Below are 247,629 nucleotides of genomic sequence, written 5' to 3'. Positions count from 1 at the left end.
CAGTTGGTTTTCTGATTCCTTCTCATTTGGGTAGGCTCTGTCAGAGGGAAGGTCTAGGGCTGAAGGCTGTTGTTCAGATTTTTTTGTCCCACAGGTAGTTCCCTTGATGTAGTACTCTTCCCCTTTTCCTATGGATGTGGCTTCCTGAGAGCTGAGCTGAAGTGATTGTTCTCTCTCTTCTGGATCTAGCCACCCAGCAAGTCTACCAGGCTCCAGGCTGGTACTGGGGGTTGTCTGCACAGAGTCCTGTGATGTGAACTGTCTGTGGGTCTCTCAGCCAGGGATACCAGCACAATATTTGGGGTATCTCCTGGGTCCTGCAGGAGTAATCTGCTTCCTTCAGAGAGTCTGTGGGTCCCCTTGGGTTTCCTGATTTAGTTCTGCAGTTGTTCTGGAGCAAAAATTAATAATCCGAGCCTCCACATGCTTCTCTGTCCATCTGAGTCGGAGCTGCAATCTAGTGCTACGGCCCGTCTGCCACGATCTGACAACTCCGCCCTTTGTTTCTTTGTAAAGTTTTTGACTTAATGTCTATTTTATCTAAGTATAGCTACTCCTGCTTTTTTCTTTTTTTTTTTTGGGGTTTTCCACTTACATGGAATTTCTCTTTCCATCCCTTCACTTTCAGTCTGTATGTCATTATAGGTGAAGTAAGTTTCTTATAGGTAACATATAGTTATGTTGTAGAAGTTATGAAGAAATTATTTTAGGCAGGTAGAGAGGAAAAACGGTCCTTGGGAAGTTTTCATTTTTTATTAAGGAGATTGTCCTTTCCTAATGGTGTCTTCCTGGTTGAAAATTAGTTGACTGTATATACTTGGGTTTACATCTGGGCTCTCTGTTTTCTTCCATTGGTCTTTGTGTGTGTTTTTATGTCACTCTCACATTGTTTTGAATTATTCTGGCTTTATAATGGATCTTGGGATCGGGTAGTATGATGCCTCCAGCTTTGTTGTTTTGCTTAGATTTGCCTTGGCTATTTGGAGTCTTTTGTGGTTCCATACAAAAATTTTTTTTTTTTTTTTCTATTTGAAAAATGTCATTGGAATTTTGACAGATTGCATTGAATGTGTAGTCATCCATTTTTGAGTGGTATTTTTGCTTGATGTAAATTTTGAGGTTGACAAGTTTTTATTTCAGTATTTGGAAGATGCTGTTACATTGTCTTCTTTTTCCCATTGTTTCTAATTGGAAAGTCAGCCATTACCTCTGTTATTTCTCTACATTTAATACATTGCATGTCACATTCTTTTTTTCTTTTTTTCTTTTGTTTTGAGATGGAGTTTCACTCTTGATGGCCAGGCTGGAGTGCAATGGCGTGATCTTGGCTCACTGCAACCTCCGCCTCCCAGGTACAAGCAATTCTCCTGCCTCAGCCTCCCAAGTAGCTCGGATTACAGGCATGCACCACCATGCCCTGCTCATTTTTTTATATTTAGTAGAGATGGGCTTTCACCATGTTAGGCTGGTCGCAAACTTCTGACCTCAGGTGATCCACCTGCTTCAGCCTCCCAAAGTGCTGGGATTACAGTCATGTGCTGCTGCGCCCTGCCAATGTCACTTTCTTCTGAGTATTTTGAGTATTTTCTATCTTTGATCTTCAGCACTTTGACTATGATGTGTATAGGTTTGATTTCCTTTTGATGTATTCTTGTAGGAGTTCCCTAAGCTTCTTGGATTTGTAGGTTGATGTTTTTCATGAAATATGGGAAAATTTCAGGCACTATTTATTCACAAAAAATTTTTTTCTGCCCTATTGTCTCTCTGTTCTCCTTAAAACCACATTTTCAGGCCGGGCACAGCGGCTCACACCTGTAATCCCAGCACTTTGGGAGGCCGAGGTGGGTGGATCACTTGAGGTCAGGAGTTTGAGACCAGCCTGACCAACATGGTGAAACCCCATCTCTACTAAAAATACAAAAATTAGCCAGCTTTGGTGGTGCACGCCTGTAGTCCCAGCTAACCTGGAGGCTGAAGGAGGAGAATCACTTGAACTCGGGAGGTGGAGTTAGAGGTGAGCCAAGATCTACCACTGTACTCCAGCCTGGGCGACAGAGAGAGAGACTGTCTTAAAACAAACAAAACCATACATTTTCCTTTAATTCTTTAAACACTTTCGTTTCTTTGTACATATTTAAAATAGCTGCTTCAAAGTCTTTGGGGCATCTCAAGGTTAGTTTTTATTGACTTTTTTCTCTGGACTCTGGGGCATAGTTTCCTTTCTTTGCATGTCTAGTGGTTATTTATTTATTTATTTATTTATGAGACAGGATCTAGCTCTGTTTTCCAGGCTAGTCTTGAACTCTTAACTTCAAGTGATCCTTATAAATAGCTGGGATTACAGGCATGGGCCATCACACCCAGCTTGTAATTTTTTTATTGTATTCTTTATATAGTGGGTGAATTGTGATAGATTCTGAATTCTGTTTTCTTGTTCTGAAAAGTTGATAGTTTTTATTCATGTAGGCAGTTCAAAGATAATCATCTTGACTATGTGGTAAGTGCCAGGTTTATTCTGAGTCTAATTTAGTAGAACATAACCTCCAAAATTTCCCCCTGTGGATCGTATGGGTTTAGTTTTAGGCTTTGTGGGCCTTACTCTAGGGCACAGTTCTTCATTCTCAGGGGGCCTTTTCTGGTGTCTAAGCTGGATGTCTGGAGTATCAGGTTTTGGTGCTCCACTCTAGCTGGGCTGGGACTCCAGCATCCTCCAGCACTTCTTAGCTTCTAGTATCTCTGTTCTCTTTCAACGTAGTAGCTACTGCTTTCTGGCAAATTGCATATAGTGTTGCACTGTACATAAGCCCTTGGCAAAGACCTCACAGGGAACTCTCACATGGGCTTTTGCAAGATAATGTCAAGCCTGACAAGAAAAAAATGGATCTCTTTTAAGATCCAGTTTCAGTGTATCTGCATCTACCCTGCTTTGAGTTATTATGACAAAGTGATGGAAAAAAAAAAAACCCAAATAATGAGCTAGTCTTTGTACCGCTTTTTCCCTCTCGATCTTGTAGATTCCAGCCATTGTGACTGCCCAGAACTCTGATCTCTCCCCGCTCAGCTCAGTGGGAACACTGTGGTCTGCCTGGACGCCACTCACTGTGCTAGAGTCAGGGGAATGTCCTTAAGCAGACAGCCAGGAATTCATGCGACTTACCTCAGGAACTTCCCTTCTATTGGGGGGTGACTGTCTTGTGCTGCATTTTGTCCAATGTCTAAAAGAAATTGTCTTACATGTATTTTGTCCAATTTTATGGTTAAGGTAGATAAGCTAGTCAGGTTGTAGTTACTCTGTTATAATTGGAAGTGGAAGTCTTAATCTCTGAACTTTATATACATACGACAAACCTGAAAATAATGAAGGAGGGCAAAGAGTATCAGCAGAAAGCTGACAATCCTAGGAGGTACCTAGCCTCTAGCTTGAATATCCGCTCATCTTCAAGACACAAAGATCATCTGCCAGCTTTGCTCAAACTATCTGAATACAGAGGAAACATCCAATGAGTGCTTTTTAGATGCAATGCTTATAAAGCATAAACATAGTATATATTTAGTAAATATTTGATAAACTAATGATAAGACATTATAACTTATACCATTTTCCATTTCTCAGCAATTCAAATAATCACCATGTACTGCACTTTATGTCTTGTTTGGCTTTTCTGTAGGAAAACTTTGGACCTTATTGAGAAGAGGAAAACACTTAATAATTGGGCAGACGTCCTAGTGGCAGCCCACCAGAGCTCTACTGCCTTCAGACACTGTTCACACTCTCACCATTCATGTGTGTTCAGCATCTGAACTTGGCCCTGTGGCATAAAGACCCTGATGAAAGCTAATGTTTCTGTTTTCATGAAAATATTGAATCTAGGGAACACCTTAGAGGAAAAAAGCCTTTTAGGTAAGATTGGTTTGGAAATTGGGAATGACCCAGCTTGTGCCTATATATATGTGGGCCTGCAATCAACTTCTGTGGTAGGAGTTGCCTACCTGAAGGGAAACTTTTTACGTAGGATTAAAAAAAATGATACTAATTTAAAAACAAATATTTTAAATATGTTCAAAGCTAGTGAAAGTAAAAATAAACTAATTAATATTACCCCAGTATTAAGAATTTAGCACACCTACAACCATCTGATCTTCAACAAACCTGACAAAAATAAGCAATGGGGAAAGGACCCCCTATTTAATCAATGGTGCTGGGAGAACTGGCTAGCTGTATGCGGAAAATTGAAACTGAACCCTTTCCTTACACCTTATACAAAAATTAGCTCAAGATGGATTAAAGACTTAAATGTAAAACCCAAAACTACAAAATCCCTAGAAGAAAACCTAGGCAATACTATTTGGGACATAGGCACAGGCTAAGATTTTATAATGAAAATACCAAAAGCACTTGCAACACAAGCAAAAGTTGGCGAACGGGATCTAATTGAACTGAAGAGCCTCTACATAGCAAAAGAAACTACCACCAGAGCAAATAGACAACTTACAGAATGGGAGAACATTTTTGCAATCTGTCCATCTGACAAAGGTCTAATATCCAGAGTCTACAAATAACTTAAACAAATTTACAAGAAAAAACCCCATTAAAAAGTGGGCAAAGGACATGAACAGACACATCTCAAAAGAAGACATACATACGGCCAACAAACATATGAAAAGAAGCTCAACATCGCTGATCATTAGAGAAATCCAAGTCAAAACCACAATGAGATACCATCTCACACCAGTCAGAATGGCGATAATTAAAATGTAAACAAAAACAAAAAAATGCAGATGCTGGCAAGGTTGTGGAGAAGAAGGAACACGTTTACACTGTTGGTGGGAGTGTAAATTAGTTTAACCATTGTGGAAGACAGTGTGGTAATTCCTCAAAGATCTAGAAGCAGAAATACCATTTGACCCAGCAATACCATTACTGGGTATATGTATCCAAAGTAATATAAATCATTCTATTATAAAGATACATGGATGTGTATGTTCACTGCAGCACTATTCACAATAGCAAAGACACAGAATCAATCCAAATGTCCATCAATGATAGATGGGACAAATAAAATACTGTATATATATACACCATGAAATACTATGCAGCCATAAAAAGAACAAGATCTTGTCATTTGCATGGATATGCATGGAGCTGGAGGCCGTTATCCTTAGCAAACTAAGGCAGTAACAGAAAACCAAACACTGCATATTCTCACTTATAAGTGTTAGTTGAATGATGCGAACACATGGACACATGGAGGGAAAAACACACACTGGGGCCTGTTGAGGAGTGGAGGGAGAGCATCAGGAAGAATAGCTAATGGATGCTGGGCTTAATATCTAGGTGATGGGATGATCTGTACAGCAAACCACCACTCCCCACGTTTACCTACGTAACAAACTTGCACATCCTGCACATGTACCCCTTAAAAGCTGAAGATAAAAAATTGTTTTTTAACGGTTTCTACCTGTAATCTCACTTTGGGAGGCTGATGCAGGAGGATCGCTTGAGCCCAGGAGTTTGAGACCAGCCTGGGCAACAAAGGGAGATCCCATCTCTACAAAAAATTAAAAATTGCTGGGCACGGCAGCTTACATCTGTAATCCCAGCATTTGGGGAGGCCAAGGTGGGAGGATCGCTTGAGTCCGGGAGATCAAGATCAGCTTAGGCAATATAGTGAGGCCCTGTTTCTACAAAAAAAATTTAAAAATCAGCCAGGTGTGTTGGTGCGTGCCTGTAGTCTCAGCTACCTGGGAGGCTGAGGTGGGAGGATCACTTGAGTCTGCGAGGTCAAGGCTGCAGTGAGCCATGATCATGCCACTGCATCCCAGCCTGGGTAACAGAGAGAGACCCTGGCTCAAAAAAAAAAAAAAAAAAAAAAAAAAAGGACACACAATTTTCTTGATACAGTATATTGGGTCTTACGACCCAAGTGAAAGGATAATAAATTTTAAAAATATATAAATCAATGCAAATAAAGAGAATTGGAAAGTAGACAATTCTAGATGAAAGATTTCAACAAATTTTCAGAAGACAGAAAGCAAAAGCAGCAGCAACAGATGTAACGGGGTGGAGAAAGCCATGATGTAATTTGTGCAAAAGAGGATAGTGATGAAAAGTGAACTTGAGACTCAGAGCTGACAAGCACAAAAAGGGGCATACCAGCTTTTTGAACAGGGGTGTGCAGCTGTTCTACATATGGTTGTCTCATGGTTTATTAGTCCATATGTAGAACAGCTGCAACTCTTCATCTCTGGAAACTTCTGCAAAGAATTCCTAGCACTTATACCCCAAGCAAGGGTCCAACTTCTCATCTGATTCACCTTAGAGCAGAGGTCTGCAAAGTGGCTCAGTCCCTCTTCTTACAAATAAGGTTTTATTGAAATGCATTCTGTCTATTCGTTTATGTATTATCTATGGTAGAATTGCAAAGTTGCAACATAGACCTTATGGCCTGCAAAGCCTAAAATATTTTCTGGCCCTTTACAGAAAAAGTTTGCTGACCACTGCCCAGAGTCGAGCCTACCAGAGGAGCTTCACCTACACACTCATAGCTTCAATAAATGTTTTAGCATCTTTCCCTAAAGCTAAATAGACCATTAGGCATCCTAGATGCATGGAGAAAATCCTCATTATGAAAGGGAAAATCCAAATTAAATAGGCAAAATAATAGAGAAAATAACTCATGAAGAAATAAAAGAAATGGTTTTTAAAACTAATTGGTATGCTCAATGACAAAGGGAGCTCTATTCTCACATTTCTATAAGGTTATTTCTTTGGAAAAAAGAGAATTTATGTTTCTGATTGGTGAGTGGCAAGAGTTCAACATTGCCAGGTACGGTGGCTCACGCCTGTAATCCCAGTACTTTGGGAGGTTGAGGTGAGTGGATCACTTGGGGTCAGGAGTTTGAGACCAGCCTGGCCAACTTGGTGAAACCCTCTCTCTACCAAAAATACAAAAGTTAGCCAGGCAGAGTGGCATGTGCCTGTAATCCCAGCTATTCGGGAGGCTAAGGCACGAGAATCACTTGAATCTGGGAGGCAAAGATTGCATTGAGCAGAGATCGTGCCTGGGCAACAGAGTGAGACCTTGTCTCAAAAAACAAAAACAAAAGAAAAAAAAAAAACAGTTTGACATCAATTGCTCCTCCCAGCCCAGCTCTTCTTTTTCTTTTTCTTTTTTTTTTTTTTTTGAGACAGGGTCTTGTTCTGTCGCCCAGGCTAGAGTGCAGTGGTGTGATCATTGCCCACTGCAGCCTCTACCTCTTGTTCAAGTTATCCTCCTGCCTTGGCCTCCTGAGTAGCTGGGACCACAGGTAAACACCAACATGCCTGGCTAATTTTTGTATTTTTTTTTTTTTGTAGTGATGGGAGTTTTACTATGTTGCCTCGGCTGGTTTCTAACTCCTTGGCTCAAGCAATTCTCCCATCTAAGCCTCCCAAAGTGCTGGGATTACAGGTGTGAGCCACCGTGCCCAGCCTGTTTCCATATCTTAAGTAAATGCAATACATATAGTAAAAACCAAGTGTATGTGACTCTATTCTTTCCCAACATTTGGGGCTTGACAAGTGAGGGGTAAGCAATTTTTCTTTCAGTAGTCTGGCTAAGTAGGTAAGTATCTGCCTTGCCAAATATCGACCCAGCAGATGCCTCGCAAGGTCTAGATTCCAGGAAGATGGCAGCAAGCTTGATTGTGATTGCAGGTCCAGGTTACAATGCGTTCTGTATTCTGACTCTACTGACAATAAAGCTGTTAATGTTACCTCCATCTGCCTGGCTCCAGTTTATAATTTGAAACAGATCTCTAAGGAATAAGGCATGTGATTTCTCAGCCTACTTAATCCTGAACACATGATGATATGTTTGTTGGCTGTGACTTGAGCTCAGGCCCCCAAATGGCAAGTGAGAATTCTACTTTCTTTCTTTCTTTTTTTTTTTTGAGATGGAGTCTTGCTCTGTCACCAGGCTGGAGTGCAGTGGTGTGATCTCAGCTGACTGCAACCTCTGCATCCCAGATTCAAGCAATTCCCCTGCCTCAGCCTCCCGAGTAGCTGGGACTACAGGCACACACCATCATGCCCGGCTAACTTTTTGATATTTTAGTAGAGACGGGGTTTCACCATGTTGGCCAGGATGGTCTCGATCTCCTGACTTCATGATCCACCCGCCTGGGCCTCCCAAAGTGCTGGGATTATGGGCGTGAGCCACCGCACCTGGCTGAGAATTCTGCTTTCTAATCTAACAAACAGATATGAGAAGGTGGTATATTCATTCATAAAATAAGTTGCTGTATGAAGGGAGCAATCAGAGAACAAGAAAAAACCTTCAAAATTTTAAATATAGTTGTTATGAATTTAACATTAGAGTTAAAAGATAATGTTGGAAAACTCTCAAAGAAGACAGAGCCAAAAAGGAAAGAAAGAAAGAAAAAAGAGCAAAAAACATAGCTGAGAAAGTCTAAAAGGAACAATATCTACAGATTTAAGAGGACAAATAAACTAAAGGGGAGAAAATTAGTAAAGAAAATTCTCCAGAGCTAAAGATACAGATTAAATAAGCCTACAACATGCCCTGCAAAATGAATTTTATTAATTTTATCAAAACAATAGAGGTGTTTGTTGTCCTGGCTGGTTTTGAACTCTTGGCTTCAAGCAATCCTCCCACCTCGGCCTCACAAAGGGCTAGGATAACAGCTGTGAGCCATGGTGCCCAGCTGCAAAATGAGTTTTTAAAAAAAGATTCACATTAAGGGACATCATTGTGAAATTTTAGAATACTAGAAATACAAAAAATATCCTAAAGGCTTCTAGAGAGAGGAAACACAGATCGTATCAAAAAGAACAAAAATCAGAATTGTATCAGTCCACTTAACAGCAACAGCACAGGCTAGGAGATTCTGAGAAGCTTTCAAAGGGAAACTTTTCAACTTAGAATTCTAGACCTGGCTATCAATCATGAGAAATAAGATGTTTTCACACATCCAATAATTCGAAAAGTTTGTCGCCATGAACCTATTCTTAGGAAGTTATGGCAGGATATGCTCAAGCAAACGGAGAATTTTAAGCTAAAAGGAGAAAGGTATGGATTCCAGAGATGGACTCTGGATCCAGCCAGAAAAGGGGAAGGAAAAGTCTGGAACAACCTTGCAGCAGCCCTGGAAAATGAATCCACATTGATGCAAAACTAATGGGGAGGAGGGGCTGGGATAGAGGAAGAGGGTGGGGGAAGACTCCAAAGAGTGAATGATATAAAGGAACATTCCAAACGAGTTAAAGTACATAAGAAAACATATACAAGAACATGTATTTATAGTACACTAAGTGTTGGCTCTGATTCAACAATATTTACATAGTTTTACATTACATAAATGCTCATTAAATATGATATCCATATTGGGAGGAGAGGGGAAGGACATGAGAGCCAAGTCCTTATCTATCATAAAAAAATCAACAGATCATAATATAATTCAATATGTAAGGTCTAGTGTTAACAAATTGTTAACAGTAGATTCTTTAGAAATATAAATGACCCAAAGAAAGAGCAAAGAATTTTAAGTGGTTGCCTCTACAAAGGCCTGGATGGAGAGAGGTGGAATAAGGCATTCTTTCTTTAATCAGCAAAATCATACTGTTAAATAACATAAACTTTATTGAGTTAAAACCTTTCTTCATTAATTGTCTTGAAATTACTTTGAATTGTACAAATGGCAGAATGTTGACTTTTCAGTTGACTTTTTACAGTTATGCAGGAATCCACCTAGACTACTTTTCTCCTTTCTGGATGATGTAATATATTTAGATTTTTCACTTAAAATCATGGTTATTCCCTCATGGGCCATTCTCCAGAAGAACGAGGAGTAAGTCATGTTATCTCCTATGTGGATGCAATCCAGGAAAGCTTGCTTCACTCATCTAATTTTACTAAGGAAGTTCACACTTGTTATCTCCTTATTACAATTTAAATGATAATAACCAAAGATATGTGACTAATTTAACTTTCCAAACAAATGAGGCCACTACCCTCCCTCCACTACCACCACCCCCTAGCCCAAGTTATCATCATCTCTCACATGGAACACTATGACCCTGCTCCAATCATTCTATAGATTGTAGTCAGTGATCTTTTAGAAACACAAATTGAATTCTACAAATACAAATCCCTATTCCAGCCCCAGTATCTTAATCTCTTTAATGGCGCTCTGTTGTTCATAGGACATCCTTAACACGGCCTACAAAAGCATGAATTGGCCTCTTTTTCATTGGCTTCATCATTCTTCTCTCATTTGTTCTCTGCCATTCATAGGAACTGTGAAGCTTCTGAGGGCCAAGTGCTGCTTTATCCAGGGACTTTGTAAGTGCCTGGCCATCTGTTTGGGACACTCTCCCTGCTTCCCCCTCCCTTCAACTCTTTCCCCTTCATACTTTAAAGCTCAACCACCATGTCCCTAAGGAATAAAATGTGGGAGCAATTTTATTTTTATTTTTATTTTTTAGATAGGCTGGAGTGCAGTGGTACATCACAGCTCACTGCAGACTCAACCTCTCTGGCTCCAGTGATCTTCCTACCTCAGCATCTCGAGTAGATGGGACCACAGGCGCGTATCACCATGCCCAGCTAATTTTTGTATCTTTTTGTAGAGACAGAGATTTGCCATGTTGCTTAGGCTGGTCTTGAACTCCTGAGATCAAGTGATCTGCCCGTCGTGGCCTCTCAAAGTGTTGGGATTATAGGCAAGAGCCACTGCACCCAGCCTGCAATTTAAAACAAAAATCATTTTCTATTTCTCAATAGTTCAGACATTATTTGGTATCTATTATGTCTATTGCATGTCCTGTTTTTTGTTTTTTGGTTTTTTTTGAGACGGAGTCTTGCTCTGTCTCCCAGGCTGGAGTGCAGTGGTGCGATCTCGGCTCACTGCAAGCTTCGCCTCCCAGGTTCACGCCATTCTCCTGCCTCAGCCTCCCAAGTAGCTGGGACTACAGGCCCCCACCACCATGCCCCGCTAATTTAAAAAATATTTTTAGTAGAGACGGGGTTTCACCATGTCAGCCAGGATGGTCTCGATCTCCTGACCTTGTGATCCACCTGTCTCAGCCTCCCAAAGGGTTGAGATTACAGGCGTGAGCCACCGCGCCCTGCCTGCATGTCCTGCTTTATCTGAGAATGTTTCACTTGGAGAAGGAAGCCTTTCTGATCTCCCTCAACCATCCAGACTATGTCAGTGCTACATACTCTCCCGGCTTCTATTACTTTTCCTTTCAAGCACACATCTCAATTGTTATTAAATTGTGTACTTTATGGTCACTTCCTGTCTCCACTACTGGAATGCAAGTTTACTGCCAATGGGTCCAGCACAGCTTATAGTAGGCACTCAGCAAATACTTGTCAAATGATGGAATCTGCAAAAACTAAAGATAATAAACCAGTGTCAATACCAAAGAAAGAATAAACCAATGTTTTAGCTCACAGGAAAGGAGTATAGAATGTAGCCTGTGATTCCTTGATCTCCTCAATGCACCTCTTCACTTTACTAATTCATTCCCAAGGTCACGCTCTGTACCTTGTACCCAGAACTGCTCTCGGAAATCTCTTACATCCCTTTCTCTGACCATATCATCCGATTATTCCATACCTGCTGCTCGCACTCATACTTGCTCTCCCACTTCATGGAGACTTCTGAACCTTGATTCTTCCATTTTCTCTGAATCTAGTTCTTCAACTATACCCCCGGCAATCCCCGCATCTTGGCTTGATACCATACTCAATTCTTTGTTGGGAGTTGAGTACCACTGGAGAAAAACAATACAATCATGCAGTTTGGCATCACCACAATTCTCTACATTGTAGCCAATTACTGATCTTTCTGAACTACCCTTAGTATTATGTTACCCCATTTAAAGCCCTTCCAAATTCTTGAATGTGACATTTTAAACGCTTTATTATTTGCTTCCCTTGCCAGCTTCCCCTCTCAGAATTTCAGTGCTCTATATAGTCATAGTTTAGCCGTTGGTAGCCTCCAAGATCCTCCCCTTGCTCTGTGCTGCTCCTATTCTACAGCTTATATGCTGTTGACTCTGAGTTCCCACCCTGGCTTCCCTACTCAAGTGTCATGCTTGTGTATATTCCCACCTCTGGACATCACCTGAATGTCCCACAGGCACTACCAACATATTTAAAATTGAACCTGGTAACTTAAGCCAGAGAAACCTAATAGCTATCCTTGTCCTGATGTTTTTATTTCCTAAATGCATTTGCAAATCACTCCAATCTTCATCCCTACTGCCATCATCATCCCAGTTCAGTCTCCATTTCTGAGACTATTGCATTAGTGTCCTCTTCTTGACACCCTTGTCTTTCCTCTATGTAGCAGAGTGAGCGTTCACCAACCCCTTGAGTCCTTCAATTGCCTACACATTAAAATGATCAAATTATATCACTATATTACTAAAGTTATCAAAATTGCATACTTACGTCTCCTCTCTATAGCTTCATCTTTTGACATTGTACTACACGCACACCAGTTCCTCTACTCACTATGCTGCTCCCGCTTTCAGAATTCCACCCACCATCTCCCCACTTAACCCAACATTCTGATTCTCTATCTACACGAAACATAAGTATAGACTTCTTTAAATAAGATTCCACAAAATAAGCTAAGTGATTTTGCTTACATTTCATTTCACACTTGTTTCAGAAACCCATGGCTTCAGACTACGACTATGTCTTTTGACTTCAAAGTTAATACTCTTTTTCACTAACCTAAGTTTTAGTTTTCTATGTCACGCCAGGTGACGTAGAAAATAATTAAAACACGATAAAATATTATATTTTCCCTTCTCTACTTTCCCTTCTCTACCTAACAGGATGGTAGGCATCACAAACTCTGAGAACACAAAAAGTGGATCTTTTGAAAAGGCATAGAAAAAAAAATCAGTGAAATGTAGTCATTAAGTAGCCTACATTCAGATCTTAACAGGAGACTGAATAATAACTTCCCAAGATTAAATCTTCCTTATGGGAGACAAGAACCCAGTTTTGCTTTTGACTCTAACAACAAGTAGGTATGCAGCTTGGTGATATCAATTCACCTCTTTGAGCCTTAATTTCACCTTCTTAACCTGTACTCAGTCCATAGATTCATTAGATAGGCCAAAGATGGAAATGGGATGGGGATGACCATGAACCCCTTGAAATTTTATACACAATTCTAAATATGAACTCACTCTATTTTCTAAGGAGAGATTTCTCAGCTTTCATTATATTCTGAAAGGGTTAGTAAATTCCAAAGTGATTAAAAACATTTAGATTAACTTATTTCTCATTTCTCATATGACTGTATAAATACTTTTAAAACTATGGAATTGGAGATCCATTACTGGTTTACGTTTTATAACATACTTAGACCATAATGACGGACCTTTTTCTGTTCTTTGCTTCAGGATCTAAATCTAATAAGGTTAAGGCTAAATTATAATTCTAGGCATGTTATAATCAAGAAAAACTTACTCTGCTATTTCTTAGCAGATGAAAGGTCAATGTAAAGGGTGAGGCTACTATGTTTGATGAAGTAACGCTAACTTCATTTCAAGTTCTATGTGACTGAGATTTAAACAATGACTGAAAAAAGTCACAAAAGGGCAAAATTCCATTCAACAAAAACGCTCTATCATTAAAAAAAAACAAAAAACAAAAAACAAAACATAGCCTGTAGTCCACTTATTTCAAGCAGTATGTATTACAAAATTACTGACCAACAAAAGCAACTCTGATTATACGGCATCCTCCAGCACCTAGCTCAACTCCATTTCCTTACTTTAAATCTCCAACTGCCTGCATGGTTATTTGCCAACTCAAAATCAAAGGATTAAACAATGCTTATCACCATCTTCCTGAAAAGTGTACCTATCTCCGTACTTCATTATCTCTGTAGTGGTACTCTGTTCTAGTTATGTAGGCTTAAGCTACTTATGCATTTGAAAGAGGTCTAGTATCTCTCAAGCCTACAATAACTTCAGGTAAGAAAAATGATTAAAAATCAGAAAACAACTAGACTCTCCATTTAGAATCAACTACTTTCCTTTTTTTTTTTTTTTTTTTGAGATGGAGTCTTGCTGTCGCCAGGCTGGAGTGCAATGGCGAGATCTCGGCTCACTGCAACCTCCACCTCCCAGGTTCAAGTGATTCTCCTGCCTCAGCCTCCCAAGTAGCTGGGACTACAGGTATACGCCACCATGCCCAACTAATTTTTGTAGTTTTAGTAGAGACAGGGTTTCACCATGTTGGCCAGGCTGGTCTTCAACTCCTGGCCTCGTGATCCGCCCGCCTAGGCCTCCCAAAGTGCTGGGATTACAGGCGTGAGCCACCGTGCCCGGCCCCTAGAATCTACTTTCTTAAGAACTCAAGGAAAAGTATTTGTGCTTTCAATAAAAAAAAATTTGCAAGGAATAAAAAGACATGAGAAAGCCTACAGAATAGGACCTAAACAATATGACATTTATGAGAAAATAAAAAATTTAAACACTTACTGGATATTTGACGTCAAGGGAGAATATTTAAAGATAACCTATTTATGGGGTGGGGTGCAGTGGCTCATGCCTGTAATCCCAGCACTTTGGGAGGCTGAGTTGGGTAGATTACAAGGTCAGGAGATCGAGACCATCCTGGCTAACATGGTGAAACCCCATCTCAACTAAAAATACAAAAAATTAGCTGGGCATGGTGGCGGCCGCCTGAAGATGCAGCTACTTGGGAAGCTGAGGCAGGAGAATGGCGTGAACCTGGGAGGTGGCGCTCGCAGTGAGCCGAGATTGGGCCACTGCACTCCAGCCTGGGTGACAGAGCAAGACTCCATCTCAAAAAAAAACAAAAAAACCAAAAAAACAAAAAACCTATTTATGGATAAAATAAAATGATGCCTGAGACTTGTTTCAAAAAGATAAGAGTGGAAAGAGGTGCATGGGGTACAGCTCAAATAAGTTTGGTCAGAAATTCAGAATCACTGAAACTGAGCAATGGGTAAATGAAGGTTCTCTTAAAAAAAGTAAAAATGATTTACAAAATTCTTATGAGAAGAAAAATAATTGTGTATACTGTACCACTCTCAGCAGTGAAGCCATATACAATTGGGGTCTTAAATAGGAAGGGTGGGTTGGTGGTACTCACATCATCATGCAAAACGCACGGGAACTTTATTACCACTTAGTCAACAGAGTACCAAACTGAGTTTGTTTGGTCAGTGACTTTCTATTACACCAAATCTGCATGTAATTGTTCCTCGGCTAGCACCAATAGGACGAAGAGTGTATTTTAGAAAAAAATTCAAGTGAAAAATTAGTATAATCAATTCGTAATAAATGATGCCTAGGACAGAAATTAGCTATAGGACTAAACAAAACTTTGGTTTTAAAATGAACAAGGCAAACAGCAAAAGGTTCAAACACGTAGGATTTTTACGGGGCAAAAATTACTATCAAGTGTTTCAAATTACATTATTTCAAGTGGGTAATCTGATGAGTTTTATATTTTGCAAAAGTAATCTTATTCCAATTATCCACATCCACGGTCCTGAAGATGCAGACCACCTGGACACAGGTATTGACAAGGATGAACTTTTCTGTGCAACTAAAAGTGGTGTGTAGGGGAGGGAGAACCACATACCTCCCTGGTCAATTTCTTCCTAAATAAAAATATGGTAAATTGCTGATCATGAAATCTGTATTGAACAAACATTAGCTTGACTTACCTGTCTTCATGAGACAGACTATGGTCATCAAAAATCGCCTGTGTGCTTCAGTTACCTGAATAATTCAAATACTCAATATATCAACAGAGTAAGCTATATATTTCTCTCTAAAAACTCAGCATTTCTTCCATTAGAGATTACTACAGCTAGAAAATTCTAGCGATCACTGAATTTTCTGCCATGTGTATTTTGGTATGAACATATTTTGAAAACTAGCCATTCTTAATAAACAATTTCAATAAGGCTAAAATTTCATATTAATGTACTTAAAAAGTGAAGAGATACTTGAAAATTTTTATATCACATATAACCTATCTTTTCAGGTCAATATAACAAGATTAATCTATAGTAATTAATCAACACACTATAGAGTAAGACTGAACTTTCTAAATACTTAATAGAACTTTGTAAGTCCCCAATATACTTAAAGTTTGATTTTGTGCATTTGACTGACAAAGCTTTAACTTATTTTAGTATTAAGACCTAAAAATTAATCTTGAACAATCTTCAACTTTCTGAAAATTTTGGTTTGTATATTTAAGAGTTAAGGCCTATTATCAACATTTGGCATCTATTAATGCATAAAATTAATAGCATAGAATATACAAAAATTCCCCAAACTGATTCCTAGAATTCCTGAATTTTTTTTTTTCTTTTTTTGAGATGGAGTTTCGCTCGTTGCCCAGGCTGGAGTGCAATGGCGTGATCTCGGCTCACTGCAACCTCTGCCTCCCAGGTTCAAGCGATTCTCCTGCCTCAGCCTCCCCAGGAGCTGGGATTACAGGTACGCACCACCATGCCTGGCTAATTTTGTGTTTTTAGTAGAGATGGGGTTTCTCCATGTTGGTCAGGCTGGTCTTGAACTCCTGACCTCAGGTGATCTGCCCTCCTTGGCCTCCCAAAGTGCTGGGATTACAGGTGTGAGCCACTGCGCCTTGCCTAAAATTCCTAAATTTCTAATGAATGGCAAACACAGAATTCCATCTATGGCCAACTGAGGCAACACAAGACTTACTAGTGTGTACCTACTTCCTAAAAATTACTCGAATTCCCAAGTATGTATACCACAAGGATCCTTTAGGAACTGGTTTACTTCAATAAGATCTCCCTTAATGTCTGATGCTCAATTAGTGAGACACAATTACTTCAATTCCAGATTTAAATCCCTATCATGACATTACTAAATTACCAAATCCTTCTAAGCCTGCTATCCTTATCTACAAAATGAGGATAAAATATATAACTAGAGTTTTTGTGAGAATTAAATGACAGCACGCATCGCTGTCAGGTAAATAGCATTCAAAACTGGCTTTTTACTCACATTTATATTCTTAGTACTCTCTCTGGGCTGGATTTTATTCTTGTATTTTCTCTAACCAGTATTTTACTCTTTTCGATATATTATTTTCAGAAGTGACCTCAAATCCTTTGTTGATATACATAAACTCCAAGAAGAACAAACCAACCAACCCAATCTAGTTTTGTTCCAGAGTTCACAGTATAAGGAAAAGAGAAACATGTAAGTAAGGGGAAGAAAATGAAGAGTGAGAGAACATTTCTGTGAAGAAAGCATTTGAAAGAATTCCACATAGGAAATAGATCCTGAAAAGTTATTTTCATAGTGGTTTAATAGGTGTCACAAAAAGGTATTTTGTGGCAATGTCATTCTTCCTCAAAAATTGAATACCTTCATTTATTTGCCAATTTCATAAAACAGCATTCTGGAGGTCAATTTTTTCAGTGATTTAAAAATGAGTAAAACATTTTTTAAAAGATTTAAACTTGAAACAGACCTCATTCCACTGTAAATTTTAGGCATTACTATTCCTGAGTGTCAACTATACACATCAAATGATTAAACACCTCCCTCCTGATCTAGTCAAGATATCTGCAATAAGCAATGTGTAAATGACGACTGTTCCCAAAAGACTTATGATAAAGCTTTTAGAATAGAAAATGAATAAACATCTCAACAAGTAAAATTACTCTTTTCAGCATTAAAAAATAATTTGTGAAAAATGTAGTGAGTGTAATTATGAAGTGGCATACTCATCTCAACTTTAGTTCTAAAATAACACATCATTTTAACTAAGAGAAATGCTGGTTTTCCAAATAGCAGGTTACCTTTTACCCGAGGTTTAAAGAATAAGTATCAGCATCATGACATCACTAGAAAGAAATTGAAGCATACAAGGAATAAACTATAGTTTCTTTTTATATCAAAATGTACTCTTGAAAATGTGTTTGGCACAGTGCTAAATCATATATAGTTAATACTAAATATTGCAGGATACAATAAAACCCTGGAGTTAATTGTTTACACCCTCTTATGGGAATGAAAATAATAGATAGATACCAATTATTCAGAAGTCAGCCTATACAAACTGTATAAACAATATTTTATGTTTTGCTTTGAAAACCAGTGATATAATAAATTTTACATAAAAGACTGTAAAATAATATAAATGGATTTAAACAGATTTTTACAATAAGAAATTCAAATGGAAACAGACAAGTAACAAAGAGAAGTAAAAAAATTTATTGCAGTATTCGCTCCACCAGATTACCTGGGGATCCCTTTTCTTGTATTGTTTTCAGGGTGACCTAATACATCAAAATCTACATTTACAAAAACTCCTTCTGCAGATAGGTCATAGATACTGCATGCTTTTTTTTTTTTTTTCAACAGAATAAATTATATATCCAGGAGATTCTGCCATTTTACAGCCTGGAAAAAACAACGCTTCCCTGGAAACTGGGCTAAGCTAAAGAAAGCCATCCGCTGCTAGGTTAAACTCCAAGAACACTTTATTAAGAACATTAACAGACTAATTTCCAACATTCACTTGTTTATTTTTTTTAAACAGAAAGTTTTTTTCCAAGATATAAACAATTTTTGTTAAACTATAATACAGTGGGAGTAAAAATGAACTGAGAATCTGTTTCTGCTGCACAACAGCGAAGGGAGCTCCCACAAAAATGTTTGCCCAACATTTCCTTCTTTTGTTCCTGCATCCCAGGTTCCACTTACTCTTCATAAAACTGATTTTTTTTTTTTTTTGCCAGAATGTTGGTATTTCAAGTTTTTCTGCCTTTTAAAAAAATTCCTGTAAATTTGGCTGCATGTACAAATTCATTAGCTGGAAGTCCCATCCTTGGCGGCATACAGGGATCGTAAAGTCTGAACAACTTTATTAGTCAGCTTATTAGCACTCGTTAGAGCAATTTTTTTGTAAATAATGTCTGACTCTTTAATAGTGTCTACCCAAGGCACCAGTTTGCGGCCATCACGGCGCTTAGCCTCAGTCCAGGAGCCACTGTAGGAGCCTGCCATCCACTGAACACTGAAGCCATTGCTGGTTTTCTGTACTACTCTTGCAATTTGTGGTCGATCTTTGTACTTTGGACAGCAAATAGCGATGACATCCATGACGTCAACACTTTCATTCATCTGTGCTGCCAACTCCGTAGAGTCTGAATTTCGTTTTGACCTTCTCAATGACTAAAACATTGGGAGGGGGGAAAAAAGACCAAGTGTTACACAAAAGAATTTTAGTGAAATTATTGTTTTTATTGCTTTTAATCCCTTGACGCCGGGAGTTGGGATTTCCCGGCACACTTCCATTGCCGGCAATGAGACGCACCGTGACCGCCAGCGCCAAGGGGTTAACATATACTTGTAAAACCATATAACTCTTAATTTGTACCCGTGTCTTTACTCTTATTGATATATAAAATTATATATACATATGAACCATAAAGCTACATAAAACTTAGCAACAATAAAAATAACACACATTAATACAATTCAAAGAAAAATTAACCCTTTATGCTGGATAAATCTCATTTCTGTTTTTTTTTATTGTCTTTTATGTTAAACTTTCTACAAAAGGATGTATAAATGGGTAAGTAGAGAATCTCTATCTACAAAATGTTTTCTCTTTTAAGTATTACATTACTTGGTTGTACATTTAATAGACTGACATATATAAGCACATAAAAATCATTTTACGTAATACGCTGCGAAATACGTTGACTCCTCCTCCGCCTCACCCCTGAAGTGCCTCCTCCTCTATCCTCCCCATCACTTTCATCATCTTCTGTCTCTGCTGCTGTATTATTTTTAGGGCTGCCTCCTCCAAGCAGTGAGGTAATTGCTTTGTTCCGAGCATTTGTGCTAGCTGACACCTCCCCTTCTTCTTCTTCTTCATCAGGGTCCAGATGTTCCATGAGAAGTTTGAACTATAAAAAATAGATATTATTTCAGAATTTTAAGTAAATATTTCAAGCAAGATTGTTAAATTCCTAAATGTTTTCTATGGCAGTAGTTTGCTGTGTGTGAAACAGATGTTAGCCATCATCTAAGTTAGGGGCTGGTAAACATTTTCTGTAAACAGCCAGGTGGTCAATATTTTTCATTTTGAAGGCCATATAGTCTGTCACAACTACACAACTCTGCCACTGTAGTATGAAAGCAGTTACAGACAAATAAATGAGTGGGCATGAATGTTTTCAGTAAAACTTTATTTGCAAAAATAGGCAATGGGTTAGATACAAAAACAGCCAGAGTTTTCAGACCCTTGGTCCAAGACATCAAGCAACCAGGTGACAATTACTGACAGACATTTTCTAGTTATCTCCCCTCTTTGCTCTCTGCTAAGAGGATATAAGAGAAAGCAGAGAATGTTGAAAAATTTTAAATGAGAACTAAAATATTTTTAAATTTTAATGTATGTAAGGTTTGCAAAGTCAATGAATAATATGAAAGCCACCGTGTAGATTATATTCTTAGCTCAAAAATTCTTATTTCTATGTTCAGCTACTTGCTTTAAAGTAGATTTTTAAAATTTTTTCAAGAAAAATAGAAATGGAGTTTTGCCATGTTGGCCAAACTGGTGTCAAACCTCTGGCCTCGAGTGATCTGCCCACCTCAGCCTCCCAAAGTACTTGGGAGCCACTGCACCTGAACTAAGTAGATTAAAATATAAAACTTTATTTTTATTTTTTAGGACAGTCTTCTAATTTAAAAAACATTTTAAACAACTTTTATATTGTGGTAAAATAGAAATAACAAAATTTGCCAGCTTAACCTTTTTTTTTTCTTTTTAAATTCAGACAGGGTCTCACTTTGTCACTCAGGCTGAAGTGCAGCGGCGTGATCATGGCTTACTATAGCCTACACCTCCCAGGCTGAGGTGGTCCTCCCACCTCAGCCTCCCCAGTAGTTGGCACTACAGGTGCGCACCACCATGTCTGGCTAATGTTTGTATTTTTTGTAGAGAGAGGGTCTCGCTCTGTTGCTCAGGCTGGCTTGGACTTCTTGGACTCAAGCAAACCTCCGACAATAGGCCTCCCAAAGTGCTAAGATTACAGGTGTAAGCCAGCATGCCTAGCCTACCAGTTTAACCATTTTAAATGTATAATTCATTGGCATGTTGTACAACTATCACCACTATCCATTTCCAGAGCTGTTTCTTTCTGTTTTTTTTAAATCACTGGACGTCACAGCTCTGTCCTCATTAAACAATAACTCCCTGTTCTTTCCTTCCCTGGTCCTTGGTAACCTCTAGTCTATTCTCTGTCTCTATTTTAAAAGCACATTTTATATACATACATTTGCATACTTGTTAAGTGAGAATGTATGCAAATATATATTGGCATTACTCATATAAGAACATATGAAAAAGTAATAATATTGGTTGTCAGAAAAGAAAGGAACAGAATGGCCAAACAGGGTAAGAGGATGACTGTTTGCAGTTTTACCTTTTATGACACATAAGTCATGTATTTTTCTGATTTAAAAACACAGCCCTCTGTATCCCCGGATTCTGCACCTGCAGATTCAACCCACAGCGGATCAAAAACTATTTGGAAAATGCCACAACAAAAATAACAGCACTGGCCGGGTGTGGTGGCTCATGCCTCTAATCCCACTACTTTGGGAGGCTGGCGGATCACCTGAGGTCAGGAGTTTGAGACCAGCCTGGCCAACATGGCGAAACCCTATCTCTACTAAAAATACAAAAATTAGCCAGGCGTGGTGGCGCATGTCTGTAATCCCAGCTACTTGGGAGGCTGAGGCAGGAGACTCGCTTGAACCCGGGAGGCGGAGGTTATGGTGAGCCGAGATCACGCCATTGCACTCCAGCCTGGGCAACAAGAGTGAAACTCCGTCTCAAAACAAAACAAAACAAAAAAAAAACAGCATTACAATAAAAAATAATACAACTTAAAAAAAATGTGGTATAACAACTATGTACATAGCATTTACATTGTTTTAGGTATTATAAGTAATCTAGAAATGATTTAAAGTATATGGGAGGATGTACATATATGCAAATACTATATTTTTTAAATAATTTTTTTGAGACAGGGTTTCACTCCCGTCACCCAGGATTGGGTGTAATGGTGCAATCTCAGGTCACTGTAACCACTGCCTCTCAGGCTCAAGCACTTCTCCTGCCTCAGCCTCCTGAGTAGCTGGGACTACAGGTGCACACCACTGCCCCCAGCTAATTTTTTGTATTTTTTGTAGATATGGGGATATGCCATGTTGCCCAGGCTGGTCTCAAACTCTGACCTGCCATGGCCTCCCAAAGTGTTGGAATGACAGGTGTGAGCCACCTCACGCAGCCTACTATGCCACTTTTTATCAGGCCCTTGAATATTGGAGGATTTGGGTATCCATGGGGGGACTGGAACCAATTTCCTGTGGAAACCAGGGGACAACTACAAAACACACACACGGGTTTTCCTATTATCTTTCATTTTCACTAAAATAAAACTATTCGTGGGCTGTTGTTTCCTAAGAAAAAATAATTAGGATGCCATAGGTGCAATGGGAAAGACAAGCTTAAAGTAACTCATTAAAACCACATAGAGAAAAATTATCTTGACAGTTCATGAAGCTTACATTCAATGTAAAGGAGATAGTTATCTCCCCACCAGCCCCCCACATTTACTTGTCAAAAAAGCCCTTATGAGAAGTAAAAACTTTTGGTTTACTACTCACATCTAGATACTGCTTTACTATACTCCTCTTCACCTCTTCTGTGATTTTGGAATTAGCCATGTCACTCCGCAGGAAGTCCAGTGTTTGTTTTGGATGAAAATGAACTCCTGTTTTTCGGTTTATCGCTTTATCATACACTTTTGCAGATTCAGATGGAGAGTACTTCTGAATTTTACTGTTTTGGGAAAACAAAACCAAAAACTTTAAAACTATGGATGCAACATATTTGGAGAAATCCAATTATAGGTAGGAAGCATCATATTAATGAAATTAGTTTCTCATGTCTATTTTTAATACTATTGTGATCCTAGGACAGCTTCAATACAATTACTTAATATCACCTAACTGGTTTACCTCTTTCTACTAGTTGCTGCCCCACCCCCAACCTATCCATTCTCTATACAGTGGCCAGAATGATTGTTTATAAACTTGTTTCAGGTTATTAACAACTCTGCTTAAAAATCTTTCCAACTCCTTAGCATTGCCTAATTAGCTTTACAAAGTTTTAAACTATTTTGCATGTTGCCAACATTTAACATCAAAATATTCCTTATAAGGCCAGGAGCAGTGGCTCATGCCTATAATCTCAGAGTTTTGGGAGGCCAGTGTGGGAGGATCACTTTGAGACCAGGAGTTCAAGAGTACCATGGGCAACACAACTAGACATCATCTCTACAAGTAAAAAGTAAAAAAAATTAGCTGGGTGTGGTGGCATGCATCTGTACTCCCAGCTACTCAGGTGGCTGAAGTAGGAGGACTACTCGAGCCAGGAGTTCATGATTGCATAACTGCATTCCAGCCTGGGCATCAGAGCAAGACCCTGTTTCAAACAAATACAGAGATATTCCTCTAAAAAATCTGGATTTCTGGTGTCTCCTGAAAAAGTGGGAGCTCTGGCCACATTATGCCCACCCTCTCCTTTGGTAACAAGCTTATGGAAACTTGAGACAGGTCCACTTAAATGACATCTCTTTCATCATGAAACACTCTTTCCAGTTGGCCACTGACCAGGTGGCCTATTAACATTTGACTTTGTGATTCCTAATCTTGGATTTCAATGAATGTAAAAAATGACCAAAATTCCATGGGTATAGGCAGGAAGAGATATCTTTAATGACTAATGGTGGGTAAAACCACAGGATATTTATAATAACTGTACCTTTTCTCTCTCTTACTTTATAGAGTACTTTAAAGACTATTTGAGTTCTATTGGAGCTCAGTTTAGTTGGTTTACATCTGTTACTTCAGAGTTCTTTAAAAACTTAAACTTGTAATCTATTTTAAGGTTAGCCTGATTCTTTTTAAGGAAATCAACAAAATAAGCCCTTCAATTTGTAATGCATTATCACCAAGTACAGGAATATGTTTTTTACCCTTTAATAAAATAATAAATTTTATTTTATTCTGTTGCATATTACACAACAGAATACTATACAGCAATAGAAGAGAATAAACTCCTTTATAAAAAGGAACATTTCTAACATTAAACATGCAAACAAAACTGGGTTTCATATTTATCATTATTATTTTTTTAGACGGAGTCTCGCTCTGTTGCCCAGGCTGGACTGCAGTGGCATAATCTCAGCTTACCGCAATCTCCGCCTCCCAGGTTTAAGCGATTCTCCTGCCTCAGCCTCCCGAGTAGCTGGGATCACAGGTGTGCACCACCATGCTCACTTAATTTTTCCATTTTTAATAGAGATGGGGGTTTCACCATGTTGGCCAGGCTGGTCTCGAACTCCTGACCTCAGGGGATCTGCCCACCTCGGCCTCCCAAAATGCTGGGATTATAGGCATGAGCCACTGCGCCCAGCCCAAATATTTATTATTTGAACAGAGTGAAGTTTTTTTCTCACTGCTTATGTAATCTTACCTATCAGAAAATCCACAAAGATTCTTCAAATGTTGTTTTAACATTAGAAGCAATAAAATACCCTGGGACACATTGGCAAATTCAATTAAAGGAGCTGAATTTTCTGGCAAACATTTCATCACTGAATTTATATCGTCTTCTGAATCTGAATCTGAATCTGAATCTACACGTTTCCGTGACTTCCGAGGCCTGGAAACTTCTTCTTCACTGTCGCTTGACTCATTTTCCTTACTAGGTGATGATTTTCTCTCTTTCCTTTTGTCCTTTACCATAGACTGAAAGAAAAAATTGTTTGATAAACAATAAAAACAAAATGCCACTAGTAGATATAAGTATTCTCCATTCAACAGCTTGAAAAAGCTTCCTTAAATGAGTATTTTATAAACCTCTTGACTTGATATCAACAACTGGTATGTAATGTTAGGGGATAGTTTCTAAAACTAAATAAAATTATATACAATATCCACCCCCTCCCCCACAACCACTCCTTCAAAAAAATCCTTGTGAAATATCATTCAAAGGGAAACAATTTTCTTCTAAGGATAGTAATAAAAGATAGTTATAAAAGTATCAATTAGGTGCATAGGTAAGCCATTATAGAGGAAAAGCAGTAATTATAATTTAACTGAGGAGAATAAAGTAATCTTGGACATCCCGAGCTTCTATCAAACTCTCCTTTTCAAGAACATTTCAGCAAGATAATACGCAATTTTCTCTGAAGACTTAAATCCTGTTTCTTTGTACTTTATGAAAATGTTAGTTCTTAGAAACAAAGTCAACTGGATTTAAGCAGGTTGTGTGGTGTGTGTGTAGGGGGCACATTATAACAACATTTATTCAAAACTGGAAGAAACATTTACAAAGACAGCCATACCAACCAGTAAGTAGGTAAAATAAGAGAACATGAGGGCTAAAGCTCCTGGGAAATTATTAACTTCTCAAACTTAAATGTGCACATTAACATCTGTGGATTTTGTTGAAGATGCAGATTCTGTTTCAGCAAATCTGGGTGGGGCCTGAGGTTCTAGAGCTTTTTTTTTTTTTTGAGGCGGAGTCTCGCTCTGTCGCCCAGGCTGGAGTGCAGTGGCGCGATCTCGGCTCACTGCAAGCTCCGCCTCCCGGGTTCACGCCATTCTCCTGCCTCAGCCTCCCGAGTAGCTAGGACTACAGGCGCCCACAACCGCGCCCGGCTAATTTTTTTGTATTTTTAGTAGAGACGGGGTTTCACCGTGGTCTCGATCTCCTGACCTTGTGATCCGCCCGCCTCGGCCTCCCAAAGCGCTGGGATTACAGGCGTGAGCCACCGCGCCCGGCTCTAGAGCTTTAATAAGCTCTCAGGTGAAACCACTGCTGCTGGTGTGTGGTCTACACTTCAAGTAGTAAGGGTTTAGACACCTTTGTAATTCCAGCCCTTAGGAGGCATCTAAAATAATCTGTCTGATTTACTAGTCTGACAAGGCTGAGTTTTGAGCAATACAATTTTACCAAATGAGATCTACTTGGATCATTAGATACATGAGAATATTTAATTTGCAAAGAATTTACTGAGTGCTTACTATGTGCCTAGTGCTACACCAGGTACTTTTATAATTAAATAAATTACATTCCTCCTAAAAGTCATGACAGAAATGACGGAAGGTTCAACAAGAAATTTAGTAAAGATTTTGGGCACACATATGCCAACTCTATTACGGTGCTGTAGTTGAGCGATAAAGTCAATGGTGTCATAAATTTTTGGTATAAGTGTAAATAAGCTATATATTTTCATGTGTAATGTGATTACAGCATTACAAGATTTACAGAATAATGTTTTAAAATGGGGCTTAAATGAATGTATGAATGGACATAAAACACTTAAGGTCAGTGCTTAAAGTGAGAGAAATAAATGTGATGGCTTATCAACAGAACAATCCATATATGTATTTTAGATGTTTCTAAATAGAAGTAAAGTGGCAACGTACATCGTCTCCCAAGTCAAGTACTGCCCAGATTTCATTAAGTTCACTTAGATTTTATATACTCATGAAGAGAATAAAAAGAATGAGAAACAAAACAGTGAAAACAGCATGTCTGCACTTTGACAGATGGATTAAGAATAGTAATGTGTGTAACTTACCTCCTTGAATGACTGCAGTAGGTTACTACCAGAAACTGAGAGTGTAATGTCTATATGATGCATTATAAACAACGGCTCTTCCTGTGTCTGGTATGGAAAACAGGCTAGATTGTCTGCTATATACAAGAGCATAGTCACGTCTGTTTTCTGTAAATTTTAAGAAAAAGCACATATGTTTAGCGGATAATCTAGAAACCCATCCAAAAAAGCTTTTTTAGAAAAAATACAGGGCACTTTCACCTCACTTAATGTTAGAGAGAGAGATAAGCAGACACACACATGGGGAGAGTGGGCAGAGACACAGAGAGACAGAGAGACAGCAGGAGGGAGAGAAATATAGAGGAGGAAAAAGGGAGAGGGAGAGAGGTGTAAGAAAAAGGGAGAAGGGGGAACATAAATAGAATTTTATAAAATAATCTTAGGCCCATTTTTTATTTTATAATGACTTACACTATGCTATCTCAAGAGGTGAAATTTTTTATTGCATCCATGTGAAATTCCTTGAGGTTTTCTTAGAGTATATGGAATCTTTATGATAAATCCATACCATATCAGAAAGTATACATGAAAGTTAAATCATTGTGCTACTAAGAGTTTAACCTATATGGAGATCAGTTACACACAGTTACTATTCTGCCCTCAAAATAACTACTAATTATAGTACTAATACATAGGTTAAAAGAAAAAACCTAAATCCACGTACTCATAAACATTTGTCAGTTTCCTGTGTATATGTAATTCAGAATATCAGAGTTGTTTTGACAATGCTATCAGTTTCACACTATAAGTACTCTGAGGTAGGCAAAATTTAAGAGGATTATTGTTATTTGCTTGCTTTAAAAAGAAGTAATAGAGAATTCAAGCATTTCATGATCATAAACAGAAGGGCATATTAATATTCAAATTTCTTTTAAATATTTATAGCTCAAGGAAAAAAAAAGCTCACAACTAAAAAGCACTCCCTCCTACCATCTACCCTCCCCTGCCATGGAAACAACATAAAACCCAACAGCAGCAGCAACAAGATCCCATAGCACAGATGGAATAACCTTGCTATTAATATTCGTAAGAGTATCACTCTCACTCTATTTTTACTTTACGGTATGTATCAACACCCATGTTACAGACGAAAAAATGTAGACATAAAACCCTACCTCATCTATTAGTTTAGCATTATAATTTATATATATATTTTCAAAACTCATATATATATTTTTATATATTTATATTTATATAAATATTTTCTTCAACATCCATAAAAGCCCTGTATTTCTCTTTCCTTTCAAAGTTCTTCAAAGAATAGTTTAGACTGCTCCTCCCATGTCTTCCCCACTATTTTTTTTCAAAGGAGACATGATATCGGTCACTGCCATCTTGAACTCCTGGGCTCAAGCAATCGCTTTGCCTAGGTCTCACAAGTAACTAGGTAGCTAGGAGTATAGGTGCATGCCACAAGGCCTGGCTGAGTTTTATTTTTTAATTTTTGTAGAGACAGGGTCTCTGGTATGGAACTCCTGGGCTCAAGCAATCATCTGGCTTGGGTGCTGGGATTACAAGCATGAGTCATCTCACCTGGCCCTCCCTCTTCAATTACAATCTGCTTTTGTCCCTCACTGCTTGACTGTTTTTGTCCATGAAGTTCACCATTCTACTCTATTTTTCACTTCTACTCTCCTTGCCTTCACAGTAGCATCTGACTATCATCCACACTTTCCTTCACGAAGTCTACTTCCTAAGTTTTCTCTTCCTAGCTCTTTGACTACTCCCCTTTTATGCACTACTCAAGCCAACTCCTTTGCATCTGACTTTGGCAACAATCCTATTCTTTCAGGTGCTCAAGATAAAAATACTCCAGTTGTCCACTTACTATTCTTTTCACACAGTCTCATTTAATTCTTTCCTCAAATTTCTTTTCTACTATCCATTCTTTTTTTTTTTTTTTTTTTTTATTGAGATGGAGTCTTGTTCTGTTGCCCAGGCTGGAGTGCAGTGGTGTGATCTCAGCTCACTGCCACTCTCTGCCCCCCAGGTTCAAGTGATTCTCATGCCCTGGCTTCCAAGTAGCTGGGACTACAGGTGCGCGCCATCACACCTGGCTAATTTTTTTTGTACTTTTAGTAGTGACGGCGTTTTGCCGTGTTGGCCAGGCTGTTTTCGAACTCCTGACCTCAGGTGATCCGCCCGCCTTGGCCTCCCAAAATGTTGGGATTACAGGTGTGAGCCACCGCACCCGATCTCTACTATCCATTCTTTTTCTCCCCTACTGTTGTCACAATAGGTTAATTTCTTATTACCTCCAGTGTGACCACAATGCTAAAAAATTTCATCTTCCTAAACTGCTCTTTGGCAACTGTCCTCATTATTTTATTCGCACACTTCCAATGTTTTTTTTTTTTTTTTTTTTTACCATCTACAGGATCCTCTATATACTATTCCTCATTATGACCTTTCTACCCCAGTCAAATAACAAACTATTCATTATTAACCACACATTCTTATCTTTTACATTTTTGGCCCCTACTGGAACATCTTCCTTCCCTGGTTTATATAGCAGATCCCTCTCATTCTATCCCTCTGGGCCTTCAGGCATTTGTTCTTTCTCTGACATTCTTTGTTGGAGGTACTTAGAAGAAAGCATTGCATTGTGAGAGCTGGGTTTCCAGTTTAGCATTTCAAATGCTGAGATGACAGTACATCTAGTCAATGACATAAAGCAGGCAGTGAAACCACATAGGAATGAAGTTCTTTTGGAGAGAAACAAGGACTGGAACAATATTATCAATACAAACCATCAGGGCACTCAGGATACACTAACCATAATCACTATTAATTTTGTGTCCTATCCCCACAACTGGAGGGAAAATCCTTTCAGGGCAAAAGCACTACTTTATATCATCTGGCACTCCTAGTATAGTGTCCTATACACAATGCAAACTTAATACTGATGATATGATGATAATATTGATGATAAATTTCACACAGTACTTAAAAAGAAGAGGTCTAGTAAGATATCTACACTATGGTAATTATAATTTTGCTTTATTGCAAAAATCTGCTGTCAGGCTAACAAGTAATTAAAGTATTTCTTTTGTTCTTTTCTTTTGCTTTTTTTTTGTTTTTTGTTTTTTTTTTTGAGACGGAGTCTCGCTCTGTCGGCCAGGCTGGAATGCAGAGGCGTGATCTTGGCTCACTGCAACCTCTGCCTCTCGGGTTCAAGCAATTCTTCTGCCTCAGCCTCCTGAGTAGCTGGGATTACAGGCGTGTGCCACCACGCCCGGCTGATTTTCATATTTTTAGTAGAGACGGGGTTTCACCATGTTGGTCAGGCTGGTCTCGAACTCCTGACCTTGTGATCCACCTGCCTTGGCCTCCCAAAGTGCTGGGATTACAGGCGTGAGTCACCATGCCTGGCCTCTTTTGTTCTTTTAAAAGTTGCTATACACATAGACTCATGTGCGCTCTGTGTGGCCAGAAACCATATCTGTCTTTACTATTTTATGCTCGTTAAACTTCTTAGCACAATGGCTGGTACATAGCAGATGCTGAATAAATATTGTGTAAAATAAATAAATTAAAAGGTAAACTTAAAAGAATATTCAGTTTTCTTGGCCTATGGTCCTGGCCAATGCAACTAGTGCAACAGCCAGAAGTGTCAAAATTGTAATTATATGGTTTTGCTTTCCATCAGTTACCCTTGGTCAACCATTATTGTTAAACTACAACAAGTTTTTGAGAGAGAGAAAAGCAAGATCCCATTTACATTTCCACCTGTTTTAAGTTAGGTTAGTTACCCTGCCTCTTTTGTTCTTTTAAAAAGTTGCTATACACATAGCATGTGCGCTCTGTGTGGCCAGAAACCATATCTGTCTTTACTATTTTATGCTCGTTAAACTTCTTAGCAACAATGGCTGGTACATAGCAGATGCTGAATAAATATTGGTGTAAAATAAATAAAATTAAAAGGTAAACTCAACTAGTGCAACAGCCAGAAGTGTCAAAATTGTAATTATGGTAATCCCCCCTTATTGTTGTTTTGCTTTCCACAGTTTCAGTTACCCTTGGTCAACCATAGTCCAAAAATAGGTGAGTAAACTACAACAAGGTATTTTGAGAGAGAGAAAAGCAAGATCCCATTTACATAACTTTTATTACAGTACACTGTTATAATTGCTCTATTATCATTGTTAATCTCTTACTGTGACTAATTTAGAAATTAAAACTTTAACATAGGTTTGTAGGTACTGGAAAAACTAGTAGTGTCATGTGCCACATAACCATGTTTCAGTCAATGACAAACCATATATATAATGACGGTCCCATAAGATTACCCTATCATATTTTTACTGTACCTTTTCTATGTTTAGATATGTTTATACACACGAATACTTATGATTGTGTTAGTTATCTACAGTATTCAGTACAGTAACATGCTGTACAGGTTTGTAGCCTAGGAACAACATAGCTTAGGTAGGCTACAACATCTAGGTTTGTGTAAGTAAGATATTCACCCCACAAAGAAATTGCCTAACTATGCATTTCTCCAAATGTATCCTTGTCATTAAGTGATGCATGACTGCATATATAAGATTTAGTACTATCCATGGTTTCATGCATCCACTGGGGGTCATGAAATGTATCTTTAAGGATAAGGGAGGACTACTATACACAAAAGTGGACTACTATACACAAAACTGACTTCCCTTCATTAAGGAAAGTCAAGTTGAACAACTAGGGATCTCAACAACCAAAAACCTATAACAGTTATTCTCTAACAATATTTGAGGTAATCGATTCCCAATGTGATTAGTTTAGTGATGGTGCTTATTTAAAGATATGCTTACAGAATCTGTTATCAAAGTTTATGGGATATTCAGTATGGAGGCAAAGTTATACATTATTCCTCATTATACTTATTTTTATACAAAATTTCCCCTTCAATTCTGACTGTGTACTTTGTAAATAACTTAGAAGATTAAGAAAACATTTGATGAAGTTACTATCATATACTAATAAAATGGTAATATTTTAAAAATGGTGACTACTTTATCCATAAAATTTCTAGAGCATTTATTTTCTTAAAATAATAAGTTTTTGTGCTTACTGCTGTGTCATCAAAGAGGTTGAGTAAAGAAATAAGAAAGGCTCGTCTGTGTTGGCGGTTTCCACGGATCATGGAGTAAAGGTGTGAACACAAAGCGCTAGAGGACTCGTCTTGTCTGAAACCCCTTACAGGATCTTTTAGGCATGTGTTGATTGCCTGTTGTACCTGGTAAGACATCTTCATACCAGCCACTGCTTTCATCTGAAATCAATACAAGTCTCATTTTTGTCAAGGAAATTAAAAGACACAACTTAAAAATATACTTGGAGCATTACATCCTAAGGCTAGCTTCATTATTTGGTTTTCTTAATTAAAATAATACGAATCACATAATGAAGTGCTAGAAGGAACATCAGAGATTATCTCTTACAATTCCCTCATTTCAAAGAAGAAAAAAAAAAATGAGGCCCAGGAGAGTCATTGCAGCCAAGTTCACACAGTAGGATATAAAATCTAGGTTTCCGGATTTTTAGTCTGGTGTGCTTGGTACTGTCACCTCTAGCCCAATCTTAACTTTAAACTAGAAAAAACACCTTGGGAGACTAACTTAGTTGCATGTTTAGAAGATAGGTACTAAGTAAGACATTTTATCCCAATTATGAATGTGGGCAGGGTATTTATCAAAGACATGCTTTACTCAAGAAAAATGCTTAAATTTAGGTTATAAAATGTTAAAATACATACATGAATGAATCCAGCATATTTTTTGTCTATTTCCACAAGTTGCTGATCAGCCTTGTTCCGCATAGCAGGTTCTGGGTCTGTGCCCATAGCAATTAAATATGGCACACACTGGAAATAAAAAAAAATTATGAGATATCACGGTAGTAAAAACTCTCTATTTAGACATACGTCAAAACTTTCTGTATATCTGAGATATATGAATTTAACCTTATAGGCTTTCCTATAAAGGCTATGATTTAGTGTTCTTTTTAAAGTGACAAATCTTTGAGATTCAGCTTAAATCCAGAAAGCACTGGAGCACCAGCAAAAATACTAATGTGGTAAAATTTAAACAATTTCATTGTAAATTTAAGGTTCTTTAAACATAAAGCATTCCCACACTAAGAATATCTATTTAAGATTATGCTATAGACTACAAATGTATAATCCAGTAGTTTTTAAAGCTTGATTAGATTTGCCTTGTAAAGATAATATAGGGCAAACAGTAATTTGCTTTCCATACTCAAAGCTAGGAAAATATAATTGTTTTTCAAAGTGATTTCAGATGTGGCTTTGAGGATCAGATAGTTGGTAACAGTCATATTCACTGTACTTCTAGAGTCAAAAAACAGTACTACTATGTTAAGCGAGTCTGAATCAAAAAGCAATGTGAAGGCCAGAAAAACAACAAACTTATAACTTTAAAATACAGACATGGCACTAAATGAAAGAAATGATCATGTTAAATCTCAAATCAGGAAAGAAAAAAGGCTGTAAGGTAGGTGCGGTGGCTCATGCCTGTAATCCCAGCACTTTGCGACGCTGAGGCAGGCAGATGACTTGAGCTCAGAAGTTTGAGACCAGCCTGGCCAATATGGTAAAACCCCATCTCTACAAAAACGCAAAAATTAGCCAGGTGGTGGTGTGCACCTGTAGTCTCAGCTACTTGGGAGGCTGAGGTGGGAAGACTGCTTGAGTCCAGGAGGCAGAGGCTGCAGTGAGCCAAGACTGCGTCATTGCACTCCAGCCAAAAAAAAAAAAAAAAAAAAAAAAAAAGGCCAGAGAGAACGCCCTTGGTTAACTAGCAGAATCTGCAAATGGACTATATATTAGATAATATTGTATCAATGTTAAACTTCCTAAATTTAATGATTATAATATGGTTTTGTAAGAGAATGCCCTTGTTCTTAGAAAATATATGCTGAAGTGTTTAGTGGTAAAGAATTATAATTACCTGAAACTTTCTACCAAATGATTCAGAAAAAAGCAGATGTATAAAAGGGAGAGAGAGAAAGCAATTGTGGCAAAATGTCAACAAATGGTGAATATAGGTGAAGAGTATAAAGGAATTCATACAATACTTTTGTAATTTCTTTGTGTGAATTTTGTTTTTTTTTTTTGAGATAGAGTCTCCCTCTGTTGGCCAGGCTGGAGTGCAATGGCACGGTCTTCGCTCACTGCAACCTCCGCTTCCTGGGTTCAAGAAATTTTCCTGCCTCAGCCTCCCATGTAGCTGGGACTACAGGCATGCGCAACCACACCTGGCTAATTTTTGTGTTTTTAGTAGAGACGGGGTTTTGCCATGTTGGCTATGCTGGTTTTGAACTCCTGACCCAAGTGATCCACCCACCTCCGCCTCCCAAAGTGCTGGGATTACACGTGGGAGACACTGCACCTGACTCCTTTGTGTGAAATTTTAAAAAAAGTTTAAAAAGCATATAAAATAAGCACCCAACAATGAGCCCTCGGTAGTTCAAAAAGGTCACAGTCTCAATGTACTACTGTTACATTATAATGTATGATTCTTTATGATAATAACCTGGAGTCATGAAGAACAGGATAAGTATTTGTTAACATGTTTTGTTTCAGGACATAGGGAAGACCACAGTATGTTTAAATATATCATATTTTCAAAAAGTTCCATGAAAAATACCCAAAATAAAAATCTTGAAGGGTATAGACTCTGCTTATTTAATACATACACTTTTGTAGCCTATGGCGCTCTCTTGACCATCAGATGGTATATACTACTACATCAGCATTGGCTGCCAATCTTCAGTAATACTAATGTCTTTTATCACATCGTTTTGTCCTCATATCAATGCTATGAGGTGTCAGGTAGTTGGTGCCATCCCCAACTTAAAGATGAAGGAATTGGGATTACATAATTTACTTTTCTGTGGACTAAGACCCTGTTGAACAGATTATACTTTTAAACCCAGTGAACTCTCTTCACATAGATTGTTGGATCTTAGGGACAAAAGTAAGTATGAATTAAAACAAATATCCCTACTTAGAAAAATAATTTGAGTATATGTTCTGCCAATAGAAATTACAAGTTGGTTTATAACAGAGACAATATTATGAATATATGGGTATTTTGCAGTAGTCATAACCCAAGAGATTATCTAAAACTTCTAGATTCTTAAGAGTTTAGTACAAAGAAGAGTAAGAGGAACAAAGAACTACTTATTCTCTATAATCACAATGTATCAAATGACAACTAATCTGGCCCTTTTATTAAGTTGCTGCTGCCATAAAACATGCTTACCTGAACTGGATGAATAAGACCTTGATTTAGAGTCAATGCAATGACATTTAGGGCAAAGTGGCGTACACTTGACTGGGTGTGAAAAAATGCCTCAAGCACCTGTTTGAGATAAAGCTGCATGATGGAACTACTCATCCCTGAGGAAACATCACCCATTTCTTTCAAGTCTTCCTGTTTTGCAACTTTCTTCCCTACAAAAGAAAGCAAAGGATAAACACATATTAAGAGCACCTATACTAACTTTACTAAATATTTCAAAATTAGGCCATAAGCAAAATCACAAAACGTTATAGCTAGTGTTCTGGCTCAATGGTTCTTAATGTGTGTGTGTGTGTGTGTGTGTCTGCGTCTGTGTCAGAGGCCCCTTTGAGAACCCAATGAGAAGTATAATCTCTCTCCTCCCTCAAAATGTTAATGTTTACACACATATACAATTTAAAAACTATTTTAGAGAATTTAAGAATATGCTAAAGCCCAGTTATAGACCTCAGCATAAGGACTGCTATTTAACTGAATTTCTTTGTCTAACGTATCAGGAAATTTAGATATTTAGATCAAAGGAGATAAAGCCATTATAATATAACCATAGCTATGAAATTTAAAAATATATTTTCACTTACAGTCTCTATCTGCCTGCTGCATACGTGTATCTTCTTCTTGTAGGTAGGTCTGAAGGTTTTTTAACACTTGTATTTTTAAATTGACTGAGGAGTTCTTATCAGATAAAATATTATTATATAGATTCTTCACTTCTTGCTCGAACATTAGACTTGGATGCTGAATAAAGGCAAATCCTATGGGAGAGGGGAAAATCTCATCATATATTCATATTAAAATTAAAATTTAATAAATATGTTAATAAATTATATAAATGGCTCCTTATTTCAAAAAGTTAAAACTTAAAATGACTGGAAGAATATGCTGGTGGCCTTACCTAGAGAAGCATTAGAGCAGGTACTTCTTTCCCCATGAATTAAAAACAAGAAATTGCATTTCAAAGGAGAATTTCACACAAGAGGAAACCTTGAGGAGGGAGCAGGGCCTAGTGGCTAGGGGAGTGGATTAGGAGTCAGGAGTCTTGGGTTCTATTCCTGGCTCCACCACTGACTTGTAGTGTGACCTTGGGTGAGTCACATAATCTCTCTGTGCCTCAATTCTCCATCTGTAAAATGGGGACAATAATATTTACCACCCACCTACCTCACAGGGATGTTTTCAGGATTTAAGAAGTAATGTCTGCAAACATTTTTCAGATCCCCAGTAGAAGGTACTACATTGACATTATTTTTTTAAAAAAATTAAAATATATTCATTTGATGAAACAATATAATAAACCAGAGCAAAAAATATCTTCCACTTCTTTCTCATATAGCATTATAATAAAGCTACAATGCTGAATCCTATAACCACGGGTTAATAAGTAGCAATATATCATCCATGTTTATAATGTTTATTTGAGGAAAAAAATGAAGATCTCTCATGACAGCAAGTATTATTGATAACAAACAACAAACTAAACTCAAAGCATAGAGTGATCAGATAACTAGCCCAAGGTCACTCAGGATAACTATGGCCCAGGCAAGATGTTTTTTATTAACTGGTCTAGAGGCAATATTTTCTGAATAGTGCTGCTTAAGTTAAAACTTCATCTTTTTGTACTCTGAAATACTTGTAACACTATTAGTTTTGCCACTCCATATAAATTATGTCCAGACTGAATATTTAAAGGTACACACTGGCTTGAAGTTAATATTGCACCAATTTAACTCCTTAGTAAATGATGTCTGAATTTTTACTCTATGTGCTACAAGTAATTTTCAAAAAGGGATAGAGGAGGAATACAATGATAAGGTTTCAATTTATTTACAGATATCATAAACATAATTTAATAAGTAACTTAGAATCTTTTCTTACTCATCTTTGTTCAAAAGACTAATATAAATAACTACTCATACATATTAAAGTATGAACCTTAATCATAATACTAAAATAAAATTTCCAAATAAGTTATTAATCTCATTGGGTAGCTTTACGTGTATAGTCGTTGCTTGGTATCCATGGGGGATTGGCTCCAGAACCTCCCAGGGATACCAAAATCCGTGGTTTCTCAAGTCTCTGACATAAAATGGGGTAGCATTTGCATATAACCTATTCACATCCTCCCGTATACTTTAAATCATCTCTAGATTATTTATATCTAACACAATGTAAATGCTATGTAAATTGCTGTTGTACTGTTTAGAGAATAATGACAAAAAAATCTGTACATATTTAGTATAGGTGTAATTGTTTTTTCTCAGTATTTTTGATTCTTGGTTAAATCCACAGATGTGAAACCCATGGATATGGAAGGCCAACCGTATCCGTACAAAAAAAAACAACAACAAAAACCAAAAACCTGGACAGACTGTTCTTGTATTTTTTTGAAGTGCATTCAATTCAGGTACTTTAATGCCATTCGTTTCCTATTTCCTCATATTCTAATTCCTTCCTAGATATAAGCCATACAGACCTGCCTAACAATTGCAAAACATGTTTTTATTACATCAGTGCTTCCTGGAAAAATAATATAAAACATGTATATATCCAAATTGTTCCTCCTGGGTTGCTAACTTTTTGCTTTTATATAAATAAGTCAGTGTAGACTGATCATTGTTTTAACTAGATGTGGCAGCTTCCTGTAGTGACAAAGCCTTGCAATGAAAAAGAATAATTACAAAAATGCAAAGAGCACAGAATTCTTCTACATTATTTTTCTTTATCAAATGGCTTTAATGAATGTTCTTCAGATACCCTATGGAGGAGGGGTAGAAGAAAGTATTGTTATCTCTATTTTACTAATGAAGAAACTGATAAAAAGACAAGTGGCTCGCTCAAGTTTACCCAGGAAGTCAATGGCCATAACAAGAATGGAACCCAGTTGTTTTAATCCCCAGATCTACATTCTATACACCAAATCCTACTGCTAATTGAAACATATTAAAATAAACCAACAATTTAGATTCACAATATTTAAAAATGTGCTCTATCCCTCTCAAATAGCTACAATTTATAAAGAAATTTAGACTTACCTAGACCAATGATAGCTTTTGTTTGTACTTCTTCATCTGAATGTTTTGTAAAATACATCAATAGTTCAAGTACTTTATCTTTTATGTTAACCTAAGGGAAGGAAAACACATTAAAGTATTCATGAAGAGTAACTTAGATTAATTTTCAACTATAAAGGAAAAAAATACCTAAAGACAATGAGAATTTCTGTATGTGAACTTTATTAAAAAAAAAAAGTAACCAATTCCATTTATTTTAGAACAGTGGCATTCAAAGTATCAGTGTGTGACAAAGCAGCTTGTTTCGGAATGTGAATCAGTGTGTTCCCTTCATTGAAAAAAATTTTTTAAAAAAATCAGCTGTTGATGTCAACAGTGTGCCTACTGTTACAAAGCTGATATAACTTGTCAGAGAAATTTCATTATCTGGTTACACACCAGTAACAAAAAGTTCATGGATTAGCAGTCAGTCCGAGGACCATGCTTTGAGTAGCACTGTTTTCAGAATTTTCATTAAACCAGACTAATATTGCCTTCATCCTGGGTCATTACTGTTATTCTCAGATTACAGTGCCATATAGTTCTGTGTTTTATAGCATTTTAAGTATTACTATCTTTACCTTGCTGTTGCCTTTAAAATCTTCCAGATCAAAATCAAAATGCCGACATAGTGCTCCAACAGTGAAAAGGGATCTAAGAAGTGCTGGTTTGTTTGTTAGAAGTGAAGTGTTATTTGGGTCCTCTTGGTGTTGACTTTTTAATTTTGAAATGGCACCTAATAAAGATAAGTAATATTTATAATATTTATCTTTGAATTACTCAGTTCAAGTAATTACTACTAATGAATTACAATTTTTTTTTTTTTTTGAGATGGAGTCTCACTCTGTCACCCAGGCTGGAGTGCAGTGACGTGATCTTAGCTCACTGCAACCTCCGCCTCCCGGGTTCAAGTGATTCTCCTGCCTCAGCTTCCCAAGTAGCTGGGATTACAGTTGTGTGCCACCATGCCTGGGACATTTTTGTATTTTTAGTAGAGAGATGGGGTTTCACCATGTTGGCCAGGCTGATCTCGAACTCCGACCTGAGGTGATCCATCCGCCTTGGCCTCCCAAAGTGCTGGAATTACAGGTGTGAGCCACTGTGCCCGGCCAATTAATTTTTACTAATGGTTCTAAATATTAAATATGTCTAGAATTATGAGGGCGCTCTTTTAGATTCTAAACTAATTAATGTAAGAAAATTTAAATTTTACTTTTCACAGTGTGCAAAAAATTTACCAACCTTTACTTATCAGGAGATAAATTTCTGAAGTAATCACAGTGGGTTCTTAAGGGAATACAAAAGACACCAGACAATATTGTTTCTGAGAGGACCACAGTAGATAATCACATCTCATAGTTTCCTTGATTCTAGCCTTTTATCAAATGCATTTAAAATGAGCTGACACACTGCAGGACCTAGCAGAAAAATTTTAAAACCCTGGTACTGAACTTACCATAGTATCTATTGAAACAAGCCCACACAAATTTAAAATTTTGTGTCACTTTATTTACAACAGCCCCAAGACAGCTGACACAATGTTGCACTACCTAAAAGATATAGAAAATGTTTGTTTAGATAAAAGTTAAAAATATACTATTTTAAAAACTTAGCTTTTTACAAATATTTGCTTTAAAAATAATATTAATAAAATATATTATAACTTTACACTAATGAATAAAGAAATGGTAAACTGAGTGCTTACAGTCATGCCATATTTGATGATGAGCTTCATCAGATCTTCTTCAATAGTGGCAAGGAAAGTTTCACTTGGATGCTCCATCAGTGGTACAACTAGCTCTAGGATTTTTGCAACATTGCAGATAACCATGAAATCATTTTGTGTCTATAAGAATAAAAATAATGCTTTATGAATATCCAAAACCTTAAAAGAAACTATATACAGTTTTATGTATTTGTGGGCAGAAATAGGGCATTTTGCACGTAAAGGTCCAGTTAAAAAAAAAAAGTTTATTAGAGTTTTTTTTTCAAGATATGGAAGAAGAAGCACCAGCATGTCAGGAATATGGACCAACAACTAACTTACCAAAATGTGACCTTGGGGTCACTTAATCACAATGTTAAAGTTATAGTTTTTTTCCTAAAATGTAACACAAGTCAATTCTAAACAAGGGTATTTACGTATTGACAGCATTATACAAAGACTGGTACAGTTTTTACGATTAGTATTTTCCGAGCTGTGTATGTTAACCCAGTAGTTCTCAATCAGGAATAAGCTTCTTCCCCTGTATCCTGACACAGGAGTACTTGGCAGTGTCTGGAGACATTTTTGGTTGTCACAATGGGAGCCACTACTGGCATCTAGTGGCTACAGGCCAGGGATGCTGCTAAACAACCTGTAATGCACATAACAATCCTTGACAACAAAGAATAATCTAGTCCTGTCAATAGTGCTGAGGTTGAGAAACCCTGTGTTAAAATTTTCTGATAGATAAAAAAACATAGAATCCCAGAACTACGCAAAAGGCTTCTTTATTTTTAAGAAACAGTGTCTTGCTCAATTGCCCAGGTTGGAGTGCAGTGGCACAATCATAGCTCAATGCAATCCTGAATTCCTGAGCTTGAGCAATTTTCCTGACAGTCTCTCGAGTAGCTAGGACTACAGGTGTGTAACACTACACCCAGTTAATTTTTAAATTTTCTTTTTTTCTTTTTTTTGAGACGGAGTCTTGCTCTGTTGCCCAGGCTGGAGTGCAGTGCAGTGGCGTGATCTTGGCTCACTGCAACCCCTGCCTCCCGGGTTCAAGCAACTCCCTGCCTCAGCCACCCAAGTAGCTGAGATGACAGGTGCCCACCACCATGCCTGGCTAATTTTTGTATTTTTAGTAGAGATGGGGTTTCACCATCTTGGCCAGGCTGGTCTGGGACTCCTGACCTCGTCATCCACCTGCCTTGGCCTCCCAAAGTGCTGGGATTACAGGTGTGAGCCACTGCACCTGGCCTTAATTTTCATTTTTGTAGAGACAGGGTCTCACTATGTTGCCCAGGCTGGTTGTGAATTCCTGGCCTCAAGTGATCCTCCTGCCTTGGCCACCCAAAGCACTGGGATTACAGGTGTGAGCCACCATGCTCAGCCTAGGACTTCTTTAAATTTAAATGTGTATTTTTTCTTTGATTAGAAAAAGTAATAAGCATGTTTAAAAAAATAGGTAGAGACTTTTTAAAAAAAACCAAAAGGTAGAAAAGGATTTACAATAAAAAGTCTTGTTTCTATCTATCCTCCAGCCACCCAGTTCATTTCCCCAAAGGCAATCAGTTATGTGTGCGTGTGTGTGTGTGTTTGTGTGTGTGTTTGTGTAGTAAGGCTTTCAATGCATGTTTTTAATCTAGTTTTTTTTTTTTTTGCTTTTCTTTTTTTTTTAGACAAGAGTCTCACTCTGTCGTCCAGGCTGGAGTGCAGTGGTGTGATCTTGGCTCACTGCAACCTCTGCCTCCTGGGTTCAAGTGATTCTCCTGCCTCAGCCTCCAGAGTAGCTGGAGGTATGGAGGGAGAAGCATCAGCATGTCAGGAATATGGACCGACAACTAGCCCACCACCACGCCCGGTTAAGTTTTGTATTTTTAGTAGAGATGGGGTTTCACCATATTGGCCAGGCTGGTCTTAAACTCCTCACTTTGTGATCTGCCTGCCTCAGCCTCCCAAAGTGCTGGGATTACAAGTGTGAGCCATCATGTCCAGCCTTAATCTAGTTTTTAAGCTACTAATCCTCATTGTTAGTAATGGATTACCGGCATTCATTTTGGACTTTTTGTTGAGACAGCACCTCGTCCTGTTGTCCAGGCGGGGGGCAGTGGCGCAATCTCGGTTCACTGCAACCTCCGCCCCCCAGGTTCAAGCGATTCTCCTGCTTTAGTTTTCCGAGTAGTTGGGACTACAGGTGCGCACCACCATGCTTGGCTAATTTTTGTATTTTTAGTAGAGACAGGGTTTCACCATGCTGGCCAGGCTGGTCTTGAACTCCTGACCTCGTGATCTGCCCACCTCAGCCTCCCAAAGTGCTGGGATTACAGGCGTGAGCCACCGCGCCCAGCCCATTTTGGACTTTTTGAGCTAATTAACACACTAGTTAAAAACATTCCCACCACTTGGCTTGTAGGAGTATTAATTTAAAAAAAAAAAAAAAAAAAGAAATTCCCACATCATATTCATCCTTCCTTTTAAGATCCCCACAGGATTAAAAAGAAAACATAAATTCTTTTTAAGTAACAGAAATCCTGCTGTTTCCTGTAATGAGTTAAAGTGGGTCTAGGGATAGAAGAATTTTTGTTGGGTAAGATAAATTCATTTGAGAACCAGTGCCAGCATTTTACCTGGAAAAAAAAAAAATGTAGTGGCTGGGCACAGTGGCTCACGCCTATAATCCCAGCTCTTTGGGAGGCCAAGGTGCACAGATTACTTGAGGCCAGGAGTTCAAGACCACCCTGGTCAGCATGGCAAAACCCTGTCTCTACTGAAAATACAAAAATTAGCTGGGTGTGGTGGTGCACACCTGTAAAATCCCAGCTACTCGGGTGGCTGAGGCATGAGAATCGCTTGAACCTGGGAGGCGAAGGTTGCAGTGAGCCAAAATTGCAGGATTGTACTCCAGCCTGGGCAACAGAGCAAGACTGTGTGGTTAAAAACAAAACAAAAAACAAAAAACAGTAGGCCGGGCGTGGTGGCTCATGCCTGTAATCCCTGCACTTTGGGAGGCCAAGGCGGGGTAGATCAACAAGGTCTGCAGTTCAAGACCAGTCGGGCCAACATAGTGAAACCCCATCTCTACTAAAAATACAAAAAATTAGCCAGGTGTGGTGGTGTGCACCTGTAATCCCGGCTACTTGGGAGACTGAGGAAGGAGAATCGCTTGAAGCCAGGAGGTGGAGGTTGCAGTGAGCCAAGACTGCGCATTGCACTCCAGCCTGGGTGACAGTGTGAGCCTCAATCTCAAAAAAAGTAGCATTTTCTGAACCTTCCCTTAACATACTGGCCTGGAAAATCAAGTAAAAGAAATACCTTAAATTCCAGAAGAAAAATTTAAAGAAAGACGGAAACTATTAAGTAAAAGAGCAACAGAATAGAACAGGGAAAAGTATTTGTAATAAATATACTATAAGATGGCTTAATATCTAAAATATTAAAATTATTTAAAGAGTTCTCCTAAAAAAAGGCCTACAATTCAAAGGTAAAATGGACGAATGATATGAAAATGATATAAATAGTGAATTAACAGAAAAGCAAGCCCAACTGGTCAGTACCATGAAAAGATGCTCAACCTTCTTTGCAGTCAGGGAAGGAAACTGAAGCAATAATGAATTATTCCTTTCCACCTGTTAGACTGGCAAAGAGTACTAAAATAATGACAATGATTGTCACATACAGCTTTCCAAAAGGTTGTATAAAACCCATCCACCGCAAAATGGCAAGATCAATTAAAAATGAAAACCAAAATAACCTTGTTTCAACCTAGCAAGTCCACTCCTCAGCAACTGTTCCAACAAAATAAAGGCATCAGTACTTAAAGGTATTTAAATTGGAATGTTTATTTAAACATTGTTTGTAGTGATGATCAAAAGGAAATATGTAAACACCTGCCAAATAGGGAAATGATTAAATAAATCATAGGACATCCATAAAATGGATAATATACAGCCATCTAAAACAAGGAATTAGATATATACCAGGTAATATGAGATTACCAAATATGCCTAACAAATATCTATATAATATGATTCAATTTTTACAAAACCATCATTTATATATACCTGTGTGTTCACAACTATAAAAGTATGTTAAGGACACTATAAGACGTTTATTCTGAAGGGAAGATGAATAAAGATGGAGATAGGACATAAAAACAAAAACAAAAAACACAAAACGTTAAAAAAAAAAGTTTACCATGTATGAGATACTCTTATTTATATAAAACTTAATATTTGTGTACATACATACATAAAAGATGTACAAGACATTTTAAAAGTGATTTTGTTTTAAAAAATTACTGGTTCAAAATCATGCAAGGACGATTTATAATATAAATAATAAATAACAGGTTTCCTTATAGTCCAGATTCTACTGGTAGACATGGGGCTGAATTCTAGCTTTGGGACTGGTTAGCTATGTGACACTGGGCCAGTTATTGATATTCTTTAAGTTTTAGTTTCCTTATCTGTAAAACTGAGATCATAATAGTACTTACTTCACAAAGTAAATGAGACAAAATATATGTAAAATTTTCACAGTGCTTGGTACTTTGCTAAAAAATTATTAGCTATTATTATTAGCCACAATATTAACCAATTTATTTCTGGATCTAACAGAAACCCTAAAGATAGAATTAGTGTCTCAGAAGTAAATGCATGTTGTTTTTAGGTATTTATTATCCTTTACTACTCTCCTCAATTCTTAAAGTTTTCTCAGGAAGTCCTGAGGTTTTCACCTAGAGCTTGCAATTTAGATCATCAAAAAAACTGACCATAGCAGCAAAACAAATGTAGTAAAGTTAAAATTAGCTCCTTAGGAACATTAGGATCATAGCATGTGAGAAGCCTTTTATATTTGTCAAGTTTTAAGAGTATTTTAAAATTTTGCATTTTTAGCAGTTACTTATACTCTTTAAGCTTCAGTTTCCTTATCTGTAAAATAGAGATAATAGTACCTACTTCATAAAGTAAATGAGATTATATATGTAAACCACGTAACTCACTATGCTGTCATATATACTTTAAAATCTTTATTTGCTAGATAATTTTACTTAAGCAATGTCTTACTACTCACACCGTATTTTAGAAAAACATAGAGTATGTTAATACCAACAGCCTAACATCTCTGGTATGACATTATAGATTTTCCATATTTAATATTGTTCTATTATAAAAATAAAATATATTTATAAAATATAAATAAATTAAAAAAGACTGTATGAAAAATATAAAGCATAACAACAACTTCCTTAGGTGCCATAAATGGACCTCTGTTAGAGGCTATTGGCTCTCAATTTTGGAGAATGACCGAGGTTGACTGTTGTTCCTCAATAATGTGCATTAGATGGGAAGTAATGTTAGTCTTTGTGTGCTTCGAGCAATGTTATCGATTTTTATATTTATTATATTATAAATGACAGACATGTTCAGGACCCAAAAAATAGTAAATTTCTCAAAGACAGGAACTCTGCTTCATTCATTCTGAGATCTTAACAATAGCTATAACATTTAGTAAGCATTTACTGAGGGTTTGGCTTGAGAAGTTTACAGCAAAATGGAACCTGAACTTTATTTATAATATGTCAGACCTGATGTTTATAGATCACTTGCTACAAATAGAACATATATCTAAGTAAATGACACAGTTGATCTGTCAGTGAGAATGTGGTTGACGCATGTGAATTCTAAATTTAAAGCACTTAATGTTTTATGTAAGACACAAGAATAAGACAGCTCTATACTTACACTACATTTAGTGGTAAGGTATGGTTGCATAGTCATTGCATGTTTAACCATGAGCTGGGGTCTTATTTTGCTGAATAAGAACAAAGTGGTTATGCAAGCTACCAATCTTCCAGAATTCACACCTTTATTGTCAGAATCTGGAAAAACAAACAGAGAAATAAGACACTAAAATATGACAAGGTAGTGGAAATTATACAGAATATTATTTAAATTAGTTAATATTATCCCCTAAATAGGTCCAGTATAGTCCTCAATATAATGAATTAGTAGTTCTTATGACACTAGACTTTCTCCATCTCATTTTTTCTTTGGTATAGAAATCACATACTCTCAAGATAAAGAACAAGAGGCCATGCTCTCTATAAAAGGCAAGTTTTATACTAATGGAAATTGGGAAGTTTAGGGATGGGCTTTTGGGAATACATGTGGTATTGGTTATATCTAAAATCAATGGGCTGGGTGTGATGGCTCACACCTGTAATCCCAGCACTTTGGGAGGCCATCACAGGAAAAAGGCTTGAGTCTAGGAATTTAGATCAGCTTGGACAACATGGGAAAACCCCAGCTCTACAGAAAAATAAAAAATTTAGCCTGGTGTACTGATGTGCACTTGTAGTCTCAGTTACTCGGGAGGCCGAGGTGGGAGGATTGCTTCAGCCCAGGAGTTCTAGGTTGCAGTGAGCTATGATTACACCACTACAACCCAGCCTGGGTGACAGAGTGAGACCCTGTCTTTAAAATAAAAATAAAAATAAAAAAGGAAGTGAATGTGGGGAAAAAAAGCTAGCAATTTAGCTGAGGTGAAACTGTTTAAGGGTACTGGGAAAAAAAGAGATGATGCTGTGGTAGAAGAATGTTAAAAAATGGGAGCAACAAACAGAAATTGGAAAAATGCTGTAAGACAGCTCTAAACAAAATACTGTTCAGGTGGGAAGAAAATGTTGCTAATTAGGAAATACACTGGTTCTTAGGAAACAAATTTTTAGAGGAAATTAGCAACTTTTTAACATTAAGGGACATCAGTATCACCCCTAAATTCCAGGATGGGGAAAAATAAAAAATCGGAACAAGGAGATAAAAAAAAAGAGGTACACATGGAAAAAAAAAAAGACTGCATAAAAAATATAAAGCATATCAACAATTTCCATAGGTGCCATAAATGGACAGCTGTTAGAGGCTACTGGCTCCCAATTTTGGAGAACAACTGAAGCTGACGTTGTTCCTCATTAATGTGCGTTAGATGGGAAGTAATGCTAGTCTTTGTGTGCTTCAAGCATGGGTATCTATCTATCTATCCATCCATCTATCTATATATTTGTTTGAGACGGAGTCTCGCTCTGTTGCCCAGGCTGGAGTGTAGCGGCGCGATCTTGGCTCACTGCAAGCTCCGCCTCCTGGGTTCATGCCATTCTCCTGCCTCAGCCTCCCAAGTAGCTGGGACTACAGGCGCCCACCACCATGCCAGGCTAATTTTTTTGTATTTTCAGTAGAGACGGGGTTTCACCGTGTTAGCCAGGATGGTCTCGATCTCCTGACCTCATGATCCACCCACCTTGGCCTCCCAAAGTGTTGGGATTACAGGGGTGAGCCACCGTGCCTGGACCAATTTTTATATTTCTTAAGTAATCATTTATTTATAATTGATTAAAAATTTCAGATTTGTGATTGGTAAATAACATGAGAGGGAATATAAAATATTAAGTACTTAATCTGTGATTTTAAACATTTTAATAAATTTATAGCTCAAGATTAAGCAAACTTTATGTAACAAATATAAATAATAAATATTAGGAATGTAATACAAATCTTTAAAAAACATTTTTTATAATAGCTAAAACAATTTCATTTTGAGAGATAATTTTATATGACTTAGAAGATACCAGTTTTGTGATGAGTATCATTAGCTAGATACATATTAGCCCCTGGATTTTTACTCCTATTCAATGACATCTAAAATTATAATATGCTATTAAAAGATACGTGGAAGAGGTGAGGCCCACGCTTTTATTACAATGCTCTAGATAATCTTAGTCAATCATAACAATATAATCTAGGATACAACATCAAACAGATATCTATAAAACAAAAATGTATTTCATTTAAAAGTGAAGTAATCATTAGCCAAGCAGAGCCAGAGGGAAAAATGAGAAATGTGCTCAAAATATTTAAAAATATCTTATAAAATCAACTAAAGATCAATATATATATAAAATGTCTTACCAGCTAGAGATTCCTCATATTTAAGAATGTGCTCAACTAGGTTATCAACAAGTTGAGTACAAGCTTTCTTCACAGGTTTATATGAGGAATCCTCTTCGGACTTCAACAACTATACATATATATATACAAAAAAAAAATCCCGGTATAATTATTCACTAGGCAATAATAAGATAAACACATTAAAAGTGTCCATAAGTAATATACTTTTCAATTTGTCATTAACAATTTAGTACTCAAAGTGCAAATTAATAAAACAAAAATATATATGTTTAAAAATATAAACCAGTAATTTACCAATACTTTCAATTTTACTACAAAGTACTTAAATTGCTGTGTAAGACCTAAGGTAAGATGTGAAAGATGCAGAAAAGATGAACTTCCCTTTCTCCCTATTCCAATCAAAAACATAGTATCACACAATACTAGCTGAATTATTTTAAATAATTAATAACTGCATCTGAATTGCATCTTAAAAGGCAATTATAAAACATAAGGGTAGATTTCTGCATTATCCTTTGCAAAATCACAAACAATGCTAGAAAAGTGTTATGAATAATGAGATGAGGATAGAGATCATTCTAAATATAGCTAAAAAGTAAAACCAATCTAATCTTTCATAATCAAAGGTCAACAGAAGAGTCATAAGGTATATATGTTTCGCTAAGAAAAGCTAGCTAATATAATTCTGAGGATACTGAAGGAATCTAAATGTGTATTTGATTTCTGTGAAGAGTTCCACTGCTGTTAAATATAACTTTCTCTGCAATAATGGAAATGTTCTATATCCTTGCTGTCCAATATGGTTTCCAAGAGTCACATGCAGCTATTAAGCACTTGCAATGTACCTACTGTGATTGAGGAATTAAAATAAAATAAAATAAAATAAAAATTGAAATTAACATTTAAAAAAATGCATGTGGCTTATAGCTGGGCACAAGCTTGGGCAGCACAAGCTGAAACTTTCCCTATAAGATACATAAATGATTAAAACAACTGACAGCAACCAGAGTAACGTAACACACACACTGCCCCTTTTCCTCCAATTTAAAGAAATAAAGCAGACAGCTTCAATGTACTAGGTTTCAACTATGAACTGCAAATTCTTCCTGCCCCATTCTCCAATTTCCTTAAAGCAGCTATTAATATCACATTCTAGTTTGATCTTTTCTGAGACAGGGTCTCATTGTCACTCAGGCTGGAGTGCAGTGGCACAATCAAAGCTCACTGCAGCCTTGACCTCCCGAGCTCAGTCTCCCATACAGCTGGGACCACAGGCGTGAGAAAACACGCCCGGGCTTATTTTTGTTTAGTTTGTAGAGATGGAGTTCTCTTAAGTTGCCCAAGCTGGTCTTAAAACTCTTGGGCTCAAGTGATCCACCTCCCTCAGTCTCCCAAAGTGCTGGGATTATAGGCATGAGCTACCACGCCCGGCTTAGCTTGGTCTTTTATTTAATGGCAGGAGTAGAAAACTACCCTCTCTCATCCGTGGTATTCCTTTTTCATTTCCAAGGCTTCAGGTACACACAAAAGAATTAACCATAAATTTTGATTCATGACACACCATTGCCACTTGTATATGCCCTTTTAATTTACTAATAAATAATAGCATAATTTGAATCCAAATCAAGAACAAGAATAATTTTAATATCTCATATCTCCCAATGTGCTCCTTCCCTTATCCCATTTTCCTGTTTCACATGTAAGGTAACCGCTATCAGAAAATTTATCATCTTGTTTTTAAAAAAAGTATAAGCTGTATGCTATTTATAGTTTTCTTTGATTTTTCCACTTTCTAAAAAGGTAGTATACTTGATGTAGTCTTCTGAGATTTGCTTTTTTCACTCAACATTATGCCACTATGATCTAGGTTGTTGCATACAGCTGTATTTTACTGATTTTTCACTGCTGTACAACACCCCACTGTCTGCCTATATCTTAATTCATTTATCCACTCTTTTGTAGATAGGTTAATCCCAATTTTAGTACAACTAAGCATTCTTGTATATGCCTCCTGATGCAAATATGCAAGATTCTTTTGTGTGTATATATACTTGAAGTCGAACTGCTGGGTCATTGGATATATGCATTGTTCAATTTCACAAGATAATGCTTTTATGAGATAATTTTATGAAATCGTTGTTTTTCAAAGTGGCTGTAATATTTTCTCAATTATCATCTGTATTAAGAGACACTATCTGATCCCTCTTTTCCATCACTTGTGATGGTCTGACTTCTCTATTTTTGTCAATAAAATGGTATAGAAAGTGGTATTGATTTGTATTTCTTACTTTACTAATGGGGTTGAACACAGTATAGGCCCTATATGCTATTTTCTCCATGAAATGCCTATTAATGAACTTTACCTATTTTTCTACTGGGACTCTTGACTTATAATGGTTTTGTAGGAGAGGAGTTCTTATGTATTTATTCTTGGTATTAATTGTTGATTACATATGTGCCAAATATCTTTTCCCATTTTGTGACTTGTATTTTCACTTCAATCTTTTAAGGTTAATGGTTTTTGTGACTTGTTTAAGACATCCTTTCCTACCCAGAGACCAAAAATATATTCAGGCTGGGCATGGTGGTGCATGCTTGTAGTCCCAGCTACTCAAGAGGCTGAGGTAGAAGGATCACTTGGGCCTAGGAGTTTGAGTCCAGCCTGGGCAACACAGCAAGACCATGCCATTTAAAAAAAAAAAAAAAAAAAAAAATATATATATATATATATATATTATTTTATATATATTTTATTTTGTGTTTATACAAAATAAAATATGTACTCAGCAATAAATATAAAATATAAAAATAAAAATATGTAACTCCATTACATATATATAATTAAAAAAATTTTTTCTCCTATATTTTATTCTAAAATTTTAAAGTTCTCCTTTAATCTATATGGAGTTGATTTTTCAGTTGAAGTAGGTTTCTCTTTTTTTTTTTTTAATTCTTATGGACAGTCAAATAGCCCAACTCCATTTACTAAACAGTCTATCTTGTCTCCATCATCTGCAGTGCCACCTCCGTTTTATAGCAAGCATATTCTATTTGTGTAAGCCTGTTTTCTGGGCTCTCTATCCTGTTCCATTGTTCTATTTAGTACTGATCTACTTATTACTGCTGTATTATGTAATGTATCTTTGAAAATAAGTCCCGATATTTTGTAAGGCAAGTCAGTGTTCCAGCTTTTGCAGAAATTATTTTTATCTTTTCTCTGCTTTTCCATATACATTTCACAATCACCTTGATATATTTAAATTTTGTTATTCATGATTTTGAAGAAAGCTCACAGTTTCCCATTTTGCATTATTTTCATTTTAGGTTTTATAGTTTTATCTGTCAGATTAAGGAATTTACATTTTATCCTCATTTATTACAAGTAATCATTCAAGGATATTGAATTTTATCAAAATTTTTTCTTGCCCACTCTGAAATGATTTCTTCTACTTTAATGTTAACCTACACACATATATTAGCCATGCACTCATAATATAAAAGAACTAATCAAAGTGCATAAAATTTTTTTAAAGTATAATTTAGTTTGCTCATTTAAAAAATACCTTTTAAAGGTACCAACATTCTCAGTGATATAGGTACATTTTTACACCATCTTAATATTTTATTATGAAAAACTTCAGACATACAAAAGAGTTGAAAAAAGTTTTATCATGAACACTCTCTAACCACCATCATCTAGATTCTACCATTAAAAACATTTTTTGTGTGTGAGACAGGGTCTCACTCTATTCCCTAGAAGAAAGTGCAGTTGCATAATCACAGTTCATTGCACCCTAAAAATCCCAGGCTCAAGTGATCCTCCTGCCTCTGCCTCCCAAGTAGCTGGATCTACAGGCACAGGCCACAATGCTCAGCTAATTTTATTTATTTATGTTTTTTAGAGATGGGGTCTCAGTATGTTGTCCAGGCTGGTCTAAAACTCCAGGTTTCAAATGATCCTCCTGCCTCAACCTTCTGAGAGGCTGGGATTCCGGGTGCAAGCTACTGAGCCTGGCTCCAGGATCCTGCCTTTAAGACTTTATTCTGCTGGGATGAACACACACACACACACACACACACACACACACACACACACACACGTGTATACATGTATGCATATGCATACACACACACCTATATCCATTTTACTTCCAACACATTTCAAAGTAAACTGGAGACTTCAGTATACTACCCATTTTTTCCTTGAGATAAAACGTACATGCAATAAAATGCACAAATTTTTAGTGTATATTTGCTCAGTTTTGTCAAATGCATTTACCATTGTAATTCAAGTTCACCAAGATACAGAACAGTTGTTCTCAATCTTTAACTTATATCTGAATCATCTGGAGAGAGACTGTTAAAATACAGAATTATGGGCTCTACCCTCAGAGTTACTGATGAATTAAGTCTGGAGTAGGGCCTGAGAATTTGCATTTCTAATAAATCCCCAGGTAATGCTGGTAACTTTTAGAACCACTGATAGGGACGACTACTATCATCCCTGAAATTTCCCTCATGTCCTTTCCCAGTCAATCCCCAGCTCCCTGCAGCCACTCTTCTGATTTTTTCCAGTATAGATTAGCTTTACCTCTCCTAGAATTTTGTATAAATGGAATTATAGTATGTACTCTTCTATGTAAGGCTTCTTTTACTCTGCACAATGTTTTCATTATTTATCTATGTTGCTGTATGTTTTGATAGTCTGTTCCTTTTTGATGTGGAATACTATTAAATTGTATGGAATCATCATAGTTTATCCATTCACTGGTTGATAGAGATAAAATATTTCATTGTAAACTCAGAAAGATCTTGCTCTGGATTACAAAGGACAGGAACAGATGAAACATGGGTAACCCTTAACTGTTTTTCATTGCCTGTATTTTCCTTACAAACTAAAAAAGGGTCAGTCTCAGATCATAAGTAAGTAAAATGAATGGCATTGTAAAATCTATTTTTGTGTACCCATCACAGGGCTATGGATGTGTTTTTTGAAGAAGACTGTCATGAAGAGCTACTCAATTTATGGTAGTGGTTTAAACTAACTGGAGTACATTTTAGAAACAAAAAAAATGTGAGGACCTTCATGACAGAAGTTATTCTTCCACATCCTACTGAAAAATGCCAAAAAACTATGAATTGTTAAAGGTTATAAAGGAATGATAGCGCCATACATTTAAAAATGATACACTGGCCGGGCACGGTGGCTTGCACCTGTAATCTCAGCACTTTGGGAGGCCAAGGCGGGCAGATCACCTGAGGTCAGGAGTTCAAGACCAGCCTGGTCAACATGGTGAAACCCCGTCTCTACTAATACAAAAAAAGTAGCTGGGCGTGGTGGTGGGTGCCTGTAATTCCAGCTACTCAGGAGGCTGAGGCAAGAGAATTGCTTAAACCCAGGAGGCGGAGGTTGCAGTGAGCGGAGATCACACCACTGCATTCCACCCTGGGCGACAAGACTGAAACTCTGCCTCAAAAACAAAAACAAAAAAGATATACTAAGCTTGAGTAATACAGTGACATCCTGTCTCAAAAAAAAAAAAAAGAAGCAAAAGAGGCTAAACATGGTAGGGCATGCCTGTGGTTCCAGCTAAATGGGAGGCTGAGGACAAAGGACTGCTTGAGCCAGGGACGTTGAGGTCACAGTGGGCCATGATGGTGCCACTGCACTCCAGCCTGCATGACAGAGCAAGACTCTGTCTCCAAAAAAAAAAAAAAAAAAAAAAAAAAAAAAAAAAAAAAAAAAGATATACTAACATAATTATTTAGACAAGGAACAGAGTTTAGTACATGTGGGAATTTGAAGCTATTTCAGTAGTACTTCAAGTTTCCCTAGAAAAACATATTCAATAATTGGGGAGAGTCAATGATCTACAAAAAACAATCAAGAACAACAAAACCCAATCCAAAAATAAAAATTAGAAATATCTGAAATTGGACTGAATGCAATGCATGTAATGTGCTCATGTAAAAACAGTAAGCATGTCAATTATTCTGGACTCAAGAATTTGTAATAACTACAGCAGTCCATTCTTTATATCCTTCCTAGCTTCTCTTAACATTTATGCATACGTTATAATTGCTCAGAGGAGTTATGTTTCTGTCATATATATGTGTGTGTGTGTGTGTGTGTGTGTGTATATATATATATATTTGAGTTTGCTTTCTTTCACTAAAGCAAACTCTGCTAGTATAAGGAAATATATCACAAAGTTACAGTATCATTGGTAAACTAAGTTGTTGGCAGAAACTAAAGTAGGAAAGCAAAGAATAGGGAGCATCAATAGGATGGATAAACTAACTAAATAAATGGGACTAGAGAATAAAGATACAAAGAATGTACAAGTAAAACTATCATTGCTAAGAGATTATAAAAATGGTCATGTCCCTTCTGCTGCTAATTTGCTAATACAGGAGGATATTATTTTAGATTCTTTTTAGTAATCCTAAATAGTGACATTTCTGATAGTTACACTGAATTCTTACTTGATCATTTATAATAACTATCAAATGAAATATATGATTTAGAGCCTTTTAGAAATCATGATGTACCTTTTGGGATGGCTGACATAAACTTGACTAAGGTGGTCATAAGGCTCTGTGATATAGAGCTAATTATTTGATTTAGGAAAGAAATGATGCCAAATATATCATGTAAAAATATGAAATGAAAAATGATTTAAGAAGACAGTCTAAGATTTACACATTGAAAACACCACGAAGGTTTTTTAAAACAGATATCTTAAGAAAGTAATGTACTACTTTTACCACCACACCAAAATGGCTAAAGTTTTTTAAAAAAGACTGACAATAACGAGAATTGGTGAGGATGTGGAGCAGCTGGAACTTTCACACACTGATAGTGGAAATGAAAAATGGTTTAGTAATTTTGGAAAAACATTTTGGCAGTTTCTCACTCACCGTATGACCCTGTAATCACATTCCTAGGAATTTACCCAAGATAAATGAAAACATACAACTGCATAAAACCTTACACACCAATATTCACAGCAGCATTATTCATAACCCCCCCAAACTGGAAAGAACCCAAAAGTCCACAAAATGGTGAATAATGAAATTATGATATATCCATGCCATTGAAACTACTCAGCAATAAAAAGGTATATTAATATATTAGCAACAAGAATGAATCAACATTCTATGTTTAAAAAGTCAAACACAAGATTGCATACTGTATGATTCCATTGATATGAACTTCTAAAAACGTACAACTATAGTGACAAAAAGTAGATCAATACTTTTCTAGGGCCAGGAAGAGAGGATCAACTGCAAAAAGGCATGAGGAAGTTTTTTAGGGTAATATCCTGTATGTTCATTGTGTTGGAGGTTACATGACTGTATATCATCACTTAAATTCATCGAAGATCAATCACTGAAAATGGGACAACTAGACATGTGCTTCCTGCTGTGATGCAATAATATTCACCACCACCTATGAGGTATCTGTCTCCCAGATTAAAAATTGAACTTTAATCATATTAAGCCTCTAGATTTCACTAAGAGTTTACTTGAAAACTGGTGGATGGAGGAACAACTTAAATGACACCAGAAAAAAAGTGACCTATTAAATCCAGAATGTGGGAGATTCTACAGAAAAACATACAAGTGGCATGAGAAAAGGGAGATAAGGGGCAAACTATTATAAGAGACTTAAGAGTATATCAACCAAAGCAACTGCAAACCAACTATAAAAATACATTTTGAGACAGGAAAATATGAACACTGAATAGGTATTAGTTATGGAATAATGCATTACTATTTTGATATAAATGATAATATTCTTTTTTTTTTTTTTTAAAGTCATTATCTGCTACAGATAGATAGATGCTAAAGTATCTATGAGTGAGATAATATAAAGTTTGGCATTTGTTTTAAAAGTATTACAGGCTGGGCATGGTGGCTCATGTCTGTAATCTCAGCACTTGGGGAGGCCGAGGTGGGTAGATCACCTGAGGTCAGGAGTTTGAGACCAGCCTGGCCAACACGACGAAACTTCATCTCTACTAAAAATACAAAAATTAGCTGGGTGTGGTGGCAAGTGCCTGTACCCCAGCTACTTGGGAGGCTGAGGTAGGAGAACCCCTTGAACTTGGGAGGCGGAGGTTGCAGTGAGCCGGCTGAGATGGTGCCACTGCACTCCAGTTTGGGCGACAGAGTGAGATTCCGTCTCCCCAAAAAAAAAAAAAAGAAAAAAAGGATTACGGAAAACAAAAGAAGAAAGAAAGAAAAGGAGAAAACCAGATAGGGGAAGGATAGCTATAACAAGACTGGGAAAATGCTGACAATTTTTGAAGCGGGTGATGGATATTTCTGCCTATGTGAAATTTTCTAAAATAAAAAATTTAACAACTCACAGGGAGACAAACATTTCCTTTTATGAAACTTAAAAAAAACCACTAGTTGTGGTTTGACTCTGTACTACTAAAGGAAATTCTATGCATAACATACTAAATCACGTAATTATATTTTTAATGCAATATATTGATACATTTATAAATCTTGCATCTATTAGGTACAGAGATTAAAGAAAAAAATTATCTGGAAAGAAAGTAAGATAGAATTTTAGTTAATGATTCAGAAAACTTACTTCTATGATAGGCAACTGAAGGCCAGGTGCAGTGTGGCTCATGCCTATAATCCCAGCACTTTGGGAGGCCGAGGCAGGCAGATCACCTGAGGTCAGGAGTTTGAGACCAGCGTGGCCAACATGGTGAAACCCCGTCTCTACTAAAAATACAAAAATTAGCCGGGCGTGGTGGCAGACACCTGTAATCCTAGCTACTCTGGAGTCTGAGGCAGGAGAACTGCTTGAACCCAGGAGGTGGAGGTTGAAGTGAACCAAGATTATGCCACTGCACTCCAGCCTGGGTGACAGTGAGACAGCGAGACTCCATCTCAAAAAACAAACAAACAAACAAACAAAAAAACTAGGCAGCTGAATTAGAGAAATTAACAAAATCATCCAGCCTAACACATTGAAATAAATTTTCCCTATCAAAAGAACTCAAAAGGTTCTTTTAAATCATAGTCAAACAAAACAAAACAAAACAAAATAACCTATTAAATTTTATGTTACCAGGAGTCAAAAGAACACTCACATTTTGAAGGAGTTGCTCAAACCAGTCATATCCAGTATCTCTGCATGCTGCAACCTAAGGGGTGATGAAAAGTATCAAAGTTAGAAATATATTTAAAAATCTGAATAACATACACTTTTGTTATGCTTTAGCCTGAAACATGTTTCAATTCTCTCAATTCAAAAGTTTATTTTTAAATGAAACTATTTTTTCAGTAACACAACCATTTACCAATGTTATAGAACTTTATTCTAAAAATACCTTGGAAAACATTGAAGAAATTAGTTAAATATATTGAAGTTTAATATGGCACTAAATGTTTAAAGTGGCACAAGTTTAAAATGGCACAATAACTTGAACTACAGTCTGTGAGAAAAATCTGTAATATCTTAAACATTAAGAACAAAAATATTTGTTTCTTATTACCCTTCTAGATGGCACATTTTAAAGACATCAATAGAAATTTAGAAGATGATGTAATTGAATATACAGAATTTCTTTTCTTTTCTTTTCTTTTTTTTTTTTTGAGGTATCTTGCTATTATATTGCCCAGGCTGGAGTGTAGCGCCTATTCATAGGCATGATTACAGTATACTGCAGCTTTGAACTCCTGGTTCAAGGATCTCCTGATCCCCCGTCTCAGACTCCTGGGCAGCTGGGATTATAGGCATATGCCACTGTGACTGGCAAAAATTTCTTATATTAAAAACACAAAATGTATAGCTTATGCATAATAAAAAAATTTAGCTAATCTATATTCATAATTTCTGAAAAAAGTAGGCATTACTATCTTTGCAGATTATTACCCTTGGGCGATTGTATCTGTTCTTCCATTTCTCCTTTCCCTCCCTGTTTTTAATTGCTGGAGGAATAGGAAAATCTCAGTATCAGTGTTTACATCAATTAATGCCAAGAAGTAGGGCTATATGGAAACGTCAACGACATGTTACTTGCATCCCTTGAGCATCTCCAGAAATATAAAGTAAAGGCAGCAGTACGAAATGTCAAGATTAATGAAATATCTCATTATTGTCTCTTCCTTCATAAGACACGTAGGCCTCAATTAGGTCTGGATCAACAGTGACCACACCCTTGTTCCAGTCCTTCTTACCACATCGGTAATGTTTAAAATTTTCCTTGTCATTGCTTCTTTGTCATTGTGTGGAGTTGGAGTAAACCAGAGTTTCTGGAATGTTTCATTTACTAATTTCTAGAAGAAAGAGAAATTTCAAATTAACTAATTATAACAAATATGGCAATTTCACAATTCCAAATTATCATTAGGCCCAACACAAAGCTATAAATAACTAATCAAAACAGAAATTGCCAGGAATTTCTGGTATTAATTTCCTCAGTTTTTTCTAAAACTACCAATTTCTCAAAACTATAAAATTTTTCAATTTGGTAAAGATTTTAAACAAGACGAATGGGTGATACTATCCCTAGCCTGGAACTTCTTCATACTATACACTCAAATGTTTATGATCAAACTAAAAAATATATTTACTGCTTTTGGAGAAGAAGTTGTTACAGTGTTTGCTAAACTTAAAAAAAGGAACAATTATATATATTATTACATATAAATGTAAATTTTACTAATGAATTTAGGACTAAAATTTTTATGTATATATAACAGCTGTACACATTTATGAAGTATATTTGACCTTTTGATACAAGCATACAATGTATAATGATCAAATAAGGGTAACTGGGGTATCCATCACCTCAAGCATTTATCATTTCTTTGTGTTAGGAACATTCCATTTCCACTCTTCTAGTTATTTTGAAATGTATAATAAATTATTGTTAACTATAGTCACCCTATTGTGCTACTGAACACCAAATTTTATTCCTTCTAGGTGTATTTTTGATAACCGTGACCCAACCCCTCTTTATTCAACCCCTCACAACCCTTCCCTCCCTCTGCTAACCATCATTCTATTCTTTATCACTATGAGACAAATTTTTTTAAAGTTTCCACATATGAGTGAAAATATGTGCTATTTTCTGTGTCTGGCTTATTTCACTTAACATAATGAAACAAAGTATCTAATAATTTAGAAAAGTAAAAACATAACATTTGAAAATTAAAATAATCCATGAGAAACCTTTGAATATAATGCAATCTCTATAATAACAATCAATAAGTCAATTAACACACACATGCACATTTTTTGAGATGGAGTCTCACTCTGTTGCCCAGGCAGGAGTGCAGCAGCAAGATTATAGCTCACTGCAGCCTTGAATTCCTGGGCTCAAGTAATCTTCCTGTGTCAGTCTCTAGTGTAGCTGGAACTACAAGCATGCTCTACTATGTTTGGCGAAATTTTTAAAAATTATTTTCATTATTTTAATTTTTATAGAAATAGGATTCTTACTATGTTGCCCAGGCTGATCTTCAACTCCTGGCCTCAAGCCATTCTCCTGCCTTGGCCTCCCAAAGTGCTGGGATTATAGGCATGAGCTACTATGGTCAGTCTTAAATAGATATTACCATTGTGGAACTGGTTGGTTAAGATCAGATTATAATAATTAAAATAAAAATCTAGAAACAAAAAAGTATTAAAGTATTTTTCTTAAGTTTATAAACTAAAAACGACTCACTGTAAAGTTTTTGGATATATTTAAAATCAACATTTAGGTGCAATAAACATTTAACTTATTTTAAACATTAATGAAAAATAAATTTAAAAGTCAACATTACCTTAATGCCCTCTTCATCATTGACTCTGCGAATCATTTTTACACACATTTCTGTGATTTTTGGAAAAGTTGGCTGTTCAATACAAATGTCTCTGAGAATCTTTATTACTCTTTTCCTGACACTGATACCAGTATCCTAAAAACAGAAAGGTATTTTTAAGTGTCAGAAAAATTGAGATGCCTTGTGTGTGAAATTAGAAAATACGTATCCACACGCAGTATGTTCGCTATTTGTTAACATGATAAACACATTTGACATATTTGCTCTTTACATGCTTTCTTACTGCTACTATAAATGTGTTATTATATTGTCTTTACTTTTAAAGTATGATATCTAATATACAGAAACATATTTTATAGTTAAGCCCTGGACACAAGACTAGAAGTATACGCTTGTAAAAATTAAATTAGAAAACAAACATAAGCTTTAATATAGTGTCTGGCACTTAAACAGCACATGAAGTATCACTTATAAAGTGACTTCATAAAAATGTTTAACCTGAATCTAATCAAACCTTTGGCATTATCTTATGGTTATTTCTTTTTTTTTTTTGAGATGGAGTTTTGCTCTTGTCGCCCAGGCTGGGGTACAATGGTGCAATCTCAGCTCACTGCAACCTCTGCCTCCCAGGCTCAAGTGATTCTCCTGCCTCAGCCTCCCAGGTAGCTGGGATTACAGGCGCATACCACCATGCCTACCTAATTTTTGTATTTTTAGTAGAAACAGTGTTTCACCATGTTGGCCAGGCTGGTCTCAAACTCCTGATCTTTGATGATACACCTGCCTCAGCCTCCCAAAGAGCTGGGATTACAGGCATGAGGCACTGCGCCTGGCCTATCTTATGGTTTGTAAGAGATACAAAACACAAGTTAAATTAAACAAAGCATGGGAAAGTAACAAAGGATCAGGCCTTTTTAACCAGTCAATGTCATATGGGAAGTATGTAAAAAAGAAAAAAAAAAAAAGAATATAGTCTTCAATTTTAAGACATGACCCCCAAATGCAACATATTACCTTTGACTGAATTCTGATTCTTAAAAAAGGAGAATGAAAAAACATTTTTAGGACATCGGAGGATCTAAGAACTAGTATTCAGATGATAATAGAGAGTGTTAATTTGGGTGAGATAATGGTTTTGTTTATATAGCACAGTATCATTTTTTTGGTGATTCAAACTGAAGTGTTCACAAGAAAAGCAGTAAAAAATATTTGACTTAAAATAATTTAGCAGAAAGTACAGATGAAGTATGGAGGTAGGTACAAGGGTGTTCACTGTACTATTTTTCCTTAACAAACTTTCATATTTAGAGTTTTAAAAATAAAAAGCATCAGACATGTAGTGTGCAAAATTATTAATCTCCATTATGTGATTTTAGCAATTCCCAAAATATTTTAGGATATTTTACTAGGGTTACCAATACCAGAGTTCATTAGATATTTGGGAATCCTGTGATGGAAGCCCTAAGAAGGAAAAAAAATTTTCCAGCCTTTCTCTAAATTATTTGTTTCTTAACCAAGATTTATGCCTAGTTGAAGCTAAAAATTACTCTACACTTCTGTCACACAATGTTCTGATACTAGGCCAAGGGTGACAAAATAAACTCTTGTCATTGAGATAATACTTGATTTTGTGCACTAGTACATCTATGTTGAGTAAGTCAATATGCCTGCAGTGAGTAGTGTGGAGATTCCACAGATATTTCCTAATGCCAATGTTTCCTTTTATTTTTCAGAAAGATGCTTCAGAGCCAGAGAATTCCATGATGTATGCAGAACTTCTTAAGTTTGCTCTTAAACCTCAAAGAACTTTTGGGCTTAACTTGTAGGTATCTGAGCTCATCATTACTCAGCTTTAAGGAAACAAGAAGATGCACATAAGGCATCCAAAAATATTGTCAGATACCAACGTTCTGTACTTGTCTCTCACTGAAATAATTCTTCTTGTTTATATATATACATACATACATATATACATAAAATCACTCTAGATTCTTGTTCAAAAACATTTAACTATCCCATGTGGTTCCTATCATCTACTCATTGTAAACTGGTGTAATTAAAAAGAAATAGCAACTGAAAAAAGGAATCCAATTATTACCAATGATTTGTTTTATGATACTGCAAGGGCTATTCTTGAAAATATGCACTTGTTTAGAAAGTGGCAATAATTCATAAATTAGACAATATAAATATATAATTGGTACATTTATTTTTCTAGCTTAACACTTTAAAACAAAACATGATACTTGAACGGCAAAATTATATTCATGAATCATTATAAAAATGACAAACATACCAATATTCTTTCAATCAGCATATCATAATACTGTTCAGCAAGCTGAGGTCGACAAAGGACAAATCGACCTAGTAATTCTACTGCTGCTTCTCGGACACTAGTCGAATTATCCATCAATCGTCCATGAACACCTCGTTGCATATCAAGCTAAAGAAAAATGAAGAAAAAAAAGCAATTTATACCTAAATAGAGTGAATATTCCAATTTGAATAGAAAAGAAAGAATCATTTTTGCTCTTTACCCTTGCTAGAATACTGGGGTCTACAGCAACAACCTCAGACAAACACTTCATGGCTTTTGTTCGAACAGCAATTGCATTTTCACCAAGAACTCGTAAGATCTGCCAAGCAAACATTGACATTTTCGTAAATTTTAGAATACATAAAATATAATTTAAAATAGCATGAAAACATGCAAAAGAAAACAAATCTATTATTTACCTCTCTTTAATCTGTATATAAATGAGTAAAGGATCTTTTCTACTGATTGAAAGTGTAACTTAAAGATCAGTACAGGTGTTAAGTATACAGTCCATACTTTGGAGCCTTTCCTTTATCCAATTAAACCTGTTTTTTAATTGTTATGCTTCATTTGAAGAACCTGTAGCCCCACTAAAACCTTGCTATGTGTAACTTGAATCAAAGATATTTAGTGTCATTTAAATCATAATTTGGTAGTTGAATATTTTGTATCTTATTTTATTATTTTATTTTATTTTTTTGGGATGGAGTCTCGCTCCGTTGCCCAGGCTGGAGTGCAGTGGCGTGATCTTGGCTCCCTGCAACCTCTGTATCCTGGGTTCAAGCGATTCTCCTGCCTCAGACTCCTGAGTAGCTGGGATTACAGGCACGTGCCACCACGGCAGCTAATTTTTTGTATTTTTAGTAGAGACAGGGTTTCACTGTGTTAGCCAGGAAGGTCTTGATCTCCTGACCTCATGATCTGCCTGCCTTGGCTTCCCAAAGTGCTGGGATTTAGTTAAATGTTTTTATAATGTCACTTACTCTACTGACACCATATGTGTGTGCATTCATACAAATATATATGTATCAGTTTATTTGTAAAACAAGAATATGTAAAAGGGATGTAGAACAAGGACTTTTGTTTTGAGATGGAGTTTCCCTCTTGTTGCCTAGGTTGGAGTGCAATGGCATGATCTCGGCTCACTGCAACTTCCACCTTCCAGGGTCAAGTGATTCTCCAGCCTCAGCCTCCTGAGTAGCTGGGATTACAGATGCGTGCCACCACGCCCAGTTAATTTTTGTATTTTTAGTAGAGACGGGGTTTCATCATGTTTGTCAGGTTGGTCTCGAACTCCTGACCTCAGGTGATCCACCTGCCTTGGCTTCCCAAAGTGTTGGGATTACAGGCCTGAGCCACTGCACCTGGTTGGACATTTTAATACAAAACCTTAAAACAAACACTACATCTATGATCTTTTGAGTACTGTACTCAACAATGAATGACATTATATACTACTCACAAAGCATCCGGAATCAGAAAAATCAACATCACTGTATAAGGAATTCTTGTCCAGTTTACCTGTGTCAAATAAATATCAAAGCTCTGGGCAAACGGCCTCATGGAGGCCAAGTATCGAACAATCAAGCAAGCATCATCGTAGTCCACAGTATCAGAGTTCATCCTGCAACAAAAAGTCATTAAAAATTTATTTTTCTTTTTTGTAACTTAGGTATCTAGATATCAAGGAGATAAATGTAAACTGTTTTCTCCTTGGATCTTACTTTAATGTGCTAAACTGAGAAGGTGTGGTTTTGATAATGCTTCTAAGAAACTTTTTTCGGTTTTCAGCTCGATGCATAATTTGGCCAGTTGTCTCAATTTCCTTTGCATGATGTGTTCCTTCAGATGATTCTTCATCTTTTTGTGATTTCATTGCTTTTTCTGTTTCCAGAGTCGTGTCTCGAAACCACTGGGCTATATAAAATTTACGAGAAAACTGGAAAGAAATTAGACAGACTTGAGCTTGATGAAATTAGCAACAAGATTTCCAAGTTAAGTAATAAAGTTGGAGTGCTCACATTACAGGAATACAAATATTAAAGTTTACTTTATAACAACTTCCATGTGATAAAAACAGATTTTAAGAAAGCCAGAAAATTTAGAATATCCTAAATGTTAGAAAACTTATTATTTCACTATGTTCCAATACTTAATGATGTCAAGATAATTTGATAAACACAAGTGTATTAAATATAGAATACTATTATCAACTACTTAATCAAGGACAATATCATGACAAAATTAGATGATGGGTCAACTAGGAAAGTTTATATCAACTGGATAAAATGCTGAAGATAGAAGAATTCATCTGTTTTCAAATGTTAGTTCTCCAAGAAACACACAAGACAACTGTCACTGAAATAGTTTAACACTGAGACACACCTGTAAATCTGTTCATTTGAATACAAACTGAAAACCTGCAGTATCTGGCTGAATAGCTTAGTGGTATCCCATTTCTTTCAATTACATATCCCATCAGTTAAAAAATAAAATCAAATACCTCTATGTATAATGTTCTCAAATAACAGTTTATAAATTTTGTACATGAACCTCTTATACTAACATTTTGGTTATATTATGTAACATACATGAAATAAAAGTAAAATTATATTTAAAAAAAATATATAAAAATCCAATAGTTTATTTTTACAGGCTTATAGATCATCTCATGTACCACTTGGCCCATACTTACTCTGAGAACCAATGACCTAGCATAGTCTCAAAGATCACTTATGGAAAGACTTCCAAATATTTCTCTTGTCACACAATTTTAGGACAGTACAGTATCCTTAACCAGAATTCCATATAAGACAAATCAACCCAAAGCATTCTTTTCTGTTTAGATTATCAAGTATCCCTTTGTTTTGAAGATAAATATTCCAAACAACTTAAGTTTTCCTCTTCATCATCCTACCTCCCAATTTTCTTAAACCCAATTTAAATAAACATTTAATATCTCCAAAAAAGGGGAAAACAATCCTACCACTAGTGAAGGATCAGTCTCAGTGTTTTCATCCAAGTAATCAAGCAAGGCTTTTTGTAATTGTTGGATTTCATCTTCCCCTCCTGAAACCTATAGAATAAACCAAATAAGAACAAAACAAGGTATTACTGGTGTGCTTTTATAAATCATCTAATTGTAAACACAAATCTCAGGGAAAAACTGATATTAAAAATGAAAATACAACCACAGTTAACTAAAAGGAAACAGAAAAATAGTATTTCTGAAAAATATTATATATTGGTAGCTGAAGTTTGCCTTTTTTGTTTTACTTTTTTTGAGATGGAGTTTCACTCTGTTGCCCAGGCTGGAGTCCAGTGGCACTATCTTGGCTCACTGCAACCTCTGCCTCCTGGGTTAATACAATTCTCCTGCCTCAGACTCCCTAGTAGCTGTGACTACAGGCATGGTCCACAATGACTGGCTAATTTTTGTATTTTTAGTAGAAACAGGGTTTCACCATGTTGACCAAGCTGGTCTTGAACTCCTGATCTCAAATAATCCACCCTCCTGAGATTATAGGTTTAAGCCACTGCACCCAGTCTTTATTTTTATGAACTACATGTCATTTTTTTAAAAAAAGAGCTCATAGGTAGTTGACATAAAAATGATCAGAAAAATGTGTTAAATCTTCAGAGGTAGGAAGAATTTGCTTTTGGAAATACGCGTTGAGAGTCATGAAAATTTACAAATGATCCTTCCCCTTGAGTTGCACAATGTATAATCAATATAGCCATACATGGCAATAAGAGGTTCCAGGCCCACTTTAAGAAATACAGTAAGTCATCCAGTAACTAGATCTTCGTTTCTACATTACAATTCACCAATAAAAGGAACCAAGATTCCTAGGAGAAACAGCTGATCCCAGTGCTAGGGTAGGGAAGGTAAAAGATCTGCCTGAAACACCTTTTTGTTCTAGAAAGCAAGCCCTCAAATTATGATGGGAACATATCAAAAGGACATAAAAGCCAGCTTCAAAGGGTTCTCATTGATCAAATCTAGGATGATTTGAGCATTAAAATAATGACAGCAACAAATTATAATTTACCAGAGTAGGTACTGTAGTATTATATTAGATGTTAATATTATATTAATGATAGTTTTTTGCTTTTGATAATTGTACTATAGATATTTAAGTGAGAGCTCTTGTTTGCAGAAATATACACTAAGCAGTGGCTCCCAAGCTTCAGCATTCACTCATTAGAATCACCTGGAGGGCTTGTTAAACCAAGAGTTTTTGATTCAGTAGGTCCAGGGAGGGTCCTAAGAATTTGTATTTTTGTTAGAAATGTACTTGTTAGTTGCCAGGTGATTTTAATATTGGTGCTACTTGTCAAGGGGATCACACTTTGAAAATCACTGCATTAGAGAATTCAGGGGTAAAGAGGGAATCACGTCTGCAACTTCCAAGTGGTTCAAAACAAAATTTTAAATAAATGCATATACAGACACACATACATCTATATTTTGAAAGATGATAAAGCAAATTTTGTAAATTGTCAATAATTGAGGAATTTGCAAGAAGTTTTTACGGGAGTTCTTTGTAGTATTCCTACAATTTTTCTCTAAGGTTGAAATTATTTCAAAACATGAACTATAGCAAAAAAAAATTAGAGGCATTTCTACCAACATGGATATGATTATGAGCATAAAAAAAGACTAGAAAAAATGAAAACAGAAGTTGTATACAGTAGGATTAGAAATCATTTCCTCACCAGTTTTCTCACATAACTTTATTACTACCACCTTATCCACATTAAAAAAAAAAAAAAGCAATAAAACACTTTTTCCCCCCATATGAAAACTCTCTAATAAAGTATAAAAAAGCTCTCCTCACATCTCCATGGTATGAGAAGATACATAACATTCAAAAGTACAAAACAATCTTATTGGGTATGCTAAATCACCATTCAGTAAATTAAAAACTTAAATAAAATTTATGTTAAATCAAATATAAAACACCATTATACATTATTAAGAGTACTTCACAAAAAGAAAGTAAATGATTTATATGAACCATTCAGAAGTCCCTGTTAGACTAAACAATTCGTTCTCGGGTCTTAAAATTTCTCACTGGGGCTTTGAAAAGTCCACTTTTAGAAGTAAAAATCTTACTTTGAATCCACAAAATGAAATGCAAAAGTAATGGAAGGACATCCAAAGAAAATAACTATTATTTATTCCCACAATTTTAATCCTGTATCTTAGTACCTGTTTTAAAATGCGTTCTATAGATCCTTGATCCATTTTGCTTGTAACAGCATCTTTCCTCAGCCGTGCAGCAACGGTTCCAAGGTAATCAAGAGATGCCACTCTTAAAGCCATCTCTGTTGACTTGTTACTGAACTGATGAACCTAAATATCAAAATAGTTTTTGATTTAATAATTTATAACAATATATTTTAAATAGCAATTTATCATATAAATTCCCAATCTAAATTGTATAATTTAAAATTTAAACTTTTTTTTCCCCCTGTGATACTGTCCCATAAAGCCATTTTTGCCTTTTGATTTTCTGGAATCTGAACATTTTCATGTGACTAAAAAAATTACAGATTAAACTTCCTTAAGAACAACATAACTCTTTAAATATGTAGGCTCCACTGTATATTTGCACAAAATGGGGTATTACTGAATACAAATTTCTGAGGATGGAATTCTGATGCCTATAAAAAGTTATTATAGTTTCAGAATAGTATTAACATATTTTCCCATCCACAAAAGGTCCCAGAAGCTTTGTAACAATGTGTATTGTGCAAGTTCAAATGTAGTTTAAAAATAAAGAGAGTCACAGTATTTCTTTGCATTTACCTACTGCATTACATGAGGATTACAAAATGCCATGTATTTGTATAAATACTCTTAAAGATGATAAGGAGTCTACATTAATCATTTTCATGCTTTGAAATGAGTAACTTATGACTCACTGTTGAGATACTTTTAACAATATAACATTCCCCCCCAACAAAAAAAATTGTTAAAGCACTGTTTTCTTATCTTATGTAATGAAATGAAAGCACCAAACTTCACAACATTTGAAAATTTTCTACAAGGTACTGACAATATTGTGTACAGTTATGCACATGCAAAAAGAGATGCAATGTTCATATTTCCTTACACATTTTTAAAGAATTCATCATCTGTGAATCAGAGTACATCCTCATTATGTTGTCTTCTAGTAATCTAATAATCTTTAAATGCTATACTCTTACCAACAGTCTCCCTAACAAACTAAGGAGTAGTTCAGCAGCTGGCCATTCAGGCTTATTGACTGTTGAAAGAAGGTCTTGAACAAAATTTTCAAACAGTGGTCTGTAATCTTCTTCACCTTGCTTACTACCACATCTGTTCAAAAACAATGAAAAGGATGTCAATTTAGGTGACAACATGTCAGTCATCTGTCTACCAACATGACTGAAATTGTTAGCTAAGTTTTCTTTTCTCTATGTTTAGTAACAAGATATATAAAAGTACATTAAATAAAATATGGCTTTAAATGAGTCTATTTCACAAACTCCACTTTCTCCTTAATTAAAGGGAATTCATTAACCAAAACTAATATTACTTTCTTGCAAGTGAAACACATTTAAAAAAAAATGACCACTGTTTTTCTACCTACAAGATTACCACAAATTCTTCTTTTTTTTTTTTTTTGAGATGGAGTCTCGCTCTCACCCAAGCTGGAGTGCAGTGGTGTGATCTCGGCTTACAGCCACCCTCCATCTTCCAGGTTCCAGTGATTCTCCTGCCTCAGCCTCCCAAGTAGCTGGGACTACAGGTGTGCACCACCATGTCTCACTAATTTTTAAATTTTTTGTATTTTTAGTAGAGATGGGGTTTCACCATGTTGGTCAGGCTGGTCTCGAACTCCTGACCTTGTAATCCGCCTGCCTCGGCCTCCCAAAGTGCTGGGATTACAGGCGTGAGCCATGGCACCCGGCCAAGATCACCATAAATTCTTATGGAGGCTAGGCTGGGTGCGGTGGCTCACACCTGTAATCCCAGCACTTTGGGAGGTCAGGGCGGGTGGATCACCAGAGGTCGGGAGTTTGAGACCAGCCTGACCAACGTGGGGAAACCCCGTCTCTACAAAAAATACAAAAATTAGCGGGGCATGGTGGTGCATGCCTGTAATCCCACCTACTTGGGAGGCTGAGGCAGGAGAATCGCTTGAACCTGGAAGGTGGAGGTTGAGATGAGCAGAGATCGCACCATTGCACACCAGCCTGGGCACCAAGAGCGAAACTCCGTCTCATTAAAAGAAAAAAAAAAAATTCTGATGGAGGCTAAATAACATCTCTTCACAAACTTTCCTATTCAGGTACCATAGGAAAATTCTCCAAAATTTACTGAAGACAAATTACAGAATTTTAATCTAGTACTTTAATTTCTGGAGTCTAACAGATAAGCAAATTCACAAAATTTTAGATTTTTTCCCCCCGTAGTCCCATACCAATTTCAGATTTTTAATACTCCAATTGCCTCATTTTAAAGATGAAGAAACCAAGGGTCAGGAAGATGTATTCAAGGTTCAGATTATGGCAGGAAATTGGATTCATCTTTTTTTAAAAAACGAACTATTCTCTACACTGTGGAAAGAAAAACCAGATTTATATTAATGTTACTCACTTTTTAAGGAAGATGGAGAGGAAGTTTTGGGCTGTTCGCATAGCTGTTTCATAAGAGTTGGTAATGACAACATCCTGGTCAATCTAGAATTAAAAAAAATGAGTTTATAAAGATACAATAATCAATAAGTTAGCCCTGTTGCTATTGTCATGTTACTACTGAAGAGGGGTAATACATTTAAATACTAAAATGCTTAAAATATTCTATTATATATAAAGACAGAAGCCAAAATTAGCACACTAAGCATATTTTAAAACTTTATAGAAACAAATAAAAATACAGATAGAGTGTTATTAAAATATGTAACAGTAACAAATGCGGTTAACAAATTTAATATCAATAGTTGTTTCTGGTCAGAACAGAAAGAAATGGATTGAAAATACAAAAAGAATTTAGAAAACATATATCAACCTCAAAGTTTAAGAAACACATAATCCATACAATAAAAAAAAAAATTCAACGCCTTCATCAGAAATTTAAAGATTAGGATATAAATAGTCAATTCATAGTTATAAAAATCCAACAGACAAATAACTACAGGAAAAGGGGCTCAAGCTCACTAATAGCCAGGAAAATGCAAAATAACATGAGTATTTCTCAACGACCATAATTTTAAGTAAGAAGTAGGGCTATAAACTGAAACACCCCTTTAGTAAGCAAATTGACAACTTCCAGTAAAGTTAATGCATGTATACTATCTTAATTCTACTTCTAAGTATATCTAGAGAAACTTTTGCTCTAAGTTGTGATTCTATGATATGGTGTTTTTAATTCAAGTAAAAAAACAATCTAGTATGAGTTATATGTATTAAAAGTGATGCTGAGTGAAAAAAATTAGCTGTAAATATGTCATCACTGTCCTTTACGTAAATTTTAAAAATGAAATACTTGTATATCGAATTTACATAAAAATAATTAAAAGAAAGAAACAAACATATTCATCATACTTGTCACCACTGGTTAGGAAAGGAAGACTAGAGACAAACAATGGGATTGGGATGGGAGAAATAAAGAGGATCTGAACTTTTCAGGTAATATTTGACTTTCTTTCTTTCGTTCATTCATTTTTAGACAGGGTCTCATTCTGTCACCTAGGCCGGAGTGCAGTGGCACAATCTTGGCTCACTGAGTCTCGATCTCTCAAGGCTCGATCGACCCTCCCGTTTCAGCCTTCTGAGTAGCTGGGATGACAGGTGCATACCACCACGACCAGCTAATTTGTGTATTTTTTGTAGAGACAGGGTTTTGTCATGTTGCCCAAGCTGGTCTTGAACTCCTGGCCTCAAGCAATCTGCCCGCCCTGACCTCGCAAAGTGCTGGGATTATGGGCATGAGCCAAAGTGCCTGTCCAGTTATTAATAATTATTATATATTTATCATTATTCCCCAAAAGATACACACATATGCTTGGCTCTAACAGTAGATAAACAAAATTATTTGTTTCTCTTAAACTTTTGTTGAGGTAAAAGTATACACTTGGAAAAATTCTAAACATCTCCAAAAGCTATAAAACCAAAAGCAAATCTTCAGCATGAGCTACCTATTAGGGAGGGAATAAACTCATTTTCCACATGAATTTAATGTTATTATAATCCTATGTTATGCATTTATATACGGGTTCAGTATCCCTAATCTGAAAATCTGAAATGCAAAATGCCCTAATGAATATTTCCTTTGAGTATCATTTTGGTACTCAAAAAGTTTCAGATTTTGGAGCATTTCCGATTCCAGATTTTTGGATCAGGGATACCCAACATGCACATATATTACATAGTGTCTTATTCAGTTTCACATTTAATATCTCACTGACCCTTACAACCTGGTATAGTAGTTTTGATAAGTATTATCACCCCCATTTTACAGCTGAAGAATGAACTCAGAAAGATTAAAATGATTTATATGTTTTATGACTGGTAGATAGACCCAGAACTCAACTCTTCCAACACCACGTCTAGTGCTCTAAAAGAACCTTAAAGCCCAGCCATGAACCTCTACTTAAGAACACCAGTTTTGGCCAGGTACAGTGGCTCACGCCTCTAACCCCAGTACTTTGGGAGGCTGAGGAGGGTGGACCACGAGGTCAGGAGTTCGAGACCAGCCTGACCAACATGGTGAAACCTTGTCTCTACTAAAAATACAAAAATTAGCTGGGCGTGGTGGTATGTGCCTGTAATCCCAGCTACTCAGGAGGCTGGGGCAGGAGAATAGCTTGAACCTGGGAGGCAGAAGTTGCAGTGAGCTGAGATCGTGCCACTGCACTCCAGCCTAGGTGACAGAGCAGGACTCCATCTCAAAAAGACAGAAGGAAAAAAAAAAGAATTTCCGTTTTATGAGAATGACAGAGAATACAGATGTTTCCTTCAATAACGTACAGTTGTAAACCTTTAATAGATTCCTTACTTTTTTATTTGAATCTTCTTCTGCATTAGAGTCCTTCTCTGATGATGGTAAGTGTACCACACACTGAATAAGTTGTAAAACCAGTGCTGTAACCATCTGAATATACATAGGTTCTCCATCCATATCACTACTGTTTAACCTTTAATGAAGAAAAAAAACTTGTATGGAGTATCAAGATGCTCTCATTTAGATGTCATCTATTGTCTGAAAGTTTCACGATACTTTGTTTGCCAATATTTCTAGGCATGATTTTAGCGTTTATAATAGTGTTCTTATGTGTAATTATTTGTCATAAGTTAGCAAAAACATCAAGTAAATGCCTAGGCATGCTCAGATAATTAAAACAGTCAAAGGAAAAATACAGTATTAACAAAAACTTCTATGCTTTACCTACACTGCAGATAAAAATTCATAATAAAATACTAAATATTTCTCAAAATGATTTCGAAAATGATAAAAGTCTTCAAAGTTTCCAAATGCCCATATATTTTGCTACTCATCTGTTGAATCTGTTATTCATTTGGTATTAAAATCTGCTACAGCTTTTGATCATCTGTGCTAGTGTTGGTAGTATAGATTATAAAAAATCAATGTCCACATCTTTTGTTCTACAGATATTGTAAAAATCTAAGCATTCTTTTATATGTTGATAGTTTTTCTTCAGGTTTAACAGACAATAAATGTTTATCAGTATACAATTAGTCCAAAAAACGATTAAGATAAAATAATTATTTTAGAGAAGTCTTCAAAGCAATCTTAAAAATAATCCTATATGCCACGTCAACACTTTTAATCACTCAGGAATATTAAGATAATTCCGGTGATTATCTATGATGGCAAAGACAATAATGCTGACCATAGCAGTGGATAACATTCCTTATTAACAGTGTGCTTAGTGATTAAAGAGCATTTAATCTCCATGATTATTCTCCATACTGCCATTAAGAGTAACCTTTGTTTTTTTTTTGAGACAAAAAAATCTTATAAAATCCTCTTTGAACTGATCTGATTCTTTTGACTCATATTTGCAATAGCACTGACTAGTGGTTTGTAGTAAGGAATGATTTTGCTCTCCAGTGCCTGGAGATAATTTTGGTTGCCACAAGTGGAAGGAGGAAGGGTGTCTATTGGCATCTAATGGGTAGAGATCAGGGACGCTGCTAAGCATCCTATATTGCACTAGACAGCTAAGAATAACAAAATGTTATATGGCCTAAAATGTTAACAGTGCCAATTATGAAAGACCCTTCCACAGATCTTTTACCTTTGAGAATCAGTGAACTTTTCTAAGCCCCCTAAATATGCCATGTTATTTCACACATCTAAGCTATTCTTCATGTTGTTCTGATGTAAATGCCTAGTTTTTAATTATTAAAGTATAAATCAGACAGAATGAAGAATAAATGTACGACAGTTCAATATAATGGGGGTTCTTCATTATGCTTGACCTCTGTTGTAATTAATTACCTGAAGTTCCTTAAACTCCTCTTGCTGGTTGGTAATCTTGCAAGTGAAGTAAAAATTTCTTCCAAAATTAACTGCCTATGCTTTTCATATCTTGAGAATACCTGTTTAGTAATTATAAGATTCCAAGTTAAACTTATAATTAATAGAAAACAAACCAAAAAATAATATCATGCGGTTAAAAAAATTACCTGCCATTTAGAATGAAAATGTTTTCAGTATCTAAGGTAAGTTGCTCAATTTTCCTATCATTAATTATAGCATTCTTATAGAAGTCAAAGAGTACACTAGTTTCATTTAAAGGACTATGATATCTTAGCTATAGACAGACAAGATTTAAATGATTTTAAACAATTCTAACTTTATTATAAATATCAAGGAATTATTAGCTGAAATATTTGCAAATATTTAGAAGCGTTCTAAATGTGACAGAAACAGAATAACTCAAAAAATTAACAAAACAGAAAAATAAATCCTCAATTCATAAAGTCTAATAAGACTTAGTAAAACAGTCCTTAGATTGAAATGAATGTACTGAAAACCAGGTATCATCATTACTTTTTGGAAGTTTGGATTAAATGACATCAATATTGTTTTATTTGTGGGGTAACTAAAAATACAAATTGATTATACTTACTGCAGTGACTAACTTAATGGCACACAACTGTAGTTCACTGACATTTTCCACAAAAAATGGTGTTATTCCCATAGATGAAACCTGTTTAAAAGAGTAAGTAGTATACAACATTAGTTGATTTCAGTAACATTCTATCTTACTTAATTCCAATACATTCATAAGCTTACTGGAAAACACTAAGAAGGCATTTTTTCTTCCGCCATCGAATCAGCATCTATTCTTTTCTCTGTTCCTCTTCATCCTCAAAGCACATTAGCACATACAGGAGGTACATTGTTTCATAGCTATCAGTACTCTAATCTCTACTTTTTGAGTTTATAAATGTCACAGGAATATAAAGAAATAACAAACATTTAATATCTGCATGAAAATATAACCTATCTTTCAAAGAATTTAGAGTCTGGAATTTACACTACATTTATCTGTCTCCTGATAAAATGTCTTTTTATAACTCCTGAAGTTTTATTTCTTCAATTTAGATATAACATACTCTTAATAGGAAAAATTACTGATAATATAGTGCTGGTCTTATTATTGAGTGTGCTAGGTTATACTGGACTCAATCATTTAGTTTAGAAATATACGAAATGCTTACCAAAAAAACTTACCTGAAGAATTGTTGTGTCTGTAAGAAGTTGTATCTCTAGCAATTCTGATAAGCTGCTAACAATGTCACAAACTTTGTTATAAAGCATTACTATTACTCTCTGCTTATGGGTAGAACATTTAGCCCGTTTTGCTTTTGAACTTAATAAGCCTCCTAAAATGAAACAAATTCAAGACAAGGAAAACATCAAGTTTTAATAATTTTTAATAAACAGTACTCAAACTGTTTTTGAATTAAGAGAACACAATTTTTAAACTACATAAAAACAGAATCTGGAAGATAAAGCTTTTTATTTATTAAAATAGAAAATTACTCTCTAGAGATATTCTATTAGAAACATTCTTGCAACAGATAATCTTCAGGGGCTATTAAATCCTTGTATCTAAAATATTATTTATCTTGATTTCTACTTTTCTCCATTGGAGCAGGATAGTAAGATTATATTTCCCTTTAAATTAATTTTCAATTATACAACAAATCTTCAAGTTCATTATTCAGGAACCCAAGTTTGACCTTACTCCCTTCAAATGTATACATTTCATTGTTAATTTATAAAGGTTAAGAACAAAAGGAGTATTTATCTTGAATCAATCCATTTTGTAGACAACTGCTTTTCTGGGTAAATTAGGGGGAAATGATAAATGAAACCAGAAGGCAGCATTTTCTGAGATTTTCCCTGACAAGTAGAAATAACTTCTATTATATATAAGTAGTTCCTAAAGAAATTATGATTGAACAAGTACTATATTCTAGTCAAATCCATAATCAAAATCAGTGTTTATTACAACTTATATGATTCAAAAATTTTAGTGCCATTTTAAGTCCTATTTTGACTCATCTAACATGGCAAAAATTTACAATAATTTTGATATTATACGAACTAACCTCCATGAGGATCTAATCTGTAAACAGGATCATACTGAGGATAAAGTGTATTCTGTAAATGAAATTTAGTGTACTGTATAACTCTTTCAATTACATCCTCAATGTACACAGCTTTTGGCATGTTAGGGGATGTCATAATGTTGATAGTTGTAAGACAAGCATCTGCTGATTTTGTAACTCTCTCCATAATAAGGTCTCTCCATAACCTTTCTTCTTCTTCAGTATCGTTATTCTGTAAAACAGTACATTGTTAATGAAATGGAAATAAACACATTTATAGGTTTTAAAATATACATTAAAATTATGATTTATTTGATTTTCACTGGTGGAAAACAGTGTTATGATGTGTGTTAATTCTTTAAAGAATATCCAGAATGAGGTACAAATATCAATACTACTTTGAGCACGATTTGTGTCTCAATGTTTTCAAACTTTATATACTCTACCTCATTTCACCACTAGATGACACCCTACTGACAAAGTTATAATTATCTTTATCCTTTGTGTGCTTTATCTATCTATCACTTTAACTGTATATAAATTAATTTTGTGTTTTGGGTATAAACATTATGATAGTTTAAAAACTTTATAAATTCTGCTTGCTGCTGTGATAACAAAGCAAAAGTTAATGACAAAGGGTAAAGCCTTACTTAGTACTAAAATGTTACTGACAATCATTCCTAACACCTGCTTTTCAACAACACTGCTTCTGAAACTGAGATTAAAAAGTAGTAATATGCAGACTAATGAAGACATTTTTTAAAACAGATAATTTAAGAACTGAGAGAAGACCTTATTTTAATCTACACATCAGTAACTTGACATTGCAATTAGGAGTAATCTCACTGTTAAAGTAAAAATCCTTCCATCACATCTTTAGTTATGAAATATAAACTATATTATAGGACTACTTCCAAATATATCCTATTCAAAGCTTATACACTGGGAAAATGAACAAAAACACAATATATAATATGTAAAGCAGACAGGGCTTTCTGTTCAGTAATGCCTAAAAACTCACAAAGGAAAGATAAAATAGCTTGTCTTTGATGCAGACATTGCTGTTTGTTTGGAAGAATCAGTTAAGGAGGTTCATGATTCATGCCAAACGTTAAGGCTATCTACAAAATATTAAATACTGTTATAGTTTTTTAGGAATGAAAGTAATTTCCTTAAGACTGAGTCAGCCAGCTCTCCAGAACTCTAGATTTCTGATGATGATTACCACAATTTCTTGGTGAAGTATCTAAGTAACCTGTAGACTAACAATGGAGTAGATTGTTACTTTAGGTTTCTCTAAGCCCTTTGTTTCTATGATGCAAAAAGTAGTTCAAAGAGAGGGCACTTAAAAATATAAATATACTTAATAATCCAGAAAACTACCATCTGAGATTATTTTTCTACATATTTTATTCCAGGAGTGTCCAATCTTTTGGCTTCCCTGGGCTACACTGGAAGAACTGTCTTGGGCTACATATAAAATACACTAACAATTACGATAGCTGATGAGCTTAAAAAGAAATTGCAAAAAATCCTCATAATGTTTCAAGAAAGTTTACAAATTTGTGTTGGGCTGCATTCAAATCTGTCCTGGGCCACATGGGCCAGTGGGCCACAGGTTGGACAAGCTTGTTTTACTCCATGGAGATAAGATTTCCTAGCAATCCTGTGGCTTTTGCAAACACCAAGAGCATTTCCCTCATAAGACAAAATGAAATCTAGTGTTTGTATTAAATATATATACTACATATGTATACATGAGAAGCATATATATCAAAAGTGTTCAACATGGTTGTTGCTAGATTAGAATATAGCTTTTTTGGTGCTTTTTGTTTTGGAAATTTTCTGCAATAAATATGTTACTTTTATAATCAGGCCTTTAAAAATAAAGAAAATTTGGCCAGGTGTAGTGCCTCACATCTGTGGTCCCAGAGCTTTGGGAGGACAAGGCAGGAGGATCGTTTGAAGCCAGCAGTTTGGGACTAGTCTGAGCAACAGAGTGAGACCTTGCCTCTACAAAATATTTTAAATAATTAGCCAGGCATTGTGGTGCATGCCTGTAGTCCTAGTAGCTTGGGAGGCTGAGGTGGAAGGATCATCTGAGCCCAGTAGTTCGAGACTACAATGAGCTATGACTGCAGCACGGCACTCCAGCCCAGGAGACAAAGCAAGACCCTGGCTCTATTAGGAACAAAAAAAAAAAAAAGAAAATTTATCAACTCAGAACTTATTAAATGCCTATAAGCATTAGTGTTTGCATTCATTAATGTCAGAGATAGCAAGATCAATTTGAATGCACATATAATTTACAGTCCACTACAATGCTAGGAAGGCAAATCCCAGGAAATTTACTTCACTCAATAAACCATTGCAACCATGTTGCTACTGCTTTTGATATAAACATATTAAAATATAGTAACAGTGGCAGTTAACATTTACTGAGAAGTTAAAGTATGCCAGACACTGTTATAAGTACTTTACATGAATTAATTCTTTAATCCTTTTAACAACCCTTTGAGGTAGGTATAAAAATGGTATATAAGGAGTAATGCATATTAATTAAAAATTAGTATACATTCAGAAATCATGATAAAGTTTCTAACTATATTATTTCTTCAGGAAAGGTCAACAAAAAGAATTACTACCTATCATCTCATAAATCAAAAACAAAATTTAAACATTCATACAATTACATAAGGAAGAGCATAAACTAAAGAACGGTCCCTGAAACTGACAAAAATTTTCATGTCTTGACTGTTCTTTATGGCAAAGCTGTGAATTGACAATGTGTAACGTTAATTCTGAATTACTAAAAGTTTTATTAGCAATGCTAATGAATGTAACTAGTAATTCATGGTAACATGTTCAAACTAACGAAATGTGAAATTTCCCCTGCACATGAAAGTCATTTGTGAAAAAATTCACATTAGTCCCTCCCTAATGCACAGATGATAGATTCCAAGACCTCGAGTGCATGCCTAAAACTACGGATAGTATCAAACCCGATATACACTATGTTTTTTCCTACACATACATACCTAAGATAAAATTTAATTTATAAATTAGGCATGGGAAGAGATTAATGACATTAATAAAAAATAGAACAATAGACTGTAATAAAAATCATTCACCTACTTTCAGCTCACAGTTGACTGTAGGTAACTGAGACCATGAAAAATGAAACAATAGAGAAGTGGGGGACCACTACAGATCTTAATAACATTAAGGGTAAAATTAACAGTATGGATCTTAAACTTACATGATTTAACAAAGTGGAAAGCTTTGACCCATCCTGAATATTCTTCTCCAAGATATTTAGGACTTTCACAGTTTTGTCAGTTGAAAGCTAAAATAGCAAGATAAATTCTTTTATCAATCACTGGTAAAAGTTATATACTATTCAAGAAACAATCTGTACAATTATTCCCTTTGAGCTATGGAGGAAATAGCATTGTTACCCTCTTAAAGAGTAAGAAAACTTTCCCACTTAGAACTTCTACTCATGACCCTAAATGACTAAAGCAAATGTTAAAGAAAAATGTAATGTATTTCTGCATTTAAATAATCTAAATATTTGAGAAAACGAAAAAAAAAAAAACTCCGAAAAAAATTAAAGTCCATGCCCTCTTTCAATGCAGGACTGTGATTCTCTTTAGAATAATTTGCAGAACACTTCTTTTATTCTTTTGTAAAAAACAAAAAAATTCATTTAGACTCTCAGAGGTCAATGAGTTTTCTTTTTACTATTTACATAAATTTTATAATTTACCCTGAAAACCTTAAATTAATTTCAAATATTTCTATGAAGTAAATTTATACATTTTATTTTGGTGAGATACCTTATCCATTATACCCATTGCTTTTATTTTAGCGGATTCACTGCCAAGTTCATTAAGCTGATGTTTTCCTAATAGCAGTTCCTGAGGAATTTCATCATCATCACCTGCAAAATCAAGCCAAATAAACACAAACTTTAGGTAAACGAAATAGCTCCAAATGTCAAGCTTAACTTTCTAATAAAATTTTTAGACACACAAACTAAACAAATAACAACCTAAGAGGCCTCTATATATAAACCTCAAGTAAACCCGAAATGAAAAAGGACAGAAATTGAAGTCAGATTTATGACAAAAATGGGAACATGAGATAGGTATCTTATCTTTACTACTTTAGATACACTCTTGACTCTTTTCAACCACACACTCTGCCTCAGGACGTTGACCTGATCGGACTACATCAAGAGTCTCCCATGCCCTCTGGCTTTTGTTTGGGTTTGGCCAGTAGGGTGCCCTGTTAGAAGATTAAAGAGTGTAAGGTCAAGTATTTGTATCTCTTACTCTTTGCTTACAAGGTCTCCTCAGGCTGGCTCTGTCCCCTGACCAAAAGGTATTGCTTCTTTCAAGGCAGCCTACTCTACAACTTTTTTTCTTGCAGAATGAGTTCTGGTGACTTTTCTGTAGCCTCACTCTTTTGGTTTAAGACTGTTAACCTTGGGTTCTGGTACTATTTTGCCTCCATCTTTTTAACTGGTCTCTTTGTAAATAACTCCTCCTCATATTATCCTAATTTGAGAGTGCCCTTTGTCCTTTTGGGACCCTAAATGATACAGAAGACAATTTCTCAGCATACAATTGCAAAGTTTTAAAAAAGATGAAACTGACATTCTAAATAATCAGCAAACAAAATGATAGGCAAGTAATTCTCACAAAACAACTTATTTTACCAGCTGAAGGTGGCATAAGATTGTTAAGAATAGCTCTATACATTGTAAGCAGTGTTTTTATAAACATATTTTAATATTTATAGATGTAATCTTTATGTCATTGTAAAAGTAATATATGAATATAACATTAATCCTACTGTATTCTAATTGGTTTACTATTTTGGTTTCCATATTAGAATCTGTATTCCCTAAAGCCAGGTGTTCGGGTTTTACTTATTTTTGCATCTCTAGCACTTAACATACTACTGGCATACAGTAAGTATTCAATAAATATTGGTCATTAGAATAAATGAACAGAAGAATAGATGCTTATTTCTGCATATTTGCTCCTATCAGTACCTTCATTATCCAGAGTCTATTCAAGCCTCCTCACCTGCATAAAGACTTTCTTAATTACTCTAACTTATTCAGGATTCTTTAGATACTATTCAGACTTGATTAATTTATACTTGAGATTCGTACTAAAGTTTTTAATTTCTTGGTAACAGACTAGATTTGACTTCACAACTAGATTTCGTTTCTTGATAGCACAGAGCATGCCTCTTTTTCCTCTGGAGTAACTGACAGAAAGTTAGACACTTAGAGTATGGGTAAATGTATTTTAAGTTGATTTTACCAAATGCAGTAAAATCCATATCTTCCAAATTATCCAAAATATTCTCTATCGAGGCTGTGAATCTCTTAAAAGTTGAAGAGTCCATCATTTCTGCAAGAGAGAAAAATACATTCATTATTCTCACATTCCAAGTAGACATGTGAAGCTGAAGAATATGAATAAAGACAAATTAAATAAACTAAAGTGTTACCTTCAGGTGTTAGTTTTGGTTCATATGCTTTCCTTTTCTTCTGTTTTTCTTTTTTCTTCATTTTCCTAGCAACTAAAATGAACAAAAAGAAGTACTGAAATGCAGGAATGACAACTTAAAATAATTCCATTTTTGTTTCTAGTTTTTTTCCTGAATGTTAAAGACTTAAACAATAATCACTGCTCATAGAAACTAAGTATTTTTGTCTTAATTGAAAATTAGTTGTTAATTAACTCATAGAAAGATATAAAATATTCTTCAAAGTTAAAGCCCTAAATTTAAATTGGTTTATGTAAGAAATCCGTTGACACTGATGAATTACCCTCACTAAGGCTGGGAGGAGGAGAATAATCTTCCATGTCAGAATCTGATGGACTTCGGTTTCGATAACGACCACCACCTGAACTCCTTCTTCCTTCATGAGAGTGGCCACTTCTCCTATGATCCCCAGAGCTTCTTCTGTCACGCTCTTCATATTCCCAAGCTTTATCATCATCTTTTTTATGTCGTTTCCTAGAGGCTAGAAGCAAATCCCCATGACAAATAATTTACCTCATTTAAAAAGATGATTAAAACTTGTACTTTACAAATGAACCACATGGGGAAAAAAATCTTCATTCCATAGGGTGTAGGAAATTCAGTGATTTTGTCTACCCAGAAGTTTAAGTTATGATATAGAAAGAGTATCACTAATTTTAGCACAATCTACCCAGATTTTAAGATCTTTACACGAACTCAGTATTTATTCCTAATAAATACAGATAGAAAGGTTCTTAAAATTAAACTATGGTGTTCATTTCAATGACATTTATTCAGCAAGTCAGTAAGGGTTATACCTAAACTTCAAGATTAATTGAGGCTGTAAAACAAACTATGTTTAGGAATTGGATGAAAAACAGAACCACCTTAAATCACGTAGATTACTGATGGGGAGCAGGGTTTGGAGAAGTCAAATTTGAGAAAGTGTTACAGAATATGGGTAACCATGTACACCATCAATTAATAGCTAAGTTAAACCCACAACTCAGTGATAAATTCCATAAGCCCTGGTGACCTAACATGACAAGCCTACAGAGATAGAATAAACCTGTACAGTTGTAAATACTCACATAATGAATTCAGTTCTCCAACAAAAGGCTTGCTTAAACCCAAGAAAAGTTTCTAAGCTTATGTATGCTTCATAAGCATGATTATATATGTTACCTTCAATCTTTTCCCCATCATTTTAGCATTCTGCTAAAATCACCCGTACTGACAGGAGCCTTTAGACAGACCTGGCAAACAGATTTCACCTGACACATCAACTCTTATCAACTGGCAATAGCTGCCTAGAATATTATGTTGAAAATAACTCTGAGCTCTGAGAAAGCATCATAGCTCAGCAAGAAAGACTGATTAGAAATGTCTGCAGTAAGAGCTGGGGGGCACTATAAGTGACAAATATTTACCATGTCTGTTCTAGGATGTAGTAGGTACCACCAAGTTAAAACCAGCGTAGAGAAGTGATGTGTCCTACCTTGAGATCATATACTGGTTGTTGTTGTGACCACTTGCTGCTGACAATGATAAACTTTCCAGTCTGTTATTTGACTAGCAACTGCTCTTTTCTGAATCCCTAACTATGACAAATACACAAATACTTAAGACAAATGTTTTGCTTAAGTGCCCTACTTGGCTTAGATGTAAGGATGCCAACCTCTGGCCCAGGCGCTCTATGCTTGTGCCAGTGTCTTCATGTGTGGGTAATAAATGTCTACACTCTGGCTAATCTTATTCTTAAATGCTACCCTATCTATTCCTGTTCAAGAATCTAGTTTGGTTTCTGGTTCTGGACTCTTCTAGCCAATCTAGGGACAACATGGCAGGAAAAGGTCATTATGTTTCCTCTTCTTTATGGTCACAGGCTTGGAGAGCAAAAAGGTTCATATAAACCACAAATGTAAATGGATATAAATATCTGGGATTTTCTTCATAATTAGGTATGAATTTGGTTATGAGGTATGTGAAGAGTGATAGGACTGTTCCTCTTTTATGATTACAGTATGCTCTAGTATATTCCTTTAGTGACAACTTGTTTCATACACTAATATAAGTAGGCTGTGTGTATGTATTTGTGAGAGAGAAACATGTCATTTCTATATAGAATTCCTCAGATTTTTTTTCACAAGTACTGAAATGCCTGAATTTCAGTACTTAGGGATGGCAACTAATAAGCAAACTACTTCAGAAAGCACTATTTTCTCACAGAGGCAGAGAAGGGGTCTTGCTATGTTGCTCAGGCTGGTCTCAAACAATCCTCCCACCTCGGCCTCCCAAAGTGTTGGGATTACAGGCATGAGTTACCGCACCAGAAATTAGTATTTTACAACCTCAAATATGACCTGCTTTAGTCTTTGTACATTTTAATTAATAAATCCATTTCAAGCATTCAATCCTATGAGTAGAAAATGCTTGAAAAATCTTATAGAGGTTTGTAATTACATAGAATATGCTGTATTGGTGGTAACTATCCACAGATCTTGTAAATCTTTAGTTCACATTCATCAAATTTTAGACAATTTAGATAAAAATGGGGTGACATTAAAAAAAAAAAAACTTCCATAACACATTGTGTTATAATGAGGTTATCAGAATACCAACTCATTGTGGCTAGTTTATTCTTTCTCCATTTCTCTCGTTACCTTGGAATAAGCAGGGGAGGGGAAAGGACTCAAAAGAGAGGTATGTAAAATATGATTTGGGTGTTCTCTCTCCTCTCTTTCCAAATTTCACCTATGTACCTCTTGAGTTTCTTACATCGCCCCTCTCTCCATTTCCCCCAGGTACCCAGTGACCTTATATTTGTGCTATGGCCATCCAAATCTGTGTAGCCCAACTTTCAAAGTTATCCTTCAACATTTTCCCCTAACCTTCAACAAAACTATTTCCTTGGTTTTAGATTTTGAGAAACAATTTGATTAAACTGTTAAGTTTCAAAAAGTCTCTCTCTTTCTCGAAGCAGCATAATGCTTGCAACTTAATGGTCTCATAATAGTTTCACATTTTGTATTGTGCTATATTTTCACTACACTGTTTCTGTTGTGGTATAACAATTGGTTGTTTATGTGAACAACCATTTGGACTTCTTTCACCACTCAAATCAGTGGCTCCAGTGTCCACTTTTCTATAGTTACTCGTATAGAAATAAGTGAAGAAAAACAGGAAGCTACTCTTGACATCTCTTTAAAAATCTAGAGAAACTTTCCTTTCTTCTAGCAGTGGGTGAAGCTCAGGTTCTTTAAAATAAATATTACCTTTCAATATAGTTGGGCATAGATATAACAGGATCCATGGCTTTACAACGAAGTACATGCCTCCATAAGACGAGACAAAAGCTTTCATGATAGAAAGCAAGGGGAAATGAATGGTGGCTGCATTGGTGACAAACATGAGGGATGTGTGGCTCTACTCTCCACTATTTTATATTTCATGGAGATTTCTGATTATGTTATCCTTTCCACTTAACTGTGAGACAGCTTCAGAAATCTTTGCAATTGAGTAATGGAGGCAGCCACTATCCGTCAACTGGATTTGAAATGTTATTTGAAATCAAACTGGAATTCAGGGACTCCTCCTTCTTGGCTATTCTAGATATGGGTGATATGTTTATTAGAGGGAAAGAGGCAGAGTGGTAAGGCATGTGTATTAAAGGGAGTGAGTTCCTGGGCCCCATGTTTCTTTTATCTTCTCACCTTCCAGAGCTAACCACATCCCCATATGACCAAAATGTCTGATCGTAATAAAAAAAATTAACTTTAGCCATTTTAATATACTGTGTGTCAATACATTTCATAATACAAATTATAACAATTATACATGATTAACTGTTGATTAAGTTTGCTGTATATTTTATTTCACTTTTAAAACCTTTTTCAGATTTGTTCAGTATTCATAGTCTACTGCTCATAGCTCAAGAGCTCACAATTAAAAAAAAATCAGTAAATTAACATTAAAAACTTTGGAGGAGGTGAAGGGCTTCCATCAGCAATATACATTTAAAAATGGCGGCATGCATCTGTCCTTCCTGCCCTTGCTTGTCACACCTCAATCTATGGACACTAGGTGGAAAAGGTAGAACACTGGTGGTCTTCCCACTTCTTTTGGTCATTATGACTAAGTCAGTTGGCACACAAGTGAAGATCTCCCATAGTCTGTTTCCACTGAATGCCGTTTAAGTCAAACAAGGTTGCTGACCCCTCTTGGCTAGGCTCAATTCTCTTGCTCCAGAAGAAGGAAGATAGGGATAAAAGAGAAGAACTTTTTCAGTGGACCAGTAGGAAGACAGGCGAGGTATAGCAAGTCTAGTGCAAAGACAGGTGATCACAGTGTTGTAGAGAGGTAGCTGTGTAGTGAAGAAGCCAGCTCTGGAAAACAGTGAAACAAGGGAGGAATTCCAGGACACAGCTGGGCAAAAAGGAGAAGCCAGGTCCAAACCACAGAGATAATCTGCAATGTGGCTAATCCATTCATAATTTAGTGATAGTATGGTTTTAAATATTTCTTCATCTGGCTATCTCCTACGTGTCCTTCAAGACTCAACTCAAGTGTCACCTCTTCCAGTAAGCATTCCCTGAGCCCCCACTCTGATTTTGATGCCAATCCAATGTGTTCCCATAGCACCCTGGATTAACTATTATCACTGTACTTTTATCAGCATACTGCAATTATTTATTTACATATTTCCCCCATTAGACTGAAGGCTCTTTGAAGACAGGGGCCATATCTTATTTGTATTTTTACTCTCAGTGTCTAGCATATAATAGGAGCTCAATATATGTTTGCTGAATGCATACAGACACATACCTACCTGTGTTTTAAACTTAATTGTAGCTCATTTAATATTTTTTCTTGGTGCCAACTGATCTCATCTTTCACGCATTTTTAAAGTGTAGAGAAAAAAACTTACTATACTGCGTTATTAAGAATTAAGGTGACTGTGCTCTTGCTAAACCCCCAAATTATAAATGAGAAAAACACATCAACCTGCTTTTAAACTCTAAAATAATAACAAAGAGTTCTGTGATACTTACATTCAAAAGCTTCATCACTATCATTATCTTCATCTGAACTGATTTCAGCATATTTTGGCTTTTCATTAACTGTGCTACGCTTGCGTTTGTTCATTTTCACACGTTCACAAAGTGGCATGGTGGACTCAATTTCTGCCAGGAGTTCAGGGGGTAATTCTTTTAACACTGATTGATCTATACTACCTATTAATGAAAGGTAAACAAAAAAAAAAAAAAAAGTAAATCTGAAGATAAAAGGAAAATTTTAACTAAATTAGCACAATAAAAATATTAGTATTTATGGTTTCTAAGTCACCTGTTTATTTTAATAGAACACAACTATAATACTCTTAACCCTAAAGTGACAATATAGTTAATATATATGTATGTGTACATATATACATATAATTATGTAACAACTTTAAAAACATGACACCACCATAAAAACGAAGGGTAATTATATAATAAATTTTTGATATAATGCCTTCAATTTGTCTGCATTGACTTAAAACTTTCTGAAACTAGAGATTCACTGACATTTGCAAACGGATTTGCGGTAAGAGGTACACTTCACATTCTTGGTAATACATAAATTTTGTTTTCTGTAGGTCTGCAGTAGTTTGAATCTAATGTTACCCCTCAATACAAGTGAGAAGTGCTGGAAGACACTTACCACTCCTCCTCCTTTTCTATGATCTTGGCAGTTGTGTATGGTGGCTGAGACAAGAGCTTTACATATGCTTTTACCTATCACTGTCTATTTGAAGGCATGGTAATGCCTTTAGCATTATGGAGAACTTCTTCAAACAGACAAATCAATATATACAATTTAACTGAAGACAAGAGAAACATGTAACATAGGATAAATAGATGACAAATATTTTAAAATATATATGCCTGTAACTGAAAAGTACATTTCAAGTACTTTTAGAAAATTCAAGTTCATATCTTCCCACGAAAGAGTCAAGACAATAAAAAATAAGACAATAAGAGCCATTATACTACTTAATCCTACACACATACACACAAACACACACAAATAGTTCTTACGAAGAAATAAACTGTGACTATCTTCCTGACAGTTTAAAAAATAAAGTAGAAGTAGAAAAAGCTACTTATTCAGGATTATTTGTCCTTAATGATTACTAAAGATGGCAATTTTAGCTTCCTTTACTTACTTTGAGTGGAAGTATAAAAAGAAAAATCTTACCTGATAAATTTTATGAATTGGGAGCAAAGAGTACCTTTGTGGTTTACAGCAGGAAATATTAGTAACTTACAATCAACATTAATACTATCCTTTATAACATGCAAATGATAATAGCGCTTATGTAAAGAATAAAAATTAATTATGACAGAAAAGTAAATAGCTATCAAGAAGATTAAGACAATACAATCAAATAACTCAAGATGGAGATATAAAACATTAATCTTAATGGAAGAATAACCTTTTAATTCTTTCAAAACTTTTATTCAGTATCACAAAGGAGTTATTTCAGTAACTTTCAGGCTCCTGTTCTTCTAAGGACATGCACAGCAATAATTTTACCCAACAAACATGCAATACTCATGACTGGTAATATCCCAGACTTCAATTGCTAAGAATTCTAACTAATGTTGAGTTTAACTTCTGTGTCATTTTGAAATCAGGTAATATTTCTCTGTATTGGCTTTCTTAATTTAACTAGTTAAGTTTTATCAGTGAGGGTCATTTTTTTTTTTTTTTTTAGAATACTGGTAGAAGTAAAAGAAGTCAACTTTAGCTTTGCATTGCGTATCTTCAGCCCCAAACTGAACACATTTTGCAACTCATTTAAAAATCTTTGAATGAATATCTCTACTTCAGTATGTGTCTTTTTGATGGAACATCATGTTTTAGAGTATACATCTTCTCTTTTCCACATGACCTACATAATATTAAGTACATATATGGATGGTCAATAGATGCTTCTTGATTGCCTAACTCTGTGGTTCACAATTTCTCATGTTCACTTACAGATACACTTGCTGGATAGTTCCTGAGTTGCTATATTTGAGAGACAAATGAGTACATTTCCAAAATTTTTAAGAATGGAATTTTTTTTTTTGCAGTATTTGAAACATTATGATCTTTATGGTTTTATAAATACAGATAACCCAAAGTATTTGACCTTTCATCCCTCACGGAATTTTTTTTTTTTTAAAGCAAATGTTACCTAAGTGATTGTTCTGCTTAGATTACGTTCACATCACAGACATACTGACTTGATACTAATATACCAGAATATTTTCCTGCAGATAAAAACACAATAATCAAAGGTTAAAATATGTACTAGTTCTTGTGCTCTCTCTGCAATGGATTATTATGTTCCCAGAGCAAGGACTCTGCTCTTTTTCTTTTTAAAAAAATTCCTCACAATAGCCAAACACAGACAACCTGTGCCTTATATCCGATAAAGCAAGTATCAACATTTATTAACAGTAGTTTACCCTTTCTTATTCCTTACATTAACGAGAATACTATTAAGACCTCTAGTATTCTCCAGATCATTTTAACTTCTATAAAACTTTGAAAGTTTAAACAACATAATTCAAAGGTCAAAAGTTTTATTTCTGAAGATGACCCAACTTTAAAGAAAAAAAATCCAGGAATCAATGTCTCTACATGTATCATCCTCCAAAAGTGAACCCTGTTTCATTTTGAACAGAATTGTCTATTCCACAGGTTTCACACATTTTCTGAATTAACCACATCCTTTCTTCCATTTCATGAAGCACTTTATAAATGGACTCTGCCAGGTCCCTTGATTACAAAGATAACAAATAAAATGCATGACTTTCCCATATTCAGGCCTGGGATCTTTAATATGACATCAAGGATCTGGATAACCCAGCCACTTGGAGGCTGAGATGGGAGGATTGTTTGAACTCAGGAGTCCTAGGCTGCAGTGAGCTATATTAGCACCACTGCACTCCAGCCTGGGCAAGAGAATGAGACTCTGTCTTTAAAAAAACAAAAGGATCCTGATTTGGATAACTCAGTTTAAAAAAAATGAATAAATAGCAAGTACTTAAAATTATCTGTATGACATACTTGGTTATGTTATTTCCCCTGAATTAGTTAATAATCCATTAAATACAAACATAGAGTCTTGCTATCTCTTAACATACGATGATGTATCTTAGGGATTGATGATTTTAGGGATTATTGTTGCTTGCCAAGTTATTTGTTCCTAAAAACTTCAGACTACTAGTGCTTTATGATTGTCTCTCCCCTAATTTCTTTTGTCCTGCTTTATTCTTTAAATCAGATGTCTGAATTCCCATAAAACTTTATGTTATTGGCTTGATGAATAATGTCATTTAGTCACAATTTTGTGAGATACCAAGTTTTCAGCTTCTGTACATATGTTCCATTAAATACAATGCACTCTATACTCTGGCTCTAATATGGCTAAAGAATACATTTACTCCTAGATAAGCTACATTTAAGTAATCTTTGATTTCTATTATAAATCACACAAATCAGCACTTGCCAGATTATTAAAACCAGAAATCATCAAAAGATTTAAAGTCCCAAACATTGATTTGATAACAAAGTGTTTTGTTTTCTTTTTAAAACAGGAAAACAACTCTGAGATAGAAACAAATCACCTAAACTAATAAAATCTTTGGGGCTGAAGCTTTGGTCAATGGAAACAAGTCATGTTCAGAAAAATAACTAAGAGCCTTACATAAACCTCCAAATATTATAAATCCTAAAAAACAAAAAAAAATCTTAGGCAGGCACAATGTAACAGTTCAGTGACAATTCTTCCATTAATCTACCCATATAACACAGAAGCACCAAATGGATCTTCAACTTCAATTAGAGGTAAGCGGGGGCAAAAAAAAAAAAAATTTCAATACTGCATATAAATGACAATTTACTACTCATTATGTAAGTAACAACTTACTACTCATTACTGAAAAGTAGGGGGCAGGGATCAAATGATTCTTTCCTTGATATGTATACACGGTGAGAAAAATAAATTGTGGCAGTAATATCTTTAAATCTACACTGAATATAAAGTGCAGATACATAAAAAGATTTGTTTTTAAAAATTGCTTTCTTCATTTAGATAAATTCAATTCAATTAGAAACTGAATGACTGTACATTCCTTTATATAAAAAAACAGACCGATTAGCTTTTACTATAACAACATTCATTTTGGTTTTTATAACTGTATAAAGCAGGAGGGAAATTGGTTTCTTTATTTTAAAAGTGAATGAATCAAGCTTTGAAAGGTTAAGACTTATTCAAAGTTTTGATATCAGTTCTCTTTGTACTATAATTTATAATAAGTTTAAAGGAGAATTTTTAAAAATTGACACATCAGAAGCCAGAAAATGCTAATATTTTTATAGGCAAGACAGAGAGATCCATATTAAAAAACCCATTTTATTGGTATTATAATACTAGTAGGTATTCATACTCTTTAATTTCGCATCAGGCCCTTGTAAAGAAGGGTTTCATTAATTTTTTTTTAGGATATAAGAGGGAATTCAGTATGTCAAAGATAATTTCTTCATAAACAGACACAGGTTCTTTCAGAATTAGTATTTGCTAGCTCCTTAGCTGTCAATTATACACCTATTTCTACAGATACAAGAACCCTATAGAAACTACGTTTTTGGGCTGGCTTAAGAGATGGAATGGAAAGGAGAGAGAACAGCTCCAGCAAACTTTAATTTTTATAAAAAGGTTTCTACGTAACGCATTTCTTTTAAGCAATATTTATATGAACAATCTATTAAGCATAATTTGGAACAAAAATTTCTACAACTGGAAATCATGAGTACAAATTTTCAAAATACTGCTCTAAAGTCACAAGAGCTAGATATGGATTATGCCAACTTCTGTAATAAACTTTCTCTAAACATTTCCTAAAGATATCACTGATATGAATGTCTTTATAAAAACTGAAAATTCGAGTTTTTTAGAAAGGTATTTTATAAAACTGTGCAAATGAAGCAAAATAAATTCCCACTGCAGCATCATTAAATATTATTCAATATTACAATCTACCTTAAAGAAAACACACTGAAAATCCTCAATTTAGGAATGAATAAACTATGCTATAAATTCACTCTCAGAAACAATACTTTAAAACTTGCAGAAGCTGAGGATCCTAAACACAATCTAACTAGACTGGTTCAGTGCTGAGTAAAAGGCAACCAGCTGATGACAGTGATCAGCATTTAGTAGTGTAACTGTAACAGTAGATAACTGAAGTGACATAACTGTCGCTAGTAAGGCCTACAATCATTAGCTCATCAAGTGAGCAATATAGGCTAATCACTATTGACTATTAAAGCCGCCAGATACATTCCCAGTGAAGACTACTTTCAGAAACTGCTTTACTCTTCAGTTTAAAGGATGATGTCAAATAACAAATAATACGGATATTTCTCGAAAGCACTGAGTCCACATAATGGAGAATGATATACTAGTTGGAAAGAAGAAGGGGGAGAGCGAAGGAAAAATGGTTTCCTTAGACATAAAGCTATTTTGAGACACTCTGGAATTAAAAAAAAAAAAACAAACCCAAAACAAAATCAAATGTTTGTAATTACTGATACTAAGCTGTTAATAACACTGAAGGCACATGTTAGTTGATGATTATGCCAATCTTCTTTTTTTTCTTGAGATAAGAGTCTTGCTCTGTCACCCAGGCTGGAGTGCAGTGGCACAATCTCAGCTCACTATAACCTCCTGGTTTGAAGCGATTCTCCTGCTTCAGCCTCCTGAGTAGCTGGAACTACCAAGTGCCTGCCACCGTGCCCAACTAATTTTTGTATTTTTAGTAGAGGTGGGGTTTCACCATGTTGGCCAGGCTGGTCTTAACTCCTGACCTCAAATGATCCACCTACCTTGGCCTCCCAAAATGCTGGGAGATTATGCCAATCTTAAAGGATCTCATAACTTTATTATTTTAATTTAGAGACACTATACATTAGGGTAATATTCTAATAAAATTTTTAACAATAAAATATTTTTTGGCATGTAACATACTGATCGAAGTATATTTTAGTAGAAGATATTTGAAGAACTTAAAAAGGATTCTACAAAGGGTTACGTTGCCTGACTGCCCCCTCCACCCCTCCCACACAAGGAATAAACAAGGTGATGGAAAGATAGGGAAGTTGACAAAGCAGGATAAGAATGGGAATAATATTAATCCCATGTTGTAACTGCTGTAGATCAAAATAAGTGTGATAGAAAAACTAAACACATAATACTATAAGCAGGTTTTCTTTGGATCTTAACAAAAAATCTAGGTAGTTGACAGGGTGAAGAAAGTTACTACAATATTTAGGAAGCAGGATTCGACAAATAAGTAGCTCTTGAGCTAGGGTGTATTGATGGGAACATAAAAGATGACTATCTATTTTTAATCTGTACACAAAAGCTTTTCCTGAAAATGGTGACAACATCGTCTCCATTCAATAGCCATTAAGTATAATTTTATTATGTATGAAGTATTTTGTTAGGTACCAGGGATATAGACATATTGCCACAGAAATCAAATCAAATGTAACAATGCCACTTTACATTTAACATGCTCATACAAAAGACAAAAATAAGTAATCTAAAATAGGAGTAATAAATCTGTACCTCTATCACACACTCAAAATTTATCAGCTTAAAATATATCCTAAAGAATATTTTCTATATGAACAACTGGTAAAATATTTAAAAGATGGAAATTTATGGCTTTTCAATTTTGGCCCTAGGAACCAACCATAATAGTATCCCAGCAATATTCAGACTAATTCCTTTACTCAGAAAATCATCAACACATCAAAATGTGATTTTCTGTGAATCTCCAAAGAAAACCCCAATATGTACTACAAAGGGTAAGTAATCTACAACTGTGCTTCATGTACATGCAATTAAAAAAATCCACAATTAACCAACTCTGCTATTTAAACTGAGTAGCAAAAATCTAAAATAAAACCAAAATTAGAACATTACTAAAAAAAAAAAAAAAAGATACGGATCCTAAGACATAAATAAATTAATCCAAAAGATAGCTACACGGCATCCTGAAATGAATTTAAGCACTGACACAGTATTTTTTGATGAAAAGGACTGTTACTGTAATTGCACTTACATTAATATATGTGTATATATACATAAACATGCACATGTACACATACATACACATCACTCAGACACCCAGATAGCTTACTTACATACTAACATGACCATATCAGGTATATACATCTGCATTAAAAGTATACTATCAGAAATGCATTTTGGTGCTAAAAGCTTATTCATAGGCCATATTACTGCATGTGAAAAAACCAGGTGAAATAATACAGCAATTACTAACTAAAAGCTATATTCACTTCTGGATGTTCTTTAAGGAGTTGTAAAAGACTCTTTGTTAGAACAGAGTTTAGAAAGCAAGGCTAGGGTAAGCTGAGAGGGGAGGGAGAGAAAGATGGTCCAGATCAAAGGAACAAGAGGGTACCACTTTCCATCTTTCACCTGACTCTTCTAAAATTGTATAGCCATACTCTTTAGTTTATAAATATAAGCTACTCCCAAACTTTCGCTAAAAAATTTTAAAGAAAATCTTTACCTAAAAGAAAACAAATCTAGTGTTAACTCCCGCATTCTACAACCTCTTTCATATTAACAAGTAACTCTGAAAAGACACATTCCAGTTAAATAAAAAAGGCTACTTATTGAGGCTGATGTCTTAATTGATTTTTGGTCTAATTGCTATAATCTAAAAATTAAAAGCTTCACTCAAAGAACACAAATATTAGTAACTCAGAAGGCAATATTTTTTCATTTTTGTAAGACAAAATCAAATAAATTAACAGTGAAGAAATGAATGTTGACGAAGACCAAGCAAGAATAACAACAGATTAGCCACAAGTCATTCTTTGAATAAAGAGTTCTTTATAATATGTTTTCAAAGAGTTTTCTTGGTAGACAAGTTACAACAGCATGTTATGAAAACAATAACCACACACTTTTCATATCTGCTAATGCACTGCAGTGCTATGCAATACAACTTTCTGTGATGATGCAAATGTTCTGTTTTGTCCAATACGGTAGCCAATAGCCACGTATGACAACTGATGAAATGAACTTTCAATTTTAGTTAATTTAAATTTAAATAGCCAAAAAAGGTAATGGCTACCATCTCAGCCAATGCAATTCCAGATTTCATATACTTGGTTACATATAAGTTTAAATCTAAATTCTTAATAATTCTCTTTCACAGAAGGAAAACTCAAAATCAAATAAACTCTCAGTTCTATCGCCTTCACTACACCTCAATATATTTAGACTGCATGGACATGGTGGCTCACGCCTGTAATCCCAGCACTTTGGGAGGCTGAGACAAAAGGATCGCTTGAGGCCAGGAGTTCGAAAGCAGCCTGGTCAACAAAGCAAGAAGACCTCATCTCTATTTAAAAATAAAAAAAGTTATTTTAAATACTTGTGTACAAACGGATACAAAAGTATATCTTCTGCACAAATGGTCATTATTTTTTGGCACTTAAGACATTCTTATCCCTTTGGAAATAATCTTACTCAAGTAACCAGAGAATTTAACTCAGAAACCATGCAAAAATAACACCAGTCCCCCTGCCTCCCACAAACTTACAATTTAACCAAATTTAAAAAGTAAGTACCGTTCCCTATTACCTTTGCATAAACAAGGACAAAAAGATATGTTTTAAAAATATAAAACATATTTAACTAACCATCTCCCCAATAAAATGAAAAATAACCTTTTATATAACTTTCTAAACTATACAAACTATTCATCGATAATTAGCTCAAACACAGGTCTGTAAGAATATAGTACTGTAAGACTATAGAGAGTTTTTAAAGACAGCCATTTTAATACAACATTCACTTGATTAACATAAGAAATAACGAATATAAGAAATAATTAAACAGCCAAATAACTTATCTCTGTGTAACCAAATAGCAGTAAGATTCATAACTACCTTGAGTAGTGGGTGGGAAGAAAAAAACTGTGGGGAAAAAAAAAATTCATTGGAAACCTTTATCTATACTTCTGAAAAAAATTTACTGTTGTTTGACATAGATGTTATATTTTCACGTAGTAGCTTTCTAATTTTTGTAAATTTCCTTTTTAATACTTAGTAACCTTAGCACTTAAAATCGATTATATTATAAATGACATCAGTATTCTTACCTTTATTTGACTTTGATGGTTTATTCTTGATAGGTTTAAGGGAACTTCTTGATTTGTCCTCTCTATCTTTAATAAGTTTCTGAACATCATCCAAAGACAGTTTTTGTAGAACAACTACAGGCTTAGCTCCTTTATTTAGATCTTCAACTAATCCTATTTTTTCTACTTTGTCTTTCTGCTCTCCTTTCATTTCCATTTTCTTTGTTTCCTGAGTAACATTGCCATCTTTATCCCTCTTGATTTTCGGAATGACAAAATTTTTCAATGCACCAGACCTGCCCCCCAACAAATAACTTGGAAATTCTGCTTTATTGTCAGGGTGTGCTTTATTAGTGTCTACTTTACTCTTGTTACCCTCTGTCCTTTTGTCATCTTTACTATTTGGTGATTTAAAACCAGGTTTATCAGATCTTGATTTATTAGAATCTCCTTGTTTAACACGAGGACTGTCAGGTCTTGATTTTTGTTCCCCAGAAGATGGTCTTTCCCTTGAGTCCCCTGATTCATGCCTGTGTTTTCGTTCTAGTTTATCAGTTTTTGAACTATCAGATTTAATGCCATGTTCATTTCTACTAGAGGATCTCAATGTTTCTGGTCTTCGAACCCTAGACTGATCTCCTCGATGTCGCTCTGATTCACCCCTGTCATCTGATTTTTGTTTATTATCATGGTCACGTCTTAGTGACTCAGAAATAGATCGCCCATCAGGTCTCTGCTTTAAGGCTTCAGCTCGTTCTGATTTTAACCGAGGTGAGTCAGATTTAGTATCTTGTTTATGTTTAGACACTTCAGGTTTTTTCTCCGTAGATGGCTTTCCAGAATCCCTCCTATTGTCATGCCTGTGTTTTGGTGTTTCAGGTCGCCCTTCATTTTTTTGCTTTGGAGTTTCAGGGCGGCTTTCACCTTTTTGCTTTGGAGTTTCAGGCCTTCCATCACCCTTCTGTTTTGGGGTTTCAGGACGCCCTTCACTCTTTTGTTTTGGAGTCTCAGGCCGGCTTTCACCCTTTTGCTTTGGGGTTTCAGGCCTTGATTTTGTTGTTTCTGATCTGCCATTATTTTGTTTGTTGTCATTTGGTTTTGTGTCAGACAGTCTATTTTCATTTTGTTTAGGCTCAACTACGGTGCTCTCGTTTTGTTTGCATTCAGTTGTTCTGCTCTCATTCTGTTTAAGTTCTTCTGTTTGGGTCTCAACTTTAGTTTCTAACTTATTTTCAGTTGATTTTGTCTCCACCAATCGGTTTTCATTTGGTTTAGATTCTGACAATCTACTTTCACTTTGTTTCATTTCACTCTTTGAAAGCTCAGGATCAGACTTTTTTTTAGGTGTCTCAGGATGGTTTTCTGGTGTAGATTTAAGACTTCCAATAACATCTTCCTGAAGAACAGAAATAGGTGCATCATTACATTGTTTGATTTCTTCAGGCTTTTTTATGGAGTCTGAATCCTGAGTTACAGAAGCCTGAGAGTCCACTCTTCCTGCCTGATGAAGATCAATGCTAACCATTAATGCTGGCCTTGACCCATTTCCCGTAGAACCCGTCTCCTGAGAAGCTGGTCTATTACCTCCTGTAGCACCCCCAGCCTCCTGTGGGTAAGAATCTTGTTTTCTTTTTTTCAAAGGCTTATCTGAAATTTAAAGATAAATATTTGATATCAGTAATAGACATGTATTCTTATCTTATTAAAAACCCTATGGATGTTTTTTATCTTTTTTAAGGTTATGTTTTAAAAATGGAGTAAATGCAAATGCACATATGCATACATAAAATAGTAAGCATGAATGACACAATACTTTGAAAACCAAGGTTTGAAGAAATATGCTTGAGAGATTTCAATAAATACAGTAAAAAGAATTTAACTGCATACTCTTTAAGGATATAAATAAGTGTAAGAATATAAAATGAATAGAACTTATAATGTACCAAATACAAACATATATTTATGTTCATAGATGTTAAAGATAAATCAGATTCTTTCCCTAAGAATAAAACAACCAGTTATAAATCATAGTCTCACTCAGGTTAATTTTAACTGTTAGCGAAAAACTATAAAGAGCTCCAAATCTGCCAACATACCAAACAGGAAATATAAGCTTTTACTGTATCTAAGATAAGTATGGAAAAAAAGAAATAAAATAGATACCATGCCATTGGAAAAAAATGAGTTTAAAAAATGAATTTAGTAATCTGTCATTTAACTTTAATCAATAATTCAAATTCTTTAAAGTGTTAAAAGAGTGAAAGGAGTTTAAAAGCTAACCACAATGTTAGATAGAAGTAAATTTAAAATAAGGAAGCAATAGATATCAAAGGAATAGAAAATTTAAAATCAAGAAGCAACAGGTATAAATTAGAATCCTGTCTTAAGCAACTTCCACTGAAGAAAACTGTTCCTACTCTTCAACATAAAGTTATAATGTTCTAGGGGTCTATTCTGGTCTCGGAAAGAAATAATTTACAGTATTATTAAATGTAAAGACACACACAAACACAAATTCACCATTGCAATAAAATGTGAAGGTATTTTTAACATCTATATATTTCTGTGTATGACTCCATTTCTGACTTATGAGGGTGCTAGGTCATTTTCTGTAAATTAAATCTCCAGTTAGGTCTTGGGAATGGTTACATTATAGTACCTTGAGGTTTGGCTTCCTTTTGTTTATTTGCTGAGCTTGAGTATGTTTTAAAAATCACTCTTAGTTATTTTAATAAGACAATCTTTAGATTCTCTTGTAATATTCACTAATGTGAATATAAGGAAGATGGTATCACAAGATTAAAAGTCAAACTGACAACTGAAAAATGGCTCCTTATTGTTAAGAGAACCAAGTTGCGATTTTTTTTCCTAATGGTAATGCTTCTTTTATATAGCAAAGTTCCAGTTTTCTTTTTAAAGTGGGAAGTAGCAGTTCTTGCCAGTTTAAAATCTAATCAAATGTAACTGCAATTTGATTAAGATATTTGTTAGTTATATTTTGTAAAACTAAGTCCTTCTGCTCCTTCAGTTATCCAGTCAAATCTAACACCACACATGCTCCATTTGTAAACCACCACCATAACAATTCTAAAGTATATTATCATTAGATTGTTTCCACCAGCTAAAACTAACATGGTAAGAATTTATAGGAAGCTTTCTACGTCAATACCTTAAAAAAGAAATCAGAATACTAAATTTATGTTTATCGAATCCTCTTTTAGAATCTTCTGCCATTCAAAAATCATCTTTATGTTTTGTCATAGGGCAAACCAACTGATATCTCATGAATAAGATGCTTTATCAATTTATACTTATCCCTTAAACTTTTATAAGAATCTAGAAATTCAAACAGTATAACCTAAGATTTCTATATTTTTGATGAAATATGCTTTGTAAAAGTAACTAAAATGGTAGCCTAATCATACTTAAGATGTACAACGACATAGGTCTCTGGTATCTGAAGATTTAAGATATCTATGGCTCACTCTTTTATGCAGTGTCTTCAGAAAAACATTAGCATAACTTAGAGGGCTGACTTTTAAAGGATTACAGAATACTCAAGAGTTTGTATACTATTAACCTCAATCCAATTTATCTTAAGACATTAAAATGAAAATTTAGCAAATACAATAACAAATACCTTAATTTCAAAGAAATGATATATTTTTATTTAAACTGAATCCTATGATTATTTATAACAAAAAATGTATGAAAGTATTTGCACACAAGTAATTAAGATTGGGAAACATCTTACCATTTTTTTCCACTATATATAAAATGCTGTTAAATACAAAATTTTAATCATTCAACTACTGAAAAGTACTTTACTCCTGTGAAACCTGGAAAATTTTCATTATTGTGGCAAGGATTCTTAGATATGTTAAGAGGATGTATGTTCTGATTCACTTGGTCTGATTCAATTCCACCATGAGCTTACTCCTTATAAAGCGGCTCTGAATCTGTACAGGTCACTTTTGTTCAACCACTTTTGTTATGAGTCTTCATTACATCATAACCACCTAATAATCATGGAAAGCCATCTCTATGAAGAATCATTCTGGTATTTAGGACAGTGATTACCTGTAAGCCCTCTTCAGCACTAGGAACCATAAGATTAGCTATTAGAATACATATATTCCTAAAGAAAATGCATACAAAAGGATTATCGTAATCTCAAAACCAACACTTGTCATCCAGATGCTGATATCCTCAAAATAAGATCCAGCCCTTACAGAAATTCTAAACTCAATTATGCTTACAAGAAAAACAAACTATACCAGTTACTTACATCTACAAGTGATATATGAAAACACTTAAAGCAGAAAGCACAATAATTGTGTATACATGGTGGCCAATTAAGTACAATGAAAACACACCACCCCTCAACCACAATACAAGCTGATTGGCTAATTGTCCTATTCCTTGTACCAAATCCCAGTCTCTTACTCCAAATGACAGTAGGTAATAACTGACTTTTAACAAGGGCTATAGTGCAAGAATATTGTAACATTATATAAACATTAGTGAAGCTGAGCCATTCCTTATACTTGCTAACATGGAAAGTGGACCTTAGGAAAAGATGAAATAGGCAAAGATGAACAAAGGAACCCCCTCTTTGACAAAGGAAAGCAGAAATTTTCAGCACATGAAAAAGGTATTAATATCTAATGATAGGTCATCCCAGAAGCAAAGAAAGATGAATAGCCTTTTAAAATTAATTTATGTAATTAGAGACACTAAAAGTATGAGCAAAAAGATTGAGACAACGGTCCTTTTGGAATATTATAAAATATTAGGTTACAAAGTTGCCTTATCAGTGTATATATAGAATTGCTCAAAGAAGAGAGAACAGAACAAAGGGACATAAATACCTAACAGCTAGAAAAACGTCCTTCTTATGCAGAACAAGGGTACAATAGGGTCTGCCACAGCCTAGGTAAAACAATGAATTCCACAAATATTCTACATTTGTTGAATTTTCTAATCTTATTTATAAGGTATAGTGTTTTTGATTCCTGGTTATTGAGTGGAATATTTCTCTCACAGTAAATGAATATATTGGCAAACAAACTTATACCCTAAAGTAAAACTAGTAGGCCAAATAGTCCTGCCTGTTCCGTATCACCAGTAACACAACAGTTGTAAAAAAGTCCTCAGTGCCAAATGTTTGAATACATTAAATGTTGATTTTAACATTTAGTCTTTAATAAGCAAAAATAATGGTAACTAGGGACAAATTAATTTCAAGGAAGTATTTCATCTCTTAAGGACTCTAAAACCACCACTTCAGAAGAATTTTGCCTTTATTTATGACCTCACCTATACCCTTGGATCAATATATACACCTTTCATCATCGCAAAATCTCAGGGTAACTTCTTATATCACAAATACTATCCCATCACGCAATGCAGAAACTGAATGCAATATGCCAAGTTCAAATCAAAAGGGTTAGGTGGCATCTAAGTTCCAAAAGTTTCCAAATACAGTCATGTATTGCTTAACAACAGGATACATTCTGCGAAATGCATTGTTAGGCGATCTCTCTGTTATGTGAGTATCATATAGTATATTCACATAAACCTAGATGATACAGCCTACTATGTACCTAGGCTATGTGGTATAGCTTATTGCTACCAGGCTATAAACCTGTACAGCATGTTACTATATTGAATACTGTAGGCAACTGTAACACAATGGTAAGTATTTGTGTATCTAAAACATATCTAAACATAGAAAAGGTAGAGTAAATATACAATATTATATTCTTATGGGACCACCACTGTATTTAAAGTCTAGTGTGAAATGAAACATCATTATGTGATACATGACTATAAATCCACGAAATAAGAGGAAAGTGGCTTTCAGAAAACAAGTTAGAAATGACAACAATAATATGAAATCAGCAAAACCTACTTTAATCCTCAGGATATCACCACATACCTGTATTTTCACCAAAATTGAATGTCAACTCTGCTCATTCAACTTTTCAGTTATCTGTAACTATGTCACCATAGATTACAGAAAAAACTATTTAAATAATTGAAAATAAAATATACAAGTTTCTACAAGAACAGTATGTTGTATCTGTTGACTTTGTTCTTTTTTTCCAAAGGAAAGTTAGTAGTATAAAAGAAGTTTGCTAATATACAATTAGAACTATACATGACCCTTATTTTAATTCCATTTTTATAAGTAGAAACTTTGGATTCAACAAATATGATACATAAAAAAAGGTCACCATTCCTCCTCTGTTTTTGTTACTATCAACAACTATTAAAATTCACTTAAAAAGTACATTCTTTTTCAAGAACACATTTTTCCATAATAAAGATTTAAGGTCATGCAAAAATTCAGTTATCAGGGCAACTAACTTTTCTTGGTCAGGGAACTGTAATATTGTATGTTTCTTGCAAAACTGACTATCCTAAGATTCAGGATTTTTGAACAGGTTAATAAGAAAAGCTGAGTAATATTACTTTTTTCATTTGACATGCATACGCTTTTATAAAAGGTTAGAGGAAGAGATGTAATTTGGAACCTATGTATTTATTTCCTGAACCTCACACGGCAAACTAAAGAGAAAAGGTACAAGCAACATTTCATCCTTAGTATCAAAACTTTACTAGTTTAAAAAAAAAATTCCAGAAGTCCTACCCAGAGCAATCAGGCAAGATAAAGGAATATTAGGCATCCAAATAGACAGTCAAATGATCTCTGTTCACTGATGAAATGATCTCATACTTAGAAAACCCAAAAAATTCCTCCAAAAGACTCACAGACCTGATAACTTCAGGGAAGTTTTAGGATACAAAATAAATGTACCAAAATCAGTAGCATGTCTATACACCAATAACATTCAAGCTGAGAACCAAATCAAAAACTCAATCTCATTTACAATAGCCACACACACAAAATAAAATACCTAGGAATACATTTAAACAAGGAGGTGCAAGAGCTTTACAAGGACAACTACAAAACACTGATAAAAGAAATCATAGACAACACAAACAAATCAAAAAACATTCTATGTTCATGGATAGGAAGAATCAATATTATTAAAAATGACTATACTGCCCAAAGTAATCTACAGATTCAACACTATTCCTATCAAACTACCAAAGTAATTTTTCAAAGAATTAGAAAAACTATCCTAACATTTATATAAAACCAAAAAAGAACCTGAATAGCCAAAGCAATCCTAAGCAAAAAGAACAAAGCTGGTGGCATCATATTAGGAAACTTCAAACTACACTACAAGACTACAGTAAGCAAAACAGCATGGTACTGGTATAAAAACAAGCACACAGATCAATGGAACAGAATAGAGAACCCAGAAATAAAGTCACATACCTAAAAACAACTGATCTCCAAGAAAGTTGACAAAAATAAACAACAGAAAAAGAACACTCTATTTAATAAATGGTGCTGGGAAAACTGGCTAGCCATATGCAGAAGAATGAAATGGGACTCCTGCCTCTCACCTATACAAAAATTAACTCAAGATGAATTAAACACGTAACTCTAAGACCTCAAGTGATAAAAATCCTAGAAGAAAACCTGCAAAAAACTCTTTTGGGACATTGTCCTAATTAAAGAATTTATGACTAAGACCTAAAAAGCAAATACGACACAAAGAAAAATTGACAAATGGGGCTTAATTAAACTAAAGAGCTTCTGTACAGCAAAAGAAACCATAACAGAGTAAACAGGCAACCTAGAGAATGAGAGAAAATATTTACAAACTATGCACCCAACAACAGTCTAATACCGAGAATCTATAAGGAACTCAAACAAATCTACAAGAAAAAAACAACCCACTAAAAAGTGGGCAAAAGACATGAACAGACACTTCTCAAAAGAAGACATACACACAGCCACCAAATATTTAAAAAAAATGCTCAACATCATTAATCATCAGAGAAATGCCAATTAAACTACAATGAGATACAATCTTAGACTAGTCAGAATGGCTATTATTAAAAAGTCAAAAAATAACAGAGGTTGCAGAGAAAAGGGAATACTTACACACTGTTGGTGGGAATGTAAATTAGTTTAACCCTTATGAAAAACAGTATGGAGATTTCTCAAAGAACTAAAAATAGAACTACCATCTGACCTAGTAATCCCACTACTGGGTTTCTATCCATAATAGTTTCTATCCAACTATTTTATAAAAAAGACACCTGAACTCATATGTTTATCACAGCACTATTTACAATAGCAAAGTTACAGAATCAACCTAAGCGTCCATCAGGAGTGGACTGGATAAAATGTGGTATATATATACCACGGTACACAATCATAAACAAGAGTGAAATCATGTCCTCTGCAGCAACACGGATGCAGTTTGAGGCCATTAGCTACCCTAAGTGAAATAATGCAGACAGAAAATGAAACACTACAGGTTCTCACTAATAAGTGGGAATTCAACAACGGGTACACACGGACATAAAGTTGGAAACAACAGATACAGGGGACTCAAAAATGGAGGAAAGAGGGAGGGAGCCAAGGTTGAAAAACTATCTAATGGGTACTATGATCACTATTTGGGTGATGGGTTCATTAGAAGCCCAAACCCCACCATCACACAATATACCCATGTAACAAACCTGTACATGTATCCCCTGAATCTATATTTTTTAAAAAAAAAAAAAGACAAAGAAAAAAATCCCAGCTCCCTAGCCAGTAAAATGAAGACTTCTAGCAATCTCTTTATTTGCATCTATTTCTGATTTACATATGTTGCAAACATTGTAGTATAACAATTACTAAATACAGTCCATTTTTTTCAATAACATTAAAATGAGCCATCATGACAGGCAGGAGATATAATATTAATCTTCAGTGTGTTTCTTAGCATAGAAACACAATTATCTAGTCATAATCCTGTCAAACACTGAACACATCATATATAAAAATCAGCTCTACCCAATATCAAGAAGTTTTATCATTACCAAGAAATAAAATATAAGAACTGAAAATCAACCTAGAATATTTTAATCATAAAATTAAATCATAAAGCATGCTTTTGGTCTGATCAAATGTGTATATGCATTTATATAGCAATCAAATTCATCAATTATATTGCTAATTTCAACCACTGATTCATCAGTCTCTTAAAACATGTAAGAAATTTTGTACACAGTGTATACCAAATTACTAAGAACTTACTAGGGATTTATTTTTATTTGATTATGAAGCACAAGGAAAGCTCATAAATTCATAGACCAGGTATATCTTGAAACTCCATCCTAACATACTAGTCAGATAAAAGGGAACACTTCACTGTAATTACCACTAAAAGACCCTTAATTTCTAAGGTTTGCTATTTAATATTAACTTTCCATGATTTGTTTACTAAAAAAATTGACATTATTAAGCCAGTAGGATCATAAACCAAGTGAAGTATCTAACTGCCTAATAAGCATACACATAAGCTTTTCTTAAATATACCTGTTCAAAATAATTCTATAGTACTTAACCTTGTTTCAGCAGAAAAAAATTTGAAGGTGCACAACAATATTAACATAACTTGTGAAGTATACATGTCATATAGAAATGCTAATGTTCATTTTAGCAGAAAAGCACAAATAAGTAAAATCATATAGTATATAATGAGCAACAGACCTGCAGTTAGAGAATTACCAAATCTCATATAGTTGTTTCAGACAATAAATGAAATTGTTACAAATTTAACTTCTGGGTTATGAGTATTAGGAATAAAAATATATACTTGAGTAGACATAAATTATACAAAATATGAGAAAAAAAGTAATATGAAAAGAATTTTTGACACTATAATTACATATTTGCCCAGATGATGAAGTGGTAATAATGAATTATTTTACCTTTATCTTGAACTTCTTTTGAGAAGCGCTCCCTTTCAATAGCTGATTCTCTCTCTATTCGCTCAATTTCAGCCAATGCATCCAATTCCACTTCATCATATATAGGTCCCTGTTGTGATACCTGTTGCTGATTCTGTACCACAGAAGTCTGGGGTTGTTTTGTAGCAACTGAAGTGTTCTGTTGTAAAACAGGCACTTGATTTGCTGGAAGGAATGCTGTTTGTTCTTGCTGCGACAAACATTGAGCAGCATTTAGTGGGCGGTTTACATCCTGTGGAGTAATGGGTGTTTTTGAAGTCTGTCCCGGGTACTGCACATTAAAAGGAATATCATTTTCTGAAACATTGCTATTTTCCACACCAGAAATCATATCCTCTTGCTGGTCCATGTCTGAAGACCTTACACGAGAAAGTCTTAATGTAAGTTTAGTAGAGTCCTTGGATGGAGAACTAATTATATCATACATTGCCGCTTTCTCACTCTGCTCTTTTTCATCCTTGCCTAACTTCATTTTCTTTTGCTTCTTTTGTTTTCTTTCTGGAGAATCTAGCAAGATATCTGGTGGAACATCTCGAGGTGATGAACAAGGTAGAGACTGAGATTGTAGGATTAAAGGCGGTCTTGAGCCTAGAAAAATAATTCGATAGAAATAATAGTTGTGCGGGTTTCACATTTTCTTACAATGTGATAGAAATATTAAGTGACAACATAGTAATGCTAGAAAAAATAAGAAATTATATGATTCAAGCTACTTATTCACAAAAGATGAAAAGAAAGCTTAAAGACTTGTCCCACACAGTTGTTTAGCTTGCTAGTAGATAATCTAAAACCTAGGTTTGAATCTAAGTATGAGTATTCAATTTTTCAGACCAGTATTATTTCTGATTTTTGTGCCTATAATGTATAAATATTTAGTTTTATAAGGGTAAAAAGTTCATTGCTTCTAAAGATGATACAACACAAATATTTTGGGCATGACCATCTCTGTTCTTTCATGGACTACCTAGGAAAACGGATATATCCTGATTAAAGAAAGAATAAGTATGCTTTTGTTAAATTACACAAAAATAACAATTTAATCCTAGAGATCATCTCACATGAATACTACTGGGATGATAACAAAAAGCAAGCGGTCAATTTACAATTACTAAAGCCTTTACTTACTTCAAAAACTGGTGGTAAAGTATTGATTTATACTTTTATGCGGTCTTCTCTTTCTCCCTTAACATCATTCACATACTTGCTTCAGCTTGCTAATCCTCTTTTTATTAGAAAAATAAATAAGTTCAGTAAATTTCAAGGCCCAATAAAATATACTGAGCCCAGAGTCCATTAAATCAACCAATGTTATATGAAACAGGAAAGTGTTAAAAATAATCAGATGGAAAAATTATCCTAGTTAATAAGCCTTCAGACAAAAATTCTCCTTCAGACATGAAGGAAAAAGTACACTGATATGCTTCAGAGATAATAGTATAACTGCATCTTAATAATGTATACATTTCTTATCATTAAACTATAAAATATTTAAAAACTTGTAGGAAATTGTAAAAATTGGTCAAGATAAAAGTTTTTTTTTTACAGACAGAACTTAAACCTAGAATTGCCTTAAATTAAGCTTTCACTGCTTTTATACTTTTTCCATGATACATAAATCTGGACTTTCCATTAGCAAGGTTAATGTATTTTAAATGTTATATATAAACATACAACTTTATTGAATCAAGTGTGATAAAGATGATATGGGAGCAATTAACTATAAATGTTAGTCTGAAGTCGTATCAATCATTCGTTTTTCCCTTTAGACTCAGCTTATATTAGACATTAAAAAGAAATGAACCTAACATTTTGTGTTGTAAAAGGTGCTTTACATATCAGTTCACTTGATTTTTACAACATTCTTGAGTTTATCATTAAAATTTTTCAGAAATGGAACATGAAGCCTACAGAGGTTAACAAATTTGCCCAAGGTTATGTTGTTAACAAACTTGAAGATTTAAAACAAGATTTGTCTTAAGTCTGAATTGTAATATGCCATTATGTCTTTGTATTTAAATCCTATGTGGCAAATTAAATACATTTCAGAACAAACTTCAAATTCTAACAATTAATCTAAAAATCAAGATAGACTGACATACCCTTCAAAACTAGTTGGAAAACAACTTCATGACAGAAGTTCAAGCTTTTGATGAGTAATATATTAGTGAGGTTATTTGCTTTAAAGTTTTCCATTTCTATCTAAAGTTTATCTACTATTTATCTATCTAATCTCAAGAGTCAGAAGAAAAAAAGCTAGTTATCTAGATCAATCACCTATCTCCCTGTTCTCTTTCCCTGGCAATCTAAGTAACTTCTCACCTTGACAACATTTGTGGGATATGTATCTAACCTACAAATAGTTACTCTGGAAGTTTTTCTCCCTTTCAGAAGCTGGGTTTTTATCCCCGAAAATTCATACAATTTACAGAATTTAAATGGCTCATAACAGCTCAACTTTTACCCTATGAAAAATGTCCTTGACAGAAAACCAAACACCACATGTTCTCACTCATAAGTGGGAGTTGAACAATGAAAACACATGGACCCAGGGAGGGGAACATCACATACCAGGGCCTGTTGGGGGGAAGGGGGAAAGAAGAGGGAGAGCATTAGGACAAATACCTAACGCAGGTGAGGCTTAAAACCTAGATGACAAGCCTGGTGTGGTGGCTCACGCCTGTAATCCCAGCACTTTGGGAGGCCAAGGCAGGTGCATCACGAGGTCAAGAGTTCAAGACCAGCCTGACCAACATGGTGAAACCCCATCTCTACTAAAAATACAAAAAAAATTACCCGGGCATGTTGGCATGCGCCTGTAATCCCAGCTACTTAGGAGGCTGAGGCAGGAGAATCGCTTGAACCCAGGAGGTGGAGGTTGCAGTGAGCTGAGATCACGCCACTGCACCCCAGCCTGGGTGACAGAGTGAGACTCTGTCTCAAGAGAAAGAAAGAAAAAAAACCTAGATGATGGGTTGACAGGTGCAGCAAATCACCACGGCACATGTATACCTATGTAGCAAACCTGCACGTTCTGCACATATATCCCAGAACTTAAAGTAAAATAAAATTTAAAAAAATTTTTGAAAAAAAAAAAAAAAAGAAAAATGTCCTTAATAAACAGTAGGAATGCAATCAGTGAAAAAAAGATCTTTACCACATCAGGCAGATACGAGGTAAAATATCTTTATGCTTTAGATGGCTATAATTAGAAATTCCCATGACTTGAGAGAATATATTACCAGCTATGTTAAAATTAATTATAAGCTAATTTTAAAAAGTAGAATACAGTATTCTCTTCCAACAAACTGATAATTAAAACTATTTGACTACAATTTTAAGTATTTTAAAAACTGGCTCAAACCTGGACTTAAATTCACAATTTTGTGAATCTGTTACAGATAGAAGACCATGCAAAGTTCTTTGAGAATTCAAAGGTAAACTAAGATTCATGTACATAAAGTAGTGTAAGTTCTTAGAAAAAATATAAACTAATAGCTTGAGGAGATTAGGGGAGGGCCCATGGAAGATCACCCATTTAACTTAGACCTGGAATAACAGAATTTTAAAAGGCAGAGATAAAAGTAGATGTGAGAGATTTAAGAATGTAACATAGAACAGGTTAGATTTGATAAATGACTAAATAGTTGAGAAGAGACTTTGTGATAAAACTTAAAATTTTTAAGGTACAATGATTCAGGATTGGAACAGCATTAAGAGAGATGGGATGACAGAAAGAACAGTGAAAAGCATTTCAAACATGAATTTGAAATATCCGCTAGGTATGAAGGAAGTTTTGTCTGGCAACGAAGAATTACAACTTGGGAGACAAGACTGGAGCCAAAGATTGATTTAGGAGTTTTACGCATAAAAGTAATCAATGATGTTAATGAAACTTAATAAAATGGCTGGGGAAAAAAGTATAATGGGTGATAGAAGGTCTAATAATAGAAATCTCGAGAATAAGGAGAAGAGCTAATGAAGAAAAAAAGTATCAATGAAAGAAGTAGGAGAAAAACAGATGGGCTCATATGAAGTAAGTCCTTTTGGAGGAAAGAGGAAGGCTGATCAAAAATTTCAAATGTTAAAGAGAAGAAGGTTGTGGTTTGAAAAGACCACTGGATTTATCAAAGAGAATGGATACTGGATATACCTGAGAATACTATCAATAGATTACTGGGTAAGTGGAAGATGAATGAATCAATGAATAGGGACAGATTTAAATCCCATGATCTAGACCTGCTTGTACAGGTTTATTTTTTTCCTACAATGAAAAAAAGATACAGAGTAACTTTTTAATATCTGCTTTAGGAAGTTTGAGTTCTTTATTCAACTTGAAATATAAAATATACAGAAGGAAATTTTAGTTACAGTAGTACCTTTAGGAGTTCCTTCACTTCCAGCAGGGGAGCATACCGGCTGTGGAGATCTCAAGGGAAAAGATGCAGCATTCCTCATTGTTGAAGAATCTCCATCCTAAAAATAGAGTATACAATTTATCTTTTGAATGACAGGAGAGGCTTTATAGAAATCTTAAAGAGAACCAATAAGAGACATAAATTACTGACAGGTAAAGTGTTGGAATTCAAAAGCATAATTCTTCTGCACTTTCCTGTTTTCTTCTTGGTATATCTTAGAAGAATTGAAATTGTATCCAAAAGAATCAACAGCCTAAGCATGGCAATGAATAAGAAAATTTGTATTACTAGTATGCTCCATTTTTGTTTGCTTTTTTCTACCAAAGGAGCTATGAGTACTCTACCAGCTGGTAAATGTCTTGAGGGCAGAGTTTATTGTCATCTGTATTATCCTTAGACACATGCAGCTTACATAAAATACAACAAATCAATAACAAGGCAAATTTCCAGAATATGGAATATTTTAATAACATCAAGACAACATTAAATTTCAGACACAAAAGTCTGTACAAGTATTAGAGGGAAAAGGAGTCAAGTACTAATAAATAAAGGCTCATTATCTTAAAAAAAAATTTAGTGTGAGCAGTATTAACCTAAAACTGAAGTATTTCATTAAGAACCTAAACCTCGAGGCCAGGGGTCAGCCAACTATTTTTTTTTTTTTTTCCAGGGAGTCTCTGTCGCCCAGGCTGGAGTGCAGTGGCCTGATCTCCACTCACTAAAAGCTCCGCCTCCCGGGTTCACGCCATTTTCCTGCCTCAGCCTCCCGAGTAGCTGGGACTACAGGTGCCTGCCACCACGCGCAGCTAATTTTTTTCTGTTTTTAGTAGAGACGGAGCTTCACTGTGTTAGCCAGGATGGTCTCCATCTCCTGACCTTGTGATCCACCTGCCTCAGCCTCCCAAAGTGCTGGGATTACAGGCGTGAGCCACCGTGCCCAGCCAGCCAACTTTTTTACATAAAGGAACAGAGAATAAATATTTCAGACTCTGTGGGCCACACACAGTCTCTGTCACATACTGCTTTTTTTTTTTTTTTTTTAAATAACTCTTTATAAACGTAAAAACCATTCTCACTTTGTGGTTCAGGCTACTGGTCACACTTGACCAATCCTACTCTAGACTAAGCTCTGTAATGTGCAGGAGCCATGTTGTACTCAGTAGCTAGTATAATGATATACGGTAGGTATCATTCAAATTTTGAAATGGAAATAATAGGTTATATGACAAATATTAGAACTATTTTATCACCTTAATGATAATATATTACATACGTCACTACTTAGCCTGTGCACCATGTGTAGGTAGTCCTCACTTGAACCATGTCTAGGATTATCAGCATGATGATTAGCTGAATTGCCAGACAACGGACCAGAAACTTTATTATCATGTATGTTTCTCAAACCACCTGCAACAATGGGACTTGATACCGACGCTGAAATTAATAAGAATAAAAAAAAAGGTTTATTAAAAAATTCTTAACATTCTTGGAGAATAGTAATTATTCACAAATATTTTAAGCATATAGAAATTACAGAGAATAATATAACAGATACTCATGTACTGACTACTTAGTTTGATCAAATCTTAACACTCTGCCAGATTCCGATCTGTTTTTGAAAAGAACTAAAACATTACAAATATAGTTGAAGATCTCCATTTATCTGTTATTTCTCTCCTCTATTCCTTTCCTTTTACTCCTTAGAGGTAACCACTATTTTGACTTGGGTTTATTCTGCCTATGTGTTATCTTTATACCTTTGCTATGCATGAATATATTCCTAAGTAATTCATTGTGTTTTTACATTATAATTTTATATAGGTGATATATGTATCTATCCTTATATAACTTGTTTTTCCATTTAATATTATGTTGAGATTATATATTATATATATTTTTTATATATACAGTTTTAAATTCTTTTATTTATTTTAGACAGCTCTGTTGCCCAGGCTGGAGTTCACTGGCATGATCATAGCTCACTGTAAGCTCAAACTCCTGGGTTCAAGTGATCCTCTTGCCTTAGCCTTCTGAGTAGCTAGGACTACAGAAACCTGCCACCACACCTGGCTTTTTCTTTTTTTTGGTAGAGATAGGGTCTTGCCATGTTGCCCAGGCTGGTCTTAAACTCCTGGCTTCAAATGATCCTTCTGCCTTATCCTCCCAAAGCACTGGGATTACACGCAGATGTGAGCCACTGTGCCTGGCCTAAATTCATTTCTTTTGTACAGTACTCATTTCATACAGTACTCTGCTGTATGATGTACACTATTTATTTGTTCTTTCTTACGTGGATGTTCAAATTGCTTAAAATGCTTGCTGCCATAAACAATGCTGCAATGTATGTTCTTGTACATGAGGACTCTTTTTATAAATGTGTAAGAGCTCTGGGTGCTAATACCTAGCAGTGAAATTGCTGGGTATGCATATTTTTAAACCTTACCAAATAACAGATTACTTATGACCATTTGTATTCATTGGTAGCATATGAGAGTTCCCACTGTTGTATATCCTTGCCAATAATTTTCATCATTCTAAGGGTAGGAAACATTTCTAATAGTCACTTGTATCTTCTAAAAGCCTTACAGTTTTGGTTTTTCAGTTAGGTATTTAACCCATGTAAAACTCATTTTTAAGTGTGAGACAGGGATCCAATGTTACTTGTTTCCATATGAATAACTAGCTGTCTCTGCATCATTAATTAAAGAAATCATTCTTTCCCCCATTAAGATACGATGTGATAGGGACCAAGTTTCCATTTGTCCATGGGTATGTTCCTAAGCTCTTCATCATGTTCCACTTCACTATGTGTTATTTTTCCATGCCTGCACAAATCTTGACTGCTGTTAGACTGAGCTGCTACACTTCATTCCTTATTATTTTGTCTATTCTTGAACTTCTACTATATGAATTTTTAGAAGCAGGTTGAATTTCACAAAAACCTTTCTTGAGATTTTTTATCAGTGTTATACTGAATTTACAGATATGGGTATAATAATCTTTACCCTACTGAGTCTTCCTATCCATGAAGACGGCACAACTCTTCATTTTCTTAAGTTTTCTTCTATCTCTTTCAAAAGTTTTGTAATTTGCTCCACAAAAGTCTTTTAAATCTTTCATTAAATTTATCCTAGGTATCTTGTGGTGTTCCTTTAAATTGTTAATGATATCAAAAAAGATTATAATTATACCTGCTTATTTCTGGTACACAAAAATGCAATTAATTTCATTATAATGATGTTGTATCCAGTAACTAAGTGGAATGCTTTTATTAATTCTAGTATCTTGTCTGCAGCTTATCTCAGATTTTCTATGAAGACAATTATATCACCTGAAAATGACACTTTTTTCTTCCTTACTAATAATTATACATAGTTTTAACGCTTCTTTTCTTCCTGTATTGGCTGGGACACCCACTAAATAAATGTGATTATAGGTATTCATGTCCTGTTCCTGAATTGAAACAAAATGTTTCTAATTTTTTTCTACCACTAGGTAAGATTAAATCAATCTCTTCTCTTTTTTTTCCCCCCCATACAGATGGGGTCTTGCTGTATAGCACAGGTTAGACTCAAACTCCCGGGCTTAAGCGATCCCCCTGCCTCGGCCACTTGAGTAGCTGGGACTACAGGTGTGTACCGTCACACTCAGCTTAATGTATTTTTTCTTTTTTTTTTTCGAGACGGAGTCTCGCTCGGTTGCCCAGGCTGGAGTGCAGTGGGCGATCTCAGCTCACTGCAAGCTCCGCCTCCCAGGTTCACGCCATTCTCCTGCCTCAGCCTCCCAAGTAGCTGGGACTACAGGCGCCCGCCACTACGCCTGGCTAATTTTTTTTGTATTTTTAGTAGACACGGGGTTTCACCATGTTAGCCAGGATGGTCTTGATCTGCTGAAATCGTGATCCACCAGTCTTGGCCTCCCAAAGTGCTTAATGTGTTCTTATTCAGTGAAAAGTTTTATTTTTTTTATTTATTTTTTATTTTTGAGACGGAGTCTCGCTCTGTAGCCCAGGCTGGAGTGCGGTGGCCGGATCTCAGCTCACTGCAAGCTCCGCCTCCCGGGTTCAAGCCATTCTCCGACCTCAGCCTCCCGAGTAGCTGGGACTACAGGCGCCCGCCACCTCGCCCGGCTAGTTTTTTGTATTTCTTAGTAGAGACGGGGTTTCACCGTGTTAGCCAGGATGGTCTCGATCTCCTGACCTCGTGATCCACCCGTCTCAGCCTCCCAAAGTGCTGGGATTACAGGCCAGTGAAAAGTTTTAAATGACATGTATGGAAATTCAATCTTTCTGAATGCTCTTTTGAGACCTATTAAAAGGCTCACAGGACCCCAGCCCGATAATCTGAATTATACTGTCTTCTACTAACCAATTCATATATATATCCAATTTTGTCACATTGGTTGATAACACTGCTTATTTTATTTTATTTTATTTTATTTTTTGAGACAGTGTCTCACTCTGTTGCTCAGGCTAGAGCGCAGTGGCGTGATCTCAGCTCGCTGCAACCTCTGCCTCCCAGGCTCAAGCCATCCTCCCACCTCAGCCTCCAAGTAGCTGGGACTACAGGCACACACCACCATGCCTGGCTAATTTTCTGTAGAGAGAGATGGAGTTTCACCATGTTGCTCAGGCTGGTCCTCAGCTGCAAGCAACCTGCCCGTTCTGGCCTCCGAAAGTGCTAGGATTATAGGAGTAAGCAACCATGCCTGGCCTGGTTTCTTAATATTTGTTTAAAAATGTTGTTTCACCTTAAGGCTTAAGGATCACTTAAGCCCAGGAGTTTGAGTCTAGCCTGTGCAATACAGCAAGACCCCATCTGTATGGAAAAAAAAAAAAAGAGAAGAGATTGATTTAATCTTACCTAGTGGTAGAAAAAATTAGAAACATTTTATTTCAATTCAGGAACAGGACATGAATGTTCACGTATGATGACTGATTTATAATTTTGCTTTCTCATACTCCCCTCACTTCATCTGGTTTTGGTATCCAGATTGTAATTTAACTTTATAAAAAGAGTTGAGAAAGTGTTGCTGTTTTTCTTTTTTCTGGAATGGATTAAGATTAGAATATCTCTTCATTCGATGTTTGATAGAACTTGTTAAAACAGTCTGAGTATGTTTTTATCTCTTTCCCTTTCTTTGAAGGGAGGTAGATTTTGGACTACTGAGTGAGGTATATGAATTTTAAATTATATGACAGATATTGTCAAACAAATGGTTCTCTAAAAAAGTTGCACCAATTTATATCACTATGAAGACTGAAATGTTTATCAATTTGATATAAAATTTTATTTCATCTTAATTTTGAATGCATCCCTTTATGAGCTAAGGTGACCACAATTTCATATATTTATTAAATCTTTCTGTATCGACTTGGCTATTCATTTTCAGTAAATTGCCTGTTTACTTCTTTCGTTTCTGTCTTCTTACAGATCTGTATGAGATTTCAGTATAAAAAAAATCAATACTTTGTGTTTACAATAAATGCATATTTCCCCATATTTGTTTTATATTTATGTAATTTATATATTTATGTTCTCTTATACACAAATTTATAATTAATCTTTTTTTTTTTCATTTCTACAATCCAGGTTTTCGGTCTGCTTAGAAATAACGCCTTCTCAACTCTTAGAATACCAAAACTTTGCCCAAATGTTTTTCTTATAATTTTATGACTTAAAAAATATAAACAGCTTATTAATCTAGAACACTTTTGCTTTCGGTGATCCAGGAATCCAGCTAAAATTGCAAAATACCTAGACAATCACCAACATCATTTATTAAACAATCCATTCTTATATGCTGATTTTAAAATGTAATCTTTAGAATGATAGAATTTTTAAACATCATTTTTCCAATGACTGTGTAAAAACCGATAAAATGAGATTCACTGAATGTTACACCCTTTAAGTAAAAGATTAATGGGAAATTGCATATTTACATGATATCAAAGTATCATCCCACAGATTATTTATGAATTGCAAAGGGAAAAATATGTACTTTTACAATAAAGAGAGGTTCACCACCTAAACACCACTGATATACTGAGACCATTTTATGATAATGATAAGATACAATGTAAAGTGCACAACATTGCTTATCAAGTACTCTTGCCAAAAATGTGTAACTAGAAACTAGTAAAACCTTAAAGCTAACTTCTACTTGATAGGAAATACAGAAAACAAATTAAGCAACACCAGCAGAAAAGAGTGGAGTTTAGAATATGAAATATTCTACAACGAAAGTGGCCAAACTCTTCAAAAACCAAAAATTAGTGTCATGGGGGGAAAAAGGTATCAGACTGCTTTAGATTAAAAGAGCCTCCATAAGAGATGCAAAAATCAAATGCAATGTGTGAAAAGCTAGATTTGAACATGCTTTGAAAAGATATTAAAGTCATATTTAGGACAAGTGGATTGGTAAAAGTCAAATATATTCTGGATATTAGATGATACCACAGAACTGACCTTAAGTTTTTTACAATTATTACCTTTGGTTTTTATATAGGAGCATATCCTTCTTAGCAGATATACTTAAGGACAAAGTCGCAGGATACCTGTTGGTGAAGGGGTTCATTGTGCTAATCTTAGAACTTTCTGCAGTTAAATTTTTGTAATATAAAGTTGAAAAAAAAAAATGCAACCTTTCTCAATAGTCTAAATTGTCCTATTTCTGCATTCTCTCTGTCCTACTGACCTATCCACTTGTTCCCTGCCAGACTAATTTTTTCCCTTTTCAAAGAAAATTATGTTTTATTATTGACAGATAATAGAGGCATAGATTTCTGGGATACACGTGGTAATTAAATACATTCATATAATTTGTAAAGATTGCATCAGTGTAATTGAGATATCCACCACCTTAAATATTTGTCTTTTCTGTATGGGAAAAACATTCAAATTATCTTCTTCCAGCTATTTTGAAATATAGATTGCTGTCAACTAGTCACCCTACTGAGCCATCCAACACTAAATGTTATTTCTCCTATCAAACAGTATATTTGTCCCCATTAATCAAGCTCTTTTCATCGCCTCCCTCCTCTACCCTTCCCAGCCTCTGGTAACTTCCAATCTATTCTCTATCTTCTTAAGATCCACTTTAATTGTCACATATGAGTGAGAACATATAATATTTGTCTGTGCTTTGCTTATTTCACTTAACATAATGACCTCCAGTTCCCTCTATGTTGCTCAAAATGACAGGATTTTACTCTTTTTTTATGGCTAATATTCCATTGTGTATACATATACCTTTTCTTTATTTATTCATCCACTGATGGACACTTGTTTGATTCCATATTTTGGCTATTTTGTGAATAGTACTGCAATAAACATGGGCTTGCATCCCTTCAGTATACTGATTCCCCTTCTTTTGGATATATACCTACTAATGGAATTGCTGGATCATACAGTAGCTCTATTTTTAGTATTTTGAGAAACTGCCATACAGTGTTCCAAAGGCTGTACTAATTTACATTCCCACCAACAGTATATGAGGCTTCCCTTTTCTCCACATCTTCACCAGTATTCACTATTACCTATATTTTTGAAAAAGGCCATTTTAATTAAGGCAAGATAATATCTCACTGTGCTTTTTATTTGTATTTCTCTGATGATGAGTGATGTTCGGCATTTTTTGCTGTATCTGCTGGCCATTTGTATGTCTTCATTTGAGAATGTTTACTCACACCTTTTGGCTATCTTTTAATTTGTTTTTGTTATTATTGTTTTGGTAATGAGGTCCTTATATATTATTGATATTCTAGTTATTAATCACTTGTCAAACAGTTTGCAAATATTTTCTCCCATTCTGTGGGCTGTCTCTTCACTTCGTTGATTGTTTCTTTTGCTGTACAGAAGCTTTTTAGCTTGATGTAATCCCATTTGTCTATTTCTTCCTTTGGTTGCCTGTGCTTTGAAATCTTAAACAAAAAGTATTTTGCACAGACCAACATCCTGGAGTGTTTCTTCAATGTTTTCTTCTAGTAGTTTCATAGTTTCATGTCTCAGATTTAAGTATTTAATCCATTTTGAGTTTATTTTTCACAGCATTATTTATCGAAGAGACTGTCCTTTCCTCCTTTTATGTTCTTGGTGCCTTTGTCAAAAGTAAGTTGTCTGTAAATATCTGTATTCTCTCTGGGATTGGTATGTGTGTTTTTATGCTAGCAACAAGCCGATTTGGTGACTATAATGTATTTGGTTACTTTGTAATGTATTTTTAAGTCAGGTAGTGACTTTGTTCTTTTTCCTCAGGATTGCTTTGGCAATTTGGGGTCTTTTTTGGTTCCATGTAAATTTTTTCTATTTATGTGAAGAATGTCATTGGTGTTTTGATAGGGATTACACTGAATATGCAAACTGTTTTGGGTAGTACTGACTAAATTTTTTTATTTAGAATAACTTTAATATCTGGGTGAGGCTAATCCCCGACTAAGGTTTTTATTTCTTTATCTGAGCGTTTCTAAGAAATGACACAATACTGAATAGGTCCTCAAACTATATTAAATAGCTAAGTTGATTTTGTTAAAAAACAACACATTTCTTAGAGTTAAAATTTACACTTTTTTATGCACATTCATGTGTATATGGACATTTACACAAGAAACAGATGTGCTCTTCTGACATTTTTCCTCTAATTAATTACATGTAAAATGTCCCTCAGATTTTTGTGTACCAGAGTATACCAGTATATTACAAATATTAAGCATCTACATATACACATAGATATGTATGTATGGCACTCACACTCAATTCAGTAATTTTCTAAGTGTCTATTTCTTTTCGAGACAGACCTCAATTTGTCACCCAGGCTGGACTGCAATGGTGTGATCATGGCTCACTGTAGCCTTGACCTTCTGGGTTCAAGCAATCCTTTTACCCCAGCCTCCTGAGTAGCTGGGACTACAAGTAACTGCCACCATGCCTGGTTAATTTTTTTTTTTTTTTTTGTAGAGACAGGGTTCCACTGTGTTGCCCAGGCTGGTCTTGAGCTCCTGGGCTCAATTGATTCTTCTGCCCCAGCCTCCTACAGTGCTGGGATTACAGGCGAGTACCACTGCACCTGGTTGTGTCTATTTCAAATGTGTCAAATTTGCTTCCCAGTTTCTCCTTGAGTTCGTGCGTAAAAAAAGCTCAACCTAATATTTCATTATCTGGTTTTGGGAAACCAGAGTTAGCTGTTTTGATGGATGACAAAGTTAAAAGTTTATAAATTAATAACTTTATTAATGAATAAAGTTTCAACTTCATGCATAATAAACAAGAACACACATGTAGAAATTAGTGACTGAAAGCAAATTTTTAAAATTTGCTGTTAATTAAGGAGGACAAAAATAAAGATGTTTTGTATTATCCTTTGCACTTTTCTGCTTTAAAAAATTTCTTTAAAACATATAAATTTATACTAATAATAAATCAATTATTTAATAACCATGAAATATATCTCAAGGCAATATAACCTTAAAAAGACATCATAATATTAACGTTATGACATTAAGAACTAATAATCAAGTGAGAATTGGTAATTTAATCTCAAATTTTTGCATCTAATATTAATTTTCCTCTACTGTACTACAGTAAATTTTTACAGTATACTAAGTTTTTCATAGTAGTCATCCCTCAGTATCCATGAGGGATTGGTTCCAGTATCTTCTGTGAATACCAAAATCTGCAAATGCTCAAAAGTTCCTCATATAAAATGCACAATACCTGCATATAGCCCTATGCACTATATAGTACTTTAAATCATCTCTAGATTACTTACAATGCCTATACAATGTAAGTGCTATGTAAACAGTTGCTATACTGTATTGTTTATGTAATAATGACAAAAAAACATGCCTGTACATGTTCCGTGCAGACTCAATTTTTTTTTTCCAAATATTTTCACTCAGCATTTGGTTGAATCCATGATGCAGAACCCATGTATGTGAAAGGCTGACTGTATCTACTTTACCAATTAAAATGTAAATGTCCCTTGGCTTAGTGCTAATGTAAGAAGAAGGAGCAATTTTAAAAAACGCAATTCTTCTTAATTTCATACCTAAATATACTTAGTTATATAATAACTGAATCCAAAAAGCCAAAATGACACTGCTCCTTTCACCTCCTAAAATGACAAATTTTCAAATGGTAAGTGTAACATGTTTTAATGATTTAAACCATATCTTTAAAAAGGTTCACTGACAAGTAAGTATACAGTATAGTATTTTAGTTTGTGTTTAATAATTATATTTTGAAAAACAAATTTGCTTGGAATTAAAGCACTTGGACATTCCCAGTAAAGTTACAAACAATTTTCTTACCTTGCTGCATCTGTGGATGTGTTGTGTAACTTGAAGGATGGGAATATGGCATGTATCCTGCAGGGCTTTGTGGGGCGTATGGACTAGGCACTGGGCTATTTTGCTGTGGCATAAATCTGTTCCCAGAGCTTGTCTGTGGTGGCACAAACCGGCTAAAACCCAAAATCCAAATAAAAAATATAAGGAAATAAAATAAACATGCTATTCCTTGAAATTTGACTGTCACAAAGTCCTCTGAACTCTAGTTTATATATGTACAATCTATGCAAATAGAAGAATCTTGCAAAATAGTCAAATAATATACAAAAATTGTTCGCAATTCATAATCAAAGAGTTACAATAAAAAAGTTTTTAAAAGCAGGTAATTTGTTTACTTATATAAAAGTACCAATCTGTTTAAGGTACTTAAAGCCATGTTCCCTAAATCTTACCTCAAACACATTAGTTATTTTAACATTCTTTTGTCTGTATGAAATTACATTACTAAGATGGTAGCTACTTCAATTAGCATATTAGACTATTTCCATATACAACATTTTAAGGCAAATGCACAAGTGAATTACTATTTAAGTATTTCAACTATTTAAACTCTAAATAATCCACCATTACCTAAATGTATGAACCATATATTCACCAGCATATTCACCACAGAAGACATTTAATAAATGATATATACACATATTACCTGGAGGGGCTATGTGAGATAGTGGTTTGTTGATAATTGGAAGATGCAGGACTACTGTGCATGGAATTCTGAGACAGTTTATACTGAGACATCATCATTCCTATGCAAAACACAAAAATATAGAATGTTATTTTCTTCTAGCAGTAAAGTGTCCTTTAAATAACTGAAATCAGTTATTCTTTCACAAACATGCCAGAGATTTTTTTTGATCAATGTTTTCATTTCAAAGAGCAAAATAGAGACACTGTAAAACTGTAAATTTCAAGAACAATTTTATTACAGCACCATTTTCCATAAAACTAATTCAGGACTAGAAACAGAGATTATATTTTTAAAAATTTTACTTGCTTACTCAATATTCTATTATTTAGTCTTAAAATTCAAAAGATTTTTTAAAAAGTTGTCTTATCTAACCTCGCACCTAACACAATACACTTCCTTCTACAACAGGACTCAGAGTAGTTTTTATTACATGAATATTTTATCATATACACCTTTCATGCTTGGGAACTTAATTTCAAAAAGCTATTTGTATTATGGTTCAGACATAGGTTTTGAAAAGTACTTTATTTATGGGTCAAAAGTTTGAATTCTGCAATTTCCATCTGAATGTCTTTTGAAGCAAAACAGAATGTACCTATTCCTTCTTTCACAATAACTCTTTGTCACATAGTAGGGATTAACAGAATATTTGATTAAAAAATAAAAACTTGAGAACAGCGTTCTGGTTCTTACATTTATTTTCAAGCCAGACATTATTTCTCAAATATTATGCAAATGGCATTTCATTATACAGGAGACACAGAAAAATTCACTTATTTAGATATTTCAGAATCAGATAAAAATCTATAAATAACACCCTGAATTTTCTTATGATTTCTATAGCCAAACTCTTTTTTGGGAGCTGCAAACATCAAATTATATTTCCAAATTTCATTTCCTGCTGTTGTTACAAAAAGTGCCTTTCACTAGAAATATTCATACAGAAGTTCATTTGCTAAGAGTACTACAAAAGGGATTGTAGCTGAAAGAAATTAGGTTTCAAAATCACCTCTCAGTCTACCATTGAAGGGTGTTTTCTTAAGTATGTAGTCTAAATTTCAACTTCTGACTTTTCTTTTCCAACTCAAACTCAGCAAAAAATTGTTTTGCTCCATAGCTTAATAGCTTAATTACTATAATTATTGTTGCTGGAGGTTTTTTTTCTTTTTCTTTTTCTTTTGGAGGGAGATGAATACTCAATGAGACAGGAGTTAAAAAGCTTTTCCCCCATGAATTAACAGTCATCACTGGGACAAACTGGAATAACTAGTTTGAAAGCAATGGCTTTCTAAATAAAAGGGATAAATGAAATTCTTACAGTCCTTTTCAATTAGCTCTAAGTTCCAAAGAACTATGATTAAAGTGATTTGCATTTTATTAAATTTTCTCCACATGCATGACTCATATTTAAACTTACCAACCCCCAAATCAACTTTTTAAATTTCTATTTTATTTTTATTTTTTATTTTTTAATGAGACAGGATCTCTCTGTGTTGCCCAGGTTGGTCTCGAACTCCTGGGCTCAAGCAATCCTCCTACCTTGGCCTCCCAAGTGCCGGGATTACAGGCGTGAGCCACCACGCCCAGCCAGCTTTTAAAATTTCAAAGCCATTTATCACCAGGAAAATGCTTTAATTAAAAAAAAAAAAAAATGCAACTAATCGATTAATTTTAAATGCTAGTTTATGCTTTTACAATGTAGGGTATATAGAAATCAATGTTTTGGACTAAAAAACAAGTGTATGTAGTATAAAACACAAAATATGTGACTGAGAGGTGAATACTCAAAGTTTTTATTAGAGTGATTTACTACCCAAATACTCAAAAATGTAAGCTGCAAAAATGTAGTATTAGTAACCTTAGATCCATTTATCCAATACTAGATTTACTCACATTCTCATGTAACTAATACTCCCACTCTATTAGTCTTTCTTCCAATCAACTCTTTCCATAATTTCTTTCAATTCCAACATTTTTCCAGAAAGTATTCATAACTCTAGCTTCCTCCATTATTTATATCTGTCTCCTACTACTGCAATCTAACTTATTAGTTCTGGTGAAGACAGAGCACTGTCCTGCATACCTACCTTCAACTTGCTAAAAGGCAAGTCAGTCAGAAGCATCCCCATTATGCATTTTGAGGAATCAACAGTAACTATGCAATTGCTTTCAAAATACCATTCAAACAACACAAATACACAGAATCAGCAAAGTAACATTATTTAAAGGAAACGGAATAGGAAGCATCATGGAAGTGCTGCCAACAAAGTAAACCAGAATGAATTTGGCAAAATTATTTTATTTTTTTTCTTTTTTTTGAAGACAGGATCTTGCTCTGTTGCTCAGGCTGGAGTGCAGTGGTGCAATCTCAGCTCACTGCAGCCTTGACCTCCTGAGTTCAAGCGATCCTCCCACTTCAGCCTCCCAAGTAGCTGGGACTACAGGTGCACGCCATAACAGCTAGCTAATTGTTGTATTTTTTTGTAGAGACAGGCTGGTCTTGAACTCCTGGCCTGAGGCAATCCACCTGCCTCAGCTTCCCAAAGTGCTGGGATTACAGGTGTGAGTCACCATGCCCGGCAAATACAGTTATTTAATTAACAAAGTTGAACTTTCTGAAGTTGTCTAAGCTATTCCCTCCCTGACTATTTTAATCTTGAGAGCCAAACAGGCACTTGGGCTTGTCAAATTCGGTAAACTTGAACAGAACAATGCTCTTAACCTAAAGGTACTCCGTGACTACATAAAAATTATGTCTGTGTTGGATGTAATATTTTTATTATTTTATAATACTATGAATCAATTTGTCTTTAAAAATACTTAACCAATTTTTCTGTTGCTAAGGCAACAGGAGTATTAAATCAATTACTAGAAAACCATGAATACAGAATCACAATCAGTATTAAAACTCTATATACCTGCTACAATGTACATGTTCAAAAGCTTTGCAAATATTTGATTAATGAAAGACTTATTTCAAATTAATTCTGATTTTCCAAAACAAAAAAAAATTTTTAAGCTGAGTAAACTGATATATTCCAAAATATGTAACAAAATACACTTAAAACTTTATCTAATTCTCAAGGAATTTAGTTACATATTAAACTACAAGAATCTTATCAATTTACTTTCCTTCTTGTTCTTGGCTTGACTGAAGGCATAAACATGGCATTCCTGATAGGCCAGCTTGTTAAAGAAGACACCTGGATTTAAATATGTATAAAACAAGTTCTGATATGGGAATTCAGTTATTAAGAAACTCACCACTTTGTACATATCTGTTCTGCATGCTTTTCTCCCTGAAAACATTAGGACTCCTTGCCAGGACGGCCTGCAACAAGACTGGTATGTCACCTTCTGGGTCATCACTGCCAAGGTTATCTTTCAACTCTCTGGCATTGAGAAAATAAATATCAAAAATTAAAATGGTGACTGATTCTTAAGAAGACTTATCGTATAAAAGTAAATCACACTGGTATGGCCAACGATAGGAATTTTCTCCTTTTTTTTTTGAGACGAAGTATTGCTCTTGTCCCCCAGGCTGGAGTGCAATGGTGCAATCTCGGCTCACTGCAACCTCCACCTCCCAGGTTCAAGTGATTCTCTTGCCTCAGCCTCCTGAGTAGCTGGGATTACAGGTGCCTGCCACCACGTCCAACTAATTTTTGTATTTTTGTATTTTTAGTAGAGATGGGGTTTCACCATGTTGGCCAGGCTGGTCTTTAACTCCTGACCTCGGGTGATCTGCCCACCTCAGTCTCCCACAGTGCTGGGATTACAGGCGTGAGCCACCACAACCGGCCCAACAGTTATGAATTTTCAAATATGCTATCCCTGGGAGAAATATAATTATCAAAAATAACAGAGAGGGATTCTTCTAAGGACACTCTTTTTTCTTCATTTTACTTTACACAGTCGGGGAAAAAAGCCCAAAACACTATTTTATTGAACTAAGAGTTTAATAATTTCCAAGTAGTTTTAGAATAGAAAAGAAATATATTCTATTCTAAACTACTCAAAATAACGGAAGGGTAGCGAAGTGATAGTTATACAAAAAGTTGATATTTGTTATTGGAATATATTTTCTTACATCTGAATATGAGTGACTCTGACTTTCTGGGAATGTCTTACAAATAAGATATTGTTGCCACACTGATTAAGACAAGAGCCAGAGGTTATGTAATTTTTCCATCTTATATTGTTTTCTCAAATAATGTCATGGTGGGGGGAAAGCAGAACCCAAACAGCAAATTTCAATACCTTCACAGCAGCAATTTTCGATAAACTTTAATGTAAGTAGCAAATTAAATTCACAACCATGGAGATGATGATAAAACTAAGCATAGGCAGTGTTTTAATTTTACATTATACATGTCAATGTTCTACTCATTGGATCTAACCATGAAGACCTATAAAGATGTTGTCCAATGATAAGACTCACTACATTTCTAGGGCAATCTTAAGGGAGCTCTCCATAAAATAAGTCCTTATTTTATGTGTGCTATTTCCTTTACATCTTTAAATATTTGGTGAAAACTACTGAATAAGTATGTACAAGCATAAGAAGTGATTTAGAGGCTGGGCGTGGTGGCTCACGCCTGTAATCCTAGCACTTTGGGAGGCTGAAGTGGGTGGATCACCTGAAGTCAGGAATTTGAGACCAGCCGGGCCAGTATGGTGAAAACCTGTCTCTACTTAAAATACAAAAATTAGCCAAGCGTGGTGCCGGGGGCCTGTAATCCCAGCTACTCAGGAGGCTGAGGCAGGAGAATGGCGTGAACCCAGGAGGTGGAGGTTGAGTGAGCCAAGACCGTACCATTGCATTCCAGCCTGGGGGACAGAGCAAGACTCTGTCTCAAAAAAAAAAAAAAAAAAAAAAAAAAAAAGGTGATTTAAATATTGCTGAATTTTGGGAGTGACAAAATATTAGTAGTAGTATACTTCTTTCTGATTTTAACCAATCATTTCTCAGCTTCTCTATTAGAAAATCCATTTAGTAAGCATCTCACCTTAGCATCATCAGCTTTAAAAATGTCCCCAAAGTATGTACTGCATCTAATGCAGACACCTGTCCATTATAATGTGTTTATCCTCATTCCCCTACATGATGAATCTTTAAATTAAAAAAAAAAAAAAAAAAGAATGTGAGGTTACATGAGTAACATTGTGTGGTGGGATATGAAGGGATAAGAATGAGAAATTTTACTTTTTACACATTTTTGTGTTGTTGTTATAAATATGATTTGGTTTTGTAGTGAAAAAAATATATTTTTTTTCCCCAGTGCAGTGGCGTGATCTTGGCTCACTGCAACCTCTTCCTCCCAGGTTCAAGTGATTCTCCTGCCTCAGCCTCCCGAGTAGCTGGAACTAAGGCATGCGCCACAATGCCCAGCTAATTTTTGTATTTTTAGTAGAGACAGGGTTTCACCATGTTGGCCAGGATGGTCTCAATCTCTTGATCTTGTGATCTGCCTGCCTGGGCCTCCCAAAGTGCTGGGATTAAAAGTGTGAGCCACCGCCCCTGGCCGAAAAATAAATTTTAAAAGGTATACCTGTGCAAAAAATTGTAAATATGCTATATAATTTAAATCAATTTTATTTTAAAAAGTTTACTGTGTGAAAATACATACCTATAATTAGATGGTAGAGTAAATTCTAGGAAAACTTAGTCCCAAACTCTATAACAGCCTTTCATGGAGTTAGCCCTTGAATTCTTATATACTTCTCCTGAAAAGCATGTAAGCCTACTCCAAAAAGAGCTAGTAGCATAGTCTATTAGAGTCTGTGAATTTTAACTACTCCAGCAATATCAGGAAAAAGGGATATAGTTTCTTTTTTTTTTTTTTTGAGACAGGGTCTCGCTCTTTCGCTCAGATTAGAGTGCAGTGGCTCGATCTCGGCTCACTGCAAGCTCCGCCTCTCTGGTTCCCGCCATACTCCTGCCTCAGTCTCCTGAGTAGCTGGGACTACAGACGGCCGTCACCACGCCCAGCTAATTTTTTTTTTTTTTGGTATTTTAGTAGAGACGGGGTTTCACTGTGTTAGCCAGGATGGTGTTGCTCTCCTGACCTTGTGATCCGCCTGCCTCGGCCTCCCAAAGTGCTGGGATTACAGGCGTGAGCCACCGCGCCCAGCCAGGGATATAGTTTCATGACCAGATCTCTGCAAATCGACCAGATCTCGATCCCCCAAGATAAGTTCAAAAGAGCTGAAAAAATATCCATAGAGCTACATGGGTCAGAGTTATCTAAAAATTGCCTATTTAAATCTCATTAATCTATTATCGCAATAAGACTATATTCTCCCTTGGATACTGATATATTTTAAAAATAAACTATGCATCTAAAAATTTTTGAAATAAAACCAGGAATATGGATTCTCTTCGGCCAAAACTTTTTACTTATATTAGATATAAAATTGATCATACTTACATGTGATCTGTTGATACCTGGTTGAGGCTATGGACAAGCTGTGAAACCAAATTGTCATCCCTACAAGCCAAAAGGCAGTTCACCTCTTCTGCTATTCGTGCATTAAAGAGAAGGCTCTTTGTAGTTGTAGCAGGTAAAGGAGATGGAAGAGGCAGCTGGTTCAGGACTATTTGGAATAAAATCAGATTATTAGAAATTGAGTGACTGTAAGAAGTCTCTTTAGTGTTTATCTGTATTTTGGGATTAAACGTAAGTTATAAATATCAATGTGACAAATTATTAAAAAGCATTCCTCCTCTTCCTAACACACCTCAATCAACCCTACAAAACTCCCAAAACATCACTTGGACCATAATAGATTATACTAGTCTCTAGGAATAAAATTCAGCTCCCTTATATTCATCCTTGCTTTTCATTTCTTAAACAAATGACTAGCGAAAAGGGCATGGTTACAAACTAACTTCCAATGTAGCAATTCATTAATTTCATTTGTTCTTGTTTATAAGATTTATCAGAATCACTAGTACGCTCATACAAATAAATCAAATAACAGTATCTGACTCTTCATAAAACACAAGTAACATTTTTTAAAAGCTAAGAATATACAAATAAATACTTCACTTTAGCAAGAAAGCATTCATAGCATAGAATTCTGTAAGAATATTAAAATATTCTTCTAAATTCCAAATTCCTAAATAATTATCTCCTCTTTATTCTCTAATAGCAAACAAAAGAACATAAATGTTTTATAGTAGCTTAAACTCAGCTGTTTAATCTCTGTTCACCTAACAGAAATTTGTTCATTTATCTAAAAGTTAAGAAAGCTAACTAAAATGTCAGGTGTCTGTTTCTGGCTTAATTTCTAATCACCTATACAGTATAATTATTATGGTGCTCAGCCCCAATAGGTACGAACAGGATTTTCATTAATAAAAACACAGAAAATAAATTATTACCTAATAAACAGGGCTTCCTGCAAAGACAAAATATTGAGGTATAGCAAAGATCATGGGGAGAAAAACCAAAAAGAAATTCCTTATAGTATATCTGATTTTGTACTCCTGAAGTATTTATGCCTTACCTACAACAAAGTGATAATACCAGTTTCAAAAAGTTTTCTTACCTAATGCTAACCCAATCACCTACAGCACTTCCCTGTTAATTTAGACCTCATAAACTAGTTATGCTAGTTTCCTAAGCTCAAAGCTATATAGGCTGTTACCTATTTTACCCCACTAAAACCAACTGGAAATTCACAAAACAAAACAAAAGCCAGAAAAATTGTATTTGGAGGATACTGAACATGGACAAAAACATTTCTTGAAGATACTTTCTCCTAGCTCCCTTATTATGAAGTTCCAAATCTTGCACAATGCTATACAAAGAAAAGTATGCCATTCTCTCACTTTCTACCCTTCCCTCTCATATCTTTTTCCTTTTATTTATTCAGGTAGGACGACACAGTAACTAAAATTGTAGGGAGCTTTTTACTCAAGGACTAAGAATTATAGTTACAAATGCCTAACGAAAGAATAAATCTCTGAAAAATTGAGTTACATTAAATAAATCTCAAAAGACTGGCAATGTTCTTTAAAATTCTTAAGTCCTTAGAGTAAAACAGGCTGCTGATATCCCCAACAAACTCCAACAGATTACTGAACATGACAACCAAATTAAACATCACTAAGAAGTTAGATAAATTAGGCTGTCAATTGTTTTTTCTTTAAAGGGCAGTTTCAGTTGCTTTTTCTGTAAATGTGTTTTAAAGAACCTATAATAATTTTTAGAACAGTCACTGTAAAAATTATTAACACACAGTAGAACTTAAGTTAGATAAATTAACCAAACTTACGGTCTGTGAGACTAGCAATCCCCGCAAGAGTAGTAATGGGGACATGGGGCATATCCCCATTCATCCTGAATTTCTGGAATGGTGTTGCCTATAAAAGTACTCAGTTCAGGTGCCAGCTGTCATTACTTCCCATTTCCCAAACACTGCAACACACAAAACAGACAATTATTTGTAGAAATATGTCAGATATATTACTACCAGGAAAATGCTTAGTCACTATAAAAAAAAATTTCTGCTTTTGTTTGTTCAACCTATATAATAATCATTTTTATATACCACTTACTATATGTTAAGCAATTGCAAAGTGCTTTGCACACATTAACTCAGTCCTCACAACAACCCAGTACAACAGCTACTATTTTTTTTTGCATTTTACTAAGAGGAAATTAATTTACAGTGAGTTTAAAGTAACTAGTGGAGCAAGAATTAGAACCAAAGCAATATGGTTCCAGAGTTTGTTTCTTAACTGCTAGGCTGGATGGCTAGATAGGAATACTTGATCAACCTCGACAAGCACTGTAATTCATTTCCACAATATAAGCACATTAAACATTTAACTTCATAATCTAGCTTCAACTTGCCTTTCTAGCTGTGTCTTTTATCACTATCCTACATAAACCACCCTCCCCAACCAACCTGATCTAATCAGATTCTCCCAAATCTCCCTTGTGTATTCCCATCTTTATACACTTCCTTAAGACATTCTTCCTACCTAGGAAGCCCATTCCTACTTTGGTCCAAATCCTATAATTCTTCAAGATCCAAAGCATGTTCCCACTATTTCATGAAACCTCAAATTCACCCAAATGAGTATCTTAACCTACTCTGAACTTATGACATTTATTGCCCAATATTATTTTGGTAAATAATTATATATTCCTTTGTGACATCTTTTGAAACTTGTCTTGTTTCAATCTTGCATGGTTACTTACTGTTCATGTACTTAGCTTGTCTTTCCAACTATCACTACATGTTTCTTATAAGTCACATAACCAATGTGCAACCACAGAAAGGCAAAGACATGTGTTAACATTTTTAATGTTCCCCATACAAATTACTTAACTGACTTTAATGTTTAGTATTTACCATGATGGAATTCTCTCTATATATACACACAGAAAAATATATGAAGACATTCTGTAAAACTGAACACTTTGTTATTCTGTTCAAAGCCCCCACATTTTCACATTTTTCTCTTCTTATTTTCAACATATGGCTTGTAAAACATTTATCTTTCCTTTAACAGTGCTTGGTAAACCCTTTTTTGTAAGCAGATAATATTTTACCAATGTATACATTAATGGAAGATACACTTTCATTAAGTTACTTTTACTTTATAAATTAATCAGCAAATGGAACTCTACATCAAACTAAGCCATAGAGCTAAGATTGAAAACTGAATTGTAGCTTCCAGTTTAAAAAGCTTAAATATTTATCTTTTAAAGGCTGTATTTGCTAGTCAGTTACTTTTAAGAGAACCTCTTAAGTTTTTGAGTTGTAAACGTCAAACATTCAAATGACATAATACTAGTAATTTCCGTTACTTATATGTCTGAATGCAACATTGCAAATAAGAATTTTTTTAATGTATAATTATACAGGTAGTTAAAATTAAGAATTTCCTTTGCCCCAAACATGATTATTATAAATATCAGACCTATTGATCAAAGGTACATTAAACAGGTACAATAAATATAAGATCTATTGAACAAAGGCACATTAAACAGGTACACACACACACACACACACACACACACACACACACAGAGAACTTAACAAGAGTTATAAAGTAAGCATCCATAGAACCACCATCCAAAAGGCTAGCATTCTGGTTCCTTCTAGGGGTATTAACTATCTTGTCCTTGTGGTAATCACTTCCTCTTTTTTCTTTACAGTTTAAAGACCTTTATATGTACATTCTTTACCAATTGCCAGCTAAGGGAAAAAAACGTTACTTTCCTTTGGTGAATGACTGACAAAATTTCTAGTAGAAGCCCACTGAAAGGAAAAGGCACAGGAAATAATATAGGAAAGCTATAATCACTACTAGCTATTCTATATTTGTCCATTTGCTACACTGTGGACTCTACTCTTTGAAATTATTAATTTGATTCTTTAACAATTACTAAAGAAATTTAATGCAACATTGCATAGTTAGCAGTCACATGAAGCACTTTAAAAAGTTGGCTGGAATTTAAAATTTCCTGATAAAAGTCACCAAAACACAATGAATTTTTCATAAATTTATGCTAATAAGGAAGTTCCAACTTATGCTTAGTAATTAATGGAAATAAATCATTGAATGAAAATGACTTACAGATCACAAAAATATCGTTATTCATATACAACTCACTGTTGTACATGTACACTGCCATATTCAAGCAGATTAAGTAACAAATGACTGTATTTAATTATTTAACTCAGAGGCTAGGAACCTAAAAAGAGTAATATGCTAGAGGATTCTACTGTGGGCTACCTGACTGTTTTCTGAAGCCCCAGGTGAGTAACAAATAGAGCAGATCCAACCCCAGGCTAGGATTTTTAGCCTAAAAATGACTATGTATTTAGTTACCCATATATGAACTAGAAGATTAATAAGCCTAACCACAAGATTGTTCTTTTCACAGTGATATAAAAATGCACTGAATACTGATGTTAACTAAATACTGGGAGTAAAGGGGAAAGGGCGGGAGAGCAACAATACTTACTTGGTTTAAAGTGCTTTAATTACATGCTGATAGATGATTACTGACAAAAACATTTGATCTTCACTGCTGAACTATAGCTAATACCACTGGAATCCAAGATTTTGAAGAACAGCAGAGGAATTTGGTAGAAATGAGGTCACAATTTTAGCTAAAGTCACAGCTTTTAATAAATGTAAGTAATCTGTGTAAATGTTGCTACTTTATGTTGGAAGGTGACCAGGGTCCATCAAGAAATAGTGTTCCTAGGATTCTAAACATGAACAAACACACCCTAACTAACTAGCTATGACATTTTTGGCTCTGGATTGAATAATGTTTTGGACTGCTTAGCTCTGTGAAAGTATACTGTTTTTTGTAAAACTGAAGCTGACATGTGTCCAGAATGAAATGGCAACCAAACTGTAAAGAAGATTTTAATGAGGGCTTTAAAACTGTCACTTAAGGTAGTGCTTTACAATCTGTGACTGGTTACCGATTAGTAGATTATAAAATAAATTTAGTGGGTTGAACACTGAAAGGAACGGAGGGAATAGAAATATAAGGGTATACTGCACAGTGCTTTGTGAGTCCAGGTAAAATGTCTTTTAAATTGTGGGTCACCAGGCAAAGCCATCTGAGAGCTGCTGATTTGAAAAAATGGAAGAGTGAGGAAAGTAGCTCACCTCATAAGTGGTGATGAGAATAAAATAAAATAATGCACATGTATCATCTGACATACCACCTGGCACATAGTAAGTGATCCAGAAAGTTAACAGCATTACTAAATAGATTTGGGAGAACAGAGGAAGAACAGGAGTCTTTTCGAATCAAATAGAGTGAAAGGCATCTTTTCAATACAAATAATTCCTACTTCTGAAAGATCTATTATAAATAATTATTTGGCATTCCAGTATATATTTCACCACAGTATTACAAGTCATAGTCTTGGGCCTGCTCACCTACAATTACTTAAATCATAAGGTAGGAGAAATAAATACTGGAGACAGAAAGCAGAAAAAAATCTAACTGTTGTAATACTAAGAACTAAATCAAACAAAATACATTGAGTGAGAAATCATTTATAAACTAAATTTAAGAATGGCTTGAGGTTTAATTAAAAGAATGCTTAATTAGAGTAAGATACTATAGTAAATTATCAATTTAGCCCATTCTAATGAGTCTGAAGGGAACTTTTAAGCATTTGCTAAGATTTTTAAAGACTCCAGTTCATTTAATTTCACTACCAAATTTACAACTTCCTCAAGCAAACAAAAGAAATGCAAATAAAACAGTATCAGTAGGGATTATAATAATATTAAAATTGGGACAGATTTGGAATAGAAGGCATTCTTATTATCTGATGGTAGATAAATTTTCTGGAGGGCCACTTTGCACCCTATAAACAAAGCCTTAAAAACATGCAAATTTTTTCTCAACAATTTCACTTTTAGAAATATATCCTAAAGAAATAATCATATACATGCTGAAAAACATACACATGTAGATACTCCCACAACATTTTTACTACATTTAGTTGGCGGGCGCCTGTAGTCCCAGCTACTCGGGAGGCTGAGGCAGGAGAATGGCGTAAACCCGGGAGGTGGAGTTTGCAGTGAGCTGAGATCCGGCCACTACACTCCAGCCCGGGTAACAGAGCGAGACTCCGTCTCAAAAAAAAAAAAAAAAAAAAAAAAAAAAAAAAAAAAAACACTTACTATGTAATAAAAATGGTTATAAACACTTTAATATACTTTCATTTAATCCTCATATGAACCTGAGGTGCTAATATTACAGTTCTATTTGATGAAGAATGTGATGTACAGAGAAGATAAATAATTTGCTTAAGGTCATACAACTGGAGTCAAACCCAGGCTATCTGGTATATGGACACTTAAACTAACAACTAAAATGTATAACAATATTATTAGTATAACAAATGACGGTACATCCATGAGAGATTACTATGCATACACAATCAATATACTCAAAATATATAGCCAAGAAAGAAAGAGATTAATTAGGCTGTGTGTTTGAATCCAAGCTTCCCCACTTACTACATAACCTTGGACAACGTATTTAATTTCTGCACCTCAGTTTCCTCATCTCTGATATAAGAGGTAGGTAATTATTATTAAATTTTGCTGTGAGGATGAAATAATATGTGTAAAGTTCTTAGAATTGTGCTGGGCATGTAGTAAATGTTCGTTAAATGTAAGCTGTTATTTATTATATATTCTTCTGCATCTTGCTTTTGCCATGTATATTATCTTGGAAATCTTTCATTTATGCAGATCTGTCTCATTCTTTTTTAAATATTATTTTACAGGTTGACTGAAACATCCAGTTTAAAACACTGTTAGTATACTGTACCATGTGACACTGAAGTATGGTGACTCTGGCTTTATGGAGTTAGGCTCCTTACTTTATAACCACATTTAGTATGTGATTCACACTTCTATGGCACTGCAATTACTCTTAACTTTCTTCTTGATCTGAACTATTGAGCAGAAAGCAAAATTCACTTTGAGGAAAATCAGTTTTGGATACAAGATTACAATGAGTAAGTAAACACCATGATATTTTTTATGCTAAGTTCATAACCTTTCTTCTCAAAATTTGCACAATGACATTTTAACAAATAAATCTTACCAAGCACAAACCCCTTATTTCCTCCATCTTTGAATACACTAATAATGAGCTAAATACATGATGGATGTTAAGATATGATTTTGGTAACTTTTCCCATAACAACTATTCAATCTGTCTTAGTAATTTAATAATTGAAATTGCTTTAAACTCTACTTTGTGTTGTTTTCCAGAAAAATCTGCTTCATCTTGTCTTTACATAACTAAAGTATTTTCCTTTTACTATGCTTAATAGTTAACAGTTTAAAATGCCATATCAGGTTATATAACAGTTTCATTCAACCCTGTAAGTACCCCCTGAGTTATAAGCGGCACCCCAACACAACATACTATTTCTAAAATATTTAGTCCTTCATGACGCATCCAATTAATGTTTATCTCTTATGTTACTGTGTCAGACACTATGCTAGGTAAGCAAAGTACAATGGTTAACAAGACGGAAACATCCTCTGCCCTTTAAAATTTGAGTTTGGCCACAAGAATGTGGTAAAGGGAATACATATTTCAGAGGCAGAAAAGAGAAAGAATCATTGAATTAAAGCCTGAACCAACTTTACAGTGATGATTCTGTATTTTAATCTCTCCACAAATTGGCACTAAAATAAAAAAGAATGACAAAGATTCTTAAAATTCAAGAAAAGATATTAAAGATATATTGCTAATCAAAAATATCAATGTGCACATCATAAGCTCACCAACCAAGCTAAATACTTTTCCTTAAAACATTTTCATAAAAATGATGGTCTATGCATGAAAAAAAGAATATTATTAAACCTTTAACAATGATTAGGGGTCGGGTATATTCTGAAATGTTGGGGAATTGTTATTTTGGTGGTATTTTTATCTGTATCCTTGGACTTTTATTATGATTAGAATATTACTTTATGATTCAGGAAAACAGTAATATAAACTATGATAAAATAAAAAAATTAGTAAGTCTCCTGTTGCTGCTACATGTACATAGATTTCTCTGAGTATTTAAATAATTACCTATGTTAAGCATCTTCTATGAAGTACACTGAGCTAGGTGCTAAAGACTAATATAACATGCAAGGTATATTCATAAACACTTTAGAGCATATGGCCAGAAAGGTCAATTGGAGCCTGCAAGGGAGTTTCTTATATAATGTTGATATCTTTTTCCACATCCTTAAGCTTTCAGTTAAGACTAATTTAATAGTGATAAGGAAGATAGGGTGGGGGAGGAAGAGACAGAGACAGAGGATGGAAGCAGAAAGTTCTGTTAGAATACTGCAGTACTTACATGTAACCATGGTGTGATTTTGGACTTGTTCAGATTAAAATGCCAGTGTAATATCTAGTTGGAGATGTCTAAAGCAGGAAGTTGGAAATTCACAATGTGACAAAAGTGGTCTGAACTATAGCTATAGTTATGGAAGTGATTTACTGAGGGTTGATAAGTTACATTATAATAGATCAGATAGGCAAGAAATAAAGTAACGCTGTGGGGGAAATTTTTTTGGCACTTGTTATGTGTCAGATATTTATACATCCCTTTTCTTAATCATTCCAATATCAAAGGACTATAAAGATTATTACTATTTCACAGATGCAAAAATTAAGTTTCAGGGCCTAAAAACTCTGTCTATAGCTAAACAGGCAGCACGCAGCAGAAATAGGATTTGAATTCAGGTGTTGCTAACCAAATCTTATATTCTTATGTTTGTCTAAAGGACATAAAACTGAGAAACATCTACACTGCTATGGAAAAAAGATAAACCTACAGCAAACAGTAAAAGTTCTTCAGAGAAGATAAGTGTCTGTTCAAGGTCTCTGAGCTGGTAATTCACTAGCCAAGACTAGAATATAAGTGTTTGATCTCCAGTTCAGCATTCTTTATACTATACTGTCACCTTGTGTGATTATAACACTATTTTGAATAAACTGAAATTTCATATACGTGGAATATTTAACTAATTAATACCTTCTTTGCTAATGTTAACTTTTTTGGTGGTGGGAGAAAGGCTTAAAACTAAGTACATATATATATACACACACAGATATATGTGTGTATATATACACACACACTGTTTCTGAGCAGGAAAAATTTAATATATAGAATTATTAAGTAGTAAAAAATGGTTAACTGGATGGTATAAAAAGGATTCTACAAAATACAGGAATGGCAAACACAGGAAGCAGCTACCATCCATGGAGTTAAGGGGGGAAAATATCTGAGGAAAATAAGAATTTGGAAAAGCATACTCATCTCACAAGGCTGAGATTCAGACCTTGTTATAGTGTGGCTGCAGCCCAGCCTGTTGGGTAACAGAAAAGTTTGCTCGAGTCCTGGTGGGCCAGGAAACTAAGGGTAGATCTGTTAACATACTATGCTAAGAACTAAGGTCAGACCTTAAAATTGTCCCGCCACCACTTGGAGGGATGACTGAAAGCTTTAGTAAGAGAGGAGCAAGATTTCTGGGGGCAAGAATGAAAAGGTTCTCCTTGCCCTTTGCTCAGCCTTCTCACATTAAACAATTTTTTAAAAAGTTTAAATTAGTATATTTTTATTGTCCTAGTTTATATTACATTTAACATTATAAACCACCTAAAATCCTTTTAGAAAATAGGTGGGATATAAATGCTAAATAGCTACACAGGTTAAGTAAATAAATAAATCTATGTGGTACTACTTACTATTTTAAATAGGTCAGTGAGTCCCTAGAGAGTGGCACCTCTCCAGCAGAATCCTTTCACTTCAGTCAAGCCACCTTCAGATTCCTTTTCCCTGCCTGCTATTTAAGAACAGATTTTTCACATGCTATTTAAGATACTTCTGAAAGGATCTTCCTCAAATTCTAGTTCAAAAACAAAAAGTTCCCAATAAGTTGCACTGTAAAAATTCTCATTTTCTTTAAAACATTTCTGCTTTTCTAAAGTTCCAAATTACTTCCAATAAATTTTTAAAATGTAAAATAAAGCAAAGTTCTAAAACTCTCTTGAGACACTTGCTTTGCTTCTGGAACACTGAGTTCTCTGCAGCCACCATGCTGGATACCAATAATGTATATGTGTGTCCCAACAGTGTAGCTATATCACATAATATATTTATAACATGTATTAGAAGGATATATTTACACTGCTGAGTACTATTATGCAGAGAAAGAAAAGTTACCACTAAGTAAATAAGGTTGAGATGTAGGGTTTCTCAAAAGCAGTTTATAAAATATGTTCACGTTTGCTGAGAAATAAAACAATGAGTAAAACTATATACTTCTATGAACTGACTTCAATAAAACTTCATATAACTTTAAATAGTCCCAGTTTGTTATACAGTTAAATGGATTTGCAGAGGCCTGTAGTTAGTTACACAAAGTTTAATTGTACCAAACTATACAAAACTACAAACTACCTCAGGAAAAATATAGTCCTGTGTCCTGAAATTTGATTATTATAAATTTATTTTTACATAGAGGCTACAGAGGAAATTTCCAAGCGCATCTATGAATTGTTTGGATTCCTAGTCTACCCCCAACACACCAAAACAAAATTTATTCCTCATCTTCTTTTACACTGCAAAATAGCCTGTCTCCAAGTCCCTTATATAGGTTGAAACTGTTATAAGACTGTTTCATATACAATCGTATTAGAAATGCAAAATCAAACAATGACTGTTTATTTCCAAATGAGGTTTAGGTTTTAAAGAACTATAAAATTAAGATCTAGATCTCAACTTTTGACCAAAACATATGTGATATACAATTAATTTAGTCTGCAATATAAAAGCCTTTTATGTGAAAATTACTGAATAGTCCACAAGAGGGCACACTTTCAACTAATGTAAATAAGTGGAAAAATTAAAAATTCAGTTTTTTTTTTTTTTTTTTTTTTTTTTACTAGCACATCAAAGATTGGCCAGATTCTTCTGATTATTCAACAATATTAGAAAGCAAAAGATCCCGAAGTGTGTGGGTTTTTTTTGTTTAAATACCGAAATGGAAACTTTTTTGAGATATATGTGAAATATAAGAAAAACTTGTGAACAAGACTTCTATATTAATATTAAAATTAAATTATAAAAGTATGCAATAGTCTTTGCCATTTTGGTTCTGTTAGCCATTTGGAATTTGGCTGCCTTAAGAATCTTTTCAAGAAACTCTGGCTACTTTGATTTTTGATCCTCAATTCTTCAAGACAATCTAGTATGAGAACACGGAATATGTTTCAGATACTTTAGGAAACTCTCCCAATTAAATAGGTAAGATCATTAATAAAGCACATGAAAGAGCAATCAAGAAAGGGTATACATGGAAGAGGTGCAAACAATCGTGGAGCACTTATGCATAATCTGCATACTGATCTCTATCCTGCTCTAACTCATTCAAAAATACCATTTCAGCAATTCTCCTCTCTCCTGTATCATCCATTTTTCCACATATTGAATAATCCCAATCAGCATAAAACATATATATGCAAATAATTCTCCCTACTCGCAATAAAAACAAAACCCAAAAAACCCCACCCTTTATCTTGACCCCTATGATCTCCCTCCAACAATGGCTTAATTTTTCTGTTCCCTTTCACAGCAAAATTACCTCAGTTGTTTATATTCATCCCTAATTCTTCTACTTTCTCTTGGAACCCATAATCATATGTGTTTTTATTCTCCATTCCACCAAATATCTAGCCACAGTTAGCAATGGCACTAAAATTGCTAGATTCAGTGGGCAAGCCTCTCACCCCAAATGATGTGGCCTAGTAATCAACAAAGTTGATCACTCTCTCCTCCTTGAATAATTCTTTACTTGTTTTCCAAAACAACATATTCTCCTAGTTCTGCTGACTAACCTGGCCACTCCAGAATCCTCTTCTGGTTCCTTTCATCTTCCTCTCCATACTCTACTGTTGACCTCATTCAGTGGCATGATTTTAAAACAGTGCTTCTGTGCTTATGGCTCCCAAATTTGTATTTCTAAATCTGACTTCTTCCCCATATACTAGACTCATATCCAACTATCTAATCAATATCTCTGCTTTAGTACAAATTTATTCCCCCTCCCCAAACTGTTCTGATTCTAGGGTTTTTTTTTTTTTATAGTTACATATGGATTTTAGAATCATCTTGTTAATTTCTACAAAGCTGCTTGGAATATGATAGATATAGCATTTAATCTATGTAACAATTTGGGTAGAACTGATAACCATATTGAGCATTATGATCTACAAATGATGTATATGTCTCCACTAATTTAGATATTCTTTAATTTCGCTCAGCAATGTTTACTAGTTTTCAGTCTATGGTGCTTTCACATACTTTTTCAGATTTATTCCTAAGTAGTTCACATTTTTGATGTTATTATAATTGACAAATTTTTGATTTCCAATTGTTAATTGCTAGGATGCAGAAATACAATAGAATATTGTATATTAATTCTGTATCCTGAAAACTTACTAACCTTACTTATTAATTCTGGGGTCTTTTTTGTACAGTTGGCCTTCCGTATTCACAGGTTCCACATCCATGGATTCAACCAATTGTGGACTGAAAATATGTGAGAAAAAACAATATGACAATAAAAAACACAACAAAAATTTAAAAGTACAGTATAACAACTATATAGTTTTCTGTAATAGAAGGTTTTGCTTTTTTTGTTTTGTTTTTTTTTTTTTTTACTAAGGATTACTATGGAAACTTTTTTGTTAGGTACAAAATACTACAGTCTCACAGTGAGGTTGGCAATAATTAAAACTTCTTTTTGGCCAGGCACAGTGGCTCACGTCTGTAATCCCAGCACTTTGGGTGGCTGAGGCGGGAGGATCACGAGGTCAGATAGAGACCATCCTGGCTAACACGGTGAAACCCCGTCTCTACTAAAAATACAAAAAATTAGCCGGGCGTGGTGACGGGCACCTGTAGTACCAGCTACTCAGGAGGCTGAGGCAGGAGAATGGCATGAACCTGGGAGGCGGAGCTTGCAGTGAGCTGAGATGGCGCCACTGCACTCCAGCCTGGGTGACAGGGTGAGACTCCACCTCAAACAAACAAACAAACAAAAACAAAACAAAACAACAAACAAAACAAAAAAACCTTCTTTTTTTCAGTCCTACTACTGCTAAACCATGTTTCCCTCGGGCTGTATTTCTGCAATTGGTTTCAAAAACTCAGAAAACAGTTCAAAAGAACTACATATAACCACTAAATAATATAACTAATGAATGTGAAAAAAGATACTGGAATAGCTTTTTAGGGAGGATAATTTTTTTTTTTTTTTTTTTTAAGACAAAGTCTCACTCTGTCACCCAGGCTGAAGTGCAGTGGTGCGATCTGGGCTCACTACAGCCTCTGCCTCCAGGGTTCAAGTGATTCTTGCGCCTCAGCCCCTCAAGTAGTTGGGCTACAGGCGTGCGCCGCCACCATGCCCAGCTAATTTTTTTATTTTTAGTAAAGATGGGGCTTCATCATCTTGGTCAGACTGGTCTCAAACTCCTGACCTCAAGTGATCCGCCTGCTTTGGCCTCCCAAAGTGCTGGGATTACAGGCGTGAGCCACTGAATCCGGCCATTTTTTTTTTTTTAAAGACAGAGTCTCACTCCATCACCCAGGCTGGCGTGCAGTGGCATGATCTCAGCTTACTGAAACCTCTGACTCACGGGTTCAAGTGATTCTTGTGCCTCAGCCTCCCGAGTAGCTGGGATTAAGGCATGCACCACCCCACCCGGCTAATTTTGGTATTTTTAGTAGAGATGGGCTTTCACCATGTTGGCCAGGCTGGCTTCAAACTCATGACCTGAGGTGATCCACCCCCCATCCACCTCCCAAAGAGCTGGGCTTATAGGCATGAGCCACTGCGCCTGGCCAGCGAAGATAAATTTTTAAAAAGTCAACTTAAACCAATAAAAAACAGCTTTTTACTAAGGATCTAAGTTTATAAACTATTTTAAGTAGTTCGATTTACAGAAAAAGAAGCTATCAATGGAGAAAAGTGACTTGTAACTCATTACCTACAGTAACCTTTCTAGGCTTTCCATTGGACCTCTGCATTATATGACAAGTATACAAATTAAGTATGATATAAATTAGGGATGTATTTTTTTCTAAATTAATATACTCATGGTCAATGAACCAATCACAACATGCAAGTTTTGATAACATGAAATACTAGATCCTTTCTGCACATAAAATTTTAAAAATTTAGTTCTGTAATACCAACTGTTCGTTAGAAAAATAAATTTTTAAATTTTAAGTAAGATTTTTGATTTAATAACAGAGTTCCACAAAAGTAAACTTACTATGAAACACAGATTATTAAAAAGAAAATGTAGTAGTCATATATCCCAGGGTAGAAGGCTAATGGAAACAGAAATCAAATGACCATGTGTTTGTTATAGCGTAATTTCTCAGGTAATGATTTCAAACAGCAAAAGAACTGGACAGACTCTTTAATTAAACCTGAAACTCTCCAAACAGCATTTTTGGTGGGGTTTTTTTTTGTTTGTTTTGTTTCTGGGTTTTGAAACTCTTGGGATATTAACTCAATAGGGGTCCAGAATATGTGATAGCTGATTGATTTTTAAAGTACCTAAAGAAGATAATTAGGAAGAAAAGCTTTATCTTATGTTATAGGGGACTTTTATTGTTGTTTAAGAAATTGAAGTAAAATTGGGAGGTATAGAAAAGAGGGATATAGAAAGATCGGTTTCTAAAATTATGTTTTAACACAATTAATTATGACACATAAACACAGAAGCAAAACTAGACTTAAAAAGGAAACACAACACTTTCAATTAGAATACTGAATTGCCTGAACTTGAAGGAGTAGTTTAACCTCTCTTTATCTAAGTTTTCTTATCACTGGGAGATGAAACTTACTAAGTGATTAATTTCTTTCTTTTTGATTATCTGATTTCCAGATTTTCTTTTAAAAAGTAAACCTTTATGCATTCACTATCATGCACTTAATACCTAACACCTACAATAGGGACCGTCAGTGGTTGTTGAGGATACAGTGGTAAACCAAAGAGACATACCCTCACAGACAGTAAGAGTCCAGTAGGGATGATGCACTGAATAATCACTACGAAACATATAATTACATATTTGTGATAAATTCCCTAACAGTAATGACATTTCATGACACTAACATAGTGCTTAATATATGCCTAGCATTGTTATCTAAGGGATTTACATATTTTAATTCATTTAATTCTTATCTTATGAATTAGGTACTACTTTTATATTCATTTTAAGATAATTAATAACAGAGGCACATAAAGATTAAGTAACTTGCCCAAGTCTGATTCCAGAATCCCCACTCTTAACATTCCAGAGTCCTAGCTGTTTTTCATATGAAAAACAAAACAAAACAAAACAAAAACTGTTGCAAGAGAAGAAAAAAAGGTTAATTAAACTTATGTTCGGGGAGGGAGGAAATGCCTGATGAGGGAATTCTCATAAGTAAGAGTTAAATAGGCAAAGGGGGAAGAAGAAATGAGGATCTTAGCACGTTCAAGTCTCTGAAGAAGGACAGAAACTAGCTAAGGAAAGAAGATTATCTAGTACACAGTGATGGACTGACACAAGACTCGGGAGAAAAGGTACATACAAATTAGTTCATTCCTCACCTGACAGACAAGCTGAAGGCACTCTCAATTTGATTTATTTTGACTCATGCTACTTCAAAAAATAATCTACTGGTTACTCCCACACATATCTTAGTTAATAAGCATGGCACACTTAAAAGTTGCTTAGTTTTGAATCCATTTCTCTCTTAAATACATGTAATAAAATATGTATAGTCCTTAAAAATATTAACCTGAAATTACAATAACTATGTTTACAGAATTAGTCAGAGCTTTAAGGCCTTGGAAAGAACAATAGTTTTTCACAAATAAAGTATGAAAACAATTGCCTCAGAATAAACTTTAAAGGAAAAATCTAAATGCTAAGTAAAAGGGCAATTGTATATTCTTGGGTGTTTATGAGATGAAAACTATGTTCATGCAAAAACCTGCAAATGAATGTTCACAGCTGCTTTATTTGTGCTATGGCTTGACTGTGTCCCCTAAAGTTCATTTGTTGGAAACTTAATCCCCAATACAACAGTGTTGAGAGATGGGACCTTTAAAAGGTGATTAGTTCACAAGGACTCTTTTGCCTTCATAAATGGATTAATGTTGTTGTCTCAGGAGTGAGTTCCTGATAAAAAGAAGAGTTCTGTCCCCTTCTATTTCTCCCCACTAATGTCTTGTGCTCTCTTGCTCCTCCACTTTCCATTATGGGATGAAACAGCAAGAAGGTCCTCCCCAGATGTGGGCCCCTCAACCTTGAACTTGCCAGACTCCAGAATTGTAAGAAATAAATCTCTGTTTTTATAAACTACCCAGTCTCAGATATTCTGTTAGAGCAGCACAAAATGGACTAAGACAATTTCATAATAGCCAAAAGCTGGAAACAAACGTCCTTCAATGCAGACATGGTTAAACCAACCACAGTAGATCCATACTACGGAATGCTAGAACAATAAAAGGAAAAAAATTATTGGTAAAAACATCAACTTGGATGATATAAAGGAAATTACACCAAGTAGAAAAAATACCAATCTCAAAAGCCTACAAACTACATGATTCCATTTTTGTAACATTCTTGAAATAATAACATCATAGAGATGGTGAAAAGATTAGTGGTTGCCAGGGACTGAAAACTCCCAAGTGGGCCAGGCACAGTGGCTCAAGCCTGGAATACCAACTTTGGGAGGCCGAGGTAGATGGATAGCTTGAGCCCAAGAGTTCAAAAACAGTCTGGGCAATATGGCAAAAGCCCATTTCTACAAAAATTACAAAAATTAGTCAAGTGTGGTAGTATGCACCTGTAGTTCCAGCTATTTGGGAGGCTGAGGTGTAAGGATCACTTGAGCCACGGAGGTTGAGGGTGCAGTGAGCTGTGACTGCACCACTGCACTCCAGTCTGGGTGACAGAGCAAGACCCTGTGAAAAAACAGAAACAAAAAAACAAGAGTGCAGGTGTAGTTATGAAGAGATAGCACCCAAAGTAGTGCTTACAGTGATAGAATAGTAAGTTGAGTGTGGTACTGTTATACATAACTACATGTACACACAACTGTACACACACACCCCTGCCGTACACGCACACAACAGTACATATCCACCTGGTTAAATCTGAACAAGTTCCTGGATTGTATCAACGTCAGTTTCCTGGTTTTGAAACTGTAATATACTTATATAAAATTTTATTATTGTGAGAAGCTGGGTGACGACTTCCTTGTACATTTTTCCCCAACTTCCTATGGATCTACATTATTTCAAAATTTAAAAATTTAAAAAACAGTAATACTCTGTGCATTCTAGACAGTACATAGTTCATTAGTATAGATTTTTTATCACTTAACAAAGTTTAATGTTCAAATTAGTTGATTTAGAAACTTTGCAGAACAATTTTCTTTGGGTTTTAAATGTTTTCACATTTTTCGGTGGAAGAGATAACTTTTACTTTTGATATAATTTCAAACTTAAAAAATTACACAGTCAAGAAACTACCATAATCTTTAACCAGATTCACCAATTGTTTATATTTTGCTCCATCTGCTTAAACAATCACAAACTCTTTCCTCCTGTTTCCCTTCCTCACTCGTGGTGTGGTGGTGGTGGTCAGGGGTGTGCATGCGTGCGTGCATGCGTGCGTGCGTGCATGCGTGCGTGCGTGTGTGTGTGGTGTGTCTCCCTTGAACCATTTAAGAGGTGACAACATCAAAGTTCATTCCCCTAAATACTTCAATACGTACTGGCCTAAAACTACAGTCTCTCAACCTTTCTCCTGGAACCAGTGGGCCAGGCTGGACATGGTCTTTTGGAGATGATAGAGGCACAAAAATACGAGCCCAATCCTGCCAGTGCTACTCAAGCCTTTGGTCATGTCATGCCCACTAATACCAAAGTGAGTCCTATGACCAAATCCAAAGCAGGGGGCAACGAAATATAATCTGCCCCTTTAGGAGCAGGTGGTAAATGGTATAGTCACATGGCAAAGAACTGATGCTATTAATGCAATCTATTACACCGCTGAACCCAAGGTTTTCAAGGATGGGAGCTGGTATTTAATAAGTGCTTCAGGTAATTTTGATGCATACATATGACTAAAAATAAACAGGGGAAAGATTCCGGGCAAAGGATACATTTTGATATCGAAAATAAATAAAAATGGCACACAGAAACAGACATTGTTCTCCAAACTCCAAGAGTTGGTCCTAAAATAAGGCTTTAGTCTCCTTGTTAGCAACAAAAAGAAGAAAGTATTATGTATGTAAAATAAAAGTGAATTAGTAGTTGTTCCAAAGTACAGCTTTTCCAAGATGCAGAAATCAGAGAGTAACTTCACTAGTAAGTCCTCAGAAAGACGCTGGATGACATAATGGAGAAGGTCCTTAATAGTGTTCCTAAAAAAATTAAAGATCTGTTTTAGGCGACTTCTCCTTTTCCTCTCTTTTCTTGGGGGGCGGGGGAAATCACATCCTAAAAGTACAATCCAGTAAACGCAAAGTTAACAGGAGGTCAAAATCATGCAATCCATGCACACAGATCTCCAATGGTATGGTTTAACTTAAAAGTAAAATTTGAAATATTCACAGGAATGCAGAGAATGCCAACCTTTAGTCAGTGCTCCATTAATACATTTCTCAAAATTGAGTGTTAGAAAAATTTAGAATGTCAAGAGTATATGGCTGAATATCATTAAGAGCAGAAGTACATGTTTTATCAATTAAGGCAAGGAACAAATGAGAAGGTGATTTTATGAAGTTTAAGAAGCTTACCCAAAATACATTCCACTTCTAGACAGAAGCCTCAGGCAGGTCAGAATTGTTTTTAAAATAAGTCTGACTTTGCTCTAATACATAAATGAATGAGAGGATCACGATTCCAAATTTACAAACCAGTGCTACTAACTATAGATAAATGCTATCTATAGTTTCCGGAGCTGAAAGCCAAAAATTGATAAAACTTCTGGGCAATATTTTATAATGCCTGTTTAATATACCACAAATTCTCCTTTATAGAAAGAAAAGGCTATATGTGAACAAATTGATTAGCCTCCCTAATTGTAGGCAATACATAGCCTATATTATGAGGTACAGAGGGGAAAAAAGGAAATTAAATCTACTATGTGCCAGGCACTGTGCTAGTTGTTTTAGTTTTTTTTCCCCATTTAATCTTCAATATAATCCAATGAATAAGTCTTGTTACCACCATTTTAAAGATAGGAACTCTGGGCAGTTCTCTTGTTTTTGTCCCATTATTAAGATGAGGTTAATCAGACTTACTTGTTAGGTTAAGATAAACTTGACAGTAATCATAAAATGGTTATCCACAAGGAAGATAAAATGGGATGGTAGTGAGAATTCTGGGCATATCCTCCTAATAGTAACTTTGACCTCGGAGACACACACAGTTATGTGTCACATAATGACAGGGACAAACGTTCTGAGAAATGTACCATTAGGCAATTTCATCACTGTGCAAACATGATAGAATGTACCTACACACACCTAGATGGTATAGCCTACTACACACCTATTGCTACTGGTATAGCCTATTGCTCCTAGGCTACAAACCTAAACAGCATGTTACTGTACTGTATACGTAGCCATTTATAACACAATAGTAAGTATTTGTGTATCTAAACATAGAAAAGGTACAGTAAAAATACGGTATTAAAATCCTATAGGACCTCAGTCATTATGGTCTGTTGTTGACCAAATGTCATCATATGGTACATGACTGTGTATGTTACCTATACTCAAAAATCAATATTATTGATTAGTGGATGAAAAAGCAAATCCTAAAACTCAACACAAACAGCAACAAACAAACTCAACTATAGATCAAATAATACCATAATCACACACAAAAATTTTTCAAGTAACTGCGATGACAGTACTATAACTATACAATTACTGAGTAGTTTATTGAAATATAAAACCCCACAACCCCCCTGCAAATAAGTCCACTGGGAGCCCATAAATGTCACCTTATTTGGAAAAAGGGTCTTTGCCAATGTAATAAAGGATCTCAAGATGAGATCATCTTGGATTTAGGGTGGTCCCTAAATCTAATGACACACACCCTTATATAAGATAGAAGAAAGAGACAGACATACTAAGGGAGCCACAGGAGGACAGAGTCAGAGACCGGGGTTTTATGTAGCCACAAGATAAAGAATCCCTGGAGCCACTACAATAGCTGGAAGAGGCAAGGAAGGACTCTTTCCTAGAGCCTTTGGAAGGTGAATCGGCACACTGACATTTTGGTTTGGCCTTCTGGCCCCTTGAACTGTGAGACAATAAATCTCTGTTGTTTTAAGCCACCAGCTTTATGGTATTATAGTTGTTATAGCAGCCCTAGGAAACGAATATACTGGAATATATCCTAAGAACAAAAAGAACTGAAAAGAAACCTTGGATATTGTGTGTTCTGTGTTGGCACTGGGATTGATACAGCAATTCTAATACAATATGGTACCTTAGAAGCAAAATGAAGAGAGCCCCCAATACCAGAGGAGTCATCAACTGGTCACTGAATACTAAAGTCTGAGAACTGACCACTAGACTTGATGCAAGTTACTGGTGACTTAGAGAAGACCCATTTTGAAAATGGTGGGACAGAAGAGCAGAAACCTGTTTAGGGTAGGTTTAACAAAGAATGGGAGGACAAATGTGATGTCAGGTACTTGTGAAAGCTTTTCTGATTGCCTTGATGAGGAAGAGATGTTGGAGGTTTTCAGGAGAGGAAAAAGAATAAAACAATCATCTAGGAGAGTGAACGGCTCAAAGAAGTGTGGTACAGTTGCTGGGTAACATTAAGAGCCCACTACCTTTAAAGTGAGACCAGTCATTATGTTTTTTGAATTCTTCTCCAGTACCACTTAGCTGCGAGGGTGAGATTTAACCAAAGCTGTGGTTTTGCCAAAACAGAGAGAAGCGAAGGAACTGAAGGTATTTGTATGCAAGGGAATGATTAAATGACCTTTGAATTTAAGCTATAAGGAGGAAAAGAGGGACACTGAAGAGAAGAAAAACAGTATTGCAACATTCAACGCACGTAGTGAGTGAGTCCTATCCTGCAACTCATTCTTTGGTTTCTGTGACTCAATCTTTCTTGTACCTTAGATTGACTCTACTGACTCCACTTTCTCTAATGGTTCATTATCTTTGATAACTTCTTAACTCTAGCTACTCAGGTCTACCTATAGCTCTTCAAAAATTGAATTATTTCCGTGGCCTCTGAAAGTTCTTTATTGCTTCATTATGTGGGAATTCATTCATGATTCTTTTTTGGCACTACAAATTCTTATAGTACCAATGTGTGAATGTGTCAACATGACAATCATTTCCCCTTAAAATGTTACTGCTCAAATATTTCTAAAATGAAAAATCACTATCTGTAATCTTAGATCTTCTACCATTGCTCCCATTCATTAGTAATCCGAACGGTAAAGTTGACCTGCTGTAAATCAAGGACTGTCTATGTTGCTATTTTATCATTACACCTAGACAAAATCTATCTATCCTCTATTCCTCTATCATTTCACTTACCATCCTTCAAGTTCCAAATCTTCCTGGAAACCATCCTCTACCTACCATTTTACTTCACAATCTTTTCCTTTAATGAATTCCTGTATTAGACCACACAAAGTCAGCATCCAGCCATGCATAATTACATTATTTCTAATCATTTCATTGGCACCTTAAGTACAGAATCTTGTCTAATTAATTTTTTAAAATTAATTTTTGAAATCTCTCCATAATACCTAGCACAATGCTGGTCATATGGTTACCAGGTTGAAATGAAACACAAAACTGCTAGAGAATGTATTAGATGAAAAACACAACGCCTTATACAATCAAACACTAGGTTAAAGAGTATGAAATCAGGATGCTGAGCAAGTTCATGTAGTTAAAATGATGACACCAGGTGGTCATATGCAAACATGTATCAAGTGATCTTAATACCATGATCTTTACATGTTAAGCTTACATTAGCCACGTCACACCTGTTTTTTATTAGAAAGAGAACCTCATTTTAACAGAGACCTATCAGTTAATTCTAGAAACTGCTCCCTGCAATACTCTTATTAAGAAAAATAAGAGTTGAAGTTTTACATGGACTGAAAGTGTAAAATCCTTGGGAAAATTGAGAATAAAATGCAAAACAGTTACACAAAAAGCTAGCAACATGAGTAAGTTTTTACTTATATAAATGTGGTATAGTTGATAAAGGAGCAAGGAAGATTAAATAATAAAAGCCAACTGATATCTTACTGCTACCAAATTAAATGGAATTGGGTAATTTTCACTATTGGTGTCTGAAATCATACAGAAAAATCTAATTAACTAATTAGATTTAGTTAATTAAATTAAAAAATTAAATTCTTTATCAAAAATTACCATTACATTGACATTAAAAACAAACTTCTTACACATGTTATGGATTCTAACTTAAGATCCTTTTTCTTTCCTGAAATCAGATCAAATTTTCATCCACCCAAGACTAAAGTCCAGAAATAAAAAATGTCTCTAGAACTATATCTCATCAGATGTCAGCAAATAATAGATGAGTAAGTTTTGAATAACTGCTATATAAACATATCAAATTAAGTATTATTTCTATAGACACTTTTGACCAAATAGAATCACAGAATTTTAAAGGTAGAAGAAAATTTAGAATTAAGAGTTCAAATTGGAAAAATACCATTCTACTGTGTAATGGGGAAACTGGGAGTTTATTATAAGTAACCATGAAACTCATAACAGAATCCAATATGACACTGCATTTAGCTAGAATTTCACTAAATGCTGACATATGTCAATACTAATGTTAATAATTAATAATGTTAATTAATATAGAATAAATTCTAGCTAAATGTTAATTGATATAGAAAACACACCAGAACTGATACCATAGTTTAGAAATATCATAAAATAGAATTATTAAGTATAAAATTTACTAAGTATAAAAATTAGGATTTTAAAAACAGTACATTTTTAAAAAACAGTATGTTTTTAAAAACTTATCTACTCTAAACTTTATTAAAGGGAGAGTTTTTCTACTACTATACTGGAATAAAAATTTAACTATACAAGTAGATTGTGATAAATTAAGAAGCATATTATAATCCCTATAGTAACCTCCAAGGAAATAACTCTAAAAAGTTGTTTTTAAAAAAATCAAGAGAGCTGCATGCAGTAGTGTACAACTGTGTGCTCCAATGTACTCCTATATGCCTGTACTCCTAGCTACTCACAAGGCTGAAGGGAAAGGATCACTTGAGCCAAGAGTTTGAGTCTGTAGTATGCTATGATGGCAGTTGTGAACAGCCACTACACTTGAGCCTGGGCAACAGAATGAGACTCTGTTCTTTAAAAAAAAAAAAAAACCAAAAAACAAATCAACAGAATTTAAATAGTACACTAAAAGAATATTTAACACAAAAGAAGGCAGTAAAGGAAGAATGGCAGAAATAAATTCACTCATATCAAAAATCACATTAAATGGGAATAGACTAAATATGACAATCAAAAGCCAAAAAACTATCATATTGGTTCAAATAACAAGATCCAATTATATACTTCTACAAAAGACACTCTTTGATTCAAAGATACAAGTAGATTGAAAGTAAAATAATAGGAAATATACTCCATACAAACAGAAACAATAAAAAAGCTGGAGTGGCTATTAACAGCAGATGAAACAGACTTGAAGATAAATAGTAACAAAGAAAAACAGGGATATTTCATAATGATAGAGTCAGTACATCAGGAAGATACAGCATTTATACATGTGTTCATACCTAACAACGAAGCTGCCAAATATATGAAGCACAAACCAACAGAACTGAATGATAAATATAACTAGAGAGAAAATTAACAAGGATGTAAAAAAACTTCAGCAACACTATCAACCAAAATAACCTAACTTAAGTTTACAGAACACTCAAAGACCACAGAATACTCAATGCCTTCTAAGCACACAAGAACGTTCTCCAAAATTGATCACATGCTGGGCCAAGAAATAAATCTCACTAAATTTACAACAAATCATATAAAGGGTGTTCCCTGACAACAAAAGAATAAAATTAAAATCCATAACCGAAAGAAATCTGAGAAAATCAATGGGTCAGAGAAGAAATCATGAGAGAAATTAAATACTTAAAACTGCAGGAAAATGAAAACACAACATATCAAACTTCATTGGATACAGCTAAAGCAGTTTTGTAGGAATATTTACAGATTGAAATGCCTATATTAGAAAGGTCTCAAATCAGTATCTATTGCTTTCATACCTTAAGAAACTAGAAAAAGTGCAAACAAAATCAAAAACAGGAAGAAGAAAAAAAATAAAGATTAAAGTAAAAATAAACAGAAAACAACAACAACAAAAAACAGAGAAATACCAATGAATTCAAAAATTAGTTCTTAAAAAAAAAAAATCAACAAAATTGACAATCCCTTAAATAGAATGACCAGGAAAGTAAGAGAGAAGAACAGACACAAATTACCAAAATCAGAAATGAAGGAGGGGAAATCATCACCAATCCTTTAGAAATTAAGAGGGAAGGCCAGGTGCGATGGCTCACGCCTATAATCCCAACACTTTCCAGGCCAAGGCGGGTAGATCATTTGAGTCCAGGAGTTTGAGAGAAATCTGGGCAACAAGGAGAAACCCCATCTCTACAGAAAATACAAAAATTAGTCGGGCATGGTGGCACGCACCTGTGGTTTTAGTTACTCAGGAGGGTTAGGTGGGAAGATCACTTGAGCCTAGGAGGCAGAGGCTGCAGTGAGCCAAGATCATACCACTGCACTCCAGCCTGGGTGACAGTGAGACTCCTTTTCAAAAAAATAAAAAAAAAGAATTAAAAGGGAATATGAACTTTAAGCCAACAAATTACATAACATATTAAAAAAGAAAAAAAGAAATTCTTCAAAAGACAAATTACCAGAACAGACTCAACAAGAAATAGAAACTCTGAATAGATCCCTAACAAATAAGAAAATTGAACTATTTAAAAATCTTCACACTAAGAAAAGCCTAGGCACAGATGATCTTCATCAATGAATGTTATGAAATATGTAAGAAAGAATAGCAAACTTTTATAAACTGTTTTATAAACTAGAGGAGAATATTTCCCAACTGAGTCTGGTATCACCAAAGACAGAGACAATGCAAAAAAAACAAAAAAACAAAAAAACAAAAAAACAACTACAGACCAATATCCCTCATGAACACACATACAAAAATTATTTTTTAAAAACTGGCAAACCAAATTCAGCAACATATAAAAATGACTATACATTAGGACCAAATGGGATTTATCCTGTGAATGCAAGGGTGGTTAACTATCTAAAAATAAATTAATGTAAAACATCTTATTAATAGAAATAACAACTAAAGCTACATGATCATTTCGAAAGACACGGAAAAACACTTGACAAAATCCAACAACCATTCATTATTTTTTAAAACTCTCAAAAATTAGAAATAAAAAGGCTCTTTTTCAACCTAATAAAGAGTGTCAATGACAAGTCTACAGCTAACTTCCCTATCAGGAGAAAAACAAAGATGCCTGTTCTTATTCCTTCCACTGAATATTGTCCTGTAGGTTTTAGTACAGTAAAACACCAAAAAGTAACATATCTTAAAAAGAAAAAAACTTAAAAAGATATTAAATGCATTCAGATTAGACACGAAGAAATGAAACTGCATTATCAGATGACACTGTCCAGTATGTAGAAAATCCTAAGAAGCCACTAACAAACAACTAGAATAATAAAAAAAAGCTCAGCTAGATCACAAGACAGAAACTCAATATACGAAAATCAGTTGTAGTTCTACATTCTAGCAAAAATGCAAAAATGAAATTAAGAAAACAATTCCATTCAAACTAGGACCATGAAGAGTATTTGGGAATAAATTTTTAAAAAGAAGTACAAGATTTGTATTGCACACTGTTATAAGACATTGCTGAGTCAAAAAGATCTTTAACATTCCATGCTCATAAATTAGAAAATTCAAAATTGTTAATATGGTAATCCTCTTCAAATTGATCTATAGATTCAACATAATCTTTTTCAAAATCCCAGCTGTTTTTTTTTTTTCTGTAGAAATAAGCGGATCCTAACTTTATAGGAAAATACAAAGGATCTAGAATAGCCAAAATAATTTGGGGAAGAAAAAAGTTGGAGAACTTATACTACCCAATTTCAAAACTTACTATGAAGCTACAGTAATCAAGATTGTATGGTATTAATGTAAGGACAGGTATACGGATTGATCAACGAAGAGAATTTAGAGTCCAGAAAGAAATCTTTGTATTTATGTTAGATTTCTCACAAAGATGCCCAGAAAATTCAATGGAATAAGAGACAGTCTTGTCAACAAATAATTTTTAGATAACTAGACATCTACATGCAAAATAAAATAAAACAGACTATTATCTTATACCATACACAAAAATTAATTCAAATGGATCAAATGCCTAAACGTATGAGCTTAAACTATAAACCATCTAAAGGAAAATATAGGAGAAAACATTTGCGACCTTGGGTCAGGCAGAGTTCTTAGATGACAAAAACAAGGCAGAGTTCTTAGATAACAAAAACATGAGCCATAACAGATAAAACTGATAAACTGGATTTCATTAAAGTTAACAACTTTCATAGTTCAAATGGTATCAATAAGAAAATGAAAAGACAAGCCATAGACTGGGAGAAATTATTGCCAAATCACAAATCTGATGAAGCTCTTGTATTCAGAATTTAAATGAACTCTCACTAGTGAACAAGAAGATAATGCAACTTTTAAAATGGGCAAAGAACTTACTTAGACACTTCGCCAAAGAACACATACATATGAATGGCTTAAAAACATACAAAAAAAAGTGCTCAATATCATTAGTCATTAGGTATACTCTCATTGAAACCACGATACCATGACACATCCATTAAATTGCCGTAATATTATAAAAAAGACAGACAATATTAAGTGTTGGTGAAGATGTGGAGAAACTTGAACCCTTACACACTGCTGGTAGAAATGTAAAATGATACAGCCACATTGGAATACAGTTTGGCTGTTTCTTAAAAAGTTAATTTATCATATGGTCCAGCAATTCCATTCTTAGGAATGTATCCAAGATAAATAAAAACGTATGTCCACACAAAGATTTCTCCATGAATGCTCAAAAAAGTATTATTCATAAAAGTAAAAAGCTGGAAATTATATAAGTATCTACCAACTAGTGCATAGACAACATATCGCAATATAATGAACTACCATTCAGCAATAAAAAAGAACAAAATACTGATACATGCCATGTCATAAATGAACCTCAAAACACGCAAAGTGAAAAAAGCCAGATGCAAAAGACTACATACAGTATAATTCTTTTTAGATGAAATGTCCAGAAAAATTTATAGAAACAAAAAGCAGATCAGTAGTTGCCAGAACTGGAGAGGGTTGTGGGAGTTGGGAACTCACTACAAATAGGCTTGAGGAAAATTTGGGGACTGATGAAAAGGTTCTAAAACTGGAAACCATCAAATTGTATACTTAAACAGGTGAAGTTTATATTAAATGGATCATACCTCAATAAAGTTGTAAAGTAAAATCGCATCTAGAGATATTAATTTCCTTTATCTAGCTCTAAACATTTTGCCTTAGGTCATTATTTTTTTCCTTAAGAAATTTTTTTAGTTGGTAAAAAAATTTATTGTACATACTGATCACATACAGTACTAACAATTTCTGGGAATGCAAAAACACTGTGATTTGGTTGTATTGATCAGCTCTAACTTGCACTTGACTAAAATTTCTTGAGAAGAACAGGCAAAGCAATCATGTTTTTAAGCAAGCTCACAAACTGTCACCTGCATGTCGTTAAAGACTATTTCACTTACCCTAGGATGACAGTGACATTCAATATAATTACTCTGTTTTGAAAAGATTCACTGATATATTAAAGTAGGAAAGCATCTTACAAGTAATCTAGTTCAATCCCTTTGTTTTACAGGTAAGAAAAAGATGAAATTACGTGTTCAAGATCACACATTCAAAGTTAGTAGCAAAGCTTCCCAGTCTCCTGACTTTCCTGCTCTTTTTGTACATCGAGTATGGTTTTATTGAAAGAAGAAAGTGGTAGGAAAAAAAAAAAAAATCACTGTGGCCGGGTGTGGCGGCTCATGGCTGTAATCCCAGCACTTCAGGAGGCCAAGGCAGGTGGACCACTTGAAGCCAGGATTTCCAGACTAGCCTGGCCAACATGGCGAAACCCATCTCAACTAAAAATACAAAAAAATTAGCTGGACATGGTGGCACACATCTCTAATTTGAGCTACTCGGAAGGCTGAGGCACAAGAATCATTTGAACCGACGAGGTGGAGGTTGCAGTGAGCTGAGAGCACGCCACAATACTCCAGCCTGGGTGACAGAGAGACAGACTCTGTCTCCAAAAATATATGTAAATAAAATAAATAATCACAAGGAAAATACCCAGGCAACAGCTAACAGCTGATTAATTTTTCATCCCATCAACATATCTCTTGTAACCTCAACTTGTTGGTTCCTTTTTATTTTACAAAAAGGGAGGGAAACTTTATAAAGCCTTTGACGTATTTATTATTTCATTTAATACTCAAAACATTCCCATGAAGTAAGAATTACCTAATACTAATAACTGGAGAAACTGAGGTTCAAAATAGTTAACTTGCCCTGCTTAGAAAGTTTGTAAACAATTAAGCCAGAATTTAAAAAGTTAAATGTATCTGCCTTCCATGCTCTTTTTATTTCATTGTTCTTTCAGGTAGTTTAAGCAGTGGTCTCCAAAACAATTCCTTTCAGTAAATATTGTTTGTGTTTACACTTTCAATAAATATGTTTACTGTAAAGGTCATAACGTAGACATTTTAAAAGGATGAGATAAAAATAAGTACATCTCAAAGTTCTAATTTCTTTTCCACAATGAGCTAAATTATCTTGCACACCGCCCAGTCACATTCTACTACATCTTTCCCATCCTACTACAACTCTGGAAATCATTATTCTAAATACTGCTGTTTTTTCAGAATTGAGTATCATCCCTTCTTTGCAATATTATTTTATTCTTGACACTTTACCGTAACTTAAAAGCTTTAATTCCTACACATTTCTAATTCCATTAATTCTTATGTTAAACTTGAGTTTTGTTATTCTTATTTTCTTCTACTTATAGGCTCTTGAAATTGGAAATACATCTACTTTAAGTCTCAAATAGTTCCATCAATAAGATGGAGCTCATCAAATAAGAATGCTGGACATTCTTATTTAAAATTAGAGATTTTTTAAATGAAAGGAAGAATTATACAAATGACTGAAAACGAAAGTCTTCTGATACACTGAAAGTTTTCTGTCAAAAGGTTTATAGTATTTAGAAAGAAAAACTCAGGGGGAAAAGGAGATATTTCTATTATATTAAAATTGGCTTGTTTAAAAAAAAATTTTGAGGCAGGGTCTTGCTCTGTCACCCAGGTTGGAGTGCAGTTATGTGATCTCAGCTCACTGCAATCTCAACTCCTGGGCTCAAGCAATCCTCCCACCTCAGCTTCCCAAGTAGCTGGGAATAAAGGCACGCGCCACCACGCCTGGCTAATTTTTTGTATTTTTGTAGCGTGGGGTTTCGCCATGTTGCCCAGGCTGGTCTCGAACTCCTAAACTAAAGTAATCTGCCCTCCTCGGCCTCCCAAAGTGCTGAGATTACAGGTATGAGCCACGACGGCCAGCCTAAAATTGGCTTTTTAATATAAACGGGAAGTAATCTCTGAGCCTCACTAAGAAGTGAAATTTGTTCTTTGAGTTAAATAAAAATTCTTGAGACAGTTGTTGATCAGTTTTTATGAAATCAGTTTAGGTTGCAGCATATGTTTCATTAGATTTCAACAAACTTACATCATGCTTCATTAGAAATATGCTGTAAAATATTTCTATCTATCTTAACATGCTTAAATAGATCTGGCTTTGGACTCCCTTTTACCAATAGGAGGTATAATTCAATATAAAGTAAAATCTTGCTTCTCAAATTTGGCTTTTGGTGTCCAATTCCTTTCAGATGTTACAATCTTTCCCCTACCTAATCAAACTTCTTCTCTTACAAATCAACACATAGCCACGTTATCCCCAAACAGTGTTTCTTCAGACTATAAAACCTACAAAACACCTACTGCACTAAGGAGGCTCCCTAATAATTGTTTCTTAATTGTTTATCTATGATTTTATTCCCCCACAACTAATTCTCACCTCCTGGGAGTAATATTGCCCTCACTGAAATTAGATATGCTAAATTATTTTTCACAAAACTTTACATTAGAAAGTTACAGGAGCCTATTTAAAAAAATAACTTGATAAACTGATGATAAAGAAAACAAAGCTTATTTCTATTGCTTAAGAAATTTCAAAAAGTTCCTCTTCCTGAAATGAATTCCTATAGGATTTTTAAAGCATAGAACAAAACGAAAGCAAAGTCGGAAATGGCAGAACGGGAGTTTGTCAAGACAGACACGCAAAGGAGGATTGGAAACTGCAACAAAATTAGTGATTATTGTAATAATTGGTGCTAACTTCACTCAAGACCATAAATTGTAGATACGGAAAACCCAAGACAACCACATCTAATGAAAGAGAGAAAGGGGGAATGGAAGAAATCACTGAGGAAATTCTTAAAGTCCAAACCAATGATTTTCAGACTGCCTCTCTGTTAGTGGCCTAACCATCTGACTCCAACAATGTTATTCTACTTGTAGAATAAATAGGAAACAACATTGTTTACAATATAGTACTCATCTATTTCAGATAATTTTTATTTGGGTTATTACTGTACATGCAATTACTTATCAGACATCTCCACACAGATTTTCATGGGCAACATCAATCATAAAAGAGGTCTCCAAACCGATCATCCTGTTCTATCTACTCTACCTTTAAAACCACTGCTGGGGTCAGGCGCGGTGTCTCACACCTGTAATCCCAGCACTTTGGGAGCCTGCAGTGAGCGGATGACCTGAGGTCAGGAGTTCGAGACCAGTCTGGCCAACATGGTGAAATCCCGTCTCTACTAAAAAAAATACAAAAAATTATCTGGGCATGGTGGCACTCAGCTGTAATCCCAGCTACTCAGAGGCTGAGGCAGGAGAATCACTTGAACCCAGGAGAAGGTGGCTGCAGTGAGCCAAGATCACGCCACTGCACTTCAGCCTGGATGACAGAGGGAGACTCCATCTCAAAAAACAAAACAAACAAAAAAACACTGCTGGAGTTATTCTTCTAAAGCTTGATTTGTTTAGGCAATCTCATGTTACCTCTACATCTAATGTGCATTTCTATTTCTGCATTTGGACTACACTGTAGTTATTTATAAAATGATGGGTTTCACATTTAGCTTATGAACTGCTTGATGACAAAGACATTATCGCTTATTTTTATATTCTCAGTGCTTACCACGATGCCAGGAAGTTTTACACGATGAATGTGTGGTTTGGCTCTGTGTGTCCACCCAAATCTCATCTTGAATTGTAATCCCCACGTGTTGACGAAGGGACCTGGTGAGAGGTGCCTGGATCATGGGGGTGGTTTCCCCATGCTGCTCTCGTGATAGTGAATGAGTTCTCATGAGATCTGATGATTTAAAAGTGTTTGGTCATTCCCCCCTTGCTCTCTCCTGCTACCATGTAAGATGTGCCTTGCTTCCCCTTCACCTTCTGCCATGATTGTAAGTTTCCTGAGGCCTCCCCAGCCATGCAGAACTGTGAGTCAATTAAACCTCTTTTCTTCATAAATTACCCAGTCTCAGGTAGTTCTTCAGAGCAGTGTGAAAATAAATACAATGAATAAATGCCATGCTGAACTCAACTGCTGGCCTGCTAAACACTTGACCACACACAAACATAATGCAGTTAAGTTGACTTTTGAGAAGCTTTTTCTAATTTTCTATCAAAATAGAATTACCTGATCAAGAAAAGCTCTTTTCCTTAAGTTATCTGTGTTTAGAATTCATAATGCCTGAGATACATATATGTACTAATATTAAAGTAGAGGTTGCTACTGAAATACCCAATGACCACAAAGTCACTCCAAAGGAGTGAAAGAAAGAATGGATATTGATACGGTTTGGCTGTGTCCCCACCCAAATCTCATGCTGAGTTGTGATCATCAGTGTTGAAGGACAGGCCTAGTGGGAGGTGACTGGATCACGAGGTTGGACTTCTCCATTGCTGTTCTCGTGAGAGTTCTCACAAGATCTGGTAGTTTAAAAGTATGTAGCACCTCCTACTTTGCTCTTTCTCCTGCCACCCATTTGAAGATGTGCCTGCTTCCCCTTTGCATTCCGCCATGATTGTAAATTTCCTGAGGCCTTCCTAGCCATGCCAACTGTACAGCCTGCAAAATTTTGAGTCAATTAAACCTCTTCTCTTCATAATTTACCCAGTCTCAGGTAGTTCTTCATAGCAATGTGAGAACAAACTAATACAGATATAAAACAAGGAAAAGAAGTGGCAATCTGGAGACTGCCCAAAGCAGCAACTTAACTTGATTACAGGTACTTGGGAATACAGGTCATGTGACCAGATCTTTAAGTGTTAGCAGCAACTTCACTTGAGATTACAGGTACTATAGAATGCAGGTCATGTGACCAGATCTTTAAGCGTTCAAGAGAAGCTAGAAATCAGCTCTTCCCTCTTCTTCTCCTTTTTTTTTTTTTTTTTTGAGGCGGAGTCTCACTCTGTCGCTAGACTGGAGTGCAGTGGTGCGATCTCAGCTCACCTGTGACCTCCATCTCCCAGAATCAAGTGACTCTCCTGCCTCAGCCTCTGGAGTAGCTGGGATTAATTACAGGTGTGTGCTACCATGCCCAGCTCATTTTTGTATTTTTAGTAAAGACGGAGTTTTGCCATGTTGACCAGGCTGATCTCAAACTCCCGACCTCAGGTGATCCACCCACCTCGGCCTCCCAAAGTGCTGGGATTACAGGTATGAGCAACCGCACCTGGCCCCCTCTTCTTCTTTTTTTAAATTTAATATGGTTTCTTGATTTTAAATCACTCACTTTTTTTTTTTTTAAAAACACTGCATAGGTCAGGGAAAACAAGTCTGCAGGATGGATTTGGCCTGTAGGGCAACAGTGTGTGACCTCTGAAAAGAATGCAACATTTTTAGCTGCTAAGGACAGACTATTTAGCTTGGTTCAAAAAATTGAAATAATGCTTTGACTTTTTTTTTTTTTTTGAGACAGTCTCGCTCTTTTGCCTAGGCTGGAGTGCAGCGGTGCAATCTCGGCTCACTGCAAGCTCCACCTCCTGGGTTCATGCCATTCTCCTGCCTCAGTTGGGACTACAGGTGCCAGCCACTACACCCAGCTAATTTTTTTGTATTTTTAGTAGAGGCAGGGCTTCACTGTGTTAGCCAGGATGGTCTTGATCTCCTGACCTCATGATCGGCCTGCCTCGGCCTCCCAAAGTGCTGGGATTACAGGTGTGAGCCACTGTGCCCAGCCTGACTTTTAAAATTTACTCCTTGCTTCCTACTGTGGGTTCATTTCTACACAACTCCTTCTCTCTCTCAATATGATGCAACTATACTGGCTTTCTTTTAGTCCCAGAGATTCTTCTTTCTGCTTCACTGTCTTTATATGCCTTTAACCTGAAAAGCCACTCACTTCTTCATGTGTAAACCACTCCTCCCAAAAACCCTCGAACTAGCTAATTCCTACCCTGGTCGCTGTCTCAAGAAAGTATCTGATGATCTTTCCTAAACTAGATTAAGTACTCTGTTAAACACACTCTCAAGTGCTCTACCCAACAGTACTTGTCATAACTATAATGAAATAAATATTTCTGTAACCAGTTGTTTAATAAAATCCCTCCCTGGATTTAAAGTACTAAAAGGGCAGAAAATGAGTATATCTTGTTCACTACTATAGTCCAATCAAGCATGGCATATGATGCGCATTAATAAGTATTTAAAGGAAGGAATAAAAGCTTATTCTTACTATCACAGAAAAAGGAATGATTTAAAAGAAAAATTCTGAACTCTTTCTCTGAGACCAAAGGGGAGATTTTTACCCTAAAGAAAAAAGAAGCATATTTTTATTTGAACTTATGTTTATCTCTCTTTATTCAGTTTGTTAACTACTCTATTAAATACCTCTATCTTCCTACTGTGTCTACTAGATATTTTAGTATTGAAAATGCTATATTAAATCTCCCACTATGTAACTATATTTTGTCAAGTTAAACTTACATTTCAAATATTTCTTGCCTTTTATATTTAGCTATTTATTTGGTTTATAAAAAATTTTAGCTGTAACCCAGTTTCTTCCTTTGTCTTTCATTACTTTAGTATTTTTAACTTAAACTACTTTGTCTCGCATTAATATTGCCATTCTTTTTTTCTTTCTTTTTTTTTTTTTTAAATAAGCCATTTCTTGGTCGGGCGCAGTGGCTCATGCTTTTAATCCCAACACTCTGGGAGGCTGAGGCAGGAGGAATGCTTAAGCATAGGAGTCTGAGACTAGCCTGGGCAACATGGCTAGACCTCATTTCTACTAAAAATCTAAAAAATTAGCCAGGTATAGTGGCACATGCCTGAGATCCCAGCAACTAGTGAGGCTCAGGTGAGAAGAACACTTCAACCCAGGAAACTGAGGCTGCAGTGAGCTATAATCTTGCCACTGCACTCCAGCCCAGGCAACAGAGCGAGACCCTGTCTCAAAAACAAACAAACCCCAAACACAACTTTTCTTTTCTCAAATCTTTTTGCTTTTTAAACTTTCTTTCAAAACCCTTGGAGTAAGTCTTTAAATTTCATCTCCTTTACCACTTTATTCTCCCTTGGTGATTTCCACGTCTCAAGGATTTTAAACACTGTATATGCTAATGACTCCAGCCTGGACCTCTTTCCTGAACTCCAGACTGGTATATCCAACTGCCTATTTCGTATCTCCATTTGGATGTCTAACAACCATCTCAAACTTACTTCCAAAATAAATTCTTTATCCTGTTCTTCATGCTTCTTCTATAATACTCCTAATTTTGATTAAAGACAACTCATTCATCCAGTTCCTTTGGCCAAAAATCTTGTTATTATCCTTGACTCCTACCTTTTTTACACAATTTTTCGATTGTGAGCCTCTACCTTCAAAATATACCCAAAATTCGACCATTTCCAAGCCACCATGCTCCCTTCCTAGCCTCTTAATTGGTCTTTTTCACGCTTGCACTCCTTGGCAGTTAAACATAGCAACCAGAGATTCTATTAAAATACAGGTTGGATCATGTCACTCTTTTTGAAATCTTTCAATGACTTTTTCAGAGCAAAGGCAAAATCCTTATAATGATCTACAAGTTTTGAATATGAATAATAACATTTTAAACCAAAAATCCACCTTGATATTCTTTTCTCCTCTCAGTAAAATATATGCCTGTATCTTATTTGAGAAAACAATACATATAATATGTAAGTGTTATACAAATTGGTGAGAATATAACATTAGGTGAAATGGAGCAGAGGATTCTTTCTTTTCTCAGATCTCATACACTTACAACTCTTGAACTCAAGTCGTGATACAAAAGCAGATGATAGCATACTGTTAATCAAAAAGCAAATATTAGAGGGAGAATATACATATTTATAGGAAAAAGTGTTTATAGTTCTAATGTCAACAAAACCAACTTCTCCTTTCAAATCAAACCAATAAACATTTTGTTTCAGCTTCAGGAAAAATCGACTCCAATTATAGGTGCTCTGATTCTAATAATTGTTTAAATTTGTTCCCGGTAAAAAAAAAATACATAAAACCATTTGCCCTATTACCAATTGTTTTCACTTGAATTTACACAATCTAAAATAATTGGTTTAATACAATGTGGCAGATTAAAAACAACCACATCATTAGTACTCATTGCACGCCTATACCAAAATATCTCACATACCCCATAAATACATATACTATGTACCCACAAAAATAAAAAATATAAACCACTAATTATTTGCTAGTCTTCATACTGAGGTAATGGCTAATTCCTTTCCTTTTGAATCTGGGCTGACCTTTGTGACATGCATGGTGAATAAAATGCAGCAGAAATGACCTTCTGAGATTCCCAAGGCTAGGTGGTAAGAAACCTTACAGCTTTAAAACAAACATGTTGACAATACTTTTTGGGAACCCTGATCCACTATGTTAAATGTCACATGACCATGAAAAAGCCATGCTGATGACGCTGTATGTAGATGCTATACATGATGTCTCAGTTGAACCCAGGCTTCTGGCTGTCTCTACTAAGGCAGCACTTACATGGGTATAGCCATCTGGAACTATTATAGCTAGCCCATCTACCAGCTGAATACCTCCAAGTAACCTCCATCCCTACCACATGAACAAAGCCAAGCCCTGCCTAAATTCCTGACCCACAAAATTGTGAGACATAGGAAAATGGCTGTTATTTTAAAACCACACTAAGTACTGGGAGTAGTTTGTTACACAGCAACAGATAACTGGAACAGTCAGTAACATTTTTTTTGTTTGTTTTTAAATCAAAATGGCAACAAAGAAGTTTTCAAAGGTACATTTACAGTGTGCAAAAGTGGTAAAGAATTCACGGAATGAGCCAAAGGAATTAAGTCAGGAAATATGTTTATTCTCATATTCAGGAAGGTATTGCCGTGGTAATGGAGAAACTACTGACGTGACTGAGTCATCAATGAATTAGACGTGAGAATGGGTATGAAAACGAGAAGAAAATATTCATAAATGATACCTAGCTAAATGAGCATAGCAGGAGGTTAAAACAAATCTATGACTTAGAAGTTTGGGAGATAGGGTATGGAATGTTATGTTCTTGGTCTAGTTGGACAGAAATAAATAAGAATGGAAACCAGGAAATGTGAGTAGAATGTAGGCAAATGAACAGACAATGGACCATAAGTTATACAGGATGGATATACGTTCTCTTAGCTCAGCCTCAAGAAGAAACAGCCTTCTAACAATATGCAATAGCGGCAAAAACAGGTTTTTAATTATAATTCTGCCACGCACTAGTTGAATGACTTTAAGTTATTTACTTAGTCTCTCTGAAGGTTTCTCATATAAAGTGAGGATAGTAGTGCCTCCCTCACAGAGTTATTTTAAAAATTAACGAATTGGCCGGGTGCGGTGGCTCACACCTTTAATCCCAGAATTTTGGGAGGCTGAGGTAGGTGGATCACCTGAGGTCAGGAGTTCGAAACCAACTTGACCAACATGGTGAAACCCTGTCTCTGCTAAAAATACAAAATTAGCCAGTGTGGTGGTGCATGCCTGTAATCCCAGCTACTCGGGAGGCTGAGGCAGGAGAATCGCTTGAACCCGGGAGGCAGAGGTTGCAGTGAGCCAAGATCGCGCCACTGCACTCCAGCCTGGGCAACAAGAATGAAACTCCATCTCAAAAAAAAAAACAAAAAACAAAAAACAAAAAAATTAATGAATTAATGTATGTAAATTAAGTGTAAAAGACAATAGATATTAAGTTTGGAGATATGATATACTAGAAAAAAGTGTGTTTTAAAGTATTACTATCAATACTATTAATAGGTAGCATCACTCATTTGAGTACCTTCTATATGCCAGGCATTCTGCTAGATTACTTTAAGTAAACATTAATCTTCAGCAGATTCTTGTCACAGACATTGACCTCCCCACTTCATACTTATGAAATAACTGCATAAGTGGACAAAGTAACTGCTTAGTAGCATCGTAAAATATTTTCCTTTAAAAATACAATTATTGTTTCTTAACCCGATGACAGTAGGATAAAAGATATATAAAATTTTACTGACAAAGATACTGGTATAATGGACGTAAGTAGTCAAAGAAAAAGGACTTTAATAGAGGCCCCCAGGAATTACTATAGAAAATAAAAGCAAAATGGAAACATCTAAGGTGGGGATAGAACAAGGAAATCTTAAAAGGGAATGTGAGATGAGAGTCTGAGGAAAAATCTATTTCTTGTATTAGCTAGACTGGAGATTTTCTGTCACTGTTGAGAGTAAGAGCAGTTAGTGTCAGCTATGTACATTACTAGCTGCTTTACATTCATATCATCATTTAATTTTCAAGGCAATCATGCAAAGCAGTTATCATTCATTTCATTAAAAATTTAGTGAGCACCTACTAGGTGCCAGACATTGTGGATACACCTATACACAAGATAATAAAGTGTTCCTGACCAAACCAGCTGGCAAACTATTATAGAAATGGAAACCTTTTCAAAGAAGTTACAGTAATTTGCCTAAGTTCACACAGCTAATAAAGACCAGAATCAGAATACGAATTCAGATCTTACTCTAAAAGCCTATGTTCTCAACCACTACACTTACTGACACAATAAAAAAAAAAAAATTCCGTAATGCTGACAAGCTACAAAACTATTTGAACTGATAAAAAATTTTCTCAAGAAACATTCAATAACACACTAAACATTTTCTTAATCATCCATAATTAATAATTTATTAGTTATATTTAAATTTATTTCAATAATATTCCATGCTTACTGTAGTTGTAATATTTAAAGATTAAAAATCTGGGTATTAGTTCAAGAGGAAAACAGCTATTATCCAAAGTTAAGAGCTATATTCATTGAGTTCTATGTTATCTGATCTAGTCTGATTAATCATTTAAGCAATCATGTTAACAAATAAGAACATTCTAGAGATAATAATAACAGATCTTAGGGGAAAGCAAAATTGTGAGTGAACAAATTATAACAATGTCATCTATAGGACAATTAGTAGAATACAGATAACTTGGAACTTGCAAATATAATCCTTAACCACTTTAAAGAAGGAATTCATTCACTCAAAACTGCATCTTGCTCTATCCATTTATAAGACTAGAAATTGCCAGGACTCAATTTGCAATTTTTATATCATATTATATATGAACTTCCTACAAATAGCAGTGAACATTTTCACAGCCTCAGGGTGTTAATTGGGCCTTAACACTTACTATTATCCCCTTAAGAGTCTCATTTATATCAATCAGTTGGTATCTAATACAGACATTACACAGAAAGCCAAAACAGGTTAATCAAGACGACTACTTTGCCTGCAGAAAAAGCTTATTCTGGATGTAAAATTTTTAAAGTAAGAGTATTTATAGGAATAACTAAATTCTAAAGTAAATAACCAAAGACCACATAACGTTTCAGGCCACAGAAAAAAGAATGAATATAAAAGCAAGAAATTGGTCAATTTCCATAAAGGACCTTAATAAGTATTTTTAATAATAGCTAACTAACTAACATTCAAAGATTACTCCAGTTATCAGATCAAGAGCTATCAAGATAATGTACTCAACTTATTCATGAAAAGAAAAAATAAATATATATCTCAGAGAATAACATTATTGAACTTGAGAAGCCAGCCATATATATTATTTTTGTTGTTGTTGTTTGTTTGTGTTTTTTGTTTTGAGATAGAGTCTCGCTCTGTCATCCAGGCTGCAGTGCAGTGGTGCGATCTCGGCTCACTGTAACCTTTGCCTCCTGGGTTCAAGTGATTCTCCTGCCTGAGTCTTCTGAGTAGCTGCGACTACAGGCGTGTGCCACCACGTCCAGCTAATTTTTGCATTTTTAGTAGAGACAGGGTTTCACCATGTTGGCCAGGATGGTCTCGATCTCTTGACCTTGTGATCTGCCCGTCTCCGCCTCTCAAAGTTCTGGGATTACAGGTGTGAGGCACCAGCCCTGGCCAAGAAGCCAGCTTTAATTGGTTTAGTTTCAACAACTCTTTTCTTTAAAATGTATTTTTCTTTAACTTTGTTTACAGAGATATTACTGGAAAGGACCTAAAAGTACTTAAAGGTGGTAGAAAAGAAGTATGTAGTTCAAATCAGTCACCCTTTAACATTCCCTTTATCAAAGGTAAGGAAAGGTAAACTAATTTCCCAAGGGTTTGCTTTTCAGCATTTATCTTCTCAACAAAATTGCAATGGTACATAAAATCGCCAAGTCTAGGCATAACAACCCTAACAATTTAAATGTTTTATAAGTCATAATAAGTACATGAACGTCAGAGTTCATCACTGCACAACTTCATAAAATGAGTAAGAAAGTCAAATCCAGGACTTTCTAGAACAAAACCTGTGCTTTGTGCAGTAATATCAAATATCACCAATAGACAGCCAGAGTGAATTTCAGAGAAGTAAGTATCCAGTACACTTGACACTTCCTACATTTCATATTAAGTTAAAAGTATAATACTTGACAATGGCCGAAAGAAAATTGACCCCCCCCGTTTTGTTTTTTTACATGGCTCTTAAGGACTCAAAATACTTTTTCTATGAATATACTACTCAAGTGGGTAACCTCAGATGAGATTTCACCTATATGAATAGCACGATTTTTCTTATTGAAAAATCGAACCAACAGGTTTAGGGAAAGAGTATAAAAATTATGATAAAAATCCAATTTTTAAGAAACGGGTCAAAATTCAAGGTCATTATACAAAAAATAAGGGGGTGGAAAATGGGCAGTGATAGAAACTGGTAACGTATTTTTAAGAAAAACATTGAGGGGGCCAGGTGCTGTGGCTCATGCCTGTAATCCCAGCACTTTCAGAGGCCGAGGCGGACAGATCGCCTGAGGTCAGGAGTTCAAGACCAGCCTGGCCAACATGGTTTAACCCTGCCCCTACTAACATAACAAAAATTAACCAGGCGTGGTGGTGGGAGCCTATAATCCCAGCTACTCAGGAGGCTGGGACAGGAGAACCACCTGAATCCGGGAGGCAGAGGTTGCAGTGAGCTGAGATCACGCCACTGCACTCCAGCCTGGGTGACAGCAAGACTTCGTTTCAAAAAAAAAAAAAAAAAAAAAACCCAAAACAAAAAAAAACACATTGAGGAAAATGTATTTCAACAATAAAAAGTTAATAATTTCTTGCCCCCCCATTTTATTTTTGAATTATCATTTATCGAAACTCAATATAGTTAATGTTTTTAAGCATCAATTAATTCTGTGCTGGTCCCATTCATTTTGGAAAGCTGGCATTTTCATTAAAATAGCTTTATAAAATATAGGATTTTACTCCCGTGGCAAATGAATTCTCCTTTCTCTAACTGAAGGCAAACTAAAATCCTGCCTACTTTTTTTGTAAGCTTCAAAACTGGGAAAGTGGTGACAATATGAACTTATCTCAACAAATTTCCAAGTCTTAAATCATCACTTGTGATTTTGTCCTGGCAAGAACATAAATTAAAGAAAAAGTATGCCAAGAACAATAATTAATATTTTTATGGTGAAGGCAGGCATAGAATTATAAGACAACAGTTCCAAGTGAAGACAGTACTTTTTATTTTGCCTTAGTGTGAGTAGTATAACAGACTATGTCACCAGACTAATAGTTCTATATATACTAGTTCTAATGATAATTTTACTAGTTTTAAGATTTCATCCTAGATTTTTATATCCACTCTATTTCAAAATAGTCATCAAACCACAATCAATATCTACTCACGGAAATATCAGTAATGGTTTTTATTTTTTCAGGAGATGAAATTTTCCTTTTCAAGAACATATAATGCACTTTAGGTCCGGGGTAAAAATGTGGTGTAGGATGAATTTTTCTTGGTGAATGTGGAGGAATGGGGAAGACACTTAAAAATTAGCTAAGAAAACTGGGGTATATTATTTGATATTGAGGAGAGAATAAGGTAATCTGAAAATTTTTTTAAAGATAGGTAAACGTAACCCATGGTAAAATGTAATTTATAGTATGGTCCTGAATGACAAGATCAAAATAGCAAAAGCAAAAGATAATTACAGCAGCCAAAGCAGAGAATAAGAATGTAGAAGAAAGTGACAACTATAGTAGCAATAGAGAGGAGAGAATGAGAGAGTAAGTCCAGGCAGTCTTTGGAAAAAAAAAAAATTAAGGAACAAAGAAGATATGTAAGGTGCCAGACACCGGTTAAAGATGCCACGTAAAGTATACTAGGTGGTCCAGCTATTGAGAGGAGGAACACAGTAGTTAGTGGTGGGTAATCACAGCAGCAGACAACATTTTTCTTTGCTGAAAGATATTTATAAAATGATTCCATTTTAACAGCAACTAGTAGCAAAGAACATAATACGCCACGTACATTCTTTGAAATAGGTATGAACAAAAAGTGGAAGTCTGATAATATTCATTTCAGAACATTGTTTCTTGTTCTATATTAGTGCTTTCTTATCAAAAATAGTAACAGTCATTAGATTCCCAAGTTTGACCTATTAAAAAATTAAAGCATCAACTTTAAACTTACAGTCAAATATCAAAAGTTGAGAGTCACATTTGTCCTAAAGCAATATGCTCATTACTCATTCAAGGTCTACCTGTATGATTTCACCATATCTGAGTATCATCAGTGTACTATTACTTACGTTTTTCTTTAAAATGGCTATTTGATGAAATACACAAATTGATAGGATGCTTGTAACAAGTGCTTCTCAAGTGACACAAATCTAAATGCACTGCAAGTTCTGTCATCAATTTATGCTTTCTTAGTCTCTGAAAACACATACATTTGTGTCACTTGAGAAGGCTTTTCTTTTTTTAATCCCATGAAATCAGAAGTATAACATGTAGTTATATTTTTTTGATATTCATATCGCCTTACAAAAAAGCTGCCTACAGTAATAGCTTAAAAAATGAGTATTTCTATCCTGAAAATGGTAAAATAGTATTACCGCTAAACATACAAAAGAAACTTCAGTGAGTCTCAAATGTTACAACCCATATTAGAAATCACAGGATAAAAAAGAATACCTGACAACAAGTTTAAAAGATATTTTAAAAGGCATCCAAGATAGTTCTATTAAAGTCTGTATTTAGCTTACTGAGTCATCTGGTATTGATAGCTGCAGATACCTATTTGTGTACTTAAATTCTAATCCTGTGAACACCGCAATTAATAAGAATCTCTATGTTCAATATCAGAGGTTTTTCATCATGCATATGGATCAATTTGCTACGTTAGAAAAAAAGTTGAGGATTATTTGCTTATTTTTAAATGAAAATATCTTGTTTCTCAGTCAGGCATCTGGCACACAAAAACTTTGCCTACAAAATTGAAAGCTCCTTTTCTATTGCAATATTGCAATAAGCACTGTAACCATCACAGGATGTGTTCAAAATCATGCTTTTTAAGTAAGGATTAAAATAAAGTTCACAGAAGCACATGGTAAAGAGAAAAAAAGTAATACTGGGTGCAGTGGTACATGCCTGCAGTCCCAGTCACTAGGGAGGATGAGGTGGAAGGATCACTCAAGTCCAGGAGTTCAAGGCCAGCCTGGGCAGTTTCATGAGACCTTATCTCTTAAAACAAAGAGAGGTAGGAGAGAAATAAAGATAATGGGAGACATACTATATCAGCATAATAATGTCAACTGAAATACATGGAAGGGCAGTCTTTCATTCTGAAGATACACCTTTCCTACTTTACCTTTTGGTATTAAAATGTCCTCTCTTTTATTAAAATAATTTTTTGGGGGAATAATTTTTACAAAATTGTCCTTAGCAGCATAAAAACCTGGTTATCCTGTATTAAAATGTAAATGATTGGTAAAATTCACTTAAAAAACAAAATGGTGTAAAAATTGAGGGCACTTCTGTGGTTTTAGTGAAACAACTGATATTAACCTGGCATGTCCAATTCAAAAACCCAAAGGGATACTTTATTTTAGTCAGGTGCTTAATTAATTGTATTGTTAAAAAGTTTCGCTGGGCGCGGTGGCTCAAGCCTGTAATCCCAGCACTTTGGGAGACGGGCGGATCATGAGGTCAGGAGATCGAGACCATCCTGGCTAACACGGTGAAACCCCGTCTCTACTAAAAAAATACAAAAAACTAGCCGGGCGAGGTGGCGAACGCCTGTAGTCCCAGCTACTCGGGAGGCTGAGGCAGGAGAATGGCGTGAACCCGGGAGGCGGAGCTTGCAGTGAGCTGAGATCGCGCCACTGCACTCCAGCCTGGGCAACAGAGCCAGACTCCGTCTCAAAAAAAAAAAAAAAAAAAAGTTTCAAAAAAAAAATTGTCGGTTTCTTTCAAACTAAAGCAATGAGTTAGTAAATAACTGTGAAAATTGGGGTTATCTTCTGCCTAACTTATGAATAAGAAAAACAAACTCAAACACCTACATGAACTTGTAATAAAGAAGAAACTTGCCAAAAGGCAATTACCTACTTTTATTAGGAAACCTCAAATTTGGGTAAAATATAATGAGAAAACAAATTTCACTAACTTTCCCTTTCTTCAAGAAATAGCTTTTTGGAGAAAGAAAGGACAACTACCACAAATGAAATGACAAACATGGTTCATTTCCAACTGAGTGATGCTGTTCCTCATGTATTTTTCCACTGGAGATAATGGTGAATTAAAGAAATGGACTTCAGATGTATTTCCTTTTAGTTTGTGTTCTATCAATGATAATAAATGATAAAATATAATTTCACTGACTTATAAGCTAACAGCTGGGTTATTAGGCACTTTGATACAAATCCTAAGACTTCCTGGTGTGTTTAGGATCACTTCCACAAAAGATGAAGTCACTTGTAGCATCACTTCCACAAAAGATGAACTCAGTTTTGGAGATACTTGGGCATGTGTTACAATGTATCACTATGATAAAATTTATAACATCTTTATATGTCAAAACAAAGGTCAGAGATTACTTAAACATGAAAGCTATCTTTTGACTATAATTGAACAAAAGTTAAAACTACTAAGCTAATAAACCTGCTTCAAACATGTAAAGCTTTAAACATTTTAAATATTAAAATGTAACTCTCTCCCCTTCATTCTATAGTTATGATATAGCTTTGGTGTTTGTTCATAAGAGTACGATTTTGAGAACAAAACTCCAATCAGGAATTACAGGGTCATAACAGACTGTTGAACCTGTACTGACCTGAGAACTTCATCTAGTAAGAGATTTTGGTTTACAATTTACCTAATTCAATAAAAAGAAGTGTGCAGGAAGGGTTGGTACAGGGATCAAGTCAACTGAAGAATCTGGTTAACTGACTTTGTTTATAACTAGATTTAAAATAAACATCCTAAAATTAAATACAATTTAAAATGTTTTCTGTTGTTTGTGATTCTATTAAAATTTTTAATATTAGAAATTAATTGTAGTGCCATATCTTAGAGACATAAACGTTACTAAAGTTTATATAGATTTCATCAATCTATTATATGTAGACATTTCAAATGTGTTTAAGATAAACTATAATATAAGACATTTTGGACATTTGTTTAGAAATACGTTAGAATTTATACCTTTGAGTAATGTCTAACTAATTAAGTGCCCAAGAATAAAAGAATGATTATATACAGGGCTAATAGACTTCATTCTGAAAAACAGTATGTAATGCTATTTTTTAATGTAAATAATATAAATTTTAAGAAAAAAATTAAAATCTGAGAAAAAACTTTTTAAAAATCTAAACAAAAGTTTTAGGTTAAAATAGTATTTAAATGTAGTTATCATTAAATTTAAATGGCAAAGCAAAATCTCAAAACTCTACAAGCTCTCCAAGTGATAGCCTCTGTAACTCTGGGCAAATCACTAAACTTCTCTCAAAATCAGTTTGCATTTATTATATAGTTTTGAAAGTAATAAATAAAAATGGATTATGTGAGAAATAGTCAATATATAAGAGGAAAGCCACTGTTTGTCACTAAAAGTGATTCAGGTTGAGTGTCAATGCTTGGAACCAGAAGTGTTTCAAATTTCGGATTTTCAAATTTTGGGACATCTACATATACATAATGAGGTATCTTGTAGATGGGAACCAAGTCTAAACACAAAATTCATGTATGTTTCATATACGCCCCATACACAAATCCCAGAGTTAATTTTATACAATACTTATAATACTTTTGTGCGTTAAACAAAGTTTTGACTGCAACCTGTCATGAGGTCGGGTGTGGAATTTTCTACTTGTGGCACCGTGTAGGCACTCAAAAAGTTTTGTATTTTGGATCATTTTGGATTTCAGATTTTTGGATTAGGGATACTTGGCCTGTAACACTTTTTAAGTACAACTTAATAAGCAGAATTATGGCAACAATGGCCATTATCCATATGTTTAAAGACTACACATATTTCTTTACTTTTTGTGTACTTAAATTCTAATCCTGTGAACACCACAATTAATAAGAATCTCTGTGTTCAATATCAGAGGTTTTTCATCATGCATATGGATCAATTTGGTATGTTAGAAAAAAAGTTGAGGATTATTTGTTTATTTTTAAACGAAAATATCTTGTTTCTCAGTCAGGCATCTGGCACACAAAAACTTTGCCATAGGTAAAGACTACACATATTTCTTGAGATGAATTACAATATGTGACAGAGACATTTACTGTTCACCAACCAACCATGTGCTTCCCACATGTCCCAGACACTTTCCAGCAGGGTAAGGTAACTAGTTCTGGTTACTAGGCTGTGAGTGACTGAATGACCTGGGTGTCATTTCATGGCTGAAATATTTAACAGCCAACAGAAGACCCTCTAGCGCTTTATTTCCATGTGGTGGTCACCGTGGAGGCCTAATGTTCCAGGTGTACAGATATACGCTGTCAGAAATTCCATCAGTGTGATTTCTTGAGCTACTGTATGGAGTAGATCTATTCCCTGACAAACTATTGGATAGGTAATGTGAGCAAGAATAAACCCTAGTTGTATTAAATAACTGAGATTATATCATATTCTAATACAGAGTTTATTAATAATAGATTATACAAATAATTTATTCTGGTCCATTTACTTAGTAAGTTTGCCTGCAAAGAGAAGAACCCCAGGATAAACCAGCTGCTATACAGTGAATGCTATTTTGTCTTAACAATTTCCCATAATAGAGAAAAGCACAAACATGTAATAAATACAATTGTATTCAACCTCTAATATACTACCATATGCAAAAATAGATTAAGAAAACCAGGCTGGGCACAGTGGCTCACACCTGAAATTCCAGCACTTTGGGAGGCTGAGGCAGAAGGACTGCTTGAGCCCAGGAGTTCAAGACCAGAAAAATTGGGAGTTTCTCTACAGAAAAATTAGTCAGCTGTGCTGGCATACATCTGTAGTCCCAACTATTCAGGCGGCTGAGATGGGTGGATGGCTTGAGCCCAGGGAGTAGAAGATGCAGTAAGCTGTAATCATGCCACTGCATGTCAGCCTGGGAGACAGAGCAAGACAGTCTGTCTCAAAAAAAAAAAAAAAAAAAAAAAGAAAGAGAAAAAGAAGGAAATAAGAAAACTAGGCACTTTTATAAAAATACATATTTACATAATAAGATGTACTTACAATGCAAACCACATTTGCTTTATCACTTTACACGTACTTTTTTTGTGTGTGCTGAACCTCTGGAGTTGTTGCATTATGGCACTTTACCCTACGTAAAAGGACATTCTCCTATACAACAATAAATTATCAGACTTTAATATTGTTACTATTATCTAGAATACAATCCATATTCAAATTTCTCCAATTATTCCAATAATTTCCTCTAAAAAGATTATCTGGAATCAATCAATCAAATCAGGTTGCATTTGGTTATCATGTCTCTTTTAGTCTCCTTTAACGTTGAACAATTCCACAACCTATATTTTTAATATTTCAAGATAGACATTGTTGAAGACATTTTAATGCCAATTGTTTTTCACAGTGTTCCTCAATTTGGATTGCTTTATTTCCCCCCATGACTAAATTCAGGTTGAAAGACACTGTTTCTATAATAAAAACAATAACAGAAAGTAAACCATAACAAATACTTGGCTAAAGGAAACACCAGAGAAAACAGTGAAGAAAAGGTTTTAAAAATCAACAATACGATGGGCGCGGTGGCTCACGTCTGTAATCCCAGTACTTTGGAAGGCCGAGGCAGGTGGATCACCTGAAGTCAGGAGTTCGAGACCAGCCTGACTAACATGGAGAAACCCCGTCTCTACTAAAAACACAAAATTAGCTGGGGGTAGTGGCGCATGCCCGTAATCCCAGCTACTTGGGAGGCAGAGGCAGGAGAATTGCTTGAATCTGGGAGGCGGAGGTTGCAGAGAGCCGAGATCGCGCCAGTGTACTCCAGCCTGGGCAACAAGAACGAAACTCCGTCTCAAAAAAAAAAAAAAAAAAAAAAAAAGGCCAGCGTGGTGGCTAACACCTGTAATCTCAACACTTTGGGAGGCCGAAGCGGGCGGATCACAAGGTCAAGAGATCGAGACCATCCTGGCTAACACAGTGAAACCCCGTCTCTACTAAAAATACAAAAAATTTAGCCGGGCGTGGTGGTGGGCGCCTGCAGTCCCAGCTACTGGGGAGGCTGAGGCAGAAGAATGGCGTAAACCTGGGAGGTGGAGCTTGCAGTGAGCGGAGACCACACCACTGCACTCCAGCCTGGGCGACAGAGTGAGAATCTGTCTCAAAAAATAAAAAAATAAAAATCAGTCATACATGTTCTCTAGGACAAGCTCTAGCCATTCTTACTTTGAATCTATATGCTGATGATTCTAAGACTTGATCTCTCCGTAAACCTGAGTCTTATGTAACCAACTGACTGCCGGACATCTTCAACCGGCTCTCCTACAGACAATTCAATATCACCACGTTCAAAACTCATCTCAGCCACTAAAGTTGCTGCTATTCTCCCTCTTCCCTATATTCCTTCTCCAACTTATGTGTCAGCACTTCATCCAATCTCTAAAGCCTCGTCAAGATGCTTCCATATGCCTTACTCCACATCAAATAAGGCACCAAGCCTATCAATTTTATCTATTTCTTAAATCCATTCTCTTTTATCCTACTATACTCCATCTGTTGTAAGATCTTAGGATTTATTCTTTCCTAGATTCTTGCAATAACCTAATTGGGTTCCCATCTTCTAGTGCTACTGTCTGTACAGTTAGCTTCCTCATTGTATCAGACTATTTAAAACACGAATTTGATCAAATGACTCCCCTCTTAAAAGTCTTCAAATGGCTCTCTTCAAGTACAGAAAAAGGTCAGACTCTTTGCATTACCTACAAGGTTTTGTAACATTCACTGCTTATCTACAGCTCTACTCACTTCCAGATTTATACTAGCTCCTTCTTCAATACATTGCTTTCCTAATTTCAGTTACTGGATATCAGCTTTATAATTTTTTGCTAATTTTTCTCTGTGGTAAAAGACATTTTAAAGGGGTAGAAGAGCAATGACATTTGAGGTTCACTAAATTTGCCTAGCAAACTTCACAATTAATAATATGATCAGGAAATATTTGCTGAGCCTCTATATTATGTGCAAGATGTTATATTGAGTATTGTGAGAATACAAGAGGCGTTAGACATGTACTCTGCCCTAGGAAGAGTTTCTAGTATAGAATATATATTTTTTATAAGCACACACATAATCTATAGTACAATGTAGAAAATAACAAGGGTCATAAACATGATTCAAGTAAGATCAGAAGAGGGACAAATTATTTCTAAATAGGAAAGGCCAGAAGGAAATCAGGGAATGTTTCCTAGAGGAAGTGGCAGTTTTCAGCCTTAAAGAGTATGAAAGATTTGGGCATGGGAGTGAAGGAAATAATCACTGCTACTGCCAACTCACTTTCTCTAAGGTAACTATTCCAAATTAGTTTTCTGCCCCTGCACATGAGAAATAAAAACACATTCCCTTAGTAATAATGACTCATTAAAACTGATTCTCAAGGGGAGAAAGGTAATAAGTGGGATGCCATCTCAGAATGTGATGACTGTCACTTAGGAAAAACCTCTCCAGATGCTATGACCTCCCTACTACATCCTCCATATGGGAAATTGCTATCAAGGGGATACCTTACTAACTGACCAATTTCTAGCAGGTTTCTACAGATTTCTGCAGTCTTCATTCATACAATGCTAGTCTAGATATATTTTTTGAAATGATCTTTTCTCTTCTTAATTCAACTGAGGATTTCTAAAAGATAAGATAAAAGACATGGAATAAAATAACCCCAAACTTAACAGATATTAGAAAAAGGGCAGACATGCTTACTCATTACAGAATTCCTACCCTAAAACACAATTCACTATGCAGGCTTCTCCCATAAATATACCCATTTTAACTCTTGGCTACAATCTCTCTCGCTAGTTTTGTTAACATTCTCCCTTCTAGAAGGGTTGGGTCAGTGTGCAAGCTTACATAATCATTTAGCAATAGATCACCAGTACTGAAACACAATAGTATCAGCTCCTATATCTCTCTTTACCTTCTTACTCCACCACTAAAAAAAAGGTAAGATAAAACATAATTTATAGAGTAAAGAGGTACAAATTGCTAAAGCAATATTTTCATTGAGGTATACTCTCCACAGCTGGAAATACTTAAGCTGAAAAGAGACCAGCTTCACAGGCTACTGTAATAATCTAGGTATGAAGTGAACTAGGATAAATACAGGAAGAACAATAAAGGTATATGGAAAAGATGTGCAAGTTGGACCCAACAACTGAAGATGACATGGGAGCAAAGACAGAGAAACAGTTAAAACATGACAAATTCTGAGCCTAAGGTGCCCATGATGATAGTGCTGCTTATTGCCCCATTATTTACTAGATCCTTTTCAAAATATCTTTGGGTAGGGATTCAAGAGGTAGGGTTTACTACAAGTGCAATTGTGCAGTCTAAAGGAAGAAATGAAGGAAAATGATGGGAGGACCAATCATGTTCTAGAAAAACAGAGGAAGTATTATTCCCTTTTTCAACCTTTGAAAGCCTTGGTTATACTTTTTCATTTATTTTTTTAAACAATATAAGAAGTCACCTTCCAGACCTTACTTATCTATACACACACATGTTATTTCAAAACTGAAGATGATACTAATCATACTGTTCTTTTTTTTTTTTTTTCAGACAGAGACTCACTCTGGAATGCAGTGGCGCGATCTCTGCTCACTGCAACCTCCGCCTCCCAGGTTCAAGTGATTCTCCTGTCTCAGCCTCCTGAGTAGCTGGGACTACAGGCGTATACCACTACGCCCAGTTAATTTTTGTATTTTTAGTACAGACGGGGTTTCACCACGTTGGCCAGGATGGTCTCGATCTATTGACCTTGTGATCTGCCCACCTCGGCCTCCCAAAATGCTGGGATCACAGGCGTGAGCCACCGTGCATGGCAGCCCATACTGTTCTTTTTTTTCCTTTAATAATACATTGTTTGTTAAAAATTTATTCAGGACATAGAGTCCCAGTTCCTTTTAAATAATAGACGTATAACATGTACTATATGCCCATTTGACCTTTTCTCTATTTATAATATTCTTTTAGGTAGGTGGGGTTTTACTGTTGTTGGTTATTTCATTCTTTTTTTTTCCTAGCTTTTATTATTTTTGCGATTACCAATAATACTGCAAATGAACATCCTGGCAAATAAATTTTCATGCCCTCCAAGATTTCTATAGGCTTGATTCCTAGAAGTGGGGTTAATGAGAAATGTGCAATTTAAAATTTTGATTCAAACAGTAGTGCAAAATTACCCTCCAAAAACACCGTAGCAAGTCCTCTCCTGAATTTCATCAATCTTGGAACAAAATAAGATTCAAAGATCTTATATTAGTTTCCCGAATATACTAAACTCTAATCCTTTTTATTCATGTCCAATGTGAAGCTTTTACCTAACCACTATGACATGAAATTAACCTATTTTAGAAAGAGCTAACTAGCATTCTTCAAACGACTAGACCAATTCTCAACAGAAGGTACTTGCTCACCAATCCCACGTGAGGGCGTTTCTAGTACTCATTCTTGAGGGTTGCAACTGGCAGTAATGAGTGGCACACAAAATCACAGGGCAGTCCAGCACAAGAAGTGTCTTGTCCAAAATGCCAACAGCTCTCACCCAACATGTGGCTGGGAAATACTAAACTAGATAATAAGGGTATGCTGTTTGGTTTCAGTTTTAAGAAGTCTGGAAAGACAGTCAACAAGGTTCAAGTGGAGACACATCATTTCAGACGAAGATATACATAAAATAATAGCTCTGTGAAGTATTTACAATATTAAATGTTACGTTCATGTAACATGGTATATGTTATATGTTCCTTTACCTTGTTCCTTAGGTAAGACTTCAAGTTTCTATAGAACCTGCACCTGACCAATTACTTCTGAAAGTCTCTGCTGAAACTTTTTACTACCGTGGCTTACTGGTACAGACCATTTCTCTTTTTGCTTTCCAAGATCTAATGCACATGACTGGCAGTGGCTGTGCTATTTTGGATACAATTTTGGACACTGAAGAGAAGAAACTGAAACCACAACTTACAGATTTCTTTTAATGCCTAAAGTTCTCCAGTCATTTCTGAAATAATATCTTTAAGTCCTTCTATTTCTTAAAATCATAATTTCCTTGTGGTCCCAATTCTATATTCCCTGTATGATAACAAGATATTGTATCACATACAGGTGAATTCAATAAATTTTGAATAAGTGGTTGACTTTAGTACTAGGAAAGTTAAAACCAAATCTCAAGACTTGTTTCTAATTTAGGAAAATTCTATAGAATTAGTCCAAAGAGGGCTAAAAACAAACAAAAAAGCATGAACATCCATAATATGCAAAATGTGGTTCACTTACTTGAAGTCAGAGGGCTCTCATATGTAAAGTCAACTTTGATTATTTGCTTTTTTTAAGTTAAAAAAGACTTAAAGAATGTTTAAGCAAACACTAAAGCACTCTGTAATCTCATCTCTTTATCCTCAAAAAAGTTTTTTTCCCAAAAGATTGTCTTTCAGCATGTAAGCATGTTACATAGTGACAGATGGAGTGTGTATATTTTTGTATTCGATTGCCATTAAATATTTATGAATCTTTGTGTTAACCGCATTACCTTTCAAAAGGATGCATACTACTACCAGAAATGAACAAATATATTGGTTTTGCTGTGCCTTGTCAACATTGGTTGTTAGCTCTAAAATACTTCTTTTTGGGAAAGACAGATACCTACTTGGCTACATTTTTTTTTTAACTACTGTGTAAAGCCATTTACTATTTTACTAAAGCTGTATTTGATTTATTCTTTCCAGTTGTTCATTTACCATTTTTCACTTGTATGAATTATTCTTTGCCCATCTTGATGATTTTCATTTAAATTGTAAAGTATTTATCTAGTTATTATTACCTTTCAGACCTTTTCCTCAGTGGCATTTCTGAGAAGACTAAGGTTTTTAAATTTGTAGTGTAAAGGTAACATATGCACATTATAAATATTTGGGACTGTAGATAAAAGGAGAAAGTGCCTGTTATAATCCTGTAACCCTAACGCAACTACTGTATGCTCTGATATTTTCTTCTGGTTCTTCTAAGTAAATACATTTTAGTTTCAGTCATATTACTCCCACAATGTTTTGCTTTCTTTACTTAAGGTGGGAAAATGCATATAATACTCCTGAAGCTATAACTTTAGTTCCTTTTAGAGCTTTAATCTTCACTTGGAGTCTTAAACTTATAATTAAATATTATCTTATTTCTAGTGTCTACATAACTTTTATTTTTCTTCTTTCTGCTTATCTGAATTTTCCATAATGAACATGTATTACAGTCTTGCAGGGGTGTTGTGAAGATTAAGTAAGAAAAAATATATGGGACTCACCTAACAAAATATCTTATACAATTACAAGACCAAGAACAAAGCAGTTCTTTTTGAACAAAGACATCACAACAACTAAGTCTATACAGGAAATTTAGCAGTCTAGAACCTTGCTGAGCATAACATCACCTTTGGGTTTGTTAGAAATGCAGACTCTCAGACCCTACTCCAGATCTACTGGTTCACAATCGCCATTTAACAAGATGTGGAGTAAGAATCTCAGAGCATTGCCTTTAAAACTTGGCTATATATTCACCTGGAAAAACCAAACAAGTATGATGGGCTCAGAAGTGGAATCCACATTCTACTAGTCACCACCTGCGCAAAGAAATACACCTGTGCAAAGACAGCACTACACTGAAAAATTCAGTCAAGTCTGAGGTTACACTGTAGTGTATCTTCAGGGGCTGGGAGGAAGAAACTCGTATTTCTTGTGGATCTGTTTTCCCACATCAAGACAGTGCTTAACAACAACAATTCCCCTTGAGGAACATATAGATTAAAGTTCTAGAAAATATTAAAAATCTAGCATTCTTCAATTTGGTGCCCTTTTCTCCAATATTCAGATTTAGAAATCACTAAGTATTAATTATATCTTCTGCTGAAGATTTAATAAGATAACTAGACTTTGACAAAATGAAAGCTTAGATTGCAACAAAGTCAAGTAAATTGTTTTACTTGATCAAGGTAGTTAGAACAGTCTACACATTTGATTAAATTGTCACTTCACTTCGTTTTGCAAAGATTGTTTCATTAACGACCTTAAGCAATAAGTAAAACAAAATCTGTCCTGTTAGCAGAAATAACTTCTAAAAGGCATTAGTAGTTTGATAGAAAAAAGGACATATCATTCTTAATGAAAAGACTAATAAAGGCAACAAAATGATTTTAACAAGATGATAAATTATGTAATCCCAGCAACCAAGATTATACTTACCACAAAATACATTCTTGTTAAAATTAATGTTAAAACAGAGTCCCAAAATAATTGTAATATTATTCGTGTCACTGTCACTATTTAAAATTGTTGTGGGAGGTCTAAAAATGAAGAATTCCTTTATGCATCTTATGTATATTCATTACACGTTATATACTACATATTACATATTAGCTATATTAGACAATGATTATATATTTCATTCCCAGAAATGGTAGGGTTTTATTTTCGGGTTGCTCTCATCCACTGATTTATCATGATGTATTGATGTTTTGGATACTACTGCTTGAAATGACATTTTAATATGTAGTAAGCCATGTCTGTTTTTCCTTCCCCATTAACTTAGTTTTCAGAATTTTCTTTGACTTTATTTTTTGGATAAATTTCAGAAATATTGCACCTACCTAACATCTCACTGAAATTTTCATTGAAACTAAATTAAACCAATAAATAATTTATGAATAGGCATCTTCAGAATATTTTCTCTATCTTAAAGTTTTAAAGTTTTTGGTACATGTCACACACATTCCTCATTAAGACTGGTTCAAGAAGGAGAAGTGCAAGGAAAAACTGCACAGGGGAAACTGCCTCACTTACACATGTAAAACTAAATTTAAGAAGGTAGTATATTCCATATTCAAAAGACCAATTCTGATCTTACAAGCCAACAGTAGTGTTTTCTGCTCAATCCCAAGTCCTAAATCATCAAATAACAATCCTCCATTAGTGGATCTCACTCAAACAGGAAAAAACTCCTGCATCAGAACCAACACAGAAACGAGAAATATATAGGAAGAGGTGAACTGATTCCATGAACACACACATTACAGTAATATTATCTCTTAGTAAATTATTCAAATTCATTGCTTATTACCCCTTTCCAACTAACTGCTGACAAGCTACATATTTCTGTTCTTGACTAATATTTTTTTGGCCAGTTTACCCTCCATGCATTAAAAGTTGTAAAACAGACAAACCAACCTCAATTTGCTTCCTGTACTTGTTTTTGTTGAATTTTTTCACTTTTGCATCACTGGAATTCTCATACTAATTCCATACTAAATGCACTGTGGTAGGCAGCCTTTAAGACAGTCTTCAATTACGCCATCCACCTTGTGTAATTCCCTCCTATTGTGTGTTTCCTTCTAACAAATATAGAATATGGCAAAAGTGTTGGCATGTCACTTCTGAGATTGGGTTACAAAAAGACTGGCTTCTCTTGTGGTACCCTCTCTTAGTCACTTTAAGGGAAGTCAGCCGCCATGTTGTGAGCTGCTTTAAAGTGAGACCCAGGTGGCAAGAAACTGAAGTATCCAGTCAACAGCTATAGGCAACCTATGGCTCACCAAGAGTCAAGTGATTAAGCTTGGAATAGATTCTCTGGCAGTCAAACGTTGTGATGACTGCAGCCTCCACTGACCCTAACTGTAAGAAGACTATAGCCTCCTGAGATACCATGAGTAAAAGGGCATTCAACTAAGCTGTACCCATATTCCTGGCCCATAGGAATAGTAAGATAATAAATATTCATTGCTCCAAACTGCTAAATTTTGGTGTAATTTGTTCCATGGCAATATATAACTAACAGTTTTTTTGTTTGTTTTTCAGAGGGAGTCTTGCTCTTATCACCCAGGCTGCAGTGCAATGGCACAAACCGCCTCCTGGTTTCAAGCAATTCTCCTGCCTCAGTCTCCCGAGTAGCTGGGATTACAGGCACACGCCACCACACCTGGTTAATTTTTTGAATTTTTAGTAGAGATGGGGTTTCACCATGCTGGCCAGGCTGGGCTCAAACTCCTGAGCTTGTGATCAGCCCACCTTGGCCTCCCAAAGTGCTGGGATTAGAGGTGTGAACCAACGTGCCCAGCCCAGTTTTTAAGAATTCTTAAGAATCACTTTAGGCCGGGCGCGGTGGCTCAAGCCTGTAATCCCAGCACTTTGGGAGGCCGAGACGGGCGGATCACGAGGTCAGGAGATCGAGACCATCCTGGTTAACACGGTGAAACCCCGTCTCTACTAAAAAATACAAAAAACTAGCCGGGCGAGGTGGCGGGCGCCTGTAGTCCCAGCTACTCGGGAGGCTGAGGCAGGAGAATGGCGCGAACCCGGGAGGCGGAGCTTGCAGTGAGCTGAGATCCGGCCACTGCACTCCAGCCTGGGTGACAGAGCGAGACTCCGTCTCAAAAAAAAAAAAAAAAAAAAAAAAGAATCACTTTATTTACAGTACGCTACATATTTAACAAAATTCATCTTGTAAAAACATCCTATTTACGAGCACTTCTATTTATATTACCTCAACTGAACCTCATAAACAATCCTATACAGCATGTGGTTTGTGTAACAGCACATATAATTCTGGCCTACACTCTACTTTAGGACTCTAGAATTTAATATATTCCTTTCTATATTCAAATTCTTAAAAACCTGTTTATTCCTATAAATCTGTCTGCTTATTTATGATCACATCTTTCACTGAATAGGTTCTTTCCTCCATTCTTACATTTTTTTCCCTAAAGGATAAGGATGTCAGAAAACATCTTAGAAAATACTAGCGGCAGTCTTTGGATGGTGCAGTATCTCCTCAAATATTAATATTTCTTAAAGAATGCAGCCTTGAGAAATAATGTTCATAAACTAAGAAGTAGCCTAAAATTACAAAGCAAATGACAGTAATTCAGAGAAGACAACGTTTAACGTTCTCCACCATTTATCTACAAGTCTATTTTTAGCTTGTTTATATGAATTCATTCAGCCCAAACATTTAGTGAGCACCTACCAAGTGCCAGAAATCATACTTGATACTGACAATAACTGAGATGAGTTAGATAAAGCCTACCACTGACCCCTCCCTGATCTATAAAGAGTTCCCAGGCTAGAGGAAGTAGATAATTACAATATGATAATAATAATAGGTATTACTAATACATTAAAGGTGAAAAAGAGGGACAAAATAGTAAGAGCCACCTACAACAAACCCACAGCCAACATTACACTGAATGAGCAAAAGCTGGGAGCATTCCCCTTGAGAACTGGAACAAGACAAGGACGCCCTCTCTCACTATTCCTATTCAACATAGTACTGGAAGCCCTAGCCAGAGCAATCAGGCAAGATAAAGAAATAAAAGGCATCTGAATAGGAAGAGAGGAAGTCAAACTATCTTTCCTCATAGATGATAATGATTCTATTCCTAGAAAACCCCACAGTCTCTACTCAAGAACTCCTAGATCTGAAAAACAACGTCAGCACAGTTTCAGGACACAAAACGAATGTGCAAAAATAAACAGTATTTCTATAAACCAATAACATCCAAGCTGAGAGTCAAATCAAGAATGTAATCCCATTAGCAATAGCCACAAAGGAATAAGATACTTAGGAATACAGTTAACCAGGGATGTGAAAGATCTCTACAACAAGAATTAGAAAACACTGCTGAAAGAAATCGGTTTCCAAAAACAGATGGAAAAACATTCTGTGATCATGGATAGAATCAATATTGTTAAAATGGCTATACTGCCCAAAGCAATTTACAGATTCATTGCTATTCTTATCAAACTACCAGTGACAGTTTTCACAGAACTAGGAAAAAAAAAAAAAACTTCTAAAATTCACATGGAACCAAAAAAGAGTCCGAATAGCCAAAGAAATCCTAAGTAAAAAGAACAAAGCCAGAGGCATCACACCATCCAACTTCAAACTATACTAAAAGGCTACACTAACCAAAACAGCACAGTACTGGTACAAAAACTGATACACAGACAAATGGAACAGGTTAGAGAGCCCGGAAATAAAGCCACACATCTAAAACATCTAATCTCTGACAAAGCTGAAAATAACAAGCAATGGGGAAAGGACTCTCTATTCAATAATAACTGGCTAACCATATGCACAAGATTGAAACTGGACCTCTTCCTTTCACCACATGCAAAAATCAACCCAAGATGGATTAAAGACTAAAATTTAAAATTTAAACTATAAAAACCCTAGAAGAAAACCTAGGAAAAACTCTTCTGGACATCAGCCCTGGCAAAGATTTCATGATGAAGACTTCAAAAGCAATTGCAACAAAAACAAAAATTGGCAAGTTGGATCTAATTAAACTAAGGTTCGGTACAGCAAAAGAAACTATCAACATAGTGAACAGACAACCTACAGAACGGAAGAAAATATGTGCAAACACCGCATCCAACAAAGGTCTAATATCCACAATCTGTAAGGAACCTAAACAAAGTAACAAGCAGAAAACAACTCTATTAAAAAATAAAAAAAAAAACTAGCAAAGGACTTGAACAGACACTTCTCAAAAGAAAACACACATACCACCAATAAGCATATCAAAAAATGTTCAACATCACTAATCATTAGCGAAATGCAAATCAAAACCACAATGAGATACCACTGCACACCAGTCAGAACGGTTAGTCTAAAAAGTCAAAAAAATAACAGATGCTAGTGAGGCAATAGAGAAAAGGGAATGCTTATACACTGCTGGTGGGAATGTAAACTAGTTCAGCCACTGTGGAAAACAGTTCAGCAATTTCTCAAAGAACTTAGAATGGGCCAGGTGTGGTGACTCACCCCTGTAATCCCAGCCCTTTGGGAGGCAGAGGCAGGTTGATCACTTGAGGTCAGGAGTTCGAGACCAGCCTGACCAACATGGTGAAACCCCATCTCTACTAAAAATACAAAATTAGTTGGGTGTGGTGGCACACGCCTGTAATCCCTGCTATTTGGGAGGTTGAAGCAGGACAATCACTTGAACCCAGGAGTTAGAGGTTGCAGTGAGCCAAGATCGCACCATTGCACTCCAGCTTGGGCAACAAGAGCAAATCTCCAACTCAAAAAAAAAAAAAAAAAAAAAAAAGGACTCAGAACAACCATGCAACCCAGCAATCCCACTGCTGAATATACACCCAAAGGAATATAAATCATTCTACCATAAAGACACATGGATGTGTATGTTCACTACAGCACTATTCACAATAGCAAAGACATGGAATCAACCTAGATGCCCACCAACAGTAGACTGGATAAAGAAAATATGGTACATATACACCATGGAATACTATGTAGCCATAAAAAAAGGATGAAACCACATCCTTTGCAGCAACATGGAGGCAGCTGGAGGCCATTATCTTAAGCAAATACAGGAACAAAAAAATCAAATACTGCATGTTATCTCTTGTAAGTGGGAGCTAAACATAGAGTACAGATGGACACAAAGAAGGAAACAAGAGACACCAAAGCCTATTTGAGTGTGGGAGAAGGGTGCAGATCAAAAACCACCTGTCAGGTACTATGCTTATTACCTGGGTCGCAAAATAATCTTTACAACAAACCCCCTGTGACTCGCAATTTACCCATATAACAAACCTGCACATGTACCCCCTGGAATCTAAAATAAAGGCTGGGGAAAAAAGGAGTGGAGGTAGAAAAGGGAACAATAAATTCTTCCTAAAAGAGACAAGGAAGGCATCAAAGAAAAGATGGAATTATGCTGGAACTTGAAGAATGAACAGAAACTTACTAGGCTCCCTGCCAAGTGGTATTCCAAGGCAAAGGAAAAAAAAATCATGCAATGTAAATGAAATTGGTATGGATTCCCTCCAGAAGACTTACAGCTAAAGCTAATGAATCAGCCTCTCACAACTTCATTTCTTTATTAAAAAAAAAAAAACAAAAAAACAAAAAACCCGAGCATATGCTGGCTGGGTGCTGTGCTTGGTACTAGAATTAGAATTAAAGAAATAAACATATTAAGTCCCTGACCTCAAGGAGGTCAGGAGTCTAACTAAACTTAAGGAGAGCACACATTCATTCTAATTATGCTGACTTTGAATTGCTCGTGGGACTTCCTTCTCTCATCCCTTGAGCAAGTCACATTCTTTGTAAGCATCAGTTTCCTAATTTGTAAAGTGGAGATAATATTATAGCTAGACAGTCCCCCTTGGTAACCTGGGGGGATTGGCTCCAGGATCGCTGCAGATACGAAATTCATGGATGCTAAAGTCTCTAATTTAAAATGGTGTAGCATTTGCGTATAAAATGCACATCTTCCTGTATACTTTACATCATCAATAGAATACTTATAATACCAAATACAATGTAAATGCTAGTTTTTATACTGCACTTTAAAATTTTTTGTATTGTTTTTATATTGGTTTCTTTTCCTGAATATTTCCAATCTGTGCTTGGTTGAATCTGCAAATGTGTGACTCCCAAATATGAAGGTCTGATTATACCTTAAGAACTGTAGTGAAGATTAAATAATGCCAATCAAATATTCAAAATAGTGAGCTCATGATAAATATTGGCCATCATTGCTATCAATATAATAATAATCATCATTATCACTAAGAATAAGGCAATTAAAGGCTTTAGTGAAGATTTTTTCTATTTTCTAAATCATAAGGAAGGAACAGAAAAGACTGTTTAACTCCTTCTAGATTCTATAAACAAACTGTAAGAAGTGATAATTTGATTATCGACTCAGGCATTAAGTACCCCTAGTCTATCATAAAGTCCAAGAACAGTATACTGAAAACAACACCTGATCCATCAGCAGGCAAATCTCTATACAACACAGGACTGATTTTTGAGTACTAGCAGGTTTTTAACTCTGTGTATATACACGTACTTAAGAAGTAATAGTCACCAACTCAAGCAGAAAAGCTTCAATAATTCACTTTGGGGCTAAAATACAAAAGAGGCAAGCATGTCTCTAACACCAAATTTAGAAAGCAATCCTTTGGAGGCAGTCAGTTATTTTAAACCTATTTAAAACTTCACTTTTGAAAGGGCATAACAGCCAAAGTTCTGAATGCTTTAAGCTGATTTCCTTTTACAAAATCCTACTGCTCACCAGGTCAACAAACCAAACTCAATACAACAGTCTGCACCGAATATGAGATTCCCAAAGAAAGGTATAAAATAAAGACAGCAAATGATATAAAAATTCCACAGAGATGCAATTAAAGATACAATACATATTAATTTTTAAGTACATAAGACAATCACATTACACTTTTTTTTTTTAATGCAGGCAAGACTTAATGCAAAACACGAGTCTTCAACATAGAGAAAACTTAAGAGTTATTAAGTTTTCTTCAACATTGACCCATCCGTCTCTTTAAACTGTAACTTTTTGTCCTAAAACTATTTAAGGGGTTCTCCCATGACTGTCTCTTTCACTGAATCTATTTGCTTCTGAACCCAAAATCAGATTTCGTGAGTTTCAAGACCCCATTTCCCAAAGTGAGAATCAAAGACATTCTGGAAATCACAATTGGGAAATACAGCAGCATTACAACAAAGGGCAAATGTTTTGTTTGATTTCCCAAAGAAAAGACTTGAGAGTTTTCTGAAATAAAATCAAAATCCAGTTTTAAAATTCTGCTTTAAATCTTATTTAATACAATTTAAAAATCCAAGGAATATTATTTATTATATAATCCACCTAGAATAAGTTCAAATGTAGTGGATAAGCAATATAGTACACCAATTAAAAGTTCACGACTAAATTAAAAAGAAAAGTTTAAGACTAAGTTTTAGAATCAGAAAAACAGGCCAGGTGGGGTGGCTCACGCCTGTACCCAGCACTTTGGGAGGCTGAGGTGGGCGGATCACCTGAGGTCGAGAGTTTGAGACCAGCCTGACCAACATGGAGAAACTCCATCTCTGCTAAAAATACAAAACTGGCTGGGCGTGATGGTGCATGTCTGTAATCCCAGCTATTCAGGAGGCTGAGGCAGGAGAATCACTTGAACCTGGGAGGCAGAGATTGCAGTGAGCAGAGATCGTGCCATTGCACTCCAGCCTGGGCAACAAGAGCGAAACTTCATCTCAAAAAAAAAAAAAAAAAAAAAAAAAAAAAAAAAAAAAAAAAGAATCAGAAAAACATAGGTTTGATTTCTTCTTCCTCTTGTTTCAAGCTGTGTAAGCTCAGGCAAATTATTTAACTACCTAAGCCTCAATTGTCTCAAAAATATCTATCTCATGGGTTTCTTCAAGAGTATTAAATATGACGATGAATAAGACATAAGGCATTTGATGAATTTTTTTTTTTAAGGCAGGATTACACTACCCTTCTCGATATCTATTTTAATACCTAAAGGTCAGTGATAGGAACAATATTAATGATAATAGAGGATACAACTTATTAAACAAGCATACTTTCAACACTTCATTTATTTATCCTTATTGATCAACAAAATACATAAGCTAGTTAGATTTTTACTCTTTATTTCTCTAACTGCTAGTAAGTTTGGGCATCTTTTTATATGCATATTTGACCTTTTAGGTTTGATTCTGACATTAAAAAACTCAGAAGCTGGAACTTGAGGAATAATACTGTAATCTGTTACCATTTTTTCCTCTCTTGTTCCTAATCAATAAGTTTATTTAAATCATTATATTATCTCTATAACAAAATTCAAATTATTAATCTTACTTTATTTTGTTTCTTCCCTCCCTGCTTTTTTTTTCCCCCCCTGTATGACTCAAGCTTTCCAGATGCACTACTGAAAATCACTTACTGACTAGTGGAGTAAAGGCTTCAGAAATTACTGACCAATAGAATTTATTTTGCATCCCTATATACACATTGTTAGCAGGCATTTATTTATTTCTGCAACAAATATTGAAGATGCCTCACTATAGGTAAAGTTTATTGCTTTAACTACTGAACCACAGTCCTCAAATTTTTAATCCTATGCTACAGACAGAGGAGTAAATGAAAATGTTGACATAGTTTTTAGTGGACATAGTTTTTCTTCTGAGTTGTCTAATCTTACTTTTTATATGTGCACAACTTTGTTTAAGTCACAAAAAAAGCAGGGAGGAGCAAATAAGAAATTTCTTTCTTATAACACTGTTGACATGTATTTGGAAAACTGGAGGAGGGCACGATGAACCAAACTGAAGAACATAAACTGTCAAAGAAGAGCATGAGTTAGAATTAATAAGTTCAGCAAGGTTGCAGGATACAAGATTAATGTGTAAAAATCAACTGCACTTCCATACCCTAGCAGTGAACAACCTGGAAAGTAAAATTAAGAAAGCAATTCCAGGCCAGGCGCAGTGGCTCACGCTTGTGATCCCAGCACTTTGGAAGGCCGAGGCAGGTGGATCACGAAGTCAGGAGTTCAAGACCAGTCTGGCCAACATAGTGAAACCCCATCTCTACTTAAAAAAAAACAAAAAATTAGCCAGGTGTGCTGGTGTATGCCTGTAATTCCAGCTACTCGGGAGGCTAAGGCAGGAGAATCACTGGAACCTGGGAGGCGGAGGTTGCAGTGAGCCAAGATCGTGCCATTGCACTCCAGTCCAGGCGACAGTGCAAGACTCTGTCTCAAAAAAAAAAGGAAAAGAGAAAAAAAAAAAAGGCAATTCCATTTACAAAAGTATTAAAAAGAATACAATGCATACGAACAAATTTAACAAACGAAATGCAATATTTTTACATTTAAATCTATAAAACACTGGCCAGGCGTGGTGGGTCAAGCCTGTAATCCCAGCACTTTGGGAGGCTAAGGCAAGCGGATCACTTGAGGCCAGGAGTTCGAGACCAGCCTGGCCAAAATGGTGAAACCCTGCCTCTACTAAAAATACCAAAACTAGCCAGGCATGGTGGCACAGGACTGTAATCCCAGCTACTCAAAGGCTGAAGAACAATAATCGCTTGAACCAGGGAGGCGGAGGTTACAGTGAGCCAAGATCATGCCACTGCTCTCCAGCTTGGGCAATAGAGTGAGTTGTCTCAAAACAAACAAACAAACAAAACACTAAAGGACATTAGGGCATTAAAAACATGGAATGTTTTCCCATGCCCTTGGATTGTTAAGACTTAATATTATTGTAAAGGCAATACTCCCCAAACTCATCTATAGATTTAATACAACCCCTATCAAAATTGCAGCTGCTTATTTTGCAGAAAATGACAAACATCCTAAACTTCATATGAAAATGAGAGATCCAGAATAGTCAAAACAATCTTGAAAAAGAACAAAGTTGGAGAACTCACACATCCCACTTTCAAACCTTACTACAAAGCCACAGTAATCAAGACAGTGTAGTACTGGCATAAGGATAGACATATGGACTGATGGAATAAAATTGAGAGCCAAAAATAAACTCTTAAATTTACATTCAACTGATTTTTGAAAGGGATGCCAAGACCATTCAATGGGAAAGGATAGTCTTTTCAACAAACAGTAATGGACAATTGGATAGACACATGCATAATAATGAAGCTGGATCCCTACCTCATACCTTACGCAAAAAATTGACACAAAATGGATCAGAGTATTAAATGTAAGTGCTAAAAGTAAACATAGGTGTAACTTTTCCTGTCCTTGGATTAGGCGATGGTTTCTTATGACACCCAAAGCATAAAAAACCAAAGGAAAACAACAGAGATCTTTAAAATTAAAAATGTATGTGCTTTAAAGGACACTATCAAGAAAGTGAAAAGACAATCCACAGAATGGGAGCAAATATTTGCAAATCACATATCTGATAAGGAACTTGTATCTAGAATATGTCTAACAACTTACAATTCAACAATAAAAAGGCAGATAACCCAGTTTAAAAATGGGCAAAAGATTTGGATGAATGTTGCTCCAAAGAAGATACATAAATGACCAATAAGCACATAAAAGGGTATTTAATATCATCAGTCATTAGGAAAATGCAAAGCAAAGCCACACAGAGATACCACTTCACACCCTCTAGGACCAATACAATCAGACAGACAATAACAAGTGTTGGTGAGGATGTAAAGACAGTCTAACCTTCATACATTGCTACTACAAATGTAAAATCATGCGCCTCTTTGGAAAACAGTCTGACAGCTCCTCAGAGTTAAACATAGTTACCATATGACCTAAAAATTTTACTCCTATGTACCTACTTGGAAGAAGTAAAAACATATTCTCACAGAAACTTCCAAATGAATGTTTATAACAGCATTATTCATAATAGCCAAAAGTTGAAAACAATCCATGCGTCCATCAAGTGTCAAAGCAAAAGTAAAATGTGGTATATCCATACAATGGAGTATATTCAGTCCTAAAAAGAAATGAAGTACTGATACATGCTGCAACATAGATGAGCAAGTAAAAGAAGCCAGACACAAAAGGGCACATTATTTGATTCCACTTATACGAATACAGAAATCCATAGCAACAGAAGGTAAATTAATGTTTGCCAAGGACTGACTGGAGGCAACAGGGTGTGACCACTAATGGAAATGTTTTTTGGGGGGGTGATGAAAATGCTCTGAAACTAGAAAGTAATGATGAATGTATAACTTTGTGAATATACTAAAAATCTCTCAGTTTTACACTTTAAAAGGGTGAATTTTAGTTTGTAAGAGTGTGAGGTATTTTCCAAACCTCTTCAAACCAGTCCAGAAGAGCTATACCAGTTATCAGCAAACACTTGCTACAAGCCTGTTGCAGATAAGACACCAAGCACCACAGGCAGATTGTGTCCTCTAAGAGTTTATAATCTGATTGAGAAGACAAATAAGGTGAAAATAAAACAAACTTTAGCTTGATATACAGTAAGAAAATGTGACAAGTTAACATATAATTCCTATAACTCCTACACACAGTGTACCGCTAGAAGAGGAAAAGATCACGTGAACTGGGGCAGGAGAAAAGGTGGAAAGAATTTTAAGCTTGAAAATAATCCACAGGATAGAGACATGCCACCTCCCCCCAGTGGGGGGAAAAACATAAGATCATGATAGAAAGAATGATTTGGATAGAAGGACAAAAAAGGAGGTAAATGTTTTCATTAAAAGGTGCGAGGTAGGAAAATACAAAACAAGTCATCAAAACAGAGTTATCAAAGTGCATAGGATATATTTATATATATATGAATGAATTGTATGTATACATGTATTTTTATATACATGTATTTTTGAAAGTACATACAGACAGTATAGTACCATACCGTTGAAGACATAATTAACTTTAGATATTAGGCAAAAGTTAAATCAAACTTCTCATATAAGTACAGTTATTTTTTGGGATACTTCACTTTATCTGGGGTATATAGCTAAGTTGTATTAGTAAGGAATACTTATCATACTTCAATATCAGATGAACTTGAGCTAATTTGATTACTTTTTCTTTGCTTCTTATCAAATACCTTTCTTCCTAATAATCCATTAGAAATGTCACAAATTAGCAGATTTTCATTTGGAAATATATTTGAGAAGGATATATTTTCCATCAAATCAGTAGAAAGGCAGCTATGAACTAATAAAGAAGAAATATTTGCTGAGGACTTAGTATAAACATACAGTCATGGTTTATATTTTTAAGTAGTGTATTTCTAACATATACAAGATTCAATATGACTTTTGAGCAAACTTTTAAAATATAAGGCACCTTTTGGAACAGATAGGTCAGTCGGTTCACAATTTCTAATTTTACTTGAAGTACTGCTGCTAGGTTGTACTGAATTTTTTCTACCAAATTCATTTATACTATCTCCTACCCTAACTTCTTTCCTCAATTCTATGTCCTCTCTAGTATCCAGCAACTCCTCCTCCATTCTTCAGAACTAAACACATCTCACCATTCTATCATCTTTTAAAAAAAAATCTAATTCACTAACTCTGTTCACATGATTCCTTGCTCCTTTATGCCTCACAGATGATGTTTTTATAGAATACAAAAAAGAGAGGGATCTTTTAGGTAGTCATGTAAAATTCGGGAGGGAGACTCAAAAGAAAGTCCACATCTAATATCTAATATTCATTGCTGAGTACATTGCAGTTATTCAATTAATTCTTACTGAATGATTGAGAAGTCTAAGGGAACACAGCTAAAAGAGAAACTTAAAAACATCTTTCATCTCCAAAAAAGGATAACAGTTTGAAAAAAATACCTAGGTGATTTTGATATGCTACCTCTTAAGCCAAAAAACAAAATGAAGTACATTTGTTTAAGTATACTTAGAACCTTGGAAAGTACTAATTTTCATTTTGGCAGTATGTCACCTGGTCAGTTATTTTGGATACATCAGTTTTACTGCTTTATAACTGTTCCTGCATATAACAATTCTGAAAAGCTACTGCCATTTTAAGATTTATTTTAAAAGCAGCCCTTTAATTATATTTGTAAAGATAATCCCCTCATGAACAAAGTAACATAGTTCTCACTACAAGATTTCATTACAGTATATGTATGGATTTAGTATAAAACTAACTGAAGGGGCAGTCTTCAGATGAGGCTGGATAAACAAATACACCAGAAAGGCCCTAAGAGAACTTTGCACAATAGAAAATAGTTATTAAAGAACATTCATTATGTTATTCTAAGCTCACAATGATATAGTCAATATACTGGAAAACAAAGCCTTAAAAAGAAATAGTATTATCTTCTAGTACTTTAATCAAGTAAGATTATAATCTACCATGCTACTTTTAACCCTGATTTAACACTGGAGAGATCTTCTAGGCCAGCTGTAAAAGTAATTTCCAAATAATCATTAGTACAATTTGACCAAGCCACTAAATTTTTCAATATCCATTCCTTCTAAAGTGTGAAAGGTGATACAGGCTTTGGTAGACTATATTTTTACTCACAGGCAGCCAAAATTGAATTAACTTATATTCTACTCTCATATGCCCATAATTATGAAACTTGGGAATCAAGGATATATCTTTGACTGTTTTCATTCTCTCTTACCCAATCTACCTACACAGAATCACTAAACTATAACCAGACTAACTCCTTAGTATTTGTTATGGGTTTCCTTTGCTACACTCTCCCTGCCTTAATTGAGGACCTCAACTCCTACTGGCCTCCTGAGCCTCCCTTTTCCTGCCTACTATCCAAAAATTTTTTTACATATGCATAAAATGTACTCCATTACTGAATAACTTCCTAGTTTCTTGTCTTTAAAATAAAACACAGAATTCTTAGTAAGGCATATCCATTCCTTCATAATCTGTAGCCTGCCCCTCTCTGTAGTTTCAAACCTTTTTGGCATGCCCCTTTTCCAGCCTATGTTCTAATAATCTAAGCCATCATCAGTTCCCAAAAATCAAATTGTTGGCCCAGATTCTCCAGTATGACTAACAGCCTTCTACTAACCATCACACCTAGGAGGGCTCCTGACTTACTGCCTCACTAGTCTAAATTAGGTGACCACCCCTACCACCAGTGCTCCAACTGCACCTTGTTTATCTTGATCATAGCACTTAGATATTGTAACATAATCTCTGTTTACCTGTCTATAAACCATATAAAATGGGTGGGCTGAAGTCTTTTATTTCACCATCTGCAATGCCTAATAGTTTCAGAGAAAAGACATAGGAATCACTCAGTGTTTGACGAACAAGCGAATGAGTATGAGATCATGACCATGTTCACATCACACTGGGTATTTCATATTTCAAATATTAAGACTAAGTAATGGGTCTTACCTAGACACTGACTTTTCTTTTCACTACGTGCCAATCTACAATATCCTTACCACTTTATTTCTGCAGAAAGCACTTTCTTGCTTTGTTCTGACTAGTCCATGAAATCTCAAAAGCTGAGAACCTCTTCGTTCACAGTTGAAGACATGGACTTGGGTTAAGAATTGGCCTAAACATCACTTGGCTAATAGCAGTTTAGATCCCATGCTAATTTTACTACATAATACCTCGAAATGATATACACAGTTTGAAAAGTCACAATTGTTTATCATCAAGAGGTTAAAAAATATAGTAAAGGGACCATAAGCACAATAGTGGGAAAAGGGAGCACTTAAATGACTTAATTATATTCATAGGAAGTGTGTATTCTATATGAAAAATACAATGAATCTACTGAATTAAGATGTGAATGAAAATAAAGATTATAGCAGAATAAAAGCAGTTTTGGAAATATATATTAAGGGCCATAAAAATGTTCAAATCTTTTGGCCCAACTTCCATTTACAGCATTACTTCCACTTAAGAGATTCTACTCTAAGCGAATAAAGCCCCTACAGGGGGAAAATCCTGTACATGTAAGGATGTTCACTGACTCATTATTTATATAGAAAAAAAGTAAAAGCAAAAAGTATGCAAGAATAGAATGACTAAATTATGGTTCATCCACTGACAAAATACTGGGCAACATTTTAAAGATTTACAAACACGGCCGGGCGCAGTTGCTCAAGCCTGTAATCCCAGCATTTTGGGAGGCCAAGACGGGCGGATCACGAGGTCAGGAGATCGAGACCATTCTGGCTAACACGGTGAAACCCCGACTCTACTAAAATAATATAAAAACTAGCCGGGCGAGGTGGCGGGTGCCTGTAGTCCCAGCTACTCGGGAGGCTGAGGCAGGAGAATGGTGTAAACCCGGGAGGCGGAGCTTGCAGTGAGCTGAGATCCGGCCACTGCACTCCAGCCTGGGCGACAGAGCGAGACTCCGTCTCAAAAAAAAAAAAAAAGAATTACAAAACACTATATAGAAAACCAGGAAAATCTTCATGATCCAATGTTAAAAGAGGAATAAATTTATAGCATGAATGTATGTATTTAACCATAATTACATTCATTATACAATATTTTTATGTAAAAACTTAATAGGAAACTTAGTAGGAAAAACATAAAATTTGATACTTTTCCCATTTCCCAAATAGCATGTAGTTTGTTTTCTCACATTGGTTCTACAATTGAAAAAAAATTAAGAAGTCTTCAACTTTGAAGCTCTTGAAAATTTTTAAGTTCTAAATTCCACAGTTTAAACTTAACATATCAGAAAACTATATGCAGTTTTGGTTTCCAAGAAAACTAAAGGAATGGATTGTTACTGGATTATAAAATTTTTATGAGACACACTAAAACTGTGGTGTTTATCTTCCAGTTTAAAATATCAGAATCATAAGAACCATATGATAATCAGAGTAGATGGCAATGTGGCTCAACAGCTAGGTAACTAATTATTAGAGATTCAGATATTGAACTTCATCCTGGGACAGTTATAAGCTTATTGCAAATTATATGCGATTTTAAGGTCTAGTTTTTAGACACCCGCATATGAACACTGAGGACAGTGCAGTGGCACCCTGACACATACTAAGAAACATGAGTAACTGGAAAGATTGAAGAACTGTAAGAAAAACCTCTTTCCCAACAACACCTCCCAGTTCTTAATATGAGTATCTGGATTACGCAGATCACTTTAGCCCCAAGCCTACAACTGCTTCTTTAGCAGTGAACATGGGGGTCCAGAAATAGAGCCAGAGTGGAAATAAAAGTAGAAGGAACTCAAAACACTTCTGTATATAGATCTTTCTCTTATTCAATTAAACAAACCTTATTGTCCAGATAAAAATAGTTAACTAAATTACACCAATTCTTTGCTGTCAATGTTGTCCACCATTTCTGGGTTTCATGTTTTCTTTCCTCTGTAAAACTTGCTCAGTATTTAGCAAGTCCCACCCATCTTCTGTCACTCTAATTAGTCCTATATCCCCACAATGAAATATATTCAAATTCATTTATTCAACAATTGTTTGTTGAGTGCTTACTATGTGCAAGCCACCAAAGGGATCCAATGACTACCAAACTGGGTCTCCCTTCAGTCTTTGTAAACTGCCTTTAGATTGATTCTATTCTTTCCAAAATATGGTACTTAGCACTAAAGCAAAATATAGCACATAGTTTCTTTAGTTATAAACTCTAGATATAACGAAGAAATGCTTGCTTTGTTTTTCAAAGCAGCATTACATTTTTAAATGTCCTTTACAAAAGATGCGCTCAGGATTATTTAAACTAATAATTTCAAGCAGACCCTTTGGCTCAAACTGTGGGCTAGAGGGGTAATTTCTTATTTTAAGGAAGAAATATCATAAGGTTATACAAAACCATGAACATTAATTTCCAAACTCAGAAACAAGTAATACTGTTACAACATATCTAATTCCTGTCATTAAAAATATGTGCATGCCTAGCACCTGAATGCTATCATATCCCACAGCATTTCTTTAGTTTTCTGTTGTTTGCAATAAAAGTGAAAATGTTATTTAAGTAAACTTGTTTCCACAGTATAGGATAGTCAATTCAAAAGCCTTTCCTTTAACTTTCCTTATACATTCCCATTTTCTCCTCTACCATGCTCCAAAACACATAAACACAAAGTCTTGAAATGAATATACACCTCCATGAAATGCAGTATTCTAAAAGCAAGAATGGAAAGATAAAAAACGAGTTCAAGTCTTCCAGCTGATAAACTGGGCTGTAAGTCAAAAGCCCTAAATTTTAAACATAACAGAACACAGTAACATTTAGGCTATATAGTGTCACTGTTACTAAAGATTACACCTTAATTTTAAATACCAGAGCCCAAGCATAGAAGCAAAGAGTATCCAATAGTAAATACATATTACTTTCACAATTACCTCTAAATCTTTCTTAAAATAGTAGAAGTTATTAAATCTGACAAAACTGTATGTTCAGGCCCACTCACAGAATCAAAACATTGGGGGAAGGGTAGATTCAAGTGATATTCAGGAAGTGTTACAAATGTCAGAACTGGGTGAACAACTGAACTGGAAGTATGGTAAAGAAGTGTCAAGGATTATCCCGAATTTCTACTTTACGCAAATGAGTTGATAGTGAAAACATTAACCTACTTCATGTATTTTTTAAGAATAGTTTTCTTTCTCTGGGTGACAGGTCAGAGTAAGGAAGAATTAAGGAATGAGTTCAGACTTACATACTTTGGAATTTCTGTTATTTGTGGGACATCAGGAGGTACCTGGTAGACAGCTAAATCTGGCTCAGAAGAGAAATACATTCTGAGATAGATTTGTGAGTCGTCATTATACAGGTGGCATGTAACAAATCATGTGAATAAATAAGATCAACAGGAAGGGAGAACAGAAATAAGTTTGAAGCACCTCCTGGAGAATATAAATATTTAAAGAGGTAGATAGAGGACCAAGACCTAGCAAAAGACTTAACAAATGGGAGGTCAAAGACATAAGGAAACAAGAAGAAGAGAATATCCCAGAGATGAAGCTGTTTCAAAAAGGAAGGGGTTGGGGGAAAGGTGGTCGAATAAAATGTCCAGAAAATGATTCTTTTCTCATTATCTGTCCCCAAGTTTCATAAAAGAGCACTGCTTTTCTAACTTTAATCATTGGAAGAGAGGCTGTGACTGTTATTCACTATAATCTATGCTCTATCTTTAGTACAAACTTACAAACACTAAACCTAAAGCAAATGTAAACTCAAGTTTTTGGTGTTATTGCACTATCTCTCATTTTTTATTCTAGTTTCTACGTGCTATATGTTCAAAATGCAAGATGCTACTTATTTTAATTATGATGAAAAAGAGAGTAGGTCTGTTTCACCTGCCGGGTAGAGCATTAAACAGCATTTACTAATATAAATAAATGCCATATAATGATGTCAATTAGACTAGATTTGGGGGTGAGCGGTAAAAACAGGCAAGTAAAATTTGGGAGGCGAGGGGTAAAAACGAGCAACTAAAATGTTCAATAAGGCAGCTGCCAAAATCTGAGAGAAATATCTACAACTGTTCAAAGTACTACTTTTTTATAATACTCTTTCATAAGAGCATCACCAAAGTTAACAATTTTAAACTTCAGTCATTGACAAACTACTGATACACAGAACATGAATGAATCTCAGAAGATTTCTGCTAAATTAAAAAAAAAGACATAAAGGGCTATATATAATTCCATTTTTATGTTCTAGAAAAGGAAAAACTATAGAGACAGAAACCAGATCTAGTTGCCTTGGGCTGCAGTAGGGGCAGGAAACTGATTACAAAGGGACACATGGGAACTTCTGGGGTAACGGAAATACTTTGATTGTGGTGGTGGTATTAAGATGGTGTATGTTTGTCAAAAGTCATCAAACTGTACACCTAAAAGACTGAGTTTTACTGTATAAACTATACCTCAACACACCTGACATATTTAAAAAAAATTCAGTCATCAGATCAGTATTTTAACTGAATAGCATTTTTCTCCCCAATGACCTCTGAACGTTTTATTGGCCTCCTGCTCCCCAAAGGGTACCCTGCTTCTGCTGGCTTAATGTCTCAGAACTCTGGTTTCACTGGTCTCAGACACCACTCTGCCGTCCACTATCCAGCGGGTGGTGGTCTTTTGGATAGTTTGCATCAAGTTGCTGCTGTCCAGGGCATCACCAAGATTGAAGTCCTTGCCTTCTCCAAGCAGGCAGTGGTAGGTGGCACTCTCAGCCTCCAGCTTGACCTCAGTGTTCAGCAGGGCCTCGTACTCCTGCGTCTGGTGCTGCCCCTCTGCCTGGGTCTGTGCCAGCCCTGACTCCAGGTGCAGCAGGATTCTGTTGAGCTGCTCTATCTGCAGGACATAGCAGGTCTCCACCTCCCTCGGGCTGTTCTCCAGAAGCTGGCCTTCAGATTTCTCATCGAATCCAGGTGGATCTCCAATAACTGGACCATATGTCTCAGCTCCGTGAGTGTCATCTCAGCAGCTCCAACCTCCGCGGGCTGAGTGGTGACCACTGTGGTGCTCTTCTCAATCTGCTGAGACCAGTACTTATCTAGCTCCTCTTGGTTCTTCTGAGCTAGCTCGTCGTTTTGGGCCTGGATGTCTGCCATGATCTTGGCGAGGTCCTGAGATTTGGGGGCATCTACCTTCATGGTCAACCTAGAGCTGGCAAGCGAGGCTTGTAGGCCTTTTACTTCTTCTTCGTGGTTCTCCTTCATGAAGAGCAGCTCCTCCCTGAAAGCCTCGATGTCTGTCTCCAGCTATGGCCAAGTGACACTGGTGTCACCAATGACCTTGCAGAGCCCATGGATGTCGTTCTCTATAGACTGGCACATGGCCAGCTCTGTCTCGTACTTGACTCGAAAGCAAGATGGGCATTGTCAATCTGCAGAACAATGCAGGCATTGTCCACAGTATTTGTAAAGATCCGAGCCCTCAGATCCTCGATGGTCTTGAAATAATGGGCCCCAGTCTCTGACCTGGGGTCCCTTCTTATCCAGGTGCTCCCAGATGTTGCTCTCCAGTCTCTGGTTCTTGGTCTCCAGGCTCCTCACTCTGTCCAGGTAGGAGGCCAGATTCAGGCTTTGGAGGGTCTCTTTGTTCTGGATGCCTCCCATTCCTGCCAGACTCCGGGCCATCCACTTGGCCAGGCCCCTGGACCCCAAGCTGCTGCGGAAGCTGGTGGAGCAGGACACAGAGATCTGGGAACCAGAGCCCCTGGCACCTGCATAGACGCTGGCTGCACTGCTGACCGGTCAGGCGCCATAGTTGGGTGGCTGGACGGAGCCCAGGAACCAGTAGTTGATGGAGAAGGTGGAGCGAGTGGTGAAGCTCATGCTGTCCGGGGAGGAGAGCGAGAGGACAGGACTCAGGCTTTGCTGACCCTGAATAGCATTTTTTACGTGCTGTAACGTATTTCTCATTAGTTAACTTATCTGATTATATATAATACTTAAATTGGCAAAGAAAATAAAAACTAAAATAAATCCAAAGATTAAAACAAGAAAGTATTTAGATACTTCACCTCTTGCAATACTCCAGTATCTTACTGGATACTGAACTGAACAAATTAGTTCAGAAAATCAGAACAGAACAGAACAAAAAACTCTTCCTGTACTTCACGATCCTCCCTAACAGCTTAAAAAGGAATGCTGCTTTAAATTTTTCTTCATGTTTATAAAGTTATGTACATATTGTTAGGGATATATGTAAATAAAATATTCCTACCCCCAAAGCAAGAAGCCCTCAAGGACACAGCTCTACCTAAGAAAATTGTATTTTGAAATTAAGAGAAATATACTTGCCATTCACTAATCTTAGATTTAAAAACATACCTTTAAGAAACACCATATGACTCAATTCTAACTAAACAACAAATATATATTGAATACCTAAAACAGGAGCACCACTGTGATGATGTTATAGACATACAGATGAAGATAATACAAAATCTCTTTGCTTTCACAGAGCTGACGGTTTAGTATGGCTGACAAATATAGGAACAAATTATTTTATCAAGAGATACAAGTAAAAAACTGTACAAATGCTATGAAATGGAATGATCAGGGAAACTTTTGCAAAGGCAGTGCTTTTTCTCCTTAGAAAAAATTTCTGGTCCTTGAGCTGAAATTCTGAAAAGTAATGTATGTCTATAGAAGAAAAGTGGGGAAAATACACAAATAGATATTTTCATGGCTAATGTCAATGCTTTTCCACCAGTAATCTATTTTGAACTTATGCAGATCTCAGAATTTGAGGCCTCTGAAACTGCTCTGGGTTTCATCAGAGAAAGTAACACATTACAAGACCATCCACACTAACAACAAATACCTATATTAGCCACAGTATGTAAAAATTTGCTTTGGGGGAGATGAAATGGACACTGATAGTTAAAGGAAGAGATACATAGGAAAAGGGAAAGAGAAAATAGTAAAAAGATTAGTAGAGTTAAATAAAAGCGTATGTCACGTGTGTCTTTCAGGATAACTTGAAGGTAAGCTTATGGAATAAATATTAGTTTCCGAATTTTTTTAAAGGGGAAAGAATCAGTAGTTTTCAGGTCATGACATTTCAACTTTCAATCTTAGAGCTTTCTGAGGTATAAGCAGAATCCTAGGAAGACATTTTTTTCATGTACATCAATTTCAAAGAATAGTATTAATAAAAAATAAATAAATAATAAATGATGTTATGCCCAACTTAACACCATGTAAAATTTCAACTTGGTCATTACCATAAAAAACACCAAATTACATAGAGCATACACTCAGATGATCAATGTCTTTAGCTGGAAACTGGCAACCCACAATCTGATTCAAACAGACAACTAAAGGCAGGTTTTAAAATACTGAAAGGGTTGACAAGTAGCAGTGTTGAGAAAACTCTGTAATGTATTTCCTTGCCAGGATTAAAGGACATTTGTGCTTTACAAATACCAAATTAAGTATCATAAATATCAATCATAAAGACTAATATTTTAAAAGTAAATTATATCCAGAATTTAATAATTTATTCGTGTTTTAGACATTGTTAGTTTTAATGTATCTAGAATAGTATTTTTCAATAGTGCTCATATAAAAATAACCATGCATTTCATCTGCATAAGTGACCCAAATATGTTAATTCTAACAAAAGGAAATCCAGCATTTTAAAATTATGTCACAGCTTCTGAATTTCTCAGGATAAAAGTACATATATAATTATTTTAATAAATTAATATTGCTAATTTCTGAAGAAGTTTTTCTTTTCTGCCAAACAGCAAATACGTACAAAAGACAACTCTAAAGGAATTTGGTATATCCACGTTAAGAGATATGTTACACATGTAAGATGGCAAAGCAATTTACCTACATGAATTATTTCGAAAATTTAATGCATTCTTGGGAATCTTTTTAATGCTTAACATTATTATTAAAAGTAACAAGAGTCACAATAAAATCATAAAAATACAGTTAATGTATAAATTAGCATGACTGATCATTTTTTAAAATTTCAGTATTTTTATAGTCTGAGAATAGCTTTTGCCAAATTTCCTAAAGCTACCTATTCCACAAATGCCTACATTCAATATATTCCACAGTACATGTATTTAAAAATCAATATCCTATTTATATGCATATTTGAATAGACAAACATTTTGTGTACTATACATAAAGTAACAAGGTGGTTAAAAAAAAAAAGACTATAATCAAATAATGAATCAGCTATAACTGACCAAAACATTTTAGAATTACTCTTGTAAGCCCCACAAGAAAAACAGTGTCACTAACTTCATAACCAAGACTACCCTTTCACCAAAAATTGTGTTATAAATTTTGAAGAGCCAGGGTGGTAGAATGTAAAGAATAGAGGTTTTAGAATTAGATATATTTTAGCTGGAATCCTACTTCTAACACTTGCTAGATTTGCTACCCTGAACAAGTTTCTTAAACATGATGAACCTCAATTTCCTCTGTAAAAAGAGAACAGTATCACTCACTTCACTGAGTAGTTGGGTGGTTCAAATCATGACACACAGTATCGTGGTTAAGGCTTACGGGTAAAGTATAAACTCTGAAATCCTTTCTCCACTTTCTTTAACTTACTAGTTGTGTGAGCTTGGGCTAGTCACGTAATCATTCCATATCTCAGTTTTCTCATACAACTAACTTCAACTTCATATTCAACTTTTCAATACCTTGAGGAACTAAAAACTTTTTCCCTGGCACAGTTTCTGGCACATGGAAACATTCAATAATATTACATATTACAAACATAAAGCGCTCAACATAGAGCCAGACACAAAAAAAAACCCTTACTAAATCTTAGTTTCCTAAACTAAGTTTCAAGTGATGCTGTACAGTATCTAAAACTCAAATTCACTCCAGAAAATAAAGATTTGTCATAAAGATGAGAAAAAGACTATTTCAAATGCATTAAAGGAATTCCTATAAGGTTGTATGTAATGGCAACAGTTCTGGAATAAGTGCACAACCTCCCAAGTTGAAGACTGTAACGATCAACATTCTCTGGCTATAAAAATACTGAAACTGTACAAAATGATCAGTCATACTAATTTACAGATTCAGCTACTATCCTACAATTGGTCATATACATTTCTATGAATGAAATGACTCTAAAGCTGAATTTTGTCTTTCTAACAACAGATGCTTTGACAAACAACTTCAACTCAATATAAAATACTTAAATGAACTAAAAGCTTTAGACTGCTTACCAAAAATTGTTTTAAATATAAGATGGTAAAGAGTTACTGATTTTTAAAAGTATTATATATACAGAATATATAGCCTGAATTCGATTTCAGCTTCTTTGCCTGAAATACACAATTATAAAATGACTGGCAAGTATCAAATCAACCAACGCCCAAAGGATAATATTAAAATTTCACTGAAACTAGATATATAGAATCCTGAATCCATAAGAACAAATGTAAATCAGACTGATCATTTACTAATTATAGGACCATGGGCAGTTTTCTAAACCTTTCCAGCCTCAGTTTCCTCATCTGTAAATTGTAGATAATTATTGTTTCTACTTTTGGGCTTGTTAAAAGATTAAATGAGATATTATGGGGACAGACTTAACTCCTGGCAAATAGTAAGTCCTCAAAATCTTATGTGACAAAATCTTAGCTGGCAATGCTACATCAAGAAATGATCTCTCCTAATGATACAACTTTGGGAATAGAAAAAAAATATGTCTTAAAACATAATGCAATTTGACAAAACTCAATTCAATAAAATTGACTCCAGATTTACACCAAAAAAAAAAAAATTACACACATCTATCTAAAATTACTTTTATTAATTTATTTGGGTGAAATATTCTACGCACATAAAATACTCTTTAAAATTACAATGATGGCCTTAAGAGACATGGAGTTTAAAATTCTTTTTAAATCAACCAGAAACACTAAAATCCCACTCTATTTTCATACCAGGAAAATACAACCAAGAAACAGGTATCATCTCTCTAAAAGAAGAGGAAAATGCACTTTGAACTTAGATAATTGAAAAAGTCACAAATGGTATCAGTGTCAGCGCTGAGCAATACCTAGCTTCAAGACCAGAGCTCACACATTTCTTAAAGTAACGTAATCTAAGAAAACACTAGTGTCAGGGAATCCCTTATTCTCCTGCTGACTTACTACATGAATCTATACAAATCATATGGTCTATTAAGTGTCAAGTATTTCATCATTAAACGGAAATCATGCTGGTCACTTCTCTCACAGGGATATCAGAATATTTTTAAATGAACTCAGATCATCTTGAAAAAGGACTAGCTTTAAAATACAAAGAATTATTATAAATGACAACTGCTGAAAAAAGAAAAAACTGTGCCTAAAAAGTCCATCTTAAAATAATTTTTAAAGGCTATATAAGACCATAAATTACCACCAAACCTAACCTAGTATGCTCAGGATATTAAAATAAGCATGTTCAACTGAACAGTTAATTGTCAGGCTTCTATAAAGGTTCCTAGTTAGTTATTTCCCATTCATTTTTATGGCAAGCAAATGTGATAAACAGAATTAAAGTTACATTTCTCTAAAAGGAATTATTGTTTACCTCAGACTCCCTAATCACTTCACATAAAACTGAAATCTTAATTTAAAATTTTAGAATTTCTTCCAAATTATGCTTTTCCTAATAAGCACCAGAAAGGAGGATTAAATGAAATTAAATAAAACTCAAACTCCTGGTTTTTATTTACTCTTACATTATCAATTACTACATCTTATTTTGAGAAAGTAAAAATATCACAATGGGGTATATCAAACATGTAACACAGATACGTTCAAATATTTCTATGACAGTTTGATGATGGATTGGTACCAAAAAATTAAACCTGCAATTAGTTGAAGAAGCCTTAGAAAATACATTTTTCAGTGGGGTAGTCTGGCTGCAAGTAAAGAAAATTTTGTATTGGTATAGCTTTGCTCATATTTTTGAAATTTAATAATGATTACTATGAAGAACCAAGTTTACTGCCACAGTAAAAACTTTCCCTTTTCATCCCTAAAAAGAATCCCAAGTAGACAGTTTTTCTTTTTTCAAGTAATGTGTAACTTTTGCTTAAAAGCAGAAAATATTATAATGATCTCTACAACAGGTTCAAAAATGTTCTCAAATAACTTCAGTAAACAAGTTGTTGAATGACTTTAAAAAGGAAGCATCCTATATACATTTCTCAAACATTGAAAATTATCTATTTAATGTTCAACTGTAATTTACTTTCATTATTTACTTGAAATCTCTTTTCAAGTAAAAAATGTTATTGACAACTCTTCCGAGTCAAGAGAAACAATAAGCGACACTGTTGAAATTTTCTTTAGGTGTATTAGAAAATATTTCTCCAAATAATATAATTAGGATTATAAGATTACTGGAACACTTCTGATTTTTCCTTTCACCGAATTTTAATTTTTTTTTTTTAATGGAAATAGATGATTAGCCACTGGTGAATATTCCAACCAACAGAGGGGAAGCAGAACAGACTACACTCTTTAAGGAAACAAACTATTCTCTCCAACTAGGTTATCAGAGATTTAAAGTTCAAGTTTAAATTTTACAATTTGATTTTTACACAATGTTTTCTCCTTTAAAAATGACGTATTTAATTGGTTTGGACCAAACAAAACATTTTTTTAAATTTAAAGAAACGTTTAGGCTATCATAATGAAAGCTATCACGCAACCTATGTTACTCACAAATTACTAAATATATAGAATTGGGAAAATAAGTTGGGAAGAACTAATTCACTATAACTTAATTGCAAAGTCTCAAGAAAAAAAGAATCAATCACATAAACCCATCTCTAACACACTTATTCAAACATCTGCATAAGACAACCTCCAAAAATAAGTTGCTTCAGTTCATGAAAACTAAGCAAGCAGAACTCCTCTTTCCATTATCTTTAGTAAACATATGTTTATCCCTTGATATACATCTTAGTATTTTAATTAAATAAAAGTTGTAGAGACAATCACAGGAATATATGAGGGCCTTTGAAACATTTATAATGAAGCCCTTAACACCCTCATCCCCAAAAAAGCAAACCCTCTGCTTTCTTAAGATGTGAAGTGTTCCTTCCGTCTGCTTTCCCTCCCTGGCATGCCCCCCACTCGTACACCCCCCACCCGCAGTAGGCCTGAGGCCCCGTAGCAAACAGTGTCTAACAGGAGCAGGCAGCACAAAGACAGGAATGGGAGATTAGTGGGAGGGAGGGAGGCCGGGATTGGGGCTCAGCAGGAGCTTCAGGCTTTTTAAAATTCAAACTGCTCCCTGACCAATACAAATCACGGACACGCTACTGACTACTACACGGATTTATAGCATTAAAAACATGCCTAGTACGTGACAGCTATATTAACTTCATTCTTTTAAACGTTTATCCGTACGTTTGCAGGAAATGTGAAACAATTTATTGTAAGCAGGACACTAAACTCAAAAATAACCTCCACAAAATAACTTATTCTACAGTGACAATAATTTAATGACACAAAAAATTTGAACCAATGTAACATACACTAGTAAAACAAGGGATTTCGCCAAGCAGGGCTGCTTCATTTTAACCAACGAAAGTTTTCCTTCAGCGAACATGAAACAAAGTATCAAAACGTGTAACCCAGGTACATTTTTCTAGCAATTTGCCTGACTGAGGAATTTTAAATTGGTGTTTCCCCCTTATACCAACCTACGTTACGAATGCCTCCATAAACAAGCTCGAAACACTTAACTTACTCATGAACTAGAACTTGTCAAGTTAGAACTGATATTTTTCTCCAGCATTTACAGATACATTTGACCTATTAAAATGACACCTCTCTCATTACACAGTCAAACATCATGGCACAAACAGCCAATGACAATCCTGGGACCTCAAGAAGAACTGCCCTGACATGAAAGGATGGCACCTTCTACAATTTTTTAACCTCCCAAGGATTTTAAGTATAACTTAATTTCTTCTTTTTTTGAAAAAGAAAATAAAATAAAATTGGTTTTACCCGTATCTCAGTACAATTCTCAGAACATTTAGAATTCTTTGTATGCTCCTACACTTTTTGGTCAGGAAGTACCTGAGGTTTTTATGTATAGTCGTTTAAAACTGCCCTTACATAACGCATACAAATAGAAAGTGGCAGAGTAAACCTGTCAAGTACTTTATACTTGTCTTTGAATAAAAAGTCCATGTGCGACAACACACTGTCAAACAACAAGATAAAAGCTCTTGGGGAGGGGGAGATGTGCAGTGTCTGCCACAGTGTGGTTTTCTGTATTAAATATTCATGTGGACGATTTAATTCTTTAAAAAAGAAAATGAGTCTTTATGAACTTTCCAACGTCCAAACAAGTTTTAGAAAGAGAAAGAATTACCACTGGATCCGCGTCTGAGTATTTACGTTTGTCTCACTAACTGAAACTACTTCCTCCCTTCATGGGGTCACAGGGGGAAGAAGGGGGGTTGTTTGTTTCACTGGGACGTTCCCCACTCCCGGACCGGGAAAGTTGTAAATATGGGGACGATCAGGGCACATTTGCTGTTAGTTGTATTGTTTCCGCCTGCTCACTAGCTACGGCTCCTCTCCCGGGCGAGGCCTGTCACCGACCAGCAGTCGCTCCGCTCAGCCCGGAGCTCTCCTAATCCCCGAGCTCAAGTAGATTCCGCTGGCCCGCGGCCTGCACTCTCCGCCGGGCCTACGCCTCCCCGGCCGCCCAGCAGGAGCCCAGTCCCCGCCACCGGAGCCGGCCGGGAGAGGGTACAAAACCACCGCCACCCAAGGCGGCTGCCACCAGAGAGGAGCGAACTCTAGACTCGCCTGTGGAAGAGACCTGGGGCCGCTAAGGAAACGGCGGGGAGGGGAGCGAGGAGGAGAGACGCTGAGGACCTGGCGCCGCCGCCGCCGCCGCCGCCGAAATAAAGAGCAGGAATTTACCTGGGCGAATCGGCGTCTGAATCCAAGGGGAGGCCGAGGCCGCTGTGGCGAGAGACTATAATCCGGGCCGGGAGGGGGGGTGGCTACGGCTCCTCTTCCGTCTCCTCAGTGCGGGGAACATGTAGAGCCGGGGGGAGACCAGCCGAGAAGACAAATCGTTGCTTCTTCTTCCTCCTCCTCCTCCTTCTCCCACATAGAAACACTCACAAACACCCGACCAGGGGCCCGAGCTACCGGGGGGGCATCGCCGCGGGCCCGGGAACCAATCCTCCTGTCGGCGGGGGCGTCCCTCCCTGCGGCTTGGTGGTGTCGGGTGAGTCGGTACCGACGGAGGGAGGGGGGGGAGGGCGGGGGGAAGGAGCCCTGTGTGTGTCTCTCTCTCGTTCCGTCTCTCCCTCTCAGAACAAAATGCCGACCGGAAGTGCAGCTGCAGGAATGACTCCCTCCGCCGGCGCCAAACACTAACAACCACCCCCTCTTCCCCACTCCACTTCCGCCACCGCCGCCGCCGCCGCCGCCACTTGGGCTCGCGTCTTCGGCCGCGCCGCGCCGCGCCGCGCCTCGCCTCGCCGCACCCGGGCCCAGCCGGGGCCAGCAGCCGGGCGGCAGCAGCTCTCCTCTACGCCCTTCCCCTCAGGGCGGCTGTGGATGTTGCCAGTATTGTCGATGCTTCAGAGCGACGTTTTCCCTGCGACACAGGCGGGCCGGCTCTCCTCTGTCTTTATTTTCCTGGAGGCCGACGGGAGCGGGGCCGGAGTTCGGTGGTGGTCGTGAGCGTGGGGAGCACTGAAGCCCGGACGGGCTTGCAGGTCGCCGACGGCGGCCGCTGGAGGCCGCGCTGGCTGTCCCAGGTCGTCGTTAGCTTTAGGGAGCCGATCTCCGGGCGGCCCCACAGAGGACGCCCGCGATTCGACGGCGATGATGCCCGTTTTAAATGGTGTCCCTGCAGCTGGGTGGATGGATGGATCGTACACCTTTCCTTTTGAGAGCCGGGACCTTACGCCCAACTGCGTATTGTTTCTGCGGAGTAAGAACGCAACCCTTGGAGGTGAAGACGATTCTCGGCTGGATTGAATTGGAATCGTGTTTGTGATGCGTTTATTTCTGGAAACAGGCGATCTCCGCTGCTCTTGCTTTTTGTCAGCAGAGGATTGGGTTCTTCTCTAACCGTCGGGATGAAGGCCTGTAGGCGACGCTGCGCGAGCGAGAAGGTGGCCCGCGGCAGCCCCGGCGCCCCCCTCTAGGTGTGGGTGGAGCCGACCGCGCGGGGAGAACTGCCGGCCCCGACTCAGCCACCGGCGACTGCGGGCGACCCGCGGGCCTGCGGCCAGCTAATTTCAAACATCGTTTTCCTCTTTAGGTTTGGAACACTGAGGCGCTGGACAAGGCTGGAATACAAAATGTGATTATACGTACAGTACTATGCTTGTTGTAGTTTTTAAATTGTAAAACAAGAAGTGACTCCATCGTTCCACAGTTCTCTATTAAGTTTTTGTAAATTAAAAGGGGGCTATTTTCGGTAAAAAGTGCAGTAGGTAAGCGGATTTTTATTCAACCGGGACGAAATTCTTGTTATATGAATTGTATTGTGTATTTGTGTGTGTACCAGTGCGCTAAAGTAAGTAGGAAAACTTGCTTAGATTATTCCTTTTGTCTGGGGCGGGGGGGCCAAGATCCTGTCACTCCTTTTCTTTAGGCCCTGCGAATGGCTTCCCTTCTTGAGGGGAGTGAGCCAAATCCTTGACCGCGGCTGAAGTCCCCGCGCGCCTTTGGGGGTGGGGGCGGGCCTGCCCTCGTTGTTCCCTCTGCCAGGCTCTTCCCTGAGCGTCCATAGGGCTTGCTCCTTCACCTTCAGGATTTTGCCCAAGTGTCACTCAGTGCTTCCGCGGCCACTTTTAAACTGAGCCCTAGCCCCCTTCTCATTTTATCCTTTGGACAGTCTACATATCCATACTTGTTTATCTTCTCTCTCCTTCCCCAGGGGAATGTAAGCTCTAAGAGGACAAGAGGTTGTGTTTTTCTGCACTGGTGTTACGGCCAGCGCCTAGAATTTCACACTGTAGATGCGTAGTGTGTGGTTAATGAATGAATGACGATTATAAGGGCCTTGACACTCCCCCATTTCTGTCTTTAATATGTACTTATATGCTACAGAGAGCTTTATAAAATATTTTTTTAAAGTTTATTACAGAATTCTATAAAAAGACATTGCTTCTAAACATTGGAAAGCCCTCCACAACACTAGAAACCCACAAACGCGGGATAAAATTTGTTTTTAGGCTTCTGTAAATGGGCATGTCCGAGGATAGTGCATCAAATGATCATATCCATACTGGGCCGATTATCTTTGCTCTCCTGAGTCTCAAACTGCATTCTTCATCTTGTCGTCCTCTGTCTTGCAAAATACATTAAAAGTGAGAATTTCGTTGGCTCAGACCAAATCCAGCACTATTGGAAAAGTTCATTCAGCAAGTATTTATCGGGCACAAATGGGTACCAGGCACGGTAATTCAAAAGGTGTGTGTTTCTGAGGCTAGGAGGCCTTACATAAAGGATCACATATGGCTACTTTGGTTGCTACTCAATGATGCTGTCAAGCAAAGCAAATGCTAGTGAGATTTGTTTTTAGTTTTCTTCTGAAGAAAAGATTCAGTGAAAGCTGAGGTCAGGCTTAGTGTGGATATTTTAATTCGCCATTTAGTTTGCTGTTTGCTTACACTTAGGGTAGCATTAGATATACTTAATCATGATTTTTGAGTATATAAAAGGTGGGAAATTTTATTTCCTAGTGGCTGGAAAAATAGGCTTTTTAAATTAAAATAGGTAAATATATCAGTAAGCTAGAAGCTATGCAGTAAGGCTTTGGCTATGGTATTACAAATTTTCCTATTTCATGTATTGAATTTTTGGACAAGAAAAGATAGCCTTGATAGATATTTTATAACCATTAATACAATTAATTAAACATTGTTTAGTAAATCCAATAGTCTGTTCATTACTGTTTTTCCCATTAATCTTCAGAATAGCTTTAAGTTAATACAGATGGCTCAGAATGTGTTTTTCACTCAGTTTCAAAATACTATTATTTCAGTTCACTAATAGAAGCACATTTATCTTCCTGTCTGCTTTCTTAAATGTTACTGGTAAACTAGTAATTTTGCATGTCCAGGTAACTGCAGCTGCTACGGTCAATTTACTTTGGAAAGTCTTGGCATTACTGTGCCACTTAATGTAAAATTTTAAAGTTTTTTTAGTTTTTTCCCCTTCTTATTGAGGACTTATTAGGTGCTAATTAGCTTTATGCTAGGCATCTCATACATGGTAGTGAATGAAAGCACAACACTGCCTCTGAGGGCTTTAACTTGTATATAGTTTGTACCATTTTTTTTCCAGATTACAGAATCAAAGAAATTGTTTCAATGTATATCATAGTATTTCACTATTAAATCAAATGGTATTTTGCTTGCATAAATTTAAGTATCCAAGTAGAGATCTTACATAGAATCTGTTAATCTAATATTAGTGTTTTCTTCATTTCATTGTCTTGGGTTTTTTTTTTTCCTTAATAATTTTTTCTCCCAATATCATCCATTTGTTTCGCTGTTACATTTTTAAGTCTTTTATGTTCCAAATCAGGTGACTTACATCCTTGACTTGTCCATTGAGGACAGTCCAATAACCCTTTATTCTGACTTTAAATTGCCTCCTTGCTTCAAGAACTGAGTTACATGACTCAGTTTTCTTTGCTAGGAATATTCCTGGATAGTCTCATATGTATTCTTGATCAATGAATTGCAGAAGATTTGATTAAAAATTTTAAATGGATTTCAAGTATAAACTATCTGTACCAAATGTCATCTCCAGGAATTTCTACAACTGAAAAATTACGAATTGTTATTTTTATTGAAGAATATTTATCTTTAAGATAAATGCAATTTGCTATAAAATGATAGAAATGAAAAATTTTAGAAAATCATTTTCTTTTCACTATTTTATGCCTGCCAGTTATCCTTTGTTAGTGATAAAATTGTCTCTTATGGGAACAAATTTGTTAAAGGTAGAAAAAAAAACTGGTAGTGTATGTATGTTTTATAGATTACTTTAGACGCTACCAAAATTATTTCACATTTAGAATAATTAAATTGCTTTTAGGGTGATGGATGACTTAAACTGGTGAAGAGTTAATTAAGGATATTGATTTTTAGGGCAGAGCTACAAAATTATCAAATCACTTAATACTGTAAATATGTTCCTGTTTCAGGTTTTCAAAGTAAATATCTTAATCAACTTTGGAAATAGTATTTATGGAGTTTATTCAACATAGTTTATCTATTTTGTTAAAATTATAGAAATGAATAGTTCTTTTCCCATGGATACCTTTTTTCATCTTGGCCTATTCTAGTCCTTTAAGAACAAGCTTTGTCCTTTCATTAATACTTCTCACCTATAATTACGAATTTTCTCTAAACTTATAGATTTTATTATCCATGCCATCTATTTATAATCCTATGACACCCCTGTATTGTTTATTATTTATTTGTTTGTTTATTTTTTGAGATGGAGTCTCACTCCGTCTCCCAGACTGGAGTGCAGTGGCGCGATCCCGGCTCACTGCAAGCTCTGCCTCCCAGGTTCACGCCATGCTCCTGCCTCAGCCTCCCTAGTAGCTGGGACTATAGGCACCCACCACCACGCCCGGCTAATTTTTTGTACTTTTAGTAAAGACGGGGTTTCACCGTGTTAGCCAGGATGGTCTAGATCTCCTGACCTCGTGATCTGCCCGCTTTGGCCGCCCAAAATGCTGGGATTACAGGCGTGAGCCACCGTGCCTGGCCTTATTGTTTATGTTTTTATGTATCTATGCCTTATGTTCCTAAATCAAAGTGACCAGTTCCATGTTATACTACAAGTTTCACTGTGTAATGCATAGAGAATTACACAGAGGGAAGGGCCTCAAAAAATGCACTTCTGAAATATTTAATGTAAAATTATTTAAGACTATAAAGTTTCATGAAAGCCTAATCTTCCTGGAACCTACACATACTCTGCATGTGAACCAGAGTTAAACTAGTCAAGTATTTTAATGCTGAACTAATCTGGAAAAACATCATATAAAAAATGACTGTTTATGAAGAAAGAATACAAAATCTATTAAACTTAAAGCATCTAAAATAAGTATGAAGAGAGACTTATGGTGCTCATTTTAACAGCATTCTTGAGTAGGTTAGCTTGTAGTCAAAGCATCTGTGGATTATAGTACCACTATGGATCATGAAATTAATTTATTGCATTATGACTAGCATTTTTAATTTAAGATATAGAAAAGAATAGAAAATAGAAGAGTACATCACAGATGGTAAAGATATGTGTTTTTAAGTAAACATTTATTCATGTGTATGTGTGCTAGGTTACCTTGTAAAATATATTCCCTATTGTGGGTTACAGGCCAAAAATTGTGTTCATTTTTGTTTTTAAAAGTCTACTCTTCAGATTTTCCTTAGAAAATGGGGAAAAAAGGAATGTTAGAAAGATCTGACTGCCTATGAACTAGTGAAGGATTATTAGAAGAAGTACTAGGATATTTTAGAGATCTGATACTAGTTTCAGAAAGGTAATCTTAAGGCAAAGGGTAGGAAATAAAGTATGCTGTTAGTAGAAATGTCAAATATGGTTAAAGTTGTGAGGAGGAATTATTTTCCTAGTGGACCTACATTTGTTGTGTGTAGATCTGTGACAATTATTGATCTGTTTTAGCACATTTTCCAATCTAAAATGTCCAGTACAGCACAATAATAAACATGGGGCAAAATATATGTTTGTTTCTATTTCTTCCCACCTTCCCTTCAATCTTAAAACAAGTGTTTATTAATAAGTCAAAGCAAAGCAGATTTCTATCTTTCACAGAGTAATTATCATAGGAACAAACATACTCTCTGAAAATGGTGGAAACTCCTTTCTCCCTCCAAAAAACCAAACCTTTAATAAGTGTTTACTCTCTAGCCAAAGTAAATAATTTCTTAAATAGGTAACTCTCATTTGCCATCCAACTCATTCTATATACTTAAGATTCTATGTACTTAAATAAATGTACTTACACTTGTGTACAGGATTTAAAAGGGGGAAACTTAGGAAGAAAGGAATTGTGTATAGAATTTAAAAAGGAGGCATTATATTGCATAAGTAGAATGAAAAGTATCTAACCAAAAAGCAAATAAGATAAGGATTATATTATACTGAAATATTTTAATATAATTTAAATATTTCATTACTCTTTCACCTTATTTGCTATTTGGAGATTTCAGTATTGTGATGTTGGCAAGTCTATTTAAAAGGGCATTAATAAAAATTTTGTTTTTCAGGCATGTGATGCGAAGTCCCTTTCCATTATACATAAGTAAGGCCTAGGTTGATTAAAACCTTAGCTAAACACAAAATTTGCTAGAGAATCAACATATAAGAAGCTCTAACTCCAAGCTTATTCACCCCAAATATTTCATCAATGTAATACATACCCTATTGAACTAAGAAAGGAATTATATTACTAACCAGCAGAGGGAGCCAAGTCAATCATGAAAGGTAGGAGTATAAAGGAACATCATATGACCTCCTGTTTTGAATTTAACTATATGGCCCCTGCTCACTTTTTGGGTTTACCAAAAAAACAGTCATAAGGAGAGAAAGGTGACCAATGTATCAAATAAGGATAGAGTGACAATTATGACTCAGAATTACCTTGCAGGAAATAAATTGGAAGAAAAATCAAATGTGGAAATATACAAGTGAAATGTCTCAGTATTATAACCCAAGATGGAAAAACCATGGAAAACAGTACCTTAGTGCCATGATGAATTGCTAGCCAAATGTAACAGTGAATATTTCCTAATAATTCCATTTTCACTTAAAGTTGAAATTAGGCCATAAATAGACACATTTTAAAACTATAAAGTTGGTACAAATATCTAGATTGTACATCAAATTTATGTGCATTTAATCTAAGAAACAAGGGATAAAATTTAATAAAAATTATTATAGCGAAGTAATAAGGACAATATTTTTCAGTTTAAAATTAGAGAACAGAATTGTTTCCACTACTGTTTATTAACACAACAAATAAAGTAATATCTGTTTTGTGAGAGATGTTTGGAGGAATCTAGTAGCTAAGTGATTATGTCAGTTTATTTAATTTTGTCTAAGAACTTTAAAATGCCTGATAGAATGGGTGCATATTGAATGAATAGATGTGATCTCTTTATTATTTGAAGTAAAACTATAAGAGCTGAGCGTTAGCTAACTGCATCAAAATAAAAAATGTAAAGACCCAAACATGTTTAGTTAAATAACCAAATGAATTAGCTAGTCTAGCCCCTTACTCGTTTCAAGGTTTGTGGAAACATACCATATATACTTTTATTCATGTGTTTATTCCTTCTAAAAATATACTTCTTAAGCACTATCTCCATAGGACATGGAACATATCTTCATTATTAAGTAGACAAACTTCTTAAATTTTGTTGAAAAATTTAATTTCATTGATATATGAACAGTCATACAAATTCAATATGCAACCAGTAATTTCAAGAAAGTGATTCATAGAAGCGAATCATTTATGGGACTAGACTGCCTTTGTAGGACTAACAAAGCAGGCACAAGAATAGAAATTATAGTTTAATTTCTAGTCATGCAGCTGGAGGCCACGACCCTCCTGAAACTGCTTCTAAGATCAGTGCTTAAGATATTCTGCAGACCCTGCACTTGATGGATCAGCTGGCACCACCCAGATCAATAAACTGGCTCATCTGATCTTGTGGCCCTCCACCCAGGAACTGAGAGCAAGAGGACAGCTTCAATTCCCTATGATTTCATCTCTAACCCAACCAATCAGCACTCTTGATTCACTTGCCTTCCCCCACCCACCAAATTATCCTCAAAAACTGATCCCCAAATGGTCGAGGAGACTGATTTGAGTTATAATAAAACTCCAATCTCCAGCCAAAAATAAAGCAAATTATATGATTTTGAGTACTAGAAAGTAGACTGTAAACTTCTTGAAGGGTATATTCTTTTATAATGCTATATTATCCTGGCATTTTATATATTGGCATCTGGCGTCAAGTCAGTTAATCACAGTGATGATATCCAAGATGTACAGCTCATCAGTCCTAGAGACTTTTTTTTGTTTAAGACAGAGTCTTACTATGTCACCCAGGCTGGAGTGCAGTTGCACGATCTCCCCTGCCTTGGCCTGGGAAAATGCTGGGATTACAGGCCTGAGCAAAGGCGTCCGGCCTAGAGACATTGTAATACCAAAGAAACCTCAATGCAACCAGTGTTAGTTACTACTTCTAATTATTTGTTTCCTTTACACACGAGTTGTGATGAATGTGGGCTATTAGAATTGGATAAACAGCCTAAGCTTTTAAATGTTTTCACCCATGAAAAACAGCTATTATGAATTTTAAAAAATTAAATTAATGAAGTGGCAATAGCTTTACCATGAACTATTCCTTATTGATAAGCATAATAATGGGTTAACTCATGTCAAAGTCCAATAAAAACTAGTAACTTTGTCACCAAAGTCAACATTTCAGAATCTATGATATATAGTATAGGTATTCCCGTTTTATCTAGTTTTCATTTAACAATCTAAAAGATTCTGGCCGGCACAGTGGCTCACGCCTGTAATCCCAGCACTTTGGGAGGCCAAGGCAGGCACATCATGAGGTCAGGAGATCGAGACCATCCTGGCTAACACAGTGAAACCCCGTCTCTAATAAAAATATAAAAAATTTAGCCGGGTGTGGTGGTGGGTGCCTGTAGTACCAGCTACTAGGGAGGCTGAGGCAGGAGAATGGCGTGAACCCAGAAGGTGGAGCTCGCAGTGAGCCGAGATCACTCCACTGCACTCCAGCCTGGGCAACAGAGAGAGACTCCATCTCAAAAAAAAAAAAAAAAAAAAAAGGAAGATTCTGACTAACAATAAACTCAATAAACTCAAAAACCAAACAAAGGCTGGTGAGAAAATAGCCCATGTCTTATTCCAGAGTAAGGAATGGTGACAGATTAGGAAAAGCATCAAAAAAGTGACCTCCAGTGAACAAAATCAGGAGGTTTGAGTAAATAATTTCTCTTTTGCTAAAAAAACTAAATATAAAAGTTTAGTCAGGAATTGGTACCTATACATGAATACTGCTTTTAACATTTTTCGTTAGACATTTGAAATATTTTATTTTCTCTTTTAAAAAGCACCAAAACCAAAATTTAATAGTAATATTTCTGATTTATCAGTTTCTTTCCATCTTACACTGTTGAATTCTGTACTGCTTTTAAAGCACCTATAATTAACTCTACAAAAACTGTACAATTAACACTCAGCATTGCCTTCTTCCTAATTCTAACATCAACATTCATCAGCTTTCTCCAATTCAGTCAGATGATTCCTTATAATCATATCTAGCCAAATGATGTAACTTTTGCTTGATGTATGGGAAAATAGCTTACATTATGAATTTAGAAGAGCTATAGTAGTATTTGACAATATAGATGGAAAAGTATTTTTAATTTAAAGAACATATTGCACATCTTTCAGAATTTCTGTAAAAACTTTTGAATGTCCATTTTGTCTAGGAGCTTAGAAATGATCATGCTTAAGTTTAATTTTGTGTTTACATTAAATCTTTTGGATTATCATTCTGTACACAATATTGCTATAAAACATCATAGTTGTGAAATCTGGCTCTTTAAGCGATGCTCACCAGAAAACTGGTTTGAAAACTATTCTGACTACAATGTAGCTATTATATTCACTGATAGGAGTTTAGTATGCCTCTGAATATAAGTAAGTCTCTAATTCCCTATTTTTTTTGAATATTGCTATATTCTAAGAGTATCAGAGTATGAGCTTCTTAAAGGAATTTTGAATTAGCATATACACATTGACAGATAACATTCTTAGGTGGGGCGTGGTGGCTCATACCTATAATTTCAGCACTTTGGGAGGCCGAGGTGGGTAGATCACTTGAGGTCACGAGTTTGAGACCAGCCTGGGCAACAAGGTGAAACCCCATCTCTACTAACAATACAATAATTAGCCAAGTGTGGTGGAGCATGCCTATAATCCCAGCTACTTGGGAGGCTGAGGAATGAGAATTGCTTGAACCTGGGAGGCAGATATTATCCCACACTCAACAAATAAATATGAAAGAACTTTATATACAGGATAATATCATGATAAAATTTGCATTTTAGAATAGCTCTACAATTAACAATAAAAAAAAGTACCTATAACATTACCCCACAAAAGGGATAAGGTGTGGTGAACTTGGAAATTTCATACAATTTAGAAACATGTATTGAGCTGTAAAAATGTTCATATTCATTGACATAATACTTTCTCATCCAGACTCTTGAGGTGGCTATATATTGCTTTTGTAATTTCAATTAAAACAGAAGCTTGGGCAACTGACTGAAGGATGGGATGTAAGAGAGGGTGGAGAAAGGTGAATCAAAGAGAAAGTTAATGTAATCAGTCAAGTGATTTAATAATTTATTTTTAGTAGCAAATTCTCCTTGACAATAATACTTTCAACTTAATAATACTTTCAACCCACATCTAGAAAGCTTACAGCAAACTTTCCAAGTAGTTTGTCTGTTCTCGCCCTGAGGTGCAACTCCAATGCAACCCATGCTTGCTAACCATTCTTGCTGCTTCACTTTCATCACTCCTTCTTAACATATTTGTCTTACTACCAATCTTCTCATAATATCTATCCACTCACCATTGGTTCCTACCATCACCACACATTTTGGTTCCTTTAAATCAAGATTAATATAGTCTTGATTGTTCATGTCACCTAGTGGCAAGATAGAAACTAGCATGACAGGGTGGAAGTGAAGATTATGCCATATTTCAGAGGTTTGCATGTTTTCCAGTAGTGAATCACAACTATCAGAAATCCATATGTATGTGGGCCACATACATTTTAAATTACAATAGTAGAATTATAACCTATTAGCTATTCAAAAGTATTTAGTTTTTGGCTGAGGACAGTGGCTCATGCCTGTAATACCAGCAATTTGGAAGGCTGAGGTGGGAGGATTGCTTGAGTCCAGCAGTTCAAGACCAGACTGGGCAACATAGTGAGACCCCCATCTCTAAAATCAATTTTTTTTTTTAATTGGCCAGGTGTGGTGGTGTGAACCTTTTGTCCTAGCTACTTGAGAGGCTGAAGTGGGAGGATCGCTTGAGCCTGGGAGGTAGAGGCTGCAGTGAGTCATGATGGCACCACTGCAGTCCAGCCTGGGTGACAGAGTGAGAGCATATCTCAACAACCAGAAAAAGTATTTAGTTTTACAGTATTACAAAGTAGTGTCACATTAGTTTAATGAGTTTTATTTATAAAAAGATGTAAAATTATGGGCCAAGTACTAGCCTTCAAGTAATTTTGAAGTCAGCGAGAATACTGGTATATAACAGATCAAACTTTGTTCAAGAACCAAAGGCTATTGTTCAACCAATGGTGCTGAGACAACTGGGTAGCCACATGCAAAAGACTAGGATCCTTACCTCACACCATTTTGCAAAAATTAGCTCAAAATGGATCAATGACCTAAATGTAAGAGAAAAACTATAAAACACTCAGAAAAAAACATAAGGATAAATTTGTATAACCTTGGATTTGACAGGATTCTTAGCTATGACACCAAAAACACCATAAATTGGACTTCATCAAGATTGAAAACCTTAGTGGTTCAAGAGACACCATCAAGAAAGTAAAAAAAATCCACAGAATAGGAAAGATATTTGCAAATCATGTATCTGATAAGGGATCTATGTCTATAATATATAACAAACTCTTAAACGCAATAAAAACCCCACTTAAAATGGGCAATGAATCTAAATAGACATTTCTCCAAAGAAGAAATGCGAATTGCCAATAAGTACAAGAAAAGATGCTTAACATCACCAGAGAAAAGCAAATAAAGAAACTACAAGGCTTTCATTCTTCACTTACAAGGTTTGGTTCTATGATAGCCAGAATTAAAAAGTCAGACAACAACAATTATTGGCAAAGATATAGAGGAAAACTGCAATCCTTATGCATTCTGATAGGAGTGTAAAATGGTGCGCCACTTTGGAAAACAGTCTGGCAGGTCCTCAAGTGATTAAACATCTAGTTACTATATGACTCAGCAATTCTATTTCTAGGTGTATACTCAAGAGAAATGAAAACGTATGTCCACACATAAACTTGTACACATTTGTTTATAGAAGCATTATTCAGAATCACCAAAAGGTGGGAACAACCCAAATGTCCATCAACTGACAAATGCATAAACAAAATATGGCATCCATATAATGGTATATTATGTGGCCATATAAAAGAATGAAGTACTGATACATGCTGCAACGTGAGTGGATCCTGAAATCATTATGTTAAGTGAAGGAAGCTAGTCACAAAAGACCATATGCTATATAATTGCATTCAAATGAATGGAATATGGAAATCTATGCAGACAGAAAGTAGATTACTGGCTGTTTAAAGCTGAGGGTGGGAGCATGGGTGGGCAGGGGAATAGCTAAAGGGCATAGAGTTTCTTTCTGAGGTAATGAAAATGCTCTAAAATTGACTGTAGTGATGATTGCACATATCTGTGAATACACTTAAAAACCACTGAATTGTACACTTTAAATGGGTGAATTGTATGGTATGTGAATTCTATTTCAATGAAACTTAAAAAAAAAAAAAAAAAAGGCAGGGGGAACTGAATATAGACAGGGCCCATCTCAATTCCCAGTCCAGGTTTACATTATTGAAAGTGGTCCTTAGATTTTATTTCCATAGTTTCAGGAAAGAAAATATACATTAAAAGAGTTGGAAGACTCTAATGTTGCAAGAATTTGACTACAGAGCCAGAAATTTCAGAATAGCAATATATGATGTATATATTCATTAAAAAAAATCCTAGAGGTTCTGTGGGTTTGCTTTCAGCTCAATCAATTCCTCTTCAAGTAGAGCCATGTTGACAAGGCAGATGCTTACAAAATTCAAACACATCTCTCTAAAGTCAGCTGCAGAAACTTAAAGCATAATTCATGCTAATGAAAACTAGTGAATGTTTTTTGAAATTCCGATTTTATTTCTACCAAATAGCTCAGCTGTTCTTCAAATTCTGTGATTCCATTTAGCACAGGACAGTTCTGATATGGGACATGAATGCACACTCCAAGTAACATCTACCCACTCCCCAGGTACTGGTATTGATATTAATAACTATGGTTCCTTCACAGACTCATCCATTCTCTTATTTTTTTCTCTACAGTCTCAAGTTCAGTGCATTCAGATATCTTGCTTGCAACATCAAACAGAAAATACAATCATGTTAGCTATTTGGGCTCAGACAAAGAAGGATCCCTTTAATTACCAAAAGTTTTATATCTGAGATAGCATCATTGTAGCTTTCTTCAACAAGCTTCCACAATCTTGTCACCTTATTGCATTAAAACAAACTAAATTCATTGCATTTACAATAACAGTAACAACAAAATACGTAGAATAATTCTTACAAGAGGCCTGGCATCGTGGTTCTCACCTGTAATCCCAGCACTTTGGGAGGCCGAGGCAGGTGGATCACTTGAGGTCAGCGTTCTAGACCAGCCTGGCCAACATGGTGAAACCCTGTCTCTACTAAAAATACAAAAATTAGCTGGGCGTAGTGGCACACGTCTGTAATCCCAGCTACTCAGGAGGCTGAGGCATGATAATTGCTTGAATCCAGGAGGCAGTGAGCTGAGATTGCTCCATCTTAAAAAAAAAAAAAAAAAAAAAAAAAAAAAAAAAAAAATTGATTTTAACAAGAAATATGTGATATCTATATAAAGAAATGAATAAAACTTTATACTGAGAGCTATAAAAATTAAAAGACAACTTCTCAATTTCTAGGGTTTTTTCTTAGCAATTGAAAAAAGATTCTAAACTTCATATGGAATAATAGGTGGAAACAGACAAATATTTTGTTTGTTTGTTTTAGAGACAAGGTCTTGCTCTGTTGCCCATGCTGAAGTGCAGTGGCATGATCATAGCTCACTGCAACCTTGAAATCTTGAGCTCAAGCAATCTTCCTGCCTCTGCCTCCTGAATAGCTTGGACTACAGGTACATAACGCCACCCCTGGATAGTTGCTTTTTTTTGGTGGATACAGGTCTTACTGTGTTGCCCAAGCTTGTCTTGAACTCCTGGCCTCAAGCAGTCCTCCTGCCTCAGCCTCCCAAAGTGCTAGGATTACAGGCATGAGCCACAATGCCCAGCCAACAAAGATATTTTTAAAAAGAAGAGTTTTGGTGGAGTGTGTTCGCCTCTCTAATTATTGAAATACATTGTAAAACTAAAATGGTTGCAATGTATTTGCCATAGAAATGTAGAGATAGTTGGAAGAAACTTCAGTATGTCATAAGCCAAGGATGAATGACAGCCTATTTAACAAATGATATTGGGAAATGGCTTTTTGTGAATCCAGTTTTGTTCAAGCCAGGAATCTAGAGGTCTTCCTTAATACCTCTCTCCCTTGTCCCCTGACCAGTACCCCAACCATTCAATCAATCACCAAATCTTACTCATTTTGTTTTGTAAATATCCATAAAATCTGCCTACTTCTGTCTCCAGCAACAACAACTTAGTCATCAATTATTATTCATAGCCAGAAATGGCTACCATCATTTCTTGCCTGTGTTACTATAATAGCTTACAGGCTTCTGCCATCCACAAAGACACTCATCCCCCCAACTCTTTCTTCTGCTTCCATAGTGATCTTTTCCAAACATAAATTTGATCATGTAAGCCTGCTGTTAAAATCTTTAAATAGTTCTCATTACTCTTAAGATAAAGATTAAAATTCTTAATAAGTCACAAGGCTCTGCATGGTGTATCCTTGCCTGCTTCCCCAGTCTCGTCTCTCAGTTATCTCCACCTTGCAGTCCAACGCCAGCCACTCTGCCCCTCTTTCTAATACTTTAAATGGTATCATGCTCCCTGCTGCCAAGGAACCCACATTTCCTTTCATTTTGGGCACTTATTTCAGTTTGTAGTTGTACATTATTGGTGTGATTATTTGATTTATGTCTGTCTTCACTCCCTAAACTGTAAATTCCACTAGAGCAAGGACTATGTTTGGTTTATCAGCACATAATAGAATATGTACTTAATAAATATCCACTGAATGAATCATTGAACAAATAAATGAATGCAAAACTGCAATCTCACATTACATCCACTAAAGTGAAGTGCAGATGAAATTCTAAATTTTAAATGTAAAAGCAAAATTAATCCATCATTAAAAATTATAGGTTATTCAGGTAAGTTAATAAAACTCAGATGTGAACAGACTTAAAATATTTTGGAGGGACTCATAGGAAAATGATGTACTACTTCTAATTGCACAGAAATAAAAACTTAAATGTCTACCAATTGAATGCTTGTTTTTAAATATATATATGTTTTAAATGATATTAGATTATAGGAGAAAAAGTACATATGGTATAGAAAATCAGGAAAAAAATACATCATAGTGCCAATTTTGTTATTTAAAAAATCGATTAGAAAGAAATACACCAAAATGTTCTCTCTGAAAGATGGGTTTGAAAGTAATTAATTTCTCTTCCTCATACTTTCTTTTATCCAAACTTTTTATAGTTGATCAAGAACAACCAACTAAAAGATACACACTTTCAATATTATTAAAGAATTACTCTGAAATATTGCTAAGTCCAGACAGATCATTTCATCAAACTTTTATGGAATGGCATTTTCCCATGCTTTATAAGCTATTCAGAAGTTAAACATCGTTAAAAATTATCCAATTCATTTTATTAGCCTAATAGAATTCTGAGACTAAAATGTAACCAAAAAATTATTAAAATGAAAACTAAAGAAAATCTTCAATTAAATACTAAAAATTTCAATTCAACAGTAACTTAAGGAATATGCCATAATAATTAAGTTCATAACATAATTGCGAACATGTGAACCCATTACGATAATATAAATACATCATATCAGTCAGTGAAATCAGGAAACACATACGATCATTTCAACAGATGCCCAAAAGGTGTTCAACATTCATCTCATATAAAATCTCCCGGCCGGGCTCGGTAGCTCACGCCTGTAATCCCAGCACTTTGGGAGGCCAAGGCGGGCGGATCACGAGGTCAGGAGATCGAGACCATCCTGGCTAACATGGTGAAACCCCGTCTCTACTTAAAAAAAAAAAAAACAAAAAAAAAAAACGGCGGGAGTGGTGGCGGGCACCTGTAGAGGCCGAAGCAGGAGAAAGGCGTGAGCCCGGGAGGCGGAGCTTGCAGTGAGCCAAGATCGCGCCGTTGCACTCCAGCCTGGGCGACAGAACTAGACTCCGTCTCAAAAAAAAAAAAAAAAAAAATTCTCATAAAGAAAGATGGTGGGATGGAAAATTATTCAATAAATGGTGCTGTGAAAACTGACTGAACATTTGGGAAAACCTATTTAGTGTCTCATCATCTACCAAATCCTAAGCACTTTAAAGAGTTAAGAGTTAAAAATCAGCAGTACACATCTAGAAGAAAATATAAGAGATTTATATCAAATTGTTTAATGACTAAGGATTTCAAAGCTTTAAAAAATATGAAAAAAATTTTATAAAGAGAAAATATAAATTAAGTTATAATCACAATTATAGACCAAATAATCCAGCATTTCTTGAATTAATTATCAAATATAATCTAAATTCTAACTGGAAAATTGATCCTAGTGGGATAAAATATGCAGACTTTTATAAGAAGTAATAACTGGAGACTTTCTTCACTTGTTCCTTAGTTTGTGTAGGACTTAATATATTAAATATATTAATATATTTTACACTTAAAAAAAATCCATTCCCCTAACTATTCTTGTAGTTTCAGCAGCAACATAGTGCTTGGCTAGGCACTCTATAAATGTGTTTTGAATGAATGACACTCCCCTCCCCACAAAATGTTCATATTTCATTAAAAATGTAAGGTTTCTGGTTTTTATTTTCCTCTCATATACTATCAGGGCAAGAAATAACCTACAGATTGGAATAAAACATAGGGATAAAACCCGTGGACTGTAAAATGAGATAGGACTTACTGACATTACACTTTTTGGAAAATCACTGACTTTTTTACAAACAAATTGACAACACAATATTGTGTGTACCAAATCTACTTTAAGATGATTTAACTAGACCGAGTCACTATACCACTATTTCCCAAATTATCTCACAGAACATTAGTGTTGAAAAATGATCCAGAAATAAAGAATTCTTTGGCCATATTCTTCCATTTGAAGATTTATCATGCATATCAACATATTAACGTTCCTCAATGAAATGTTCCTCAATGAAAAAATCTGTTAAATTTTGTTTAGCCTATTTTTTATCATGAAATCCTGTTATCACATAACCTCTATTAATATCCTATGGAAATGCCTTTCTGTGGAAAATCACATTACCTAATTTCAAATTGAACTGATAATTAATTGTTCAAATGTTTTGGTTATAGAATTAATAGACATTGTTCAAAATTTGTTTTCTAACTAAACCCAAATAGGTCCACATTCTCTACATAGTCTCTGAGTTTACATTCTTTGAGTTTTTGTTATGCACAGAAGTTTCTATTTATTTATTTATTTATTTTGAGATGGACTCTTGCTGTTTCGCCCAGGCTGGAGTCAAGTGGTGTGATCTCGGCTCACTGGAACCTCAGTCTTCCAGGTTCAAGCAATTCTCTTGCCTCAGCCTCCTGATTAGCTGGGATTACAGGTGCCCACCACCACACCTGGCTAATGTTTGAATTTTTAGTAGAGATGGGGTTCCACCGTGTTGGCCAGGCTGGTCTCGGACTCCTGACATCAGGTGGTCCACCGCCTTGGCCTCCCAAAGTGTTAGGATTGCAGGCCTCAGCCACCGCGCCCGGCCAGAAGTTCCTATTTTATAAGTCAACATATTTAACAATTACCTTTATCTTTTCAATACTTTTAACAATTTAAACCTTTAAGTTTTAAAGGTAATGTGCAAAATAAGTAATTTATATGGGTAAAATCAACAAGATTTTTAAAAAACATGAAGTGGCAGGATTTATATGGAAGAAGAAATACAATATTGCAGGAATAGGTCAAATAGAAGCAAATTTTACACCTAAAATATTATATTATTTTTATGTGTAAGCTTTACTATTGTTAATTTGAAATTTCATTTCTATGTAAAATAGAGAATTTCATGGAAAACAAATATTGAAAATGTAGATTTAAATAAGTAACTGATATGACTTGAGATGGTAATCACGAGTATTAGCACTTAATCAGAAACCTACTTGTGCTAGAAGGGTAGACATCCTACTGTAAAATGAGTTGTCTCTGAGTAATTTTAAGTTATTATGTTAACTTAATTTTAATGTTATTAAATCATAATGAGTGTTTTAGTTTATTTTTATTTTTCTCTTTTTTTACTATTTGCATTTTCTAACTTCTCTGTAATAAATATAAATCACATTGATAATAAGGAAAAAATTACAAGTTTTCATTTAAAAAATCATTTATGTAGAAAGCTAAAACAGAAAGGTTGCAAACATTTCAGGCAAAAAGAGCAGGGCTGGTTATAGACCAAATTGTGAAAAAGGCAGTTTACCTCCAGCACTCTCCCTTTCTCCACTCGGTTACTTCCTTCTTCCTCCAGTTACTGTGTGCCTTCATGACTAACCTAACTACTTACCAGCCCCACTCCCTCTTCCCACCACCATCTCAGTTTGGCCCCTCAGGCATAAAACATTCAATGCTCTCTTCCCCGATCTGACACTTCCTCTTCTGCTAATTGCCAATTGATAAATGAACTTAGAACAATTATAAGCAGAATTAAAGTTCCTTCCTATTAGTTTGCTACTCTTGACATAAGAAACCAATATAAACTAGCATCAAATATAGATTGACATGAATCACACACACACCCACACATACACATGCACACACACTATCAATAGACCTTACAGAATAATCTGGATGAAAAGGAAGAAAGATCTGGACAGTATTAGAACAGTATTATTGCTCTTAATCACCTTTGATGAAGCCTTCACCAGTTCCCCAGTGAGAAGTAATTGAGATTAACATGGAAACCACACTCTGTATTACTTGTACTTTGCATATTTATATATACACAATATTAATTATTTTTTTAATCATAGAGTTTACTATGGAGTTCAGTAATTCCCAATTAAATCATTGTATTTTATTACAAAAGTTGAAGTTAAAAGAACCCCTTCAGGCACTATTAAAGATAAGGTAAATCCAAGGATTGTGATACCCTGGGATGGCACCTCACATGGATATTTGCCTTTTTATATATGTTGCCTACTCCAAAACCAGTACTTCTGGATTAGACACGTCACTTTTACTGGGTGTTAGGCTACCTGAAAGTATCAGATAAGAGTACCGAGAGGAGGACCTGAAAATTTTACCTTTTCACTTACTCAGAGATACTTGGGAGATAATGCACATAATGGTTAAGAATGTGGATGTCACTTAACTTTCTAAATCCCAGTTCCCTCACCTATAAATTAGAAATTATAGTTGTGGATCAGGAGTGGTGGCCTCATGCCTATAATCCCAGCACTTTGTGGGGACCAAGGTGGGAAGATTGCTTGAGGCCAGGAGTTCAAGATGAGCCTGGGCAATATAGTCAGATCCTGTCTCTAAAAAAAAAAAAAAAACAAACAAAAAACTAGCTGGGCTTGGTGGCACATACCTGTAGTCTTAGCTACTTGGGAGGCTGAGGTGGGAGGATTGCTTGAGTCCAGGAGTTCAAGAATATGATCTTGCCACTGCATTCCACCCTGGGCAACAGAAAGACCCCATCTCTAAAAAGATAAATGAATAAAATAAACATTTTTAAAAGGAAATTATAGTTGTGGCTAACTCATATGACTAAGGGTAAGAATTAAAGGAGATAATTCTTGTAAAGTTTTACCACAGCACCTGGCACATAATTAATTCTAAATAAATATTTGTTATTATTGGGAAATTTCAATTCTGACTCTGATAGTAGGCACATTACCCAAAATAATCCAGTGTGCACAGTTTTAAAACGCTACCTCATAGGACTGATGTAAATATTTTGCAATGATAAACAATAGTTTTATTTTATTTCATTTTTTTAAGAGACAGGGTCTTGCTCTGTTGCCCAGGCTGGAGTGCAGTGGTGCGATCATGGCTCACTGCAGCCTCAGTCTCCTGTGTTCAAGGAATCCCCCTGCCTCAGCCTCCCACGTAGCTGGGACCACAGGCATGTTCCACCAGGCCCGGCTTATTTTTAAAAAATTGTTTTTGTAGAGATAGGATCTCACTGTATTACCAATAGTATTTTTAAAAATCCTTAAATACCAATTGAACATTTAACAAAATGTTTTCCCTCTTTAATTTGTGCCTTCCTCCAAAACATAAAGATTACTAGTCAACTTTTCACAAAATTTTCTGAAACTTTCCATGTTACCCATATTAGAATCTAAGAAACATCATTGGCTTTACTAAGAAATGAATATGCTGTGACTAAGGCGTTATAACATTGTACCTATTTCACTGATGAATAAACTATTTGAAAATAATTGGCCTAAGTCACAGAGAATTTATGAGAAAGCAAAAACAGGCTGTGCGAGACCTAATTCACCATCATGTGAAACAAAAAGCCCAGGCTCTGTACGGTGATTTACACCCAAGTTATCACAGAAGTAGTACATATGCTATAGCATTATAGGTAATTGCTTATTATATGTGCTATCAAAAATGAGGACTAATATTCTTAAGCCCTTAGCTGCTTTAAGAAAAAGAATTTTAAAAATATTTTTCTCATCTTTAATTCCACATTGGTTAAAAGCCAAAGACAAAATGGCATAATCACTACAGTAAGAAAGCAGCCTGAATCCCAAAGTCAACCTTTTCATTTTGGTTCTACCACAAACTAGTAAGGTGACCATTTTAAGTGTTATCTTTCTGGTTAAATGGTTTCAACTGAAAGTGAGGGAGGTGACCTAAGTAACTAGCAAAGTCCTTTACTTTAGAAGCAGCATGGGACTGCAGAAAAAGCATGGATTTAGGAGTCCCATCTGGGCTCACATGCTCTAACTTCGACTAGTTCTGTTATCTTTGAGCAAATTGATTTCCCGAAATAAAATGTCCTTCGGTTTTCCAGTGAAAAGTAAATGAGTAAAAAAGTAAATCACACGTGTAATCCCAGCCCTTTGGGATGCTAAGGCAGGCAGATCACCTGAGTTCAGGAGTTCGAGACCAGCCTGACCAACATGGTAAAACCCCATCTCTACTAAAAATACAAAAATTAGGCGGGCATGGTGGTGCGCGCCCATAATCCCAGCTACTCGGAAGGCTGAAGCAGGAGAATCCCTTGATCCTCGGGGGCCGAGGTTGCAGTTGGCCGAGATCACACCACTGCACTCCAGCCTGGGTGACAGAGTGCGACTCTGTCTCAAAAAACAAATGAAAAGTAAATGAGATAAGGCATGTAAAGTCCCAGCTCAACTACTGCCTCTGCAGGTGGCTCCCCGGCGGCACCAGGGCTTCCTGTGCCTGTGCCGTGCATTAGGGAAGAAGGGCGAGGGGCTGTAGATTACAGTCAAGCGAAGACAATCTCGCTATTTAAAGACCTGGCTCGCCCTAATACAGACTTTTTCTTTTAATGTAAGTAATGAAAAAGGAGGGAAAATATTTAAAAAGAAATCGTATGCGTATTGAGATACTCAAACTACAACGAATCTGTTTTTTTACATAATTGGTACAAATTAAGTGGAGTTCAACCATTACTTTTCTAAATATGAATACTGTGAGAAATAAAACGTGTTCATTTCTCCCTCGCAAACCTACATTTCTCCTGTGTTCTTTGTAAAAACCTCAGCTTTCCATCTGAGCTGGCTTCAACTATAATGACCCGAAATCTGGGCACCTCGATTCTTTTTTTCTGTTTATGTTAAACATTGAACATTATAAAAAATTAAATTACATTTAGCTGAACTTAATTACACACTTAATGAGTGACCCTCATTGAAAACAATACATTGGTCGGCCGCGGTGGCTCACGCCTGTAATCCAACACTTTGGGAGGCCGACGCGGGCAGATCGTCTGAGGTCCGGAGCTCGAGACCAGCATGGCCAACATGGTGAAATCCCGTCTCTACTAAAAATACAAACATGAGCCGGGCGTGGTGGCGTGTGCCTGTATCCCACCTACTTGGGAAGCTGAGACAGGAGAATCGCTTGAACCTGGGAGGCAGAGGTTGGAGTCTTGGTGCTGTTACAGAATTACCTAATTATTAAGTAGTGTGAAAGAAACAGTGAGCCTCCTACCTGCGAGGGATACTTCGGATTAAGCGAAGCTTGTCCAACTGACGGCCCGCGGGCCCATGCAGCCCAGGACGACTTTGGATGTGGCCCAACACAAGTTCGTAAATTTTCTTAAAACATTATGAGTTGGTTTTTTTTTTTTTTTTTTTGCGATTTTTTTTTTAACCTCATCCGCTATCCTTAGTGTATTTCAAGTGTTGCCCAAGACAATTCTTCTAACGTGGCCCAGGGAAGCCAAAAGATTGGACACTCCTGGATTAAACCATTCTCCGAAGTGAGTGCCTATTGGAGAGAGAAAGAGAAGCTCAAGTTCAAAATTCTACCTCAGATTCACTTATATTATTACACATATTTGTTTATTGTAATTTGTTGTGTTGATTGGATTGGGAACATTAAGTTCTTTTATTGAATTTGGGACTAAATAAGTTACATTTCTAAGAAAATCCCCCCTACTCCTGGAAAGTGGAACAGTCCACTGGCGTTCCTTGGGGTCTCAGATCAGTTCAACTGGTGGTTAGGCAGGTGGCTCCGCACTTAGCTCTCTGGCTGCACCAGGAGCTGCATGTGCCTATCCCTTACAGTACAGCGAAGGCAATCTTATTAAAGAAATGGCTCACCCTAACAGATTTTTTTTTTAATCGAAATAATGAAAAAAGGAGAGAAAATATTTAAAAAGAAATTGTATTAGTATTGAGGTAAACTACAACGAATCCATTTTATTTTTACTTTTTACATAATTGATGATGTAAATTGAATGGAGTGCGGTGATTACTTTTCTAAATATAAAGATCGTGAAAAATAAAATGTGAAGTTTATTTTTCCAATGAAGATAGCTTTGTATTTTTCTAATTTTAATTATACTACATGATAATTGTTTAAAAAAGCAAAACAGTATACAAAGGCAGAAAAGGAGAAAATAAAATCACCTGAAATCTCACCACTTTGAGATAATCACTGCTAAAATTTTGCTGAGCAATTTTCTAATCATCTTATAATGCATAGACACACACATATACATATAATTTTACATAGCTGGATAATTCTGTATACATAGTGTTTTATATGCTGCTTTCTAATGAAGTAGCATGTTGTACATATTTTCTTATGTCATTAAATATAGGTCGACATTATTTTTTCTATGACTGGGTAGTATGATCGAACATAAAGTTATTTAATCCCTGTTAAAGGATAATTTGATTATTTCCCATTTATTTAGTAGCAAGTAAGTGGTACTATAGAGAACATTCTTGTATATACAAATCTGAGTAGTTGCAGAGTTATCTTCTAAGGATAAATTTCTAGAAGTGGAATTGCTGGATGAAAAAATATATCTACTGTATTGAAACTTTTGGTATATATTTTTGAATTGTCCTCCAGAAACATGATATCAATGTACAATCCCAAGTACAAGAGAATGTCCATTTCTTTCTTTCTCATCTATATTATTTTATTGTGAAAAACTCAGAATATAATAATTTTATGAGAATATTTTAAAACTGTAAGGCACCCTATAAACATCTGATGAAATAGGGATTGACAGCTGTATTTCTGAAGCATTATATTTCTCATGGGGTATATTAGCCAGGCCTATTTTTTTATTATTATACTTTAAGTTCTAAGGTACATGTGCAAATGTGCAGGTTTGATACATAGGAATACATGTGCCATGTTGGCTTCTTGCACCCATCAACTCATCATTTACATTAGGTATTTCTCCTAATGCTATCCCTCCCCTAGCCCTCCACCCCACAACAGGCCCTGGTGTGATGTTCCCTTCCCTGTGTCCAGGTGATCTCATTGTTCAGTTCCCACCTATGAGTGAGAACATGCAGTGTTTGGTTCTCTGTCCTTGTGATAGTTTGCTCAGAATGATGGTTTCCAGCTTAATCCATGTCCCTGCAAAGGACATGAAATCATCCCTTTTACAGCTGCATAGTATTCCATGGTGTATGTGTGCCACATTTTCTTAATCCAGTCTATCATTGATGGACATTTGGGTTGGTTCCAAGTCTTTGCTATTGTGAATAGTGCCGCAATAAACATACATGTGCATGATTTATAATCCTTTGGGTATATATCCAGTAATGGGTTTGCTGGGTCAAATGGTAATTCTAGTTCCAGATCCTTGAGGAATTGCCACACAGTCTTCCACAATGGTTGAACTAATTTACACCCCACCAACAGTGTAAAGTGTTCGTATTTCTCCCCATCCTCTCCAGCATCTGTTGTTTCCTGACTTTTTAATGATTGCCATTCTAACTGATGTGAGATGGTATCTCATTGTGGTTTTGATTTGCATTTCTCTGACCAGTGATGATGAGCATTTTTTCATGTCTTTGGCTGCATGGATGTCTTCTTTTGAAAAGTGTCTGTTCATGTCCTTTGCCCACTTTTTGATGGGATTGTTTTTTCTTGTAAATTTGTTTGAGTTCTTTGTAGATTCTGGATATTAGCCCTTTGTCAAATGGGTAGATTGCAAAAATTTTCTCCCATTCTGTAGGTTGCCTATTCACTCTGATGGTAGTTTCTTTTGCCGTGCAGAAGCTCTTTAGTTTAATTAGGTCCCATTTGTCTATTTTGGCTTTTGTTGCCATTGCTTTTGGTGTTTTAGTCATGAAGTTCTTGCCCATGCCTATGTCCTGAATGGTACTGCCTAGGTTTTCTTCTAGGGTAATTTATGGTTTTAGGTCTAACATTTAAGTCTTCAATCCATCTTGAATTAATTTTTGTATAAGGTGTAAGGAAGGGATCCAGTTTCAGCTTTCTACATATGGCTGGCCAGTTTTCCCAGCACCATTTATTAAATAGGGAATCCTTTCACCATTTCTTGTTTTTGTCAGGTTTGTCAAAGATCAGATGGTTATAGATGTGTGGTGTTATTTCTGAGGCCTCTGTTCTGTTCCATTAGTCTATATATCTGTTTTGGTACCAATACCATGCTGTTTTGGTTATTGTAGCCTTGGAGTATAGTTTGAACTCAGGTAGCGTGGTGCCTTCAGCTCTGTTCTTTTTGCTTAGGATTGTCTTGGTAATGTGGGCTCTTTTTTGGTTCCATATAAACTTTAAAGTAGTTTTTTCCAACTCAGTGAAGAAAGTCATTGGTAGCTTGATGGGAATGGCATTGAATCTATAAATTACCTTGGGCAGTGTGGCCATTTTCACAATATTGATTCTTCCTATCCATGAGCATGGAATATTTTTCCATTCGTTCATGTCCTCTTATTTCATGGAGCAGCGGTTTGTAGTTCTCCTTGAAGAGGTCCTTCACATCCCTTGTAAAGTTGGATTCCTAGGTATTTTATTCTCTTTGAAGCAATTGTGAATGGGATTTCACTCATGATTTGGCTCTCTGTTTGTCTGTTATTGGTGTATAGGAATGCTGGTGATTTTTGCACATTGATTTTGTATCCTGACACTTTGCTGAATTTGTTTATCAGCTTAAGGAGATTTTGGGCTGAGATGATGGGGTTTTCTAAAGATACAATCATGTCATCTGCAAACAGGGACAATTTGACTTGCTCATTACCTAATTGAATACCCTTTATTTCTTTCTCTTGCCTGATTGCCCTGGCCAGAACTTCCAACACTATGTGGAATAGGAGTGGTGGGAGAGGGCATCCCTGTCTTTTGCCAGTTTTCAAAGGGAATGCTTCCAGTTTTTGCCCATTCAGTATGATATTGGCTGTGGGTTTGTCATAAATAGCTCTTATTATTTTGAGATATGTTTCATCAATACCTAGTTTATTGAGAGATTTTAGCATGAAGCGGTGTTGAATTTTGTCAAAGGCCTTTTCTGCATCTATTGAGATAATCATGTGGTTTTTGTCTTTCGTTCTGTTTATATGCTGGATTACGTTTATTGATTTGCATATATTGAACCAGCCTTGCATCCCAGGGATGAAGCCAACTTGATCATGGTGGATAAGCTTTTTGATGTGCTGCTGGATTCGTTTTGCCAGTATTTTATTGAGGATTTTTGCATCGATGTTCATCAGGGATATTGGTCTAAAATTCTGTTTTTTTGTTGTGTCTCTGCCAGGCTTTGGTATCAGGATGATGTTGGCCTCATAAAATGAGTTAGGGAGGATTCCCACTTTTTCTATTGATTGGAATAGTTTCAGAAGGAATGGTACCAGCTCCTCCTTGTACCTCTGGTAGAATTTGGCTGTGAATCCATCTGGTCCTGGACTTTTTTTGGTTGGTAGGCTATTAATTATTGCCTCAATTTCAGAGCCTGCTATTGGTCTATTCAGAGATTCAGCTTCTTCCTGGTTTAGTCTTGGGAGAGTGTAAGTGTCCAGGAAATTATCCATTTCTTCTAGATTTTCTAGTTTATTTGCGTAGAGGTGTTTATAGTATTCTCTGATGGTAGTTTGTATTTCTGTGGGGTCGGTGGTGATATCCCCTTTATCATTTTTTATTGCGTCTATTTGATTCTTCTCTCTTTTCTTCTTTATTAGTCTTGCTAGCAGTCTATCAATTTTGTTGATCTTTTCAAAAAACCAACTCCTGGATTCATTGATTTTTTGGAGCGTTTTTTGTGTCTCTATATCCTTCAGTTCTGCTCTGATCTTAGTTATTTCTTGCCTTCTGCTAGCTTTTGAATGTGTTTGCTCTTGCTTCTCTAGTTCTTTTAATTGTGATGTTAGAGTGTCAATTTTAGATCTTTTCAGCTTTTTCTTGTGGACATGTAGTGCTATAAATTTCCCTCTACACACTGCTTTAAATGTGTCCCAGAGACTCTGGTATGTTGTGTTTTTGTTCTCATTGGTTTTAGAGAACATCTTTACTTCTGCCTTCATTTCGTTGTGTACCCAGTAGTCATTCAGGAGCAGGTTATTCAGTTTCCATGTAGTTGAGCAGTTTTGATTGAGTTTCTTAGTCCTGAGTTCTAGTTTGATTCCACTGTCGTCTGAGAGACAGTTTGTTATAATTTCTGTTCTTTTGCATTTGCTGAGGAGTGCTTTACTTCCAACTATGTGGTCAATTTTGGAATAAGTGTGATGTGGTGCTGAGAAGAATGTATATTCTGTTGATTTGGGGTAGAGAGTTCTGTAGATGTCTATTAGGTCTGCTTGCTGCAGAGATGAGTTCAATTTCTGGATATCCTTGTTAACTTTCTGTCTCGTTGATCTGTCTAATGTTGACAGTGGAGTGTTGTAGTCTCCCATTATTATTGTATGGGAGTCTAAGTCTCTTTGTAAGTCTCTAAGGACTTGCTTTATGAATCTGGGTGCTCCTGTATTGGGTGCATATATATTTAGGACAGTTAGCTCTTCCTGTTGAATTGATCCCTTTACCATTATGTAATGGCCTTCTTTGTCTCTTTTGATCTTTGATGGTTTAAAGTCTGTTTTATCAGAGACTAGTATTGCAACCCCTGCTTTTCTTTGTTCTCCATTTGCTTCGTAGACCTTCCTCCATCCCTTTATTTTGAGCCTGTGTATGTCTCTGCATGTGAGATGGGTCTCCTGAATACAGCAAACTGATGGGTCTTGACTCTTTATCCAGTTTGCCAGTCTGTGTCTTTTAATTGCAGCATTTAGTCCATTTACATTTAAGGTTAATATTGTTATGTGTGAACTTGATCCTGCCATTATGATATTAACTGGTTATTTTGCTCGTTAGTTGATGCAGTTTCTTCCTAGCCTCGATGGTCTTTACCTTTTGGCATGTTTTTGCAATGGCTGGTGCCAGTTGTTCCTTTCCATGTTTAGTGCCTCCTTTAGGGTCTCTTGTAAGGCAGGCCTGGTGGTAACAAAATCTCTAAGCATTTGCTTATCTGTAAAGAATTTTATTTCTCCTTCACTTATGAAACTTAGTTTGGCTGGATATGAAATTCTGGGTTGAAAATTCTTTTCTTTAAGAATGTTGAATATTAGCCCCCACTCTCTTCTGTCTTGTAGAGTTTCTGCTGAGAGATCTGCTGTTAGTCTGATGGGCTTCCCTTTGTGGATAACCCGACCTTTCTCTCTGGCTTCCCTTAAGATTTTTTCCTTCATTTCAACTTTGGTGAATCTGGCAATTATGTGTCTTGGAGTTGCTCTTCTCAAGGAGTATGTTTGTGGCGTTCTCTGTATTTCCTGGATTTGAATGTTGGCCTGCCCTACTAGGTTGGGGAAGTTCTCCTGGATGATGTACTGAAGAGTGTTTTCCAACTTGGTTCCATTTTCCCCCTCACTTTCAGGCACCCCAATCAGACGTAGATTTGGTCTTTTTACATAATCCCATACTTCTTGCAGGCTTTGTTCATTTCTTTTTCTTCTTTTTTCTTTAGATTTCTCTTCTCACTTCATTTCATTCATTTGATCTCAATCGCTGATACTCTTTCTTCCAGTTGATCGAGTCGGTAACTGAAGCTTGTGCATTTGTCACGTATTTCTCGTGTCATGGTTTTCATCTCTGTCCATTCGTTTATGGCCTTCTCTGCATTAATTATCCTGGTTATCAATTCTTCCACTCTTTTTTCAAGATTTTTAGTTTCTTTGTGCTGGGTACGTAATTCCTCCTTTAGCTCTGAGAAGTTTGATGGACTGAAGACTTCTTCTCTCATCTCGTCAAAGTCATTCTCCGTCCAGCTTTGATCCGTTGCTGGCGATGAGCTGCGTTCCTTTGGAGGGGGAGATGTGCTCTTATTTTTTGAATTTCCAGCTTTTCTGCCCTGCTTTTTCCCCATCTTTGTGCTTTTATCTGCCTCTGGTCTTTGATGCTGGTGATGTACTGATGGGGTTTTGGTGTAGGTGTCCTTCCTGTTTGATAGTTTTCCTTCTAACAGTCAGGACCCTCAGCTGTAGGTCTGTTGGAGATTGCTTGAGGTCCACTCCAGACCCTGTTTGTCTGGGTGTCAGCACAGAGGCTGCAGAAGATAGAATACTGCTGAACAGCGAGTGTACCTGTCTGATTCTTACTTTGGAAGCTTCCTCTCAGGGGTGTACTCCACCGTGTGAGGTGTGGGGTGTCAGTCTGCCCCTAGTGGAGGATGTCTCCCAGTTAGGCTACTCAGGGGTCAGGGACCCCCTTGAGCAGGCAATCTGTCCGTTCTCAGATCTCAGCCTCCGTGTTGGGAGATCCACTGCTCTCTTCAAAGCTGTCAGACAGAGTCGCTTACGTCTGCAGAGGTTTCTGCTGCTTTTTGTTGTTGTTGTTGTTGTTTAGCTGTGCCCTATCCCCAGAGGTGGAGTCTACAGACACTGGCAGGCCTCCTTGAGCTGCTGTGAGCTCCACCCAGTTCGATCTTCCTAGGGCTTTGTTTACCTACTTAAGCCTCAGCAATGGCAGGCACCCCTCCTCCAGCCTGGCTGCTGCCTTGCGGTTAGATCACAGACTGCTGTGCTAGCAATGAGGAAGGCTCCGTGGGCGTGGGACCCTCCTGGCCAGGTGTGGGATATAATCTCCTGGTGTGCCTGTTTGCTTATAGTGCAGTATTGGGGTGGGAGTTACCCGATTTTCCAGGTGTTGTGTGTCTCAGTTCCGCTGGCTAGGAAAAGGGATTCCCTTCCCCCTTGTGCTTCCCAGGTGAGGTGATGCCTCGCCCTGCTTCAGCTCTCGCTGGTCGTGCTGCAACAGCTGACCAGCACTGATTGTCCGGCACTCCCCAGTGAGATGAACCCAGTACCTCAGCTGATAATGCAGAAATCACCTGTCTTCTGTGTCGCTCATGCTGGGAGCTGGAGACTGGAGCTGTTCCTATTCGGCCATCTTACTCCGCCCCTGAATATCTTTTCTTACACTTACTGTCCATTTGCATTTCATCTTCTGATTTTGTTCACGTCATTTACATTTTTTTCTATTGTGGCAGCCATCTATCTCTTAATTATTTATAAGAACAATTTGCATGTTAAGAATATTAACCTTTTGTTTATAATAACAAACAATAAATAACATTATTATTAATAAACATATTTTCCCAATTTATTATCTGCCTTTTAATTTTTCTTATTGTGTATTTTGTACATATATTCATTTAAAGTGAACAAATCTATCTTTTTTATAAACCTTACTACTTAAGTATGGAATTGTATTTTAAAGTATAAGAGTACAAAGAATTATAAAGTAGGTTGTCAGCTCCACTATTTTCTGAGGTTTGTCAGTAATACATTTGATTTACTTATCACTTCCCCTTCCAAAAGCAGTTTTACAAAAGTAAAATGTAAAGTACAGTTTTACAAAAGTAAAATGTAAAGTACAGCCTAGCAATACTGTAACCAGAAAGTAACCCTAATTCAAACCTAATCTAAGAGTTTGCACACATACAATAAGAGACAATTCATTTTCCCATTATTCTATTTTTCCAGATACCAAGAACTTTCACACAGATTCTAGACTGCCCAAGGAAGGCATTCTACCTTGAAGCCTAGAATACCAGAAAAGAACATCAGGCTCTAGAACCTTTCCTGACAAATGTTATATTCTAATAACTATTACCAAGTATGTGACTTATTGCCTTAGGATGATAATAGTCACTATCAACTATCACTGTTTTAGATAAAACCTCCATGAACATTGTTTTATGAAAAGATTTTTATTCTTTTAAATTGTCTTTTTTTTTTTGCAAAAGTAGGATTATTGAATCAAAGGATATAAACATTTATATAACTCTTGTTACCTAGCACCATATTGTTCTCCAAATGAGCAATACCACTAACACTGTTTCTATATTTATTCCATCTCAGCTTTATTAATTTTGAATGTTATTAATAATGATTTTTGGTCAGGTATGGTGGCTCTCACCTGTAATTCCAACACTTTGGGAGGCCAAGGTGGGCAGATTGCTTGAGCCCAGTAGTTTGAGACCAACCTGGACAACATGGCAAAACCCCATCTCTACAAAAAAATGCAATCATTAGCCAGGTGTGGTGATGTGCATCTGTAGTCCCAGCTACTGGGAGGCTGAGGTGGGAGGATTGCTTGAGCCCAGGAGGTGGAGACTGCAGTGAGCCATGATCTCGACACTGCACTCCTGCCCAGGTGACAGAGTGAGCTCCTGTCTCAATTAAAATAATAATAATAAAAAGTATTATTATTGTTGTTATGAGCTTGCTAAGCATAGAAGGGACAATTGTTGTACTTTTAATACTTTCAAAAAAAATTTTCACATGCGTTAGGTTGCCTGGGTTTTGGGGTATATTTTGTATTAATTAAAAAAATTAATCATAATAAAATTTGCTCCATATTTCTAGATATTTTTTTAAAGGTAGGAACAACTAGAACAATCCCACGTTTTAAAATAAAGAAAATATACATTTTTTTTTAGCAGAAAAATAAGTAAAAATATAAAATAATACATTGTGTCCTAGATCCTTAGATTCACTTTCCGTTAATCTCTGAAGGCATTTCACGTGTAATCAAATTTAAAATTGGGCCAAAAGTATACTTTCTTCCCACACTGCAGTTAGAATGATCTTTTTAAAATACAATCTTAAAATGGTTTTCATAAAAGTCCCAAATTCTTAACATTACTGTTCAGCCCTTCCATGATCTGACATCTGTCTCCTCCTCCAGTGAGGGTCCTGCATACAGCCCTCACTCTTAATGCTGGTCTTCTCTTAGTTCAGATAATCTTTTGTCTTTAGTACCCAGTATGGTGTTTCCTCTGCCTTAAGGGTTTTTCTGCACCCACCTCACCCAACAGGTCTTCATTTATCAGGGATCTCTTGGAACATCACTTATTTTCAACTAGGTGGCCGGGAAAGAATTTCTAAAATATGGCAATTACACAGAGATCACGTTAGGAAGAATAATACAGCAACACATGACTAGGTCTCTCCCAGGAGTCTCAGGTAAATCAGGGGTCTTGAAACTTAGCTCCACAATGTCTACTTCTTGCTATAATAATGTCTGTCTTACCTGCATCACAGGTCATGAGGATCAAAAGAGGTAATATATCTGGAAACAAGCTGAAATTGAAAGCAGTACCCAGTTACCATTTTTCTTGATGTTTTGCTTGTTGTGAGAACAATAATAAATGTTTGACTTCAATTAATTGACAAATATTACCTAAGTTGACGAACAAATCTAATCAGTTGTTCATTTAATTTATGGACTATTCTACTCTTTAGAGGCTGTTAGCTTATCTGTACTATACATTAAATTGGCCAGAAAAATACATTTTCTTGAATTAATACAATTTTCCTCAAGGTTAGCAATTGTATTTAAAAATATCTTTTAATGGGACCATGGCATCCTTCAATAAAAGTAGTTAAATGAATATATATGAGAAGAAGGATCTATTAAGACTAATTTTCTGGTTATTAATAGATATTGATTAGTTGTTAGATACTCACTACAACATATACTTGTAAAAAGGAGATTCAATGGATCAATTGATTCAATTGATAGAGAAGGGACGTAAGGGAAGTGGGGTGAGCCAAAGGCAGGAGGATAGGTTTTTGCAGAGGAGATGGAAGAAAGACGACAAATTTCATTTACTTTTCAGTTTGTCTTTGGGCTATTCTGGGACCAAAGGTCATATTGATGAGCATCATTTTTCTATACTCTTATGGAATATTTTTCTTATTTTACTTTGCAATTGCTTTAATTGTATGCAAGTGGAGAGTTATTGTAACTATTTTGTAGTTCAAAATAAAACAAGGTTCTAATGGGCGTTCATCTTGAGAATCTATAAAAACTTATGATAGCTATGCATTATACCTATGACTCCAAAAATTTCAAAGTATTTCTCGTATTTATTTATTTATTTGACAAACGTTTATTGAACACCTGACAAATATTTATTGGGGAACCATTTTAAATGCTAAGGATGCCGTGGTGAACAACAGTTTATATTCTAGTAGGTAGAAACAGCCAATACATAAAAGAATAAATAAATATCAAATATAGAAGTGCAGTAAGTGCTGTGAAGAAAAATAAAGAGGATGGTTAATGATGGCGGTTGGTGTCAGGGCAAGGCCTGTTTGTGGGGATAGCATTTGAGGAGAGACATGAATGAAATAAAGAGTGAGCCATGTGAATGTCTGGGCAAAAGTTTCCAAACAGAGGAAAAACAAGGGTTAGGTCAAGGTGGGTTGGAGCTTTGCATGTTGTAGAATAGCAAGAAGGCTGTTTTGCTTCTGGAAGAATGAAGTTTCTTGAAAAGCAAATCAAACAGAAAATCCCTTTCTTTGGAACTTACATTATACCAGGGGGAGGGAGACAAATAAAACGAATCAACCATCACATAAATACATGTCTGGTGGTGATAAGGTCTACGAAAGAAAGAGCAGATCAGGAGAAGGAGTAGGGGAGAAAAAGGAGAGCTATTTTAGGTAGACTGGTGAGAGAAGGCTCCTTAGAGGAGATAACATTCATCAGAATTCTCAATGAAAAATGAGGGTCAGTGAACCATGCAGATATGTAGGGAAGAGTGTCACAGGCAGTGAGTGCGAAGGCTCTGAGATGCTTAAGAGATGCAAGGTGTCTGTGAAATTAGCTAGGAGAAAAGCGGTAAGAGACGAGGTCAGATTTGTAGCCAAGGGAAGAACTACTTGGGGCTTGTATGTCTTTAGATTTATTCTCAGTGAAATGGGATGCCAGTAGATAGTTTTGAGCTTTGATATGACTAACATTTTAGAAAAATCATTCTTTCTGCTGTGTTTAGGGGACAAGGGTGGAAACCAGGAGCTGTGAAGAAAAATAAAGAGGATGGTTAGGAAGTTAACTGTGGTAGCCCAGGTGAGAGGCAAAGGCCTTTGGAGTAGCAGAGGTGTAGTAGAAAGGGGTAAGCATTTGGATATGTTTTGAATGTAGAACTGACAGAATTTTAAAAATGGATTAGCTGTGGGATATAAGAAAATAAGTACCAATTGGAAAGCATTTGCAAAAATTCAGACAGGATTGTGCAGTATTTATAAATGCAATTATTTGAAATGCTTACATCTTAATTATTCAAAGATGTTATTAACACGAATACAGATTTGATGAATTCATTTAAGTAAGTTCTTTTAAATGTGAAGATCTGATTGAAAGGAAAAGGCAAAAAATAATTGTCTTGTTTTGGCTTTTATTTGGCATCTGGCCATATGAGTAACACTTATAATTAAACCATTTGGCAACAAATTCACCAACTACTTGTTAGGCTGGGCACTATACTAAGAACTGAGGACACAGATCAATAAAGTTCAATCTGGAGTCATGTTTAATTATTTTTTTGGTAGGTACTCTTACAATAATATCCATGCTAGTGTCAGAAACATAGAATCATATAACATTACAGTATTTTTCCTTTTTTAGATACAGGGGAAGGGGTGAGGAGGGTGGGTCTCACCAAGTTCCCTAGGCTGGAGAATAGTGACTGTTACACAGGCAGGCTCATAGTGCACTATGGCCTTGGATTTCCTGGGCTCAAATGATCCTCCAGCCTCAGCCTCCCAAGCAGCTGGGACTACAGGATGCACCACTGTGCCCGACTACACAGTATATTTTTTAAGAAATAAAAGTGTTCCCTATTGTAATGCTGTTGTGGGGTAACAGCACTTATTGCTGTTGTTGTGGGGCTGTGTTATAGGGTGTCTTAGTTGTTACAACCTTTATTTATAAATTATTTTAATTTTCATGAGATAGAGTTTGACTCCTTGTATTACTATAAAATCTATGTTAGGTAATAATGAACTATGATAAAGGAGTTTTGGTGTACATTTAATTCAAGTTAATGATGCTTGATTTAGGTGTTTTCTTCAGTGACCAGATATGTATACTATTCTAAAGAATCCATTACTAGGCAGGGGCGGGGGCTCACACCTGTAATCCCAGCACTTTGGGAGGCCAAGGCAGGTGGATCACCTGAGATCAGGAATTTGAGACCAGCCTGGCCAACATGGTGAAACCCCGTCTCTACTAAAAATACAAAAAATTAACTGGGCGTGGTGGCGCACGCCTGTAATCTCAGCCTCTCAGGAGGCTGAGGCAGGATAATTGATTGAACCTGGGAGGTGGAGGTTGCAGTGAGCCGAGATCACACCTTTGCACTCCATCCTGGGCAACAAAAGCAAAACTCTGTCTCAAAAAAAAACACCAAACAAACAAACAAAAAGAATTGTATGTATGATACCTCAGTGAATACCTACCTGTTAGTGCCACTTAGCTAATTGTTATGATAAATTCAAGTCTAATTTTAGTTTATTTTACCAAATTACAGATGAGAGTTAACATATTTTTAATGAATTGATTTTTAAAAAATTAAACTGTCCTTTATTCTTGTTGGCCTGTACTAATCAATGAACAATTTTTTTTAATGCTGATTCAGGGATGAAAAGATGGAGTTACGCTTATAATGTATGCCTGTTATGCTTCTGAATCATATTTTGTGCATTATTTTTACATATATTTTTAAACAAATTAATACTAGGGGAGTGACCATTGACTTTTTCATAAGACTTGTGCAATTCTTTTCTTTTTTTAAAGCAGATCTGGAATTATTTTGTTATTCTGATAGAATTACTGTAAATTCTTGCCTACCCAGCATCCATTTTTAACAACTCTGAATCTTCAAGAACAAGTCTGGACTCATAATTAAATGAAATAAATATTGCAGAGAAAGGCTTCAGACACTTCAGTTTGAGGTTAAGAAAGGCAGAGGCCCTCTGTATTATGATGGTTGTGTTAACCAAAACAAAACAATGCCTTAATTAGTTAATACTATTCATAAAAATCATCTTGCTAACTTTTGTTTGTTAAATCCACGAAGCAGGGAATAAGTGAAAGGAACTGGAAAACAGAAGAAGAAAGAGGAGTGGTTAGTAAAGGAAGTGGTATAATTGCAGAAGTAGCAGAGGTTAGAAATGGTAGAAATGATGAGAAGCTGCAGGCATGAGTGGCAGCAGAGACCCTTGAGGAGTAGATGGGAAAGTGGTCAGCTCTGCAGCCAACCTGCTCTGGAGCTTGTAAAAGCATAGGACAGCCCCCTGGTGAGTCTATTAGCAAAAGAGAATTGCCACCCAGGTAGACAGTGTAGTAAGTTTCTTTTAAGCTAACGTGAAAGAGACCTTCTTCTGTTGTTGTTCTGTTGCTGAGAAATGCTACATAATAAACAGTTTTAATATTTCATGAAAAATTATTTATGCCACACTTTTTGGTGAAAGAAAACATCTGTAAATGCCTCTCTTATCTGTTGAAATGCTATTTCAAGAAGTAAAAGGCATCCAAATTGGAAAAGAGGAAGTCAAATTGTCCCTCTTTGCAGATGATATGATCTTATATTTAAAAAAATCTAAAAACTCCACCAAGTAACTCTTAGATCTGATAAATTCACTAAAGTTGCAGGATACAAAATCAACATACAAAAATCAGTGACATTTCTATACACCTATATTAAAGTAGGTGAAAAATAAATCAAGAAGGCAATTCCATTTGCAATAGCTATAAGAAAATTCTAGAAATAAGTTTAACCAAGGAGGTGAATGACCTCTGTAAGGAAAGCTACAAAATACTGATGAAAGAAATTGAAGAGGACACAAACAAATGGAAAAACATCCCATGCTCATGGATTGGAAGAATTAACATTGTTAAAATGACCGTACTACCCAGAGCAATCTACAGATTCAATACAATCCCTGTGGAGATACCAACAACATTCTTCACAGAAATAGAAAAAACAATCCTAAAGTTTGTACTGAACCAAAAAAGACCCCAAATAGCCAAAGCAATCCTGAGCAAAAAACAAAGCTGGAGGCATCACACTACCTGACTTCAAAATATATTACAAGGTTATAATAACCAAAACAGCATGGTATTGTCATAAAAACAGACACATAGACCAATGGAAGAGAATAGAAAACCCAGAAATAAATCCATATATTTACTGCCAGCTGATTTTAAAAAGTTTTTGATTTTTGTTGTTGTTGTTGTTTGTTTTTAGAGATGGAGTCTTTCTCTGTCACCCAGGTTGAACTGCAGTGGCACAGTCATAGCTCACTGCAGCCTT

General features: G+C 35.6%; 1 protein-coding gene across 7 annotated transcripts; it reads right to left on the bottom strand.

Annotated features, from left to right (window-relative positions):
- Window positions 1-17,932: 17,932 nt before the first annotated feature.
- On the bottom strand, window positions 17,933-232,848 carry NIPBL (NIPBL cohesin loading factor). Of its 7 annotated transcripts, none has more exons than XM_050794499.1 (48): window positions 232,716-232,848; window positions 230,110-230,221; window positions 128,943-129,085; window positions 127,091-127,256; window positions 123,924-124,051; window positions 120,618-120,717; window positions 119,933-120,084; window positions 110,900-111,060; window positions 109,588-109,684; window positions 105,173-105,799; window positions 95,345-96,970; window positions 86,153-86,335; window positions 81,406-81,603; window positions 81,084-81,155; window positions 80,894-80,983; window positions 79,394-79,497; window positions 78,814-78,900; window positions 75,555-75,786; window positions 74,671-74,822; window positions 74,063-74,143; window positions 73,429-73,529; window positions 71,962-72,100; window positions 69,562-69,644; window positions 68,145-68,277; window positions 67,144-67,287; window positions 64,915-65,004; window positions 63,653-63,867; window positions 63,450-63,552; window positions 62,149-62,247; window positions 61,908-62,054; window positions 59,612-59,746; window positions 58,019-58,117; window positions 56,929-56,982; window positions 47,810-47,918; window positions 45,590-45,726; window positions 39,846-39,986; window positions 39,597-39,690; window positions 38,722-38,876; window positions 38,123-38,213; window positions 35,672-35,845; window positions 35,052-35,242; window positions 32,522-32,629; window positions 31,838-32,038; window positions 26,737-26,883; window positions 24,621-24,895; window positions 22,748-22,922; window positions 19,789-19,977; window positions 17,933-19,237 (listed from the first exon to the last, which is right to left on the bottom strand). In XM_050794499.1, exons 3-48 carry the CDS (start codon window positions 129,004-129,006, stop codon window positions 18,872-18,874), a joined length of 8,415 nt encoding a protein of 2,804 aa, XP_050650456.1. In that variant the 5' UTR covers window positions 129,007-129,085; window positions 230,110-230,221; window positions 232,716-232,848; the 3' UTR covers window positions 17,933-18,871. The 7 variants fall into 7 exon arrangements, with proteins under 7 accessions (XP_050650456.1, XP_050650453.1, XP_050650454.1 ...); XM_050794496.1 differs by lacking the exons at window positions 230,110-230,221; window positions 232,716-232,848 and adding exons at window positions 139,693-139,778; window positions 210,325-210,665; XM_050794497.1 differs by lacking the exons at window positions 230,110-230,221; window positions 232,716-232,848 and adding exons at window positions 139,693-139,778; window positions 144,103-150,127.
- Window positions 232,849-247,629: the final 14,781 nt, after the last annotated feature.

The sequence above is a fragment of the Macaca thibetana genome, chromosome 6 (genome assembly GCF_024542745.1).
Source record: "Macaca thibetana thibetana isolate TM-01 chromosome 6, ASM2454274v1, whole genome shotgun sequence".
Classification (NCBI taxonomy): Eukaryota; Metazoa; Chordata; class Mammalia; order Primates; family Cercopithecidae; genus Macaca; species Macaca thibetana.
This window is presented reverse-complemented; position numbering and strand designations above follow the sequence as displayed.

Coding starts and splice junctions, on each gene's coding strand:
- NIPBL (XM_050794499.1), bottom strand. CDS start 129,006: ATGAATGGGGATATGCCCCATGTCCCCATTACTACTCTTGCGGGGATT. Junction 39,691..39,845: donor TCATCAAATATGGCATGACT/GTAAGCACTCAG, acceptor TATATCTTTTAG/GTAGTGCAACATTGTGTCAG. Junction 19,978..22,747: donor TAGTAAAGCAGTATCTAGAT/GTGAGTAGTAAA, acceptor TATTTTTTATAG/TTCAAACTTCTCATGGAACA.